Source organism: Centroberyx affinis, unplaced genomic scaffold (genome assembly GCF_046629955.1).
Source record: "Centroberyx affinis isolate AG114_WGS23_722 - 3 ecotype Tasmania unplaced genomic scaffold, CSIRO-AGI_Caff_v1 ptg005091l_1, whole genome shotgun sequence".
NCBI lineage: Eukaryota > Metazoa > Chordata > Actinopteri > Beryciformes > Berycidae > Centroberyx > Centroberyx affinis.
The window spans coordinates 108,716-397,073 of NW_027282520.1; the positions used below are offsets into that span (position 1 = coordinate 108,716).

Genomic DNA, 288,358 nt, shown 5'->3' on the forward strand with positions numbered 1-288,358 from the left:
ACTACCTCTCATCATCCGCATTTTTGTGCATGAACAAGATAGTTTCTTCCTACTGTTGGACTACTCTAATTTCTGATCTGTTTGTATGTCCTGAGGCAACCTAATCTCAATTGACATCTATAGGTCATGTCATAACAGTAGGACATCAGCCTAGTTGTTAGTAGGTGGTCGTACATAGATTATTATTCATTTATTTTGAAACAGTTTAGAGGTTAGCTCAGTAGAACCTATTATATCCAAGCATGGAAGTTGAAAAATGTAAAGTAAACAATATCTATACACCAATTGAATCCTCTAATTTCAGTTAGTATTATAGTTAATAGTATGGCAATTATAAATAATCAGTTAGAAAACAAGAAAATGAAAGACATAGTTTATTAAATTTCATATTCTTACAGCCAAAAATAACATTTTGTCAGAAGCTGCCTTTCAATTAATTTATATATTGTTTTTCACAGGCTAATCTGTGTTCTCAATTGACATAACCATTCCTTCGTGAAAAGCCTGAGAGCTTCTGCAAAACAAAGAAGTGAATACTATAGTATTTACAACTCTCTAAGGCAATAGTATTCACTGCACCACGCAATGCACGTTCTAGAAGAACCAAAAGATTCAACCAGTCCAACCAATCAAATATGCTGTGTTGATTATACGTGGTGATATTTTCACAGTTGCATTCATTTCTCATTTTTCTGATGATTTTCATTGTTATTTTCAATATGAAAATAGATGTTCTTTATTAATTCTGGAACTCATAATAGGTAATATGGTGATGTACAGTCAGTAGTGCAAGTATTGAAACAGAAAGATAAAGTCGATCACATTTGCTGGTGTCATTGTTTCAACAAAATGTAACATGCAGGTGATTTAAGAGTCCAAATCTAACGGTCTCATATTCCCATATTTCCTCATATTCACCTTGTGATGTGATATCCTGTAATGGACCTTGTGATGGATCTTATGACTCACCACAAAAAAAGACTAAATTGAACTTACTGTCCCTATACTTACACCTTTGACTGTATATTCCAGCATAAAAACGAGGCACAACTCTCTTCAGTCACCACGCTTGCAAGTCTGGTGGGGCTGCAAAAATACAGTACAATGACACAATTTGATGATTATTTCACTAGTCACAAAACATTTCTAGTTGCATTACAACAACTGAATGATAGAATAATAGCACCTAGACAGAAGCTAATAGAACCTTCCTTTATAGGATGGGACAGTATTGGCCACATCTCACATGGAGTGTGTCCAAGGAGTCTTGTGCTTGCAGTACACGCCCTCCCACACCAGAGGGCCTTCTTGCCTGTGTCACAGCTGAGGACTCCCCCTCTGGATGCACTCTGCTGTCTGGCATTTTGAACTCCACTGATGCAAATGATGAAAGGCTGCCATTTTTCTTTGTCCAGGTTTTGGAAGTGTCAATAGTGGGTGATACCCTCAGACCCCTTCCTTTGACACTGCTCGTGTCTTTTTTCCCACTTTTGACACTAACGTCATCCAAAAAGGGGTCAGAATCACTTCCATGCGACATATTGTAGTAGGTGCACTTAGGAGTTTGAGGCTTAGCCATTTCTTCAAGCTCTGATGAGGATATGACTGCAAGGGGGTTGTGCTGGGTGTGTGGGGGGGAATCCTCACTATTGTTCTCCTGAGCTGTGTCAATGGATGTAGTATCTATGTTACCATACATTCCAATGGAGATTGGAGGGGATTTTCTGATGAGGTGATTCTCCTTAAGAAGCCATCTACCTTGGTCAATCAAAACCCCATCATTTGAATCTACTTCTGAGGGGAATGAGATGCACTGTGCAGCGTCTACTGCAGGCTCTGTGTCTATCTTTAATGAGCTTGCACCACTGAAATAAGACAGATCCTCCCTTGAAGCTTTAGTCCCTGAGTTATAAGAAGAGAAGCTCCCCCCACTTTTTAATCTGGAACTTTGCAAGAGTTCTGATTTACTTCTAACGGACTGTTTTGAGTCAGCGCGTTCCACATTTGTTCTCCCATTAGGCTTATCAGTCATATGTCTTGAATGTCTGCAGTCTGGAGACGGACTCTCTGAAGGCTCTTCTCCGCTCTCTGTAGCAATGTCTGTGGATTCCTGAGTTTTGTATCCGCCACTGTCCGAAGTCTCTGGTCTGTAGTCAGATAAATCTGAGGTGCTGGGGCTCGGAAGACGTTTTAGACCATATTGACTATCCTCTTTGCTTTTGGGAATTATAACTTGTTTTGTGTGTATAACCCGAGCGTTATCTGGCTCTATCCTAATGTTACCCCTAGCATCATATGTGAATATAAGTGAAGAAGATTGTAGGGCAGAGTTAACAAAGTCAAGTAATTCCTGTGATATTTCCACTGGGTGGGGTAGACTGCTGCTTCTTTCCTCATCCTCTTCCTCCTCTCCGTCATCTGTTTTAAGCTCATTTACAGTGTCTGTTCCATTACCCTTGTCATCCTCACACTGACCATCAGATGAAGATTTATTTGATGATTCTACATAATTTTCTGTTCTCTTGGTATCCTCATCGTTAGCCTGGTCCTCCTCACAGCTACTCTGCTGTAAATAGTAGGCTTCCTCTAATAGTCTTTTACCAACTTTACTCTCAGCAATACTGTCTGCATCAGCACTAACAGGTTCACTGACACATCTATTTTCTTCATCTTCCTCATCCTTGGATTCTTGCTCTTCCACCTGGTCACATCCCTCATTTAACTCATCACCTTGCTTTTCTTCATCTTCTTCTCCCCCCTCTTCAGCTAGATCTTCCCCTTCTACCTCCTGCTCAGCTTCCATATCTACGTCGACCTCGCTCTCCTCTCCCTCTTCTTCCTCTTCTCTTATTGCTTCTTCCTCCAGAGAATTTACCTCATTCTCCTGCTCCTCCCTCCTCTCTTCAGCCTCATCCCACTTTTCTTTCACATTTATATTATTGTCTTTGTCATTTGCTTCTTCTTCCCCATCTCCATCTGTGATCTCCCCTGCTTCTGTATTTTGGTCCTCCACAACCTCACCTGCCTCTTCCTCCCTCTCCTCAATTTCCTCCTTCTCATCCTTGTCCTCACTAACTTCCTCCTCCTCATCCTTCTCCTCAATAATGGCCTCCTCACCTTCCTCTTCCAGTTCCTCCTCCTCATCTTCCTCTCCCTCATCCTTCTCCTCAATAATATCCTCCACTTCCTCTTCCCTGTCCTTCTCCTCAATAATAACCTCAACTTCCCCTTCCTCATCCTTCTCCTCAATAACCTCGTCCACTTGCTCTTCCTCATCTGTCTCCCCAATAGCCTCATTCACGTCTTCTTCCTCATTCTTCTCACTAATCCCGTCCCCTTCCTTCTCCTCTGTACCCCCTTCCTCCCCTTCTTCCTCCTCATTTTCCTCCTCAACAACCTCCTCCTCCCCTTCCTCCTCCTTATCTATCTCCTCAACAACCTTATCATTCCATTCTTCTTTCTCATCCTGCTCCTCGATAACCTCCTCCACTTCCTCTTCCTCATTCTTCTCAATAACGTCCTCCACTTCTTCCTCCTCCTGTCTCCCCGCAATAACCTCATCCAATTCCTCTTCATCATTATTCTCCTCAATAATTTTGTCCTGCTCTTCCTTCTCAGCACCCACCTCCTCCCTCTCCTCCTCCTCATTGTTATCCTCATCAACTTCCTCCTCCCATTTATCCTCAAAACTTTCCTTTTCCCCTCCCTCTTCCTCATCTGTTTCTTCAGCAACCATGTCGTCTCTGTTGTCTACTCCCTCTTCTTTCTGCCTCTCCTCTTCTTCTAATTCCTTTTCTTCCTCTTCCACTGCTTCTTTTTCTGCTTCCTCCCCCCTCTCATTTTCTCCCTTGCCAATCTCCTCATCCCTCTCTTCTACCTCTTTTGTATCTTCATCCTTGCTGTCCTTTACCTCATTCCTGTACTCCTCTACCTCTTCCACTTGTTTCTCATCTTCCTTTTCTTCCCTCTTTCTGTCTACCCCTTCTTTATGCTCATCATCTATTCCTTCCTCCTCCTCCTCCTCCTCCTCCTCCTCCTCCTTTCCCTTGCCCCTTGAGACAGGTTTGGTTGGACCACAGGCATCAACGTCAAGACCTGGCTCAAAATCATTTTCTCTGTCAGTCTCTGTCTCTTCTAATTCTTTCCTATCAGGGTCTGTTTCCTGAACTTGATCAGGTTCTTGTTCTAACTCGGCCAACATCTTGGCCTGTTCATGATAAATCGATTGCATCTTATCAAAGTCATCTGTCTCTCCAGCAGGCAAGTAGCCATTTTCATTATCTTCTTTTACAGAGGTCTCAGCAATGTCCTCGGCCATGCAGGTGGTATCAAGCTCTGGTGACTGTTTTGTCTCATCATGATGATGATGTTTAGCAAATTGTTCCAGTTCCTCCTCTGAGTCTGAGTGGTCTCTTTCCTTTTCTACATAGGTACTCTCCTCTACCTCAGGGTAAAAGCTTTTAGTTTGTTGGATCGTTGAATAAATTTCTTCTCTAAGGTCTTGTGGCATGTTGAGCTCCTCCATAAGCTCATCAATACCCAAATGTTGATCATCAAATGCGTCACCCCCTTCAGAGATAACATCCAGTGCAAACTCTTGTTCTGAAAATTTTGGAGAGAGAGGTTCGCTTTCAAGCCTTTCCCTTAGAACCTGGAAATCTTTCCAGCGTTCTCTGAAGTGAGAAGACGTTCTGCTCTGCAAATCTGTCAGACTTGCCCTCTGCTCCTCCTCATCATCAACAGCAGAAATTTTCTGCAAGGATTCCATCAGTAGCATGGCCTCCGAGGGGCTTTTTGAATCATAGCTGTCTCCCGCCACAGAGCCTGTTAAGGTATCTCGCAGAGTCATCACCGACAAGAATGAAAGGAAAGCTTTGGATGTTGAACCAAACACTGAAGCCACTTGTGATGAGAAATCAGGAAGGCTGCTGGACTTCTCAAGATTGGTTGGTTGTTCAGACTCGGATGCCCCTCTGATGCAGTGAATTGAGGAACAAAGTTGCCGCATAACAGGTTTTATCTTTGCTTTGGGGCTTAAGAGGTTGGATGTGGAAGATGATTCATTCTCAAATGGGCCAATGGCCTCAGCAGATTTGTGTGTCCTCAGTGTGCTCTCCTGGTATACAGGGTCAACTCTGACACTTGGCATTGAAGCACATAAACCCTTTGCTTTCTGTTCAGTGTTTAGCACAGCTGTGCTAGGAACTGATAGACAAGAAGTAGATTTTGTGACAGCATCTCCATGTAATGAATAATATTCATCTGTATTAGCCTGGCATTCACTCTTAGCCTCAGATTCAGAATCACCACCTATGTGAAACACAACCTTTGTTTGAGGTTCTGATTCCTCTGTGATTGCCTCCTCCATGCGTGGCACTGAGTCTGAGCTTACTTTTTGCAGCCAGTTTTCTACATACTGGTGGATATCAGAGGGTGAGGGATTGAGAGATGGCATTGAAACACTCTCACTCAGCTCTAAAGTTTGTTTTGGTGATGATGTTCTGTTCTCATTCATTGATTTTTGCTTGGTAATCACCCTTTTCCCTGGCAAAAGTGACCATTTGGGTTGTAAAATATCTAACATGTTTTTCTTCATTGGAGGTCTTGTGGTTCTTGTCTCAGGAGTATTTACATTGTGACCATTATCCCTAGGAGCTCCATGATTCACGTTCATTTGTTTCTTAGATGAAGGCCTTTTCACATTTTCAATGTTAGGTAATAAGTCTTGTTTCCTCCTGGGTGTTGTGTCATCTCTACTCACCATTTTCATTGTTTCTTTTCCCTTGCCCTTCTGACCATTTTTATCACTTTCTGATGAACTCAGAGTTTTTTTCCCTAAGCTGGCATTGCTGAGCTTGTCAGTAGATGAATGTTTGCTACTCTTTGAGAGGCTTGCCATGCTATCCTTTTGCTTTTGATCTGAGCTACTTGTTGAAGGTGAACTCTTATGTTTCCCAGAAGGTTTTATTGCCTTTTTCTTCTTCTCACTTTGAACAGTGTTGTCTTTTTTTAACGCATCTGTCCCCCTATGTGGAGACTGAGTTTGAGAGTTTGCTGCAATCCGGGCCTCATTGTCAGTAAAAGAGGATAAATTATTGCTAATCTCATGTGTGGGAGATATTGGCTCTGACGACAATGACAAGATTTCCTCTTTCCGTCTGTGTAGCGAGTCAGCAGTGGATGGTTGACAGGTAAAATCTATGTCACAGTCATTGCTAGATGAAAGTGGCCCGGAGTCAATTGAGGCTGGTTTACTCTGTGACATTGGAGTGGAACCATGCAAAGGTATGTCCTCTGTGGTATATTCATTATTTGCAAAATAGTTGTCATAGCAGCCTTGACTCTCATAAATGTGCATCACAGTCTCTGTAATCTCCATTCCATTATTTTGTATCTGGAGGACCTCTGCTACCCCTGATGACCTGATGGAGGAGTGGGAGCCTTTTTTGCTTGCCTCTGCAGATACTATTTTCCGAGGCTTTGGGACTGGTCTGTTGCTGCTGCTACTGTGTCTTACCACACAGTATCCCTCGGTTGTCTCACCATCAGCTGTCCTTTCCATGTAGGTATACTGGCCCAGGGTGCTCTCTTGAACCCCTGATTCTGTCACTGTCTTAACACTCTCAATGGATGCCTTCTTCTTAACGTGTCGAGGACCTGGTGTAGGGGTGCGTTTGAAGCTTGATTTGTTTTTTTCCAAGGCCGTGGGACTGTAGCCCTCATAGACTCGCTCATCACTAAAGCCAACACCCTTTCCCGTTACTGAGGGATGGTTCTCTTCTTTATTTTCATCTTCACTGGTACCAAATGGGTCTTCGGCCATGGCGTTGTTCGAGTCAGGTGAGCTGTTGCCTGACCCAGACTTTGAGGCACAAGCTGGCCTCTGCCTAAGGCTGGAGCGGCTGAGCGTGGTAGTCCAGTGGAGCATCTCCTCCTCCTTAATGGTGAGACGCACTTTCATCTCTACCGTCATGCTGCCATCTTGGTTCACACGGAAAGACTTTTCAATGTCATCATCTTGAGGTACTATGCAAGAATGACGTTCATCATTCACCCTAACATTTTCACAAGTCTCCACATCTGTGGATGTATGATACTGATTGACCTCTGTTTCAAATGATCCGTTGTGGTGATGTAGGTTACTCATGCTTCCATTTCGAGACTTATTTATCTGGTCGACGATGTATCTCTCTGATGATAGGGAAAAATTCCTTGAGCCTCTCCCACTGGAGAAAGATTTGTTTTTCTCTTTAGTTTGAGATGTTTGATATAACGATGTTCAAGAATAGATCAAAATGCGTGTGTGTGAGAGAGAGAGAGAGAGAGAGAGAGATATTGTTATTAAAAGATTGTTATTAAGTTCAGAAAAGCATCATGCAGACCATTTGTATTATTTCTGCTGGAATATTTAACAAACAGGGCAAGAAGAAAAGTACTGAATTTCAGCTGTGAATTATGCTTTAGGACAGTCTATTCCGAAGCTGTTTACATTCACAACTATCTACCATAGCCTAAAATAGGAGTGAAAAGATTGTCCCTTCCTCTTATGTGTGATGTCACACTGATGTACAGCTGCTTAAACTAGATGAGATGAAAATAGCCATGACAGTTCCTAAGGGGGTACATATTCTGAGGTAAAATTTGTGAGACAAACATTATGAGTCCATAAAGTCAATTTGCTACGGTATTAGCTTTGGAAGACTGTTCCTTGCATTCACAATTACTGATTAGGCTGCCCTAGATCATAAGAATGCCATGTGAACATCTTTGATGAATATGGCATATAGCAATTTACCAATAATATGGATTAATTAACACTTACGTTCTTGAGGCTGCAACCCGGATGGCTCCACAGTGTCCGAGTAGATTGATTGTGCCATCTGTCCTATTCTGGGAACACTGTGGTTTCCTAATCTGAAGGGTTCGTTGCCTGCTGCTATGACGACTCCGGAGCACAAGATTAGTGCAGCAAGACCATCAACCTGAAAGGGGGGAATGGAGAAATATTGTTAATTCAAATTAAAATACTTTAAATATACCAGTCATAGCTTTGAATTGGTGTTGTACAGTAGGTGCACCCAGTGTAAGTAATGCCAAGTATTACACTGCTGGGTTATTACTGACATTTAAACAGAAAAGAGACATCCGATTTGTGATATAAAAAATTACACATATACAATCGATACTATCCCTCTATGTCAAATGTTATAGAGCAGACCAGAGATCATAAATGATAAGGAACTTCTAAAGGTTCATCAACACTCATAAGCTCTAACAGAAAGTAGTTTGTTGTTGTTGTTAAAGGACAGATGGATGGAGGGATTATGGGATGATGAATCACTAGGGGGTCGAGAGTTTGATAGCACCTCTTAGCATGTCTTGGAACAGTTGTTGTAAGGTGACCACGTAAAATCCTTGTCCTTTTTATGAGTTAAAATGAAAACACAACACAAAAATAATAATAATAATAATAATAATAATAATAATTTATGTTCTGTTCCTGTAAACTTTTAATTATGCAGTATAGCATCAATATACTTTTTGGAGTATTCCATGTCACTTGAGTCTAGTTTTTAGATTGTGTGGACGCTGTGCCAATACTCAACATGATCTCTTGGTGTTATGGATGTGTTTTCTGGTTCACAGTAAATGCTAATATGAAAGAAAACTCATTTCAATGTAAAAGCTCAATCTAATGTCCCATGTTCCCACATCAACCTCCGATTCATTGTCAATGTCACATGTCTCTTGATGGTGTCAAAATCTAGGTTGTTTTGATTCTAGCTTCAGGAGACAATTCTCTACACACTTAAATCATAATAAAGTCGTTGTCCAAGTGGAGAGATGGGGTTTGAGGAAAGCTACTACAGTGACATTAGTTACTCTTCAAAGAGCTCCTGTGTGTGTGTGTGTGTGTGTGTGTGTGTGTGTGTGTGTGTGTGTGTGTGTGTGTGCGTGCGAGACTATCCTATTTGTGAGAGCCAGAGATGCCAATCCTTACCTTTGCCTAATATAACCTCATCTATACCTATCTAGGTTACTAAGGACAAAAATAGGAGCCATGGAATCACATAGTGTTAATAGCAAACTGACAAACCATTTTCCTGATTATAATTAAGTTCATATTTGCCCCAAAGGACTCTATCAAGAAGGAAGCTCTTTTTTTACTAGTTTCTAAACCAGAAGAAACCAAATCACACGTCTGTTATCAGCTTACAGAAATACTTACTCTTCTGCCATCTGCGGAGAACAGTTTCAGTACTGGGAACTGCATGATCTGGGAAAGATAGTCTAGCAAAGCATCAAATGTTGGCGCAGTTCTTCTTTGCAACACAACTGTGCGCTTGATGGTAGGATCCTTATTCTTGATGACCACGAGCCTCTTCGGTGTCCGCACTGCCACCCTATCCGTGATCTTTGCTGGCCTGTTAATGACCTCATTCCTTCTGCCAAACTGACCATTAGGAAGCCCCTGGCGCCCTCGTCGCCCTGCGCTGACAGGTCTGGTGGTATTCCATGGTACCTGCCGCCGGTGAACTGCGTCCAGGTTTAGCGGCTTGACTCGTTTCCGATCAGAACACACATACGATCCCCCATCATGTAAGTCATCTAAACCCTTAACAAGGTGGATCCCACGAGGTGTGGTTATGGTCCTCACTCCAAACGGCAGAGGCACTTTCTTGGACAGAGCGTCTAGTAGGGCATCAAACGTCTTGAAGGTGCGGCCATTTATGACCATACGATGCCCACTGAATTTGTGGTCCCCGCTTTTGTAGAAACATACTCTTTTAGAGGCTGAGGGATCAGAGATGGGCTGTAATGGTCTGGAGGCCAACGTCTGTACGCTCCCAGTGGACACTCGCTGGGCAGGTGGTTCTTGGAGGGATGTGTTGCTCATATTGTCTGGGGGTGGCTAGAAAGAAAGCAGAGAGAGGGAGAGAGAGGATGATTGTGGTTTCAGTTTATGGCAAATTATGGCAAGTGGTTTGAATTTACATTGACAGATGGATAAAGCCCTGTATGCTAATTTCCTTATTAGGCCTATTGAGACCCTTTCCCCTGGAATCACTATGGCATAGAACCACATGTCACCCATAACTTGTCATGTTTATTATTCGTTACTCTTTATCTATCTTCTCCCTGTTTTGATAAAGCCAAAATATTTAAAAAGGGTGAACGTCCCACTGTTCTTTTAAAGAGCACAGCACTACCTAAGTTAAGCAGTGAAAGTGAAATCCTACAAAAAATTCACATTAGCTCTCCTCCATGAGGTGAAATAGTTTATAAGCAGTGCTGAAACAACAGAGGTTTTCAGTCCTGTAGTGTTTATCTTTGTTTTGTTTTGTTTTGATTTGTTGCTTTGTGACAGCTGACAAAGTTTATGCTTATGATAATTCTTGAATAGTTCACACGTACTGGAAAAGGATTTGCAGCCTTGAGGCAGCAAGACAAAAGCCCAAGATGCCTTTCTTTACTTCTGAATAAAGTGGAAAATATAAATTGACTAGACATTCTTGTATATTTTCTAATAAAAAGTAGATGACCATCCCAAATGGTCCATCAAAACCAATTTCTCAAACAAATAATATGATTAGGTTACAGATATACTGGGTCTTGTAAAAGACACTCCAACTAAGTCCTGCCGTGACACCAGTGACACCAGTGACTGGTGGTTCTTTATTGGTGTGGGATTAATTTGCTGGCATTGAATCAATCTAATTGTACCATGATTCTATGATGTTTCAATGGCAATGTTTCCATCAAGAAACCCAAGTTGTGACCCAATGACAATGACTTTACTCATATACCAAGGTTTTCTCAATAACCAAATATGATCCAGTTCAACACTGATGGGAAATTATGAAAAAGTGTTTGATACCATTTTCCACCACAATATGGAGAACTCATATGATCACTCAAAATACCAATGTTAGTTGTGATTAGCATGTATTTACTTTGTCTCTTAGGAAATGGTTTCAGTGAACCAAACCATGCATAAGACAGCACCCCATACCATTAAATTTCCACTGAGGAAAATATTTATCATATATAAACTTATAATAAACTTATAATCATATAGTTTTCCTTGTAATATTTCATTAATGTCTATTTTAAATGATAGATTATATGGGTGTGATTAACATAATAGTTGCATAATGTGCAGTAGTAAAATGTCACAGTAGAGCAGAGCATAATCTGTACTTAACATGAGAAAACACATTCTCCTGTTGTATATTGTATACTGTTGTATATTTTTATGTAAAACCTTTCTTATGTTATGATGATCTATGATAGAGAGAACATAAACAGTCTAAGGAACAATGTCTCACAACAGATTCTACTTGATTATAATAAGATATTTACACAACCCAAATACTGTTTGGATATTTTGAATATAAAGTTATTGTAAGGTTGATTTGTAATAAACATAAACATAGGCATAGACATAGGCATAGACATAGACACAGGCCATAAAGCCACTGAAGCACGTCACCTATAAGTAATTAGACAAACTAACACATTGAATATATGAAAGAAAAAGGTTAAATGACAGCCAACAAACTTCTAAATGGAAATATAATAAATGGATCTTACCGTATCTCACATTTTCCCTGAATTATAATGGCAAAATCAACAGAAAGTGTGCTCCCAGTACTCTACCTAGCGCTGGTAAAAGCTTCTCAGCGGCATTCGAAGGCTATTTTGGGACATGCAACATCATGGCCAATTTGCTTAATCTTTGCTCACACTTAATCAGCATATCAAGATAAGGAAACTAACAAAGGAACCACAAGGAAAGGGCTGAAAATGCTGCTGCCAGTGCTCTTTAAATGCTAGTATTAGAATTATTAAAAAATAAATGGCAATATTATATTTTACCTGCAAGTGTGGGAATTCAAATATATTTTGTCAACAGACAATTTTGTATCATGGATAATACATCCCCCAATACATCTCAGTTTGAAAAAAAAAATTGTGCTTTCTGCATCATCAAACATAAATGTCTAGCTGGTGATTTGAAATAAGAGAGAACCAGAGAGAGAGAGAGAAAGTAATTTGAGTGATTGTTGAGTAGGTGAGTGAGTAAGAGACTGAGTGAGTGAATGATTAAATGAGAGAATGAAGGAGGGAGTAAAAGTGAATGAGAGGGTAATGCATTCTACAAGTCAAATGATAACTGGTAAATTTCTCCCGCTCCAAAGAGAGACCACAGATGGTTCGCACTGCTTCTAATTTGCCAGCAGCCTCATAATCAGATTGGAGGAGTCTTGGCCTAATAGGGATTAGGTTAAAGATTTTGCGCACTTGCTGACAGCATGTGGTACAGTAGAATGAGGTCTTAAGAGAGCACTTTTACCTCGCAGCAGGTATTGGAAATCCACCATCAGATTTCAACAACAACAAAGATACAACATGCCTATATTTGTACTTATTAAATAAGCTTTTAAATACAATTTGTAAGAAATGCAATCAGAATGTTCTTCACAAAGAAACCATTGTGTCCAAACTTGGATGACTAACACAATTTATCCAAAATAGGTTTTTGCACTGTGTAGTACACTTGAGATTTGGTCAGCAAACAGCACCTTATGGATCTGATTGCATAGAGGTGAGAGGACCTGTCACACCCTTTACTGTGGTTACCAGACAGTGCATCCGTTACCAACTGCCCCTGACCGAGCAAAACCTGCTGATACCTCCCACTCACACGTGTTCCAAGTACATTATCCTGAAAGATGAAGACTGGCTGGCAAGGGGGTTCAAGGAGGGGTCCAAATGTAGGTTACTTACAGCCTAACGTGCAGACAATATTCAATTATATTATTCGTGCAAAATGTCAGGAGGGATGGGCTTTAAACAAAAGTTTTGTTCGACTCAGTATGTGACCATCAATTGTGGTTGAGCTGGGGAAAAAAATATATGAATGTTGTCATAGTATTTGACCTTTTATATCATGTCCTGTATATGGAGTTACTGTAATTAGGGGCATATCACATCTTTAGGTGAGTTGGGCCAGTTGCAGTGATTGTGATTGATGAAGCTGCCTGACCTCAAATCACTTGTTGATCTGTTTGGATTAGGAAGGTCACTAAATAGCTTGTCGAGCACTGCAGCATAAATGCAGATCACCAGTGTCACATCAGGGTGGCCTAGAGGCTGTCTCGTAACCAAGAGGTCACAGGTGTGATCTGCACAACAGCCACTGTTTTCATCAAAAGCCATGCGTCCTGCCAAAGTGTCCTTGACCAAGACACAGAATATCTTCCTGCTAACTCATTGTAAATCACTCTGGGTAAGAGCTGGATAACTGTCAGCGAAATGCCCAAAAATTCTGTTTACTGCTTATTTTTGAGTTTGAAAAACAGTCTAGCTAATACCAGGTTATGCTACTGACTTTTACTCTAGATCTGTAATCTTCCATAGGACCAAGGCTGAAAATACAGTAAGGTTATATTGTTGCTGACCAGATCAGGTTCTGCATATGGATAAGAGCAAATTGTTCAGTGTTCACAACAATAACAATAACATAAATGGCCGTCTTCATGGGTGAGTTCTTAATTGTAGTTCCTTTACTCTGGTGTGCATCAGTCACAATACCCATTTTAAACTTCCCAACTGATAATAGATTAAACGTAGTGACAACGTTGGCCCACATTTGTCATCCGAGACCCATAATATATGTGGGGGTTTTTTTAAAGTAGAACTGTGCTTCAGTTTCCAGCATGCCAAGGGAACCGTAGTTCAAAAAATTCAAGGCCCCGACTAGAGACGCAAGTGTCACTTTGACGCCATCTAGCGAAACTTTGCGATATTGACAAAATATGCAGGCATCGCTTTGAGAGCAGGTGTCTGTGCAGAACAAAATTGACGGAGTCATATGTAGTTGTTTATAATAAAGTTATAACCATTTGATTAATTTGTGTTTATCACCGAGTGATCATCAGCACTCAGTGTTGTGATAGTTCCCAGCGCAATCTTCGATTCTATCTCGATTAACTCACCTTAAACTCATGCATCAACTAGTCAGGTCTGGTACACAACAGAGGATCGGTGTGCGGTCCGCCAACACAGACGCCGCTTCCACTTACTCAGTGGCGTGGTCTTTTGTCGTTATATTTTCTTGCCATTTTGCTTCTAATTTATATCTTCCCGTAAATCAGTCAATATGGGCAAAAAGGAAGAAGAGGAGATAATTAGAATTGCGAAGAAAATGGATAAAATGGCGCAGAAGAAAAGCGGGGTGAGATGTCTGACATGAATGAATGCTTGCTTGCCTATCTAGCCGTCCTGGCTGATGTTGATATGTTGGCTAACGTTAGCGCTAATGGACAGTGGTAGTATTAGCTACTGAGTGTAGCCATTTTAGCTGTTAGCCAATGTAGCTACTGGCAACAAATGTAATGTGTGCCATTGGAATAGATTACGATCTCCAATAGTAAAATCGACACCCTCAATATTATGCCCTATAATATACCCCTTGTTATGGCTACCCGGCGGCTAATAATATTAGCTTGCAAGCCTTCTCAACTTAACGGTTATTGTGCCATAGGTATCCACTCCAGTTAGTTAGCCAACTAGCCTGTGCTACTAACTGGGTCCTTCGCAGTAAACAGTTGACTTTAGTCATTATAGCTAGTTTTGATCACTGAATTAAAGTTGGATTTGGCCACTTTTGCTAATAGTTTTAGCTGATGTATTTTAGATAAAATCATTATTTTGGGCTTCTGTAATTGTATTAATAAGCAGGTAAGTAGGTATCATGGAAGTGTCACCTTAGGGTTGCAAGCTGAATTAGCCGGCTAGTCAGGTATGTAGGTAAACAACAACACTTATCCTAAATTAATGGCCACTTCCACACCGTGTGTGTGTGTGTGTGATGACAAGTAAGTGTTTTGATTTTAGCCATTTAACTGATTGATTAATTTTAGTAAATGAAGCTCAGTTTGTGTGGAAAATATAGTCGTCCTAGCTAGCTGAAGATTGATGAGAAACCAAAACATCTCTTAAATCATACAATATGTAATGTCAACCTGCTTTGGAGCGGAGCAAAGCAACAGGCTAAAATTTGACATAACTAATCAGGCTATTAGCTGACATTCAGTATGAGATGGGTTGACATGTTTCTCATTGCACGCCCCTCTCCCCTGCAGTCTGGGGCTTTGGATCTACTGAAGGAGCTGCGCAGTGTCCCCATGACACTGGAATTGCTTCAGGTATCTTTACTCACTTTTGCACATTGCTTCTCATCTGCACTGCATTTAAGCCCCGAGACACTGACACAAAGTCTCTCCACAGTCTACCAGAATTGGGATGTCCGTTAATGCCATCCGGAAGCAGAGTACAGATGAGGAGGTGACATCCCTAGCTAAATCCTTGATCAAATCATGGAAGAAGCTTTTGGGTAATTTATTACTTTGGAAGTCTACTTGTACTTGAAAGTGTGTGAATTTGACTTCTTTTGTGTGTATGTTTTTGATTAGATTGATTGTAATTGTGCTTGCCTTTTTCTCCATGTCTGCTAGGGCACATCAAAGCAACATGTTTACAGCTAGTGTTCAAAACTGTAAATGCTCATTGTGCAAGTTTCCATCTCATCTTGCCAAGCACTTTGTTGTGTTGACCTGCCTGGACGTTACTCTGGTATCGCTTGACTCTGTTTTCAATTGGATTCCAGATGAGCCTGGAGGTGGAGAGAAACCTTCAGAGGAGAAGAGGAAAGACCAAATGATGCCTGTTGTCTCTCCCTCGCAGGGAAGCCCAGAGGCAAAAGAAGAAAGGTAACAGGAAAATGAACAAACATCATTCTTTTAGCATTACTGATGTCCATTGCCGTTTCCCTGTGGAAATGGAACGGAATCGATGTGCTTAATTTTTTCAATATTGTTGATTTGGTGTGCTCCAGCAGCTGAATAAGCGCCCTTATTGCTCCCATAGCAGCTCCAGCAGTAACTCCAGCAGCAAGAGCGAGCCTGCTGATGTTTCAACCAACACACTCATCTCCACCTTTCCGCGTGCCCCCACCACCTCTGATTCTGTTAGGATCAAGTGCAGAGAGATGCTGGCTAACGCGCTGCAGACCGGGGGTAATCCTATTATTATAATATGGACAACAAGTTCTCATCAGAGGATATCCATATGGATTTGTGGTTGTTGACCATAGGCTTTAGTTGTTGTTGTTTTTTTAATCATTCTTTTCCGGACTCCTGGTCTTCCTTTATTCCAGATGACTATATTGCTATTGGTGGTGATTGCGATGAACTTGGAGCACAGATCGAGGAATATATCCTTTTCAGTGAATGTTGTGACTGTGGTTTTAAGGGTGAACTGGAAGTACCTTTCTTTTTTGTTGGATGTTTTTGCTCTTTTCAGTATTAATATTTAGAGATGCTTTTCATATTGGTATGTACTAAAAACGCAGCATATTGACCCTGATAGCTCCATGTATTAATTTCTTTGCTGAAGCTCAAAAATTACGCTGTTAAAATTGAGTTCCTTGACCTGCTACCACGCATCTTCCAAGAGTTTAAGAACACAGACATGAAATACAAGAACCGTGTGCGGAGCCGGATCTCCAACCTGAAGGATGTGAAGAACCCTAATCTGAGGAGGACTGTGCTGTGTGGCAGTGTGTCCCCCGAGCGCATGGCCAAGATGACGGCAGAGGTGTGTTAGCTGTTCATGGCTTAATCTTAAAGCTCTTCGATCAGGAAGAAATGGCACGTCTTCAGTAGTACTGATATTTCAACCCCACTCTGGATTGATGCAGTTGTGTTTTTCTTAAGTTTGTTTTTGCTCAACGTTTCTTTCAATTTCATGTGGCCATAACGGATCATATCTACCCAGCTGTGTTGGTAAAACGGTGATCGATAAGAAATGGTCTTCTCACAAGTATTCTGGCTCATTGTCGGCACTCTTCTGTTCTTGTAGGAAATGGCCAGTGACGAACTGAAAGAGATGAGGAAGAATTTGACCAAAGAGGCTGTCAGGGACCACCAGATGGCCACGACCGGAGGCACTCAGACTGATCTGTTTACCTGTGGCAAGTGCAAGGGGAAGAGGTGCACCTACACGCAGGTAAGGAGATTGCACTTCATGCTGCATTGAAATTGTGGTGTTAGTAAAAGCCCTTCTGGTTGTTATGGTTCATAGTTGATAGTAAAATAAGTTTAGCAAGTAGTTATGCCAAGCCTGCCTGGTCACAAAGTTTTGGGGTAGCATAGTATTGTCTAAATACATAGATGACAACTTTTAACTCAGACTTTTAAGTTATAGGATAATTTTACTAAACTATTTATCCAAATTGAATATTCAAATTTTTCAGGTAAAACAAAGTGAATTTTGACTTCTTCTCAACTTCTAGTTTGGAAAATCTGGTCAAAGTTAAAAACCAGAATAACTGAACTCTGGCAAAAATGCCATACAATGTTGCAATCAACAATGGCATAGTGAGAATTAATTGAACACATTCATTAAAAATAAATGACACCAGATTTGCTGTCCACCATCCCAACATAGACCCTGCATTATAGCTACTTTCCAGGACCATTTATAAGAATAGTGTTAGATTTAAACTCATGTACACCATAAGTATTCAAATGGCTGGGTGAAAAACAAGGTGTTGAATCCTATTTTGTGATATTGGCATGACAAATGCTATACAAATAACCTAGGTGCAAACTGGTGACATTCTTTGTATTCTTTGATCAGGGAGAAAATGTGTTAACTCATATGGACATATGGACAGCCTTGCTTGTTTAGTTGAGTGTATTATTGTAACAATGGGTTTGTTCACTTGATTATTTCTAGGTTCAGACTCGCAGCGCTGATGAGCCAATGACCACATTTGTCTTCTGCAATGACTGTGGAAATAGATGGAAGGTATGTTGTTAAACACTGACTTTGACTCACTCATCTCAGTACAGTCTTAATTATGTTAAAATTCTAGAATTTTCCAGAATTTGTGTGTGTGTGTGTGTACTATATGCTATATATAGTAATAAATATTGGATAAATAGTAATACATACAGTAATAAATATTCTATTTATTAAATTATAGTATATACACTATTAGGGCTGGGCGATATGGACCAAAAATCATATCTCGGTATTTTTAGGCTGAATGGCGATACACAATATATATCTCGGTATTTTCTACAAAGTGGGCTAAATGTTCAGTTGTAAGTCAAAGCCACATGTGAGATGTCACAAGCACTTTTATTAAAACAAGACTGTGATCAAAATAAAATGCAAAGACAGGGTTTTCTTCCCTGTTTTAGAACAGTCTGGTAAGTTCAGAAAATTACATCACCTTACTGTAATGCAACCTTTAAAACCAGGAAAAGACAACACTTATGCCATATCACGATATTACGATATCCAAAATCTAAGACGATATCTAGTCTCATATCACGATATCGATAACATACTGATATATTGCCCAGCCCTATACACTATTAACCAAATGTAATGTTTTAAGAGGCACTTGTTAAAATAAATTTTGAACACACTGTGACTCAAAAAATAAATGTGTTATTTTAAACAAACGGTGTCAAACGTAATGAAACCTGTTACAGCCTCAAAATGCATTTAAAACCATTTGCTGGCACATGCTACCTGTTCTTCAATAGCTCAGTTAGCCAATTTGAGAGTGAAAAGCAAACAAAAACAAACATCATAAAGCCATTAGTGGGTGCCATACTGTAATTGCAGATTGGGCCTTTAATGATCAAACATTTTACAATGTTTGATTACATCATTGGCAGTCGATCATTAGTGTTTCCAGGAAAACGTTCCAGTATCTGGGGGCTAATTAATGTTTTTATTTATGTTTTTTTTTTCTAGTTCTGCTGAATATACAGGCGCTATCCTTGGCATTCAGACAAGTAGCAAAATTCCCGGACCAGGATTCTGTCTATCTGCAACAGATTGGAACTTTGTATTCTGTGGTACCTGGTGCGCAAATTGCCATGTAAAGACACCACCGCTGTTATTTGAATATTTTGTTCATAGGTTCAACTCATTGTCAGACCCCCTTTTTCCCCAAACTCTTTTAATCTTGTTTTTAGCTATTTCTCACTGTCAGATATATGCGATCAATCTTGTCTCACTGTTTCTTTTACCGACATTTTTTATATGTAGTTTTAACACTTTTGACAACGTATGACCCACATTTACTATTGTTTTGCTTCCCCCCCCCACAACATTGTTTTATTTAATTTCCCAATAAAGTGTAATCCATTTGATTAAAAAATTGTTTTACAGTAGTCATCTGTAATGCCGTGTCTTCAATCTCTTCAGGTTAATATGTGATCCTGAAGCTTATACTCAGGCAGTTGTTAATGATCTCAGAAGACAAAGATCATGTGTGTGCCTGTGTGTGTGTGTGTGTGTGTGTGTGCCTGTGTGTGTGTGTGTGTGTGTGTGTGTGTGTGTGGGAGTATACTTTTGTTATTGGTGCAATATTCATCTCATGAATGTTGATGTATGCATATTAATCTGACTAGGGACGGGATAATGTCATTGGCTTAACCACGGAGGACACGATCGTTCCTCTGCCTTTGTATGTGTGTGTGTGTGTGTGTGTGTTTTGTTTTGTTTTTAATTGCCAGGTGCATCCACTCGATGTTGATCGGCTGTTGTGCTGCCCTATCTACGCACAAACCTAAGCCAAACCAGCCACAGAATGGCTTGGATAAGCTTGTTTTGTGCTATTGAAAAGCCTTTTACCAAATCAGGCTATGACAAAATATGAATGAAAATTACACAGGGTCCACAATATAAGGATCACCTTCTTATTGATTGTATATTGAGTTGCACCTCAAGACTTTAAACATTCATGAGCCTGTCTTTTGCCCTTTATCTGCATTTTCTTTCATGATCATAGTGGATTAAATGGGCGAAATCAATATACCGTCATAGGCTTCTCCTGGATTCACCTGGTCAGTCTCTTTCATGGAAAGAGCAAGTGGTTGTAATACTTTGTGCACACAGTATCCTGTGCTGAAAACTTTTTGAGTGTTGCGCAATGGTTGTGAATCATTTTGCTCATCCTTATCTTTATACCCCATTTCACCAATATTTTGATCTGTCTGCTGATTTACTCAAAAAATACTTTAATAGGGATGTGAGTGAGAATCCCATCACGACAGCAGCCCATACAAGTTTGTTTAAAGATTCATTTTGCAGACATGTTAGAGTGCTTGAAAAGGTTGTATTGTGTTTTTGTGATAAAAAATAATTCCAGAGTCAGTAAAATTATTGTGCTTTATTTTATCTTAAAGAATCAAAATGCCCACAAGTCATTATTTTCTTGGAGAATAACAGAAAAAAAAACTAAACCATATACTGTAAACATTCACATTATTTGTTTTTTTAAAAATGTATTCTTCAGTAAACTTAGCGCAAAATAACACATTTCATATAGTAAACAGAAGAAGAAACAACATTTATAGGCAGTATCACTCCAAACCATTGGCTTAGATTGTGTTTGAGGTTGATCTACATGGTGTATCCATCAGCTCAAATTGCACATATTAAGTTAAAGTTAACTCTAAGACAAGTAGAAGTGCCACCGTGAAGCACACAGGTTGGCAGACAGAAGTTCAGGTCAGCCAGCCCTATCCATCCACCTTTGTTGTCCTCAACAAACAAAGGCATGTGTTGTCATTAATCTCCACCATACTGTTTGGTAGCACTACCAAAATGGACTGATGTAGTCACGACTAAGGAATCAAGACGATACACATGCGATAATTTGGCCAATGAGAGGGACAATTTCCAGTAACTGACTTAAGGGTGCTCCAGTAGCCACCCATATGGCAAGAGTTTGAAAACAACTGTTGCCCATGAGAAAGATGTCACAAAATTGAATGTCAAGGCACTTCCCCATGTGAGGATCTTGTCTTTGAGTGACATGTTTGTGAGGCAACAAAGTAATTCAACTAAAACTAGCAGAATAAATAAAAGTATTTAACACTTGGCAACTCCAATTTTAGTAAGTGGAAACGTTTTCAATAAACGTATGAACACAGTTTACATGGTAGCTTTGGTGTCACTGCTAAGCTGGCCTGACCCCAGTGTCAATTTCAGTCGTCAGTCAATTTGATAAAATAACAGACAGGCTTTTGAAACTATGATTTTTAAGTCACCAAATCTCTCACTAACAATTGACTCTTTCCGCAAATAACCCTAGAGCATTTGCAACCTTAGCCGTACTCCGTTCACATGGCAAAGGACTCAACGTGAAAAAATGACCAGGCTTATTACGTATAATAGTTCTCATTCTCACTAATTTCTGCTTGTTTATCAACAGTGCATGACTTTATAGTATAGTTTACTGCTCCATAATACTAAAACATACTTTGTACTTGCTGGTATTGGTATCTGTATTGGCAAAAGATATTGATAAATAAAAATACTTTATAAATACAAATGCTTCAGTTCTGATGTCAGACTATGGTAAAATAACATTGACTGTTTCAATATTGTGAAACCTATGAGGCGTTCACTGAGTAACATTTGAATAAAAAAAATCTTGTTTCAAATAGGCTAAGTCAACAACTCTGTGGTTAAGATTGAGTAAAGAAAGTTAATATACCCTTCCATCATTGATTTTAGTTTCTTAGGGAAACAAATTGCACTCTGTGACAAGAGCTATCGTCACTTTCTGTTACTTCACCGATAACCACATTTACTTTGAATCACTCACAATATCTACATGAATTGGAGTTGCCAAGTCACTGTTACAGGTACCAAAGTGTGAGGTTAGCTGACAAAAAACAGGGTGAAACCAAGGTAAATCATACAGTACCCCACAAAGCTGCCTGCAAGTAGAGCTAACATGTAGCCTTTGACTTGAGCTTTGATTTTCATACGCAGTAAATAGAACCAGGCATTTCCACATAAAATACCCACAATTCCCTTTTTACTATTTACAAACTCATAAATATATAGTCTACAGTAGGAATCATTTTCTCCCCCAAACAATCATACAAAAAACAACAGACCATAAAAAAACTTTGAACACAAATAAAATAGATTATTTCTATCCAAAAAACAACAGAAAAAAAATGTATTCATATTCCTTTGGAGTGTTTTGCTATGTTGATCTGTAGCAGTACTTGTGATGTCGAGCCCTCGGGAGATTTTGAGACCTGAGTGTCTTCGGTCAGGTGCAGATCACAATAGCGTTGAGATCCCTGGGAGGGGCCAGGCCCGAGGCCCGGTTCATGTAATCCTACACTGAACATACAAAGAAAATAAAAAAGGGTGGGGGGGGGGGATAAAGAGAGTTAAAAGATCACAGGTCATTTACCACCCTAAGATTCGGGGGACTGCTCTGACAGAGTGTTGAGCAGGTTTTTGTAGGCTGGGGAGTTCATGTAGCGGGGATACGAGTCTCTTTGCATTAGTGTGTAGATCTGCAGCTGGGCATCGTCGAACGTGTGGGAGGTGGGCTCCAGCATGTTCCTGTTGATCACCTCGCGCACACGGGAGTCAAGGCTCACCTGGGTGTCAAGGAAAAGGAAAATTAGAGAGGACAGCGTCTCAGCCGCTTCCCAGTAACTATCAAACTATTTCTTTGGAGGTATAAGAGGAACATTCATCAGACATTGTGAAGATTTACCCTCAATGTCAACACTGTTTTAGAAGAACAATAAAGTCAAGAGCTGTCAGACCTCTTTAGGCGAGAGAATGGAGATGTAGTCTTCGTAGATGACCCGGGCCTTCTCCTCGATCGCACTCTTATTGGTCTCTTTACAGAACTCCTCACAGGCGAGCCAGAAGAGCATGTTCTCCTCACTGAATTCAGTGCGAAGAAACAGTCGGAAGGAGGACCTCCCCGTTGGGCAGCACATCAGCTTGTCAAACGACTGCCCCCATGCGCGCACCTCGTCCAGCGTGGGTTTAGGACTGCAGAGGAGACGGACAACACGGGAGTCAGCGATTTCAACTTTTATGTTTGCTTTTACAAAATGTGTCAAGGAGATAAGGCCTTTTTGTGCAGCGAATGCAACTGACCTGTCTTCACAGTCTGCGGTCCCTTCCTTGACGTCATAAGATGCCTTCCGGTTCCTCTCATCCCTGTCTTCATTCCTAATGGTAAGACAGACATGTAAACACAAGATATAGGCCCTAATCTAAAGATTTCACAACCATAACCGTTAAGGGTCAAATTTCAACGTCATCTCACCACGTTTTACTATCAGTGTCTTGATTTAATGCATTTGACTTGATTATGAATTTCAATATAATTTATGCAAAAGGAGTTAGTCCTTGCGGTGAACTGCAGATAATTTAAGAGCTTACACAGGTTGCACCTGATGCTGTATCTAGTGCAGTGATTCTCAACCTTTTTCATATCAAGGACCCCTAATTTAGTCCACATTAGGGCCACAGACTCCCATTTGATTAGATTTTGTCTCTCGGCCCCAAATCTAGATTATCTAGATATGATTTTGTCCAAAATTCCATGACTATCTGTATTGTAGGTAGAGATAACAGTGAAACTATGATCAAAATAGTAATTCTTCTACATTCTCTAACTGTGTTAAATTAAATAATGGTGAAGTTTGACAATTCATCAATTTGCTGGGTTCCCCCTGGAACCCTCTCAAGGACCCCTGGTGGTCCCCGGACTCCACGTTGAGAACCACTGATCTAGCGGATGCATTTAGAGCAGATAACTAGTTGACATCTTGGTGTGTGTTGCTGAGCAAAAAGGCAAAGAGCAGACACAGATCACACACACCATGTGAGGAAGCTAAGGCACCAGCCTGAGCCTGTCGAGATAGCTCAGGCTGCACTGTCCTGTGTGCAGCAATGTCGGCCATGCTGAGCACAGTGAGTGAGTTGTGGGCAGGTGGGGAAGACCTACCAGGAGCAGCTACAGCAGCAGCACCAGCAGAAGCAACACGCATTGGAGCCCCGTGGGTTGGCCTGGCCCGGCTGGCCCTGCTGGGCCGGTGCAGTGCCCCCCGCTGCCGACTCCTGCTGCACCGACATCTGCCTCTTTCGCATCTCCATCCGCTCTGATCCCATGGGCTGTGGACAGAGGAGAGGGAAACACTAAGTACAGTCACTCAGTCTCTGGAACAGTATTTAACTGAACCAAACTGAGCTGTACTGTCCTGTTCAGGTTGTCATGGAAGGATACTTGTGGGAGGGAAATCTCTTGGCCAGCAATGTACTTGTAGGTTATAAATCGGTGTCAGTGCAAAAAAATGGTAGTAAAGGAGAGCATTGGGTGGAACACAGAGTAATGATGCTGAGTAAAGGCGATGGCCAGTGTTAAATGCTGATGTGGCGTCCATTTTTACCAGCATGGCGATCACTTTCACCAAGATGGAGAAAGTGATTACAGTAAATAGTGTAGTTAAATTGCCACTCTCTTACTGGCATCTATCTGCGTAGTATATTTACAACAAGTAAGTAAAGTGTTGTTGGTGCTCTCTGGGCAGAGCATGTGCTGGCATGCCCAGAGGTCACATTTTAATGGAATGCTGTATGCGCTGTCAGGGTTAAGTGTGAAAGAATAATTTGGTAGCCATGATTTTTATTTTTTTTTTCAAATATGTGGGCATCAAAAACATTTCTGGTTCTCATCCAAGAAATGGTTGCATGTTTCACTAGAGTCTCGTTTAAGATTGCATGTGAAAAAGAATGAATGATGGGCCAAACCTCAACATCCGAACTCCAACCCCCAAAATATCAAATTTGTGAATGCCTTTGCAATACATAACAGCCTGGGTGCGTGTAATGCGTAAAATGACGCATCGGATAAGCAATAAATTTAATGCACAAATTAGGCTTTTTACGATTTATCAACTTGTCAAGTGTTAAATTGTCATGCACCTTAGGCAACATTTAGCATGTTCATGGGAAATCCTTGTATAATAACTGTGACTGCACGTATAGCATATTGGCCATATTCAACAGAATCTCCATCAAGGTTTGTAGGCCTATAGTCTACAGACAAGCTTTGCTCACAGAATGACTTCTTGTCTGATTTTAATAAATGTGTCATCACCAGGTCAGCCATTGGCAAATCCTATCAGATCATTTATGTAACAAAGCTGTCGCTTCCAACCCACGGCATCATTAGGCTACTACCTGACACAAGAGACGATGCTTTAAAAATGTCAGAAGATTTGGTACATGGGAGGGGGACCTGAAGGCGCAGCTTGCAAATCTATAACCGCAGCATCGCTCTATCACAGCCTTTCAGTGAATACAATACCATTTGTCCATTTCTAAAATGGATCCGTATGCGGTTTCAGTGAGATTCGGAGGAAGCTCAGCTGCAGATTTTGTGTGTCTAGCCAAATGGCATATTTTACGCGTTAGGTGTCGGGTACTTCAAAGCTGACACAATTGCATTACGCTATGGCTTGACTCAACAGCTATAGACGATGAAATGGGGGTGGGGGTGGTGGTATCCATTCAAAGGATAAAACATGAAAACACAAAATGAATCACCATTCTTTTTCAATCTTAGAGTAAAATAAATGTGTATGACACGGGGATTGAGGTGTTCCTGTGCAATTTAACAACAGAAACCATTGCATTAGCAGCTCGCATCACATCAATGGAAAGTGCCACCATGAAGAACCATAGAGCTTCATCACCCTGGACAACCACCGAAAAGACACAGCCTAGATCTGTTAAAAGCCCACTGTACAGCAAGATAGTGACATGCCATATAAAACGCCAGGAAACTGCCTCACACGCTCCACTCACGAACTGTCCGTGCAAGGATACATCAGTTGGCTACCAATACTTACAATTTCACCATGTATGCCCAGAGAGAAGAGGTAATTCTTTGCCTTGATTACATCCGTTGGCACATAAGGCTTTTTTTCCGACCGGCTGCTTCATGTCAGTACGCATGCGTCTCCTCTCCAAGTAGTAGTAGCCCAGTGAGAGTGTAAACCCCCTATACAGTATGTCACAGATTTATTGTGCAGCTCGCGCTATAGCTCCGCGTTTATGTTATTCTGCCTTGCATGTGGACGTGTAGAAACGGACTACAAGGATAGGACATGGTTTTATGATTCTCAGTTAATCATAAAAGAGAGATAAACTAAAAATGCAGCGCCAAAAAGTAACATATTGCGCAGAAAAACACGATAAACTTAAATTGAGCTCTGGTTACATTGGTGCTACCTAGAAAGCTATTGAAAGAATTTACACAAAATTACTAAAGAGAGCCCTAGTGTCGATGGCAAATGCATAAAAGACCTGCTCTTCTGTTGCCTCATGCGAAAATGTGCTGTCGCTGTCTGTGGTGCTGAAACAGCCAGCAGTTGATACGGCGCAGCTGTTTTCTCTATTTGCTGCAGGTTAATATCAGTTTGATAGCTAATGTTATAGTATTTGCGAAGTTTATACACTGGCATTTGTCCAGGGTGTAAAGTGCTTTCCGTTTTTCACTGAACAATCCCTGAAATTAGTTGTTTTCAACATGTACATATTATTTTTTACTATGCCCTTTATCTAACTCAATTAATTTGTGAAACAGCCAGTTCATTTCAGTTGTTTTCTGATTACAGTTTTGGAGCTCTTTCTCAGATGTGTGCTATAGGCTGCTGTGTTCTTTGTAATCTATAGGCCTGCCATTTGCAAGCAATGGTGTTGTAGTTTAAGACAATACTGCCATCTGAAGGTAGCTGGAACTACAGCACTAAGACATACAGCAGTTCTCCATGCACAGGAGAAAACAAGTGCTTTAGTGCTTGATGTTCATATGAATTTGTGAAACAGCCACAACTATGTTTGTGAGATCTGCTTTCTGTAGATATCTCCTAATAATTATCCATGCTTCTATGAAAGCAGATGGGTTCTTATATTCTACCATGTATTGGCTACATTACAGACTGAATGAAGCTGGGGGGGGGGGGTACATTTTCACATATCTTTATATCATATATATCATCACATATCTTAACATAATCAACACCATAATGAATACTTTGCCTTAAAGGGCATCACATGTCTTGCTCTATATAAACACCAGATGGCACTCTGCACTCAAAAGCTGTCTTATCTGCAAAAGTGCTAAATACAGTAAAACATATTTTATCTAACTCAATGTACAGCAACACATTGAGTATTCTGTGGCCTGTGTGGTTCATGTTGTCAGTCAACATGCACTTTCATGTCATGGAATTTAATCTCACCAGTCCCACACTGCAATAATAAGTGCTGCAGAGTATGACGGTCTATAATACAAGATTCAGTGCAAAACTGTTCTTGCAGTGTCCGCACTGAAGTGTGTGTACAACTCTATGATACTCTTATTAGGCATAAATTAGCTTGCAAATGAGAGTGTACACACCCTGATGTATACTGGAACAGGAAAACCCATCTGCTGTGTGTTTTCACTCATCTTGTCAAAAAAAAAAAAAAAGAAAGAATGGAATCAATACACTTCTCTCCCGTTCAGGTTACTAAGTCATTTCTGAGTGAGTGCTGTGTTTAACTGGGGCATGCCCTGAGCATCCACTCACTTAATTCCCCCTAGAGACAAGAACATGTGACTTTCTCCATATCACTTCATTTAACACCTTCCCCTGTGTTCACGTTATGCAACGTAGTCCCACAAATAGCGGTGTCAGATTGACATACACACCCCGGCAGAAATTATACATTATGCTGTGGTGATTTAATGAACGCACCGTCTTTTCCCTCTGAAAGCAGTCTGCCAAGTGGAGGAGTGTGTCTGAACACAAGGTCACATGGTAGGATGACAATACTGGTTGACTAGACTGAGAAAGTATTTTCAAAAGTTGGCTTTTATATGGGATCAATGGGATTCCAATCACTGTCTGGCATTGAGAGAGATGGGATTTAGATTAAATCACTGCAGCTAGTTAGATACTGGAGAAAGAGAGCAGCCACCATCATAAACCCTTAACAGATCATGCATGTTATCTGTGAGTATTGTGACAATGAAGGTGATTTGATTACAGTCCACCCAGGTTGTCCAGTCAAGGCAACAAAGCCAGTGACAGAATCAGGGAATTGCCTTTTTAGCAACCATTAGTATTTGATTTTGTATTTTCTGTCTGGCATTATTGTCCCTCTATTGGATTTCTCTCCATTTCCATCGCTAGACTTGTGTTGATCAAGGGCCTCTTTGTAAATGTCAGGCTCAATTTAATAATGCTCAATCAGTGTCCTAATCCTTATATCCAAGTTACACAGTCTTGTGTTCTTTTTTACTCTAACACCACTTCCAGCGCCGTAACTCTAGGCAACAGCTCTCCATCCAGACTGATTGTCCAAATTACCAATATTGATTAAGGGTAAACAAGATTCTATTCCGCTCACAAGGAAATTTGAAAACCTTTCAGGTGAAACCTTTATGTCACCACTCTCTCAAAATGCTAACCTGCCTTGATTCCATCTGACCTTTTTCTTAATTGTCACCCTAAGAAATTTTGCAGGGAGTTGTTGTTGCTGTGCTATTTGAAGTCAAATGGGATTTTAGGGCCAAGGGGGTCAGGCCATTCAGTGAAACGTCATACACGAAATACCCAATAGTACTGACAGAAATGTTGGACCCTACTCATACTGGGAGAGGAAATTAATTGCATATCAATAATCTTGAGACTAAAATGATCAATCATGAGCAAGTGATCAGTCACTGATGAGTCAGGGAAAGAGAAGTTCCTCTGCATCAGTTGATCTGGCCATAAAAAAGCATTTAATCATCATCATGATAGGCTGAACTGGAGGTAGGAACACATTTATCATTTCTCATGCACTGAAGTACAAAATTTTAAAGGACAACCAGAGGATTGAATATAAAAAAGGGACATAAGGAAAATGCCTTCTCTGCATTTGAGATGGAATGGTCCAAGAAGTGATCTTATTTCAGTCTTTCTTGGATAGTCTGTTAATGTCTGTTAAGGGATGCTACATGAAAGACACGTGAGACTTTGTAACTCAGCAGAAAGTTTCCAAATCTATATGACCATCCTATCCAGATGGGATACAGTTTAAGTCAAAGTCAAAGTTAAAAGTTTAAAAGACTATAGCTTCTATAGTTATGAGGCACATGCCCTGGCAAACTTGCCTTTTGGACCATCCGACATTTGAGAAATAGTTAAGTTCATAAGGATTTTTTTCAGTTCATGACCTATTAACACCAAAACTTGGCATATAGCATCCATAGACTATGATACACAAATAGTCTGTAAGGCGGGCCAACTGAATAATAACTGGGATGTAATTAAGCAATGAACTTGTGAATGAGTGTTGTCTATTGCCCAATTCCATGATAATTTGTCTAAATATCATAAACCTTTACAAATATAAAGCTTGATGTTAGGCAAATCCATTACAAATGTTCAAGGACCTTGGACAGCTATGTCTGTAAATGCATTTTCAATCCACCAAAGGTGAGCAACACAAATGCCAAAAATGTGTATTTTGTGTATAATTCTGGTAGACCAAAATACATGGAGATTGTAGATCTACCCGATTTGGGCCAAGTGGGCCTATTAGTCATCATATGGAGTGACTGGTGCAAGTGAGCATGGCCAATCACATTATATCTTATAATGCAAAGTGGGTGTGAATGAATATGAAAGATGGCACATGTCAGGCTTCTGTTTGCAATATACATACTGAATGTGCTGCAATCAAGGAAGTCACCCGTTTAGTGTATACTCAATCACAATTATTCTAAAATAAAGATGGATTTATGCAATCTGTTGTAGTTTAGCTGGTGTAATTCTATGGATGGATGTCCTTTCCACTCTGAAGCTGCAAATGGCTGCCAAAACATCAGCTTTTAACACTACTACATAGCTCTTGATCCTTGATAACCTTAAATGATTAGCATTCCTTGGGCTTGGACCTCAGAGTTGCTGCCTACAGCTTTATTTAGCATAAATTATTGACAGATATATTGCACTGTCTGAATCTAAATCTAATATTAATCTCCCTCGAATATGTGTTTTCTCAAAAACATCAAAACAAAATCTCAGAAACAGTTGATGGCATGGGTCAGAGTCTTTCCTCCAGTTCAGGTTTTCACAGTTGGAATTCAACTTGCTCCGGCTCTGATTTGGGACACTTTTTTAAATGACGAGGTTGTGCATATGACAATGACTTGAACTGACTCCTCTCTCCTCCTGTCCTCTGTCCTCATGGCTCTCTAGAGAGGCGGTCACTCCTAATTACAATCCCTTCACCTCTGTGAATAGTAACATAGTTCTCCTCACTACAAAAGCCACTGGAAATCTCCATTTATCCATTTACCAAGAATGAATCTGGTGCCAAACTCCAAGCACAATCACATTCTCAGAAACAACAAGACTATTTTTAGAAACCATTTATTCATAACAGCCCAGGTAGCTGCTTCTCATAAAACATTCCATCAGGATGTGAACACTGGCTGTCATCTATTTTGTTTTTGGTGATTCTCAATCTGTTGAAGGCATCAGCAAGTTGGTATAGATTTGTTGTGAGTTTATATCATACTATTTCAAGACACAACATCTTAGTCAACTCTTCTTAATCTTCTTAAGCCTTGTGCAGACAGGAAGTGCTTCCCTAAATAGAGGTACTGGCGCTCAGGAAGCAAAAATGGCCACTGCCACTTACCGACAAGAGTAATCTAGGTGCACTAATAACAATAGACAGCATGGTGAGGGATGTCACATATATGATTAATAATGGCCAATTGATTGATCATTCTGAAAGACAGAAGTGAAGCTATATGGCTACTCTAAACCTCAAAAGTTGATTAGGCTCTTACAATCACTTATGTTGACGAACTTTTTCAATAACAGAACTATGTGATTTAATTATCTGTGGCTCCTTCTTAGTGTAACAAATAAAACATGTGGCAACCACTGATTACCCTGATTCATTTACCTTCTGAAATAGTTACTCTGAGTTATAGTTTTACTTCAGTCACTGACACTCTCGCTTATGCTGCTTGTCATTGTATTTGCTCTACAAAAGTCAACTCCACAACAGTGATTTACCTGTCAGTACAAAGGCCATGATAACAGGACTGATGGTAATGATGATATATACACAACTGTGGTGTGTCATTACCTCAAGGCACACCATCTCCTGTTCCTCGCTGTCTTGGTCATGGTCATTGAAGGTTCCCGGAGCCGGGTATCCCGCACCGTGCCGGCAGGCCTGGGCCAGTCCCCGTATCCGCTGCCACATCAGGGCCCTGGTGCGGCCGATCCCCCGCAGAGCCGACGTGGGCCTGATCTCCCACTGCCTCACCACTCTAGCGCATGGCATACTCCGGCCACACAGCCCCGCTCCCTACATGAGGCCTAATGGCAGCGAGCCTCTCTGAAATCATAGGAAATCCACGCTCCTGGCTCCTTCCTCCTATGTTGTTCCCGTGTCCGTCCTGAAGCGCATTGTGATAGAGCAGGACGACAACAAAAAAAAAAAAAGGAAAAAAAAGAAAAAAGCATCAGTGACCCTGACGAGAGAAGAGTGTTTACAGAGGAGAGGGCAGAAGGGGATTAGGACAATGTTCCCACTGAATGCAATCCTGATTCCTCTGTGCTTTACTGCGTCTCACCAGCTTAGGCCAGATTAAGCCAGGAGGTCTTAGTGTCTGAGCGAGATGGACAGAGAGGAAGACTAGTGACAGACAGTGGATTCATTTGTGATTGTATATGCTCCTTGATGAATTTCCAACAACAACCGCCCAAAGTAATACAATGGATTAAAACACATTAGTAAATGGACTTTGTAGAGGAAACATATGGTCACAGTGTACACACGGCACCATTAATGTCAGTCTACACTCTACTGAGTGGGTGGCAGCTGTGGTGTTGGTTTTTTTGTTTGGGATGTTACTCAGGAACTGCTAATGCGAGTTATTGAGTGGTGTCACTCATTATGCGATGACAAGGATAAACACTGATCAAAGCTCTTCACTGTGAGCAATCAACTGTCCCTCTGTCATCCTCACAAAGTTAAAGCAAACAGCTGATAGCAATTGATTGGCAAGAGTCACATGGGGTATATTCTCATTTTCTGGCCTATCAGCTTGGTTTGAAAAAATTATTGGTATACAGAATTTCACGGCATTAATATTTTCTGCCCTCTGCCACTTTCATTCACAATGTCTCTTCATTAACACTGGAGATGTTGCTGTGTGGGGATAGACTTTACAACATTGCATACCCTAACAGATTCAGAATACTGTATGACCACAGTGCTAATTTAAACCTGATTTGAGGTGTCTGGTAACAATGTTACTGATTACAGTCACAAACTCTATCTCTACTATATGAAAATGAGTTAGAAACACAGGTAATAACATAGTGGTAGCCTATAGGAGGAGATTTGGTGTATATTGTGACAGACATGCTTTGTTATGCCATACCTTGAAAATGAAATTGGTTCTGCAATGGCACAAACATTGTAGGCCTATCACATTTGGATTAAGCTGACTCCAGAGGAATAACTTTAATATTCTGTGATAATACTCTTTAAAACCAAGGCATATTAGGTCACTGTCAATGACAAACAAATGATTACCATCAAACATGAAAATTACTATAGTATTCCTATAATATTCATGTAGGACTTACATTGTGTTTGTGGTTCTCAATGATGACTTTGTAGTGGCCTTGCCATAGGCCTACTTCATGGTATTTTATCTGCTATAGTATTACTATAATCTTATCCTTGTAAAAATCATTAGAAGAGTAATACAGGCCTAGTTGTTTTTCATAGGGGATAGTAGCTATGAACAAAATATTTAACACGTAAAAATATTATATGTGCGTGTTTGATCTTTTTATAGGATATTTAATAGGATCTTTGTGGTCGTCCAGAATCAACCAAATATAAGATCAGATCAGAAAACCTGGTGAATTTGTGATTTAGCTACAAAATTGATACCAGTCTAACTTCTGGTCAAACTGAGGCAGACTGGCATGTGACTGAATCACATGATAGAGCGTGACGTGTTGTTGTAGTCTGTCAGCTGTCCGCAGAGTGAGAGCAAACACTGGGTGAGTAATTCAACCGTCTTTTACTACATTATTCATTGTCAGATAAACTAAAATGTTGCAAATGTACTATGTGGCGAAATTATGTCATCCTACATGTTATTTCATACGTAGCGGTTATTCTGTTGCCATGCTGACAGTAATCCTGCGAAGTTACCACGTTAGCACCCACAGGGCTACAGTAGCTGAGGTTAGCATTCTCAGTTTATTTTGGTAGCCAACGTTAGCCTGTTAGCTAACTGTTAGCTAGCCTGTTAGCTAACTGTTACCTGCAGTGGCCGGTTAACGCAACGGTAAATGTTAACGTTACATTTTGACAGTTGACATGTTAACTGGGTAAATTAAATCAATCGCGTTAGTGTAATGTAACGTCATTTGGTATGCACTGCGTTGTTTTATCTTAGCCTGCGACAAGACCCACCATGTCGTGACATTGGTTCTCAGTTAGCTAACATGACCTGATGTTAGCGGATTCATCTCCAACTGCAGAGCTATGTGTAATAGCTACCGTTAGAATGGGACTAATATCGAAGAGCCAAGATTAAATTAACGCTTTATAGCTACCATCTGTGCGAAATATTAATGATATGATTCATGATAAATTGTTTTGCTCCAAATAGAGTCCCTTGCTGGAATTTCTTCCTGGTTCTGTACAGTTGTGTACGGTGCAATAGTCAATCCATAACAACTTGATTTGATTATTGAACATACGATCATAACATTAGGTATTTTACTATTAGTTTTAATAGGTTATTATCAGCGAATGGAATCTAGAATCAGTAGCTTCCAATGAACACACTAGGCCAAACGCTACAACACCTATTGGGTACTCTACTTATGTTTATTCTGATGTTTCCATCCAGGTGGTGTTTGATTTTATCAAGAAATATATTGTAGCTTACATATAACAAGATGGACATCCGCGGGGCTGTGGACGCTGCAGTCCCCACCAACATCATTGCTGCAAAGGCAGCTGAGGTTCGGGCCAATCAGGTCAACTGGCAGTCCTATCTCCAGTAAGTGCAAATTACTACAGTACCTCATGTTTATATGTCCATCTTCTACTGCAGGTGCATCTGGTGATATTGAGAAGTTTCACCTTATTAATAAGGATTGGTCAGAAGACTTATGATATAGGCTATAGGGCACATATGTTGCATTGTATAGGTCAAATTGTTCTTTGAAAAGTTACACTCCCCAAGCTCCTTAGACCAAGCTTTCTGAATAAATTGATGTTTTACAGTTATAGGCAGAGTGTAGTGTGTTAGCCTAGGATAGTCCTGCTCCAGTTCCTGCTTTGTGAGTGAGTCAGTGTCTTGAGTGATACTTCCTCTTTTTGGCTGTATGTTTATAGTTCCAAAGCAATTATTCTCCACAGTATGATTCTTGACTCATTGTCTCATTCCTAAACCAAACCCATGTCATCATTTTCTGATTATTTGCCTTTTTGTATAAACTTGTTGGATATACTGTATGTATGCTCTTACTATAAGGCATATAATATACATATAATATATAAGGCTATATAGGCGTTATGGTCTTGTTACTGTAGCTCCATCCACTGCCTTTTGCCTTGAGAAGAACTTGTGGTATTTTCAGGATGATTGGCGCTCTTGTGCAACCTGGCACTGTAATTAGAAGCTAGATGCTAGGTAAAAGGCTCAGCCCAATCTTCCAGTGTCAGGATTGGTAACACACTTCTTCTGTATGAGTGTTGCCATGTATTTGAACTTTGATGCAATACACCTTGTTTCATCACTAAAGGCATTGCTTTGATTGCCTCAGGATAAATCAATAGCTGTTTATTAGCCAACCCACTCTCTTGCTGTTGGCATATTTCAAAGTTTAAATTTTGTTTATTGTTAGGAGCAGCAATACACCCAGAAAAGTCTGCCAAATGGTGATGTCTTTATGAATTGTCCCCCAGGGGTCAGATGATTTCAGCAGAGGACTGTGACTTTATCAAGAGGTTTGAGGTCGCTCACTCTGAGGAGAAGCAGGCCATTCTGACCAATGAAGGACATCAGGTATTGTGTCATTTTCATTCTCTGTACATTTTTTAATACTTAACTGTTGACCTTGTGTTCTCAGCCCCATGCTTTAGCAGTTCTCCTTTCGACCACTAGTTTTCAACCTAGTCTTTAGCTCACAACCCTCCAAAACAAAGTCATGATTATCTGTGACCCCCTGTGGCAAGCATGCGCACACAGTGTAATGAAGTTTGACTCTTATCAATGATGTTTGATTTCCCATTTTTTAGTCTGTTTCACTTGGAAGAAAATGTTAATTATTTTTAAAGAAAAATGTTTTAATCAGAAATATTAGAAACATCATCTCATGAACCCACTGGAGGGGGTCCAAATCCCAGGTTAAGACACACCGGTTTAGACAATAGCACACTGGAAAAGGTACGGTTCCATATAGAAGTCTTAGGCTTTAACATCACTGGTCATTCTCAAATCCATTCCCCACAACAAAACACCATGTTGCACTTCACTGACCTGACCTTTCAAAGGTATTGGGCAGAATAAGAGCAAAAGCAATTTATTTTTCCAAGAGATACATGGGTGCTGTGTGTTTATCAGATTGTATTTTTTTTTTGTGCTCAGTGTGCGAAGACCTTTCTGAATCTGATGGCTCACATCTCCAAGGAGCAAACAGTCCAGTACATCCTGACTCTGATTGATGACACTCTGCAGGTACAAAGACACATCCACTAACCTTAGACGAATGGGACAGGCATATAGAATGCACCATGGTCAGAAAGTGTGTACTGTAAACTCCCAGTATCACGCCATTCTGCCCTCAGGAACCATTGCTCACTGTACAACATTTCTGCTTAAGTGTTGTACTTGCTTAAGTGCATTTGAAAGTCCTACATGATTCTCTGTTTAAAAAGTGAGAGCAGTCTGGTTGCAATTCCTTTGGGACAGAGCAAAAACTGGTAGAGGGTTTTACAAACATTTGGGTGTCAGATATGATGGAGCTTAGATGAAAAAATGTGACATTGTCAGTTACATGAAGCTTGATGGGGCTTTGACCTACTCTTTTCCGATGAGTATGACATCAAAGTTACACTATTTCTGTTGCATGCAGCCTTTGAGGATAATATTGAGGGGGATATTAATATTGTGAGCGAATACAGGACATTGAATTTTACATCTAGACATAAAAAGTGGTGCTTTTGCATACCTGCAAAACTTGGAGAAAGTTTTGGAGTGCCTCCTTGAGTGTGTGCTGAAATTTCATGTATGTGTGCTGCACATACAGTACATGTTGGATCAGTTACCTGTTTACTGATCACTGATAACAAAATTCTGACTGTGTGTACTGTGTACCAAAAATAAATATTGAACCGTTCACAGAAGCTCAACATTAACTGGCAGTAAAAGTTGAATGAATAAATGTAATTAACAAATACTTGAATAAATGAATATGCAAACTCTCAGCTAACTAAGTAACTAGGCTACATTCTGTTATACCAGTTGGACTTTCCCCCTTTCAACACATAGCCGACACTTTATGATTGTAGTTTGTCAGTTTTACTTAGCTGAGACAAACACAGACTTCAGGTGACAGTTGCAGTTGCGTTCTACAGCCTTGTTAGTTTCAGACTTGGCTCTGAAATATATGTGTGTGTGTGTGTGTGTGTGTGTGTGTGTGCGTGTGTGTGTGTCTCCAACTACAGCCAGTTATTTTACTGGCAGGTGATTTCACTTTTGTGAAATGTGCTGTCTTTGATTGGAATGAAAACCAGTATACAGTTGGCCCTCGATGGCAGACAGTTGAATACCCCTGTTTTAGGGGTTTAGCCCATCATCCCCACACTCTAAACAAACCACATTTGTATGTACGATATAGCAGCTAACTAACGTTGGCTATCTGTGACATACCAGCAAGACGTTAGCTTACCGGGGAGGAAAGAGGGAAAAGAAATGCCCTGGATAATTAGGAGACCCTTTTTTGCATCTTACCCACATCTTATTTAATTCATTCAGTTGTCAAATAGTCACATATGATTGTGTCTACTGTCCCCCGTGGGCCACCGTAGGTGATTCGTTGGTAGCCTATGACCAACAACTCATACCAAACTACTTTGATATCAATATGCGGAGCTTCTACGCAAAATGCATACAGGTTGGCAGGTTTGCTTTTGTGAATTTTTGATGTTTTTTTTTTATTTGATGATCCAGGAGATGAAAAATATTAATTGCTTGGTTGTAAAGACAGAATATGTTCCATGCAGTCACTCCAGCTGGTTACTCCAGCTGTGCAGCAAGTAAACCTGCCTGACTGACTGATTCCAGGTTTACCATCCAACGGCTCATGATGCATGACAGCTTTTAATTTAACTGTCTCTTAGGAGAACCATCAGAGGGTGAACATCTTCTTTGACTACGCCAAGAGGACGAAGAACACCGCCTGGTCCTATTTCCTTCCGATGCTGAATCGTCAAGACCTCTTCACTGTCCACATGGTGAGTTATAAGACATTGGTATTATGTGTTTTTCAGAACATGGTAAGATGCAAAGGCAAGGCCAGTCAAAACTGAAGCTCTGTCCATAAAGCTAAGTAAAGTAAAGACCAACTGATGCATGTAAAACCCAGTACCTGAATATGCTGCATATTGATAATCTTTTATTACTACTATTGATAAATGTTACTGGCCTACATGAGTGACATTGTCAGGTTGTAGATTATACAAGATCAACATTTCACCCTGGTTAGTGTAAATTAATTGGAACTTGTAGTGCACAGTGAGCTGTGACCTTGATGGAGAAGCTTAAAAGAATACACAGTGATGAGGAGACTGGTACTGTAGCACTTTCACATTTGCATGCACAGTATTTTAGTCAGCTGTATTTCACACTTAAAGCTTATGCACATTGATACAAGCTGGTTTTGTATAATCTCTGAACAAGCATAGCATACTGAATACATAGAGGTGAAACTGCTACTGGTTCTTGATGCACAATGCTAAATTGATCAAAGAGCATATTTGCAAAACAAGGTGTATTCTGTTAAATCTTTCACAACCCCACATGTGAGTCTGCTTCTAATCATAACCCAATGCATCAATAATTCCTCACAACGCAACCTTCCCCTTTCCTTGAAAACAAGCAATTAGCGTAATGATTCCTCTCTGCCAATCTTTTCAAATCAAGGATGACCACCCAACGACATAGCTGCGTACCAGGATAGGGCACCCGCTGCTTAATTAAGAATACCAGCCAGATGGCACCCAGCAGGTCGGCAAAGTGACCCCAAGACTGTGACACAGCACTTTAACTGACTCAAACTGTCAGGCTGACACTGGCTTTTAAATTACAGCTTCTACATTTCTACACATCTGACATTTTCCAGGAGGGGCGGTGTGTGCTAATGCCACTGAGCCTGGGGAGATCAGAGAAAGCCCACCTTCTTGGGGGACAGAATTGGCTTTCTCCTTCATTCCAGGGCAGAAAGGGGAACAGGGGATGCTTCTTAAGAGCAAATTGGTTGTCTGGTAGTCACTGTGGACTCCAGCTTATTTGCATGTAGATGGGGTTTGAGATCATTTTTTTTTTTTTATCCAGTCAATATTTTGGTGGGGTTTTTGGACAGAGTGTAGTAAATTGAAGGACTTGCTATCTTTGTACCTCCAGCTGTCACTTTCATTCTTTATTCTGTATTACTTCACTTCACACCCTCCTCAATTTCAATTCTCAAAAAATACTGGAATGCATCATAAAAGATCTTGGATCACAGCCAGTCCTGGAAATGGAAATTAAAATATTTCTTTAGCCAAATAGGAAAATATTTTAGCTTTCCTATTTACCTTTATACTCTTTCCCAAACTAGTTTTCTAGAAAAAAAAAAATTCTATAAAACTGAGTGACACTAATGACTGTCAATGCTTGCTAATTGCAATGATTTCATATTTCTCCATATCATAAAGAAGGATTTTCAAGTGAATACTAATAATAATACATTATTTTCATTGCTGCCCAGGTAGTATTATATATTTACTGTGGTCTCTTATGGCAGTTTCATTCGGCTCATTGTAAATTGCCACTGTTGGTAGACTGTTGATAGATCGTCAACTGTTGACGCGCCACACCATGAATTTGATATCTTCTCCCACCACCTTCAGTCAAATCAATGATGTACTATGCACTTTCTCTTCCTCCATTAGGCCGCAAGGATCATCGCCAAGCTGGCTGCCTGGGGACGCGAACTGATGGAGGGAAGTGACCTTAACTACTACTTCAACTGGATCAAAACCCAACTCAGTTCACAGGTACATGATGCTGAATTTTGTGTCAGAAATAATTTGTTGTATGTGAAATTACTTATGAATTACAAAGTCCAGATGTTTTCATTCTAGTAAAACTGTGTTAATTGGCCCGTGTGCATCTACTGTTTCCGTATGACCTGTTCAATAACGTCCCATTTTACAGTGCCTTTTAAACCACCAATTGTTTGTCTGTGTTTTTATCTGTGTAATCATTTTATCTGCCACATTGTTGTTAAGAAAGGCTTGATGATGAAGAAACCCTCTTAAATGATACATCAAAGACATGCTCTTTCCCTCTTGTTGTAATGAGACATAATGTCCCTGATGTAATGTAGTATAGCAAAATGAAGAGGTTTTGATGGATAAGCATTGAACTTAAAATCCAATTGCATCATATTACATCTTGCATATGGACATGATTATTCAAAATGGATCAAATTTGTCCCTAATTTTCAGGCCCTCTCCCACTTCGCTCCAGTTTGATTTAGGAGTAATTATTTTCTCCATTTTTCTTAACCACTCTGATTCTCCAAACCATTCAATTTTGCCCTCTCTTTAGTAACGTAGCATGAATGTAATAGAGTGTAATGTAATAAATGCTGCCATTGAGGAAAAGGAGCTAATTAATTACCCAGAGGACATGAAGAACAAAGTACGGTCAGCGAGTGTTATGTATTTCAAACTATAGGCCTGTGTTTTCCTCTGGGCTACTGGCAGGCTACACACAAGGACTAAACTTTTGAGAAATTGGTTGACTTGCCGTTCTTGTGTAAGACCATTTTGTTCTCATGGAATTGCTTGCCACATGTAGTAACCTTGTAGCTGTTGCCTGTTTTGCTCTACAGAGCCAAAGAGCAGTAACTGCATAGCAATGAAACTGGAAAAAAGATTTCAGTTTATCTGTGTCTGGCCGAAAGCATGTGAGTTGTTACAGAAGTGAACTGTAAATCATTTTGTAGCATTTGAGGGTATAATTTTTGTCAAGAAATCTTAACCCCAATTGTGACCTTTAACCTTTAAAACACACAGGTAATTACTGCCGTTTACCTTTTGTAGGGCAGTAACAGTAAGGCCTATTTTGCCCTTCTGTCGACTTCACATTCGTCTTGATTCTGATCCTGATCTTGGTAAAAGCACATATGCTTTAAGACTACTGTACTCAATCAACTGATTTGATCAATCAAAACATCTGATCAGTTAAAAAAAAAAAGTCCATCCCCACTATTGCACCACAGCTCAGCCTAAACCTCCTTTTATTCTCTTGTGTTCACTAGTCCTACGTTTTTAAATATAGAACCTCAGGCTACCTACAGCATCTTTTAAGCCCATTTGTTCAACACTTTAGGCAAAGAGTCATGCTGAACTTCATTGCCACTGAATAGAAATGATCTTGTTTGGGCTCACCATGAAAACCCATGTCAGTGTTAATATCTGGATTTGTGCTGTGTTGAATTTGAGCAGACTTGTCAGACCTTGAGATGGTTCTGATAAAAGAGCTGCTCTATAGCTGCTCACTCTGCCTTGGCACATGCATACATGAGGGAGTGGGTTGATAAAACAACAGAATATTGATCCCTAGTTTTGCACTGTCCACCAGCAATTCTTTCCAAAATATCTGGAGGTTGTCTTACATTCAGATATAGCTGGCTATTCAAAAAGCATGGTTCTGTCAGCCTCTCTTGGCTCTACATGTTCTGTATCCTTGTTGCAAAATGTGTTCAAATTAACAATGTTTTGTCATTTATAAGGTACCTAAAAGAAAGTGGTGTCAATGCTTCTTTAAATGACATTTGATGATCATTTCTCTTCTCAACAGCCAATCAACGAATCAGTGACCATGCATTCTCACTGAATTCTGCGTCTGTGGTCAAGTTGACAGCATATATAGTCCACTGCCATTGTATCTCAACTGGAAGCAGTGGAATATCTGTCAACAATTGTGCACCTGTTTCTTTTGTTTATCTCTCATTAGAACCTACATGGTACAGGTCCAGAATCAGGCTCAGGAGCAGGAACTATTTCCCCAAGTGAAGTGAGTATGAGTGCGGTGCATCTTCAATTGCCCTGACGCTTCCAAAAAAACAGCAGGGTTTGTGCAACCTGGCTTCTGTTGGCTGTCACTGGACATTCACATCTTTTCTCTCCCCTCTTTTTCTCTCCCATCCCGTTCGTGCACTTCAGTTTTCTCACTAATAATTCCAGATTCTTTGCTGGGGACCTGGGTTTCTAGAGCACATATTTGTGACGGCATGGTGTTTGCTGCCACTGGTTAGGTTCAACTGTACAAGTAGAAAATGCATGCTATAAGCCACTTTTCCCTAACGCCAAAAGCGCATGAAGAGACCACTTTCCCTTAAATGATGGAAACAAGGGGAAATTGGAATTGCATTTGCACAGCAGCAGCAGCATCCTACTATTGTATAGCACACATTAACATGGTGAGATTATTCTGAGAAACATGCTCAGAAATCTGCTGACATGAGCGCTATCTAATAACTGGAAAAACAACATTCCTCCTCCTGCATTTTCAACCAGGTAATCTCCCCTCCACCACTTTTCTGTCCTCCACTGTTTCCTTCTTGCCTGTTCTTATCGCTGGACCTCTCTGCTTTTATACAACAACTTCTCTTTAACAAATTAATTTAAACTATTTTCTCCTCTCAGCTGCCTCCACTCTAATCTCTACTTTACTCACATTATTCTGCTCAGGTGTGATGGGACACTCTTCCCCCCCCTATTTCTCTGTATTGTACTGTTGAGTCTGTGATCTAGCATGTGTTGATCTATACTGTGTAGATTGCATGTGCAATGCCTCAGGTTCGGTAGGTGATGGTAATGCAAGTTTTGGACTGGTCTTCTCACATGTGCTGTCTCTGCTTGTCAACTACTACATCCTTCAGAATGAACTGCTCTTATTGTACTTGACCTTCTAACATGTTGCTTGTATTCCTGATCGCACTGCTAAGACACCCATTCCTGTTTAATAAAACATTTGCCTCTGTCCGTTGCAGAGCTCTCAGTATGTCCAGTGCGTGGCTGGGTGCCTTCAGCTGATGCTGAGGGTCAATGAGTATAGGTTCGCCTGGGTGGAGGCTGATGGCGTGAACTGGTGAGTACTGGTTCCTTATATACAGGGTTCCTACATAGTTTTGCGCAAGCTGGAAAAGCATGGGAAATCAATTGAATCACATCCAGGTCCTGAAAAGTTCTGTAATTGGAAAATATGTCTGGAAAAGTATGGATAAAATTATTATGCAATCCCTCTACTACTACACATTTTTGTAGCTGTTGAACCACTATCGTTTCACATACTGTGATATTTGTTGCTGTAAAGAAATCCTCTACAGAGTGATAATGACCTAGCCAACAGATACTATAAGCAAAAAAAAAAAAACAACAACCTCATATCCAGCTATGAAATTAAGGTCAGGAAAAAGCATGGGATTTTTAAATGGAAAATGTATTGGAACATTGTATATCGTTATCAACATTCTGAGGTAAAAAGGGATGTGACTCTCTCCCCCTTAAACCACATTTTGATATGAATTTCGATATGTATTTGTATTTGATTTGATTTGTTTCAGCACCGTGAAGAGCAATTCATAGTTTCATAGTTTATAACTTCTTATGGTTGTTATGGTATCATTATTTTGATTCTGGTTGAGACGTGGCAATCAACCCAATCATCCAGCTATGAAACACAAATTTCAATGTTAGCATGATTATGTCATTAGCATTATTCATAAGAAAGGCACCGGTATAAAATAACTGCAATCTCTGACATGTTACTGTGACACATAATGTACCTTTGTGTCTCTGGAGCTGGACAACATAAACGAACTTCTTGGTGTCCCCTACATTATACATTCTCACAGTAACTGGAAAACTTAACCCTAAATAGGAAAATCTTCCATTCCACCCCACCCAAAAACGAAACCAAGTAGAACCACTGTTGAAGTGACAGTGCTTCTGTAAATTAAACAGACTATGATACTGATAGAATAAAATGCAACGGCAGTAAAGTAAAAACATAAATTCAGATTTGTCACTCACTAAGTGCAGCTGTGAAAAAGCTGAGAATAATTATCATGAACAATCAAAATCTACAGACAATTGCTTTTGACATCTTCAAACCATATATTCCCATGTCACATGAACACAGCATAAACTACAGCCACATTCACAAAGGGAGGGGAGTAGTCACAGCGGAGTGTGGCAGGGAGGGATCAAAGGTCAAGGTGACAAAGAAAGACACACAGAAACACTATTAGAAACATCAACATTCATGATTTTGTTCCCCCGGAAAAGATGGGGCAATACAGTTTATTAACAATCCCCGCCAGCTTTCACCTGGCCCGTTAGCCTGGTCTCCTCGATTCGAATCGGATAATTATTACACCTCTATGACATACCCATCTCTGTACTCTCCCCCCCAGCTCTGTAAATGTACCACTCACCATCTAGCTCTAGTCATTACCATAGTAGTCCTTTAGTACTCTAAATGAACCCTAACCTTGTATTATGAACAACTCTGCCCTTATCAACACTGTCTTTAGGGAACATTGTACCGTCAACCATCATCAAAAGATAATGGATCCATTATCAAAAGATGGAAGTAGAATTTCTGTTCGTGTACTTTTTCTGTCTCAACTGTACATTCTAGGTACACAGCTGTGAAAGCTCTTATGTTAGTACACAGGTGATTGATGTGGATGTGGGCAGTGTTTTTACATTTTTCATTTTTCGTTTTTTTTTTTTTTTCTCAAGCATCACGGCTGTGCTTAGCAACAAGTGCGGCTTCCAGCTGCAGTACCAGATGATCTTCTGTGTTTGGCTGCTGGCCTTCAGTCCGCAGCTCTGTGAGCAGTTGCGGCGCTACAACGTGGTGCCGGCCCTGTCCGACATCCTCCAGGAGTCTGTCAAGGAGAAGGTCACTCGGATCATCCTGGCTGCCTTCCGGGTATGTGGAGAAACATAGTGAAGAATCCCCTACTCTCTGTGTGTCTGTCTAAATTCTACTTTTGACACCAAATTTTTGTACATGCTGAGCTGACTTGCTGGGTCTTCATACCTTCACTCTTGGTCCTTTTCCTCACCTCCTCACCAACACATATAGCAATCCAGTGGTCTAAAAATGCTTGAGAAGGATTGCAGATAATGGTTTCTTGCCACTATCTTCCACTATCCACTGTTTTTATCTTGCACAACACTCTCCTCTGAACATTTGCATCTAATTAGGTTGTGTACTTTATCACAACAAGAGAAAACTGCAGTGACAACTCTTTAAAAACAAATGAGGCAGCCTGTAAAATAACCAAGACCATAAAAGATACATAAATACAATTTATGGTTGTGCTGCCCTTTCAGCTCCCTGCTGTCTCTGCTCAGGGCGGATATTGAATATTTAATTTAGTCCTAAGAGCTCTGGTCCTGGTCTTGCTCTTCTGTTTGCGTTAACACCAGGTAATGAATTCCCTGTGACATGGCTTTGACAGAATTGAATTAGAGGCCATGGCTCCATTCATCTCCCCCTGCTGAAGTGTTTTCTAACTAGAGGAACTCAGTGACTTTGACAGGTTCCGACGCAGGTCTGGAAAAATATTGAAAATTAATTTGATCATTTCCATGTCTTCCAGTGTTGCGTTTGTAAAGGGTGACAAAGTATTGCTCAGTCCCACATAATTTCACATTTTATGTAGATGGAGGTCCCTCTTGTCATTTCACATATTTTGATATTTATTGCTAACAATAATATTGAATAATCCTCTGCTAGAGAATGCAGTTTTGTAGTTCACAATTACAGTGCCTGGACACCGTCAGCACATATCATATTGAATTCCAAACAAAATCCAGTAAAATCCAGTTGAGAAATTATGGTCCGGAAATATAGAGTTTTGAAATGAAAACCAGCCACACCAGCCAGCCTCTGGGAGCTTGCTCAGAACACAATGGTGTGTAGATGACTTTGATTGCATGATTGAAACATGAGTGTCAGCTTGAGCTCATGTTACATAAGGTGGAAAGTTAGCAGATTTCTTTTTTTTTTCAAACCCAACTTTGAAGAAGGCATTTAAGTTTGCTTGCACTTTTCTTGAATTGTAGGTCCATCAGTATTTTGCTGTTGTCAGTGTAACCTCCATTAAGTAGCCTTGAGTGTGTCCTAACGGAATAATTTTCCAGCATCTTGTGCTGATATAAAATATGAATTGAAGACATCATTTGAGGGGCTAGCATTATGTTTGCCTCCAGGGCCTGCATGACGTGCTCCTGCTTTGAATTTCTCCCAAAGCTAATCCATTACACCTCTCATGTCAGCATAGCTGTCACATCTAAGCATTTGGGAAGGCATCCGTAAAAGAAAAGGGCTCAGGTTAACATTGGTCAGAGGAGTTTATAGTTTAGTTTGACTGCTGTATTGCAGCTAATTAAAGGCAGCGGTGGGCAATGAAGAGAGACCCTCAAACGTTCCCCAGAATCATTCAGCTTATCCTACAATGTGTTTGGTGTTTGACATGAGTAGTGAGTAATGAGTGCTACAGAAAACATTGTTACTGAGCAACAAATGGAGTATTCTTTTGTTGAGACCCAAGGGCACACATGTTGCCGTGTCATGCAGACATCGTGAAAGTCGTGATCATCACCTCTAGTAGAAATTCTCCTTTTACAAAATCATACAATAGCAGAACAAATTACTCTGCATGTTGATATTTTTCCCAAATGCCCGAATTTTGCAAATTGTTCTGCTCACCACTTGGGACTTCATCTATACAACTTGAGTTATCGGGACCATGGAAGCCCTCAATTACATCTTCAAAAGCAGTATTGCCAACTTTGTGATGCATAGAGCCCAACTTGATACTCGCTTGCTACGAGTATAGGCAGTTGGGTGTGTGTGTGTGTGTGTTTGTGTGTGTGTGTATGGGGTTGCTAGAGAAGGTTAGGGAGTGTGTATGGAGAGCGGGGTGGAAGGTGAAGGTAAAGGAAGGTATTTGTATAGATGCATGTATGCTGTGTATCAGTATATGTGTATATATACATGTGTGTGTGTGTTTTTCCTTTCTACTTTCTCTCTCTCTCCTTCTTGATAGAACTATAACTCACACATTTATATATATACTCTGAGGGCAACATGTCTTGAATACATATTTATATAATATTCCCTACTGGGGTGGTGCCGAGCAAATCCTTTGTTTAATATGCTTTAACTATGTATTTTTTTGGGGGGGGATTTTAAATAAAAATAATTGATCCCCTAACAAAAGAAAGCAGGGTATGAAGATTTGCCATGACTTGACCTTCTTGCTCTATTTGAGAGAGATGTGGTAGAGCTATGGCGCGCACGTGTACATGCTCATGTTAGAAGAGATCCTTGAGACATTCCAACTGTGTGCTCAGCTGTGGCTACTGTATGCCTTTGCTGATGGCTCCAGTCATCCAATCAGAATAAGGAGTGGTTTTCCTCTATCACATTTCCACAGCTAAAGCCACTCTACTTCTGAATCATTCCAAGAAATCTCTGCACCAGAATTTTTTTCTCCCTTGTAGCCTGAGACTGAGTTGATGGATCTTAGTCCAGAGATCCCTGTTTTAAAAAATAGCATTTGCAGTAGTTTGATGATGATGTCTTCTTGTTGCAGTGTAGATCTGCATTCAACCCCATCTTACCTCTGAACCTTTGTTGAAATGCAAATTAATATAAAAAAAAAAAAACATTATATAATAACTCTAAATTATAGAGGATCCATGCTGTGAACATATTATTACGTCAGTCAAGGACTTAAATAACCTATTATACTTTAAAGTCTCAGTCTGTGTTTTTAGCCTTGTGCTGTCAGTTAATTTATATCAGTGTCATTTTTTCAGGTGAAGCAAAGCATAAAACCCAATCATTGGCAATTCAAAGTGCTTTACATAAAAGAAAAATAAAGACATGTAATAAAAGATATAAAAAGTGTGTGAAAATCACAATTTAAAGACAAAAATATAAAAGATAAAAGAAAAAAATATAAATGTACCAGTGCAGATAAGCAATCCCCTAAATCGCTTAAAAAGCCATGTTGAACAGGTAGTGAATATCTCATTTTGCAATTAAATTTCTCACATTCATAAACTAATCAATATTTAAAATCCAGATTATTATAGTTAGTGCATGCTGTATGAAAAAAAAAACTATCTTCACACTATTGTGTTCCATCACAGAATCTCCTGGAGAAGTCTGCAGAGAGGGAGACCCGTCAGGAGTATGCCTTGGCTATGATTCAGTGCAAGGTGCTGAAGCAGCTGGAGAACCTGGACCAGCAGAAGTACGACGACGAAGACATCACTGACGACATCAAGTTCCTGCTGGAGAGGCTGGGAGAGAGTGTGCAGGACCTCAGGTACCCAGTAGACTCTGGTTCATATGTAACGGGCCACAGGTACTTCAAAATGTTACGAAGCCAGCCTCTGTTCCTAAGGCATATTTTTCTTGCACCTGATTTTGAATGCTGTCTTGATTACATGCCTGTGTGACTGCTGGATATACTGTGTACTTATTCTGTGTGGCACATGTCCACAGGCTATACCACTAAAATCAATAGTCTTGACAACACATGGGCTGGGAGGATGTAGGGCTTTGTTTGCAGAGGGATCGATGGCCAGGGTGATCCTCGGACTGGCTTTGTCTTTACTTGTTTGATGAGACTTTTTCCTCTTCTCTCATCGTTTTTATCGACCAGCTCCTTCGATGAGTACAGCTCAGAACTGAAGTCGGGCCGTCTGGAGTGGAGCCCCGTGCACAAGTCGGAGAAGTTCTGGCGTGAGAACGCTGTCCGCCTGAACGAGAAGAACTATGAGCTCCTCAAGTAAGCAAGAGAAAGCATACAGTGCCTTGCAAAAGTATTCAGACCCCTTTGCTTTTTGCACATTTTGTTGTGCCATTATTTCACAATGCTTTTTTTCAGGATTTTTAGTCTAAGTTCTGTTCAAAGCACTCTATTCTATCAAAGTGAAAACAAATTCGTACAAAGGCATGTGAAAGTATGAAATTAAAATAACAGAGTGATCTATTTTGCACAACTATTCAACCTGTTTGCTTTGTTTGGGCTAAACTGCCACACTTGCAAAGAATTTCCTCAACATTTCTTATCACCTGTTACTCAGATGTCATATTAATATTGTATTTACTGGCTGGGAACAATGTTTTTCTTTTAAACTTTTTTTTTATTTGTTTTCCTTGCTAACAAAGCTGCCCCTCCACTAGATTTAATGGGACTAAAAAAAAATTAATAAAAGTTTGAAAGGAAAACGTTGTTGAAATATGACATCTGAGTAACAGATGATAAAAAAAAAAGTTGAACAAATTTTTGCCAGTGTGACAATTTATCCCAAAACAAAGCAAAGGGGTTGAATACAAGGCACAGGCTATAACATTTTATTTTCCACATTGCCCTCAAGGAGACTTGATTCATTTTTAATTTGACAGTAAAATTGTAAGCGTCAGCAAAAAGAAAGAAAGATGCTGCTTAAAGTACGATTTGTTCTGGTACTCCAAGACCCATAAGGTGCTTTAGCAGCTCCTGTAAGACACACAGTCACCAGCATCATGTTTGATGATTGCACAGCCTTCCGGCATTGTTTTCCCTTCGTGTTTGGTGTGTCTCCAATTTATGGGTCCAGGCCTCAAGAGATAAAACATCAATTTATGTCAATGTTCTTTGGTATTTCAGTCACGCTCTCTGTCAGCCTTACTGACATTCAGTAAAAATCCTAATCTACCCGTTTCATTGTCTCATCACTGCCCTCTCTCCATAATCAGTTCAGGCTTCATCTCAGATTGAATTAGCCCTCTTTTTTAGTAGGCTTTTTTCATCTCTGTCTCGTTCTGACTGTCACTCACTCTTTCTTTCTCTTTAAACCTTGAGCTTTTACTCTCTCAGAGGTTGCCTCATGTCAAGTATCCTTCTGACATCTTTGGATTGCCTGTCATCAGCATTTGGGACCTCTGTATAACTTAATGAAAAACGTATATTGTAGAGTATTTGGAATATATTATTCTTATCCCATCAAATATGGCATTTTAAAGGGTTTGAGCATAATTTAGGAAAATATTGTGAGGACAATGGTGAATTATAAATATCTTGGTTGTAGTAGACATCCGACTGAATTTAATGGAAGGAGGATGCTACCCTCCAGTGAACATGTACTGTAGAAACTGCAGGTAGCAGCTCCGAAACATTGGCTTCACCTTCATGCACTGTACTTCCACAGATCAAATTTTTATTACGCTTCAGATTACATTAGCATATCCTTCCTGAGAGAATAATGTATTTCTACATCCACCCTCTTGCTAGGGGAATAATGACAGCCTCAGCTAATCTAAAATTTTTGATGAAACCGTCTCACAAAAGCATCATTCTCTAGAAGCACCTGAGAAGTATGTAATTTTCTGTTTGAAGAGGTCGTGGTGGAATGCTTTGCCTGTTGATGCAAATGGGCCTCTCCTGCTAAATGCCTCTCCTTCTTTCTCTGCCTCCCTCCATCAGGATCTTAACGAGGCTGTTGGAGGTGTCTGATGACCCTCAGGTTATAGCAGTGGCGGCCCATGACGTTGGAGAGTACGTGCGGCACTACCCACGTGGCAAACGGTAAGACGCTTTGCTGTGAAAACCTATTCAAAGCAAACGTTAGGAAAGAAGACATTAGTGTCATTCCATCTGAAATCAGACAGGATTTGGGAGTTATCTTCATATTGTTTTCACACATATTCTACATGGACCAAATGGACTCCATATTTGGGGCAAAACTTTTATGTGAGAGTATTTGAAGCAATAAAGGAATTAAAGTTAATTACACAGAATGTTTAGAACACATAATCTCCAAGGTATTGATGCAACTATGGATACAGGAGGTATTAAAGATAAGTTTTTGTAGGCTATATCTTAAGGGCTAAAAAGTCACATGTGGGAATATTATTACATTCTTGTATCTTTCACATGTGGGAATATTACTAGAACATTACTACACATCCTTATGAAATTCCTTCATGGTAAAAAATGTTCTATCATAACTCCTATTTTAATACATATTTTGATGTAATATGTACTTTGCACGCCAGGGGCATTGCATTTTATAGGTGTTTCCACAGACCTAATGAAGCACTGCATAGTGCAAACATGAGAAGGTTAATGAAATTGCTCAGCTATTTGGACATATTCAGAATTATATTCTTCAGTCACTGCACGTTGCACATTCCTGCTGTGTTGGTGAGCAGCCTATATTTTTGAGTCCAGGTGAGACAATACTATCTGGAAAAAGGAAAGTGGAAAAGAAAGTGACTGGATTATGCAATTCACAAAAAGAAATTGGGAGAATATAGTTTATTTGTTTGTAAAGTTTGGTCTTGATGGGAGTCGACTCCCTAATATAGGTCACTAGAACTGTTTTTTGTTTTTTTTATAGTGTAATATATTTTTCAGTTCTTGGTGTGCTATTTCAATAATGTTTTCACTGAATGGCTGCTAAACAAAGATGAACTCATGGTTAAAATTAATAAACAATATTAAACCAAAAAAACACAAAAAAAAACAGCTAGGCCAGTCCTTTTGTCTGACTGGCCTAGCTGTTGTTTGGTTGTCATATTTCCTAAAAGTCATTTCAGTACTGACCAGGAACAGTGACCCCTATCAAAATATACATTAGAACAGAGATTAAAGGGGTCAGAAACACTACAACATGTTTTTAAGATGTTAAATATCTAGGTGCTGTTTGAGATAGAAGACAATAATACCTCCACATACACTATAAGTGCATAATATGCCAGTGTTTTAGGCGTTAAAAATCAAAAGAAGGTGAACGTCATGAAGCATAAGGATAATCCATTAATAATCCATTGTCCCAGTAAAAAGTGGTCATTCTGGACCTTAATTAGACCTTTGTTTGTTGTAAACTACCTGGAATTCCAGGCCAAAACACCATATTTATTCATATGGTTGGTTAAAGAATGTGTTCAAGGAAGATTGAGCCGTTCTGAGACATACAGTAGGTGTGACAGCCTGTGTGATTTCAGATTGAATGACCCATTAGCTGTTTGCCCCTATATTGTGGTCCACTTGTTCCAGTCAAGTTGGTTTCCTAGCAAAAACTGACAACTTTTCCAAGAGATGCATCAAGCCATATGAGACGCACACAAGTGAGCCTGCTCAAAATGCTCACAGGCCTATTGATCTCATTCTAAATCAATGACACTTTCAAATGGACTGACTGATCTATGTCTCTTATAGACTCCAGCTCACATTCAGGGGAAAACACACGGCTTCAACTTCAAAGTAGCCAATCTCCCCGTCCAGTGTATCTGTGTGTGGTCACCCGTCCATGCAGCTGCCTCGCTCTGAGCACACTAATGGGCCTGCACACCAGAACCTTTCTCCCTTCGGCCTCTCGCGACCCCAGGGAAATAAGAGCGAGTGTTTTCCCCTTCCTGTCAGACGGTGCTCGAGCGCAGGAAGCCTCTTCTCTCCCCAGTCTTTAATCCTCTGAGCCTGCTCGTTCTTGCCTGGAGACTTCATCGTCCCTCTATTCTCTCTGTATTGCCCGACACTCGTCATCCTAGACGCACCCTGTCTGATTGACAGAGTAATTATGGTTTCCTTTTGTCTCGCTGTCTTCTGCTCCTTGTCTCTCATAACAACCCCATTGCCCTTAATTCACAATCAGTGGTTTACGATACTCCCCACCCCCTGCCTTATGTTGGCAGTGATACCCCTCTACAAACAATTTACCCAAGTCGATATGTAGCAGTACCGGAGCAGAGTTGCTGAAAAACATGATAAGTGGATGCTGTCCTTGCCTGAGTGTTTTTTTTTGTTTTTTTTCCTGTCAGACCATTTATTATTATATGCATTCATCATAAACTTTAATGCCCCTCAATTTTCCTGAAAGCATTATATCATTTTGCTAGAATGTTGACTCTTGAAAAGGTACATACAAAATGTAATTGCAGTCGGGCTTCATTACATTACTTGGCACTGAACCACTGAAAGACTCAACACGTGAAAATCATACCTGTTTTCTGTGTGGATAAATGGCTTTCTCCCACTCTCCCTTCCATTTTAGAGTGATTGAGCAACTGGGCGGAAAGCAGCTGGTGATGAATCATATGCACCATGAGGACCAACTAGTTCGTTACAACGCCCTGTTGGCTGTGCAGAAGCTCATGGTCCACAACTGGTATGTACACAAGTCTAGTGTCATGGATGTCATGGTTTGTGTTTGATATGAACGACTCATAGCCCAGATGGTGCCATCATGAAAATTAGCCCTTTACACTAAATTTCAGCATAACCTCGCTTCCTGAGATTAAAGTAGTAAATGCTGACATTTTCATATACAGAAATGTCTGTTTTGCTACTGCAACTGTAACCAGTTCCAGAAAGCTTTTACTTTTGCTGTTCTAAACAGAGCAGGTTTTTCTTTGGAAAGATCCTCTTGCACAAAGTGATGTGTTTTATGTTTGCGGCAGAAGCAACAGCGGTTTGTCGTAGAAATGTACCGATACATTGGCAGGCCCTTGGTATCGGCCATTATCAGCTTTAAAAAGCAATATCATATCAGGCGGATGTTATTAATACTGCCGATAATGACATTTTTGTGTCACTTAATACAAATGTCAAATTAGCAACAGAATAAAAGTAGCAAAAAAAAAAAAGTAAAAGTAATAAAAAAAACCCCATTGAATTATCTTAAAAGCTTACTCTATTTTGCACCTGCATTTGTACTATGATTCTTTAAAAAAATACATATCAGTATCATATGGGTGGGAAAATATTTGTCATCTGTGTCGACCTCAAAAAAACATATTGTGCAATCCTAGTTTGTTTGGAATAAATTGACAAAGAACTGGGCAGTTACCATGATCAGTGACTACCACCATGGCTGAACAGACAAAGATTAAACCTTATATATCACAACTTGCATGTATAATGAAATGCATAATATTTTTTGCTAAGTGTGTACTCATAAATTAAGAAGTTTGCGATGGATTTAAAAAAAGATTCATTTGGACCAAGGCATGTTAATGTTTTTTTAGATTCAGGCTGATGTTGGCATGGATTTGCTCATGTACAACATGTGTTAAACCCTGCGCCAATTTCATTATGTATGAGCTTTTACTTTACTTACTACAATACATTATACCCCTCCGAGTAAAGTCAGCTTTAATATTAAGGCATCGCTCTTCACATTGCCTTAGGATGCCTGGGTCTACCGTCCAAATATTCAACTTGCCTCTATTATCTTGTGCGTTTTTTCTGCCTACTGGATCCCCTGGAAACGCACTTGAAACATCAGAAAAGCAACGACAGAAAAATGTGTTTGTTTTCCTGCCAGTATCTAAAACACACTTGGCTTACTGAGCAACTGTGGATGGAGATATTGTGTTTAATGTCTGAGTATACTGCTGTTTCTCATCTAAGTGATTTTAATGTTCCATGTGAACTATATGTTCACTGAAGTGTGGGTAGAAGTTTTTTTGTTCGGTTTATTGATTCAAGATAAAAGGGCAAGGCAGAAATAGGGGTGAGTCTAGATGATTTATTCTAACCACACAGGGACTTCAAGCTTGTTTAGCTTACAGAGAAGAAACAAAAGCAGTTTCTCATTATCAGACCTAGAAACTTTTTCCCCTCAAACAAAGTAGATATAGATAACCTGCAATGTAAAGTGCATTCTTGGTATTTTTATTCTTCAACAATACCTTGCTTGCTGAATAAAGGGAAAATGAGATAAGAGCTCTCAGTATGGCAGAAAGGGAAGGGACAGGTGTGGGGTTAATTACATGATTAGGGAATTTTAGTATTAGTTTAGCTGAATATATAGCCAAAGTTATGAAAAGATAGTGATGAATCAAGATAAAACAGAAGGAAGATAAATAAATGACTAATCTGTGCAGGTGAGATCAGAAAAACCCAAGGGGCTCCAAAAAAAAGGAAAAGTTTTTTTTGATATGCTATGAAAAAACAGGCAATGTTAATCATGCATCACTTCCAGCCTGCTCTTTAGGCAAGTGAATGCAGCAACTTGTTACCTTTTTGTTTTCTCAATTTTTATCTTTTTTTTTTATTATTTCCACTCCTTATAACTATATATCCCCCTCGGTCTTCCCTCTGAGAAACAGACACTGTTGAGAGCTTACTGTGATATCTTGCTGTACTTCAGCCATGCTGCGACAGCAGCACAGTGATTGATTTGCTTGTTGTTCACTGGGGGCTGTCTGAAAATGAGGACCTAGGTATTGTTGATAGGATACAATAGGTTTGGTCAGAGCTATTGAGAGAAAGAGTTGCATCACCTCAATTCACTTCATCAGGCCAATTATTTTACAGCAATGGTGGATCATGGAGACCCTCAATAGTTCCGAACAGCTGGAGCTAGCAACTGCATCGCCATAGGGAAGCAGTGTTTCATCTGCTGCTTTTAGTGGGAATAACTTCAAAATCAGTATTACTTTTGCTACTTATCTTTTTATCACATGAATCGAGTTAGCAATATGTTTTAGAGCATTTCAGTTTAATTCCACTTAACCAAATTTATATATTTAATCTGACTATGTTATCTTATGTACGGAAACAGATTAATAGAGCAAAAGAATAACGTTAAAGTAGCTAACGTTAGCAATCAATTTGGTTTTAGGTTAAGTTACGTTCTCTTAAATTGTCTGTAATTTCATGCGTTTTAAATAGGAGACAAAAGCCTGTAAACGTGTTTATGGGTGGGAAAATGTATTTATTAGTTAACTAAGCTAACCATATTATGTAGGCCTTTTTAGGCTATATTATTGTTTACGATGGTTGATTTCTGATTGGTAAGATAAATTACTACAACGTTGGCTGTTTATGCCAGTATATGTGAAGATGTAACGGTACCATATTGTCCTTTTTATGTTAATTGTATGTTAATGGAGTAGAACATTCTGTCACTTTTTGTTTCCAAAATACAAGTCTTTTTACATGTATTTTGTCATAAAGGTGCTACTTAACCATAAAAGATTTCGGGTGTTCCTGCTACTGTTCCTGTACTTTAGAAACTTGAAATGAGGATGATTTTGTTGGTGTCAGTGGAATGCTTTTACTACTGACTGAATAGACCGCTCGCAAGTAACTTTCAATGACAGCACTGAACATCATTTACTGCCCCTTACTGCTGTCAGTTGTTGGTGGATTCACAGCACTTGAAGAGACTATCTTGATGGATTGATATTCAGTTCATACCTTCTGGTGACATTATCTTAAAGTCCAAAAAAGTAAATAATAATAATAAAATTAGGCTACATTAGGATGTAACACAGTGAACAGCTAGCAGCCAAAGCAACACATCATTGACCAGTAAAGGTGCCAAGCCTTAATCACTCTAATCTTCTTTTTTGAGATCATTTTTAATCATAATATTAAATAGTAAATATTACAGACATCTAACCTGTCAGTTTACAATACTCTAAATCAGTTGTCATATTGTTTATTATACCCAAAGTCGCGGTTGTTAGTACTGTTCCCATAGAAAACAATGGATTCAAATGGACCGCTTGGAACTATCGGAGCTACAGTACATGAACCACGTGACCGTCATGTGACCGTGTAGCGTTTTTGACCCTCCGTTGACACAACTCTTTCTCTCAATGGCTCTGGGTAGAGATGATCATGGGAATACTTGAACATTGTTTTAGTATTGTTGTCTTCACTGATATTCTCTGTACGCGCTGGCTACTTTTCCACTGCAGTTGAGGTTGTTTGCCTCAAAAGGATTTATTATGTGAATTCTCTGCGTCTCAAGGTTGTTTCTTCACATGAAGAACATTATTTGCTGCCTTCACCCTTGTTGCATTTATGAAAACAGAATAGTTTGAGTGCTACTCTAGATTGAGAAAAGACTGCTAGGTTGTTGGGTATTATATTTTCAAGCTGAAATCCACTTGTTTCTTCGAAATATTGAGGTCTTGACCCTATACCTTGCCATCACCTCAACAGTGCACCTACTGTATGTTGAAGAAGAGGAAGATTTTACCATTGCTATTCACCACACCCACTGTCACCTTGAGTGGGTTGCTTTGTCTTTCTTGTTGCCATGAAAAGATCTCCTCTTCCCTACTTGATAAAGGCCTCTGCTGTCATGACAACAGCAGACAGAGCAAAAGTTTGAATTGAGAAGCTGCTGTTACTCATCCACGTGCCCTTTCTTCTGCTTTAAAAAGCCTCTTAAAGCTTCAATGTATGGTGCAGGAACTGAAATTATTAGTTAAGGAATGTACTTTTTTCCCTCCAACTCGGTGTTGGTGCCTTGATGTTAAGCCCATCACATACTGCCAGTCACTCTGTCCTTGTACCAGTGATGCTATAGGCCTCAGTGTCTAGACTTCAGCGCAGGCTGTGAGGTCTGCATATAACATTTCATAACCTTTTCTTAGATTGCATTACATATGGTAGCCTTTATATTAGTGACAGCAAAAGACCCTGTGTCTCTTAAAGCTCACTGGGCACGCTTTAAAAAGTCAGAGGGAGGGTGGGGAAAAAATTTGAAGATAGGAAAATTGCTAGTTTCATTGACCTTGGTAGGACTTCTGGGGGACTTAATAAACAGAACTGAATTTATTTGACAAATATTACACAAAGTATGTGTCTCATTTCCAGCCTTTGGTTTACTGAAATTGTCACTGAGTAAGATGTACTGTTGATTTACACCAATTAAATGCTTGGTTATTTGCCATGTACTTTTCCAATTATGTATGTTGGCAATAATCAATAATAATCAGTTCTATGAAGATAAATCTGATCACTATACATTTTCTCCAAAGTTGACTTGTTTTTCCTTAAACTTCTTTTGTACACTCTAAATTAGACTCTTTCTAAATGTGTTAATAGAAAAGTAGAGATGTATTTATGAAGCAGACTATTTAGGTCAGTGGATTTCATTTCTGATACCGTAGTGGCCTACACCACACCGTCCTGAGGTTGTTGTTTCTGGTCATGTGACACGACAGGAGTCTATCCCAGTTCATTTAGATTCAAGTTGTATCACTAGACTGTTTGTAATCTTGATGGCCCCAACTTGTTTGCAGCTAGATCTGGAAGCAAGAGATCGAGTCCTTAAACCCTAAATCTGGATTAATATTCAAATGAAAACAGTGTATTGTGTCCTCCTTTAGTGCTTTATTCAGGTGTGGTTTTTTTTTAAATGGTTCAGCTGGCTGATCCCTCAACTCAGACAATTCTCATGAAGTTATGTGCATGTACGAAATTCACATCAGGCTCTGGCGTCTGATTTAAATTAGAGGTTGAGCAGATAAGGTTTGTTCAACCTCCTGGGCTTAGTCATACATCTAACTGTATAGGTTGGTGTTAATTTACATGGCAGCTGCAGATACATGCACCAGAAAATTCCCTGGCTCCAGAACCACTGACTTCATTACACTGGCCCTTCCTTCCAATTAGACAAACACATGTATTGCCATCTGTTGTTAATTAGCTCCCTGGTAGCACTTAGTATCAAGCCACTATTTGCAGACTGGCTAAAGGTTTTTAGTGACAATTTAAAAGAAACTATTGTGTAGAAGTTGTTGGAGTTTTTGTTGGAGAGATGGTGATTTAAGTATTACATATTTCTTTTTTATGTAGCCAATCAAATTGAAATCAGAGTCTGTTGTGTTTGATAGACTTTAAATTATCTAGACCAACTTGAATTTTATGAAAATATTTGCTCATTAAGTTCAGGTTTGTATTGTGATGTGATAAAACAACAAAGTGCACTCTTGGCAGCTTTGACCAGAGATGAATGATGGGTGTCATTTTGAAAAGGAGACAAAGAGACAAAAATGGAAAGGTGTAGAGAAATACTAGGATAGCTATGAGGCTACTTTCTATCAAGCATTTTTTTTTTCCAGCTCACACTTTTTTACTGATGGGTTGTCAAATGTGTTGCTCATTAGTCTGTTTCACTCCTGCTCATTAGTCTGTTTCACTCCTGCTCCTATTGCACTTTAATTTATTAGGGAGAAAAAACATTTCCCTGTTGAAGAGCAGTCTTTGCCAGCCTTTTACATTTTGGGCCTCTGAGTGGCTTTTGATATTTATGGTAGCAGCAAGGTTGGTGTTACACATATCTGAAAATGTTACTACCAAGAAAAAAAATTAAGAGAGAAATGTGACATTTCAAAGTAATAGTATTATATTTCTATAATCACGGGCCTTTGGCAGACCCTTTTTTCCCCCTCAAATTTCTATAAAAACACCCTCACTGAGTCATTACAAGTAACAATACATTCATATTTAATCGCTCAACTGTGAATTATTTAACTATTGAAGGTTCTGCCTCTCAGTGACTATCTTTACATGCACAGAGAATCTGTTGCATAACACGGTTAATCGAGTAGCCTGGTTTTGGGTCAACACATATAAAGAGTATAACTGGGTTAAAATAACCAGTTAAGGTCATATTCTGATTATGAGAAACCTGTTTAAGAACTTACTGTGGCATGTAAATATGTTACTTTTTTTTACTTTTGGTCACATCTTTATCATAATTTTTTTTATCATATTTTTTTTAATCTGTGGGCTCAGGTGGACTAGAATATTTTGTTAATTGGGTTATTCAGGGAAATAAGGAGACTCAGTCACAGCTTATCAAACGTTCATCTAAACAGCTTAACCCAAATAAGACCTTCACCGGATGTCCAGGTTACAGGTGCATGGTAACATCGTCTCATGTGATGTCTCATCGAATGTGAATCCACTTACACAACATATTGGGCTGCAGCAACTATTGATAAAACATATTGAGACATACATGCCGTTGTTAAGCATTTCATTAAGCATTTATTTGATCTACGTATGTTAGAAGAGAAACAGCAGTGTAATGCGTTGTTTGTTGTGACCTGATGTGTTCTCCCTCTCTTCCGCAGGGAGTACCTGGGAAAACAACTCCAGTCCACTGATCAGCAGCAACCTCAAGCTGTGGCAGCTCGCAGCTGAACTGTTCTTGTGCATGGATGTTTGTGTATTACTGTGTGGATGAGTGTGTACTGTATGTACGTCATTCTTTGCCATTTTAATAATCAGCTGTTCATTTCATGTGATGATATGCAAAAGGTGTGGTTTCTCATTCCCGGCAATACCCCACTTTATTCTTGATGTTACTTGATTTAATTGTCGTGCTATGTGATGTTCCCTCACAGCTAAGTGATGTGCAGTGATTGGAGTAGCACTTTATGTCTGTGATAATGTGTAAAATTGCAAGTTATTTAAGTCTTACCTGTAAAACATTGTACGTATTCCAATAAAGACGCTTATCTATGGTATTTTTTCTTTGTTGCAACTTCATTTGCTGTCCTGAATTGAGTGTTACAGAGGCAAGTCCTGCTGAATTATGAGTTTCACTAAGATTAACTTGATAAAATGATTCAATTTTTTTATCAGGCCATATTCCACTGGCTCCCAAGTAATAAAAGCGTAAGTAACAGGCCTGAGGTCATTTTAAAGTAATTTTTTTCTACACTGTTATGTGGAAATGTCTGACATGTTAACTCATGTGCCTTCAGGTTGAAGCTGAATGTAATTGTGTTTATCTTTGAAACTGTGCCTAAGGTGGAGGGTTGGAAATGGCTTGTGAAATAGTAACTGCGTAGTCATTTAGATGTAATGGTTTCTGCAGGAAATTCTCTCTTGCACGCAGACACTGCAGAGCTGTGCGTGAAGTGTCACACTGGAAGGCCAAAACCTTGAGTCCTTGAAATCATTCAGTGCTTCTCCCATCCAAATTAGTTGAGTTGATTGTAAAGGAAACTCTTTTGTTACGGTCAAAAGTCAGTGATGCTAGTGGAACCACGTATAAATTGGAACTGAGGTGTTTGACTTTTTTCATCTGACCTTGACTTTTTCACTCCTCTTCCTTCATCATTTCAGCACTTAAATTAACACTAGTTTCTATGCATTTTACACCTTTCGTAAACCTGTCTGCTTCATTGCTATCTTCAAAGCTTTGTTGAATGACTTAACATGGCAAGTTACAGTTTCTTGAAAATGGTTTGCTCATTTTGAGGAACTTTTCCTCCACATTCATCTTAGAACTACACTTGATCAAGCATTTGCAATCAGGGCCCTCACAGTAACTGGATGAGGAAATATTAGCAAACCTTTTTTTAACCTCTGTCTTCATTTAAGATACAACTACAACTGTGTGTGTGTGTGTGTGTGTGTGTACTTCAGAGCAGATACAGGTTGACCTATATCATATACTCAACTAACCGTTGTGTGATCCGCATTTTATTTCTCCTCACAAGAAGCGCTCCAGGCAGAGCTTTCTCCACACAAAAAAACTCTATTCATAGTATTCCCATGATGTCACATGCATTTCCTACCAATATGGCGCTTTACAATACACACAGCTCATTGGCTGTATTTGTCATTTGATTATAAGCACTTGTTACCTTCCATCTTTACGCTGACGATACCCAGCTGTACCTCCCACTAAAACCAAATAGAACACGCTCCCTGAAACCCCTGTTCGACTGCCTTGAAGAGATCAAATCCTGGATGTCCAAAAATGCTCTTATGTTAAATGACAATAAAACTGAGATAGTTCTATTCTGCCCCCCCGAAAACAGCAATGACATCTGTACATCCCTTGGACCACTATCTTCCTTCACTAAACCACACGTAAAAAACCTTGGTGTGTTGTTCGACTCTGCCCTCAAATTTGACAGGCAGATCAACTCTGTTGTAAAGGGAAGCTTCTTCCAACTCAGACAGCTAGCAAAAATCAAGTCCTTTCTCTCTGCCCATGATCTGGAGAAAGTCATTCATGCTCTTATTTCTTCACGGCTGGACTACTGCAACTCACTGTATACAGGAGCTGCTAGCTCCTCCATCTCCCGGCTGCAGCTAGTCCAGAATGCCGCCGCTAGATTCCTGACTGGTACCCGTAAGCGGGACCACATCACACCTATACTGGCCTCCCTTCATTGGCTTCCAGTCAAATTCAGAATTGATTTTAAAGTTTCATTATTTGTTTTTAAAGCCCTGAATGGACTGGCACCACCCTACATCTCTGACCTCCTGTGCCCCCATTCCACTTCTAGATCACTTAGATCCTCTGACCAGATGCTTCTCACTGTCCCGCGAACCCGGTTGAAGCAAAAGGGTGACCGTGCTTTTTCGGCTGCTGCCCCAAAACTATGGAACAGCCTGCCCTTCATTGTTAGGTCCGCCCCTTCCTTGGACACTTTTAAGGCGAGACTAAAGACTTACCTTTTCTCCCTGGCCTTTGAATCTTATTAAAATCAAATTTTATTTTATTTTATTTTTTATTTTTTTTATTTTTTTTTATTTATTTTATTTTTTTTGGCTGTTTTAACTCATATGCTGTTACCGCACATGCTTTGAATTCTTTTATAATGTTCTGCGTATCATGCACGTCTTTATCTTCTGTTCTCTATATTATTGTCTGTCTGTTATATATTTTTATGCTGTTTTTACTCACATGCTGTACAGCACTTTGGTCAACTCTGGTTGTTTTTAAATGTGCTTTACAAATAAATTGACTTGACTTGACTTGACTTGTTATTTTCCTACCAAGATGGCCGTGTAGTGATGTAACAGAATACTATCAATACAACAGTAACTAACACAGCTAACACCTGTGAAGCGGAGTGATACATACAGTACAGCGTCCCAGTGCTGTTATACTGTATATCAGCACTCATGGAATGCCTCTTGTCCAATCAAATTGCTCGACCGGAACTAACTGTTAATAGAACTTTAGCCGAAATTTAAATTTAAAAAGCTTACCTCTCTCCATTTCAAATATCAAACAACTCTCACCCATCTCGTAAGTTAGCAACTGTCTTATTCAGCTGTTCTGTAGGTGAATTGTTAAAACCACAATATAACAAATCGGTATAGCTAGCCGGGAGAGCTAGTTACTCCACAAGTAGGTAAACCGTTCAAAAACGCTTCATTTTGGGTTAACGTTGTACCAAAAACGTTAGATAAGCGTCCTGTTAGGTTTGTGAGTGAAAGGAATGGTAGAGTTTAACGGTCTATGATTGTGTTTTGGTGTTATCTTCCAAGCTAACGTCGAAGCTAACGTCAATTAACATTGGTAAAAGTGAAAAAATATAACGTTATTTTATCTTTATTCAGGTAGTGATTCATTCGATTACACCAGTGTAATAGCACTCTAAGAGAAAAGTGAGTGTAAGGTGTAGTTGTGTTAGGTCAGGATAACTGTGGAAAATGTTGTGACATGATGTTGTCCATGAAGATCTTAGAGAGGTGTTCATGTTAGAGGTTGGCTGTACTTTTGACTACACCATAGAGGAAGCCTTTCTAACCAAGATGCTGAAATATCAACAGCTAGAGCAGACCATTTCACAGCTAGGCTACAAGAGAGTAAATTCTTAGTTTTCATATTTGGTAGCCTGGCTCATGTGCACAAGCTAGTTGTGAGGGGCCTTCAAATGGTTGGTCTCCCTAAGAGAAGGGCCAAGCAGTTAGCGAAGTATTGTTCAGTATCTGCTATCATTGGTAGCCGCTCAATATGGAGAAGGCGTTTCTTTTTATACCCATGAAGTGGATACTGTCTGTTATCTATCGACCTGCCATCATTATCATCCTGTGTGTATGCAAAAATGTGGTTGCCAATTAGGCACTTATTGTATGGAACTGACTGACTCCTAATATCTGACTGCATTCATAATGTTTATGCCCTTTGTATGCTTGTATTTATGTACTGTATATGGCCATGCCCATAAAGCCTCTTTGAATTGAATTGTGTGTGTGTGTGTGTGTGTGTGTGTGTGTGTGTGTGTGTGTGTGTGTGTGTGAGATTGTAGGAAATGATACTGATGGTTGTTTATATGAGTGAAATTGTAATAGACTATTAGATGTTTAATAGTAGGCTATTAAGGTTTAAAGGGAAATGTATGTATATAATAATATTTTTGATACTGAAATATGTTTTTGATATCTGAGTTGTACATTGTGCTTGAGCTGTTCACACTAATCAATTCAGTGTGTGTTCACTGTTTCCTTATCGCTCCACAGCCAATTCCAGATCTGGCCTAGGTTCTCCTTGGCTTGAGGCTTTTGACAACAGGGGGTTTGTCCGGGATCGCTAGCGCTGCCTGTCTGAAGAGGTCAGAACTGCAACGGTCACGTCCTGTTTCCAGAGCTTCAGGTAAGGCTGCTCTCCAGTGTGTCATCCGGAGAGCCAAGGCGTCAGGAAATCCAGTCCAGAGGGATTCTTCAGCTCAACGTCGGCTGCTGATCTGGAATCTGCAGAAGAAATGACCAGCTTTAAGTGTCAGTCAGATGAAGGCCCGTCTCATCTGCTTCCCCTCCATGACCTGATCGATGAAGTGTCGACTGTCACAAACACTTATTCTACCAGAGGATGGAACTGTAGCTCAGCAGGTCGCCACCCACATGTATCGACACCCAGGCCACCAACAGAGACGCTGATGGAACAGCTACGCCTTCAGAGACTGTTACACAGTCAAATCCGCCACCATCATCAGAGACATCCTCATGCGTTACTGATCATGTGGTAAGACTTACTGATATTGCACCTTTGGTCCCCCGTAGAGAGTGTAAAATGCATGGTAGTCAAGTGTCTGATTCTGGGTCTGACATCTCAATATCTATAACAAATAGGCGAAGGTCTTATTTCATCATTGTGATGCACCGGGGCAGCCTACAACTTAATAAGCCGACCGTAAACACATTTCCGTAGTTACGTAGCACCGAAAATAGTCCCCGGCGTAATGAAGAATTTGAATTTGATTTTGATTTGGTCATAACTACAATAGCCTGACTTTTCATGGTAACACTTATCGATTTTTAAAATTGAAACTTATTATAGGATTTGTTGACGATAAGAAATGTATTTAAAAACACCAGCCGCATCCTTTACTGAGGGTTTTACTGGGTCAGAGGTTTTCAGAACAGTGATGAGAGTAAGTAAACCAGGTAACTTCAGGGAAATGCTTATCAAAGATGACCTTACAGTAGATGAGTTAAAACGATTTCTCAGGTCTCACATCAGAGAGAAGAGTAGCACAGAGCTCTTTGACAAGTTGAGTAATGCAAAACAGCAGGAGAAAGAAACCCCACAGCAGTTTATGGTTAGAATCATGGATCTCATTGGCTTTCTCTGCTGGGTATAAGCATAATTTAAGCATATCATGTGTGTATTAAATTAATAATAACCATGATATCGTAGTGCAACAACACCCAAGATGCTAATGGTATTTGGTATTTAAACTTTATTATTTAAAGTTAAGCAACCTCTAGCGTTCGTGTAAATAACGACAATGTGCTACGTTGGTCTGCGTCCACGTCACGTGACTGTCAGGTTTCTCTCTCAACATTGAAATAGCACGGTGGAGTGTAAGGGTGTTGTGGTCAGGGATGGTGGATGGGCGTATACGTTTGCCTTCGATGTCGGCGACCGGGATTCGATTCCCAGCGTTTCCAAATGACATTACTTGCCTAAATTTAACCAAAGTGGTTTTAATTGCCTAAATGTAACCATTAACCAACCTTTGGGACGTAATTCAATTTGTGGCAGAGGAACGTTTTCAAATTCGTCAAGGTTGTGTTCATTTCACGTATTTTTGTGAGATCACGTTGGAAATGCTCCTGTGGGTCGTATAGGAACAAACAACCTATGTGGTCATATGGGTTGGAGGACTTGTTGCCATCTCCTGCTGCTGGTAGGGGCGCTAATTTAGTGGGTCGTATTAGAGGGTAGGAACAAACGACCTATGTGGTCGTATGGGTTGGAGGACTTGTTGGGGATAATGTCTCTTACCTTGATTCACTTCATCTGTGTACTTCATGAAAAGAGTAAGTGTCCCTAATATTTTGTAAACTCACTGTACATATGATGTGCTTCTTCACTTGTAGTAAAGTGTGAGTGGGAGAACAACAGGAGCAGAGAAGCGCTGGAGGCCGTTTACCTTCTGGATGATGCAGATGGCGTCTGGAGAAAGAGAGGCTGGATGCTGCACATCATCGTTCACGGTGCCGTCAAACACTTCCTCCTCACCCTCACCGGGGAACCAGGACTAGCCAGCAGGCTGGAAGGATGCAGTGTTGGTTATGTAGTGGAGGGAAGTGCAGGTGGAAATTAACACTGATGATTGATTTAGGGAATTTAATGAATGCTGATCAGTGTGGCAAAAATGAACACTTTTTGGGAGCGTTAAAGCCAGGGTGGAAAAGTAAACACCCCTCAGCAGCCTGGGAGACTTTGACTGTGGCTGGTTAAAGCCAAGGGTGGAAGTAACTAATTACATTTACTCACGTTAATGTAATTGAGTAGCTTTTTTGTGTACCTGTGTAGCTACATTTTAAATCACATCCATTACAGAGTACAGATTTTGTGTCTCTCCATAAGCAACAGAAACTGGACAATCATAAATTGACAAATTGTGGGTCCATTCACAGTGAACGGTCAGTCAGCAAAGAAGAGAAAAGTAATCTGGCTTTACTTTGAGCACTTTATTTTGTAATTTCCAAATTTTGCAATTAAAAGAATCTAGTTTGAACTCTGTCCTCTCGTCCTTTTAGAATTGCATGGGAAAGATCACATCTACCAACGTTCTCTTTTCTAAAAAGGAACATTTTAAATGAGCTACTTTTTACTTTTACTTAAGTAGATTTTTTCACCAGCATTTTTACTTCTACTTAAGTAGAATATCAGCGAATTAACAATACTTTTACTTGAGTAGGACATTCTGGGACTCTTTCCACCACTGGTTAAGCACTTTCAGCATATAACCATAACACTCAGGAAAAAGTGGAAACAGGTTCAAAGATTTCCTGTGGGATGAGATGTTAGAATATATTTTTACTCGTGCAACAGGGAGGCGTTGGTAAGTGGTTGAACCTCAGCGTTTGAGCTATGAGTACAGCTAGAAACTCAGCACTTGAGGGCAGTTTCTTTTACCTACAATGTCCATGTCCAATGTACAATGTACATGTGGCATTGTGAACACATTTGTGTTACTCCTCAACGCAACCTGTATTAATAATATATAGTTTCAATACTGTATGTGATGTTAATAACATGATGAGTTGAAAAGGAACATAATTGTGTTTTCCAAGTTTAAACCTAAACATATAAACACGAGAATTTTAAAATTATTCTTTATAGACCCACAAAGAGTGAAATTCTTTTGAAGGGAGACTTGGCCAAGAAATTAGTAATAATGAAACAAGTTACAGACAAATGAAACAGAACACTGTGTTGTGTTTGTAAGAAGATGAATACTAAATAGGCATTTCCTTATGTAATAGTCACAGTGGCGATTGTCTGCTGTGTACAGAGATACAGATACAGAGAGACGTTTGAGCGAGCCAGACAGACTTTGGCTGGCAGCAGTGTGCCCCTGGGTAATCTGCATCCAGATGCCTTCTGTGCTGAAGTTTAACTCTCTGAAAGGGAAATTAACCTGTTTTTCTTTGAATCTTCAGAGGAAATCATATTACCCACTCTCAGGCTGAGAATGTCCAAACTAGATTGAGCAACCAAGTTCTCTAAAATGTTATTTGAAACTCAAGTCTCGTTAAACTTTAGGCCTGTGGGGCTGCAGCAAATACTGACATTTGCCTCAATAAATGGCTTTTTTACCTGCAAGTAGAAGTGCCTTGGTATCCTTTTGAAAATCAGTTTAACCCTGATAGCTAAAGAGCACCAATTCAGCGTAGCACACAGAGAAGAGCTCCTTGAGCATGTAAGTGTCCTTAAACTTTTTACCCCCATTCAAATCAGATTTCTGCCTTTGCAAAGTCCGATACAGTCCTCCCTCGTCCCTTGAAGTTGCCACACTGATATGTAAGAGTTCTGGAGAGCTGGGATGCACACAGAGTCAATATTTATGTAGAGACTCGCCGCTTCTGGCTGCTGCTGCTGCCCGCACTGCTTTGCTCTCCTCTCCTCTCTGAGTGCTGTTTACAGTGGCTGGCACTCCCCGGTCCCTGTGCATGCTCACCTGCAACAACTGAGTGAACTCTGGACCCTGAAACAGATGGTTTTGCTTCCCCCTCTCCATTTTTATCATGCTACCCACATTTGCTGTTCAGGTTCAAGGCAGAAGGTGATACTGGCTGTGTGTGTCGACACACTCAATCACTGAGCTCGGGTTTGTAGGTGACACCTACTGAATAATTTTCTGAGGCAATTGCACTCATAGGTCATGTGTCATCTTTTCAATGAAAATTTGTTAACTCCCTCAGAATGATTCTGATGTTTCCTGAGCATGGAGATCATATTTTTCATGAATATTCAGATAAGCATAAATATTCAGGTGTAATAATTTGTTGTGTGAGGAGTCACGATTAATGTATTCATCTGATAATGCAAGTATTTGATTCATGCAGGCAAATCACCTGTATCTGCATGTTCATCTGCCCAGCCCGGCAGATGCTTGTCTCTACTCACCGAGTTTTGCTGTCTCGCTCTATCGATCAAATCCCTTTGCTCTTGTAGCCGTGGGTCAGGGATTGTTCGTTCCCATAGTGACAATCAAAACAAGGCTGAGCTGACAGCCATGTGGAGTGAAGCTCGATTTTAGCCTGAATTCGATGACAATCACAAATAACACAGTGTGTTCATGGCTTGTTCTTCAGTGTGAAATGACCCCATATCTGTAGCATGAAGCTGAGAACACCTGTTATCTCCACACTTGTGGAGTCAAGTGTGCAATATGGACACTGGAAACCCAATCCCAGGGCAAGTGACAGCAAGGTTTTCAGGACTCAGCTTTCAGATCACTTATGATGACAATGATAATAATGCTTTTCCTGCTGGATTATATGCAATCACATTAGGTTGAAGATGCAGGCTCTCACTTGATGTATTTCTCATACCCTTCTCACATGATCTCAGCTCGCACAATATGAAGTCTTATTTGATCATATATCGTATATAACCGTAACATGGCATATACCCTCAGGCTGATACAGTGAAAGGTAGATCTTATTTCAAAATAAGGTTGGATATGCTCCATTGTACATTTAATTTGTTTATCTCAATCTAATCTACTTCTTTGCATTTATTTATCACTGCACATTCACAGGTCATCCCCTGACTTTGATTGTGTATGGGTTCCTCTGACTTCAGGACAATTTTAGATCTGGTGGACATTCTGTTCTGGCAGTTATGGACACTGTTGACACAGACTAATCTGGCATGCATGGAAAAATAACCGTCATCCATGTTATATACTTCATTTGTGGGTTTGTGTTGTGTTCTGTTTTTGTTATTTTTACATCTTTTTTTATTGCATTTCTGTATGCATATTGGAAAAAGCTCAAAATAAAATATGCAAAAAAAAACAAAAACCAAAAACCCTGAGGTAGTCTATACTTAATGTAAGTGCTGGTGATGGCAGCATAGACTGTGTAATGATATTATTTTGTTTTGCTCAGGTTATGTATTGGCATGCATATAAAACTGCAGAAAGAAGACAAAGCTGTACAGATTGTGCAGGGAAGACAAAAAATAAAGTCTTACTTCAAAAGAAACAGAGCAACAAACAAACCAGGATTAGAGATTTCACCTCAATTTTCCAGTTTTTTCTGTTTTGGCCTCAATTAGCAAATCTGTGAGGTTTCTAACAAAGATACTCTGTCTTATTAAATACACTGTGATGAATATAATTTTGCAGTGATGAGATATTATCTTATTCCGGCTCTGGCATGATTACAAGTAGATCTTGATGGGCATAATGTGTAGTCTCACCAACGGGTGCTGATTACTAATGTCTCCCTTGTCAAGAACAGATGGGGAATGGAAGAAGCAGTGACCTCTGTCCTTTCTGGTATAAAATGCCCCATTGAAATGAATTGATAAAAAAAATATTGCATATCAGATTAAGATAATCAGATGGACAAAAAGATAAAAACTCGCTCTGCAATTTTTGCTATATTCACATTGTTATCGAAGAGAGTGATTGATCTTATTGTGATAAGGGAATCTTGTGAAGGATGGAAATGAATGGATGGAAAGTTGACAGGAGGGTTATGGACAATATACTCAACTTCTAAACTGACCACTCAACTCACCCCAACAGGAATAGAACCTTTTTCAATTTAATTTCATTCATCAAACCAGACTTCCTATTCCTCTCTCTTTCTCTCAGTCTCTTCTCTTTTTATATCCATTCTTACTCTGCATCAACCATGAAAACTATTTCCTTTTAGCTCACTGAGAAGCACTTTATGATTTTCAGACCTCATCCTGACCTCAGCTGATTTCCCCTCCAGATTGGTATTACCTCTATCGTCAGTTTCATATCTTGCATTCCTGTGGGGTTTTCAAAAAATTTGATGACTCATAGGCTTAAATCCAGTATCTAATCAGTGACAATTTTGCTTTGCAAGTTCATACTCAAAGAGCAACGTTTTTTTTCCTCATGAAAACAGGTAGAATCTGGCTGAATGTAGCTGAAGAAAGATTTTTTTGTAAAGTGTAATCAAAAACAAAGCCACAGGATCAAATGGGCATGGTGTTGTGATATGGGAAAGGTTTTCTTTACAAATCCCTGCTGAAATCTGTGGAAGCCACATTTTGCTGCTGTTGGATGAGAATCTTTTATTTCCAAAAAGCTTTTTTGAGTTGGCTGATTTTTCTGTTGATGCTGTACATATAATGGGTTTTCAAGGGATTCCACAGGAGCTACTGTCATGAAACTTGCATAGCACATAGAGGATCATGACAAATTTCAGATCAAGCGGGAAAAATGAAACACACCCGAATCAAATTCTTCAGGTTTTCACAAAAATAATGATAAGAATGTGGCTTTAAATGTCACTTTGAAGAAAGCTCTACCCACATAGAAAGATTTGTGTGGCAAAGCTTGAGGGGCCGACCCATGGTCGTAGGAGGAGAAAGGGAAAGAAAGGGTTAAGTGTGCTGCAAGGTGGGGGAGGGGAAGCCTGCTGCACTGCACAGGTGCTGCACCTGAGCTGAAGGCAAGTTTGGTTTCTAAAAAATCAATAAAACTCATTTGGTTATTCTGTAGCGTTGTACTGTAAACTTGATGATTATGTGTTTGATTGGAGTTGAGCGAGTCGAGCCACTGGGGATTTAATGTTGAGATTGCAGGTGGAGAGATCTGTGATGGCTGGACACTGCTTCACCTAAAGAATGGCCATGTAGAGGTATTTTGATTATGTACTGTTTGTATGTTGTAAAGTGTGAATTATTTTAAATGGTTAAAGTGTCATGTTTAAATCTGTGAAGTGTGACGGAAGGGCAATGTGCAATGATTTAGAGGGCCAATTGTAATATAATGTTTATACAATGATTGTCACAGTTCCAGCTGATTTCATAATGTATGTTTGACCTGTACCTATCGCCCATGCTACCTAGGCTAGCACTGTAGTTCACTTTGACTGTCAGTGTGAAGAAGAAAACATCAGTTGTGACCAGTGTTGCCACTGGTGGGTAAAGAAAATAAACTGTATCCAAAGAGAAAGCAAAGTGTGAAAGGTTTGTGTATGTAATACAGGTAAAACATAACTTCAAATGTAGCTTTAGCGTGACCAGATGTTGTGCCCTGAATCTAGATTTGAAACAGGATTCTGTTTACATCAGTAAATAGCTGTGTTCTTCCTCCATTAGAGCTCTCATCTGAGGAGAAATTTAAAAACTCCCAGTTTGCCAGTGAAGTTGCAGCAAATATTTGCAATGACATTTGTAATGACAGACCAAAGTCAAGCCCACACAGTCTTCAACAATAGAAACACACCCACAAAATGGTTAATACCACTCAAGCAACACCTGTCCATGATGGGTCTCTAAGCAACAAGTGCCAGTGCTTGGAACAAGGGAGAATAATCAGCATCTGGCTAATTATGTGCTAGTTCAAATCTGTCAACATGGTATGGGGAGGGGAAACTTAAGGTAATTAGAATGGAACAGATTGTGATTCTTACTGGGTGTTTTCTATATTTAGAGATAGATTTTCTTTTTATTTTAAGCTCTCAGTAGAATCACACTTTGTGTTGTTGAAGTGCTGAACAATTAATTCATACATCGTGACTCCCTGAAGTATAGAAAAAGTGGCTAGTTAGGTAAAATCTCTACAAGAATGCACACCAAAAGGCTGCAACTTATGGGTCCACAGAGTTTAAAGGAAATTATCTCTCCCTGCAATAAAAACTGTCTCTCACTATATGCTTTGTCTCACTAATATGGAGCCACAACATGTTGAGACAATGAAGAGGAATACAGTTTCCATCATTTCTTTGAAGAGCTCAGTAATTGTTTCTATCCATCCATCTATCCTTTTTACATATTGCTCATAAGTGCTACTGAAGGCCACAGATGCAGTCAGCTGGAGTCCTTCCTTCTTCCTGCCTCTTGAACATCTTCTAGGACTCTGTACCTTTGCGTTGCAATGGCAGTTCTGACAAGAGTTGCTAGGAAACATCTTTGAGAGTATGGTAGCAGTGTGGGAGTTCATTCAAACATTTTCATAAAGATCTGCACATAACAATATTTAGCTTTTACTTTCACTGCTGGCAAACGTATTGATTTATTAAAATATAGCCTATATCCAAAAGTCTTTTGTAAGGTTAGTAGGCCTTTGACTGAATTAAAGGCAGGCAAATGTCAGGATGGTCATAACACTTATATTGCATTGGGTTATGAGTGATATGAGTGGTAACTAATGTAAAAGGTGTTAAAGGTTGCGTTTATAAACAAAGAATAATTTTCAGTCGAGGCTGGTGCATAGACTATCTACTGGCTGGATATTGTCATATCTGTTGGCTCAGCCTCTGATGTCACTGAATGAGCAGTACGGGCTTGGAGTGCGCACCTTTGGGGACGCAGCAGTGGCACAGGCTGTGCGTTTTCTCCGTGCCCACAATTACCCAGAAACCTTGTGGATTCTTCACATTTCCAGCATCCGGATTTTAATCGGTGACTTAACATCCTATACTCCTGTCCTAGCTGATTTTATTTGAATTAACTTTTTGGAAACGAAAAAAATAAATAAAAAGCAGGTAAGATGGCATTAGACTTATTTAATGATGGTGTTGTCCTTGAGCACGGTCTATTGCGCTCTCTCTTTCTTTATTGAAGCGATAAACTGTCCTACTAGAGAATATCACTGTTCGTTTTCCGTAGCAAACGTCAGGAGATTCACCACATTCAACTGTCTTCACCGACCGCCAAGCGGGTTCAATTTGAGCGGTCAGTTTACGCCCCAAACCGCCAGTCCGGCCGGCCGGCTCTCAGCACCATGGACAGCGCCGCTATCGTGCACATCTTCAAGGAGGACAGGTGTCCCTCGGGCCGTCCGGAGGAGTGCATCCCAAACTTCACCTGGCAACCCGGCTTCTCGGACATCTTCAACTACACAGCCAACGGCACTTGGGATGCTGAGCCCGAGCCCATGTCGCCCATCATCCCCATTATAGCTGCGGTGTACTCCGTGGTGTTCGTGGTGGGCTTGGTGGGCAATTGCTTGGTGATGTATGTCATCATTAGGTGAGTTTGTTTTGACTTCACATAATTGGCCTATGTACAAGCAAGCAATGTCAGTGATTCCCATTCATAGGGTATCCACTTTATAGGCGAGGACCTGGATATTGATTCACTGAGTATAGATATAGTTTTGAATAATGTATTTTAATAATGCGCACCAGTGTTTGTTCAGTTATTTAAATAATCAGCTGCCGTGAGTTGACTGATTTGTGCGCTACATTTGGCAATGTTTTCGGATCGCTTGAGCTTTGCAGGCACCTGTACGCCCCCAGGTGGAAATATTCCATGATAAAGTAGAAAAAAAAGCTCAGAAAATGAAATAATTTAATTAGTTTTCTTTTAAAATTGATTTTCGTTAAAAGTAAGCCTCTCTTTCTCTCTCTCTCGCTCCCTCTCTCTCTCTCTCTCTCTCTCTCTCTGTGTCCATGGTGTGTGCACGCTCGTGCCTGTGCGTATACGCGCGTAAGGGTGTGTTTGGGTGTTTTTCTTGGAAGACTTCTCTTTGCCAAATGCCTCATCAACTTCGCATCCTTAGCTCCTTTTTCCACCATCAACTGCAAAACATTGTAGATTTTATTGAGGTTTGCAGTGATTATATTATTATTATCTATTCATACCATAAAGGATGAACAGTGTGTAAATCCACATACAGTGCTTGTAATTTGAAATGCTGGATGTGAGGAACACCTTAATTTAGCCTAGAGGAAAATTTAATCGGGCAAGAGATGATTCTAAGGAAAGACTAAGCAGGAGTTGTTATTAAGATTCTATCTTGGTAATTTCCTTCCCATCACCGGTTGTTCCAGAAGGTTCCCTTGGTGTTACCCTTTATGTCATGTAATGTATTCTGGCTGCCATAGTTAATGTGTGTGAGTTAATGTGAGTCCGGAATTCTGTGGCAGCCGATCAATATGAGTGATTAGGTTTCATAACCTTGTTCCTGAAATACACAATATAAAAAAAAATGAGTTCAGTAGTTAAAAAAACGATCCAATATCCAATATCCAATCTCAACCTGCTTCCCCTCCTTTTCCCACTACAGATACACCAAAATGAAAACAGCCACCAACATCTACATCTTCAACCTGGCTGTGGCCGACGCTCTGGTCACCACCACCATGCCCTTCCAGACCACCGACTACCTGCTCCACTCCTGGCCGTTTGGCGAGGTGGTGTGCAAAGTCTTCATCTCCATCGATTACTACAACATGTTCACCAGCATCCTCACCTTGACCATGATGAGCGTAGACCGCTACGTGGCCGTGTGCCACCCGGTCAAGGCGCTGGACTTCCGCACGCCCGTCAAGGCCAAGATCATCAACGTGCTCATCTGGGTGCTGTCGTCCGCCGCCGGCGTCCCCGCCATGATCCTCGGCAGCACTCAGACCAACAACGGTACCTTGACTTACACTACCAGTCAAAAGTCTACCCACACCTGATTAGGGCTGGGTATCGTTAAAAAATGTTCGATACCAATACCGGTACCGATACCTTGACTTCGATACCGGTTCCTGAACGATACTTTTTTCGGTACTTTACTCTCTCTGTAATAACAAATATGTAATTTCAGTTGTAAAATATTAGTCCAAACTTCTCAACTTCAACATTGTTATTTATTTAGAACATTTTACACACCACACAAAATAAAACCCCTCCCTACCTCCCCCTTCAACAATGAACGTGGTCACTGCCTTGTGGCACTCACTGACTCTCTGGCGGGGTAACGACGTAACGAGTCTTTTTTTTTTAGATTTTATGCTTTATTGATAGAGCCAGTGTGAGAGAGAGAGAGACAGAAAGGAATGGGAGGGAGAGAGGAGGACACGCAGCAAAGGACCGCAGGCCGAATTCGAACCCGAGTCGCTGCGGGAAGGACTGAGCCTTATATACCATAAGGCTCAGTCCTTCCCGCAGCGACTTGGTGAGCCACCGGGGCGCCCCGTAACGACGTTTTCTGTGCCACGAGGGCGGGGTCAGAGTGTGACAGGGCGACCTGTCAGTGAAAGCAAGAGTGTAAACAACACGACTCACGAGCTGATGATAATGATAACGCTAGTTAAAATGCTAAGCTAACGTCAGCCAAGACAATGAAAAAAGCCCAGTTATCTCCAACAACAACTTATCCAACTAGCTAATGAATTACCTGAACATGTCGATGAAGTTGTCGATGCCTCACTTAAAGTTTCGTCGTCCATGGAGGGTTCAACTTCTTCGGTGCTGGCTGCAGGGTAACGTGTGTACGTAGCTAGCTGCGGCTGCTGCGGGGGACTTGGCTTTCAGGCTATCAAATACGGTAGGCTACACTCTTCAGCTTTAACAAATATTTTGTGTTTGACCAGGCGACCATTGCAGCAAGCGTTGTCTGCGTCAAGTTTTGAAAAGTGTAACCACACTTGGGGCCGCTTTCGGCTCGCCATCGCCCTGACAACAAGCAACAAGCTGCAGGGGTGACGTAATCTCGCTCTCAGAGTCTCGCTCTCTCTCTTTCTCTGTACTCTCTCAACCAGATGCGCTCTCAGGTACCGAAATTTGGCACCGATTGATTTTACGTGAATCGGTACTCGGTAGTACCGACGTAATTCGGTCGGTGCCATAAAAGTATCGAAGTTCGGTACCCAGCCCTACACCTGATTGAATGTACTATGTTTTTTATGATCTTAAAGCCATTTTGATCTAAAGGCTTATGCTTAAATGCTTGAAATTTGCTTTTTAGACAAATATAAATAGTGAAGTTGATCCTATGTATGAGTTTCTTTCCAAAGCCTTTGCCTTTCCATCAAGGCAAAGGGCGGCTGCTTTAAAGAATCTAAAATATATGATAGTTTTGATTTGTTTAACACTTTTTTGGTCACTGCATAATTCCATTTGTGTTATTTCAGAGTTTTGACATCTTTACTATTATTCTCAAATGTGAAAAATGCGTGTGCCCAAACTTTTGACTGGTAGTGTACACACTTTTATGCTCTGGTGAGGTTGCACCAATACCTTCTATGTAACTAATGCTTGTCATAACCAAAATGCTGTAGGTACCTTGCAACATCCTAAAAAATACTGTTATCTTTTGAGGTTTAACAGGGTTTAACAAGTCTAAATCTTGGCTGTATATTGTCTGCTGTATGTCATCCCTGTTTCCATGTCAGCCGTCAAATCGCAGAACGCTTATCGGCTGCAAATGGCCCACTGAATTCTAACATCTTTGGCTTGGATTGGCTCAATTAGCTGCAGAAAGCATCCTTCAAATCATATGAAGGGGACATTCTGGTAATTGAATCTTTATGAGGGCCTTTACATTATAGCTACTTGGCTAGATGAAGCTATGACATGCATAATGGATCTTCCCAGAGAAAGAAAATGGCTTGAAAGATTTTTGTTTTTTTCCCAGTGACAGTCGAATAGATTGTTTCTGTTTGCAATGAGCCTCTGTTCATTTGCCCGCTGTGCTCTTTACACAGAGCTATAAGTCTAGTTGATGAATCAGATTCTGGTGTTTGCTTCTCTGCGGGGACAACCTCGCTCCATCATAGGATCTGACACACGTTTGTGTGTATTGTTATATATGACTGTATCTGTATGTGACAGGTCATATCTGTTATTCTAACTCTGTTGTTCTGTAACCGAAACTATCAGGGACCACAGAATGCGCCCTGCAGTTCCCCGAACCCTACAGCTACTGGGACACCCTCATGAAGATCTGCGTCTTCATCTTCGCCTTCGTGGCGCCGCTCATCATCATCACCGTCTGCTACACGCTGATGGTGCTGCGGCTGAAGAGCGTGCGCCTGCTGTCCGGCTCGCGCGAGAAGGACCGCAACCTGCGGCGGATCACACGCCTGGTGCTGGTGGTGGTGGCCGTCTTCGTGGTGTGCTGGACGCCCATCCACATCTTCATCCTGGTCAAGGCGCTGTCACCCGGGGTGCCCGAGACCACCGCCGTCATGGCCGCCTACTTCTTCTGCGTGGCGCTGGGCTACACCAACAGCAGCCTCAACCCCATCCTCTACGCCTTCCTGGACGAGAACTTCAAGAGGTGCTTCAGGGACTTCTGCTGCCCCGGGGCCCGGGGGCACGGGGACAGCCACGGGGTGAGCCGGGTGAGGAGCACCCTGCGGGACCACTCCTGCCCCGCAGAAGGCCGCGGAGAGGGGAGGCAGGCCCGGCCCGTATGACTAGCAATGGAGACGTCCTCTGTCCTGTACCAGGGCCGGGAGGACTCCAACGACCTGGGCTTGACTCAGATCACCACTGCCATCTGAGACAGAGGCTGGGGACAGGGCTAGATGTTATTTATTTATCCATCATTTTGGCCAGAGATTCCAAAAGCACTAAGACCCCATGAAATGGCATCTTTACTTCCTTTATTTGATGCCCTGTTGATTTCCTGTTGAAACAGGATGTTGGGGCAGGACAAAATGCAGTGAGGAATCATTCAGGAGTCTAAACCAATAGAATATGAGTCAGGGAGAGAAAGGCAATTTTATTTAACCGGAGGGGTGCGGAGGGCCTGGGATTGTTAAAAAATCTGATGGTTTTATTGGTTAAAAATGTATTTATACACCTAATGGTGCAGCATGAGGTCACCATGAAAGATAATCTGCTTTCCAGGAAATAAAATTAATGGGAGTTAATTTCATGGGGACTTTGAATCTTAGATTGTAATCCAATGAGACAGTGATGATATTAGTGCTAAAATGCTTCTGGGATCACCTGCCAGTCATAAGACTGTCCTCTAGTCTATCCTTCTAGTAACAGTACAGATACATACTTTATCATTGTATGGTATTTTGGAATGAGAGCATTTTTTAAGGCATGGAAGCTTCAAGTGTTGAAAAGCTCAAATCTAAACTAACAAAAGGTATTCTGTCATATTTTTTGAACATTGTACAGATCAACAACTGGCATTCAGCTCATATACTAATGAAAGAAGGCAAATGAGGCAAACCAAAACTGTTCTATTGTGTAGCTCTATTTACGTTTTAATTGTATAACAATTTTGTGACAAGAATGTCTTAGGTTTTTACATGAAGAAAAAAAAAATCTAATAGTTCTCACATGCATACACAGAGCAACTGGTATTATGAAAATCTCATTGAGTGCAGCCTGTTTGCAGATTGATGAAAATTAATTGTTCCTGATTTTTTTTTAAACAAACTGCAGTTTGAGCATTGTTTAGCAATGATTGTATTTCCTGTTTACTGTGTTCCCCTCTTTATGTGAATTGTAGTTTCGTGCTTTGCTGTCTTGTGAATTTCTGAAGAAAATCTCTTTGAAGAGAAAAAAGTATTTTCACTCCGGCATTAAGACAGTGTGGAATATTTAATATCCTCTCAGGGAACATTCTCTGTAATTCATTACAAGAAGATGCTCAACCAAGGTGTTTTCTCTTTGATGGTTGACAAGATGGTTGAAATTATATTCAGTGCCAAAACATCAACGCTCACTGTTCTTTTGAGCTGAACTGTGTGCTTTAATAAACAATTATCACATGTAACACCTCTGTTGTACACCTTTGACAAATTTTAGCTGTGCTGCTATTTCATCTTGGAGAATATTGTTGTTAACATGACATTTTCTCAACTTGTCTGAAAGGCTGAAGAATTATATGTGTGAAAACTGGGCAGAGGGCTCCAAGGCAACAGCCAACATGACGATAACATACTGTATCTACAGGTCAGGGCTTTTGGTGTGCAGTGCAATTTAAGTTTTAGAAATTGTTGTTGTCCGTTGAAAACCTCATATCTCCGAAGTGAAAAACAGCCTTGTTTGTGGCTCAAAAATCTTGCATTTTTCAGTTTATCCAGTGGGTTTTGAAAGGCTTTTCATAAGCCTAAGCATCGTAGAATTTTCTCAACTTACAAACATGAAATCCTTCAATTTAAGCTAAAATATGGAAATCACCAAAATCTGAGTTACGCGGTTTTCACCCAACAACGATGACATAAATTATTGTTGGTATTGTAAACTCTTTAGTGTTGATGGATTATTGACAGCCTCTTTATAGCGAGGCAGGGGAAGTGAAATATGTTGAGCAGTTGCTAATTTAAATAATGTGTGGGCTTTGCAGCATTATGAGTCTGACAACTGTTGAAATGATTTCTTCATGTCAGTGAATGAATGATTTCATTATAATCAATAACAATTAGTGAATGTATTCAGATAAGGAATGTTTACATGTTGAATTGATTTCACATGACACTGTTTGAACCACTACTTCTTGAACTGTGTACCACGTCTTTGTTTCATGTTGTAAAATGTTATGTCTGTGACTGAATTGCTGTCTGGTTCAGAATTGGTTGTCCTGTATTATTGAACCTTTTACAGGAGTCACCGGATCAAAAGTGGGATTTAGTGAAATCACAGAACCATACATATATAATTATCTGTCTAACAACTGATACCGATACAGTACTTATAGCAGAAAATGTGTTTTTGTGCCTTGTTTTGTGTGCCTTATCTTTAGCCTCTTAACTCAGCATTTGCTCTAAAACATCAGCAATTAATCACATCCTATTTCCATACAGTCTCATTTCTTCCTTTCATTTTTGTGACATTCATTTATTTATTTTTTTAACTGAAAGTATCTATATATCAGTATCAGTATAAGCCTACTACTTCTACAATATACATGCTTAGGCCTAATTGTGAAGTTATTGTAGCACAATATTACCTCTAAGAATATTGTCAAAGTCCAATAGAGGAATAATGTATGCCACCTCTAAATTCACGGTTATGTGTTTGTTAATTATTAATCTAATGGTAGAATCCATTTGATAGATCATAGTGCATTAAATCCTAACTGTCATTTTAAACAAATTACCAGCCGGGGAGTTCAGCACTGAGTCCCAGGTTTGAGCATCATGTGTGTATAATGTGCTGCATTGTGTACTCTTTGTATCCATTTGGTATTTTGCTGTATCTATTAGCTTTGAATGTCAAAACATGGTTCACACATGCACAATAAAGTCACAATAAAGATGGAAAATATGAGATTGCTTCATTGGAAGACAGCATGAAGGATTTGAACAGTGTGACCCCTGATGGGTTTCAGTTCCACTCTTATTATCCACACCAATATGGGTAGAAATCTGGATAGAAACCAAACCCACCCTGACCATTCTTTTCAACTCAGCCTTTCTCTGATAGAAAGTTAGTGTTTCCATGGTGAGCGCACTGACCGAAAGCAGAGGCTCAAGGCCTGCTGGACTAATTGTGAGGCATTTTCTTTCGTGGTGGCCTTGGAAAGGAATTTTCATTTGCATTTGCTTCAAATTCAGCTGCTTTGTGAGGACAGCCAAGTGAGCTTTAGCACATTTTAGTGTTGCTGTTTTATTGTTTAATTGCTGTGTATTGACAATTTTACCTCTCAGCTATACAGTCTTGGAAACAGCTAAAAATTGTCTACCTTCATGCTAAAATTTAATTTACTATTAGTCACACTGAAACGTGGGAACAAAGAACACTTGTGAGGGCTTTCGACTATCTATCTATCTATCTATCTATCTATCTATCTATGTATATATATATATATATATATACAGTATATTTAAAAGGGAAATTACTGCAGCCAGTCACTCCTCTTGTGCAATGATGAAGCAGACAGCCACAATTAGCCTACTGTTACTATCACCTTTTCTCTCAATACGCATGTGCATCAGCAAGCCATTGCATAATAGCCCAGTTAAATAATAATCCAAGTTGTCTAATAAGGCTCTAATGGCCTTCATTGTCCAACGAAAAAACGAAAAAACTGCCACACCGTGCTTGCGGCATAAAAACACTATATCAGTTAACAGTATTGTGTATAGAATGAAGTGAGGCTTTTGTCTCTCTCCATCTCATGTAGTTTTAATACTTAAGAAAAAAAAGAAAAAATATTGTCAACACATCCAAGAAAACCTAGAGAGATAGACATAGCAGCAGGAGTAGGTCTCTATCCATAACAAATAAAACTCCCTGCTTTCATTCCAGAGGGAGATATCTGTACTCCAAAATGTAAAAAAGCAAACACAGAAACAACAACATATGCTCCAAAACACCTTTTATTCAGTAAAATGACAATGTTTCTTCCCTAGTGGGCTTTCATCATGTCTCCTTCTCAGAGTCTCATGGAACAATACTCAGCTTGCGTCCTTTAAAACAGTCGTTATAGGCTTAATTATGCACTAGGGATTCTCAGAGATTACAGAGGGAAATTAGGAAGAAAAGCTTGCATACAGCCAACCAGTCCTCTTATGATGACACTGACAGCCATAATAACTACGGTTACTATTTTTTCTCTCAAGATGCATCAGCAAGCCATTACATAATAGCCAAGTTCAATAAGGCTTTAATAGCCTTCACTGCTCAAAGGAAAAACTGTCACACATTGCTTGCTGCATAAAAAACATACATTATATCAGATAACAGTGATGTACAAAACAAAGACGAAAACAACTCTGCAGTTGTGCTATAATAAATCACCATCATGCTCTGTATACCCTTGGTACGAACACTAAACTAGACTATACTGCATATAGCGAGTTATACAATGTAATCACTCAATATAAGTCTGCACTTTTATACTCAGATAGGTCCCATAAAACCCATTTGATGGCCTCCTGTCAGCAGTGCATGAATTCTGCCGCATTAACAGTCACTAGTGTAACAAAGACTGATGAAAACCTATGGGACAAAAGGCTTTCACTGACAGCTGCAGTTCTCATCCTCGCCACACGGGGGCAAGCGCGTCTAAAACATCATTGGCCACAACCATTTACGCCAACCAATAGGAACGTTTTGCGTCCGTGCCACTGCTTCCGGGTGTCTTTCAGCCTAGAAAGCTCTTTACATTTGATGCTTTTGTATTTTCTAGGGAAAGTAAAAAAAAAAAAGGCTACGAGCAAATAAAACGTCTCGAAAATGAACAGGATATTCGGACGGGGAAAGCCCAAAGCGCCTCCTCCAAATCTATCGGACTGCATAGGGAATGTAAGTATTGTTTGGCTGCAATCCGTTGTTGTTTATCTCGATATGTGACCTGACGTTAGCTAGCATTTGGTCACAAATGGGCTGTCAAGCCAGTCGTCTTTCTTGGACAAGGCAAACCATGCTGTCAAGCTAGAGTTATACACTTACCCACTGTGTAACAAGGGTCAGTGGGTCAGTCTGGCTCTGTCAAAAAGCAACAGTAATGGCGACTGTCCATTCACTGTGCTAATCCTGGCTGGGAATGTGAAAACCACCATCTGGACTCTCTCCCTCTCTGTCTGTCTGTCTGTCTGTCTGTCTGTAGGTCTCTCTCTCTCTCTCTCTCTCTCTCTCTCTCTCTCTCCCTGTCTGTCTGTCTGTCTGTCTGTAGGTCTCTCTCTCTCTCTCTCTCTCTCTCTCTCTCCCTGTCTGTCTGTCTGTCTGTCTGTAGGTCTCTCTCTCTCTCTTTCTCTCTCTCTCTCAATTCAACTTCAATTCAATGTGCTTTATTGGTATGACAGTTTACAAAACAAAACAATATTGCCAAAGCATGTAACAAGAAATGAATCATCAGTTGACCAACATTTCAGAAAATGAATCACATCCCCTCCCGTGTGTGTGTGTGTGTGTGTATTGCTGTGTTGCTGTGTATTCAGACCCTCCACTATTCACTCACTATCAGTATTGCTGTGTTTATGTAACGCATGTTTGTGAGGAAAAATAAATCAGCAAAATATATCAGCAAATCTCTGTTTGTCTATCTCTCCTCTCTCTGTCTCTCTCTCTCTCTCTCTCTCTCACACACACACACACTTCAACACTGTCTTTGGTGTATTACAATGCTGAAAGTCTCTATACTTCTTAATAATATGCTCTCTCCTCACATAGGTGGATGCTAGGGCAGAGTCCATTGACAAGAAGATTGGCCGACTCGATGCTGAACTTATGAAGTACAAAGATCAAATGAAAAAGATGAGAGATGGGCCTTCAAAGGTACGACACTGCACTTCACTGCACTTCAACCAGCGTTCAACCTGATTATTTTACAGCATTAGCAAACATGACTTTAATTTATTCAATTTTGTGTATGTAGAACATGGTGAAACAGAAGGCAATGAGGGTCCTGAAGCAAAAGAGAATGTGAGTCCCGCACTGTGCAAGTCTGACACTCCCACATTCATATGATTTAACAAACAGATATGAGAACTGAGCTTTAACAGTACCTGCATGCAAAATACAACCATTTAGAAACGAACTGTAGATGTAATTTAATTTTCCTCTATACTGTTGCAGGTATGAAGGTCAAAGGGACCAACTGGCTCAGCAGTCTTTTAACATGGAGCAGGCAAACTACACAATCCAGTCATTAAAGGACACCAAAACAACGGTAAGAGCCACACAGGTAGATGAGTACAGTATGTGTAACTGTCCGAAGGGGACTGTAGTCAAAACCGCCTGAGGCGCCTCTGAGTCAAGACCGAGACACTATTTCAGATGATAGCCTAATACACAAGGTGGAGAAAATATGGCTACACAATTATTATTTTTTGAATGAATGTGTTGATTTTGTTCAATCAGTTAACAAACAAACAAATCAAACCTGACCTGATTACTGGCCTGTGTCCTACCAAGGAAAGCACATACTCTGACCTTATTATCTGCAAAGAGATATGTTGGGTCAGATGATTTTGTCAGTGAAGAGACAGATTACAGTAGATGGACTCCTCATACCAATGACATGTAACTGAATATAAACCTTCTGTGATGTATTTTCTGTTCTTAGGTGGAGGCCATGAAGATTGGTGCAAAGGAAATGAAAAAAGCTTACAAGGACGTAAAAATTGATCAGATTGAGGTATGTTGTTATATACAGTGTTTGTGTTGTTGCCTTCACTCTGATGTAAACATACACCTGTCTTATCAGCCTACAGTAAATCACAAAGTGGGGCTGCAACAGAGAAGAGTGTCCCATCCCCACTAATTGAAATACTGTAGATTCACTGTATTTGCCCAGATGAAATTCTGGTATCGGGTGTGGACACTTGTGACAAATCAAAACTTAAGATTGAAATACAAACTGTCTCCTAAACAGCAGCAAGCGAACGCTCCGTCCAGAGAAAGCTGGACTCACCAATGTTAGATCTTCTGCCTCTCCTGTCACTTTTGTATAAAGCGATCACAGACAGACTAGTTGGTAAACACATTACATGATTTCTGGGTATTGAAGTTCAAATTTTGGTTACCACTTTTTCTGCAATTTGAAGCTGCTAATGTGTGAAGTTGCTGCCTGTTGAAGCTTTAAATGTAATGAAGTAATTTTTTAACAAACTACAGTAAAAATTGGAAGGATAGATTAAAATAAGCATATTTCTTACACAAATTTTTATAGAAGATCTGATCAACAAGGGCTAGTGCAGACTCTAGTTCACCAAGTCTTGCTCATCTACAGTATTACCCAGTATTAAATTATTTGTTCCTAATGTTGTGTATCAAATGGTAAAAAATCAAACTGTGAAAACTCTGTAAATTCATTTTTTGCATGACAGTTTAATGTTTATGATGAGTATGAATCATAGTATCAGAATTCTAGTTGTTAGAGATATCAGGCAATAAAGCTGATCACATGTATCTGGACTTCAGGATTTGCAGGACCAGCTGGAGGACATGATGGAAGACGCCAGTGAAGTACAAGAGGCTCTGAGCCGCAGCTACGGCACTCCAGAGATCGACGAGGATGATCTTGAAGCAGGTATGTATGCCTGACTGTCTAGGCCCATGTTTGCTGCATTCACATTTACTTTGTAGGCATTTAGCCGACACCTTCATCTAGAGCAGCTTAGAATGAGCGATCACTAACGTTTCAAGCAATAGTAAAGAGTGCAAGGATTAAAGCCACAGCACTGGAGAATAGATGGAAGTTGGGCTGCAGAATTAGTCGTAGATAATTGTATATCGCAATTTTATGTTTTCATGATTGATAATCGCATAATCAGTGATATTGAAGTGTGTCTCATATTTTCAATTTCAAAAATGTCACAAAGAGCAAAGTGGATACGAATTTGTAGGCTCAACATCAGAGGAAAACCCTTAACCGGAGTCTGAACATGAAAACATTGTTTTAGTTCCCATCATCGTCTGTCATTTGGAGACTTTGATTTTAAAAGAGATGACGATGAACAAGTACACATTCTGTGCAAAGTTTGCCTTAAGGTTGTAGCTGTGACCCAAAGTAGTAAAGTAGTAAATATTTATTATTTGATTATGTAAGAGTAAGAGTGAAAGTAAGACTTTATAGCTGCTGCTACTTTGCCTATCGCACTGAAAAAAGTGATAAAAGGCTAATGTGATATGAAAAAGTGATATGTCAACGTGCAAAAGTGCAATAAAATATATTTGTTTCCTGAAACCAAGACAAATAATCGTGATTAATAATCGTAATCACAATGTAGCCCTAGATGTAAATATGTTCAAGGTAAAGAGATAAGAGCCAGGGCAGAAAAGGTAAAGGGTTTTTCTCCTTTGTGACTGAAATGTATACAGAGGTACTGACACTGTGACTGTGGTTTCAGAGCTGGACGCCCTGGGAGATGAGCTGCTGCTGGATGATGACAGCTCCTACCTGGACGAGGCCTCAGCCGCCCCGTCCATTCCTGAGGGAATCCCCAGCGACAGCAAAACAAACAAGGTGACAAGCTCTCCATGGAGCACCAGTGTAGCTGAACATTACGCTTGAAACACAGCTTGGAGAATTACTGTATTGCAAATAGAGTAAATACAGTGGCTATGTTCAGATGCTCAGAGTCACCTGGCTATTGACTGTACACCTGTTAAGGGCTTATTCGGATTAAGCTGTTTACAGGCAACTCTGATACTCTGCGATTGAGTCTGCCTGCTGTCAAGAATAAACCAATTAACAGAATATTCCTGTCACTTGCCAGCTGCCCTCTCCCTCTTTCACTGAGCAACAGCCTCAAAGAAAACTGCTGGGATATTCCGATATTAGCCAGGATAGGAGGAGGCATATAAACACCTTATCTAATTTACTGTTGATTTTTTTTTTGAGGTTGTACAAGTTGTGTTTCCACAGTAACATTCAGAATATTTTATTGTGAGATATCTATCATGTGAGATATCTGTGCTGTGGATATGAAGGTGCTTATAAACATGCTATTTGGTGTTTTGTGTGCAGTGGATTCAGTATTTTCTTCTCCTTTGCCCTCAGGACGGTGTTTTGGTGGATGAGTTTGGCTTGCCGCAGATTCCTGCCACATAAAGGAGGAATGGACGGACACAACTGCACTTCAATTGAAAACACTTTTATATGTAGAGTAACATTTATACATGAATAACAGTTTGACCTGAGAACACTACTGTACTGGAGTTGTCTTGGCGTTGGGTTGTGTATTGTTACTACTACCATGCTAGCATGTGGCCTTGTAACATACCATACCTATTTTTTATCCTTGTTCCCCTTCTTCCTGCTGTCCATCGATTGTCAATCTTGCTCATTTACAGTATTACTGTATTAGTGTTATTATTAGTGTTAATTAAGTTATTATTATTCTGAGTTCTCAAAAGTGGAAACGATTCCCTCTCCGTCTCCGTCCCAATATGTCTGCAGGTCGTTTGAAATGAACGAAATAAATTACGCGTTTTGATTTAACCTTTAAGAATGTTTGATCATTATCAATTTTTTTTTTTACTTGAGGGAGGTGTCATCATTTTCTCTTTCTTCCTTTTTTCTTCTTCGGTTTTGATTTCTTCTTCTTGGTAGACGGTTTTGATTCTTGGCGCTTTGGTATTTTGTTAGTGGAACCTTTGGGCTGCTGTGGGTTGAACTCCACTCGCAGGCCTTGGCATTTATCCTGTTGGCCAAGAGAATACAGAATAAATGGCATCACATATTATGTATCGGGGATGGGGCCATTCATGAATTGAATAGAGAATGTACGGTAAATTCCAACTCAGTTCCTGGAGTTGGAATTGGAATGTGAATGTCACCTGCAGCTCTAAAGAAACAGAATTGGAACTGAATTGGAATGACAGGAAACAGAATCGGATTCCATTAAATTCCACTTCTAAAAGAGTTTGTCTCGACTCGCTAAACATGAATCAAATAAAAGACAATTAAATCAAGTGCAGTCAATCATAATGCATGCATTACATGATATGATATTCAGTACTGATAATGTATAACACTACATGTAATATCAGAGATGTCGTAAGAAAAAAAACCCCCCAAAAAACATGGAATTTCACAGAATTTCATTGAATTAACTTCAACTTACTGAAATTCCAATTCTGTTGCCATTAGGTTTTTCCAAATTCCAATTCCAATTCCTCAGTTGAATTGGAATTGATGAGTTCTTTCATGAATTGACCCCAACCCTGTTATGTATAAAGTGAGGTGGATTACGATCATCATTTTGTGGTAAATTAACTTTTTGTAAAAAGCTGAGCACTAACCTGAAAGCATTTTCGGCACGTGTCTGAAGACTTCATGAGGCCGATGAAGTCGCCCCTGAGACACTGTGCACAGTAGCGGGTGCCACACCACCTGCACATGTACGTCTGTTCCAGGAATTATACAGAATTCAAAGTCCAGCATTCTCTATTATGCTTTTGATGCAATTCAGTTGTATTACCTTTGAAAATAATTTCTTACCGTGTCAACAGTTGTGCAGCCCCACCTACACATTTTGCAAGATAAACCCCAAAAGCACTCAAATGTTTTCTCTACTATATGACCTTGCTTCTTTAGGGCTCTCAGTCCTCTGTTTACTTCATGGCTGTTAGGTGTGTATTGTAGTTTGTATTGCCAAGGTGACACATTTATTCAGTGTACCTAACAATTGATCTTGGCAACAACCCACTGACGCCGGAAGAAATGTTATTCTTTACATACATGTACTTTACATCATGTAGAGTTCTTTTGGGGGAAATGAGTGTACAACTCAAAGTTGCATTATTTAGATCAGTTCCAGGTTTTGATTAATACAAATGTTGGTGCTGTCCCTGTTTTGTTTAACCATATTGAGAGCTACTGTATAAACCCAATGTTATAAAGCATTTGTTTTGTATGATAGCATTCATTGTTATCTTTACTACAGTCTTGCACCATGGATGTATTTTTTTTTTTTTTTTTTTTTTTTTTTTTTTTTTTTTTTTATGCTTTCACACTTTATTTTGAAGGCTACACGCCCAAACCGGACGTCTTAGGGTTTCTTTTTTTTTTTTTTTTTTTTTTTTTTTTTTCATTTATTAACAAACAGCATGGTAAACAAATAAATAAACAAACATGTAAAGCCAGGGGATCAGAACACTGACAGAAATCATAAATCAGTTTACAAAAATGTTATACAGGGTACATAAATGTATAGTTTTAATAGCTTTCCTATTTTTAGAATATAGGATTGTAGAAATGTATTGTTTGATTTCATTTACAAAGATTAAAAAAGATGGTTTATGATTGGAAAATTTAGCTTTATGAATATGTGATTTTGCCAGTAAAAGAATCAAATTGATGATATAGTATTTATCTGCTTTGGTAGAAGTGTAAGTAAAAAAACCAAACAATACATTTTCATAGGAAAGGGAGAATTCAGAATCAATACAGTGGGAAATGAATGTACAAACATCTTGCCAAAAAATGCAAGAGTGGGGACATGACCAAAATAAATGACATATATCTTCTGGTACCAGTTGACAAAATGAGCAGTCCACTTCAATGTCCTTTTTATATCTTTGTAGAAACATCTTGGAGGGATAAAAACGGTGAATCATTTTAAAAGACACTTCCTTAACCTTATTTATAACCATATATTTAGAAGGTAAGCACCAGATTTTCTTCCAGTTCAGGTCTGAATTAAAATTATTCCAGTAAGAGACTACATTTGGAACAGAGACCCTTTCTCTTTGAAATAAAGCTCGTATATCACGGTTATTATTGCACTTTTTAGAGGAGAAACAGATCCGACCAACACTAGTAACAACAGGATCCAGTGGTAGTAAAGTCAGTTCTGATGCTACTGAGTTTCTAAGAAGCATTAAGACACCAGAAGGGATTGCATCAAAAACTAAGGCATATTCCCTTGGAGGTATAGGAATACCATAGTTGTCTAGAAGTTCGGAGTATGACATTAATGCGCCACTAGAATTGAGGAGCTGATTAACCAGACAAATTCCATGGACAAACCAGTTTTCCAAGAATAACGATTTGTGTTTATATAATATGTCTCTATTGTTCCAGATGTAGTATCTGTGGGGGGAAAAATTATGTTTATAAAGTAAAGACCAGGCAAGGAGCATTTGTTTGTGAAAATTTGACAATTTTAAGGGGATTTTTTCAATATTGTAGCTGCAAAGTAAAACAAATTTAAGGCCTCCAAGTTTTGAAAACAAGTAATTAGGGATAAAATTCCAAATTGAAGTTGGGTTTCTAAGAAACTGTTTAATCCAATTTATCTTGAAAGTATTGTTAAGGGTGGAAAAGTCAAGAAAGTTCAGGCCACCATGTTCATGGGAGTTCATTAAGACTGATTTTCTAACATAGTGTATTCTGTTTCTCCATACAAAATTATAAAGTATGTTATCAATGGCCACAGAGGTCTGTTTGTTCACATCTAGAGATAAGGCTGCATAAGTAAGTCGGGATATGCCCTCTGCCTTTGATAGCAAAATTCTACCTCTAAGGGATAAATCCCTTTGAAGCCATAAATTTAGTTTTTTCTGTACCTTTCCTATGATGGGGTTGAAATTCAAAGAACATCTAGTGTCTTTGTTTTTGTTAATAACAATTCCAAGGTAAGTGACTGAATCTTTCACAGGAATGTTAGAGATAGAGGAAACATTACAATTTTTGAGGGCGAGCAGCTCACACTTACTGATATTTAAACAGAGCCCAGAGGCACTAGAAAATGTCTTAATAGTATCAATGGCGACTGAAACCTGTGAAGCATCCTTTAAAAATAAAGTGGTATCATCAGCCAGCTGACTAATTATGATCTCATTTTCAGCTATTGTGATACCTTTCAGGGGGCTGAGCTTAATGAAGTCAGAGAGTAATTGAGCACAAATCAGAAACAGGTAAGGCGAGACAGGACAGCCTTGTCTGACTCCGCGTTTTAAGTCAAATCTAGGAGAGGTGCCTGCATACAGTTTAATTGAACAATTTGCATTCTTATACATAGTGTTGATAGCTGCACAAATGTAAGGACCAAAACCAAATTTCTCCAAGGCCTGAGATATAAAGTTGTGTTCAAGTGTGTCAAATGCCTTGCAGAAATCTAGAAACAAAATAAAACTATCATCACTGCAAAGATCAGCATAGTCAATAAGGTCCAGCACAAGCCTGATGTTATTAGATATATGTCTATGCCTCATAAAACCAATTTGGGTTTCATCGATAATGTGGTCCAAAACCGCCTTTAATCTTTTGGCAAAAATCTGAGCTAGGATTTTGTAATCATTATTAAGAAGGCAGATTGGCCGCCAGTTGTCAATGCAAAGCGGATCTTTCTTAGGCTTTGGAAGTAGGGTTAAAAGACCTTGAGATAACGTGGGAGGAAGAGTTTGATTTTCAATACTTTCTGTAAACATACCATGAAGGAAGGGGGCTAGTTGCTCTGCAAAAGCAATATAAAATTCAGAAGTTAAGCCGTCAACCCCTGGAGATTTATTGAGTTTTAGGTGATGAATGGCAAGCAGGACTTCATCTAAAGTTATTGGGCTATCACAAAAATCTTTTTGGTCATTCTTAATTGACTTTGTGTTGGTGAGAAATCCTAGCAAATGGTTAGCTGCTACCTCATTATACTGTGACTCATACAAATTTCTATAAAATGTGGAACAGTAATTAGCTATCTTACGGGGATCATCTGTAATAACACCATTGATATTGAGTTTTTGAATATAATTGGATTTACTACGAGATCTTTCTAATTGGAAGAAATAGGCAGTGTTTTGCTCCCCTTCCTCCAACCATTTGCTCCTTGACCTCACAAAAGCTCCCTCCGCTTTCATTCTGTATATTTCATTTAATTTATTTTGCTGTAAAATTAAATCCTGTATGTCATTTTCTGATAAATTTTCAGGCGTAATTTGAGTGAGAGCAGTTATTCTAGTAATTACCTTTGTTTCTTCAATTTTTCTAGATTTAGACAAAAAGGACCCATACTCTCTTAAATATTTTGTCACCTCGAATTTAAAAAGCTCCCAATTTCTGAAAAAACATTTATCAATTAAAGCCTTGTTCCAGAAACATTTTATCAATGTTTGGACCTTCTTAATGACTAAATCATGTTTTAAAACAGAGTTATTAAGTTTCCAATAAGAGCCTCTCAATGTATGAATAGTGTCAGACCTAAAAGAGACTTGGAGCGACACAGCTCTATGGTCTGTTAGTGGAGTTGTTATTATATTAACAGTAACGTTACTCATATCTAAACAATCAGAAACTAACCAATAATCTATGCGTGACATAGAAGTGCAAGCTTTATTATTCCATGTATAAAGTTTAACGTTAGGATTTTTTTCCCTCCATATATCTACCAAATGGAACTTTTGCATAAATAGCATCAAATTAGCAGCTGAAGAAATGTTTGCACTTGGAGGCCACCTATCTACAGAGCCATCAAAAGCAATATTGAAGTCACCACCCATAAAAATCAAAACATTCGGATATTTTGACAACCAGTGTAAGAAACGGGATTCTAAGACATCAAACAAAAAGTCATTTTCAGGTTTAGAGTTATATCCATATAAATTGGCAAGAAGGAGAATGGTGTTATCAACATTAAGAATTAATAGCACATAACGGCCATTAGGGTCACTTTCTGAATGCAAGATAACTCCATTAAAGTTATTCTTTAAAGTAGCGACCCCTGCAGATCTTTCTGAACCATGGGAGAACCATATATCATTTCCCCACTGAGCTTTCCAAAAAGAAGCATCATTTACCACTGAATGTGATTCTTGGAAAAAATAAAAATCAGATTTCTGCTGTTTTGCAAATAAAAACAAAGCTTTCCGCTTTATATTCTCTCTTAATCCCCTGGCATTGAGAGAAACGACTGATAAAGACAGTGTAAGAAGTGTTGTAATCAAAGCAATCAATTTCCACCCCTTATCAAAAGCTAAGTCTAACTAACCAAGAACAATATAATCGAATACTCCCAGGCACTAGTGCTTTAAACGAGACTGTACCTATGAACAGTGCGTGTGCAAATGGTGAGGAGCACATTGGACCATCAGGGAGGTCTTGATGTGTCCATCTGAACAGGTGTAGGTTGTGCTTCTAGTGGAGACAGCGGTGGACGTATCTCCTTCCCCTCTATTATCACACGAATCCCAGCGAAGTGTGCTTTCTTTCCTTCCTTCTTGGCAGCATCGATCAATGGCCAAAGTTTCTCCCGCAGTGCCTTGTCAGCAGCAGTAAGATCCTCCGTAAATCTCAGGTTGTTGTCTGTGAGAAAGCTACAGCCCTTTGCCTTTTTCCACACCAGGTCTCGCGTTGATCTGTTGGTAAAGCGAATGATGGTCGACCTCGGCCTCTTCTGATTATTGTTATAGCGACCCAGACGATGAACGATGTCAATCTCTTCTTTTATCTTTGCCTGGGTCTCCCCGACAACAGCACAGCAAATGTCGGCAACTTTGGCTTTGATGTTTTCTTGTTTGTCTTCGGGGATACCTTGGAGCCTTAGGTTCCATCTTCGCTGATACCTTTCTGCCTCGTTGATTTTCAGTTCCGCCACCGACAGCCTCTGGACGTTATTCTCACATGTGGTCTTCACCGATCTCACGTCAGTTTTCAGGGTTTCGACCTCCGTAAACACGAAGTCAATTGATTTTTTTAAAGCGTCGATGCTGACAGTGTTACGGCTGATCATGCTCTCCAAGTTATCGGCGCGCTCGTTGATTGTGGCAGTAATGTTGTTCTGCAAATCAGTAAGCGTTATGTCGCCTTTCAGCCTCTTTCCTTCTGGTTTGGCAGGAGAATCAGGGTCGGACTCTGACAGAGGTGACATCTCTGGGCTCCGGCTGCGAGTGTTGGAGCAAATATAATCATGCTCGGAGACAGTGTGGGCGGCGGTGGTCGTAGAACAAGCCTGGGCACTAACGTTAGTGCTCTTAGCAGTTGCCTTCGTAACGTTAACGTTACCTTTGGGTGGAACTTTCGTCGTATTCTTGGTCGGGAGCATTTTCTCTTTATCTTTACGCTTAACCCCGTGCTCAGGCGGGAACATATTGACAGCAGTACAGCTTTGTGGGACGTTAGCCTAGTTATTAAGCGAGTTGTAGCTAACGTTAGCTTGCTGCTGAACTCGACGGACTTCAGTGTAAATTGCAGCGTTGGCGAAGCACCTTCTTACTGAAATTAAGTTGGGAAATATAAATATGTACTACAGAGTAGTCTCGACTTAAATTCTGTTCAAAAATAAAGACAGGGAGGGATGAAAACTGAAAACTCCGACTCAGCCGCGAATCTTTGCGTCTACACTGGCCGCCATCTTGCGCAGCCCCCACCATGGATGTATTGTCTTGCACGATCCAATTGCTGTGACGCAATCAGTAAACACGCATGACGAGTTCCTGTCTATCCCGGAAGTAGTTCGCCAGGAAGCCAACAACATCAACAAGTGTGCTGTATGAGAAAAGGACGATAAAATGGCAGAGCAAACGATAACAGTGACCGTTGCATACGGTAAAATATTTTTGCACTAATGACTGGACGGTATTGTAGATAGTCACAACAATGGAAGGTTAATAGTCATTAGAAAAGCTAGCTAACTACTGTTAGCTAGTGTGATGGCTGTGCTACAACTAGCTTCAAGCTAATGTAGCTTTTAGCTAACATTTGCTAACTAGTCACTTAAGTAGCTAGTTTAGGTAAAAATCTCTCCGCTGCTCACTAAATTAACCAGATAGTGAAGACAAGCGAAACACTGACAACAACGGGGTGATTTGCATCCATAGCTTGTGGTTAATATAGCAACAGGGTCGCGTAAATAAAGGCAGTTAGCAACATAACGCCCCTGTTAGTTAAGGGTTGTTGATGGTGGGGTTGCATTTATTAACCAGTGTGATTCAGCTCTAGCGACTCCTTTGGGGGTAAGGAATACATCATGAGTCCAATCTGCTGACACTAAATCCTATTGATCACCTCATCCCACATTATGATGCATTCATTTCCCGATAGCAGCACAGTCTTCCCAGCATTCCTCATACTCAGTTTACAGGAACCAAGGCCTCATTGGCTCAGTGGCTTGAATATCTTTATAATAATGCCAAGTCATGTGTCGGTGCCACCTATTAAGAGGTTTGATCTCAGCTGAGCTTTTGAACTTAATGGCCCCTGAGATGGCTCTTTTAAATCACTGCAATAAAGCTGGAGGGCCCAGATGATCAATCAGAGTGGATATGTTGGTAGTGATTAGCACTTAGTTTCAACTGTAGGAGACAAGTGAGCCAAACTGTTACAGAAAAAGCACCTAAAAGGGAAGTCTCCATGCTAATATTTCCATTATTGCAGTCACACCCTTTACATAAGCTTGTATTTCTTCTCCCCACCCCAGGATCTACAAAGCACAGCATCACACTGACGGGACAGGATGGGAATGACCCCACTGTCAAAGACTTGTCAGATGCCCTCACTCAAGCTACTGGAGTCCCATCACCTTCACAGAAACTCATCTTCAAAGGTAGGCTGCAGAGCTCTCAGTTCATTCACAACCATGTGCGCCTAAATGTCAGATTTGATGATTACATGGTATTTGTTCTGGTATTGCAGGGAAATCATTAAAGGATATGGAAGAGAGTCTCACCAGCTATGGAGTAAAACAAGGCTGTAAACTCATGATGATTGGGAAGAGGGTAAGATCCTGGATATGTTTGATGTCTCTGATGTGTGCCTGAATGGTGAATATTGAACTAATGAAATATTGACCATATTCTGTAAACAGAACAGTCCCGAGGAAGAAGCTGAACTGAAGAAGCTGAAAGACATTGAGAAGTCTGTGGAACAGATGGCTAAAAAGCTGGAAAAAGTAGATGGGGAGTTGACCGGACTCAAGAATGTAAGAATTCAATATGCTTGTAAGATAAGGAGTAACTTGGCTGCTTTGTTTTGTGTTGTCATCCAACAGATTTAGTTGAAATTGAAAGATTATGTCCCATTGACTCCACAGGGCTTCCTAGCCAAGGATCTTCAGGCAGAGGCGCTGGGTAAACTGGACCACAGAGTGAAAGTAGCAGCTGAGCAGTTTATGAAGATCTTGGAGCAGATCGACTCCATGGTAATCTTTTCCAGTTGCTTCCAGCTGTTTACACATTTTTAGGTGTTGTGTCTTGTGATCAGATCACTGTCCAATAAAGTACTAACAATAAACTGTCTGTTCTTTCAACAGACTCTGCCAGACAATTTTAATGACTGCAAAACGAAGAAAAAGGGACTCGTGAAGACGGTGCAGGTGAGTCTTTTTTTTTTTCAGTTGTAGCAGTGTATTCAAAATGTTCATACTTAAATTGCAAATCTGTGAGAATACTGGATAATAATATTTACTGTCATCATTTTGTGTCTGTAGGATTTCCTGGCCCAGTGCGACAAGATCGAGGCTTGCATATCAGACCACCTAGCAAAGATCCAGTCTAAAAACCTTGCCCTGGCAGAGTAGAGCAACAAGACCTCCCTATCATGTGCTATACATTGCTCTGTGAGCAACTGCAAACTGTACTGTAAGCTTCAGTTCTGGAGCAGGTCCTTGTCTATTTATTGTTGGCATGATGTGTGTAAGAATGCCCTAATGACGAAGAATCCCATGAACAGTAAGAGGTTGGACAGCAACACTGATAATGTTAGGAAATTGTTGGGTCTCACCTCTGAAAGAGCGCGCCTGGGTTACATTCTCAGGGATAAGACAGAGACAAGGTGCTTTCTGAGATATTTTAACCATAGACACTCTGTGAAAGGATCAGTGGACATTTTCATTTCAACAAAATATGCAGATGTTGTTGCAGTATATGTGCAGCTCCTTGAATCTTTAGATCCCATGAAAACACTGTCAGATGTTCATTGTCTTGCTGTTGATGGCGACGTGTTACTGCGGTCCAGTAAATCAGTAACTAATATCTCACCTACTGTGCACAAAAACATACAGGAAACTGAAGTTATTTTCTCACTATCATGTACCCATCGCTGCAAACATCATCTGGAAATGAATATATGTATGTTGTATTCAATTTATAGTGAGGGTCAATACCAAACCAGCAACCTTTGTTTAAGCCAATGACTGATCCTGTTACAAACCTTTGGCCACAAAGGATATCCATACATATTTGTGTACAGTGAATGATATCCCATTGGCTTAAAGTGTGTGTGGTATTTAAAATAAAATTGGATGATAACTTGTGTAAACTGTTGAATTGTTGTTTGAAGCCATGATTCAAAACATCTTATTGGGGTGGGTGCTGGATTCTGTTGTCAACTCTCAGTAAGTAGCCCACGACATTCTTGAAAAATGGTCTCTTGCTCTTGTAGCTCTTGTACGAGGCTCTTTAAGGAGATATTTCTTCTCAGCTCTGCTTTTTAGGTTAAAAAAAAAGACTGTTTTCGTAAATGAATATCACATGGGTGATTGAATTTAATCTCAAAACTTTAATCAGCTCCAAAATACAAAAGATTCAGCAAAACTGAGCCAGTCACAATAATAGACATTTTCTCTGTTTCAGAGTTTATTTCCAGCTTTATCCATATGATTTTCGTGTCATACATCTTTACTAGCTTATACAGACCCTTAGTGGTGCATCATAGATGTGCAAATGAGCTATGATAGAGGTGGGGAGGGGGTAGAGTGAGGGTCCAGAGGTATGGTAGAACAGGCAGCTTATATAAATGACCTTCAGTAGGCTATACCACAGTGAAGCTTTGTGTCTAAATCAGGTGGAAACCCAATACCAACACGCATGATGTGCTAAATAAACATCGTCCAGTGATGATCCTGCCCCTAATCGTCCTTGTCCTTTGCACCATGCTTCAGGATGCGTGTGAATGCTACATAGTTGAAGTTGCCTTTCTTGTCGATGGGGGCTTCCCGGAAGAGTTCGTCCACCTCTTCATCTGTAAACCTGTCCCCCATCGTGGTGAGGAGCTCCCGCAGGTACTCCTCCTGGATCACACCTGTGGGCATCCAGACATGTTTTCTTACATGCTTAGGGAATGTGGATACCAGGCTGCTGCTATTGCCATTAAAAAGTACACCATGTTGTTGTTGAATCCACTTAATAAAAAGGGAACTTTTTTTCTGTTGCCTTTGAGGATGCAATTTTGCAATTTTGATTAAGAATCACTTTATTTGCCAAGGGCAATAAATAAAATGGAAAGGAAAAGGAAATTTAAAAGGAATTTATCTTGATGGCTCTAGTACAGAGATCTATCGATAACTTGCACCATGAGGCATTGTGTGCATTCAAATTGAGGAAATGTATGGAAAATTTGGCATCAATCTCACATAGGGCTTTAACACACCTGTGCCCTCCTCATCAAAGCAGGCAAAAGCGTTCCGGATCACATCCTCAGGGTCTGTGCCGTTCAGCTTCTCTCCAAACATGGTGAGGAACATGGTGAAGTTGATTGGGCCGGGCGCTTCGTTCATCATGGCCTCCAGATATTCATCTGTGGGGTTCTTACCTGGGATAATGCAAAGGAAACAAGTGATCAGCATTGGATAAAGGAGGATATAAAACAGGGACAATTTTGATGCCAAGAAATAGTTTTCTGTCTAGCTTTTATTTCTTTACCTAGCTCTTCTCTGTTATACATGAATCTTCAAGGGACACAGGAATATTTGTTACATCTGTGGTCTGGGTATTTAATATATATCACTCATTGCCATTAGCTGCTTGTAACCTAAAATCTTAACATTTTTGACATTTTGCACTTAATACAGTCTAATTGAATAAGAGTGATCCAAATGTGTGTAAATACAGTGTAAAATGTACCTAACGAGGCCAGCATGTCATGCAGGTCTTCTTTATCAATAAAACCATCCCTATTCTGGTCGATCATGTTGAATGCCTCCTTGAACTCCTGAATTTGAGACTGATCGAACATGGCAAACACATTGGAGGTCGCGCGCTGAGGACGCTTCTTGGTGTTCTTCCCCTTGGCCCGTTTGCTCGACATGGTGGCAGGTGGTGGGTCCCCGGCCCTCCTCCTGCAACACACAACACGGGACAGTATGATGGGCTGTCAGCTGCCATAAGCTTTGCAGAGCAGACATTAAATTAAAAGATTAAAAGAAGAAACAAACTTGGGTCTAATTTGCTTAATAATAAGGAAATTCTACAACAGCATCACACACCGAATTGAAAAAAATAAACAGAGCAAACATATAAATAAATATAAATATAAACATAATCACTGATATACGTGCAGAATTCATCTTTACCTAGTGCTATAAGAAATACTTGCTATCCAGACTGTGCTAAGCCTTTTATTTACTGTATTTAGCCCAGTGGTGACCTAAATAGCTGGCTCACTGGGCAGCTTTGGCGAGCTAGCTGACATCAATTCACAGAAAAGTATGACATGTATCTGGCCTTTATCCAAACGCCTTAACGTGCACAAAATAACATGAGCATGCGAGCCAGTAGCGACAACTGCAACAGAAAGGACTCACCGTGTGAAAAAGCAGAACCGTTGTTGCTAAACAGCTGTACACACAGCTACTAAACCATCAGCAGGCTGATGAAGTGAGTGGTACCAGGTATGTTTTACTTCCTGTTTGCCGACACCAGCCAATCAGAGCCGAGCTGGATGGGGCGAACAGCCTGGAATATTCCATGTTTCTTCTCTTTTTTTGACATGAGATGAGCTGCTTAGAGACTGCTTTTTGGGCACATTAAGGAGATATCGGTTTTGTAAATGAACACAATTACAACGCGTACAATTTTTTTTTTTATCTCTGTAATACCAGATAGCCCTTTGATTACGTCCAAACATCCAGGTAAATGTATTTAATACTGTAGTTAATATATTTTCATCACTAGGTGGCAGCAATTACAAATAAACTCATATGAATAGCTCACAGATCTCTGGCGTACTTAACAGGTTGTCACCATGTCCTTTATTTTGCAGTCGTTCAGTGATATAGACCATAAACTAGCTAATGCGTTGTTTTGCACAGCAGAATGATTATCCATCGGTATCAAGTAGCATACCAATGTGGAGTGTGGAGTGTATGATGAAAAACTTAATTCAAAGCGCTCAGAGTCGCTGAATCCTTCATCTTTAAGGTCACATTCATTCACAAGGGAGTTGTGCAGCCTTGTCCTCAGATGTGGGACATGAGTGAGACCGGTTTAGCAGCTTTCTGGTGATTTAGACAGGGCAGTAAAGGTGTCCAGGTGTAGCCTTATAGTCTAAATACTGCCAAATTGTTTATAGACAAACTAAATTATAGGCCTATGCTTAGAAAAACATTTCAAATATTTAATCCCGCTCAAGTCTTTGTTAACCATTCTGACAGCAGCCACGAGGCCATATATCTCTTATTTGTTTTGATTTAGAGCTTAGACCTACGATTACAGCAAAAATGCACATATTTCCCCACTCCATACCCGCTGCTTAGGCCTGGACGAGCTGCCTCTGCTCGTCTGGCCCTTCTGATGGTCTCATGGTCTATATTTAAAGTCGTCCCGGCCTTAAAAGGTCGTGACGGTGTCTTGTGCATTCTGCCGAGTGGCAGCATTATTTTTGTTCTGTGGACTGCCGTCCTGTCCACTGCCCGCACCTCGCTGCTCCGCCTGGATTTGGACTTGCTTTAGCTACTTTTGGAATTGCACCGTTTTCTCTTGTTTACAAGTTTTGGTGAGTGCTGTATTTTTTTATTTATGAGTCTGTCTCTCATTCTGATTAATTGTAATTCTGTTACTGTTTATGCCATTTGGCAATCTTAAAAATTCAGGGGGTAATTCATAAGGCGTAAGGCCTACTTTTAATCACTTTGTTTTAATTAAGGAACTAATTATTAGTTTTTATAAATCTAATTTTAGTGTCCTGCTAACAAGATTTTGTGAATGATTTATTATTTCCTTGTAGATTACACTGCATGTGTAATTGTAGTGACATTAATAATTGAAGAGCTGAAGAAGTAACTCAGTATATATTTTTTTTATCTTCAAACATGGATTTTTTTTCTGCAGTTTATGCCTGAAAGGCCTTGTTACAGTCCAGCTCATCTCCAACTTCTAGTCCTGGGAAAAAGGAGAGGCCCACACTACATGATAGCTGCTGCTCTCATGACCTTAGGATATAACAAACAGAAATTCCTGTTTAAAGGAAATAACCTTAAACCATTCCCATAAAATGTAGATCATAAAATCATTAAGTTGACCTGTGGATAGATGGTGATGGGCCTGAGTCTGTGATTAAGCGGCTGGGTGAGCTGTTCATGTTTCCAAGTAGTCCAAGCTGTCCAACTTGCACAGTGTAATACACTACTATTGACTGCAAACTAATTCAGACATCCCAGACTCAACTCTTACCCTTTTCCCAGTCAGCCCTTTGGAACTTTTCATCACATGTCACATCCAGTCTTTGATCACATCACATCATCTTTTGCTGTCCAGTTCAACACAGAACATTTCATGATCCTTTGCAAGTGCCTGAGGTATTGCTGGTCATCTTAATGTCAGTTGCTGTCTTTCAAGATGTTCACGCTGTGGGAAATATGATGCTGCCATAGTCTCTTATCTGCTGCTGCTTCATTTAATACAGTAGAACTAGATCGTAACCAGAGCTAACACTTAAATCACACATTGACAAAAATCTTAACGTCATCTTAACAACTTCCATTTATTTTTTTTTCTTTTGTGCAATATGATGCTGCCATAGTTTCTTACCTGCTGCTTCTTCATTAAATACAGTATAACTGTATAACTAGATCATAACCGTAACCTTTAATCACACAATGACAAAAATCTTAACGTCATCTTAACAACTTCCATTTCAATTTGTTTTAACAAGAACAAGTTCCCGAAACCATCATTACCTAAAACCTAACCACCAACTCCCAACTAAACCAAACACACCCCCCCTAACCTAAGAAATCAATCTGTAATAATAACAATGAGATTGACTTGCAGAACTGGTAAGGTAAAGGACAATCTGACATTGTAAGTTGGCGGAGTGGCCCTCAGGATGTCAGCAGCGTTACATCTGTCGCAGAAGCAGCAGCATCAGCATCAACAGCAGGAGCAGCAGCATCACTATGAGAGCAGCTATTACCTCAGCAGCAGGTCTTCTGTTAGCCAGCAGACTCACAGGATCAGCCATGGGTAAGAGGATAAGGGAGTGAAGCAGACCGGGGTCCAAAATACTTATCCGAAGTGGTTGATATTTGAAAACAAACAACAACAAAAAAACATGAGGCTCTCTTGGTGTAACCTGTCACTTCCATATACAGCCTCAGAAGTGATGCAAGGTGAATGAAACCAAGCAGACCTCTTTCAAATATTCAACAGTAGAATAATGTGCTTGGCCCTGGTCTGGAGTGAAGTGTGTGGAGCAGTGGGAGAGCTAAAGCATGCATCTCCAGGTGTGTTTTTATGGATCATCTCTCTGCTGGTCTTCACCTTCCCTAGTTGTGCTTAAAAAGTACATAACAAGCGTAATGTGTGTATGCAGTGAAGTGCAATATTTTTGTGTCTAATCCTGCTGAGGTTGATTTATTGAAGTAGGAGAGCTGCTCTCACTCTAGTGCTTCGCAGCTGATGGATTTCCATTGCTTTGACTTGAATGGTGATTAGTGCAGAAAGTGTTACTCATCAGTCATACTTTCAATGTGAAAACATGAAAGTATGATGATGAACATTCATTGGACTTTTCATTGTTATATGTGCTATTATCACTGTTTTGTTCAGTTAATTCTGTTTTTATGATTTCAGTAATATGTATTCTATACATAGATTTAATGCAAAGTTGCTGTGTAAATAAGCATCATGTCTTAAAGATCATAACCCATTTTCATAAGAACACACTTTAGTCTTCTTAGGGCTCATGTCATGTTTTAAACTATTGGATGTACGTAGTCACAGAGCTGCAAAAAGTAATTGGATATCAGATTAGGATTATCCGATAATACCCACATTTTACCCAGCCATGACTTTATACCATAAGTCTGCCGCAGAGCCAAAAGCCTCTTGTTATTGGTACAGTCCCCATGTTTCCAGACACCAAGTGGAAAACCTTGAACAAACGTTACTCAAACTTTTGCGAGTGGTTATATGTGGCTGTATTGGTCAACAATCCCTTCATTGTCATGCTGTTTATCATTTCATTTTCGATGGATTTTTGTGATTATGTGCTGGAAGTAAATGAGGCTTGATCAAAGTGTGATCAAAGCCTGGAATAGGGATTGTGTAAAAGGGGGTACTGTGCATCAAAGGGAGTCCAAAATCAAAGCCTGCCAAACGCAACGCCTTACATATGTCGGGCATACTGTGTCCCATTGTGTCACTAACATTTGTCAGCATGTAATATGGCCAGCGTGCCTTTGTCCTTTAAGCTGCTGGTCTCACTGTACTTGCTGGAAGCGTGATATACTTTATAAATGGGGTCAGGGAAGGAATTTGAGCTGTAGTGAGTGACTGCCAGGCATATTCATGGACAGCAAGGCTATTTCTGTTGGCTGGATCTGAGAAGTTGCCATTTGGCCAACTGTACAGACACTGTATGGAAGTCAGGAAAATGTAAAATGTTGTACAATGACTGTCACAACAGTTTGATAGTTGCCTGTTTTGTTTAGAAGCAACTTTACCCAGTATCCTCATTTTCTAACAAAGCTGATTACTCGCTGAGTGATTCTGCTAGTAGTATCCCATTAGATTTTTCTCCTGATTGTTTAAGAATTTGTACTTTTAACTTGTTTCTGCTATAAATGATCAATTGCAAATACATTGATCTTAAACTTTGCCTGTAGCTTCACAGGCTTGGAGGGATCAAGCACTTTGTCAGCGCTAAAACTTTTTATACCCATGACTTTCTTTTACACTGCACCAAAGACTTTCTCACAACACACCTGGTGAGTCAGCAGTTGAAATAAGTTCTTGACACTGCAGAAATCCTCCTGTGAGGCTTTCTCTCCATCTGTCTGTCTCTGCTGTGCATTCAGCCCATTCCTGTGACCTGATCCTCCCTCTCCTGTGTGGACCAGAGCTTTTCAAAGACATGTTATGCCGCTACTCCTCTGGCCCAGACAAACAGAGACTAGGGCAGGCTTAGCAGACATTATGAGTGAATGCAGAGGCTCTAAAATGAACCTTGCTGTCCCGCTGCCATCCAACAGTTCCGGTTGTAACTATTTATAAACCAAGCTGACAATAGGAAGGCCTGAAAGGCTGATAGGTACATTAGTCAGAATGTATTATGGCTCAGAGTCCTAGAAGGTTGGCAGAAATACATCTTCCTTTTCTGACTAACTGGACCAGGTGTCATTCTCAATATATCTTTATGTAACAGGCACATTTATTATAACTTTTATAACTGTAGAGGCAGTGTGTTTCATGCCAAGTGAAGCATATTGGTCGTTATTGTTAGATTGCAGTTTCCCATCAACTTTTTGCTCCATGTTCAATTCCAGGACTAAGTCATTTAAATTTCAAACTGCATGCAAGAGTAAAATGCTTCTTATCCTCCTTTTTCAGGTTTTACAATTCTATCCAAAGCTCCTCACTAATTAGTACTGGAACGGGGTCAAATAGTAGTTGCAAGTCATTTATAGTGTTTGTTTTATAAGCTTAGAGTACCGGATGAGTGGAATCGTCTGCATTGGGGCATTTAACTCGTGCCAATTATTAGTCACAGAAAGGTATATTAAATTAAGATATAATCTGGCATTTTAGTTGCATAAAATAAACCATAAGAAGTATTTGGAAATGCTATTTGGCCCCTGGTACTGTTTCAGCTCTGAGTTTGTAATGCGAGTGATGTGAGTCTTGTCTTTTGCCGCTCAGCCTGAAGGTCTCTGTGAAGACAGCGAAGGGGCAGGAGGTGGTCAAACTGAGCCCACTACCCAAGAGAGCCAAGCGCACCTACCTGGCCATGGACACCGACTGCGAAGTCATCGGCTATGTTGTTCCTGTATTTAGAGCCAAGTGAGTGAGGAAGCTGCATGTGGAAGGGATAATCTATCAGTGATGCCAATTTTGTGATTACAGTTACCAGCAGTGACCAAGACATTTTCCTGTTTCGCTGTGAACCAAAGTCGTTCTCACACCTTGGCGGCTTGTTGTGTTCCAGTCATGACGTAGTCCGGGGGCTGATGGAGGCCCAGGATGAGGAGGTCAGGGAGGAGGGGGTTAACTACGTGGCCATGAGGAACCTGTTTGTCAGGGAGGCCAGGGAGGCCGTGGAGGTCCGGGTGGAGAAGAGAACCAGGACGACGCACGTCAGGGAATCAGCTGAACGCCTGGCACTGGGCAGGACGGTAAATACTGGTCATTGCTTGGGCTTTGTGGGCTTGTGATGTCCAATTTCCAAAGTCTAATTCCTATATGCAAATGTTCTGCTATACCAAGCCCTCAAATACTAAAACAAACAGGTATAAAGCATGCGTTTAGCCCTCACTACTGTTTCACTATCATTCCACAGATGGATGAGTGGGCAGAGTTTCGTAAGAAGATGAACCCAGACAGCCTGACCCACCCTCCAGAGTTTATTGTCAAGCCCCGTGGACAGACCGTCTGGGAGGGCAAGACTGTCAAGCTGCACTGCACCGTGGCCGGGTGGCCCAAACCCAGGATCGCCTGGTAAGAAATGTTCCAAGTTCACTGATCCTCGTCCTTCTCTGATTCACAAGAAATAGAGGCTGACGATGGGGAATCAGCCATTTACCATTCAAAGCTCTCATCATCAGCCAAGTTTATTTTCCACAGTTGCAACATGAACACCAAGTCCTTTCTACAATTGCAGACTGTGAAGTCAACGGGCTAAATAAATCAGCTGTCTCTCTGTTGTCTTCAAGGTACAAAAACAATGTGCTCATTGATGCCAAGGCCCACCCTGAGAAGTACACAGTCGAGAGCAATTACAACATGCACTCCCTGGAGATCAGGAAGTAGGTAACCGTTCAGCCCACAGAGCCTTTGTCAGAATTCAACATGCAGTGTTACTACAAATTGTATATATTACAGTGTAAATATTTATGGAAAAACCCCTGCAGAGTGCCAAATACTCATACAGAAGGAATAATTAATCATGTCTGCATATTTTACTTTCAGCTGTGATTTCTTCGACACTGCTCAGTATTATGCCTCTGTCCTCAATGTGAAGGGAGAGGCTTCTTCTGTGGCTACTATTGTTGTCAAAAGTAGGTAACTCTCCTTTTCCTGACTGATTATTGCTCCTTCCTTCTCTGCAGCAGTTCCCATCTCCCAGTGCTTCATATAGAGGTCAAGCTGAGGTTTAAGATATTGCCATTGTAGACTCAACATGGTTCCTCAGTTGTGACTAGTAGACTACGCCTCTCCCAATATAGCTGTTTAACGGCTGGTAAAGCATCCAGGAGTCAAATAGCATTAGAGGAGCCTGCTAGGCTGCAGGAGAGTCCTAAGGCTGAGACAGACGGTGTATTTGTCTTACTCTGCTACACTGGACTACAAACCCAATTAGACAAGTCATACTCAAGTATGATAAGTGAAAGAGTTATTTTTGTGCGCAGAGTGCATCATATTTCATTATTGTCAAGTGATATATACTACCAGTCAAAAGACTGGACACACCTGATTGAATGTTCCATGTTTTTCATTCTCCTAAAGCCATTTTGATCTAAAGCCTTATGCTTAAATGCTTGAAATTTGTTGATTAGACAAATATAAATAGTGAAGTTGATGCCTATGTAAGAGAATTTCTTTCCAAAGCCTTTCCCTTTCCATCAAGGCAAAGGGCGGCTACTTTAAAGAATCTAAAATATAAGATAGTTTTGATTTGTTTAACACTTTTTTGGTCACTGCATAATTCCATTTGTGTTATTTCATAGTTTTGATGTCTTTACTATTATTCTAAAATATGAAAAACAGTTAAAATAAAGAAAATGCGTGTGTCCAAACTTTTGACTGGTAGTGTATATATGATAGATCTCTCATGTTACCGTTACAGCAAGGTCACTGACTCAGACATTTCTCTGCAGGGTTCCAGGAGGGTGAGGAAGCAGGTCCTCTTGATCCTAAACCACGTGAGTCAATGTTAAGACTTTTATTTAGTTCACAAATAGAATTTAATTCTTTCTTCACAGAAATTTAAATTTTCCAAACACACGCATATTTTTTTTTTCTTTCATTCCCCCAGATGGTTTCTGCGCTGAGCATGGTGTTACCTTTGTGGCGACCATCATTGACAAGTTCGAAGTGGCCTTTGGCCGTGAGGGCGAGACGCTGAGTTTGGGCTGCACTGTCATCGTTTATCCCACCATCAAGAAATACCAGCCTGATGTTGTGTGGTACAGAAACTGTAAGTGGAAAAATAAAATGTAGATTAAAAAAAATTTAATTATGTGCCCAGGAATCCATTGCCTGTAACCAGTTCACCATATGTAGCTAATCACACCTCTTTCCTTTTTGTCTTCTCTGATCAGCTGTGGCCTTGAAGCCCTCTAAGTGGGTGCACACCCACTGGAGTGGGGAGCGTGCCACCCTCACTCTTGTCCACCTCAACAAGGAAGATGAGGGCTTGTACACCCTGCGCATCAACACCAAGTCTGGCTTTGAGACCTATTCTGCCTACGTGTTTGTCAGAGGTAAAGCCCCTACTGGATAGGATATCATCAGCTGAGGATGGCAGTCTTATTGCAAAATAAAATATCTACCACTTAAAAAGAATGACTCCTAAAATTAAAAGATAGATTAAAGGATAGAAAGTAACCATAAAAGTAAGAACGTAAGTCATTGGTTGACAGAATAATGAATATAACAAATTGGATCCTCCATATATATTTTAGGGAGATGATGGATTTCTTCAGTTGCCTAATGGAAACAGAATGACTCTGTTTTTGTTTTGGGAAAGTGGAAAATGTGCTGTAGTATGTACTGGAGAATGTGTTACCGAGCTTCAAGTCTGTGCCAAATTATACTGTTGTGAATGATACTGTTGTGTGCAGAGCAGAGCAACATATAACAGTGTCACCAAACAGTTGGACGTGATAGAGAGCGTTTCACAGCTAGAGTTATCCGGTGACTTCACCCCCCTCTGCTGCGTCTTTAAGTGACACATCCCTCTCCCCACGGTGTTAGGTTTCTCTTGTGGAATGTTGCTTCTATATCTGTCTCCACATCAGAAATGCCACCACAGAGAGTGTGCACTGTTTGAACTGAAAATCGTCAGGTTTAAAGCACAAGAGGGGGTCTTGGTCAGAATTTCCCTGAATGTGAACTCGATGTGAAAGACCTTGTTGCCTGCAAGCTCTTGGATAGCTGCAGCGCCACACATACTGTAAGGCCATTAGTAGGTCAGAGAATGGAAACTGGGTTCTAAAGTGGGTATGTAATAGAGATCTGGCCTGATTTAGAAGCAGCACTTCTCACAAGTGTGTGCGTGTGCGTGTGTCCCTTGGTGCATGTGTATGTCCTTGGGTGTGTGTGTGTGTGTGTGTGTGTGTGTGTGTGTGTGTGTGTGTGTGTGTGTGTGTGTGTGTGTGTGTGTGTGTTGCTATGCCAGATGCCGATGTGGAGGTGGAGGGAGCTCCCGTTGCCCCCCTAGACGTGCGCTGTCATGATGCCAACAAGGACTATGTGGTGGTAACCTGGAAGCAGCCAGCGGTGGAGGGCAGCAGCTCCATCCTGGGATATTACATTGACAGGTCGTCAGCTCACTCCTCTTCTATGGTTCTGCACCATTTTGCGCATGTATTACATATTCATGAAGTGTAGTCAAGATGCCTGTGCACGGCCACTAATAATCAGGTGCTGGTCGGTCGCAGGAATAGAAAACAGTTTATATAAAGAAATTATCCAACTGTGCACTGTGAGGCTTCACTGAAATATAATTGATTTATTTTTCTTATAGCATTTGCAAATAGCTCCTTTTATAAGCCTATTTGCAGTTGGATAATTTCTGTATATGGACTGTTACATGTTAAGAGATTTAAACATTGTTTGCAGATTAAATTGTGATGCACTTTCATCTGCTTCCTATAGACTATGGCACAACCCTGGAAACACTGGTCTTATTTTCCATACCTCTTAGAATAGAATAACTTTTAACGCTGCAAGCACATGGCAATAACCCAAATTTCTTCTACACTTCCACTCAGCTGGCACAGTAACAGCTGAATTTTCCCTCCAGGATAAATAAAATACCTACCTTCCTACATATACATACAGTATATATACTTATCTACATAGTTATCAGTCAATCATTCAGTCACTGTGAGGGCAAATAGCCTGAAAGCACTGCAAATCAACTACATACCAGTCAAGTTCAGGCGTGTGACAGACGTTGCTTAAAATCACCACATAGGAAGGTTATAATGCAGTGGCGGTGTGTTTTCCATGGTAACTGAGTTACAATATTGCACGTACTGGTCACAAATGTAATGTATGTGTGTGTTTTGATGGCAGGTGTGAGGTGGGCACCCACCACTGGGCCCAGTGTAACGACGCCCCAGTCAAGTACGCCCGCTTCCCTGTCACGGGGCTGGTGGAGGGGCGCTCTTACGTCTTCAGGGTGCGGGCGCTGAACAGGGCGGGGGTCAGCCGTCCCTCCCGTGTCTCTGAGCCCGTGGTAGCCATGGATCCCTCCGACAGAGCCCGCCTCAGAGGTGAGACACACACACACCGGGGCTATCAGAGTGCTACAGACACACTGCTCCAGAGCCAACAACAGAGCTGTTCAATCTATGTCTTTTTTCACAGCTGGCCCCTCAGCTCCTTGGACTGGGATGATCAAATTCACAGAGGAGGATCCCACTGGTATGAAAACCTTTCACTCTATTATCACTGATAATAGCAGGAAAGGGATAGACGGAAGGACTCATCTTGTCTGACATTTTAAGCTCCAGGAGGTTCAGCGTTTTATAGAGGCATGGCATTTTATCGTGACATTTCACTGACTTAGATTTTCATGGGAAACCCAACGTAAAGGGCTTCACCTGGTTAAAATTACTTCCTCCAAATGACGAGAGCTTCCTCTTGCCTCCCCAGTGGGCGTGGTCCCAGGAGAACCCAGTGAGGTAGTGGTTACCGAGGCAACTAAGAGCTATGTGGTGCTGGGCTGGAAGCCCCCTATCCAGAGAGGTCATGAAGGGGTCATGTATTACATTGAGAAGGTGAGAAGACATGGATGACTCAAACTGTGTCTGTTGTGTCTTTGTGTGTCTGCAATGCAACATTCTCTGTTTTGCAGTATAAATATGTGACAATAGATTTGATTTTTTATAAAATGAATAGTTCTGCTCCTCAGTTCTGATTGGCTTAGAAAATGACCAATGAGCCACACATACATTAGCTGCATAACAGCTAATTTAAATATTAATGCACTAAATGAAAATCACTACTCATACTGCTACTATTTGTTGCTTAGCAACCACTTCATTTAGCTACTGTTTATGAACTATATTACTTGGGGACAGAATGACATTTAATTTTTTCTATCATGCAATTATTATCAATTAACAATAGAGGATTTATTGAACAATTGTATTCTTTCTTTTTTTTATACAGTGGTGTGCTGTTATAAAACCAATGAGCTACTCAACACCATGCTTTGCGTCGCTCCTAATGCCCTCTTCATTAAAATCCTCTTGTGGATTATTGCTTTATTAAAGTACTGCTATATGAAGACGAGCATATAGAGACTTAAGTGCCATTGTACCTTTTTATGGTAGATATTTTTTCATACAGTAGTTTTAAAGTTTACTTTCTCTAGGAACATTCAAAAAGAACCTCTTGACATGTTATGTGCTGTTTCTCTGACATTTCACCGGCCCTCTGTCGACCCCAGTGTATTGCAGGAACAGAAGACTGGCAGAGGGTGAACACCGGTATGCCAGTCAAGTCTCCCCGCTTCGCCCTGTTTGACCTGGCAGAGGGCAAAGCCTACAGCTTCCGCGTGCGCTGCTGCAACTCCGCTGGCGTGGGCGAGCCCTGTGCACCCACGGGAGAGATCACTGTCGGAGACAAACTAGGTGAGCAGGCAAACCTCGTACATCAAGTTCAGGTGTTACCGTTTTTGAGGACGTTCATGCATTAGTTTTTTGAGCAATTATTCTATTTCTATTTCTATTTCTACTTATATTTCTACAGTATGTTCTTTCTTATCCCAATCTGTTATATTCCCTTTCTGCTCACTCTAATTGGCCTCTAAAGGTCTTAGTTGTTATTCTGTCTCGTTTCGCAGCACTTACATTTCTGTGATCGTTAAGGTCACAGAAATATTATAAGGGCACTAAGACCTGGACCATTGCACCTCTTATTATTGGATGTTTGTAATGATCTTTGGAATTTAAGCTTATTTTATAGTTACACTCAATTTAAGGCACTCTGGATAAGAGCATCAGCTAAATGCCTAAATGGAGAAATCTGTCTAATCTGTCTTTCTGTCTTTCTGTCTTTCTTTCTTTCTCTTTCTCTCTCTCTCTCTCTCTCTCTCTCTCCCCCCCCCCCTCTCTCTCTGAGCAGACCTGCCCTCTGCCCCAGGCAGTATAGTGGTCACCAGGAACACCGACACCTCGGTGGTCGTCTCCTGGGGGGCTTCTAAGGAAGTCGTGGTGGGCTACTATATTGAATGTTGCGTGGTGGGCAGCGACGTCTGGATGCCTTGCAACAACAAGCCTGTCAAGCAGACCAGGTACTTTACAGTTACAGACATGGCTGGGTTGATAAAGGCACAAGTTACTCAACGTTTAAAAATGATGCATTGCGTCCATAGTCAAAAATAGCATATACCCAGAATTTACTCATGTGTCCAAGAAATGTTTACATAACTACAACTCCGATCTGCTGGATGTCACTTGTCTTTTTCATACTGGGAACAATTTCATGTAGTCAGGTAGGGAAATGTTAAATATTTTGCAAATCTGAATTTCTTTTCAATATGGGATTTCTCATTGATATTAGCTGAGACTACTCCTGGTGGGTGAAGTCTGTTGTGAGAGATTAAACTAAGCAGAATGATAATATAAGCCTCTTGATATATTTTCCTTCACTGTGTCCAGGTTTGTTTGCCATGGCCTGAGTACCGGAGTAAACTATGTGTTTAAGGTGAAGGCAGTGAACGCTGCTGGATACAGCCACAGCTCCCCCGACTCTGAGGCTGTTGTGGTGAAGGCCGCCATCGGTGAGTGTCTCCATAAATCCCCATCGCCCCTATTCTGTTTTTCACTTTGTCTGTAGCATTCAACCCATACTCTCCCTCGTTTTTAACATTTATTTATCCAGGGAATGATTGCTGAGACTCTTTTTTCCAGCATCACCCTGCTTCACATTCATACAGTTACATTCACTGCAGTCTTCTCCTGTTTGCCACTGAGCAGTGAACTCTTCCATACTCATCTATTTTCATGACCATCGTTGCCATTCCACCAAACCTTTTCCCCCTTTTCTAACCAAACAACCATACTCTTTATTCTCATTTTCATTCTCATTTTTTTTTTTATCATTTATTTTAATTTATCATTTATTTTATATTGTGTAGTTGTTGTCACGGTCTAAGCACTTTGTAACAATGCTACGAAAAGTGCTCTATAAATAAAGTTATTGTTTTTAGTGTTATTATTTTTGCCTTTTTAACTTTCTGGTCTAAAGGCTTTTGCTCTGATACAGTTGGCTCCCTGTATCCTTCCTTGCCTCTCTATTCTTTTACATTACTGAGCCTCAGGAACACAAGTGGCATATAAAACTATTACATGCTGCTGCTGATTGATGCTGTTTGCATGTGCCTGCCTGACCTACTACTCATCACTAACACTTGTCTCTGGATCCTGTCAGTTTTCCCATGTCTTACATTTATCAGCGAATAAGATAAATAACAAATTAGACCTTGTACGTTGCTTTTACTTTGTGCAGGTAATATATTCTTATTGATTCCTGTGTAAATGTGTTTTTGCTTGAGTTCTGTTTTGCCATGTGATAACTCTTCAGGGTGCCTGTTGGTGCATGGCCGCGGTGAAGGCTAAAACTTTGTGTTCTTAAAGAGCATGAACCTAATGAGCGTCTCAACTGGCTTCTGGGAATTTCTTAGCTCAGAAGCTACCCTGCTTCTGGTCTTAAGTGTAAGTACTTTATCAGTTATAACCCTAGAAAAATGTCTTGTTTGTGTGCCCGAAGCATGTTGCCTGTTCAAGTGTAGCGGGTTGTAACGGCTGTAATAGCTTAACAGTAAAGAACGGTAAGATATGCACAATGTTTGGCTCACCTGAAATGCTTACTCAACTTTGCCAAGCCATCTGTATCAGATTAAATCAAGGCAAATCCAGATCAGACAGCTTTGAAGCCTGAAATATGAGTATAGTCTGAATAATATTTTTAATAAAAGAAAAATCTCCCAAGTTTGCAAAAACCTCTTCAATATTGGCTGCACCTGAAGATTCTTTTCTCTCCTTTAACATAATGCTTCAATTGTTCATCTACAACAAATGCTGACCAGCACGTCTCCTCTCCTCTCTCCCCAGCTGTCTCTGAGAAGCCGGCCGGTGTGACCCTGCTGGAGGCTGCCAAGGACTACATGATGCTAGGCTGGACAGAGCCTGCTAACAACGGAGGGGCCGATATCAGGGGATACTTTGTGGACTACAGGACCGTGAAGGGAGGAGTGTTTGGAAAATGGCATGAGATGAACCACAAGGCGGTGACCACCAACTCCTTTAAAGTAAGTTCTTCTCCTTTAGGTACCCATGGGCCAGATTTCTGCTGGAATTCTGTTGTGCATGATTAGTCTTTCTTTTAATGGAGGAATGATTACCAGTCACGTAATCATTGACTGCATTTTGTCAAGCTGGCAGGCAGTTTGACCTTAATGTCATGTTGTTTACAAATGATGAAGCAAAGAGGAGATCATCTGCTTTGTAATCTGTTTTGGAATCGAACTGTTGCTGACAGTAATAGGATTTCATGTTTTGCCGGCTCAAAACAAGTTTTTTTAATCAATGCTAATTCTCTGTGTTTGCTTCTCTTCAGGCCGAGAACCTGAAGGAGAACGTCTTCTACGAGTTCCAGGTGCGTTCGATGAACATGGCAGGCGTGAGCCAACCCTCTCTGCCCAGCGCCGCTCTGGAGTGCAAGGAGTGGACCATTACTGTTCCAGGTACGAGAGAGAATCAGAGTCAGGATCAATAAATTCACCAAAGCAGAATAAATGTACAGAAAAATTGTGTTTGTGGCATTGTTGGCCATCACATGTCACATTTAGGCTAAAATTCAGACCTGACCTGATCCCAAACCACAAACTACAACACACACATTTAAATGTGTGTCTACTTTTAAGCAGACACTACATGAAAGTGGTAGATAGCAGTACTATTCAATAATCCCCATATTATGCAATACTTTACGCTCTCTCTCCCTCCTCTCTCCCCCAAGGGGCTCCTCTTGGTCTTCATGTGCTGGAGGTTCGTGACACCTCCGTCGTGGTCCTCTGGGAGCTGCCGGCGTTTGAGGGCCGCACCCCTGTCAACGGATACTATCTGGACATCAAGGAGGCTTCGGCCGGAGAGGATGGCTGGAAGGCCGTGCATGAGAAGGCCAACAAGCTGAAGTACATGAAGGTGAGGAGGATGAGTAGATTATTACATTTGCCTTTTTCATTTCCTCGTTCTGCAGCTGTTTGTGCGATCTGCTGATAGTCCCATTGTAATTTGAACGATGTGTATCTTATGAAAAATGGGGTGAAATATGAAAATGTTCCAAACTTAGTGGTTTAAATTAACCTTGTGAAAAGCAATACATGTTTTCCTGTGTTTGAGGTAAAATAATGAAATGTTTCCCCTTTTTAGCATGCAAAACAGGTGTTAATGCATGTGAAATAATGAAAACTGTGTTAAACTGTTTCTCCGATTCTCTGATTCAGGTGACCGGTCTGAATGCTGGTGCATCCTACGTCTTCCGTCTGCGTGCTCAAAATCTTGCTGGAGTTGGAAAGCCTTCAGGAGCCTTAGGTCCAGTCCTGGCCCAGACTCGCCCTGGTGAGTGGGATTGTTATGTAATGCACACACTCACTCACACACACACATACAAACACATACATTCACTCATATAGGGTTCCTACGCAGGTCAGGAAAGACGGGAGAAGTATAGAAAAATGCTATTGCTCAGTACCGATGCAGGACATCCATTTTTATATACCTGTATTGCCACCCAATATATTTTGACATTAGCTGTTGCAGAGATCAATCTTAAGCTACAGAATGAAATAGGCTAGTAGACAATCATATTCCCTTGCAATTATCAGTATACATTATATTGAAAACTGATCAAAATCTGTAAAGCCACTCGTAAATTTAAGGTATGGTAAAATGGAAAAAAGGTATGGAGTTTTAAAATAGAAAAATGTGTAGGAACCCTTTGGACACACACACACACACGCACACACACACACAAACACACTCCACACACAGTAACTGTTTATTCCCCCTCCCTCAGGCACCCATGAGATTGTTGTGGACGTCGATGATGATGGTGTGATCTCCATGATCTTCGAGTGCTCTGAGATGGCCGCTGGCTCTGAGTTTGTTTGGTCCAAGAACTACCAGGCTATCACCGACACCTCTCGCCTGACTATTGTAACCGAAGGGGGCAAGTGAGTACTGCGTGTTTGCCCATGTGAGCATGAAACCTCGCGTCTCTGTACTCTACTGCTCCGGTTCGAGACTAGTATGTGACAATTTGTCTCCACTGTAAACATTTCTGACATTTTTAGAAACCATCTTGCTAATTCACGTCACAGCAGCTGTCACACCGACTCAAAGTCTTGTCTTCCGTGTTATTCAGAATGTCCTTCCGTTTTTTTGTTTTTTTTTATGATATCCTGTTCTCCCTGTGTGTCCTCTTCCTCTCCAGGTCCAGAGCTATCTTCAATGATCCCTCCCTGGAGGATCTGGGCACCTTCTCCTGTGTGGTCACCAACACTGACGGCATCTCCTCCAGCTACACGCTCACTGAGGAGGGTGAGTCAGCCCAGTCTTGGCATGGCCGGTTCCTGTGTGTCTGAAACTTGATTCACTTTTTATTTGTTTGCGTGACGTCAGCGCTCAAGGAGGTGAGGAGGGCCTGAAGTGTTATGCACTCCTGTCTGTAATCCAGTTTCAACAGCTGCATCAAACTGACATCTGCTACACATTGGGATACACGTATTTGTCTTGAAGGTCACGTCAAAGTGTCTTATGCCATATTGCTGTCAGTTGTTATATTGTAGATGACCCTCGGCACTCTCGACAGCGTTCACTATAAACTATTTTGAAATACTAGCTATTAAACAGACACAAGGTTGAAAAGCAGTTAAAGGAGATTGTAGTACTGTTAGTTTGTGTGAAGGAGATTCGAGAGTTCATGGCATTCACCCATTTTGTTATTGCTGTTGTTGTTGTTGTTTGGCAGGTCTCAAACGTCTTCTGGACATCAGCTATGATCACAAGTTCCCTGGTGAATATCCTACCACATCACAGACTTTGTTAACACCACATTTGCTTTTTAACTTATCAAGAATATAGCTTTCATTCATCAAATAAAATTCTAGTTTTACAGAATCACTTTAATCACCAAGTATCATAAATATACAGTTTGTCTTGGATACTGTAGTTACCAAGCTATAATTACACTATGTACCATAGTATATAGTATATATAGGTTTCTTATAAATCTCACTCTGTGCTCATTGTGATGCTCTCCAGTTATTCCCTTCAAGAATGAAATGGCCATGGACTTGCTTGAGAAGGGTTGCGTGCGATTCTGGACCCAGGTGGAGAAGTGCACCTCCGCCTGCCAAGTGGAATATGTGTTCAACGACATCATCGTTACTCAGGGAAAGGTAAAGGACCTGTGCTTGACCAATGCAATTTCTACAGCAATACTTTTTTTCAGAATCAAATTTGCCTCTCGTGGTCGTGTTGTGTTGTACGTCCACATCGAGTGTGGATCATCTTCCAAAGCTGATCCTACGCTTACACCTGACCCTGTTGGGTTTGGGTTTCTGTATGCCTTATTGCAGAAATATACAATGAACTTTGACAAGAACACCGGCATCATTGAGATGTTCATGGACTCTCTGGAAGTCACCGATGAGGGAACCTTCACCTTTAACCTGGTGGACGGCAAGGCCAAGGGTACAACCAGCCTGGTGCTCATTGGAGAAGGTAAGTCTCCTCATGCAATTTCTACTTCCATATTGCCTATTCCATACTGTACTTTTATTCAAAACAGCACACAGATTTGTGAGTGTATTCATGTTAAGTGTGGAAGTGGAGTAGAAACTTTAACCTGCCGATTGTTCAGAATGATAAACACTGGATGACTTGAGTGTCCATCTCCATCTCACAATTGCTCTGCTGAGTGAATTGCAGTTGCTGCAGTTAAAGTGTCTGTCCATGGAGGGGCAGCAGAAGACAACCTTTCCTCACTGTTTTATGGCGTCTTCTTTATGGTTGATGGGATTGACTTTTTGATGCACTGTGTACCTGAATTCCCAACATAAAAAAATTGAATTTTTATTGCAAGGTCTGAGAAATTAGTGATTAACAGTTACGTGTTCTTTGTTGTTGTGGTTATCCAGAGTTCAGGGAGCTGCAAAAGAAATCTGAATTCGAGAGGGCAGAATGGGTCAGGAAACAAGGTAAGAGATTATAGATATAGAAGACTACTTCCAAATATGCCTTGTAGTTTTACATTACATTTTTTTTACACTAATAGCACAAATAAGTTTCAATAATTACTTTTCACTGGCCACCCACAGGTCCTCACTTCGTTGAGTACCTTGATTTCACTGTTACTCAAGAATGCAATGTGCTGTTGAAATGCAAGGTAAGAAAAGTACTTTAATTGTACGTTGTGAATGTTGTATTCATAGATTTCTGTTGATTTACAATATGATAGAAATAGTAGAAATATGGTTCATGCAGCTTTTTCCCTTGTCTCTCTTATCCTTGCACTCCACAGATAGGAAACGTCAAACCAGAGACTGAGATTAACTGGTACAAGGACAGCCTTGACTGCGAAGAGGATGATGAGGATGCTAAGAAAATCGAGAGACAGGATGGTGTGCTGACCTTTAACATCGGAAAGGTCAGGCCATTAGAGGGAAGACGCACCTTGTGGGGAATTGTCAGCTCATGAGTAGAAAGCTAAAAGCAACGCTACCAACGCAGCTATGCTTCAACTGTAGATCTAGACTAGATGCTTCACTGCCTGCTCTCCCTCTCTGACACACGGAGTCATAAATGATGAAACATTGTTAAAAATATTCATGTTTCAGTGTATTGCTGTAGAGCCACTGGAATCAGCATGTCAGCATGCCATACTTTAGAATCAGTATATATTGGGTGCAGTTGTTTAAGGTGATGAGTAATTTTTGCTAAAGCTAACATATTTTGATACACTCATATGCTATATTTGGTTATTTATGAATTTTTGACTCATAGGTCACGCTCTTCAACATTTATGCCCATATAGTATAAATTAGGGATGGGACAATATGCTTATCTCACGATACGATTCAATAGACAATATAGGTTTCACGATTCGATACAACCACATTATGATGTAGTAAATAAAAGGTCAATGACAACAAAGTCTGACTGTGCAGAATTATGTTTATTTCTGAGCCACAAATCTTTCTAGCAATGGCATTGGCTTGCTAAAATGTAAACAATTTAAAACAATTTAAAAATATCATTACAAAGCGCAAATAGATTGAAATTGTGATGGGCAAGCCATCTCAGTTGTGATTACTACAGCAGAATAAAATGAAGCCAATATCACGATTCATTTTTCTGCCACACGATACGTATTGTCACATTTTTGTATTGCGATATATTGAATTTCGATATTGTCCCATCCCTAGTGTAAATATATGGTTTATCCGTGTGTTTAATTATTGTACCCAACAGTTATAACACTGTTTGTACTCAATAAGACTGCTCTGGCTACCTTATTCACCATAAACATTTAATTAAGGCAAAACTGTCCTTTGCTTTTGAGGATATAAAGCTGATCTGTCAGTCACTGCTGGTGCCAGAGAAGTTTTATTGATGTTTCAAGGTCCCTGTACATTGAAACTGTATAAACATAAAAGAGAGGGTTGGAGTCATTGCATGTGCTCAGGAGAGGCGGCCTTGTCATCGCCACTCCTGTCAGTAGCGCTTTCATTAACTGGCTTATCTACTTGTCTAATTTACAGTGTGTTATTAAGCAAGAGAAAGAGAAAGAAACAGAAAAAGCGGGGAAAAAGAAACCTGCAGAGGACGTTCCCCCACCACCACAACCCAAAGTCTGGACATATACTTTGCTGCCATAAGTTGTCGCCGATAATCTCTCCATGTGTCCTCTTCGTCTTACTTTTCCATGTTGTTCCTTTTTAAAGCCTGCAGCATCCTGGGCAGGAGAAAAGCTTGCCTTTTCGGTTTAGTCGGTCTCTGTCTGGCTGTCCTACTGTTTTTTTATCTGTCCCAAGAATTACCTGGATTCCCCTCTCTGTTTGGAAGGTAGAAGGGAATTCAATGCAGCCTTGAGGATATTAACGTTGCTTTTACTTCAAACCCTAGATCTCCAAGAAGGACGCAGGTACTTACGAGGTCCGGCTGAGGGACGAGAGAGGCAAAGATAAGAGCACGTTCAACCTGACTGATGCAGGTAACGTCTTTCTCATTAATTTCATAGTTTCACTGTATGGAAAGTGTAGATCTGTGCTATTAATCTTGCAAAATATGTGATGATTTAAGTGGATACTACATTAACTACTATTCTCATCTTTATCCAGGCTACCAGGCTGTCATGAATGAGCTGTTCAGAGTTATTGGTGAGTAATACTTTCAAACTAAACACTTGCCAAGTGGCAATGTTAGGTCAGTATCTTCATTTCTGACTAACTATGCATAGACTGCAGGCTGAAGAAAACCATAGAAAAAAAGCAGAATATGCTTTTCATTCATTTCCCATGGTGTGAAATATTAACAGCTAAAGTATAAAGCATTTCATACAGTATTTTATGCCATTATTCTGCCTATACAAGCCATGTGCCCTCCGTGGGGCATAGATAAATGTAGCTATCTGACGCTTTTGTTCTTCTCCCTCCAGCAAACTCCTCCACTGACATTAAAGTCCTCAGCACCGAGCACGGCATCATGCTCTACTCCTTTGTCACATATTACACTGAAGAGCAGCGCGTCGGCTGGCTGCACAAGTACGCCTATCAACCTTATTCCCTTGCTGTATTTTGCGTCATCTTCTGACGTACACACATCCACTTTCTCCTCGTGGAATTGAATATCTCTTGTAAACTCTGAAGTGTAATGCAGTCGCTCACAAACTTGGGTCCTGGGACTGCTAGCGGTCTTTGAGTGTGATCATAAGGGGTCCCCAGCACTATGAGAAAATAGTTTAATTTCACCAATATTTTTAAATATTGCACACTGAGAGAATATATGAATTTGGCTATTTTTTTTATCAGAATTGTCACTCTCATCTGTTATCTCCTCACCTGCAGTGTGGACAAGTGTACAGTCTTCTACTAAATTATATCTAAACCCCATAAAACGTCACATATAGGGGTCCCAGGGACAAATAAAAGTGGTGGTCCATTGTATATGTGGGTCCTTGGACTGAAAAAGTTCTCGATCCGTCGGTTTAATGGTTTCGGTTGCGTACATAGGTCAGAACCCTCATAATACAGGGATGTGATTATGCAGAATTTATGAGTTATTGGACACACATTGGCAATTCATTTTTAAGGTGGCATTAATGTTTTCCTGTTTTGAACCTACTTTTCTGTGTACCTGATCACAACCCTCTATACCATCAGTAAATAAACAGCCTCATATTCATCTTAGAAGCTCATCTGTGTGTCACCCGTTCTCTCTGTTAGAGATGCTAAGATTGCCGCCTCAGAGAGAGTTAAGGGCGGAGTCACAGGAGAGCAGCTCTGGCTTAAGATCAATGAACCCACCGAGAAGGACAAGGGCAAATACACCATGGACATCTTTGATGGCAAGGACGGTGTTAAGAGGGTCTTTGATCTCTCTGGCCAGGGTGAGTAAGAGTTTGAAATCCATAACGTCCGAATGATGAAAGTGCTTCTGCTTTAGATTAGAAAGAAAAAGACTCAAGCTCCATGTCACATAAACTTTTGTCAACACATAAACTTTTTTCAACACATAAACTTTTTTCAACACATAAACTTTTTTCGTAATGTGTAACACAAAATGGATTCCAAATGGATTAATTATGTTCCACACTTAACTTTGGGTACTTCTGTGCCCATTGAACTGAATAATAATGCTTGATTTATTTTGATGCAGCATGGGAAGAGGCATTTGAAGAATTCCAGAGGCTGAAGTAAGTAAACAAACCTGAATTTGACCTGAACATACTGTTATGTAATTCTGTACTTCTATCTATATGACTGAAGAGGATATTTATACAAATAAATAGAAACCGGTCATAACAAACTTAAAATAGACTCCATGCACTTTGTGTGCCCTTTTAGCGGCACTCCACTCAAAATGCATTTCCTGGCATTGTAAAGCATGGTAACAAAACAAAAAGTTATCTTTCTGCCTATGATACCATTTTGACATGCTTCTGACAATGTGTGTCTCCTTCCTTCCTTAGGGCGGCAGCAATCGCAGAGAGAAGTAAGTGGATATTTATGCTTTGGTTTGTCCCAACAGACATGGACACTTTCTGAAATTATGTAACAGTGTTCTGGACATAGAGGCTACTAGGGTTTTAATGGAATTTTTAAGAAAAGTTCAATGGAGTCGAAGATGTATGGCTCTTATAGTAACCATTATATTAAGACCTCATTTACGTGAATCCATCAGGAATGGTTGCTCTAGAGCAGTGGTTCTCAACGTGGGGTCCGGGGACCACCAGGGGTCCTTAAGTGAGTTTCAGGGGGTCCCCAGCAAATTGATGAAGTGAAGTTAGAAGTTAGAATTTAAACTTCACCATTGTTTCATTTACAAGAAGTTGACGCATACACAGACTGTAGAGGAATGACAATTTTTTTTTTTTAAACATCTCTTTATTGAATTTTCAAAAGGTTCTGGTATACATAATACAAGATCATCATATAAAATACAAAATATAAAACTGCCCTCCCCTTTCCCAACCCCCTGATCTCTCCTACTCATCCTCCCAATCCACCCCACCACCCAGTCCTACCCCCAGTCCCATCCCAGTGGGCTACAACTGTCCACTACTGACAAAAAAAATAAAATAAAATAATAATAATAATAATAACAATGGCAATAATAGAGGAAATTACACAAAGATGTATAACTAGAGAGAGAGAAAAAAAAAAAGAAAGAGAATGGAATCATACATACAGCTACACACAGTGATCCACACGTTCTTGCATTACTACATAAAGAGAGCACTATGAGTCATTCCAGGAATGACTATTTTGATCATAGTTTCACTGTTATCTCTCTACCTAAAATACAGGTTGTCATGGAATTCTGTACAAAATCGTATCTGACAATAAAACTATTCTCAGATTTGGGTTCTAGAGACAAAATCTTATCAGATGGGGGTCCGTGGCCCAAATGTGTACTAAATTAGGGGTCCTTGATATGAAAAAGCTTCACTGCTCTAGAGAATGAGATGTCCTAAACTCTGAAAAAAAAAAGAAGAAATTCCTAACCAAAGCTTATTTAAAATATGATGCATGTCTATACTACAGTTGTATATATATTTTTAAATGTTTTAAGGAGGGTACCTCACAGTTTAAATGCTTTTTTTTTTTTTTATGCATCAACAACAAAACCCATACAAGCATGTACTTTCACTATAATATAATCTAACATCCGTCGTTCATTAAGTCCTTTGCGTGCACCTGTCTGTTTGAATGTCTGAGAGTCGGGTAAATAATGTGCTACTATATGATTCCATTAAGTCTATGGGACACACAGTAGGAAATTGGTTTTACTTACAAATACAAATAATACACAAGTTGGAGAGTATGTGACTGACGGATGGATTGGTATTTGCTTCTTGGCTCACTCTCACATTTCTTCTCTAGACCGCGCTCGCGTTATTGGAGGCTTGCCAGATGTGGTTGCAATCCAAGAGGGCAAGGTAAATAGATTAGATATTCACTCTGTTGATTTACTGTGTTCGTTTATCTCTCTCACTCCTCCTTCTCTCTCGTCCCTTTGAGCATGTTGTGCCTCTGAGGATTGACGAGAAATGCTTTGAATTTTGTATGACAGACACGCACAAAAAACAGACTAACAATCAAACCCTCCCCGCTTTAGTCCCTGAACCTGACTGGCAACGTCTGGGGTGAGCCTGTACCTGAGGTGTCCTGGATAAAGAACGACAGGCAGCTGGTGGCTGACGACCACTACACACTCAAGTTTGAGCACGGGAAGTTTGCCAGCATCACCATCGCTGCCGTCACCACGGCTGACTCTGGCAAATACGCCCTGCTGGTCAAGAACAAGTACGGAACGGAGGCCGGCGAGTTCACCGTCAGCGTCTACATCCCAGAGGACGAGGAGAGCAAGGAGGAGCAGAAAGAGTAAAGGACGATGCAGTGTAACGAGAGAAAACAGAAGAGATGAATGACTGGGCTATCTCCAAAGCGTTTTACCCCGGTGCATGCCTGTGCACCAAAGCAGTCTAAATAAATGATGAATCTGGGAGGAGAATGACAGTGCTTCCTTCTGTCTCTTACATGTGCTGGGCTAAAGAGCTTTGGGCATTGCTGGTCATGGATGCGAACAAGGAATGTTGTACGGAGAGGATATTTGTGTGCTTGTAGTTGCTTGACATGTCTTCTGTCACTTTCGGCCGCTGTCAGCAGTTTATGTATAACCATGGGAGACGGTCGACCTGTTTAGGACATAAATCTTCATGTTAAAAAAAAAGAAAAAAAAAAGGAAAAAGCAAACATAAGGCTGTTGTTTTGGCTGCTGTCTTACTACAGTGTTACAATATTACATTTGGGTAACCTTTGACCTCGCAAAACAAGTCACCCCTGAGGGTTATGTACTGTGAAAACAGAAAGGAAAATGTTGATGTCATGAACTTTTTACTAGCTGCTTGCTCTGTGTTGTGCGGCTTTGAAAATATGTGCCTGTGGAAACAAGTGACATGTTCCACTGAATAGAGCTCTCGGTCTCTATCACTAAAAAGCTAGTATGTTTTTATTGTACTGTGTGTATTTATGTAATGTTCCCTTGATGTCTCGTTTGCAACCTAGAAGTGTCAATCATTATAAGAGGTCATAGGAGAAGTGGAGGGGGTAAAGTGTAAAGGCATGCAAAGTGAGTGTGTTAATTGCGAGTGTGTTAACACAAGCATGACATTCAAAACTGGTTCATTCTAGGTGTCTCACACAGCCTCAAAGCTGTATGCAATCTAGTCACTGCATACGTTGCATACTTTTGGAGGTCTGCAGGCTTTGTCAAAGGAACTAGTTCTATACGCATAACACTGTCAGAAAAATGTTGTTGAAAGTTGTGTTTCAGGTACAATAAAGGGGAGCCACACAGGTTAACTAGTACTGCCTTCAATAGATGTGCGTGCCACCACCACTCTTGTAACCAGTACTGCCCTCCAGCATTTGGTTTGAGGCTGTTTATCTATTGAACAAGTTAAATACAAGTCTGTTCTCCTTATGACACGCGATGTATTAATAAAGGTACACTTGCTTTAGAGAAGTTCCCCTTTATTTGTTTTTATATCACCTGATAGACATATTGAGAGAAAAACCTTCAGTAAGTCCAATGATTTGGTTTGTAGAAAGCTCATGGGTCATAATGGGAGCCTATTAGAAAACACAACTGTTCACATTGTAGCATCGGATTCTGCCTGCATTCATCACATAAGTTCCCAAAGTGGGGTCCGGGTACCATACATGGTCCTTGAGGGGTCCCCAGTTAAGAGAGGAGTAATTCAGTTTTAACATTATTTCACCTATTCTAACTTAGCACCATGAGAGAATGTACGACTGTTTTGATTAGAGGTTTCACTCCTCACCGTGGTTACTTCCCCTTCCACAAAGACGTATAATTCTGTACCAAGCCATATCTAACAACAAATATACTCTCAGATGTGGTTGCTTAGGGCAAAATCTTACCTAACGGGGTGAGGGTGGTCTGTGTACTTTGGGGTCCTTGTTGAAAACCTTAAGGAACCCCGGACATTAACTGTCACAACAGCAGCTGTGTGACTGTGCTGCCGCTGTGCGGCTCCCTGTCCCATCAACTTCAGCTTGCTATTTCCAGCAACACCAGTCAGCCACGGTGGTCCAGGCTCGGACACGTCAGGAGGTTTAAGGAGTTTCAGAGCGAAAAATATGGGGACTCATTGAAGACACTCATCGTCCTTCTTCGGCAGCATCCTGGTGAAGTAACCGAAAGGTAAATGATTGGCGTTAGGATTCATTCAGTGCGCTTAACAGCCGTCTGCCGCTGCCATTGATAGTCTATTTTTCTGGTAACGTAACTGTTACTCCCGTTAGCTAACGTTAGCTAGCCAGCCAGCTGGCTAACATTTCTTACGATGAATTAATTCAACTCCGAGGCAGACTCGATTAGGAATTCATTCTATATTCAGCATTTATCCCCCAAATCACTCACAATTCAATTGTATCCTAGCGACTCACCACTGACTCTCGCCATTAAACAGTTAACGTTGCTATCGACGTTAACGTAAACCTAACGTTAGCTAAGGGTTAACTGATGGTTAACCGGTCTGGCAAACGGCTAATAGCTGAGCTCCGACTCCATTCATTTACTCCTCCACTTGGCTTGTCTGCTAGAGCGTTTATGGCCTGGATTTTTACTGGTGGCAAAGATCATAACGTTACATCCACAATTCTAATAATTATCGTTTTTGTTTTCTGTTCGTTTATTTCGGTAATCCAGCCATCTAGACTGTGTGTGTCACGGTGACATTTGTTTACGAACACGACGCAATTTGTTTGTTTGATCTCTGTGAAATAAAGATATGTGTTTTCCAGGTGACGATATGCTTGTAGCTGGCTAGCTTAGCATACGTTAATTTCAAAATTCCTGGCAAGTGAGCAGTCTTGCCAACTCACCAACCACCTGCCTTTGCACTGTGATGTTGGAAAATGATAGACACACATAACTGTTAGCAGAGTGTAACATAGCTTTATCTAGGCATGTGTGGAAATTGTTTTGCTTTTTAGGTAGACAGTCCCAGTCGTCTCTGTTCTCTTAATCAGCGTGACCCTCAAGTATGCTTTGCTCAACTGTACAGACAAGTGACATTATGTCATGAAGAAGGTGAATGAAAAGTGCTGTAGCTTAAGCAAAATGTGCCATTGTGCCTTTTTTTTATAGAACTGAAAAATATATCTATATTATGGATATATAGTACATTTTACACTTGTCCAAGTTGCAAGCTACATGACTTTGAGCCAGACCTGTGTTTTGTTGTTTACACTGTGAGTTTGACCCAAATTTCAAGCAGGAAGACTATAGGTCTCTATCATGAAACATTAGTTTAGACTTCCCTTCTCTACTCTGAAAGTGATTTAATCTGAGGGAGGTTGTCTCAGCAGCCATTGGGTTTGTTGAATCATGCATTTGTTGTAAATCCTCTTGGAAAAACAAATACTAGTATGTTTAGCTTCTCCGATCTCACAGGGCGTAGGCCTTGACCATTACCACTGTGTGTAGCCCCAAATCCAGAGTGGCTGGGCAATTTGGCACTAGGCTGAAAGGTTTCAGGCTAATAATTTGAGACAATGTAGTCACTCCATTTGTTCCATATTCTAGGATGTGAGATATATTATTATTTATTATATTACAGATTATAGATTGAATTTCCTTTTGAATGTGAAAAGCAATATTCTGTGTTTCTGTTGCACTACAAGAATTTGAGATGTGCAAAGGTGAAAAGTCAACACATTCTGTCTGGTTATTAATGTTTCAGATGTTGACACATGCACCAGTTATTCATGGGTAATTTTAAACACATTTTAAGTAGGATTGTGTTGGTCCAATTTGGTATAACCTAATACACTACTTATAGAGTACTATACCAGTACTTTAAGAGTGTAACGTGAACCGTATGTGGTCTGGTTGGCCAACCCAGTCACATGGACTGATTCTATTGTCATCAAGTCAAAGCAAATAATGTGCGTTGGAGTCATTGTACATGTAGGCTATACCCTAGTCATGGAGTAAAGGTTACTAGGACCATAATGTTCACATGCCTGGTCTGGTAATTTTGAATGATACAAGCCTGCAATTATTAATGGCAAGGCCTTTCAGTGTTGATTCTTGCCCAGTATATTTAGTTAGTGCTGATGTGCTACGTTGGCTGGTTGTAACCTAACAGACATATTTCTCTCTCAGTACTTATGGTATTATATGATTTTTCATTTTTTTCCCTGACTTATATTGGCATTTTTAGGGTTTTTTGGACTCACAACAATTCATCTCTTGAAGGTTGAACTCATCAACCTTCAACTCTGCCTGTGTTTCCTTTGATAGTGTTTGCAAACTGCTGCTTAGCAGATGGGACAGGAAGGATGAGGCCTTTTTGGGAGAGCCACGTGCGCTCTGTTTATCTGAGGCATTCACTTAGGATCTAAGCCAAGCAGGAGGTGATGCAGGAAGCCAAACCAGAGAGAACCTCCTGATCAGGAAAACAGAAACGAGTCTGAATTCACCACTGCTTTGACTACAGTCTGATGACTGTGTACCCGCTCCATCTGCATGGAATCTAGATATGGCATGGAGGCCTAAAATTTGCATATGGGCTAATTTTAGCAAGCTGTGGTATTTAGTGACTAATCCTCACAGAGATTACACCTTTGGCATACAGTACTTTCACCTGTTTACTACTATGATCACATGTCCAGGAGGTGTACCAAAGTGTTAAGTACAGATAGTGTGAATAGCGCTTACTACAGTTCTTGTTTACTTTAAAAAAAATAAATAAAAAAAAGAGTACAAGGGTAATGAACAACATTTCATGAACATGTTGAAGTTCAATGTACAGAATATCTCATTGGTTGGCTCCGGCAGCAAATGAGACCCTCCTTGATTAATCATCCACAGAAGCATACGCACTCAGCGACTAGAGTACTGTACATGTGACTGACTGAGCAAGAATGTCACGCTGCTGCATGCCGCTTGGTCCTTTCTCTCAGCTTGTAGAGCTTGTACCCTTATCAGCGGGAAAACATTATGTAGCCCTTCACAGGAATTAGCTGTCCCTTATCAGCTGTACACCCACCACCTTTAAGGGCCAATTCCATTGGCTGACGCCTGGGTGTCCTGTCAGTTGACTGGATGTAGTTGTACACATCACCCCCTGCAGAGAATGTCCCAGAAGAGAAATAACAAAATTTATGACATTGTTGCATAATCGCCACTGGCGTCAGGTAGCAGCGTGTTGGTGTTTACCCCTGGGAAGGTTATTCCAAGGCGATTAGGAGGGCCGTATTTGAGATTGGATTCAGGATGTCAGGAAGGCATTATCATCATTGTTTGAGGGAGGAAGACTTTACTCCCAGTGGAATATCCTGAGGTGGGTGAGATAAGAGCTGCTGCTCCACCAACAGTGATGAAAAGACTGCGATCCTGGGGGGACATGGATCCCCTGGGAAGCAATACAGAGGACAACACAGACAACAGCGAGCAAGATGACTCCTCGTCTCCGAGGTCCTCCTGGTCCTTGGTGAGTCAGCATTGACAGATGTCTTAGTTGGTCACAGCTTGGGCCTGATGCTGGAGGGCCTACTACAGTGTTAGTCATCTATTATTCTTTGGTTTGGCAAGTGGTTTGCCTTATTTTGGGAGCCAAGTCTAGTGGCTTGGTACCTGGCCACAATGAATCATAGATGGATAATGTGAGTATTAGGACTATGTTCAAGGCTGTTTTCGGGGATTAAAGTTTTACGTCACTACGACGGATTTCCGTCATTTGGATTTCAGAGAGCCAGTAGACTGAGAGCAGTGTAGACCCACAAGAAATAAAAGGGGTCAGTGTGTATGTATTTGAGATTGTCAAAAACATACAGGCTAGTGAAGGAGCCTGCGTCACCTGACTGGTCTACCAATCACTTCCCACCTAAAATAACAAACCTATCATGTTTAATTTACAGGTTATCCAGGCAGGCAGGCATCTACCTGCCAGAAGTCATCTCCACCAAACCTAATGACAGTCTACATATTTAACTTTATGCAACATTTATTTTTAGATAAAGTTATTCTCAAGTATTTTTTTTTTTTCGGCCTATAAGTTATGTAGGCTGTTGTGCAAGCTAATAGTTTTTATTGTGGGTTTGTAAAAATCATCTGACTCAGAGTTGAATGTTTGCATTTTGCACTCTGAATGATGGAGGGAAGCTGGTATTAGGACAGCCTGTCAAAGATTAAGACACCAAAAATCTGCAAGACACTGAAATGGGAAATAAACAATGAATAACTGCAGGAAATGCTGTGTTTTTTCCACAAGTGACAGTAATTTTTGTTTTGAATGCAGGATACTCTCCTCAGCCTGATCACCGTGTTGATGTTAGGAGCCTTACAGTTGCACATCAGACATAGTTATCTAACTCTACACTTGGTGTTAGTGGCTCTGCAAGCACAGGAGACTTGCACTTGGTTAATCTCCAAACTAACAGTCTCCTGGTGTAAAAACAAAAGTGAAAGCTCCAAACTCTCCCATGTGTTTGTAATCTTTGCTAGACAGTAGTTTGACAATTTTTAGTTGCCAGAGACATGTGAAGTTGCCCAACACTCACATATTAGGTGAACATGAGTGCAGTGCCACTTATGGACATTGCTTCTACCTGCCAGTTTGATTTGACTTGTCACATGGCACTGACAGTTGATAAGGACGATAACTTAATCAATAACCCCTGACAGTGGTAGACCTATATTGACATGAAGTCACAGTTAAGGTGTGCTGTCTGCAGCTTTTTGTTTAGTTGTTCCATACCATGTTCGGGTTCAGTGGTTAATTATTTGTAACTGCAGTCCTCGGAGATTGAAGGAGATTGAAGGTCTCATCTAGCCTACCTGTTATAGTTTACTGCCTCTTCATCTACCTAATACCTGTTGAGTGACTACATACTCAACACCACAACTCAAAAATTGGAGAAGCAACCATACAGTGTTTGAGGTAAACACAACTTTCATTAGTTAAGATGTGTATTTTGAATGGAATCAAGGTGTCAGAATGCATGAATAAATGCCAAATAAAGCTTACTCATCAAAACAACCCCCTAGGGAGCACCCCTTTCCTGTAAAACACTACAGTTCACAGATGATTTGCATAAAAGTGGAGGTTAACTTACCCAACAACCCAAGTTTCAGTCACAAGGTTTTTTTTTTTGCTTTTACCCCTGTGTGGTAGCTGATGTTTGGCACAATGATTCCTGCATCACCTTTGCTTAGTAGCCCACATTACTTGTATGCACTGAGCTGAATTAAAAAACTCAAATGATAATGTTGTGGGTTATTAGTTAAGATAATGTTTTGGTGGAGTTCTTCATAAACCTTCATAAACCTAGATCTAGATAGGCTAGTAAGCCTACATTGTGTACTAAAAGTACTATCCCTCACCTTTCACTAAGTTTAAAAAAAAAACATTTTTTTTGTTAAACCTTGTAGTCATTGAACTGAAATGGGTTGTTGTGGCTTCCAGATTGACTCATACTTTTACTATATGAAACCACTGATAGTGGATATGCAAGCATGGTTTAGCAACTCTCTGGATTGCTAATTTGTTTTAGCTGTTTATGACTGTAGATAAAAACATTGTGCGGATATATTCAAAGAGTTTTTACCCCAATGACATGACTATTACCGTATTGTTGAAAGCTTTAATTTGAGTCTTGAGTTTGCAGTTTCTTTCAGCGTCAACTGTTGGAAATTTTCTTGGGGCCAAATAGCCTAGCTTTTCAATGGGATTTCCCCAAGCTTGGAACCTGGACACCCTTTGCCCTACTTCTGCCACACAAGCAATAGGAAAACAGTCTAATGCACTTTCCCAGTGTTTTGGCAACTCTGATTTTCTCCTATTTCATTTTGACTGCACTGATTATTTGCCTGTAGGTTGCAGTTTAATTTTGTCTTCAGCTGGATGGTGGCTGGTGTAGGAAGCTGAAGATACTAACATTGTACATGTTTAATTACTCCAGCACAGTGTAAATTTACTGAATGTCAACAGGGGCCCTTTACTTAGGCGCAGCTTGTATTTTTCCACCCTCCCTGTGTGCAAATGTGGGGCGAAGTTCTTAGAAGGTAGCCTAGTTCCTAGAAAGAGTTGAGAGCTTCCTGATGTTTACAGATGGTCCCACATCCAATCAGCTAGACCCCATTACAATCCCTGGAACAGTCAACTTACTGTGATGGCTCTGTTTGGTTTCCCTGTCTGCGTATGTTTGTGTGTGGTCTAGAGGCAGGAATGATTCTGAGCCACCTGGATATTTTAGATGAATGTTTTGACTGTTGTCTTGTCGTTTACTCCTTGGAAAACCCCTATTGTGTCACAATTTGCCCTATTCTCTGATGCCACTCTTAAACAATGTTGCCCCTATTTCCACCCCTCCCACTCCCCTCTACTGCTCTCTGCTACACTCTGAACAAAAGGTCAGTGTGAGATAGGAGCCTTTCAGGTTACATAAACCCAGTGAAGTCAGCAGGGGAATTTGTTTACAAGTCCCACTAAACTAGACCCTGACCCGAGCCAAACAAATCCACCTTCTCTAAGTTAGCAGCATTTGTTTTAGGTCCCAATGCTAGACCCATCGCAAAGAAACTAGTTCAATAAATTCAGAGGCCACAAGTAGGATGGAAATGTGGAGTGCCAATGGAGATTGTCAAAGGAATGATTAGCTTAGGCCTATCTCCACTTTATGAGGCTAGTTATCTCTGATTTAGTGGCTTGAACATATTGCTTGTAAAAGCATTTGCAGGCTCACAAACTGCATGTCCCCAGTCACAAAAAAATGCTCTGAGAAAACGTGCAGAGTTGATCCTAGCCTAGCAGAGGATGAGAATGTAAACAGGAAGTCGGCTGCTTCCATGTTAGCAGGGCAGTGGGAACTGGCTGTGTGGGTGTCCCTTCTCATTGTCTCCGCTCAGCCGTCAGCCCCCTCTCTGATGTCGCTCTGGAGGGACGGCGACCAGTGACAGTGTGACAGTGGCACTCTGCCAGTCTGCATGCAGGTCAGGAGATAACAGACACCACGGGGCAGGCAGCCAGTGAGACGAAAGCAAAAGACAAACCAGACAGCCCCACTGTACAGAAGAGGATACTTAGAAGAGAGCGATAGTAGTGGGTAGTCTGGGAGAGAGCTAGATAGCTACTGGGGTAAGGGAACTGAAGGGAAATGAAAAGGAAAACTTTGTTAAGGTTGCATGACTTGTATGAGCTAAAACTGTTAATGCCTCTGCTAATGCCTTCTTCTTCCTCTCATTTTCCCTCTAGGCGGACACCATGAACTACGTGGGCCAGCTGGCAGGTCAGGTGCTGGTAACTGTCAAAGAGCTGTACAAGGGAATTAACCAGGCCACGCTGTCGGGCTGCATTGATGTGGTGGTGGTCCGCCAGAGAGATGGCACCTACCAGTGCTCGCCTTTCCACGTGCGCTTCGGCAAACTGGGTGTGCTGCGCTCCAAAGAGAAAGTGGTGAGTTGAGAAAGAAAATTTTAATTTATTTAGGCCTAGTTTGTTTCCTTTCCCTGAAATGTTAACTCAGTCATATAATGATAATCCATCGACAATTGAGCTCCATCTTAAAAAAGTTATATGCTTTTTAAATCTTTTTTTTTTTCAGGCAAGTAGGCCCTGCTCTTGACAATCTGTGCTTTAATGAATATTTTGAATACCTGTATGATCAGTTTCAAGCTGCCTTAAATACCTGTTGAAGTCTGCAATTGTGGCTGCTGAGTACGAATGTGCCTCTAGTCAACTTGCATGGTTAATTAAGGGTTAAGAAAGTGACCAGCCAACTGTGTTGTTAAATTACTAAGTTACTGAAGTGTAATACCAAACTTAAATTCAGTATGTTTACTAAGATTTGTTTCTCCCTGAAGAAACTAGGTTCAAGTTCAGTTTCTGTTCCTTTCAACTTCAGAAGTCAGAGATACAATATTCTGTTTAAATGAAACAAGTTCATTTGACCCAGCATAACTTGAGTTGTCTGTGTGCGGGTAAAGTTCCATATTAGGAAAAAACGTGCCTCAGCAAACATAAACTGTCCCATTTACCAGCCAGATTACCCATGCTAATGTCTGGGGCTCCAGCAAGAATGGATATACTATACAGCACCTTTAAATCAATCGCTAGACACCCTGGCTTTGTTTGCAAAAAACAGATGGAAAATGTTGGGCTTTTCTCCCCCACTTATACTAGTTAGCTACTATATAGTCTCGCCTGCAGATAAGATCCCATTAATCATGGTCGAGAAATAGTGTAGCTATTTTTAGCGCTCACTTGAGAGAATAGCATTTTTCTAGTGCCTTTGCCTCGTCCTCTGTGCCTGTAATTGATGGGTATGGAGAGCAAGTTAAGCTTGTTTCTGATTTCCTCTGTTCAACAGTAGTAAATGGATGTAAGATTACATACATTTTTTAATTACCATCTCTTTGTTCTGCTACTGTACTGTACATTGGTGCTGTGACACCCAAATTTCCCCTAGGGAATAAACAAAGTGCATCCTTATCCTCCTTATCCTTTCCTTATAGATCTAAATATCAGATTTAGAAAACCTTGATCCACTACTGGTAGGGATGTAGGGATGACTCGCATAAATTCTGTTAATTTACCTTTTATTTGTGAAATTGAGTTTGCCTGACTTTATAACATAATATAAAACTTTACAATAGAATAGAACTAGAATGTTTATTGTTGGTATACAATTAGCAATTAGTATTAGCCTCATGTAAGTTGACAAAAAGCTCTTTTTTGAAAAACAAATCAATACTATTCTGAAAATGGTTTTTGTTTGTATTGCCATATCTTCAACTTCTATCACCTAGATCATAGTTTAACCCACCTTGTATTTACCACTACATTACTATCAGAAGGTGAACTTGCTACCTGTCCATGACTTCTGTACCTTTATGTCAGTACAGCGGTCTGCTCTGACTTGAAGAAGGCTTATTTAGTCACTTATATACCAGAGTGGGTGTTGATTTGTGGGGGATGGATGCTGCCTTGCCACCTACCCAGAATGTTGATGGGCTTGGAGGGAGGAATGAATGAGTGGTTCCTATGGCAACGGGTTACACTTGTGTGTGTGGGAGGGGGAGGAAACGTGAAGAAGAGAGCCTCAACAAGGGCTGTTGTGTAATCCTGATCCTCAGGTGAAAGAGATGGGCTTTAACTGGTGGGGGCTACGAATAATCATATTTCCTGTGTCTGTGTTGGGAACAATCCTTCATACTGCTCCCAGTTTGCCATGGGGTAGAGTAGTAACTGTCAACCCAGTCATTCATGGGCTTAAGTGATCCCCCAAAATTGATTGGGGTGATTCCATAAAAAGGGTGCAGCCCAACTTCTTCTTGGTTTATTGTAGAGCTAATTTAGTGGATCCTAGTAAGTTATTTGAAGTTATGCTGGATCTGTATGTCAAGAACAGGGTGGGAATTTTTGCTGTGGCTGGGAGTGTCCGTCCCCCTACACCAGTTACTTTGGCAGGTAACCAGACAGGTTTCAGAAGTACCATTAGACTCTTTAAAAAAAAAAAAAAAAAAAAAAATGCAGTCGTCTGTGGATGAATATTTCCGTGCCTGGTCAGGAGAACAGACCTAAATATGAGCTGCAAAAGTCAGACTGGCCAGTTCTGTCAGAGAGAAATAGGCTAAGCCATTCACCAAGCCATGATTTTGAGCATCTACTGGCAACAACTGCCATCAATAATTCCAGTAATCCAGCAGTGTGTTGGCAGAGCCACGACCCAGCCACTCCAGTGAATATGAGCTGTCATCGAGTGTAAATGGGTGAAGAGCTCTCTTATTTATTCTGGCCATTATTAATGGGGCATTGAAATTCGCAGCCATCACTCACCACACATAAATCCCCCTTAGCAACCCTGAGGGGGTGAAATTAAGCCTTGTGGCTGCTGAGAAACCACTCAGGCAATAAAGAAAAGGAAAAGAAGCAACCTGGCAGAACACAAGAGCAAACAAAAATCAGATGTCATTGGAGGCCATTGGTTGAGGATTAATATTAATGGTTTGTCTCACAAGTGCCCTGTCCAGTCTGACAACCTGAAACCAGACTCTGCCTCGTTACTCCTCAGTCTAGTCCCTGCCAGACGTGACCTGGTTTTTGCTTTTGTGGTGTCAAGTTTCTGAAGGGCCCCAGGTCCACTGGGGTTTGCCTAGCAGACATGAGCGGCCCTGTTCTGTTGGCAGGCTCCAGGAAACACAAGCCCAACGGGCCCATACACTAATTAGGTTTAGTAAAGCCCCAGGAGAGAGATGGGCTGTAAGTAGCCACAGGCATTCTGTGTCACCTGACAAAAGGTAGGGAGTATAATGAAAGAAGAATAGAGTTATAGAGTTTCTCTTAACTTGCTGTTAAATCGCAAAAAGGCAAAATCACTGTAGCACATCCGTTACAAGATATGCACAGGCTGGTTAGATGTCAAGCAAACACCATATTCACCTTCCTCCTTTATGATTTTTGTCGAATACTTCCCAATCATCATGTATATGGTCAGTTTTCCTGTCAGCCCAAAGCTGTCAACCTGTACCTTCTGTCTAATTCTTTCAGATTGACATTGAGGTGAATGGAGAGCCCGTTGACCTGCACATGAAGCTTGGGGACAACGGAGAGGCCTTTTTTGTCCAGGAGACCGAGCAGCTGAATGTAAGCATCCAATTAGACTTTTGTTCCAAAATGAGAGATCCACTATTCGTGACACCTATGCTTACAAAACTTGATAGCATTGATTGATAGGATGAAATTAAAGCAAATTATTGTACTTTGTAAAGCAAAGTGGGTAACTTAAGTTTGAGATTTGAGTTTGAATTTGTGGTAAATAATTTTTTTTCTACAAAATGGATATAGTTTTTTGAAACAGAACTCTCTAGGTTGTCTATCTGTTGTCTTTTTTAAATAACTTCAGGCTTGTTGTAGAAATGTGAAGATCCCTTAAGATTTTTTTTTCGTAGAACATGCCCTACTTATTTTTGGAAAAGAACAGATTTTCTGTTTTTTCCACACAACAAACATACCAGCTTCAGCACTGTTGTTGTACACAAACCCTCAGAATGACATGATGTCACGGGATGCCTTTGCTAATCTGATAGCCTGCAGCAATCTTTAAGTGGAAATGTAAGGCACATTTTTTTACTGTCAGTTTTGTCTGAGAAAACAATTACTCCACTGTTATGCAGTTGCTGTGCAACTGTCAAGTGATGTATCACTCAAAACAGGATCTATGCAAATTTCTCAAACTGTCATTGCTCAACAATGACAACAATGCAGTTCTACTGCACTTCAGTCATAGGCTTCCCTATGTTGACTCTAGGGATCATTAATGCTACTTTGGTTTGTACTTTACATCAACATATCTATGTCTCAAGCCTCTCCATTGTTCCTTGGTCTTTCAGCAGATTGTCCCAGCTCACCTGGCCACCTCGCCCATCCCCACTGAGGGTCACCTGTTCTGGATCACAGAGGTGGAGCGCAGGGCACCGCCGGCCCTGGAGGATGACCCTGCTGACCCAGAAGACCCACCTGAGCCTCCTGCCCCCAGCACTGTAGCCACTAAGAAGAAGAAGAGACGGAGGAAGAAGCACAAAGGAGACCCCCGCAGAGAGGAGCTGACCCCACCCATGGCCGTCACTACTGGTAATGCTAATGCTGCTAACGCACCCGCTGCTACAACTGCTGCTACGTCCGGCGCTGGGCAGACTGAAGAGATCTTTGAGATGGAGCTGAGCTCTGACGAGGAGGCTGCAGCACATGCCTCAAGGTTGGTTCAGGTTCAATGCTTGACCTAAGCTTTATTTCAGTTCAGATGGATTAATATTAGGGCTGGGCGATATAGTTTAAATCAATATCATGATATCAAAATCATATGGCTTATATATGCAAAATGACACGATAATATTCCTAAAAATGTTTATACCTAATTTGTCAGTTTTTAAATACAATTTGCTTGTTACCAACAGAAGTGCGTATCATGAAATCACAATATCATATCATCACAATATCATTCCACTGAAAGATGATAAACAACAATATTGAATTACTGCCCAGCCTAATTAATATATCTTTTGCCTCGGCTTTAGGTCACCATCAATGAGCACGATGCGAGACATCGACCCCAAATTACCTGCAGCCAGACACAACCTAGATAGTTATCCATTTTCTGATGGCGACTGGTCTGCAGCTGACAGGTATGTATTGATATCTACACAAGTTAAATTTGCAAGGGTGTACAGTGAATACACTCTGACTCTCTTATTGATTTTTTTGTGTATCTTCATCTACCCCTCTAGTCATGGCTTGTCTCAGGCCTTTTCCCCTAAGAGTGACTCTGAACTGGTGGTGAGGCCTTCAGAGAGCATGCTCAGAGCCGAGTCCCACATGCAGTGGACCTGGGGAGAGTTTCCAGAATCAACCAGGGTGAGCACCTCTCTCCACTGACATTCATAAATGCTTGATACATAGTTATCATAAAGTCCTCATCTTCCAATGAACATTTTTTTTCTTTCCATACACTATATCCAGGTCACCAAGAAGGATAGACCAGAACTGATAAAAACGGTGACCATCACTCCATCAGAGAGCACCCACTTCCGTGTCATCCTCAGTTCTGAGGCCATGGAGAATGAGACTGAGACACGGAGTGCCAAGGAAGGTGGTGCCACCTCAGTGTGTACCATCGTCAAGCCTGAGCCACGCACCCCTGTCACCACTGTAACACCTGTGAATCCTCTAACATCTGTCAGCACCGTAAGCTCCGTGAGTCCTGTAACTCCTTCAGAGCCCCTGGATGTCCTGCCATCCAACATGGCAACCTCCACCCCTTCCAACAGCCTCGCTGCTGCCACTGCTGCTATTCAGATGGCTGGGGACATGGGGGACGTCTGCTCCAAGAGTGAGTCGCCCTCTAAAAAGAAAGGTATCTTGGGTGGCCACCAGCTGCCACTGTTTCAACGCTTTGCCATTTCTTTGGTTAGCATTTGTTATTATAGTACATTAAATGTTGAACGATTCTCTTGTTGCATGCAGGTGTCCCAAAGAGGAGCCAGCACCAGGGTCCTGAGGATATCTACTTGGATGACCTGAATGTACTTGAACCTGATGTTGCTGCACGTTACTTTCCTAAGAGGTTAGCATATGAAAGAAGCACTTATTGAATACTGTTGATTGACTTGTCTTAATTGAAAAAAATGACAATCATACAATTTAAAACTGAACAGAGCAAAATATGCTTCAATATTGGATATCTAAAAAGACATACAAATGATTTTGCTGTCATGCATACATAAAATACATTTCATTATTTTCTTCTTTCTTCATCTTAAATAACAAATTCTAAGCCTTGAACAAGAACCAGTAATGTATTCTGCATGCATTTATGACATTGACTGTTGAACTGTGTCTGTTGCTCCAGTGAGTCTGAGGCGGCCGCTAAGCACTGGATGGACTCAGAGATGCACTCTGGATCACAGTCTCCCCAGTCGGTGGGCAGCGCAGCAGCTGACAGCGGCACAGAGTGTCTGTCTGACTCAGCCAGCGACCTGCCTGATGTCACTCTTTCTCTGTGTGGAGGCCTCACAGAGAATGCTGAAATATCCAAAGGTACACTAGAATGGCACTCATAAAAAAGTACTTATGTGCAGGAGGGATAATTAACCTCAGCCGCTAGAAAAGTACATTTGGCTGTGAGTAAATTTTGGCTGTGACTACCAAGTTTGCCTACTGTATTAGCCACTTTGTCAGGGTCACTCAAAGTCAGGGTGAAACTGTGAAAGTGTCTGTTCAATTTTGGAAACCTCCAGCTACTGTGGCTGGTGGACGAAAATGTTAGTTTTCTGCCCTACCTCTGTGGTTTTAAACATCATGTTATGGTTTGCCACCACTGGCCTTTTTGTCCTCTAATGTCCGTAATTAATGTTTTTCTCCTTTCTGTGTTGTTTGCAGAAAGGTTCATGGAGCATATCATCACCTATCATGAATTTGCTGAGAACCCAGCAATTATAGATAACCCCAACCTGGTAGTGAAGATAGCAAATAGGTAAGTTAGCGTTTTTATGTCAGTTAATTGAAATGTACTGGAAAGATGTATTTAGAAGTATGCTGTTAGCTCTTAACGCACATGTCTGTCCTCAGATATTATAACTGGACACTAGCTGCACCCTTGATTCTAAGTCTGCAAGCATTTCAGAAGAATTTACCAAAGGTAATTGCCATCTCTATTGCATTCTGCATTGTATACTGTCAATACATGTGTGGGTCATTATAAATCAGGAGCTAGCTCAACATTAACTGTGTCCTTGTCTGTCTAGGCTACAGAAGAGGCCTGGGTGAAGGAGAAAATGCCAAAGAAGTCAGGCCGCTGGTGGTTCTGGCGAAAGAGGGCGGATAGTACAATCAAGCAGGTATGCGAGTAACAGTGATGTTATCAGGAACACGAAAAACATGAAAACAAAGCCCCCACTAGAAAAAAAAAAAAAAAATGTACATCTACTTTCTGGAACTTGGCAAGTGTCTTGTAATCTTACAGACATTTGTTTTGTCCCTTCTTCCAGTCAGAAGCCAAGCTGGAAACCAAGGAGGAGTCTCAGCTGGAGGAGGGAGAACCCTCCATGTCTCAGGAGAAGCTGGCTTTACCGTAAGTGGTACCACTGCCTACATCTGTGTCTTGTGCTTTTTACAGGGTTGACTTGGTTTATTGATACTTGGAACAGTCAGATGAGTTCAATGACATGTTGAACTCTCTCAATGTGTTGTAAAAATAATCCACAGCCTCATAAATCCCTTGCGTTGTGATACCCATGCATACTATGTCATATTGTTATATAGAACATGGAGTGAGCAGATGCCTGGTATTTTTCCATTGTTCCTATGCAGGTCTTGTACATCTCAAACTATGGAAAATTTAATTAAATCAGTTTGATTTAATTGATCAGTTTGATAAATTGTACAAAAAACTTCATTTCACATAGCCGATTTGTTTAATTTAGAATAATTTAGCTATTTAGATTACGTGAAACCAATGCTCCTTGTGGGGAAATTGTAGCAGCAAAGAATAGGATATAGATAATAGAACAAAAAGAGTATTTAAAACAATTCTAATAATCACATAATTACAACAAAATAAAACATATTACAAAAAACAGAACATATTGAAGATAAAGATACAGAGTCTTTGACATGCACAATAAAACTTAGTTGACTCTTATTGCTCAGCTGCTAACAGCAAACATCACATTTAGCATGGACCAAAATCTTCAAATCCAATTAGTAAATTGACATTGACAAGTATAGAGTTTGGAAACATAAAATATGTAGGAACCCTGAATTATATACATGATAATCTGAGAGCTGTCCTGTGTTTCTCTGTAGGCCCAAAGCAGGCGACTCATCCAGTGATGAAGAGTCCAAGGAGGTGAGCGCCGTGTCCTGCCAGGAGAGAATGCAGCCGGTGGAGGGTCAGCCCCACCCCAGCCCACACGCCTACAGGAAGTCACTACGCCTCTCTTCTGATCAGATAGTAAGTACACTGTGCCGCATCTGTGATCCTAGTCACCGTTCTGTACCACTGATCCCTCATTAATCTGAAATTAAAGGATTACAGATAGAATAATATTTCAAAACGGTATATGTCCATTTTGGAAAAATGTTGCTGCCTGAAATTCATCTGTTAATATTTAAAAGCAAAGATGCTCAAAAGCATCTGATATTTTGGAAACAAAGCACTCTGCTGGCTAATAACTTCAATAGTAATCCATAAGGAGTTGTATTGTGACTTTATGCCAGTACCAAATATTTTCAAATAAAAATGTCAGTGTTTTCAAATGGTGAATATCTCTTTTTAGAATAAAACTGTTCAAATATGTTTGTAAGTCCCTTTGACCCCTCATTATACCAATCTATTGCTAACATTACAACAGTCTTTTGATGATAGTAAGTCAGGATCTTGTCCTGAAAGAGCCAGAAGGCCAAACTGTAATGGATTGACAAATCCTCCATAATACTGAAAGCTTCAGAGAAAATGACCATTGGCTGGTTTTCATAATGGATATTTGATCAGATTACACAGGAATGCAGAGTACTCCATGGGATTTTGACTGGCACTAGGTCTATTTGGCAGATCGGAGCTCCCTCTGCTGGCTAGCTAAGCATTGCATAGTGTTTATTCCCATAGAGGTCTGTAGGTGGCTCTAAAGCCCTTTGCATGTTCATTGAACAGTAGCAAAACAAATATTGCCTACACTGTTGGAGTTCCCGTGGCTTTAGCCATAGTCACAGAGGGGAAGTGTGTGTGTATGTGTGTGTGTGAGTGAGAGAATGAAATGGACTATGCCAGACTTCAGTGTTGCCCTTTGTTACCAGGCCAGTCTGAAACTGAAGGAGGGACCTAATGATGTTACGTTCAGCATCACTACCCAATACCAGGGCACATGCCGCTGTGAGGGCACCATCTACCTGTGGAACTGGGACGACAAAGTCATCATCTCCGACATTGACGGCACCATCACCAAGTACGTGCCTCCAAGTCACTCAGGGCCAGTTTTTATAACCCTTCTAAGAAGCAGAGTAATGATCCAGAACTACCTGGAGTGATTCCTCCTCCTGTGGAGGCTGCCACAGCTGGAGAATTGCCCCACAGATAGATAGAGAATGTAAATAAAAGGAACATACTGTACAAGAATGAATGGCAGCAAATGGTTTCCTCGAGCACAAACTGGCACAAACCAAAAAGCATCCTTTAAGATAGCCAGTAATTAAATGTTTATACCATAATGAGTTTTACTTTAATCTTGGCAGCCATTGAGTAGGAGCAAATTTTTATGTTTTTTTTTAAACATGTAGTGGATATCTCATTTTTGGAATGAAACTCTTCAAATGTCCCCATAATGTATGAGGCAAACTGGTCTCAGATCAGCATGTCCACTCTAGGATCCTTTCTCATTAAGCATCCAGATTGCAGGAAAGAGAGTAATGCCAGCATTGGCAAGGACAGCATGCATAGCACTGCAATGTTATTTGATTCCCTCAGGCCTATAAATTGCTAACACACTGTGAAATAAGGCTCCTTTATTTGACGCTAGTGTGATCACTACAAATGGGGGTCAACAGGTGAATGTCCAAAAACTGCTTGTGTTGCATATTCCATTGGTGTTCTAGAAAATTGTACAGGATAGATCAAGTAAGAGTTAAATGAGAGAGAGCAGTGAAGATGATATCGAAAATAGAGATCTTTCCTCGCCATGCTCTTCCTTTAGGCATCTTGTGCAATTTTTTGAGCATCTTCATGGCCATAGACACCTACAAGTACTTCTCAAAATAGCAGACATTAATTAAGTCCACAATCCAGTTCTATTTATAAGTTAAGCTTTTTAATTAGTGTAAAGCCAGCTCCAGCTTTTCTCTATGCAAAACTGATGTCCGTTGCCTTCCCGACGCCCACTCTGTGACGCTCATAGGTGGCCAACATCAAACAGGGCCAGATTGACTGGAGCTTATTATCTCTGACCCCTTAGGCCAACCTGTGTTTGTGTATGTGTGTCGTGTGGCTGTCTTTGAGAAGCAGGGCGAGGAGCACAGGGGCTATAATGAGCCCATTTACATTTCAGTCTGTAAGCGCACACAGCCATAAGCTGAGGTTGAGACAGAGTCCCTCCCCTATGGGAGAAGGATCCTCATTAGTGGAGAACAGGAGTTCATAACGTTCTCTATTTCTGATGAAATGGAAAGCGGTTTTGGCCCTTTATCTGACCTCCTTTGAACAGCCTGTACAACCAGCCTGTTTCATTTTCTCTACCTCTTGCTCTCTCTTGCTCTCTTATACATCTGCTGTGCTTTTGGAGCCTGTTGCTCAGTGGTGCACCTGGCAGATGGGGGGTATCCCTGTCTTTCTGTCACTAATGTTTATATTGATGTGTTTTAATGTTTCAGGTCAGATGTGTTTGGACAGATCCTGCCACAGTTGGGGAAGGACTGGACCCACCAGGGCATTGCCAAGCTCTACCACTCAGTAGCTGAGTAAGTGGTGAAAAACACTGTTAGAGTTTTTTTTATTTATTTGTTTATTTTTAACTGATTCATCATAGACAAGGGCGTCACGGTGGCTCAGTGGTTAGCACTGTAGCCTCCCGGTCCTTTCTGTGTGGAGTTTGCATTTCCTCCTCGTGTTTGCGTGGGTTTCCTCCGGGTGCTCCGGTTTCCTCCCACAGTCCGAAGATATGCAAATCAGGTGGACTGGAGACTCTAAATTGTGAATGTGATTGCGTTTGTCTATCTGTGTTAGCCCTGTGATGGATTGGCAACCTATCTAGGGTGTTGCCCTACCTTCTGCCCAATGCATGCTGGGATAGGCTGCAGCCCCATGTAACCCTGAATAGAAATAAACAAGTAACGATAATGAATGAATGAATGCATGAATGAAGAACATTTGAGCTGGACTGCCTAGTGGGATCAAGACAGAATAATTGTAGAAAGTGATGAAATAATGGAAATCCTGTATCAACACTTTTCCCCTTTTTTCATTGTATCCTATTCAAAGTTTGACAACTTTGTGCTCAATCAGCTGTAGAAATATTTTACCAACTTTCCTGCTTTAGCCACTCATGGTGTACACATAGTTACAGTACACATAGCTACAGTAGTAAATGGGTTGTAGTAACCATGAGCAATAATGGTAAATCTGCCCTCATTGAACTCATGATTGTATTTGATTGGTATGAATCCCATTCATTAGGAAAGCTGCAAATATAGTTGATCTAATGAGAGTGCTATTCTTAGCAGCACTAATGATCATAATGTCACATTGTATAAGAGCCGGTAATAAGCACTCCTCTCCCTATTTGCAGGAATGGCTACAAGTTCTTGTACTGCTCGGCGCGGGCGATCGGCATGGCGGACATGACGAGGGGATACCTGCAGTGGGTCAACGATGGAGGCACCATCCTGCCCAGGGGACCTCTCATGCTGTCTCCCAGCAGCCTCTTCTCTGCCTTCCACAGGTACAGGGACTGCACTTTTCATGTCTACCATTTTCTGTGTCTTAAAGCCAAATCCCTCCTATTCCCAAAGTCATTACACACACTTAGAACATCCCCCGGTTTCATTGTCTCAAAATTAAATCCTCTTTATCCCTGAAATCTTTATTCTCACTTTCAAACGTCCCCCAATTTGTGTCTGCTCAAACTTAAATCCTTTTCGTCTACAAACTTGCCTTCACATTTACCATCCCCCAGTTTCAGTGTCTCAAGCAAAATCCTCTTCACTCTCAAACTCCTTATTCATTATAAGACATTTTTATGCTGAGGTTTTTTTCCTAACAAGGGTGGAATTTTGATTGATGGAGAGAAGATTGAGAGAAATTGAGCATGTGTTTTGCTAAGTCAGTATAAATCTCTCACTTAAAATTGTCACATGGTAAGCACATGCTGTATTGCTCTAATCAAACTGTCTGTTTGCTTCAGGGAGGTCATTGAGAAGAAACCAGAGATCTTCAAGATTGAATGCCTTACAGACATCAAGAACCTGTTCCAGCATAACAAGCAGCCATTCTACGCAGCCTTTGGGAATAGAACTAATGTGAGTCAGTGGAGGCCAGACTGTAAATGCTCTTCTGGACATTAAAATGGTCGTTTTTAACATGTCGCCATGCTCAGTGATTCAGAACTCGATGCCGTCTTGGTGTACCGTAAGATCAACAAACATGACGCTTCGGCTATCAATTAACAAACACAAACACATTAAATCAGTATTGGGCTGAACCCAAGCTGAGGTCATTGGCGGAGTGCGGTCCCATGTGGCCTGGTCTGTGGAAGGGAGCTCAAGCCGGGCACAGCCTCTCATCTTCAGCTGCATAAACACCAACACCCAGTCGAAGCACAGAGAGAGCCAGCAAACCTCTGTCTCTGTCCGTCTCTCACAAAAACAAACACACACTCACGCACAGTCTCCCACTTGCCCGCCAAGACGTTAAGTCTCGAAATATTGCCATTACGCGCATTAGGTGGAACACAAACAGGAAATCTGCGGTTAATGTTATTAACGCCTTATGTCACTTTGTACCAGTGTGTACTTGGGTATGAGCAACAGCTTTCCTAAAATTACATAATCGAGTGTAATCTGTTTTCCGATGGCTTTTAACCCTTGTGTCTTTCTGTCTAGGATGTGTTTGCCTATAAGGAGGTGGGGGTCCCAGTGTGTCGGATCTTCACAGTCAACCCCAAGGGAGAGCTGATCCAGGAGCAGACCAAGGGCAATAAGTCCTCGTAAGTACATTTACCGACTCCATGTCAGGTCAGTGGTCCTGTAGAGCTCACTGGTAAGACCAAGGCATTAACACCACCAGGATTAGGCGTTCATTCCCACTAGTGCCACCAGTGCTAAAAATGTATGCCCTCATGGTACTAGTAAGTAGCTTTGGATGAAAGTGTCCACCAAGTGGCACATGTTACGTTAAGAGGGAATAAAACATTAGCTTCCATTGATTTATTTAGGCAGTTTTTAATTTTTAGTTGTTTTTGTTTTTTAGTTTTTTAGTTGTTTGAATACAGCCATTTCATTTTGTTCATACTCTATCTCAAACTAGCTACGAATGCTTGAGTGCCAGGTGGAATATCTATGTAACTGAATTTGTTTGTGTTTGTGCACTCTGATTTTCTCTCGCTCTTTCTTTCTATTCTCACTCTCTCTGACTCTTGTTTTTCTGACTCTCTTTGTCTCTTTCTCCATAGTTACAGCAGGCTGAGTGAGCTGGTGGAGCATGTTTTCCCTCTGTTGAGTAAAGAGCAGAACGAGGCCTTTGCCATGCCAGAGTTCAGCTCCTTCTGTTACTGGAGACAGCCGATACCTGACATCAACCCAGATGAGCTGCTCTGATCCAGCACACACAGATACCCAGACGCACATATAAATGCAACTGGACCATGCACTTGAATGCACCTCCAGCAAACACTTGAACTGGAACCCCGTCCTCCGTCCGTATACCCTAGTATTTACACACACACACACACACACACACACACACACACACACACACACACACATCACTATAGGAGAGTGGGACACTGGTAACTCTGTTCTTTGACCTTGCTGTCGTAGCAGTGATAGGGATGTGATCGTAAACACAAAAAATCAGGGAAACTGTAATCTCCTGTTAGAAATTAGTTGGACGTTATGTCCAAAACAATAAGTCCTGGGGAAAAAAAACATGAAAAATCACATCCCTGAGAGAGGAGAGACTAATCACCAACTAAATCACCGTCTCTCCTCCTCAAGCTGTTTACAGAAGGCATCCTGCCGAGCCCCCAGCCAGCACTGCTGAGTCCAGTCCATCATTACCAACACAGGGATACAGATCCAAGACAGAGTTTTTCTCAGTGATCTGGCAACTTGTCGAACTTCTAGCCAGGACTGATGCTCTTTATCAACCGTCAGAAGAGACACTGAAGCCCCACACACTAGGCGTTAGCCTGAAGCACTAAAGTCTGGGGTGTATGCCATAACACGCTAACCCTAGGCAGAAGGAAAAGGCGTCTTATCTGGAGTCGCACTTAATGTTTCACACTTTCCAAACGCCCCGGATAAATGGACTGAAACTGTCAAAGTGAAGAACACTGTGTTTGATTAAAACCAGGGTAGGAAATTGACACTGGGCACTAGCCAAGTGCTGGTAATTTTTTGCTGTGGCTGCTAAGTTTGTCTAGACTTCCAGCTGCTTTGGCAGGTAACCAGCCATCATTTAGGCTTTATTCTGTTCTATGAACCGTAGAGAGAAGAAAGTTAGTTTCCTGCCCTGAGTTGCTCTGACTGAGACCTACGTAGTGTGCTGTTGGAGAGGTGTGTTCAATTTTGTCTCCCAAACTCTCCTCCGGCAATGTCCTAGGTTCAGGTTTGGTTTAGCTGCTGTGGCGAGAGAGCACGAACACATTTCAAATGGCCACTTATTCCTTGGAGAGGTTAAGTTTGATTTGAATGAGTCATAGTTGGTATGGCTAATATTCAAGGTTATTGAGACATGTTTTGCTCAGTACATATGTAAGGATGATAAGTATGTGGTTTTAAAAAAAAAAAGAAAGAAATGAAGCAGCTTCATGGTATTTTGTGCTCGCTGTTATTTTTATATACGCTTATTCTGTTAAACAAGCTCTGGCGAATCAAGTGTGTTTTTTGTTAACAATGCAGTCATTATTTATGATAATTGATATTATTGGTTTAAGTTATTGATTTCTATTGTGCTGCCTTTGCTTGTCTGGAATGTAATTTATCACCAATGCAATGTCGTAATGCTTCAAATTGGTGTTTTGTATGGTTGGTTGCAGGTTTACATGCACTTACAGTAACTGCTAGGCCTCCGAGAAATCTGGCTAAATCCATTCAACACTTGTCTGTCCGGGCACAGTACCAAGCCTTGTACGATCTTTTTGTGAGTCTTGTCTCCCTTATCCCATTTGAGAACGATCTGTAATGAAACTTGCAATGCAAGTGTCATCACCATGTGAGGTACATAGACATTCCTTAGCAAACCAAACCCGCCGCTTTTAGCATTAAAATATGTGTGGAAATGTAAGAGATAACGCATGCGTTGGAACAACGGAAATAAGCGAGACGGTGTGTGTGTGTGTGTGCGCGCGCTAACACTGAGTGCTGCTCTTGGGGTGTCAGGGTCATGCACACTTTAACTTATGTCTAAGTTCCCCCCCCAGCTGCTTTGCTAAGCCTTATCCAACGCACTTTGTCTCAGCTGCACCCCCGAGACGCAGAATCGCTCTGCTCTGCACCTCTCACCCACACGCACTTCACTAAAGGTCTCTTCGGAGACGGCAGACCAGAGAAGTATGCAATTACCGCAAGATGAAGAGTTCTTGTTTTACCTCCTTTGTTGGGTGTGACCTTATAACACCACAGACAAATCTCTTATTCTGAAATATATTGATATAGAGTATTGACGGAAGGTGGGGTTAGTATTCTTAGCTAGGAAGGCAGAAGATAGGATAGAGGGAACATGGAGGTTCAAAAAAACATCAGAACAATGCCTAAGTTACCCTTTTGTGTGTGTGTGTGTGAGAGAGAGAGAGAGAGAGACTGGTCAACAGAGGAAGACAGTGGGTGTTGTTAGGAAATAAATAAACAGGAAATGCTTGAGTGTGTACAGGAAGCTCTTTGAAGCACTTCACTGGCATATGTTTATGTTTTGTTTTAGGAAAGACTTGTGAGCAAATGTGCCACTCCATATTATTTGGGCCATACCGCTAGCACAAGTTTAGTCGTAACCTGTTAGTACGTACCAGTTAGGAGTGTTTTTACTAATGACTAGAAATGAGCAGAGGTGAGACTTGACGGACGGAACTGTTTAATGAAAAGCACAACAATTTATGATGACAGCTATTCATCCAAATTGTCACTATCAGTAGTCGTCGTTTCACTGAAAGGTGTTTTTGACATTTTGGGCATTCATTCTGTAGTTAAGCTGACTTGTTTTGGTTTGTGATGATTAAGATGTGCTCGTTTTCTGCTTTGATACTTTTGTTTGTGCTCCATGAAGTTTGGTGAAGTCAAATATATCTTATAATTAACAAAGCAATTCCATTCTTTCTATGAAAGTAATACATCTTGTGTGGAAAGATCACACTTCATCTTATGATCCGGGGGTATGTGGTATAATAGATAGTTTGTTCTTACTCAACTGCTGTGGAAAATGCCATATGCTGATCTTCACATTTTTTCTGTCTTTGATGCCTTTGTCATTTTGTTTTATTACTTATATTTCTTATACAGTGTATAATCTTTTGTGGGAATATATTTGTTTCATTCTGTTTGGAGGTAAAGCTTGCCATTTGATTGTGTCTGACCAACATAAATACCTTAAGTGTATATGCTGTATTAATTTGTATAGAAATGTGGTTTAAAATATGTTTAAAGAACAAAATCCATTGTAAGAAAAAAATAATACAGGCCTAATGAAGCTAACAAAGTGTGGCTTGTGGTCATGTTTGTGTTTAATAAAGTTTCTAACTGAATGCATTTGTCTGTTCCACCCTTTTTTTTTTTTTCAAGCTGGTCTCCAGTCTGGATCTGCGTCAAAAAGGTTCAGCAATAACCACAGGCTAGATGAGTGACTTTTACCCTGTTGCTTCTTTTTTTAGCAATGTTTTGTTACATGATTGAGGTTATTGCAGTTCAAATCCCAATTTGTTGAGTTCATTTTATATAACAAGAAACTTTTAAGATTTATGGCACAGTTATCCAGTTGACAAATGGTTTATAAGTTTAAATATGTTGTTTTTTTCTTTTTTGAGGTTAACGGAGAGGTCAAAGTAAAGGTTCTGGTTCTCTTCGTCAATTCAACCATTACAGTTTGCTTTTGGAATATTTTCTAAGTCTCAGGAGTGAGGAGGAGAGGGGGATTTTATTTTTCACCCACACCCACTTTACACAATGACTCAAAAATGAGGTTTGACTTCTAATCTTCTAGTCTTTCTCAATACAGTTTCTGAAGCTGGCCCAGTTCATTATATAACATTAATAAAACCTTATATTGCTAAACCACGTTTTTTCCACATCATTCTCTTTGTGAATGTTTATTAATCATCAATCATTCTGTTGAGAGTAGATTACAAAGTAAGATAGTGAGATGATACTGAAAGTGATTTGTCATGGTTTATTGCTTAACCAACATTATTATATTCCATTAATATTTGACCATATATTGATTCTCTGAGATGGATTTGTTAAAATAAAAATATATAAAATTTTATGAATGTTAATTTAAAACACTTTTTTACACAAGACATTCAAAAATAGTACACTAGGTACAAAAAGGTAAATTGATAACCAAATATATTAGCAACAAATATTGCTCTTTGTGTTCAGTTTTCTTTGGCAAAATGCCTGAAAATGGCAATGTGATGAATCCTTGATGAACACTGAGTACATTTTTCAAGACTTGTAACTGGAAGCACCCTATCCTCAGACAGTGAAACTGCATTGTACTGTTCTCCTACACATATGCCTATAGCGATTCAGTCAAAACCATGGCTCCTTCAACATCTTCTCCAGTCCGACTGGCTGGAAACAAACTAGTCTTTGCTGTTATGTGGCCAGCTGAGTGCCAGCTATCTTTTGGCCTGCGGTGCGTAGAGGAAGATGGCGCTGTATGTGGAGAGGATCTCCCTGGCCTCGGTGGTGGCCAGCTGGCCTCCGGTCCTCACCAGGCTCACGCGGTCTCCCTTCCTCAGGGACAGGATCAGGCTGAAGGAGACCGAGCCTCCGCAGCTACAGCTACCTGCAGCCGAACCCCCGTGTTGACCGGCCGCCTGCCCCGCGGAGCTCTGCAGCCTCTGGACGCTGCGGTTAGACACGGACAGCACAGCGTCTATGCGGTCGCCCTGCTTGGCGGTCAGCAGTCCTGAGATCAGGTAGCGGCCGTCCATTGGTACAGTGAAGATCCCTATAGAGCGGGGAGAGGAGAAGGGGGAGGCTTTGGTGAAAATGTGCTGGGTATGATTGATTGCTCTAATGTGGAATATGTTATAAGGTTAGGATTTTGAGTTTGAAAAGTACTTAATTGACATCATATCCAGTGCTTTGAGTGATGTATTCTGGTTGAAGAGTCATATAGTTTACTTCTTTGTATTACGTCTGGTGTTAAAATATGTAAAATAATTTTTAAAAAAAAGAGTTCTAGACACATTGCAATATAATTGCTGTTTAAGCTGCTGTGGAAACTCAGCCTTGCACATACTATGTCTCACAAATAATGATTTTAAATCCACAGGCCATCACTGTTCAGCATGTCGCAACACTGGTTGTGACATGCTGAATGTTTAATGTTTCCCAGAGTCACTGACGCATGTATCATATGAAATGCATCACTCCCAAAGCCAACTGTGCATGTATTGCCGTGACATAGCAATAAACAAACGGTAAAGAGATTAGTCAGTGGTGATGAATCAAAAGCTTTGTGTTGTGTACCTGTCTGTGGATTGTAGTGTCCACCGTCATTGACTAGCACCCTGTTGAAGCGGATGACGCCAAAGTCTCCAGAGAAGGGCTGCTGGGTGAGGCCAGCGGAGAAGGAGAAGGGATCTGCCAAGGCGCTGCTGTCGACTGAAACTGGACCAGAGGACATGGGGGGAGTTAGAGAGAAGATAAGCTATGGAAACATTGTGGAGTGTATGTCATGTGGTACGATAACTGACCATTTTCGTCAAATGCGAAGGAGTTTTCTCACCCAAAAACATGCACCCAAGTAGATCAGAGGAATCCCACAGAAAAAGTACTACACAATTCTCACTTTAACTGAAAATCCTTCATCAGCCATTTCTCAATCTCTTTATAACTCATCATACTACAGCTATTGATGGTAAAGTGTGGATTGCATGAATAATGATTTGTCTACTTTCTAAATACTAAATTATAAAGAGAGGGAGAGAGATGATTTCCAGGAGGATTTTACCTGGTGACACGACTGGAGCATCATACATCGGGTTCCAGGGCAACTTTGCTGCTAAAGGAGCTACAAGGTACAAATAAAGATCAAGTGTTAATTCAAAATGTATTCCTAGCAGTCAGCACTGTTGCCAAGGTGACACAGGAAGGGTAACACTTTTATTTTTAAAAGGTGTTTCATCTATAATCATCACTGGTGTTATATTTACAGTACACATTCATAATGTATTCATTAAAAAATTGTCTGGTGTGTACTGTGGGCATGTTGTGTGTGTGTGTGTTTTCTTGGGTTCTATAGCTGAAAGGTTAAAAATAGAACTTCTGTAGAGTGGATACGTTATGGTCATCATCTGTACCAGTAATGGCATTTTCTTCAACATCTCCAGCTTTAACATTTGCTATGCAACCCAAGGGCTAACCTGCTGGTGGCCGACTGCAGCCAAGCTAAGCCTCCCACTCCACATGGTCTACCAATACCACCCTAAACTAAACACACCCAGTCCCCACTCTCTCACTCTGCCAGGCTCTCAGTTTAACTTGATAATGAACTGCCATAATACCTTGGTTCCTCTGAGGTTTGAAAGACACGGGCTGCACAGGGGGATAGCCTGCAAAAAAAGGGATGACAACTATATCATCTTTTTGTTAATAATAGCCTAATGATGTAATGATATCATTACAAATTTGTATCAGCCACAATGCAGAACGAGTTCAATAGATTACAATATGTATAGTGATGCACATCAAAATAAACACAACATCCGAACAAAAGGTTGTTTAGTGGTTACCCTTGCCTGAGGTAATGTGGTTTGGTTTTCCCCTCTGAACACAGACTGTCTGTCTAAACACTGTGGGCTAGTTTCCCAGAAAGGGTATAAATTAAACCAGGAATAGGTTTTAATCTAGACTACATAATCATGGCTTCAAAAGTAGCTTTCTGAATCATTTGAATTTGGTTAAGCTACTTCCATAATCAGATTCAGGTGTGGAAAGTTTCCTCAAAACCTTCAAATGGACTTACATGTATTTGTGGGTGCAGTGAAATAAAACCAGTCACAGGCATTACCCAACAGCCTTGTAAAATTATGTGAAAACCATTGGAAAGAGAAAAAAAGCGACAACTAGAAATAAAACACACAATTCTGTACCAAAGACGATTTTTGGGAAATTTGGGTCTATAAGTTAAACTTGCCCCCTTGGAGGCTAAATTTTAGCCTTCATTTAGTCCTGGAGTCGCTCCAATCTTCCTTTATCAAGTTAATGTAATACAGAACAGGCTAAATCTAGCACTGTCTGTGAAATCGAATTTGAGCTGGCCACTCTTAAAGAGACATTTTAGTGTAGGGTTACATTCACACCACAAGCCTGCTCATATCTTATTATTTTGGGCAACCCTTCATATCTATTCTACAACCCAAATCTGATATTAATATGAACTGACAGAAAGACAAGCATGCACAGAGTAACAATAACAAAAGAGGTCACATCGAATTTTGTACCTACACTTTTCCTCCTTGCTTTGAACAATTTTTAGCTACAGTATGTGCCTTCAAGTTTAGACTTAATTGGGGCGTCTCCCCAAATACCAGTCAAATCAGATATTTTGCTTTCTTTCTATCGTTGTGCCTCATTGTTCTCCATGCTAACGCTGGTTCAGCCATGCTGCAGTGAGAGCCAAAATGATGACAACTGGCTCAGGTGAATGCTGTAAGATTTCCCATTTGAGTGTTCAAATACAAGTGGCATGTAGGTCACATGCCTCAGAATCTGGTTTGTACCACATTATCCATTTGGACCAGATCAGAACTGAAAAATGTGACTCCATGCAGAATTTTACTGTTCACACTGATTAGAAAACACTTTTGATGTCAGAACAGAACTGAGACACTTTCAGCTGCAGTGTGAATGTAGTCTAGCACTAGGATTTAATCCATGTGTCCTCACCATGAGCATCACTCACCTGGAGCTCCAGCGAACCCTTTGACAGGCATGGAAGACGAGTCCTCGGACCCCCTCCGCACAGTCACCCTGCGCAAGTAGCCAGGAGGCCCAGCCTCGCCGGTCTCCACCACCGGCTTTCTGGGAACCTGAGTCAGAGTGGGAAGGCCTGGTTGCTGGGGGCTGGACGGCTGTCTGGGCTGGCTGGGCTGGCGGTATGTGTTGGGCTGCCTGGGGCTGGATGGCTGGTGGGGGATGATGAGAGGGATGTGGATCTGGGGGATTTGCGTTATTCTGGGTCTGGTCGGACTGGAGTCCGGCAAGGAACCAGGCCTCTCTAGTCTTAGGGTCATTCCTTGCAGAGTGAGAGGAGAAAAAGAAAGCAATTTACAGTTAATCATACAGTAGGTGTTATCAGCATGCATCAGATTATTCTTGTCACAGCAGCTCACATCATCCAATCCAACATATTAAAGACATGGAAAATCCTGTAACTGCAACAGCACCAGCCTGCAATTTACGACTTGCTCATAAACAATGCTTCTTTTCTCACATTCAGCCTTCATCTTCCCTCTTGTGAATTCTCTCTTAATGACTTTTGTTTTGCTGGCAGTCCAAATTAGACTTGGCTCACACTGCACCTCTGAGCTTTTTTCAACTGGTGCCATTATTACCCTTCATGAAAGCAAAGCGGGCGGGCGGTGTGAGTTTTCAGCAATGAGAACCATCTAAAAGTAAAGCGCTTGGCTGCTTGCCAGGCTGCCTGAGGGCACAGACAATACCTGGGCCTCTGAGGTGAATGTAGAGACACTGTGAGTGTGTCCTGGGGACAGATAACAAATAACATTACAGTACCTGCTTTGTGTCAGCCCCCACCTCACAACCAGGTGTCAGACAGATTGTGTCATGCTGTAGTTAAGGTATAGTAAAGAGGGGTTGGCACATTAAATGGCTTGTTTGTTTGGAGCTTGGATTCAAGCATCTGCGGTACCATTAATCATCATGTGGGCTGGGTTAGGCATGAATGGAGTACATATAACAGGATTATACTAATGTAATTACAAAATACCATAAATGTGATTTGGTTATAGTTGCAGTTACAGTCAGGAGAAAGTGATTAAAGTACATACTTTTGATAAAAGAAGCTGTTTTGAAGGGATAAAGCATTTAGGTTTAGACATTAAGTGAATATTTGTATCTTAAAATGAAAATAATGGTTCATAATGGCTGTAGGTAACAATGCCAATGCTATTCAAATTACAGTCTGTAAATCATAATGAACTGTTCCTACAACTGCACATCCAGTCTGTTGGAGGCAAAGTGATAAATCCAAAAGTGAAAGAAAGCAATTCTGAGTATTTGGATTAACCAGGTAATCAGTAATGTCTGAAGAATTACATTTGGAAAGTAACTAATGCAAAAAACACAAGTTGCATCCCTTTGTGTCTGCTGGGGAAACATTTCTGTCCTTATCAAATAAAACATTATCAACCATCAACAAAATTCTTCCTTCTTAATGCAAGTGATGCCACAAACTGCTCAGAAACCACATGTATAATCAAAAACAAATTAAACCCAGCAATCATGTTGCTCTGAGATAATCAGAAATCTCTTGTTCATTTCCTCCCTATGCCTCCTTCAGGATGCTGGTTGCCTGAGTGCATATTTCCCATGAGCACTCAGCCTGTGTCTTACTAAGGGGGCAACCACAGAGTCTCAAAACACACACAAATGCACACAGAGTGATGGTGTAACCGAGAGCATCACCAAAACCAGATGTTATTGCTTCTAACCAGGATTGAGACACTGCAGGGGGAGGGAGCCATTAGTCACTGTCGCTTCTCCAGATTCGGGTGACACTGTATGAGTGTACAGTACTGGAGACAAAAGTCTCTGAGAGCACCAAAGAATATTGCAGCAGACAAGCTGATCACGCTATGGAAAATGGTGTCAAGGGGCACGCTGCACAGCGCAGGGTGTGGTGGTTACACGCACATACAATAATGCATCACACACATTCTCGCATACATTTCTCTCTCTCACTTTCTTGCCATTCACTCACACACACAATCTCACACTCTACCCCACTCCACCCCACTTTCCTCCAGTGATATTAATGATGGGAGGTTCAAATTGTGCAGTGAATGGCAGACCTCAGGGATTCCCAGTGTGTGTGTTTGGGTCTATTCTCCTCTGAAGACTTCCAGATGGGCTCCCGGGTCAGAACTGGAGGGCCGGCGGTCCAGATGGAAACGCCTCAGCTCCAGGAATTCTGCACAGTCTCTTCGGGGCAATTGTTGGCGTCAAAGTGCCCCCCTCATAATTCTGGTGTTGACCAAATATACGCAGTGACTAGTGTGGTGGTGTCAAATACTATTTTCCATTATTTCCCATCAGACACCCCTTGACTTCAAATAGTCTTTGAAGTCCTGTTTTCCTTGTATTCCCTGATCACAGGAGACAGTTCATCTTGCTGCCCGTCTCTCCAGTATAAAGTCAGAATGATCAATTGCAAAGCATTGATCCATGAAATCAAAGCAGCCATTTTATCCCAGCTTTAATACAACTGTATTTTTTTTCTGAAGGCCTCGCCTGTGAATAGACACTTAGGGGACAGGAGGGGGGAGAGAAGGAAAAGTCCTCTGGCATTCTTGGAAGGACAAATCTCAATCAGCAGGAAAAGTAGGATGAAAGGAGAGAGAGAGAGAGAGCACGATCGAGATAAGAGAGAAAGAAGGGAGAGAAGGGAGGGAGTGATTTGAGCTGGGATGGGATCACCTCCAAAAAGAGGGAGAGCTGGAAAATAGCCTGGGACTCTAATGAGAAAGCTCAACTCCACAGCAATGGGATCACATATGATATTTCACATAAGGCAGATTAGTCACCGCCTGAATGAGGGACTGCAACCTGCTCAAGCAGAATTTTCTATATTTCTACATTTCCTGACAATCTCCATTAAAATAGTTTGTACCCCCAAAGACCTTAAAGTCTCTCCCCCAATTTCAAAAGGGCTCGGACCCATCAACATTTGACTGTAAATGAGGGAATAGAGTCATTATTGCTTAACCGCAATTCCCTGTTGGAAGTAGTGAGAAACAAACACACAAGCTGCAGTGACAGACCTCTTCTCATGGTCTACAGCAGCTGCTGTTGGGGACTAAGTGCCAACATTTTGCAACTGAACTCACACAATTCCATTCACCAGTCACACAGTGTGTAAGGGCAAAGCTATTCCAGATAAATCTTTCGGTTATGTTATTACAACACTTCATCTGTTTGCAGCCTCCTCAGGGTTTTCATATGACTGTGTGGAGACTATTAGGACGAACACAGAAAGGAAACATTTGAGTAGCTTCTCACCACCACACCCACAGAACTGGGATTTTTCATGGAAATTTTAGATCTATTTAGACTATTTCTTTCGTTTCCAAACTCGAACAAAACATAAAAACCTCAGGCTACCTCAGCCACACAGCCCAACTCCCTCTCTCATGGGGCTTAGTATACAGACTCTTTTGTGAGTACTAAGACAGAGAATATTTTGATAGTCTCTCCACTTAAACATACTGATAGAAATACTATCTAGAAATTGTTTGGGGAATTGTTTTTGTTGTATATTAACAGGTAATAAAAGCATAAAGTGAGAACACTGACAAACATTGTTCAGAATCCTGCTACAGGACACACAGTTCCTTCTGATTTATTGCTGTGCAGAAGTAAAGTATTAAGTTCCATGTAAGGTAATGAAATCAAATATCACAGTTTGGAAATAACTGGCCATATTTGGCTTACAGGGAAATGGAATACACCTTCTCTCCACACCACAGTCATTAAACCTCTCCATCTACAGTCCTCCATCCCTCCCTCATCTCACCCTATCAGTCCCATTGTTTTGACGATTGCCTGTGTGCTGTTAAAGAAAGGGAGGCACCGGGGACGGGGCCCCACTCATGACATCACAGCTGAGGGCAGTAGAAGCATCTGGTCCTGGGTGTGGAGCCCTGCTTCTCCCCTCTCCATCAAGACTGGCTCCAGCAGTGAGTCAAGGCCCTTAATGAGGACCAGACTCCACACATCATGCTGAGGTCACCCTACGGGAATCGCTGGAGGTTGGTGCATGTACATGTGTATGGTGAGGGATGGGGGATGATGTGTTTTTGTGTGTGTGTGTGTGTGTGTGTGCACGTGTGATGAGGGATGGGGAGTTGCGGTTAAGGTCTCATCCAATTCTCTGCTATGAGTGAGAAAACTATGTGATGGCGCGTAAAAGAAGGCCTCACAAAAAGATGGAACACTCTGCTATGGTGTTCTAACATTAACAGATGGGAGCAATGAGGCACAAAACAGTGCGAGTAAATCACTACTGAGGAAGGACTGAGAGTTCAGTGCGTGAAATCTCAGGTACACTGTCGATCAGCCTGTCCCATTCTTTTAAGAGATATATGAAAAATATAGGGAATTATCAGCACACAGGAAGTTTCCAATGTGGGCCTCCTTTTGCTCGGACATATTGAATGACATACTCAAAGCAGGCATGAGAGGCCCAGTGAACTCGTGCCCTCCCTCTCCTGGAGATACCCCGTGGCCATACGTGGGATTTGATCCCCTCTCCCAGCCTCCATGTAAGCCAAGCACCATGCTTTATATGGAGGATTAACTTCAGGAAAGAGCACCTACAAACCCCAGCCACGAGCGGATATATATGGTAGCCTGGACACTGGGTCACACTCAATCCCATATGTTACGAGTTTTATGGCTATCACTCATTCATAGTTTGTGTTTATACAGCTGTTTGTCTCACAGGATAAATTCATATAAAAAGTTGGAGGGGAAGGTGAAAAAGACTGTGTCAATTTAGTCAGTGTTTTTTTATCCTTCCTCTTTTGCTTCATTTCCTATGTTTGCCCGACAACACTGATGTGGGAATCTTTGAACAACTATATAACCAAGAACCACACATTGCCTTACATGGGATCTCTCGTGGTGTGATTGTGCTGTAATACAGACTAAAACCCACTAGCACCATATACTGGTAAATCTTTTGAACATTGGCACCAAACCCAAGCTTACGCTGGTCGAATAAATATTGACGAATATGACCTCAGAGTGATTTTCCATCTCTGAGTCAAAGCCTCAGAGGCGCTTTGATAATTTCTGTCATTTCCCGTCTATGACGTTACCACAGATTGTCAATGATGTCACCAAAGCATCCACATCATCATTAGGGTGTAACTCACCTGGCTCTTTCGCAGTGATGTCTTTGAGAACATGCTTGGCCATTGCGGAGAGCTGTGTCTGGACGCTCTGCAAGGAATTCTGCAGTGACATGATGTCTGCGGTGTGAGTCCCGTAGGTGGCATTCATCCTGTGGACGCAGTCCCGCAGACCAGCAACATGCCTCTCCAGCCCGTCCTTCAGTTCTTTGACATTAGCAGAAACCCCATCCAACCTTCCACACACCTTTTCAAGTCTGGTCACACGCCCATCTACGGCAGAAATGCCATCAGTAACACCCTGGGTGTTCTCTTTACACTGACTCAGTTCAGATGACACCTGGTTACTGAGCATATTGAATCTGTTCCTCAGCTCCTCCACCTGACTGTTGGTTACTGTGCTGACTGATGCCCCATTCTCCCATACTTGGCTCCCAGTGCCACTCTGCCCTGCCTGGCAGCATGTCGAGTTCATTCTCTGCATATCCTGAGTGTATTTGCTCAGGGAATCACTTAACCCATTAACAGCTCCAGCCAGACCAATTACATTATCTTGAAGATTAATCAGTCCTTTTTGGAAGTCCTCCATGGACTTGGCACGTTTCTGGTGTCCAACTGACTCCCTTTCAATAATATCCTCCAGTTTTCTGAGCTTGTCTGAGTTGGCACTGACATCCGTGTGAACAACGTCCAAGTCATTCCTACATAGTTGTAGGTCCTTCACAATGTTGTCGAGACCACCTGATATGGTAGATGAACTTGCTGTACCTGCAGTAACTCCTGAGCCTGAACACCCTGCAGAGCACAGCTCCCCAACAGCGTTGACCTTATCATCCAAGCCTTGGAGGAGGAACTTGTTGTTGTTGACCTCTGCCTGGATGGCATCCATGGAGTCACCAAGCATCCCAGGGAAGGAGCTGTTGCTCATTTCCACTAGCATGTTAGTAAACTGGTCCTCCATATTGTTCAGACGCTCATCCAGAAGCTGCCGAAGTGCTGCCGCTTCATCCGCAATTGCACGGGTCAGCTTATCTTCAATATAGAAACAGTGAACCTCTGCATTTTGTTCCGTGACATTTATGCGTGCCTCCAGCTCCTCAATGAGTGGGCCATACTCAACATCTAGTTGAGGCGCAGACAGGTGGGCCAGCTCATTGTCGATACGGACATTCAGGATGCGGTGAGCCTCTGCAATACGGTCAATCTCACGCCACAGGTCTTTGTGGTCACTGCGGTCCACTTCCTGCTTGGATGGGTCAGTCTGCCGTTGAGTTCGTATGGGTCCGTCTGCAGCAGCCATGTCCAGACGCAGTTCCCGGATCTCCTTTCTCAGGTCTGCCTCCTTGGTGTCCACCAGCTTGGTTAGGCTGACCAGGCCTTGGTCATGACCCTCTTCACAGGTCTTCTGCAAGGTCTGGATCCTGTCATTGCAGGAGCTCTGTAGCTTGGCTATCTGTTCCTCCATATTCTGGTCTAGCTCCTTCTTTAGCTTCTCGAATTTTCCATCAACGTAGGTCTGGATCACATCAAGGTCAGTTGAGGGGCCAACTTCCACCATGGCTGGAGCCTGAGATTGTGAGGCATCCATCAGGAGACGGATCTGCCCCTCTTGACTTGTCACCATTCCTCTGAGTTCTTCCAAAGCTTCGTCCTTGCTCTTCAGTGCGTTGTTCATGTCATCCAACCTGGCCATCATCTTTTCTATGCCCCTGTCTCCTGCTATCCCACCTCTGGTAGCCTGATGACCATCCAGCACTGCCGGGCTGTCCTCAGTGCCTGCGGTTGTGGCACTGTCTGGTGGGCGCATGTTGTTAAGGAGAGTGACCAGAATCTTATTGGTGTCTTCCTGCAGGTCTGTGCGGAGGTTGGCTGTTAACCCTGTCAAGGCTGTCTGGAGGTCCAGAACTGTCTGAGAGAGCCGCTGGACTTCACCCTCCAGAAGATGCACCTTATCTGCCCCACCATGCCTCGCCTCATGGTGCCCCGTCTCTCTCCGCTCTGGCCCTGTAATCAGAGAATAATTCATTTAGTCTTTTATTTAGAAATGAGAATAAATAAATCTCACATCTATGAGTGGTTCTGAGATACTTCTACCTCAACATAAAATGTGATTTCATGTATAAGTTAAAATATAATAATAAGCCAGTCTAGTTGCTTGTGTCTTACTCTGTGTGTGTCTAGTTGTATGTCCAGGATTTGGTGGGAGGTAAGGTTGTGTTCTCTGCACTGACTGCCGGTTGGGGGGTGGTTTTAAATCTTTACAGTCTGGGCCTTGGTGACCAGGACAGCATCTCCACTCTAGCTCTGTGACTGTCCTGAAGGCAATCTTGTACGTGGGTCGGAACCGAGTTTGGTACCTGTAAGATAGGGAACAGCATTCAGTGAATTTGGTTTTGAAAATCTCAATCATTTAATATTACGTTTTAATATGAATAAGATACAGAGAGCACTGAGTTTGATTTCTAACATCAGTCACTTGCAAAGTAAAGTGTTTTATCAGTGATATCCATTTCTTAACATTGGTCTATTCTAAAAAGAAAAACACTGCTTACCCATGCTGCAACTACTCTGCATTTCTAAAAAGAATACAATGTTGACATTGTATTCTTTTTTGGAACTGTTTACTCCTGCTACCACCAGCACTTTAGGAGTATGTATTTCTATTGTTGCCCCTTACAGGCAGCTTTCTTGCCAAAGCAAACTGTTCCCAAAGAAACAATAGATGACATCACTTCCCTAAAGACAGGGGTCATGTCATGTGTAACATCTGGAAAGTTGACGCTTGAAACACGCATCATCTTTGCACAGTTCCCAACTGACATCCTCAAAGATAACATTGTTCTAGCTTGACTAATAGAAAAAAGGAAACTTGAAAGAATGCACAAAATAAACTGTAGGCAAGTAACATTTAACACTATGGTTATATTCAACAATGTGTACTGAAATCTCATCCCAATATGGGTTAGTACAAAAAGCAAATACTGTATATCATAATGTAGAGATGGAAAAACTTGAGGTGTCTTTTCTATCCTATTCTATTCTCACTGCCAGGCCTTTTCGCTTTCACATGGAAACTTGGAAATATGTTCCTGTGACTTAAGTCTCACAGAGTTATCAATTTCAAGGACTCTTTTCCACAGCACAGTGGCTCTTGAAAATTGTTTTTCTTTCTCAGGAGAACACAAAGCTAAACCAAACCACAGATAGCATTGGGTTAAAGTTATAAGTCTATGTCACTGGAAGCATTTAATCTCTTGCTTTATTTATGTCTCATTTTTAAACAATCCAAGATCCACTAAGACAAAATATATTAAATTGCAAAACAGTATCTTCAGTTAATGATCACTTTGGCGTATCTCCCATTAACACCCTCAAATTCAACTGCCCCACAGGAGGAAAAGGCCAGCTTGTTTCTCTTAAATGTTTTGAGTATAAAAATGCATTGAGTAACCTAAATCAAATTATGTATGTAAATTATGAAGATTCATTAACATATCAGATATCTGACTAAACGGGAATATTTAATATTGGTGGTGAAACTATTTTACACTAACATGCCCATACTGCCAGAAATGCATTTCACATATACTTCAGGATATGTAATATAAAACATATTTCATTCAAAATATGTTTTGGACACTGGAAAATACATCTTCTTTGTATGCATTGTTGACAACATACTGTACATCTGCAGGGGCATTACAGAAGGAATGCTTGTCCTGAATACTAACCTAATGAGATTCCTTTAGATTTGGCATCCAAATGAATTTATAGCAAGTCTTGCCTGGAGGCTAGGTCTATTACATGGTTATTTTCATCATTATCATGATGAAAACTACAACACTAAATTTGGAATCTCTGGACTCTGGAAAGCAATGCGCCTGGCAAAAAAGGATCTCTGGCCACAAAAATATAAATGGCAATGAGTATTTTTTTTTCTTCCTGCCAAAAGGCAAGTGGCATCATACATATTTCATCTTAAAATTTTGTTCAACGAATGAGTTTGTTGGATTTGGCAAAGGGTATCTGGAATTGACCAAAGTTGTCCAGAGTTGACTGGCTTGAACTTGGAGGGTCAGCTAGCTAACCTAGATAACTTAGTGTTGTTAGATTGCATTTTTTTCAGCTAGTAGCAAGAGTGCTTGTTGTCATACTATTAGCTACCTCCTATTTTTACCCCTTGCCTTTTTCACTGGGCTTCCTTACGTAACTAGAAAAGCTGTGGTTATTTGATTGTTCTCTGAGAAATATTCCTGTAGCTAAAACTCCAATCTGCCACAAATACATTTTTTGCTGATAATTTCATTGGGATAACCCTTCCCTTGCTCCCCGGGGTGCTCACCTCACTTCCTGCTCGCAGTCTGGCTGGTAGGCGGGGCAGGGGGCCACCACGGGCTCCTGGAAGCTCTCGACGCTCCCCTGCACGGTGCAACTCACGTTCTTGTGCACCACATAAGCACACCAGTTCCTGGGGAGAGAGTAAAGCCGTTCAGACTGGGATAAACAGAGTCCCACAGGATGAGGAAAATGCCATGCCGATGAAACTGGCAAATGTTTTGATTTGTAGCTATACTATACAAATATCATAGAAAAACTATAAGAGATAGTTTAGTAATGGGATACCACAGGATTGAGCACCACAGATTGTCCTCATGTAAATTTTCTAGTATATTTTTCGTTAAAGGGCGCGTCTCAGGCTTTTTTTTTTTTTTTTCGCTCGACTATTTTAATTAATTTAGACACAGCTGGAAATGCGCAATTGGTCTCCTATAGATGAGCGATGGCTCTAATCACTCACATTCCAGTGTTTCTCTGGATCTTATCACATTGGGCAAGATTGGCAGACTCGAGCCAAATTTAGTCATAGCCCGATAAAGGCACAGCGAATGTCGCAAACCCATCTATATGACTGATAATAGGCTACAGCTGTCCCGGTCTGAAGTCATTATGCTTCTGATCAATGGAAAGTTTACAGCTCATTGCATTGTATAGAGTACTTCACTGTGCTGCGCAATTTATAGCAAACAACACCAGCACAGCCTGATTTTACCCCAATCACAAGGACAGGATAGACCAGGAAAAAAACACTAGAGGGACTGAGGAAATCACGCTTCTATTCAGCTGGCTATTAGGACTTGCACAAAAACAGAAAGGTTGAAAACAGCAGTGGTATAGGCCTAATACAGCCTATAAAGCAGTACCTGTTTTGCGCAGCATGGGGCCCATGGAAAATGGAAAATAACATGTTCCGCCAGAGACATATGAAAAACATGTTTCTTACCTATTTCTATGTCTCTGTACCACTCCAGTGTATGCGGACCCTTGGAACAAGTCATAGGAGGACGGAGACCCGTAAGTGAATTGAAAGTTCAAAAATAATGTGAAAATTGTCCACTGCCACTCCATCTCTCCTTGTCTGTAACGCATCCTTAACAAAACAAGCCTCAAATAAACATTCCTAACAGAGAGAAGGCTACGCTGGTATCATGTGCGGTGTTCCCAGACACCAAGTCATTGCCCTAGAGTGACTGATCCAACTCCAACTCAAGTTTAGGGAAGTCCAGAATCACTGCAACTCCCTTGGAGTGACGTTCAGGGCCTACACCCTCCTCCCAGTATTTTGGATGAGGGGGAAAAAAACTCCCGCAGGCTTTTGAGATGTTTATAGCTCAGTAGGTGCTTTTGTTTGCTGTGGTAGTGAAAACCCAACAACGCTTTGTTTCAATAATATTGTTTTATTAGTCTTACAAAACACAGGGTCATTACTTACTGGAGAGGCATGCCATCAAGATGCCTGCGCACCAAATAGGATTTGATTGAAATGCAACTTGATTACTTCTTTGTCCGCAAACAGCCAATAATTTACATCTCACTGATTAACATAATAGGATAATGTTTTTTGAGTGCAACTCCTAGTGTTGAAAGGGGTGTGTGTGTGTGTGTGTGTGTGTGTATGTGTGTGTGTGTGTGTGTGTGTGTGTGTGTGTGTGTGTGTGGTGGTAGTGTTGATGATATTTATGGCTATGGAGAACAGTATTTTCTTTAATTTGCATTCTGCCTGAATGGAGATATGGGAATAAACATTGTGCTGTCTGTCCCTTTGCAGCATCTAGAATTCCTCACCGTTGAGCCAGGCAGCTCAATTTTCTGGCCAAATTGAACAATTTGCTGAACAATATCTAAATGTGGATGCGCACAGAAAGCAGCACATTAGTTATACAAGAGTTTCAATTCAATCTCTTGAGGCAGACGTTCATTGTCGGCGGCACGGCGCTGTGAGAAAGTGTGAGTTTCCATGCAAACAGTGCTGCTGCTGTGAATGAAATCGTTTCTTTGAGAAGAGCTTAAGCAATTTCCCCTGTTTCCCTGGCTGCTGCAGAGGGGGATATGGCTCTTTCCTGATCAGATATCTGCTGTCTGTTAACACAAGAACCATTATGGGAAGAAGACAGAAGGAGAGAGAGAGAGTGAGAGAGAGAGAGAGAGAGACAGAGTTAGGTTGCAAGTATTGGGTGAGGGAGAATGATTCAGAGGGATGCTGTAAATCAGGGGAGGGGAACAGATGTAAACACATATACACACAGAGAAACACACACACATACAAACAAATATGCATAACCGTCCCTCCGCACCCCAAAAGAACATTTTTTTCCATTGAACAAGCTGTTTTTTTGGTCTGAAATGCTGTCAGACCAGAGATAGCCTTTCCCAAAATAAGACTGCACTATTTCATCAGGCACAGTGTCCTGGGTAGGCAGCCAAGTGAGAGATGATGGAATAGCTTATGTAAGTGGATGATGTCTGCTTGGATTGGATTTCCAAGCATTTCTTTGTGTCTTATTCATATGAGCAAAGTGGCCCCCGCCCCTCCCCTCCTCCCACCCCTTCCCGACACACACACGCACACACACACACACACACACACACACACCTGCATGACTCCTGTAAATGAACGTGGCAGTTGATACCTAAGATTTCCACAAAGTCACTGATACTGGAATGCAGGGTATGCAGCCAGGAAAAAATGAAGTGAGAGGCTTCATGTGATTCAAATGTGTGTCAGTTTGTTTTGTGTCCAGAAGAGGGCAGCACAGCAGCAGAAAAGAAAGGGGAAAAACTCCTGGTTGTAGTCATGGCAATTCCATTCCATAGGTGTTGGAGAAAAAAAAATAAAAAAAATAAATACATTTTATTACTGAGGCAGAATGAGCCTCCAGTTCCATCACCTTGGCATGCTATTCTCATGGCAATAATCTCTGAGATGCATTCTGATTTCACTGCCCTCCCCCCCTTATTACATTTTATTGGAGTTTTATTTTCTCCCTTACTGAATCATAAACAGGGAACATTCAGTGATATTGCATTTGATATTTACCATAACCAATATGAGTTTAGGTTTATTATCACCGGGTGTTTATTCTGTTTGACCAATACAGAAAATCAGCATTAGTGTTGTGCACTGTAAGACAAATAAAGTCGCTCAGTCTGTATTCACTGGTCTAATTGCAGGTGGACTATGGCCTTTCCTCTTTCCTCGTCTCCTATACTGGTCATTTGCCATGCTGACATTATCAGGCCACACACCTCATTGGAAGTTCGGCTATGTGTCCTCCTCGGCAAGTTAAAAATAGAAATTAACTTCATATATGCATAATGTACCACTGGCATCCATGCATAATGGGAAGTAAGGTGAGTCATGACTAAAGGAAAATACCAGACATATCTTTCAGTTTCAAAACACAATGTGATTTTTGCTGCACATTCAAGGGCCATTTCTTTTTTTCCCACTTCTTTCTGATCTTTCTTTCTTTCTTTTCTTTTTTTTAATTTGGAGGAGTTGGTGAGTGGTGACTGATTGGAACTGGAGTGAATTGAATTGGATTAGAGTGGATCTTTTACCATGTAGATTGCATTTGTCATCGAGCCACGCATTTTGCAAAGTCGCTCCTCGCCACAGCTGCCTCCGGAGCCTTTGTAATGTATGTGCTCCAATCGAGGCAGTGACCTTGATGTTTACTTTACCTTTTAATAAATGTGCCGGTGCACCTGGGGGGGGAGTTCAAGGCTGTTACTGAGCAACACTCTGACAAAGGCTTTTCTTTAAGAGGATCAGGACCTGTTTGTGACTGTATTATGGAGCACTTCCATATAGCAAAACGTCCTGGAATGCGTAGCTTCACACCACGAGGGTCAAATTCAGTTTAGCCACAGCTTACTTTCCATGCAGCTGCGCTATGGGCATGGATTCTGGGGGATTGGGAGAGGCTATTTACTGGTTAAGACGCCCTATAAACTTATAAGCCCAACATTGCCATTAGCATTTTGTGCCACCACCCGAGTGTGTCACCTAGGGAGAGCGAACGGTGCTGCAGAGATCGTTTTCATTTGGCAAGCGTCAGCTATGCACCATGATGCTGCTGCACTTACACTGGGTGACTCACCAGGAGAAGCTGGCCCCGTGCGTACTGCCTACACAAGTGCTTTTCAAAGTGGGGTCAAGGGACTGCTGAGGGCCCCTTGGGGTGTGGGGAGGGTGGTGGTGGTGGTGGTGGGAGGGCTGTTTAATTTCTTCTTTTAGTTCCACACTGAGAGAAAAAGTAGGCCATGAGATGTAGTGTTTTGATCACATATTTCTCTTTCTCCGCTGACGTTAATACAATTCTGTGCTGAACTGGATGTAAATATTTTCTCAGATGATCACGGTCCCTGGACTAAAATGTAGTTTATAGATTTAGGGGCCATGGGCATGATAAGAGCATGAAAAGTGTGTTCTTCCTACTCTCATCCTGCCTGATCATAGGCTCCTTTTAGATTCATACTCACATACTGTATGGACACACACACACACACACACACACACACACACATATTCTGTGGCATGATAAAGTAGCGTAAGACTACAGCAGCACTTCTTGTAGCATGCTGTTACTCCCACTCTCAGAGGCTTTTTGAATGTTTGTTAGGTGCATGGGAAGCAGAAATTATGATACCTCAGAGAACGGAGTCTCAAAGATTGTACCAGATTGTACCATTATTTCATTTTTATTCCTCTTGTCTCCTCTGCTCCCCTCTCCTTTCTGATTCATTTTGCTTCCCCCAAGAACAAAAAAAGAAAAGGCTAGACGGAGACTGACTTGTATTGTTGTCACTTTTTTCTGCTTTGTAACAGTAAACTAATCAAACGTTGCAGAGCTAATTAGCAGACTTTTCTATTATGTCTGACACTTGCATTTGTTGGTGCTTAGTCAGATGTATCTTAGCAGGTTATTAACGGGCATAACACTTTGAATAACCTCCTTGAGAACTGGGCGTAGGTTGGGTTTTTCCTGTTTTCCTGACGAAAAAGTATAATGGATGTGATTCAGCACAATGCCACGAATAGAATATAAGATTAAGGGAAAGTTCAGACAAATGTCATGGTCAGAGACAGAGACAGAGAGGAAGACAGACTTGGAGACAAAGACTTGGAGACAGATCAAGTAGTTGGCCATGTGGATGCACATTCATGTACATGAACACACACACACACACCCACCCACCCACCCACACACACACACACACACACACACACACACACGCGCACGCACACAGCAGATTAGGAAAGGTGATTTATTGGTTGTAAAATGTTAATATAGCTATAAGCCGTGCTCATGAATTGTTAATTAAGGCCGTGACAGACTCGTCACCTAAAATGTTAATGAGGTGAGATTGCGTCGGGGCAGAGAGGTCTCTGTGAGCTACTGAGCAAATACAACAGATGAGCTGAATCCATAAGACTCCAGACGATATAATAAGAAACGCTAAGGGCACCTGAGACGGGACGCGCCCATTCGGCCATGGAGTAATTAAATAAATGAATGGCAGTGTGTGAATTAAGCATTGTCATACTGAGAGGGGATGATGAATATAATCCATTTTTTTCCCACCTCACCCATCCTGCATCACCTCTGCCTTGTCCAAAGAATAATCAGAATAATTGTTTTGGAGATCTCTTCATTGCATATAGTCTTGTTTATTGTTTGTCGTTTATATGAGAAGGAAGCTGTCATTAAGCCTCAGTGATATTGTTGCAAGACTATCCAAAATATCCCTTAATTATACAGCTAACCACTTTTTGACAGATAACAACCTTACTGTATTTTAGATTTTAAAAGATACTATTACTCCACCCAAGAATAAGTAATAATAATTGCATTGGCTGGGTGTTATGACATACACAGTATCTTCCACAGCTTTCACCAAACACACAGTGGAGGTGACATTTTCCTTCTCTCATATGAAATTTCCATTGCCAACTGGATGTTTCTCCTTCTTTCTTCTTTTCATCACTCAAAAATAAAATTCATTAGTAAACTCCAACCTTCCATCTTTCATCATGTTGACTTTCTCCATTCATTTCACTTTATTATTTATTTTCTTTATCTTTCCATCCACTCTTTTGTCCGCATGCCTCCAATGTAATTTAGTCAAGGACTACTCTGAATAACATGCAGCATGTAAGTGATGTAACACTCTTTCAGATTTTGTTCTTTTGTTGTTCAGAGGGAACAAACACTTCTGCCTCTACGCTCTGTGTACGTGTGAAGAAAGAAGTAACCCTGAGATTTGGCTCGAGCGCCACGGCTTTTGTTGGAGAAGGGAATAGGTTTCCAAAAACTCTGACACACTTTCTCAAGTTTCATTTCACTTCTTACTCTGATGGAACATGAATTCCGTTGCTGCACACATTGCTAGTCAGTAAAGCTATGAAGCTTGATAAGAAAGCTAGAATTCACATTGATATGAGCTATTTCAATTATTTAAGTTCATGAATAGTTAACTAATGATGTTAACTAATGAGTATTTATGTGATTTACAGGGACAATTTTCTTACAGCATGCTTATCTTACATTGGCTTGCTGGTTTGTTTGTTTATTTCCGGCATTTCTCCAGCAACAAATTGGGCAGTTGAGCCACATCACTCTATTTCAACTTTCATTAAAAACATTAACATCAGTGTATGTATCAGAGTATTGATCTTGAACTTTATGCAACAATGACTCAGTGTGATGTAAATGCTTTGTTCAGTGCACCGCTGATGTGTGTGTGAGTCTGTAAGGTGGGGGGTGAGGGGTGGACGGGGGCGATGATGTCAGAGAGTGACGTCAGAAGGGACCTGTGATGCGATGAGATAATTCACCCACTTTGAGTTTACCCCCTCCCGCCCCTCTTTCCATATTCCCTCACTTCCACCCACTCACACACCCATGTGCATTTTGTCTTGCTGTGCCAAAGCACCCAGCAGAGATTCACACGAAAGTAGTCATCTCTTTCAAACAACTGTGACTTCTCTGTTCTCCAGCAAGAAGAACAGAAAGAGAGAGGAGAAAGAGAGAAAAAATGCAGATCACCAGTGGTCTCTGATCCATATTGGTGTGAATATAATTGATTTCCCGCTGTGTGGACATCTGTCTCTCAGAATCGCAGAACAAACGCTGACTGAATAGTTAAAAGGGCAGAGGAAATCTGGGGTTTAACTCAAAACCTCTTGGTATGCCTGTTTTATCCCCTGAAAGCAAAGAGGAGTTTATCCCCATCAAATGCACTGGCAAAGCATACAGCATGCTTATCTGCAGCTACTTCCCATGATTCTCGTTAGTGAAACTTTATATAGATGTATATCTCACCTGATTCTGGTTGAGCCCAATTGAAACCGCAGAATCTTTTAGTGTTGGTTTCCGTCGCAGCCACAGCACTGGATGCTGTAATGCTGGACGCTGGATGCTCCTCAGAGTGCTGGCTCTGCCGGCAGTAAAGGCTCGTTTGTAACACTGGAGACAGTGATTAGAGAGAGGGAATCAATAATACATGGTAAGGGACAGCTAATGTACCACAGGGACTGACAGACAGACAGCGGCGTCTCCTGTGCCCAGCCTGCCGTCTCATAACTGCTGGTTTCTACACACAAAGCCAGACAGGACAAGCACCGGGGGTATGAAAAGCAACAGGGGAAATAAAGTTTTGGGGAAGAGAAAGGTTAGACGAATAGAGATAAAAGAGTTTGAAAGCATGGAAAACCGAGGAGAGGAGTAATGCAAGCATCAACAATGAGAGAGAGAGAGAGAGAGAGGAAGAAAGAAAAAGAAAGAAAGAAAGAAAGAAAGCAACAAACAAAGAAACAAAGAAAGCAACAAAGAAACAAACAAACAAATGAGCAAACAAACAAAGAAAGCAACAAAGAAAGATACAAATAAGCAAATGAGCAAACAAACAAACAAACAAACAAGGAAAGAAAGAAGCAGTTTGTCTCACCACTCTAACAAGTGGCCAGAAGGCTGACAGGTACATGTTTGCAGTAAACGGACACAAAATTTGACACAAATTATATACAACGCAAATTTACAATCATATCTCTTATTCGGTTAATTCATGATTTCTTTATTTCCCAAACAAGAAATCACATGATCAGACAATAATGTGAGCCAATCATCAAGGAATTTCTGTTATCGACTACGCGGGGAAAGAAAAGACAACAGCTTGAGACAAACACAACAAGCTTATTACAGAAGCCCGAGCTCGAAAAGGAGGCTCCTTCATCCTCACACCGACGTGATGTTTGTTTCAAAAATCAATACGGTGCTGTGAAACAGGCCAAAATGAAATAAGTGTGCAAGCTATCCGGGAAATAAGATTGGCGGGCAGACAGAAGCATGCCACTGCTCCTGGGGGACGGATGCTAGCCAAGCGGTCTCTCATCCACAGAGATTGGGGTTAATGCCTCCGCTGCATTAGCACACTAGCATCGTGCTAGCCAACTGACCTCAGCTTCAGAAATACTAGATGAAGCTTCTCCGCCAACACACACACACACACACACATGCAAGCACAAAAAAGAGAAGATGAACAAGGGAATGACGGGAGAATGATGATCTAATTAATCAGTGATTGGAACGACTATCTGCTTCCACTTCTAAACCCACCCCCCTCCCCCCTCCCCCCTCCACACACACACACACACACACACACACACACACACACACACACACACTCTCTCCCTCTCTCTCTCCCCCATTACACCCCTCCTCCTGTCTCATTTCCAGGATTGGTCATCATTAGGCTACACATCCGAAGACACACACACCCGCACACACCCGCACACACACACACACACACACACACAGTGCAAGGGTTGATGTTTCTGATGGAGTCTCTCTGTATCTAAGCCTCATTATTGAATTGACAGTCCAGAAGCCGACTCCTGCTCCAGAAGCCCACAGGTCGCTCGTTACTGTTTGACTTTCTCCTCTCAGCTTGAACTGCGGCGGCTGCAGACTGGGCTCTAACCTTCTCTGTCAACTAGAACTCAGCTAGGTCTCCCATACAATATTGCTGCCTCTGACCTCCTACTTACCATGAGTGATAGCCCAAAAATCTGGATAAGCTATGATTCATTGTACAGATACATGCATACACTACCAGTCAAACGTTTGGCCACATGCATCATGCTTCTCTTTATTTTTACTATTTTTCACATTTTAGAATAATAGTAAAGACATCAGAACTATGAAATAACACAAATGGATTTATGCAGTGACCAAAAAAGTGTTAAACAAATCAAAACTATCTTATATTTTAGATTATTTAAAGTAGCCGCCCTCTGCCTTGATGGAAAGGCAAAGGCTTTGGAAAGAAATTCATACATGGGCATCAACTTCACTATTTATATTTGTCTAATAAACAAATTTTAAGCATTTAAGCATAAGCTTTTAGATCAAAATGGCTTAAAGATTATGAAAAAGGTAGTACATTCAATCAGGTGTGTCCAAACTTTTGACTGGTAGTGTTCATATTTCATATTTTTGTGGAATATAGTCTGAACGAGGCGTTTGGCCCTGGAATGTCTCCATTGTAGGCAAAAGACGTGACATTGAGCAAGATGGGTGACAGGATTCATTAACATCCGCAACAAAAGCAACCATGGGGTCGGTGTTCAAGCGGAGTCGGTTATTATGTGTGTTGATGTAATAAGAAAAAAGCGTTACCACGGAGACACAGGTGAAACCATTGAAATCTTTCGACTCAAAACCTTGACTCAGACGCCGCTAAGCTGTGCTACGCCGAGCTATGTGAAGCTCAAGAGATACAGAGCCTATAGAGAGAGAATGAGTCAAGCTCACAGCTTTTTGAATCGCTATTCAATGAGTTCAGCCCATTCCACACACTCAATGTTAAGCCATTGAGAGTGGTGGCAATTTATTTTATAAGGCCATCATTTCAAAAGCCACAGAACAGACAGCAAAGCAGATGAGAGGCAAGATGTGCACAGACGCATCCTCAACCATCGCAGACCAACAATGGCATGCAAAGGCAAGCTCAAACACACACACGCACACACACACACACACACACACACACACCTGTTTAGTAAGTTTATTGTATTACAGATAATATAACTGGAAATGTGCTTTTTTAGTGATGTGTCATTTCAGTCTTCAATTTTCTACGGGATGCAAATCTTACAACAGCACGTATAACAAGCCTGGGCTTAACTGTCGGGTTTAAAGTGATAATGGTGTGTGACTAACACCGCGGGAAGTGTGTAAGGTTGTCACAAACGGGCCTGATAGCGCTGGGCTGCGGCTGACTGGCACCTCTTCAAACACTCATTCACCCTCCCGTTGCCATGCGCCCTTCTCCACCGGGCTCCGGTTTGTCATCTCCCAGGCGAATGAGGTTAAACTATAAGTGGACGTTTCTGGGTGTCAGAGCTAGGACTCCTCCCCAGCAGCCCCTCCTGAGATTGTGATGACATTTTCATTTGACCCATAGCCAACATTCCTGTAATGAGAAGCCATCAAAAAGCCATCTCCTAAAATAGAAAGGGATTTCAATTTGAGGATGCCCATATTGATATGCAAAATATGTAAAAAAAGAAAAAAAAAGCCTTCAGCCAGACACATTGGCTATCCATTGAATGTGATATTGCCTTGGACTGGTGTGGGTCGGTGCCATGTATAGCACAATAAACTGATATTAATAGGCATGGACTAAGAGAGGGTTATTTTGAGAAGAGAGGAAAAATATTCATTGACATCCCATTTCATTGAGGACGTGTATGAAATTGTTTTTCTACTCCATGGGTGATTCAAATCGAAATCGATTGGCTTTCCTTATAATTGCTGCACAAGAACCCCCAGTGCAGCATCAACTCCATATCAACTATATAAACCTTGTATTGCTGTGAACAACAGTTAGAAGGAGGTGTTACTCTTGCTTAGTGATACTCGGCTGCAACCACTGGAGTGTGTCCAGCCCCAGGTCTGCACAACTTAAAGGATCATTCCAGCAATATTTAGGCATTTTCCTCATCTCTAATTGCCAGATTTCACTTTACATACGACAAACTTACATCTAATAACTCGTCACTTACTTTGAATTGAAAGTGACTTACTTTGCAGCTCCCAATGTCTCCAAAGTGCATCTGATACATTTGCAATCACTGTGGCGGTGATGTTGTTTCTGGAATTTGAATTTGGACTTTGGTGGAAAATGCCCCCGCTTAACTCTCCCTTCCCTGCGGCAGCCATGTCATCATTTTACCTGATCTTCTACTTCCTGGCTCCCCAATGGTGTAATAACCTTCCTCAGTATCACCTTGTTTTCCATCAGAACCTGAAAACTGAGGTTCATTAAGAAAAATTTAATGTCTTACTGTGACCTCTACAGGACTGTCAGTCAAACAAATCCCAAACTGTGGTATGTGTCCTGGATCCTACCACTTTAAATAAGGTGTATAGACACCAGGCAAGGGAGCTGCAATTGCCTTGAAGTTCATCAAGGTTATTGATCCTAATTTTCCATTTCACTGTGACAAATCGTACTGTATATCACTGGATCATTAATAATCTGCTCACATTTTTGCCTCCCTAAATGTTACTTCCATGTTCTACAATACCTCAAAAACTATTTAATTATCACTGGTACTCAAACAAGTTTCCAGTAGATTTAAGTAATCCTGAACATGTCATATGTTTTAAATCATCAGCTGGGACTAGTGATGACTATCAGGTACTGTTACTGATTCCTGACGTTATGCTCATCACCAAGTACTTGCTGCTGATGTGTCTTGTGACGCTCGTACTAGGAACCATCAACAGGTATTACTGCTGATGATGGTGACTGTCCACACATTTACTGTACCAAGGCAGCAGTAAGGCTTGTTAAAAGCACAACACGTGGTTGTTCAAGTATATTACAAAACAAGATCAAGACACGGAAAATGATAATCTCTTGTGAAGAAAGCAAACAGTTAGTGAGTAATAAAAAATATATATATATATTTTTTATGTGCCAGTAATTTTCTTTTAATTTTCCTCAATGGGTGGAACCGGATGAAATGTATTACATGGCCTACTGTCACCGGGAAGGTTTCATTTTCTCCAGAGCCTCGGATGAAATCCACCTTATTGCTGTTTCTCTCCTCCTCCCCCACACCCTGCGTAATGAGAGAATATTTCCCCAGAGTGTGAAAGAAGATCCACGCTGTACTTTTAGAAACTTTATTAAACCAACAAAACAGATTTTCTCTCTTTGCTTTCCTTCTGACAGGTGAAGATCCATTCAATAGGTCTGGTTAATGTTCAACTAAAATGAATATTCTGTAGAGTTAGTCATCAGCCATCAGTCATCCTTTTGATTCTCTCTTGGGTTGCTCAGTGCAACCAACAATGTTTTGGTATCAGGTTTTGGTGTCTAGCAGGTCTGGCTGAGCTGAATGGGCTATGGAGATGTGAAAGGGGGGATAGGTATTGGAACAAAGACAATGGGAACAGGCCTGACTCAGAGGGATAGCATTTTAATACAAAAACTCTGGCAAGACTCCAGCAGGGGTAAAAATCTTTTATTGAATTGCCCAGTTAGCCAATGATCAAACACTTGGGTGGGAGATTGCGGTCCTCAGCTGACATTTATCTATTTATCTTTCAGAGGAGAAGAAAAAAACAGAAGAAAAGAAATCAATCAGGCTTTAGAAATGAGAAGACGTTGGCTGCAGAAATGATAGATGCCTTGTCACTCGCTGTTACCAAGAACTTCAACATTCAGCCCCGAGAGACGGCGAAGGCCTAAGGTTCCTCCACAAGTTGATTAGCTGCTGTGCAACACTTTGAAAGCAGTGGAGATGTGGGTGGTGGGAAAGCTGTGGAAATCTAATCACCCATTAGAAAAGCACTAGCTCCTGATTTAAGTGTGACACATCACTTGTAGGTGTTTCCCAACAAATACCTTCACTGTCATGCTTTCATATACGACAAGAAATTCTTGTTTGGCCCTGCTACGAAAGAAATGATGTTTGTTGGTTGGTGTTTGTGTGTGCATTCATTATGGGTTGGCATTCAGAATTTAATTTTCACTGCCGCTTACTTGGTAATTTGGGTGAATTACAAATGCAAAATTCATTATCACTAAGATCATTCGGAAATGATAGTTATTTCTTGTCAGGTACACGGGTGCATAAACATGGAGGGGATGTATCACTCCCTCGGCCTCAGCTTGTATTACTCCTCCTTCCCTTAGGATCCCCACTGTGAACCAGCCAGCAGGCATATGGTAATTCAGTGTCTCTGGAGTTCAAAAAGGCATTATAGCATCGAACTGCCCTCCAATATTGTGAAGCGATATGTCAAAGCAATTGTCTTTGATGCCAAAGGTATCTTTTATTTTCACTGGGCAATGGAAATGATTCAAATTACTAAAACGTGCTGTCATGATTCACACTTTCAAAGGCTTGTAATAGCGGGCTTCCATATGGAAATAGTGGAGGCAGAATGGACGGATACTTTTGAACTTTGAATTTTGAGTTACTGTTTGCTTTTTATGTCTTTAAATGGGCAGTGAAAAGGAGACAGATGATTGAAAGCAGTGAGACAGACACACAGAGAAAGAGAGAGAGAGAGAGAGATTTAACAGTACAGTCAACAGCACAGTCTGAACCTGGAATCAAACACATGGAGTTGTGAGCACGCAGCACACTGATCCACTTGAGGGATCATTTCTCATACATGACAGAGCGACATGATGTTTGAAATTTAATAGACAATAATTACAAGACAAAGTGTCACTCCTTCAGTAGCATGCCAATTGCCTGACCTTATTTCAATCTGTTTTTAAAGATGAGCACTTACAAGTCAAATTTAATGGCACTTCACTTTGTAATGTGATTTGATGCTTGTTACTGCCAGCGGCAATTGACTTGATTGTTTGTGATTGATCCTTAATTAGGTCCTTGATTAAATCACTTAGACATATTTCAAAGATGAGAGCTTCCTTAAGGTGCTAAGAGGGAAATTCACAGAGGTATGAAGCACATTGTTTCCCCTATGAATTTTAAGGATTTTTAAATGGCCTTGGTGCTGAGAGTCTTGGTTAACAGTGCCATTGTCCCTTCTTTTGAAATTCAAATTGGATGGATTCATTATAACCATATGGGACGTTCAATGGAAAAGAGTATTTCTGTGGCAAATCTTAGTTAAAAAGTGCTACTGAAACTGCTACACATACTGTATATGGTGAATTGTATTGAAAACTAACTACATGAAAAGAATGAATTTCATCAGAAGATATCTGTATGGGATACTGACATACTGTATCTCATGACGCCAATTCAAGGCTCCAGAGATTTGACAAAGAAACCCACTCACCCTTACTTATTTTCTCATTAACAACTGTTGCATCGACAAGCTCACTTCGCACCTTTTTCTGAACTCTCCATATCTCAACCATGTGCCGTTACCAAGGTAACCATGGTAGTCGTCAGAGTAACATGCACCATCAAAGGAGCCTAAACCAAACAGTGTGCTCCAAGACCTTGAAGTCGATCAGAAGACTGACTGAGAGTATTAGGTTTGCAGTTATGAAGGCTGCAGTTGTGAAGTGAGACTAGCCAAAGTCGATGAGGAATGAACCATTTTCACCAAATGGGGGTGAATTTCATCTGAACAAGTTTGCCTGCTGCAGAAGGGCTTTATGACGCTTCGTCTGGTCTGGGAAAATATCATATTACTGCAGGCTGGAGACACCAGTGATACATTTCCCAAGGGAAAGGAGGGATTGAAATGTATGGAGATAATTATTTCCTCCAATCTTCCGGCCTGCCCCCCCCTGCCCGGGTCCTCTGTGTCCCATCTGTGACTGACCTATACTCCCCAGAGACAGATGTGTGTGTGTGTGTGCACGTGCACATACATGTGTACATGTGTGAACATGCATGCTCACATTAAAGGTTGAAACACCACCTATTCTAACATAAATCAGTATCCATTTTTGAGTGCCATAAAGCCTCGCAGATTACTCAAAAACGCAGCATGCATCAAAACCAATTCACTAATTCAGTCTAAACAAGTCTTGAAGTCTTGAAAGGTGAGCGGTGTGAGAGTGAGGGATGATGATAGGCTTCTCATGACATGTCAGCGCTGTGAATATTTCCACAGAAGGAGCGGAGGTGAAGGGTCATCCATCTTTCTGTGGAGACAGAAAGACAAATAGGCTGACACTCTCCTGTGAGCGGCTGTCATACATCTATCTCATCATTACTGAGCTGCTGGGGGCTGGCACCCCATCAGCCCGTGTCACATCGCCAGCATTTTCACTCAACCATGGAGCGCAGGATCAGACACAATGGCAATAGATGAGAGCCTCTTCACAGCGTGTGTGGAATCATAAGAAGAAGTTAAAGGTTGTTTTCATCGGTTATGAATTTAGTCTAGTCCAGAACTAAATACTGTAGTTTCTTTCTACAGTGATAGTTTTTGTTAATGAAAATTGTCTCGGGGCAGTGTCTGGGAGAAGAAGCCTTGTGTAGTTACTGAGCAATTTTTGTGTTAGACAATTCAAAGCTAATTTCATTACATTGCTTTTTTGCCAGTTACCATATTAAACCAAATACTGATAAATAAAATGTTTTCAGAGAAAAGACACCAATGACACTCGTAGTACTCTTTGAGAGATAGACTGATGTGAGCCCTCCTGTTCAATTTCCGAGAGTTTTGAAAGCAGTCACCTTTTTTCCACCTTCTCGGTAAGTGTTTTTCAGCGTGTATCTATTTAAAAAGCCTCAGGACTTCAGAGATACTCCCCAAAATACCTGATCTGACCCTGGAGGAAATGGCGAGCAGAAAGCGGCTAAGAATAGAATGGGCATGAGAGAGTCGATCTAAGCAATAGGCCCATCACCGGGCACATCCTGCTGGCCTGATCTGTTTTGTTTCTGGTTGGCTGCTCAGTGTAATCACCAGGTGCAAGGAAATCTCATTATCCCGGGTCCTGATCTCTGCGCGCAGGGCTGAATAGCAACTATGGTTGGCTAGTGTATTAAAACTTTAACCCTGGCATTAATTGGGCTCACACTGGCAGAGGGCGAGGGATCTTCTGTGGAGGGGATTCACTTAGCTCGGCTGCTGAGAGCGGCAGCTGGTGGGTGGCGTGGGCAGGGTGTCCAGGGAGCGAAGGCCGAGGGTTCGTAGATACAGAATATGTGTCGAAGGAGCTGACCTCTTCTCTCCCACACTTGGATCGCCCTATCTCTGGGACAGCATTATGGGCCTCCTGTATGGGAACATTAATACTGACATAGGTATCATTTATTGCCATGAATGAAATGGCTATTTATTCTTCAATAAGGCTGGCCCCACTGTGAAAGGTCAATAGAATTCATTAAGACAAAGAAGGCAATAACGACGCTTAAAAACTTCATAAAGCACTTAGCTATCAAGCATGGGCCTTTGGAGGGAAGAGCCAAATACCGAAATTATTGTGGGCTCTGTGAGTTTGTGTGTGTGTGTGCTTCAGTGTCTGTGTGTGTGTGTGTGTGTATGTGTGTGTGTGTGTGCGTGTGTGTGTCTACAGCAGAGCCTAAGGAGCAGACACGGCCGCCCCTTGAGATTAGAGTGCAATAAAGGAGGATGAACGTGTCCGGAAACCTCCAGAATGCGCTCCAGACGCCGCCTTACTGGAAATCAATCCGCTCGGTCAGGCCCCCTGCGTACTGGGTTTAAGTGGGAGTGATGGCAAGAGAGAAGGAGAGAAGTACAGAAAGGTAGAGAGAGAGAGAGAGGGAGAGAGAGAGAGAGAGAGAGGCCCTGAGAGGGAGAGAGAAGGGAAAAGTGAAGGAGAGAGAGAGAGAGGGAGAGAGAAAGAGAGAGAGAGAGAGAGAGAGAGAGAGCCTGAGTGAGAGAGAGAGCCTGAGTGAGAGCGCTGATTGAAAGCACTATGGTTAGCCGGATTAGTGTGCTGCCTCTCAGCACTCAGGTCTGAGGAGAGGTCAATGAGAGCCAAAGGGACGAGAGGGCATGAAGGCAGCGGCTCAGCCTTGTTTGTTCGTAACACTCATCGGCTGATGCTGAGATTCATTGAACACCAGGCTCAAAACGCCAATATCTCTGCTAGTTAAATAGCACACGCACACAAAGGTGAGTTCACTCTCTCGACTGGAGCCAAACAGAAAGCAAACAAGGGAGGGAAAGATTTTTTTTTTTTTTCATTTTCATTTAATCTTCCTGTGAAACTTGCTTTTGCTTTCTGATTTAAGTGCTTGTTGCAGTGGGGGCAAGTGAATGAAAGGTCAACAATCATATTTGTGGTATTGTGGCGTAACCTGGCATGTACAAAGACTCTGAATAGAGTAAATGTTAAATTGTGAACTTTTAGAAATGTATATTTGCTTCCACAAACAACGATTATTACGTTTCTTTGTGGTCATAATGTCTTGACATGTCTCTTTAAATCGATTCTACACTAAAGCCATCTTGGCTACACTTTCACTCACAAGACTAAAGTTCCCACACCAAGCAAGAAGTGATAGAAAAACTAAGAAAATTGGGTGCTCATCCAAAAGGAGAAATCTGCTGTGGAGGTGTTGGGCACAGTGACTGCATTGTGTCTTCTTATTTCTTAGACTTTATTGATATATTTTAATCACCAAGAGGAATAAATGACAGGGATTTGTCTTGGTGACATTGGTGCAGAGACATATTGACGACTTGAAGAGTCTCACAGTGCATACTGATACACATTGTACAAGGACAACAGCATCTCAAAGGAAACACATGCTGTACTATCGACTAGAATAAACTTTACACATTACTCATATAGACATTCAGTTTTCAGCATTGTTCCAAACGCAATAAAAAAATGTTTTAGTTGTGTGTGTTGTGTATAAGAGCATCTTTCATTTGCCCGGCCAAAATATGAAATATTTTCATTCCCTGCTTTTATGTGTTATTAACAACAAAACAACTTGCTGTGTATTGACTGTATCTACCCTCTAAATATTATATGAGCTTCCGATGGAGCACAGCTGAACATAAAGGATTGTGGTATTTGTTGTTTTTTAATTAAATTCCACGAGGGCGCTTCCCAACAATTTTATGGTCCCCGTTGGACGATGAAATGTCAGTCTTGGCATTATGACAAATCACAGTAATCAGATCAATTGCCATATAAGCACATCTCTCGCCATGATGACAACTTGCCTTCCACGCCATTTTGAAGTCTGTTGCCATTTCGGAGAGCTCTCTGGAGTACACACCTACATTAGCCAAATGGCGAGAGCAGCAAGTAATATTTTAAGTGTCAAGCATGTCATCATTTTCAGGTAGTCAGTAGATATATAGGTATACAACGGAAATATTGACACTGACACAAAAACAATACTGGCAAAATAAGAGGGGGGCAGAGATAGAGCGAGAAATAGAGAGAGACCAAAAGAAGCAAGAGAGTTAGTATGCTTGTGTTGGGTGTTAGAAATAAAGTGATCGAAGATTCTCACATGCACCATACTGGGGTTTATTCATAAGCCAAGCTGTTGCCTGTCATTTGGCCAGGGCCACTTACGGCTGCTGGGAAAGAAATGATGCAGGCCTCCATCTGAATAGACGACCGCATGTTGTCGAGTCAATACTTTGCTATTGAAATCTTGGACAATGACTTCCCTGTAAGGCAAGAAAGCCTGACCTTCAACAAATCACGACTCTTTCAGTATGCTGTAAGGAGCTCTGTCTCTCTGTCTACTCTTCCACGCGTCCCTCTGAAACCAGAGGAAAATATATTTTAGATATAACCAAGGTCTTGACTGTAGATTAAGTATTCAAAAGTATTTGGCTAATGTGCGTGAACATTTGAAGTCATTCTAGGTGAGATTTTACATTGTGGTTCTCTGTTTCATTTGAACATTTCTACAGATGTGGCCACCTGAACTACACATTTTACATGCTTAATTCACTGCTACTGCATTATTGCTCCTTCCCAGAGAGGAAAGGTTTGGAAAGAAACTTATAAAACAGTACAAAATAGATATGGGATGTTATACTTCTTTAGCTACCACTGTGGATCTAGCACTGCACTGTGCAGCAAGAGGGCAGCAGATGAGCACTCACTCTATCCTCAAGGCAAGAAGGATCAAAGATCACACAATAGCCTTTGGATGGCAATGGAATAGTCCCACCATGTACCACTCTGCGTTTAATGACATTAGAGATATTTCTGAAGAAACACCAAAAGACATTCATCTCTCTGAGCAATGGCTTTCATTATATCTGAGATTCCTCTTCCAGGCTCCCCTTGGCCTAACTTTAGCCCGCAAAGGCGATGGGGTGATTTGCATGAAGCCGGAGCTCGGGGCAGAGCCTGGGGCACGGCTGAGACATCAAACACCAGAGAAACACAGAGACCGAGCCTCTCCTCAGTCATAACTCCACCAGGACACACTGCCATATCAAATCCAGGGAATCAGAGATTGTTGTCATGGCTACTGATCACTTTGAACAATCCATGACCAGTGGTTAGCAGCAGTTAAATACATATAAATAACTCAGCTGTAATGTTCTCCAGATATTTAATCTAAGCCTATTAATTTTCAAATTCTTCAGATCAACTTTTTAGAATTTGATTGATTTTCTTTGCCCAACAGATTTCCTCAATAGGATTTATGCGCATGTTAAATGCAAATGCATATTCAAACAGGAACACTAATAAGTCCAGCATTTAAATGACGTTTAGTGTGATGTATTTCCTTAATGTGATGTATTTCCTGTTGAGACAGGATATTGGGGCGGGGCATGACGTCAGATCATTCAAAAGTGTAAACCAATGGGAGAATAGTTAGGGAGAGAAAGGCAGTTTTATTTGATGGGAGGGGTGGAGGGGTGGATCTGTGATGGTTTTATTGGCTGGAATTTTTATGTACGTACACGATGATGTCACCACTAAAGTTTCCCAGGAAGTAAAATTAATGAGATTTTGATATAGAAATCCAAGAAAATAAATGCGTTTTTTTGTGGCATAAATTGTCAAGTAACTGTATGGTATAACGGTTAGAATGAGCTAAAAAGGTGAAAGAGTCGTTTTTCATTTCACTTTAAATTGAACTAAACTTTTAAAGACGAATCTGAGAAGCGCCTGGACAAACAGGGGAAGATTGTGGTTTTGTTTCTTGGTAAGGGTGAGGCTGAGGCTGAGGACAACCAATGTGTTCTGACGCCCTGCCATGGCCCCTTGACTGTCCACCCCCGTGTGGAGGTAGGGAGCCACAAATGAGCTCATTTAAAACCAGAGAATTGCTGTGACAAGGCCAAAAGTCAGACAGCCAACCCAGACAGGTGTCAGAGTGCTCCAATTGCATCCTCAGCAAGTGCACCACACTGCATTCTTTCTACCTTCAAATACAATAAGGCACATTTCCATGGTGGGTTCTGTTTTTACTGAACAAAAAAATTAACATTTAAGAATTCTTTTATTAGTGAAATACCAGCATTAGTCTTGAAATTTGACACAAGAAATGATGGTATGTTGCGCAAAATGAAATGAGTAATTCCATCATGAAAAGCCGTAATACATGGATCCCTCTTCAATAACATTTGCAAGGGAAATATTCCATGACATAATGTAATCTCTTGTCCTGTATCTTAAGTGCTTTTATGTTTCAAAGAAAGCTTCCTATGACAGTCCATAGCATCGTCAACTTCCATAGAGGATGAAAAATTATGAGAGCCAAGCCCAAATGGAAAACATGTGCTTCTATTTTCCCCTGAGTGCTCTCTGGCTGTTTAAGTATGTTTTGCTTTGGAGAACCGCATCATCCTAACCTCAGCCTCTTGACCATGCATGATGCCCTTATAGCTTCTAGGTACACCATGAGAGGGATCCTTCCTCATTGGGTCTGAGGTCAAGGGTTGTTCCATATGGCAGCTCCCTCATCTACAAGATGACAATATGTCACCCTTTTGACTTTGAGATACCACGTTTTAGGTTAAATTTCATATGAGCCTGACATATGAACGACAATCTCATGGGAAAGAAACATATCGTCCGTGAATGACTAACACATTCAAATGAATACGATTCCCTTGCAGCGAGACCACTTGTCCTATCAATATGCTGAATCCCACATCACGCCGCAGTGACACGCATTGTCATTATAGTTATGCAGAGATGTGGTTTTTTTTATCCATTTGCTTTGCACCGGAAACAAGCCGTTTGATCAGTCCAAACACGGCATGTCCTGTCATCGCGGGAATGTGTGAAAGGAAACTTTTTTACCTTCCCAACACTTTCATGCCTGTCTGCTTCCCGGAAAAAACAACAACAACCACAAAGAATCAGCTCCTCATGAGTCTAATTAGAGCCACAAAGTGCTAACAATGGCTGCTGTGCGAGACACTCAGAGATGTTTTTGGCAGCCCTGGCACAATATTTATATTAATTTATTTATCTATCTTTCTATCTACTTATCTTTTTCAGATATCCCTTCCAGTAGTCTTCCAACCAGTGTGAGCAAAGGGTGACAAGGTGTATCCAATTAAAAGTAAGGCAATGATCATGATGTGGTTGGATGGGGAGCAGACTGTACACAGAATTGATTATAATAACTACAGCACATCTTCAGGTTTGCCAGCTCAGTAAGAGCCAGATAATGCTCAGTATATTTTTGCTTTATATCCTGATGTTAAAGATCAGGATTGTATAGAGGCCACTTCCCTCTCTGGCACTGGCTAACATTCACCACAGACAGTCCTCAATGAATTTGTGTCTGTTTCTAACTCAACACACCTAATGGGACAAGACTTGTATTAGTTTCAAAATGATTATTTCAATTTCAGCACTTTACAGTTGGAAGTTAGTAGAGAGTATTTCTCTACAAATATAGACAGAGACTGAGCGAGAACTTCTTAAAGAGATAGTGAGAGAACTGTTTTTCTCCTAACTGGTGTGTGTGTGCGTGTGTGTGTGTGTGTGTCTCTAATGTGTGACAAGTGCACACATAGGGGCAGGGTGTTTATGTGTATGCGTGCGTGTGTGTGTGTATGCATGTATTCTTTTGCCTTTTGCTCCCCTGCTGACAGTGTGTGGGTGATGGATGGCAGGCGTGTACACCGCCTGTTATGCACACAACTCCTGTCACACACACACACACACATACGCACACACACACACACACACACACATACACACACATTTTGCTCACTGTTCAATAGCCAGCTTTATTACCGGGACATAACCAGGATGACATGGCTCTCTAATGGAGCACGTGTTGATTTGTTCCTAATGAGACAAGCCTATCTTGCTTTTGCTTCATAAAAGGAAATAGCTCAAGAGTGTATATTACCAGTACAGTTCCTCTCATCTCTATTACGAACACATTTATGTTGCAGAATAGGATTTTTTTTAAGATGATATGAATCCAAATGTTTTTAAACGTGAATAACATCACAGACACATCTTCTTCTTTATTACATGCAATGAGGAACCCTCTCTACAGACGGCCATTCATTAATTCTATGTCAGTCCCTTCAAGCAGTAGCATACCGAGTCCTCCGCCCTGCTGCGTCTACTCATGGCCATCAGTGACGGATGGAGCCAAGCCGCAGAGCCATGAGTGATGGGACTAAAAAACCCAGGCACCTGATTTTATTTGCATATACTGTGAGTCTCCTTCTGCTCAGATTGCGACAAAGTAAGATGAGGCTTCCCCTGCCACCTGCATGTGAATGTCAGTGAGAAACAAGGGACTACTATACAGTTTTTTACTGGGGTTCACTGCAGCTGGGTTAGCAGTGAACCAGACATCACTCCAAAGAACTATTACCTTTATTTTTCTGTGTGTACATTACAACCTGCACCCTACACTCATTTTGTATCTTGGTAAATTTAAGCCTACAGTGGTTATACTTTGACTTTGATGTGAGCAATTCATATGATGGACATCTGCACATGCAATATAGGACATCTATCGGTCAGCGAAAAAAATTTACCTATGAATAAATAAAGATTAAAATAACTGCTCTCCACAACCTTTGAAATGCACAAAATTCACTGATAGGAAAACATTAAAGAAGTGATTACAATGAGATCTGTTCTTAAGAATTAAGCACCGTTATTCTCGGCTTTACTTTCTTCAACTGATGCTGTTTGTTGATATAATTAAAAAGGAACCATCCCCAAACCTTGAGCTGATAATGACCATCCAATTATTTGCAAGAACCACTACAAATTGTATATGCGTTTCTAAGTATTTAAGTAGTTCTTAAACTACGTGAATTATCATAAACTACTCTTAATTTTACTTGAGTATTTGTTTAGACTGGCACAGTTTTGCTGACTTGAATGCAATTTAACTTACGTAATTCTACTTTATCTTTATCAAAATGAAAATATTCCTTCTTGAAAAAATATTTCAGTATTCTCCTCTGGTACAGAGATGATGCCTATAAGCATAAAAGGAGGAAATGCTAGATTCAATACGTGATAGGTTGATTCCCTCATTTGCCTGCACTTTTCAGTTTGTGTGCGTGTGTGTATGTATACATACATAATAATAATAACTTTATTTTTATAACACCATTCATACATAGAATGCAATTCAAAATGCTTTACATAAAATCAATGGACAAAAATACAAGCAAAAGCAAGACAGAATTTTTCTAGTAACATGACATTAAAAAGAAAGAACCTCTGCACCTGTGATTTACTGCATCCCAGCAGAGGAATGACCCTCTATGCCTGTACGACATGAGCATGCCTGTTTGTTCTAGGCAAATCTATGTGTGAGTGCTTGTGTGTTTGTGTATGTATGTATGTATGTATGTTTGTGCCCGGACGTGTTTTAATAGAATGACTGGGAATAGAAGCTGACCTTAAAAATCTGATGGATGAGTGTGTTGACTGCAGAATACTAAAGCTGCCGGCCCCTGTTGGCTTATACCTTAAGGTCACCACACAGTGACAGAAATGGGAATGGGAGAGAAAAAAAAAAAAAAGACAATTCATCTCAGCGTGGCCTGAACCCCCGATCCCTCATCACAACTCTGTCTCGGTCTCCTTGTGTTTTTGCGCAGCCAGACATGTCACGACGAATTAGGCAGACTCAGTCGGCAGTAATTGGTTTCTGGGGAAGGGTTTTTAGGCTGACATTAGGAAAAGGGTGGCTTCCTCTGCTCGTTAATTGAGTCAGTGGTTAGAGTCGACGAATGTGGCAGAGATGTTCCTCCACAATGAGCAATGGCATTAAGTAGATCCGCGCTTAAAAAGTTTCTGCTTCGTGGTGTCAGGTCATTGAAAACCTGTCCAGTCTGTCACCTGGCTCTGTGAGGATGTGTGTATCATCGCAAACAAAGATTAAAGGATAATGGGTACATTCAGTTAATGCTGCCCTACCTCCTGATGCGATTGCAGATGATTTGCTCACGATAATGTCGAGCTGACGTGTCACGGTGGACGGATCTGCAGGGTATGCAACAGCTTGCAGCTGTTTAAACTTTTATCTTGCCAATGCATTTTTGATGCCAAGTCCCTCCGACGAGGAACCAAGTTGTCGGCGAGGGAAACAGGAGAGGATGCTCGGACTAATATGTTTGCACATGTATGTCCATTATGAATTCATTATAGGGAGCGAGTTCGAAGATATTGACTCACTAAATAGAATTCTAATCACAAAATGATTTACTGAAGACTGTTCTCAAACGGCTTGTGCGTGTCTGTGAATGTGTAGGTGTGGCTGTGATTTAGTGACTGCAAAATAAAAAATGACAGTATGCTGGTGTGCATGTGTGTGTTCATGTGTAGATGAACACACAGACACACACTCACGCTGTGTGTGTGTGTGTGTGTGTGTGTGTGTGTGTGTGTGTGTATGAGCCTTGCTGCCACATCCCTAAGGCGAGAATATATCCACCTCTTGAACAGACCGACCTCTTTTTGATTGAAATCTTCTCAAAGACCTGTAGGATTATGGCTGAAACCCTCTCAGTGTGAGAATGAAGGGGGTGGTGGATAGAGACCTTAATCCACACCTGTTCACATCTACTCCTATGTGTGTGTGTATGTGTGTGTGTGTGTGTGTGTGTGTGTGCGTGTGTGCGCGTGTGTGTGTATGTGCGTGTTTGTGTTTGGTTGTGATTCTGTAAGATGATAGGGAGACAGTATTTCAGCGCACTCGTCTTCCCACTTATTTTTCAGTGAGTAAGTACCAGTGTGACAAAAGAAGAAAAAAAAAGCAGCACTTTATCTACAACATAAAGGTTCTATCATCTCCAAGGTTCTGTTACATACCTCTCTCTATCTCTCTTTCACTTCATTTGCGGCTAACTCGATTTTCACAAACATCATTGTATACTCAACATCCGGGAAACACTCAGTGATGTGAAGCCATAGTCATCCTTGAGCTCATCAGTGTGAAATAGGCATTGACCACACTCATCACGACACCACCTCATTTCCTCTCAGTTGAGTGGTGGAAGTGGTTGGATACAAACTGTCTTCCATAGGGAGTGAGAGCGTCCGTTGGCAGTGGTAGAGATGCAGCTATAGATTAAGTCTGTCTGATTATGGAGCTACAGTTCCCCCAAAACAGATTATAGAGCAAAGATTGTGAAATGGTTCAATTGTAAAAACCTAATTTGAAAACCGAAAGTCAGTTCTGTAAAATCTATAAACAGGCTTGCAATCCTTGGTTTACAAATGAAATCCTTAAGTTACGACTACGAATATCTATTTATGCCTTCGGTTCTGCTCATGCATTTACATATTCTTTTTCTATCTCCGCTTGTAAAACACGATTCATACGTAGACAACGTTTTCTTGATTCTGACCTGGAAGTAATGAGTTTTTAATGTGGTTTCCGCCTTGAGACTTTCAAAATAAAAGTTCTGGTTTAACCGAGGCATTTGCTTTACTACACCAGTAGATGGCAGTATTACTAGTTGGATTATTATTATTAAGGATTGGGTTTAAGCTAGGTCGATTCTATAGCGGCACACATACATGAATTAAAATCACAAACATTTAGATGAATAAGTTTTGATGAAAATAAACATATGGGCTGTAGTTCTAATTACACTGTGTAGCTTATTCTTATATGCCAATATTCTTTGTATATCTGGAGAGTAAAACTTGTTGTCTGCTATTTTTTTATATAGGCAAATAAGCTTATTCTTAATGAGAGACCATTCAATCACTTTCACTGGAAAAACTGTGACAAAAATGAGACTTTTACATTGAAAAATCTGAGCAGTTTCCTTTCCGGTAATGACTACTTCATGTTGTAGTTTTTCCTCAGAGTTGTAAGCTAAAAGTGCCTTATGAATTACGTTTTTCTTTTGGCTGAAATACCTGCCAAAACTCAGACAAGGTTTCCATAGTTGTAAAACACAATCCGTTTCTGTCTGCATAGACGTAAATGGTGATTTATAATGATTGTAAACTGAGGATTGTACCATATGATTTGTTTTGGGAGATATACCTCTCCCAAATATCTGATAAACAGACAAACAAGAAAGCATGAATGATGGATAGGACTTGGAGAGAACGGCTGGTTGGAGACGGTGCTTGATGGGAATTACGGTTGCTCTCACCTTGTTCTGGGTGGGCTGCTGGGCTGTAAACGGCAAATACAAGTAAATCCTCAGGCTCTGGGCCCGATGACGTCATCAGACGTGTATCAGCTTAGTGGAACACACAAACACCTAGGCAAGCATCATGAAAACACATATAGGAGATGGATGAAAGTCATTCGACACAGACCGTGTTTACGGTTGTCTAATGATGCCGCCCCATTACAGGAAAAGTATTGTGTGCTTTATGGAAGTGCTTTAGCTTTTCAACTCACTGTAAAAACATCCTTTTAGTGACTGACCATGGCCTATTTGAACATTTTTTCTCTGGGATTTATGTTAGGCCTATCTATGTGAAGTATTTCTCCTGAGTAGGTTTGGCTTTTATCTCCCTATAGGAAATGACCCTGGGCTGGACTGTGGAGTGTATGGGATATTTTCCTTCCTATTGTGAGTCGGATAGTGCATTGTCATAAAACAATAGTGTATACAGGGTCAACCCATTTAGTCAGGTTATTTTCAGCTCACAGGCTGTGGCACAATTGGTCAAGCGTGGGCTACAGCCATAGCCATAGCCATATCTTTGACAGCCCTATTCTTTGAAAACCATAATGCTGTTATCACTCTCATATCTTCTCTGAAGATGATGATGATGATGATGATGATGATGATGATGATGATGATAGTGGTGGCGCCAGTCAAGCTAGAATACATTTTATTTTGATGAATCCCGACAGAGGTCGGTCCTCACTGAGGCTACAAGCTTTTACTTTGGAAGGGTAGTTTGAAATCATGATGCTATCTCAGTTCACTTCAATGGAAATGAAAGTGTTGCTTGCTGCCAATTCTGATTAAGCCATCACATCTTGAAATGTCACAATTTCAACAAGTGTGAGCAAACACATCCTGCCAAAGCTCCAGCCCGGCACTTTTTTTTTGGCCACATAAACTTAGCACATTGCTCCATGAAAAAAGTTTGACTTGAAGATGGATAAAAAGCAATCAAATGTCTTCATTAGTCAAAATATAGGCTGTTTTTCTGTCCGTGTTTAGAAATACCAATGCTTCAATCTCATAACAGCTGTCATATCCTGTTAGTCACTGTATCAAGACCTCTCCTAATCAAACTGAGAATGAAATGTGTCTCCAGACATCCATTTCATTTCTTGGTGGTTTTTTCTCATGTTTGGATTCTGGCTTAGACCTTGACTGTCTCAAAACTGTTGCACCCCACAGACAAGATAATAAAAAGGACGACAGATTCACACCAGCTATTGAGTACTTGTGAAATGACAGCTAAGCTATTACAATCTTCTTAATCCTTACAGTCTGTTGACAATGAAGAAAATCTAAAAAAGCTGACAAAGAAAACATCATGACAGGCTATAAAAATACAAAATAGGTGTTTACATTTGGCTCACATATGGAGTCTGGGATATTGAATCTACAGGCTGGGGGATAACTGTGCACACCTGTGAGAATGTTTTTAACATTTCTCCACGTTTAATACCAGAGCTCAGTGAAGAGGATGAGATCCACAGTCCGTTTTTAATAAACAAGATGGTCGTTCCGAGGTAATTATCCACCATCCCAGGAGATTTGAGTATTATTCTCATCATGTCTCTTTCCCCTCAGTGTGGGGAGTGATAGCTGGGTCTGAGAAGCCAAAGCCCCCGGTGTTACGAACTTAAACGGTGATCTGAAGACAGGCAGGAAGAACCATTCCCAGAATTGATCCCCCTGACAAGGTTTTCGTGTGTGTGTGTTCGTGTTTGTATCTGTGTGTGTGTGTGTGTGTGTGAATGTTTGGTGTGTGGGTGTGCTGCAACGGCGGTTGGAATGGTGTGTGTTTGTGTGCGCCTGTTTGCATGCATCAATGTGGTTGGCCGTGTTAAACTAAGTGGGATCCATTTCAGTGTTGACGGTAAAGCTGGGTTTCATGTGGCAACTCTAAATTGCTGCCAGTCCATCCATGAAACTGGTAGCAAACAGCAGACATGGTGTGATGATAAACATGAATAATAAACAGGGAGGTGCGTGGCGGTGGCAGCAAAGAGAGAGAGAGCTGTGTATCAAGACTGATTTGTATGAGGACGAGAGAAGGACCGTCAATTGAAGCTGAACAAGTGGTGGTGTGATAGAATAACTTAGCTTTCTAATCAAGGTGCTCACAGCATCAAATAGGTTAGAGATCTATTGCTGAATTGCTTTCTATCAGGATTACCAGAGGGGAAGGGAAGGCTCTATTCTCAAAGAGAGCCAAAGTCAATGTCTTGTGTGGTGGACTTCAAATAAGCACCCTATAACCCATAGCTATCGACTGCAAACATTTCCAAAATTAATCAGACCTAGAACCTCATAGTTTTGAAGCTAAATCATTAGTGTTTTTTCCAAGCCCCTGGATGTAGCATCTATGGTAATCTGCTCTAGCAAGGCTGAGCTACATTTTGAAATACGTAAACAGGCCGCAGTCAAGGCTAAGCAAACACACTCATTATGAATTCAATTTTGGTTTTGTTGATACCCATCAAAACCCATGCCACACACACTCAGAGATACACCTGAAGCTATGTCTCTATTAAAACTAAGAAGCAATAACACTAAATTCACACTGAATCATAACTTATGTCACTCTTAGTTATTGAATGCACAATCTTTTCTAATTGAAAGCAGTTAAAGGGCTTTCAGCTCTGACTGTAATACAAGACAACAATTTATCTCCCTATCTCTCCTCATTAGTGCAATCTCCAGGCTACCACACTGTAGATTATTGTTTTGTTTTGGAAGATTGCGATCTCCTGAGTACTTTGTGAGAGCACATTAAAGCACCATTTCCTTTACCAGAATCCCTCCTCAAGTCATTTCAAATCAGTGTCTTGTGGTTGCTGGATGTTTTTTACGTTTTCCCCAGTTAAAGAATGAAATGTTTGTTTTGGTGTTGAGAAAGAGCCGGTGAGCTGGCTTTTATGTGAGTAATTACACTAGTTTTTGACACCAAAAACAATCCCAACACTCTGAATTTATGCTATGTTGTGTATGAACTTTAAACTTTTTGTCAAAGCAATATACCAACTTTGGCCCAAGTTGAATATAAAAACCACTAAAATCTTCATATTAGTAAAAGTTTAATCTTACTTTGGACGATGCTAGTCACATATGATAATTCAACACAGTGTATGATAATGAAAAGGCTAACTATGGGGACACATTAATAATTTTGGTGGCTATGCTCTCATCACTTAATGGGCCAAAACTTGCTGTATTCTTTTCAAAAAAAGAAATTTGGAGGAATATCTTGTGATGACTTAATATGTAAAAGCAAATCAAACAATCCTTGCTTCTAAGTCTAATGCAAGAAGACCACTTTACTGTCCATAGATGGGAATGTACAACATGGTACATCAGTGTTGCCATTTTGTTGTTCAGCATGTTGCCACTAGAGCTCACTCTTAAGCAGAACAATAAACTCAGTGAGGGTAATCTTATTCTTCCCAATCTCTAAAAAGGTACTACACCCTGTTTCTCATTACATATCCGCTTACACATGGTTTGGTTTTGGCAATGTGATTCCTTCCCGCAATAATTGGATCCATTGTTCAGCTCTCCAGCCACTTAATGTGCCAATTAGGTTTGGAGCTTTGCAACCTGTATGGCACTTGATTGACTGCATTATTATTCTCTTTCAATGGACCCCCTTGCAGTTTTTTCATAAACTTTCGCTGAAAGGCTGAAACCTCATCAAAGTTGTTGTCATCTTTGTTTTTGACAAAGCTAGTCCAACATGCTCGAGTCACGTCTTTGCAAACGACTTGCTAAGCCTCACAGATTTAATTCTTTGTGGTGAATCCGAAGCATAGAAAATCTTTGCTCCCTCGATCCAGTCATGATGTGCTGATGATGCAGCTCAAAGATAATGATTATCCTAAAGGAATTACTACACTCAGATATTGTGCAGAAGCCCTCCAGAAGCAAGCTGTTGCTGTTTGTGCATGCGCTGCAGGTGTAGGCTGCGGACACCATGGGGAGCGGCACAAAGACAAGCAAACATATAGACACTTCTGAGCCGGAGAGAGCCACTCTGTCAGAGAAGTAATATGACAAGTGTTCACTTCTGCCATCAAAAGACCCAGAGAAACTATCCCTAGTTACAAGGAAGTGACAAGTTCAAGCAACAAAGAACAGGTAAATTGACAGGACAGTGGATAGAGAAAGAGTTGATGGCGGGTTATAGAGAGTTGGAGAAAACCCAAGGGAGGGTGTGTGTGTGTGTGAGGGGACGAGGGGGGCAGAGAGAGAGAGAGAGAGAGGGTGAGAGAGAGACTTAGAGAAGGGAAGAGTAATAATGAAGAACGAGAGCGAGTGGGAGGGAGCTGTCAAGCCAGAAAGAAAGTGATCAAGTGGGTGTGCTGCTCAGAGGGTGGGAGGGGAACGAAAAGGAACGAGCTCGGTGAGAAAAGAGAGGACCGACCGTTTTAATAACTTCAACTTACCGCAGGTCAATTGAGACGGGATCTCCCCAAACACACAGGTGCCTTAATAAAAGCCTTCGCACATCACATTCAATAACTCACCGTGAGAAACCAGAGAAAGCTGTTAAGGCTGTGACAGACATATGAACCAACATATGGATCTGTCTACCTCTGTGGGGCCGGCGTTGCAATCATCAAATGAGAAAAAAAAAAATCAATACAGGACAATGGCTCACCCACTTTATTAGTTTGTATTAGACCAGGTTAATGATTCCCGCTGCAGTTACAAAATGAGGGGGACATTTGTCGTTGTTGGGTGAAAACCTCTTAACTCCAGATTTGGTGATTGTCATGTTTTAACCTTAACTGAAGGATTACATAGTCTTCTGTAGTCTTTGGGTTTATGAAATCCTTCCAAAACCCAATTGGATAAACTGAAAAATGCATGGTTGTCAAGCTAAAAACAAGGCTGCTTTTCTTAGTTCCTGAAAAGTTGACATTTTGAAGATAGGAGGTTTTCACCCGACAACAGCCATATGAGGCTGCGCATGGATTATTTTTTTTCTTCCTTTCTCCTTCCGATCACTACGCCCAAGTGTTTTTCATCTCATCACTCATGTTGATTCTCACAGCAGTCACATTTCTCTATTGCTCCCAGGTGGGGAGAGCTTTGTGTCTCACGCTGTTTGAGGTGGCCGATTGACGGAACAACATTTTTCCACTATAATCTGCTTGCGTGTGCCGGCAGATCGTGGTCACTTGTCACAATAACACTTGTTGGAGGTAAGGGTTTGGGAAAAGTTAATGGTTCTGTCAAACCACATCACAGATATAAATGCTCTTTAGTTACCAATAGCAGAGATCTGTATGTTCCAAACTATTTTTAAAAGCAACGATTGGAAATTGAAATAGAATCAAGAGAGACACTAAGTATAGATTTCTTGATTTTCCATTTGCAGTACAAAGGCTGACAATCTACCTGTTGCTCTTGTTCATAAAACCACATAATTATCTGAGGTAAATCAACATCCTTGCTCATGGGTGATGCCCATGGTTAAACTGGCATCCTGCAGCGACCCACTCCAGAGAAAGCCCACCTGCTGTTGGTGTGATGATTTCTGGGTAATGGAGTTGTACTCTAGGAAGAAACAACCTTGCCTGACGCCATAGTTTCTCTGCCAGCGTTTCCCGCTGTGGGGTCAGACTCAAACATGCAGAGAGGGACACGTCATGGCAAAACCCCCCACACCCCCACACACCACCTCCATGTCTACTTTATCGACTCGCCTTTAATTAATGATGAGAAGCCTTGATTTCACTTCCACCAACACACTGTCTCACCTTGGAATCTGTTCAATGGGCCGGATCGTGATGAGCCTTGCTGGCAGGAAAAATCCATGTGTTTAAAAAAATATATTTAAAAAAAATGTGGTTTCTGATTTGTTCCTCACAAGAACCACTGTTTCAACAGCATGAAAAGTAAAAGTAAGATTAAAAGAGAGAGAAATATGAGAAAAACTCTGATTTCTTGCAACCTTTGAGCTTCTATTGAAGTAACATATCAGACTGGAGCTTTCTGCTTTCAGTGACCAGAGTAGACATATGGCATTTGGTGGACAGTTTTTCTCCAAAGTGCCATACATTATCAGTGCATGCATACATTTTATTTTTGTCTTAGGTGAGAATCAAACCCCTACATCTGGCAGTGTTAGTGTCAGACCCATTGGACACACTGGATTTGTCTCCACTGACTTAAAAATACATAATATATACAGTGAAACCTGATCCAACTCAAATGGAGGTAGTTTGGGAAACACTGGGTAGTTTGTAAACACTGAAATGCATTGAAATTCTGGACTAAAGCTCTGGACGAAAACTGCATTCACATGTATTCTGAAATTCCAACTCTGTTGGTAAATACATGCTTTTGGTTACATACAGCACCAAGGGAATCCAAATCATTAAGCTCAATCAGTGGAATTTTGTGGATTGCTGCTGTTTTTTGGTCATTATGGTGGCTTGGTAGGCCAACTAGTTTGAAAGCCTAAGGAAAGGATAATATTGGCTCCACTGTAATATGGTTTTATATGATAAATGCACCAGTAGAATACCCTTGGACAGCATAAAAGATACCATTGCAGTTGAAATCAGCTCTCAGACCAGGAAAGCAACCTGTTGAACTGGCTGGCACTGTAACTAAACTAATAAACCTCAGGCATCCAAAGTGTGTCATTCTGTGACCAGGAGCACACTAAAGGATGAGGATTCAAGTCAAATCAAATTCTGTGATAAAGCAGTTTTGACAGAATGTGTGTCACAGTTTATCTTACAGAGCAACAAAGGACAAAAAAATAGTCAGACAAAAATGAGAGAACAAATACAATGTTCAATGTTGTAACACATACAATTTAGTAGAGTACAAGACTACAAGTGACACATGATCAAAATGATGTTCCATAGTATGTTAGAAATTACACATTCAATGTCAGTAAGATTCATGGATGATATATTCATACCCTCCTAAACTACAATTTGGCCTCTCATGCATTCAGCACACTGGTTGTGGTAAAGAACTGATTTTATTAGATGTTTTTCATCAAAGTAAATCACCCAAAAGCCTTGTACAGTATGTCTGTGTGTGTCTGTGTGTAGTTAAGTGTATGTATAGAGAGACTTTGCATTAAGTGTCTGTTGAGCTTTGTCTAAACGTTACAAGTACATTCAAGTGTCAAAAAGTCAGGTGTCATACCTGCGTGTGAGTTTTGTGATCATCTCGACATGTGTGCTCATTGTGTGTGAGAGTGTGTGTGTGTGTGTCTGTGTGTATGAGTGAGTACATGTACCTTCATATTGTACATGATTACCTTGTGCCAATGTACACTTCATGTAAGCCATACTTTTTTGCTGTTAAATTAGATTAAAAAAACAGTGATAGGGTAGAGGAGAAAGAAAAACATTCAGTCAGAGGGAGAGAGAGAGAGAGAGAGAGAACGAGAGACAAGAATTTGAAACGTATCTTTACTCATTACTCACCTTTTCCTCCCTGTGCCGTTGATGCCTGGTAGTGTTATCTGCCTTTGTGATCGCATGGTCACCTATGTCTTACTGAATGTTTATCCATGCAATGCCTGAGCTAATGAGAGAGAGGAGGACTGGCACATCACTGGTGGCTCCACTGCGGGGATGGCGTGGGCTGACGGAGGAAGTGTGGAAACCCTGCTGCTTTAATGAAACAGCAAACTGGCTGGGCTAACCAAATCACATCTTTTTTATTTTATTTTTTGTTGAGCCTTTATTAAAACATGTCGTCCAGTTGAGATTAAAATGTCTTTTCTCACCTAGCGAGGAGAACTGCATGAATCATAACTATTGAAGCTGCAAACAAACAGCATTCAGCAACGTACATAATGTAAAATACCACTAAAATAACATAGAAAAGTGCAAAGTTCATTACATGAGTGCATAAGAGCAATAATCTGAAAGCAGTCCAAAAGATATTAGAAAAATCTTGACATCATCTTTTTTCTACGGACACCATTTTTAGAGACAAAACCTAAATGCTTGCCTTTCTTTATTGATATGAAACAAACTAAAAGTTGGTTTGGAGATTTAATATAACATGTGATTGAATATCGTGTTTAATTTGGGTGTGTAGTCAGTGGATATCTTACAGTAAGTCCATTCCCAGGAATGGAGCACATCCCCTGCCGGTCTTTGGTGAGGAAAGATCAAAGCACACGGAATGGGAAAGGTGGAGACGCGGTGACACGTTACTTGAAAGGGAATAAAATGTGAAGGAGGACTTACTGAAAGCTTTAATTCAAGTCAATGTCAGACTGACGAGACAAGAAATCAGGCTCGGCTGTCACTAGCAGCTTCATGAACTTCAGATTGGCAGCACGGCAGGAAATAAATTATGTTGAGAGACAAGAGAAACAAACTTTAATAGACTAGACCAAAGATTTGGGATCAGAAATGTCTGTGGCAGAAAGCAATGAACAGATACTCTTCAAAATGGGTGCAACGGGAATGCATTAAAGGACAAATCTGCCCTAAAACACTTTACCAGTGTGTTAAAAACAACTATTGGTGATGTACATTGCATTCCTGGGTCCATTTTGTTCTTTGGTGGTGTATTTTTCTTGTTCTCATGGATAAGTGGACAAACATAGACAGTGTGATGTCACGTTGAGATATTTCCAACACAGCTACGATGGAGTTTAATGGCAGAAAAACAATCGTAAACATCAACAGTAAACGTCAGGTTTTGGTGGCAGTCACTCAGAATTGAAGAGAAAGACCTTATTTCTAGACCTTCCATTTTGCACTAACGTTCAACAGTCACACAGGTAGAAATCCATCGTAGAAGAGGCAGAGATACCAATTTCTCCACCGACAGCAGCTTCAATAGACCAGAATGCAACACAGCTACAGGACGCACTGTTTCTCTACGGGAAACTCTCACTCTCTTGCCATTAGTATCACTATCGGTATCATTAAAAGTCCTGGCAAGTTCTCTGAGGACTGCTGAAAGTCATTCTGGGAAATGTAGGAAGTTGCTAACTGAAGTAGAAGTAGACAAGGCAGATTGAGGGAAAGTGGGTACAACAAAAAGGTAAATTACAACATCTCATTACAAAATAACTACTGGAATGCATTGAATATCACATATTGATATATAACTCTATTATATAGCTCGATTTAGCCTTTGCCAGCATTTGTCAGTCAGTTTTAACTCCTCAGACTTCCCATATAAAGTAAAGGCTTTTACCTTTTGCTATCACACCAGAGCGCCTCGGACCCTCTTTGTTTTTTTATACAAACTTTGATGGACAACTGCTGTGACGTATTCCATAGACTTTATCAAAATAGCTCGCTCTCTCCAGGTTCAAGGCCACACTTTTCCTATTCTCATCATGCACAAGAACCACGCCTCAGTGGCCTTTTAGGTTCCTAACAAACACAAGAAACCCACTGTGCTGCTATCAATAATTCAGACAGGATCGTAGGTCCCCATCAGCTCTCCAAACAGTAGAAGTCCACCTCCAAAGTAAAGAACATCAATACAAGATTAAGTTGAGCAAGCCAAGTGTTTGTTTTTTTTGTTTTTTTGTTTTTAACACAAGCCTTTCTTCTCCTGAATCACATGAGCTCCTTGCTGTGACTCATCCAGGGTGAAAAGTGAAAAGAAAAATATTTTACTCCCATTGTGGTCAATCAATGCAGCCTGCCTGGCTTCAAATGCTCAAACTTTATCATAAAAATCTTGTCTAAACTCTTGCTTGTGCTTTACTTGGTTTATTATGTATTGATGGGTTTGATCTCTGACAGTTCTTTCCAAAACAACAACTTGTGCTGCTGTCTTTTTTTGAACTTTCATGATTCTACATGCCTGCTTTCCATATTGCTGCCTTTTCTGGTATTTTGAGATGGAATTGATCATCGTCTATACTGTACACTTCATTCTCTATCCATGATTCAAGGCATATAGGGTGTGACAGGTAGAGAGCACAGGGAGATCCCTGCCTTGTTTGTGTGACATGCCCCCTCACATAGGATAATCAGGGAAGTCAATGGGCTAATTATCAGCCAATGGGTAGCAAGTTCAAGTTCAAGTTCAAGTTCAAGTTCAAATTTTATTTGTCACATACACAATCAGTGTGGAGCGAGCGGGTTTGTGGTTGTGCTCTCATGCTGTATTCCCCTGTGCTTGTTGCCTAAGGTAAGCCTACATGCTAGAAGAGTGGTGTTGATAGTTTATAACTATTTCATCAAGTAGTTCCCTTTATTCTAGGCTTGGGCAGCCTGGATCCTTATGGCTTCCCATTAATAATAATAATAATAATAATAACGATAATAATAAACTTTATTTGTATAGCACCTTTCATACAAGAAATGCAGCTCAAAGTGCTTTACAACAAAGAAATTACATGCACCAAGTGCTTCACATAAAACTTGATAATAATAGTGAAAATAAGATAAAGATGAGAATAGAATACATAGAATGCATCTTCACATGAAAATAGACATAGAATGAGCAAACAGGGGTTAGAATGAGCAAACAGGGATAGAATGCCATAATTAATGTAAAATAAGATGGAGAATAAAACCCACTTGATAATAATAAGAGTAAAAATAAGATAAAAATGAGGAATGCATAACATAAAATGGAAAATAAAACCCAGTGAATAATAATAATAAAAATAAAGTTAAAAAATAGAGTACATAGAATGAAAATACAACATTTTAAAAGAAGTGCAGCAGTGCATTATTAGATTGGGACTGAATGGGAACCAAGGTAACCTGTGTTCTTATTTTTCTTCTTTGTTTTAATGGTTTAATGCTGGCTGACTAGTACTTATCCTCAAATAGGGATGATCCAGCAAAGCCAAGTCCTGGCATTGCACCCCAGAGGAGTATAGGAATTCCTGTGACTTTTGGTACAAGGTGGTGTTTGATGTGCCCAGAGGTTACCGCCCCTGCTGTTTTGCCTTAGTTATATTTATGGTTTAGTTTTTCCTTTTGCCTTAAGCGCCTGACGTGGTCCGGCATTACCACTTGTCTGGTGGTAGTGTGGAGCTACCTCCTGTCTGGTCTGGGAATACCTTTTGAATTATTTTGTATATTTGTTTTTCATTTTGTTTAGATGACAAACCAGCTGTAGGTAACTGCCCTTTGTGGACCCTGAGGAGAGTGTGGCTGTGTTGACGGGGACTGGCAGCATAGGCGGGGCCCTTCCCTGAATCACTTGCATACTATAGAGTTAAATTTGCACTAAACACCTTTTGCAGTGTGTGACCTGGACAAACACGTGTGGTGTGGTGTGGTGCGTCGTTGGCCTTGTCCTGTTAACAAGTCTTCCCCTGTCATCGGCCTCCTCCCTCAATTCTCCACTCCCCTTGGGTGCGCAAATCCTGATTTATATAAGAAATTCTCTATTTTTGTACTTTACCCATTTTAATATAACAATTTTAATAAAAGACATGATAATTTTATATTGTAGTTACAAATAAAGTTGTTAAACTATTTTTCCATAGCAGCTTCCGGCGTCCCTCATTCACAGGCTAACATTTAATAAATAAACTTTTTTTGTGAGCTTGAAACCACGTCTCTGTTTCATTACAAATTTACCTGTGTGCATTTCATAGAAAAGGAGTATTGCATAGAACATTATTTCCTGGGGTGCAATTCCCTAGGTGGCGTAGTCGGTAATTCAAGGTATAAAAAGCCCCCAGTAAGCCTGGTTACAAGGGTACAAAGTGTTCAGGAAAACTTTGGTATCCCTGAATGATATCTTAGCCCAGTGTTGGCCAACAGCAGTTTCAATTCTATATCTGTATGATGATCCCATCATGGGACGTTTTCAGACCAGAGGGAACTTATACCAGGCCTTCCCCACCTGCTTGCTCTTTCTCTTTTAACAAAATGTCAGGTAGACAATAATAGCCAGAGGCACCTGTGCTTCAAGTCCATCTAAATACTCATAACTCATTCACACTTTAAGATAATACAATTGAGTTTATAGATTCAGATAGGCCATGCAGGTGGTTTCAGGATAAGTATTATAAAGTTACAGTCCCATCTCCTTGTGTATTTGCCAGTCTGGTGACTCTACTTTGATATTCACACTACCGATCGCTGGTATGTAGACTTTTAGTTTTTGATTTGTGAGCCCTTATTGGCATGCAAATTTAAACATTAGATCTTTGAAGGTTGTTTTGAGAAAAGACAAGGGCAACAGTCACTTCTCAAGGAGCTCACATATAAAGCAAGGAGTGAACGTTGCACTTTTGCAGTATGTCAAAGATAGATGGGTGTGAAGTGTGAGGAACAGAAAACCTCAAATGTGTTCCTGTAATGATTCCTATTCTACAGAATTAAGACCAACCATAAGTAGTTAAAACTGGTGAGTGGCTAATGCTAACATAATTAATCAGACAGATGTCTTTCTGCCCTTAACATTCCTTAACACTGTTAGGCAATTATGATTCCTTGGCGCTGCCCCGGCAGGAGAAACGCACATGCATCAACATGCAGATCACTGGTTTAGCAGTGGCAGGAAATTAAAGCTAAAGCTCTATGCCCTTTCAACAACAACAGAAAAAAAAGAGTTGCAAGCGTGCTTAGCATCCAATAATCATGATAGATTTTTCATGCAAAAGAAAAAAGTAAGTTAAGGAGGATTTGTGTTACCAGAAAAAGCACAAAAACTGACTCTGTACCAGGCCCACTGTTACAGATTAGCATAAATCTTGATAGTGTTTACGATTTGCAACATCCACATTAAAAAATGGAGTAAGCTGGCAGCTTCAGCGAAATGCCTCTAGTGATTAATAGAAAAACCTTGCCTTTTGACCTTACCAAGAGCCTGTCCACCTTAGGCAAACCCCTGAATTTTCTCTGTTCTACTTACTACTTACTTATGCAGACACTGTGATAGAATATGAATCATCTTCTGCCTTCACATCTTTTATGCTTATACGAACTAAACCTCAGTATTCATTGGCATGAAGGTGATGCTATTAAACCAAAAGTCACATCTTACAACATCAATTGACTGAACCAAACAATGCGGGACGTGGGTGAGGATCGCAACTCATCCAAGCATTTTGAAAGGTTTGTAATCATCCTTGGCTGTGATTTTCACTTTAAAAAGCATTTTATTTTATGGAACGGTTGAATGCTGCAGTGCAAAAGAATGGCATGTCCTTGGTGTTGCCTAACAACCGGAGCTGTTTTGTGCTAATTGAATTGCTATTCTTTTCAGTGGTTCAATGGGACTCGCTCAGCCAAAGGCGCCACACGTAGGACTGAATAAAAAACATCCTACATCTAATAGTTTGGTTTGGATGTGCATTGATGAATATCAACTGCTCCAGCGTGCGTCATAATGATAAACTGTTAACAAATGATAAAGTTTGTCCAGAGAACTATATAAATATACTGAATTTCCACATATATCTATATGTACAAAATAGGACTATAACTGGGATTTAAAATATTTGTTAATTATGCTATAACTAACTTTTATTTTTTGTTTCTAAAAATCTTGCTCATACTTGGCTAACTCTAATGCCTAGATGTATCCTTGCAAATGTCTATGATCAGTGACACATTTTATATTAGCATTTTTTAAATGTAACAGGAACAATGTATGAGTACATGCTAGGTGGGCTGCAGAATAAATGTGTCAGGGATGCTCTTTTATTGTTACAGCTTGGCCCCCACTGTGAAAATCAGAGTCACTTTCCATGACACATGAACTCTCTGTTCTGCATCTCAAGACAAACGCAACACAATGTGGTCAGAGTTTTCCTCCGCAGCTTCGTCACACACCAGGAAATCTGCTTTATACATGTCAGTGTTGTTAGTTTGGATTAGGAGAAATATGAGAGATATCCTAAGTGTTGGATCTCATCATGAAATGGCTTCATATACTGCAGAGTGATGCTATTATCAGCAATCTGATCTCCCCATATAAACGCCTGTCTATTTTCAGTTTTAGCCCACTCACAGTGTTGGCAGCGAGCTGAAACAGAGGCCATGACATATCACATATCACATCATTCCAGTCTGCTGCGACACCAACACACTGCTGCATCAGTCACCGATCAGCATGGCCGGCCTAGAATATTCTCAGAGCGGGAGTGGGAGTCCACACGTCCATAAATTAACAAGCAGAATTGGATTAACATACAGCGTTAAGACATCCCAACCACACAAGTCTTAAGGCGTTTGGAAATATTTTTACTGCAAATTAACAAAGCCTACACAAAAAAGAGACAAAAACAATGGCATGGGATGTGGATAAAGAAGCCTTCACTCATATTCTTTACTCTGGTGTGTAATATTGCAATATTTTCTTGATGTACACATAGAGGTAGCATCTATGGATTATTATTTGTTATAATTAACAAAATATACAAACACACATAGACATATAAGAGCACACAAACACACACACACACACACATTTCCTGGTTGTCCTGCAGCAGTTGTTTGTTTATCTCTGTGCTTGTGACTTCCAATTGCTCCTTTATCCTTGCTACCTCACTCTCTGTAGGGAAATCTGGTATTTGGGCAAGCACAATGATCAACAGTGACCACACATTAGAAAAGGATCACGTAGTCTCTCAGTTTATCCTTGGATTGATATTGAAACTATCTGGTTTTGTTTCCCACTGGTAGGCTTGGCTAAGTGTGGTGTCAGGGCATTTAGCATCTTTTAAATACCTTAGAACGAGCCAGAGAATGGTGTGTGACCGGTGATAAAATGTATTGTATTTTTCTCCAGTTTGCCACTAAGCAGGCGGTTCCCAGGAGGAATCTCACCTTGCCTGCTTACAAACTTCTAAGCCCGGCTGGAATCTCTGTGGCGTCATATGGATTTGTTTCCATGCCGTTCGATTGCCCCATGTGGATGTGTTTCCATGGTTTTTGATTTCCCCATGTGAGATTGTCCCCGTGGATCTCCACTACCGGATTTTAACTCGTCTTCCACTGTGTTCATTGGTTTCACATGGATTTGTAAGATCTCAAACCATGGATTTGTTGCCATGGTGGAGGATGGCTGACGCTAGGTGGGCCACTGCACACCGACCAGTTGCAATATCCTTGTATCAGCTGTCTATTTAAAAAAAAAAAAAGGAATTAGGTTTCTTTTTCCAGAAGGTTTTGAGTTGATATGTGCCATCTGATATCAAAGATGATGATGATGTGCAGCCATATCGCATTATAAAAGCATCATTTACTTTTCGTATAAAACATTTGCAGAGAAATATGATGTAATCATATTTTTAACAGTAAAGATGGGGCACAAGTGTTGCTGCAACAAGTTGTGACCTGTTGAATATAAGTGTAATGTTTAGTGATTTTACCATAGCACCTACTCTTGCCAGATGGGGATGGGGGTGTTCACTATCGGTATGTAGATCTAGGTTATCATTTCTGCTTTGACCACAAGCAACACTGCTATTATAAAATTAATGTCAGACCATAGTAATATGCTGAAGAAGCATCCATTGCTGTTAAATATTTTAAGATCGTTGGATAATACAAAAAGGCTTCCAGGCAGATTTGTAATTCAAATTGGACCTTGAGGATGTGCTATATCCCCAGTATCCTGCAGTGAGGCTACAAGGCAAACAACTGAAATTTTAATATTAACTTTGTGACATCAAGACAGTCAAAGTTGTGTTCTGTCTGTATGTGTGTGCGTACCACCTGGTGTGCACACGCATACATGCATATGTGAGTATATATGTGTGTGCGTACTGAAGTTTGGTGCGATAACTTGTAGGAAAGAGGCCCTCTGTGCCCCCAGGTTGTGTTTTTTTACTTTAATAATACACATGGTGCAGTAGCTTTCACCTTGCCCCCACCCCAAATGTTGCCAAATCACCCCAACCCCAATTAGACCGAAGCCCTTGTTGCTACTGAGTATCATCACGCTTCAAACCTCTGGTCCCACGTTAGTTCAGCCTCATGTTTTATTAATGCATTGTTGTTATTCGTTTTCTCTTGTCTGTTCCCCTCGCGTCTGTGGCAAACACGCCGCAGTCCCCATGCAACAAACCTCCAACAAAACAACATTCATAACCATTCACATACATAGGAGAACTGAGGGCACATCAGAATGTTAATGGTGTTATGGTGAAAAGTAGTTTGAAATGTGGCGATGCAGGATGCAATTCTGCCTAGACATGTTTATAGAAACAGAGATTTACCTGATGACAGGGGAACCGTATTTTTTTTTTTAACTAAACCTATTACTATTGCCTTGTTTGTCCATATATGCCACTGTTTTGAGATAGTAGAGGTTTGGTACATGAAGGTGTTGTTCAGTGTGGCATTATGTATACGGGATACATAATGCCACACTGAACAGCACCCTCATGCATGAATTGAGGACATGGATTGAGTGTCCATGTGTGACTTTTCTTTCAATTTACAATTTTTTTTATTTCCCATTTGGCAGACGCTTTTATCCAAAGCGACGTAAGAGTTCAGGAGACTTAGGACTTCAGGAGAGAACAACGAGAGTAAGTGCCATAAAGCTAAGTTCTGGTCCAACAGGACATAGGTGCTACAAGACAATGCATAGAGTGCATAGAGTGCATAGAGACAGATAAAGTTTTTTTTTTTTTTTTTTTTTTTTTTTGGATTACACAATCCATCAGGTGAGAAGGTGTTCACTAAAGAGCTGGGTCTTTAGCCTTTTCTTAAAGATTGAGAGGGACTCTGCGGATCGAATGGAGTTTGGTAACTCGTTCCACTACTGAGGAACCACAGAAGAAGAGTCTGGCTAGTGACTTAGGGCCTTGCTGTGGTGGCAGCACCAGGCGCCGCTCCTTGGCAGAGCGAAGTGGGCGGGAGGCAGCATAGACCTGAATGAGGGAGTTCAGGTAGGTCGGAGCCGTTTTGGTTGCTGCTTTGTAGGCGAGCATCAAGGACTTAAACTTGATGCGAACAGCAACTGGGAGCCAGTGGAGGGAAATGAACAGCGGAGTGACATGTGCTCTTTTGGGCTGGTTGAAGACCAGACGCGCCGCCACATTCTGGATCATCTGCAGAGGTTTGAGCGTACATGCCGGGAGCCCTGCCAGTAAGGAGTTGCAGTAGTCAAGGTGTGATATTACAAGCGCCTGTACTAGGAGTTGTGCTGCATGCTCAGACAGGTAGGGTCTAATCTTCCTGATGTTGTACAGGTCAAATCGGCATGACCAAGCAACAGAGGCCACATGTTCCTTAAAGGTTAGTCATCAATCATGACGCCCAAGTTTCTGGCAGATTTTGTGGGCATGAGCTGAGCTGATTCGAGCTGGATACTGATCTGTTGTTGTACAGAGGGACTGGCTGGGATGACAAGGAGCTCAGTCTTTGACAAGTTAAGCTGAAGGTGGCGTTCCTTCATCCAAGCCGAGATATCGGCGAGGCATGCCGATATCCGTGCCGAGACTGTGGGGTCGTCTGGCGGGAACGATAAGAGGAGCTGGGTATCGTCAGCATATGAATGGTATGAGAAGCCATGTGAGTGGATGACTGCACCAAGTGAGGTGGTGTATATTGAAAAGAGAAGGGGTCCAAGCACTGACCCTTGAGGTACCCCTGTGGACAAGCAGTGGGATTTAGACACTTCCCCTCTCCAAAAGACTCTAAAGGATCTCCCTGAGAGGTAGGACTCAAACCAGCAGAGAGCAGATCCTGAGAAGCCAAGCTCAGCAAGTGTGGAGAGGAGGATTTGGTGGTTAACCGTGTCAAAGGCAGCCGATAGGTCAAGCAACATTAGAACAGAGGACTGACTCGCAGCTCTAGCTGATCGCAGTGTTTCCACTACAGACAAGAGCGCAGTCTCGGTAGAGCGTCCGCGTTTGAAGCCAGACTGGTTAGGATTATGCAAGTTGTTCTCAGAAAGGAATTCAGAGACTTGATTAAAGACTGTGCGCTCAAGTGTCTTGGTGTGCGCTCAAGTGTCTTTCAAAATTCAATCCATCACAGATTACTGACTATCTGATTAAAACTGTAAGTAAGGTAAACACAGTACTGCAATCTTATATCTTTCAGTTATGTTTGGACTACTTTGCCTCCAAAATCCATAGGAAATGCAGTTAAATGATCAATTCTAATGTAATTGGAATGTTAAGTGTTAATTATTATCAAGCCATTATCAACCACTATTTTTCAGATGTCCAAAATTAGTTAGTCTGTATATCAACATAAACACCTGCTTCTATAGTAGTCTATTTAGTATCTGTAATCATTACAGTGTTTTTGTCAGTAACTGTAGATTACAGTTAGTCAGTTTTTGTAGTCAGTTTACTGTAATTCCACTAGATATAATCTGCTACTCCATAGAATGCAACACTAATTCCACCGACACCACTGATACCTGGTGATACAACGTGTTGTGTGTTTGGATCCTGCCTCAGCGGCCAACAGACCGTCCCACACCGTCTATTCTGGTGTCTGACTGTGATGTGCACACTACAAGCCACCATCCAACTCCTGTGTTACAGTAAGCAGAGCCAGGGAGTGACAGCAAAGTGACAGGAAAAGCTAATTGGTCCAACTGATGTGTCAGCGCGGTGCCAGGCTCAGCCGAGAGGCAAGGAACGGGTAGCACCTCCTCACACCTCGCCAGACCAGACCCGCCAAACCAGGAGTCAAATGCAGTTCAGTGAGGCTGAATAAACCGGTAGAGTTGTCCTGCAGAAGCTTTTCCTCTCAGGATCCCTAGAAGAAACAGCAGGCCAGTGACAAGGTTTAGGAAATAGTGTTGTTAGCTGCTGATGGTACGCAGAAGTGTAAAATGCACCTCAGTATTCTTGAACTGTTTTTGGAAAAATTGAATTATGGAATTATATGCTCTTTTTCGGCAATTTCCTGCTTCACATTCATTCAGCTACACACCTGCGAACTGCATGCCTGTGTGACGGTGTGTGTGTGTGTGTGTGTGCAAGTGAGTGACTGGTGTGTGTATTCTGAAGTGCATCCTTGTCTTCTCCTGTTGGCGGTTGGAGCGAAGCCTCACTCAAGGACACCTCTGAATTTCTCAGCCAGTCTGAGGATTTGAACAGACAGGGTTACAGGTAACATGCCTGCTTCACTAACCTTCGTATGTAACCGTCGTTCTGTGGACTATGAAAAATATATAAATCTGTGACAGCACTCTTAAAGTTTTGCTCTAAGACAGGTGTTGTCTTTTTTCATTTTTACGTTAAAGCTGCTACCAGTGGAAATGAAGTTTGATGAATTTGGTGACCCCTTGAGTCCTTTAATGGTCCTGTTCTCTGTCGCAAAGATGACACGCCTCTTTCCCCCCTGCTGCAGCGAGAAGACAAATCTACATACAGAAGAGTGTGAAACTGTCATAATGTATTTTTCCAACAGCACAAGATGTGTTCATCAGGAGACAACAGTCAACAGTTGATTAGTCAGTTCTCTCACATCATATTCATCATATCTCACATTCATTGTCTTGGTCTGAACATATAGACAATTTAGTGGCAAAGATAGGTAAAGGTATAGCCATGAGCAGGAAATGCAACACTTATATTTCATCAAACATTATGACATAAGTTGTTAATGCTTTGGCGTTACATTTGAACTATTATCTGGTCATCAGCCGCAAAAAAAAGACCTGCAAAAAATTGAATGTGTTCAAAATAAGGCTGCCAGGCTTCTACTTAACTGTTCAGTTAGGACAAGAGTTGAAACAATGCATATTCAACTTTCATGGTTGACTGTTGAAAACAAAATTGATTTATGGCTGCTTTTATTTAGTAGAAATATTTTCATTAACAAAACACCAGACTATTTTTCTCAGAGATTAATAAATATCTCTACTACACATAAGACAAATGCACAAAATTTGTGCATTTATTTTGGATGTATAGCGTGTTTTAGTGGGACCCCAGGAAGAATAGCTGACACCCTTGTGTACATTGGGTGAATAATGTGGTTATCCTGATTATTCCAGGACTGTACTAACTTCAACTACAGCAACAGTTGATGCTGCACACCTAGCTAGGTGCTGTGGGACTGTACAGCATCTGGACTTGTCTACTGTATGTATTTGTTCACCTCGCCTATGAGCAGCCCTCCTCCTCCTTTGTGCTGTAAGTCAATCCTGCACATTTTGTGGTAAATCATACCCAGGCACACAGAATAACTACATTAAGCAACACATGGGGGTCTTGTTTTCTGCAGCAATTACACTATGCTATAAAAACTAATTTGTGACTGATATATTGAGGTTAATATTCTACACGCAGAATAACTCATCTATATACCACCACAAAAAACTATAAATACCTGTCTGAGTCACTTCACAGATTATACATATACCTATTTTTGGAGTTGTGGTTCCCCTTCAAAACAAATCAGTGGGTCCTTGCTTTTACTTTCATCTGATTCTGTTCCGACTACATTTGTTCCAGTTTCACCCTGCTTTACCCTTGAAATTGCCTGAGCCTGGTAACAATCTCTCTGAAGTATTGGTAGTGGTTTCCTCCAGAGACTTAAATTTGACAGATCTTTTTGTCCTTGAACACAGCACTGTTTTTCCCAGAGTGAAACACTCATCTGAATTAATTGATTCATTAAAAGAAAATTAATAAATATGAATAACTTTCTACAAGATCTGAGAAAAGAGTTTCCCTAAAATGAATCATAAGACATTTAGCCAAAGTTTTATACTTCCTCCTCTTTTGCATTTGCCTGGACAACCACATAAATGGATGACCCTCCATTTTACTCTTGTTCCCTTTCCCACTCCATCTCCTTCTTCTTTCTATCTCTACTAGCCACCTCCACTAGACATAACATGTTTATTTATAACAACGCCTCTTGTGCAAACAAGCTGTTGGCAAGTTGAACACCAACAAGTAGTTGAGAAGCAGGTTCAGAGATACGAGACGCAGCAAAGCCTACAAAAAGCACAGTTTGTGGTGGCTCTTTAGATCCCACCCAACCACTGGAAGGCTTGGGTAATAAAGCGCTGCCCAGCAGAGGCCTCTGGGGATGGGCCGCTGTCTGTGTGACTCATCCACCAAGGCTGATCTGTTCCTGGTTGTTTCCATTAATAACCATCTGAGCCCATCTGAACTCTAATAGCTTCACTCCCTCTGCGTAGCCCAGAAACAAGAACCATCCATCCACAATGCTGCAGCCCAGAGGCATGAGATTGAAGCCATCCTCTCTCAAGAGTTTTATGCAAAGTTGCAGGGCATTTAGTATTAATACACTCTGTGCTACTAGCTGCAGTCATTGTTTCTCACTTTTAGCTCAAGCACAGGGAAAAAAGCCACTGGTGTGCTGTATCAGAATCACTTGATTCGTTAAGAACAATAAAAGCTCAGGAATTTGTCTTGGCAGCAGTGGTGGACATATTGCCAACTTATATAGTAACACAGTACACACTGACACATGGTAGAAGGATCCTACATACATACAGTTTAAGGGACAGTGCAAAACATATGATACACAGTAGACTACACATATAAATATGCACTCAACATTAATGCATGGCATACAGCATGGTTGCAGCTGTGTGTTATACCTGCCCTAAATATGATTAATAAAGTACATTCTCTATTGGGAAAACCAGCAGAGTAAAGCACAAACATTTACATGGGAGAGTGTAAACAAAAGTCCTCATTCAGCATGCCATGAAATAGCTTTTTTGTTTTTTTTCTAAATACATTGTTGTCCTGCCAATTTGAAACTGAGAGGAGAGGAGGAAAGGAAGTTTCCCACATTCGATGATGATGCTCAGAGTGTCTATTTGTGTTTCTGTGTGGGCAAATTTGTTGATGCTGTGATGAAATATTACCAGTGTTACAGTTCTCATTCCCATCGGAAACCACTAATAAAATCTCTAGATGTTTAATTATACTGTATGTGGGAAGTGCACAAAGAGTGTTGGGAGGTTTAATTTTCTGTGCTTCCAAAAAGAAAAAACCTGCTCAATTTCAAACGATGACAGTTTACAAGTCTGCACATGAGCAATAGGACTATTATTTAAAAGAGAAAGTCTAAAGTTTTTTTTAATTTATTTTTTTATTTATTTTATTATTTTATTAAGATGATTGCTGGTCCAAGCCCAATACCAAGGCTAGGCCAGTTCATCTTCATGTCTTAATGTATGAACTTTCATTTCAAGTCATACTTAGGCACACAAAAAACAAAACCGTGAACATGGACGATGGCCTGGACTCGAGTAATAAAAGTAGCTTGGTTAGAGAATGTTCTGTATCCATATTCAAGTCAAGTCAAATCAAGTTTATTTATATAGCCTTTAATCACAGTTGCAGTCTCAAAGGGCTTCATAACACCCACATTATGAGACAATAAATGAAAATGACACCCCCACAACGTCAGACCCTCAATGAGAACAAGGAAAAACTCCCACAAAAACCTCATTAGGAAAAAAACAAATAGAGAGAGAGAGAGAGAGAGAGAGAGAAAGAGGGATCCCCCTTCCAGGACAGTCAGTGTGCAATGGGTGGCAAACAGTGGGAAAACAAAGATTAAATGTTGATAACAAAGTGGAACATCAATAAAATACACAGAATAAACACAATAAGAACCCTTGGGTGAAACGTCTGGATCTGACACCGGAGATCAACGGCAACTCTGTCAAGGACATCATAAGGAAGAGATAGCAGAGAGAGAGAGAGAGAGAGAGAGAGAGACAGAGAGAGAGAAGCACCCGTACACACAGCAGACAACCCAATTCGCTTACTCCCACTCACGCAGACATGCACCAACATGAATGATACTCTCAAAGTGTAAATGAGTCTCTCAAAAAGGATATAAAAAAGATTAAAAAAGGGCTAATGAATTTGGACAATCGATGTACCTTTGGTGTTGGCATCAGTTGGACATCAACGTAAGAAACAGAGAAGCTCATTCCTCTCGAGCCATGGGACTCAAAGGAGCCACCCATGCTGAAAGAGAGGAAGACGCCATAACCACCACTGTGCAGTTTGTCTCCTTGAGGCCACCTTGATTTTGAGCATCGCATTATAATTAGTTCAATTCAAAGTAGGAGAGGGAGAAGAATGAGGTGTCACGGAGCCTTTTATACGTAGTCAGTTTCGGAGAACTTTTGTGACTCATTTCGGCAAGATGTGACATCACTAAATAGGAAGTGGAAGGGCTGGTAGGCGGGTGGTGGTTGACAAGACCTTCTCATTGTCACCAAGATGCCTTTTAAGCAGCAGAGAACAGTTACTGGCGTATGAAAAAAAAAAAAAAAGTTTGGTACATCCACAGATGAGTCTCACATGAAACTTGAGACTCTCGCATTAAAAAAATAATGAATAACGCAGAGATAATGGAAAGTAACTGATGTTTTCTTCATGAGAATGATAGAAAACCGAAATGCAAAAGAGGGGTATATAGGTGGGTCTTGTTTGTCACTTTAGACTTCCAGTAAATTATTATTGCAGAGTACACATGCATACATCAAACTTACAAGCATCATCCCAGGTTGTGACCCTTTCCCTGGCTGAAGCTACCCATCACATGGAAATCTCAATGATGGGCTCTGGGCTAACAATTAACTGACTCTTTCTTACAATGTATTTGCTTAACAATGCCTCTTGCAGTTACCTTTCAGCAAGGTTACGTTTCAATTTACTTGCTATGCCTGGCCTCTCAATGTGTCTCCTGGAGTGTGTACCTTATTGGCTAGCTAGCAAAATTGCCTATATTTTAGTTAAGTAAGCATGTAACACAAGAGACAGAGTTTAGAATATCACCACTACACACAGAGACAGATTGGAAGCATCTAACTCTAGGAGAAACAGGTAAATCTATTCAGTGGTTTCAGCAAAGAAAGAACAGAGTAAGATTTAGCTAGCAATTACATGGCTAATCTGTCTCCAAGCAGAAGAGCAGATGTCTCTATGCTCCACTAACAGGTAAAGTCAATGTGATAATCCACAGGATTCTTGATTTTGGCAACACCATTGGTTATAAGCAGTAATTGTGTCAACATAACAATAAAGACACTTGATGTAGACTGCAGCTAAACAACAGCGAAACCTACCAGTCCAAAAGAAGAAGAGCCACATCTGTATCGCTCCTTATCGTTCCTCCTCTTTGGAAGGAACGATACGGTGCTTTTCATCTTTGGAAGTCAATGCCGATGTTCACACTGGTTTTGGTTTTAGAGAAGGTTGCTCTCCTTTTTAGCATGCTTGGCTGCCTCTGAGTGATTACCTCAGTTTATTTTTCCTTGGATACTCTGTTGATGAAGTTTAAGTTTCTGCTGGTACCACTCATCCATGGTGGTTATTACTGCGCTAAATACACAGTTGTTCTATTTATTCCAAACAAGTCGCTGCTGCTGGAAACATAAAACACATCACATCTTGTGCCGCAGAGGATTTTTTTCAGTCCTACACAACACCAGGTTTTTAGAACTTCAAGTGTAAAAGCTTTCATGAACTGTCAGCGATAGAGAATAGCAAAATGGACATTTATTTATATGGAAAAAGTTTATTACTTTAAGCCAACATGCACAAGTAGCAGACAGATCAATTGCTCATTTTCATGACTAAATATAGTTGGGTATTGAGTGTTTATATGAGTGTTTTAATGCTTATTGTTTTGCCCTGAACCAAACAACAAAATAACAACCCCTGTGGTGGGTCCCAAATTGAAAAAGTTTGGCAACCCCTGATCTAGTGAGGGAAGTGTATTTCCCTTGACATCCATAATGGAGCGTGTTTACACTGTCACTCAGTTCCTGCAGTGCTGCTGGTGTTACTTCGGGGCAGGTATAAAAAGATTCACCAGCTCTCTGTCAGGGAAACCCAGCAGGACCGAGAGGGGGGAGAAAATCCACTTCCGGAAAACTTCGGCTACAGCTCAGCGACAGTAGAGGAGCGGGGACCACATGGGGCTCGGGGCTCATTGACAAAACACTTCCAGACTATTCTGGTAAGAAAGACTTTCTCTACCTGCCCGTTCCCAGCTTCATCTGTTGCCTTGATGTGACTAATAATGTGAAAAACTTGTAGACTCCCAAGAACCCCTCCAGATTAAGTAGACAGGGAGGGAGCTGTACTTCCTAGATACATGGTCTGCTGAGATCACAGCCATGCTTGCTCTTTTTAAGGTCTCTAATATTTCTGTCAATACTGACCAGGTGAGAGAGGCGACACTGCCCCTAATTGCTATTGATTTTTCATTCAGCTCAACCGTGTACAAATCACTTCTATAGGCATCTCTATATTGTTCTCAATTGAGCATGCTGATCCTGATTACAGCGGTCTCCTGTGTGGCTTGGAGATGGTCTGACACCCCCAAGGATCAGCGCTGTTATATTCCCTCGGAGTTGATGTGCAACTCGTTTCAATTTTTAATCTCATTCATTAGCATTAATGCAGAAATCAATAACTTCCAAAGGCAGTTGCACATTATTCTCTATTCTCTCATCTGGTTGATAGACAGAGGGAAATATAGTGTTTGTCATTGTAATATCATTCTCGCTACCTTGAGGAGTCACAATTAGAGGGTCGAAGTGTCAGAAGGAATAACAGGGGAGCTGTATCAAAGTGACATGAAAATCTGCATTAGTGGGGAGCACACCATTGGTCTTGCTAATGAAACCCGTTCTCCGGTCAAAGATTAGTTTAATAGACATGCCTGTGAGGGTGTGTGCGTGCGTGAATGTGTGCAAGAGCGTGTGTGTGTGTGTGTGTGTGTGTGTGTGCGAGCATGTGTGGGTGTTTGTCATGGATGGACTTGCAGCTGTCCCGGTGTTTTCTCTTTGATGCTGGATAGTAATTGAGCTGCAGCAGATGATGCCGCCACAAGCCATCCCAGCAGGTCGCCAACAGGGAGAACGTCCAGCACAGGCCACGGCCTTGACCCACGCTCAAGAATTAACCGTCTTGACGTGAGACTTCCCCCGAAACAGACGGGAAATACAGCCACATCCCAGAAATAAGGTAGCCTTCTGTTCAAGGGGATGATCATATGTTCATTACAGAATAAATTAAAGGTAGTATCTCATTCTCATTCATTCATTCATTCTGTGGCACACTCCCATTTCCATCAAGATTAGCGAGATAGAGAATGACATCTAAACCGTCTGAGAAGAAGCTTACTCGTGTCTTTTGAAAGATTTATGGATAGTAAGGAAGCGGTAAGAAAGTGGGATGTTTTTATCAGAGTTCCTCAATGACTGCATGTCTGTCTAAAAACAGGAGTTATTGCAGCCAAGAATAGATCTACTAGCAGTGATGTACTGCTCTCTTCTTCACCCCCCGAATCCTCATTATCCAATACATACACATCTGCAGCTCGGGGGATCCGGAGTTTCTCGGTTACTCCAGAAGTCGTTTGTAGCTGGCAAAGCTCCGATCCAAAAAAAAAAATCTGCATTTCACATGAACACGCTTCCATTGCTTGACACAAATCCAAGCGAAATTCTTTGATTTCTGCGAGGGATGACATGCAGATAAAGATGGAGATTCTGCCAAATCTTTTCAGGGAATCTTTTGCATCTCGCACTGTTCGCCATGCCTTTTCACCCCCATGGGAGAAAATTGCAATGCCTCGCCTGAGCTGTATGGATTTGCATATATATATCAGTCTTTTCTGGCACAAATCGATCCATCCTCCTGTGCTGGTTTGATATGTGTTTCATCCCTTCTTTCATAAACACTTGCATTTATTTTGTTCCAAATCGGTGTTACAAATGACTTGGTTAAATGACTCATAAACAACATGTATACCTCTGACCAGCTGTCATATTGCTGTCATATATGCGCTCTTGATTGCCTGAGTAGATGGCTTTCCAGTGATATTGACATGGTTTAGCAGAGCGCTTATGAAAGGTATGTATGCACAAGAACCCCCCCGGTAACTCCCTGCAGCGAGGCTGGTTGTAGCAACACATAAAACTGTGTTTCTGCCAGCAATGTCACAGTGAGAATGAAATCGCTGCAACACGATTTCAAATCCATCTCATGATGACTTCATTTATGAATGTTATTTCATTCACTGAGGTTGAGGCAATAAGTAAAACTGAGGGCAAGAGAATGCTTAGGGAATGGTTCACTTTGGTAAGGAAACATGTATTTTAACGTGAACCAGTGACTTGCGGTTCAGCATATAAAATAACTTTTTAAAATTTTTTAGTTAAGGTTAGGTTTTAAGATCTTTTAGGTTTACGTTAGATGTCTGCTTGTAAGAACCACCGTGGCTCATGTTAACAATTTTCTTGCAAAGAGACTTCCTTGATGTTGGGCTTGTACTTCTTTGCCATCTTTGAAGTTACGGGCGTTGCCTTTTATCGTCCAACCATCACATCAGACAGCCTCCCTCCAAGTGCTTCACACTGTCTGAATAACAGCTGTGCAAATTTTAATAGAAGGCTCTGATGCTTTTTTTTTTTTTCTTGCTTTACTGCAATTCATTTAGATTCCAGGTTGATATGTGAGAGCTTGAAGGACAAGAAGGCTGCTGAGATCCAGATGGCTCCCTATATCTATCCAGCACAGCCAAAAGATAAACATGTGCAAAGATATATTTAATGAATAATAGATTTTTATCTTAACATTGGCAGTATTTTGAGTCACAGTTTAGCCCTAGGCATTTGTTTAGTCACAAGAATATTTAGACTGCTTTTGGGGCATGACTGTAACTATATTTATACCGCCCATTACTTGACCCGCCACCATGGTGTAAAGCAAATAATTAGCATGTTCCTTCAATCTAATATACCCAGCCCTAAGATCAATAATTGACTTCTGTTCTCTCACATGGCTCATATACCATTAAAAGCAAGATGCACTGGGAATACCAGTAGCTCTACCCCCACTTCCTACAGTAAAGCGAAACAGAAATGCTATAAATAGTCTCTCTGCTGTCTTCTTCCTCTCATATACCTTTTATGCCGCAGGATTATTGTTCGAAAAAGGCAATTAAATGACAGTTGCAGTTGCAAGAAAATATATGGGTGTGAGTTGGTGTGTGTAACTAGTTGAAGAAAGGCAGGCACAAAGGGAAAGTTAGCTCAAAGAAAACATTTATGAAAGCAAGTTTCACACCAGGAAGGAAAACATGGAGACAAAAAGCCAGAGTAATGAGCCGCTATTAGCTTGTGGAGCACCTCACCGCTCCCTTGTCTGAAGATATTGGTCATGTCCAATAATAATTACATAATCTCAACTCTGAGAAGAAATGGCATTAGATGATGGGATTGATTAAGTTACAGCCCTTCTCTTTTACTAAAAATGAAAAAGGCATAAACTCAATTTCAGCTGTCATGGAATTGTTTTTATATTATTACCTCAGACAAATGCCCAATATCAAGCTGAGGGAGAATGCCGGCCAAAACTGAGGGGAAATCTAATTATGGTAGAGTGATTGACCATTCAAAATAATGCTACTCTAGGTATGGCAAACCTGGGAGGCTAAATGCGTGGATATGACAGCAGATCTATATTACATCTTGCATCTGCGTAATGAAAATGTGATATTGGAGACATAAAGCACATGTAATTGGCAGTTCTGTTTAACAAAATCACTGGAGACATTGCTGCTGGAACAAGGACATAATACAGCTCAAAGAGAAACTATGAATTCTACTGCGTGATCTGGATCTCTAATATTTTGCACATGGTAGCTTTGAGATTTCATTAACTTTAACCTGCTCACAACTTGAACCTGCTACACATTGAAATGCGTTAGCAATGCAGACTGCTGCCTGAATTCATTACTTGGCAATTGACAAGACATAAGCTATAGCCGACATGTACAGCACATGTTAAATTTAATCAAAATTTCTATTTTCAGAGTCTCAACACATATTACATGATATACTGTAGCCCCTGTCTACTGTAAGTCATAAGATTTATGCTTTATGGTGATTTTGATCCGTGCTGTCAGCTTTCATCACTTTTTAATAATCACCAGAGAAATAACAGATTGGAAGCAGTCATTTGAATCTTGAGCCACCCATCACGACTTCCTGAATGAATTTATTCATGGTGAGTCAGATAAATACAGACGTTTTTTTTTTCTCTGATGCAAACCAAAGTAAATCCATCCAACACCGCATGGATATTATTGTTCAGCTACTGTAGAAATGCATCAGCCTGTACTGTGTGGTTGAGTGCTATCATATTACACCTAAGTAAGGATGAATTTCTTACCAACTGGGGAGTGTTGATAGCAGATATAAGTTCATAAAAAAATTCACCACCATCTGAAATCAACTGTATTCCAATGAATATTGACTACTAATAAAGGTCATTGTATGATCAACAACCAGTGTTAATCCTTGTGCGACAATGCCTTAGAGAAAACTAGCCATAGTTTGATGTTGTCCATGCAAAGCAGAAAATTCTTCGATGAGATCCTCATCTGCTTGTTAGTGTTGCTTATCAAGACTAAAGCTGCAGAGGGGAAAACGGACAGAATACGAAGCTCTGCTAATGAGCTTCATTATCAGTCAATGATTTTAAGAGGCTTTGTGAACTGATCCACAAGGGAAATGAATTAGCAAAATTTAGATTAGAACACACCAGTGATTCAAATCAAATACCCTTTGATGCATCAGATTATCACGTATCAGAAGCAACATAAAAATGGAACAGTAAGGGAAACTTTTTGGGATAAAATACAGAGCGAGAGAGAGAGAGGGAGAAGGAGGGGGGTTGAAAGTGAGAAAGAGAGAGGAACTCACAGCCAGGCAGCATGCTACCTTGTGTGACAATGTGGGTGATTTTTTTTTTTTTTGACCATTAATGAACCCCTCATCATCAGCCTCTCACAGACACGTGCAGCTACATCAAAGCCGATCCGACGGGCACGAAATGACACGTAAACAAAGACAAAAGAGCAACTGCAAATAATTTTCGGCAGCAAAAAAAAAAAGAAGTTTTTATCTGGAAAGTGGATATGTTAATCAGTGAGTCATACTCCTGTTCCTGCACCCCTCCCTCCCTCCCTCCCTCCTCAGATCCTCGCCCCTCCCTTCCACTCTCTCTCTCCCCCTCCATTTCTCACCGCGGCACTAGGTAGGGAGTGTTGGATCCCTGCTGCATTACCGGGGCCTTCTGATCTAATTGTTTTGTAATGCAGGGATTTTGCTCAGGATGACTCATAACTCGGAGAGAAAAAAAAAAAAAAGTGCAGATGTCACCAAAAATTTGAATGAGTACAAAATAACAAGCAAGAAACTCAAAGCAAATTAGAATCCCCCCTACATAGCTGTCTCTTCGAACTGATATTCCTTCCTTCCTGCTTTCTCCTTTCCTTACTACCATGTCTGTTTGGTAACAGCAGATTTCATGGGTTTCTTGCTCAGCTAAATCCGGTGAACTTCAAAATCTTGTTAACTTTCTGAAAAGCTGCACAGCAAAATCGTCAATCATTAATTTAATTCTAAGAGTGTAAAAATCAGCACTATGCCAGTGTTTATGTACGTCCACACCATCAGAGTTAATTTAACATTTTTAGATAATTTTGAACACTTACCCCAGAACCATATCAGCTCTATGAGTGAGCAAACAACTCTAATGAGTGTTGAGAAAACAACACTGGAAAATTTTAATTTGCTGTGTGATTCTGGAACAGTTGATCATATAATCACAAAAACCGAGGCTAACTTATCTTTCTTTGCTGTTCCATGTAAATAACATTAGGCTTGGTCAAGTCCAGTCTTAAATAATGCTAAATTTAGTAAACTATGTCTACTGTTCTGAATTTGGTCTAATGTACAGCTGAACAAACTCAACATGTTGGCAGAATAAGTGAACCACTAACCCACTGAATGAACAAATCACTCATAATTGCACAGTGCCTTTTGACCAAAAGATGGTACCGCCTATGTGGCAGAACGGTTTGTTCAGTCCGATACAGCAACTGAATGGTTCATTCAGTCCCAATGAAAGATGCAACTAGCTACTAACCTATATACTATCTGAACTGCTGAACGACCTGAACAACATGTACAGTATTGTGCTTGAGCCATGGAGTAGCATGGGTGTCACGTATTGACGATAGTGCATGAATGAACAAGGAAGTTTGAGAATTTTTGAGAAGCTTGTGTGACTGTGGTTGATACCGCTCATTCTTAGAGAGTAGTCAACCAACACTGAAGTCATTGCCATGTTTGATAAAAACTGTCCATAACACTTGTTTTGTGCTCACAAGCTTGATGGATCACTTAGAACCATGAGGAGCGCAGTCCAACCACGGACACTGAACCAGTTTGAAATTTCAATTCAGTTTATTTAGTGAATCAATTTGACTCCTCCACTTTGAAGTATCGTTCAAATGACGATTTGTGAATCGACCCATCACTGTTCAGTATACATCCAGTGTGTGATATCTCTGAACATTGCAATCTTGTAAATATTCAACATTTTTGTTTACTATGAATTTAGTGGTTGTTTGTTATTTCTCTAGAAGGAGATATACATTAAGCAATGGACTATAAAACCCATGATTGAGTGTTTTATTAAGCTTAAACAAAATCACTAAGGATGTGCAATAAAGTCAGAGAATTATTCCATTATGGCCCTCATGTAAAGATGGCAAGGCAGGTTAGGCAACATACATTCAACATTAGTAATGATGTGTGAAATTACATTAAAAAATATAAATACGCCTTGCAATTATTTGATGTTTTGCCCCGGTACGTGGTTTTATCTCGGTTACGCTCATAGCCTTCCTTTCCTTCTCCACAATATGATGACACACTCACAAGTTGATGCGATCTAAAACGATGAACCGTTTGTCCAAGCACTTTCTCCCCTGGACATCTAATTATGCTAAATGGCTCTCTTAGTGTGTGAGTGGTCTTTTCACCAGCTCCGCTCTTAATCAGGATGTGGGCTGCTGGCTACTTGTTAGCTGACCTGCTCATTATTCTTAGCCGTTAACTTGTCTCATGTCGAGATGCAACTAATTGTTGGCAGCTAGCTGGGGACTCGTCCACATGCCAAGCCCAGCTAACATGCCCCTTTATAGAGCATTTGCCTGTCAGGCTTTTCAGCAATATTAGACGCAACAGATTAGTCCCATTAGGAATTATTCCACTTTTATTACATATAGCTTTATCCAAGTTGATATACATTTACTATGCTTTTGGAGGGTTTCTGTGTCAAATGCTTTTTGTCATGTTGCCAGCAAAAATTTCAATTCTAAAGGATCAGACCTGGACAGCTGAGCATTTCAATTCAATATAGAAGAGTAAACCCTACCTGTTGAACATTTAAGCTCTTCAAGATATGAGATTGCCTCATTTTTTTCTATCACTGCATCCACAGCCCTAGGTGGTGTGTGTGTGTTTGCATCTGTGTGTGCACCCACGCATGTATGTGTGTGTATGAGTGTGCGTGTGTGTGTTTGTTTTGCGCAGCTCCTCCTTCTTCTATTACATGACAAATGCTACAGTAGTCACCTGCATCCTAAGCCGCAGATTAATCTTGCTTAGAACATTCCACTGTGTGACAGGCCAGATTGAGAAAAATGTGTGTTAGGGAAGAAAGCACGCACGAACGCAGCCCGGCTAAACGTCTTGCCTCCATCTCTCCATCTTCCTCTCTCTACCCCCCCTCCACCTCATTCTCTTTTGCCCTATAGGCTTGTTCAGCTCATCCTCAAGACCAGATGTTAGGAGAAACCATGATTTATAGGCCCACGCTGGGCTGTGAGGTATGTGGGTATTTGTGAGCATAATTGAGCAGTGGAGTTTTATTGGGGTGTGCGTGTGTGTGTCTGTGTGTCTGTGTGTGTGCGAGATTGAAATATGCTAGCTGTCTTGTTGAGTGTGTCATTGCTGCTCCCTCCAATTAAATAACTGGTCTGTGCCTCATTAGGCTGTGTAAATTAAGGACTGCACAGGTCCCAGGTCATGAAGCAGCAACAGCAGAATGAATGTCTGCATGCAGCCAAACCCCTGGACAAAGATACACACAGAGAGAGATGGATTCCCATGAATTTCTAATAACGTTACTGTTTCTTTCGATTTGGAGTGACGTTCGGGAATGTAAACAAGCAAAAAAAACATCATCTGCTTATGTTTAAATGCATCCATATCTCATGAAGAATATACAGGCATGCATGAACAATCATACACATGAACAGGTACACATACACGCACACATATGAGCGTGCACATGAACACACACACACACACACACACACACATACACGTCCTTGCAGATTAAATGTCCCATTAATTTGATCAGATGTTTACTAACAGTGAGTAGCATTCAAAGCCCCACAGATCTTTTATTCAGATTTGTCAGCCCTAAGTCACCAGCCGTGCCTGCGTACTGATGGCTAATTACACAACACATGAAAGGGAGGAGGGGATGCTCTTTGACATCCACACCGCAGCGCAACCAGCAGGAGCCTCAAGCCTGTTAGCGGGGGCTTAGTGAGGGCAAGGCTGGCTCGGGTCTGCATCCACAGCGTGGATAGCGTGCGGCGTGCCTTTCCAAGTCACTCTGTCCTGTGAAATCCCATGGATATCTGGTGTCGCGCTGTAACAATGTCCTCAGGTACGTGAGGATGCAAAACAAGCGTCTGTCAGTGGCGCTTCCTTAGGCAACACACACACATACACACACACACACATTCCTCCTCCTTTGCAAGAGAGGAAGGGTTACAAACAGAGACATACACACACACCCGGGTGCTCCAGAGTCTTTGATCAACTTTAAACTTTGGTAAAACCAGAGATGAAGTGGAGTGCTGTAAGATACCGTTACCATCTTACTCTCACATCTCATAGTTTCCCTTGAAGTCTCTTGATACTGAGGACACAGGTGCCTTAATAGTCTCAGATTGGCATCAAAGCAACCCGTGTGATCCCAACCTGTTCAGCTATTCTGAGGGTCTTGGTGGTGTAATGAATATTTTAGGCATGTTCATTTTCAGAGCGTTATATGACTTGACGTGAGGAAGGAGCCGTTGCTATTAGGACAGCATCAAAATTTAGAATCTAAATATGTTACACTGTGAGGTGAGCAGAGGGACAGAGCAGGAAAAAAAACAGAGAATTTCTTATAATTTCTAAAATATAACACAACAGAGTCAACAATCTCTCATCTCAAATTTATATCTTGTTTTATTAATGAACACAAAAAGTCAAGTCAAAAAAGTAAAAATATTTACCAGACCAGGATAAAAAACATGATATTTTGGTGTTGTGATGAAGGTTGTCATGAGGGTCACAAGGCTTAATGAAGGTTGTTAAGTGGGATGATTTTGGTTCATTAAATGAACCAAATTTGCAAGTGGTATGATTTTGTAATAGCCTAATAAATATTTAGTATTTTTGAAATGGAACATTACTGCATACACTCCAATCTGTCCTGAACTCCACCGCCAAACAAAGTATCCTTGAACTGCTGCATTGAAGGTTCTTATTGAGTGAATTGTCATAATACCATATAACACCATACTGCGGGATCAGGTTTAACCCCCATGGGCTTTTTTTCTGTTGTCAGATTCATTGTTTGTCTTGTTGTCCTAACTGTCTGTTAAGTCTTATACCTGTCTTTTATTTGAACCTCCACCCTCTTACCTTTTTACAGACTCTAAATGTGTCACTGTTATATTGTGATATAACGGCCACCGGTGCTGTCATTCTATATCCGCTCTGAGCTACACTCCGTCACCATGATTAATTTCCTTCCCCACCTTTTCGATGTGTCACTTACCAGTCTACCATGGGGCAATTTTTGTAGGGAATTGAATTGAGGCCAAGGATTCCCAAACTTGCCCAAATGAATAATAGCAGTTACATGACACTTTAAAAAAAAAAAAAAAAGCAGCTAAAGACTCATCTGTTCAGACTGGCCTTTGTTTAGCCTCTGTGTCTGTAATTCTGTGTTTTTATGTCTTATTGTTACAGTTTTGTACTGTTTTCCGGTCTTATTTTAACTATTTTACTCTTGTGAAGCACTTGTGAAGACTTGTGACTTTGCTCTGTGAAAGGTCTCTATATGAATAAACTTTACAATGAGAAAACCCTACACTATCTTTAAATAAACAGATAGCTAATCACGATTAGAGGGTTCCTGCCTTACTCCTTTTGGCGTCTGCATGGTTTGTCTGCAGTGGCATGCGGCCACTGCTGGTTTCTGGACCACGATTGGCCATCTACTGCCAACTGGGACCGGCTCAGACTGCGGCTTTGGGCCTTAGCCCCAGCGACAGCGACAAGGTCAGCCAGAACCCTCCATAACCATTGCCAAATTTAGGCCAAAACTCAGTCCACAAGCGTAATTAACTGCCATGTGGATAGAAAATACCATATCCATTGTAGCCATATGAGCTTGGGGGTTACATGGAAGTCATTATAAGCCCTGAGCACATCGCCCCATCGTGATTAATTGGAAATCATAATTAGATTTGGAAACTTGGAACCGAATACTCAGCAGAACATATCTAATAAGAATCTGAAAGTGACAAATGCCTAGTTAATATGAGTATTTGAATTGAATGAATAATTTAGCCGAGTAATGGTGTGCTGTTAGGTATGATTCTAGAGAAGATTCTTCGTTCGCTTTGAAACACTTGAAAAATTCAGACAGTAGGACAGCAGACACCAACGCTGCATAATAACATCTTCCTCTCTCCCTCATTCCCTCTCTCTCTCTCTCCTGCACTCCTGACATTTCTCTCTCTTCTTTCTTAAGCAGACAGGCCGACCAACACACACACACACACACACATTCATTCTTGTCCAAGCAACAGCACTACCACCCCCACTCTCACTAACATTTACACATTCACATTACATATTACACAAAACACACACACACACACACACACACAGGCATATAACTGGGAGGCCAGCATCAGCACCTTCTCAGGAGACCCTGAAACGGACAAAATTTCAAAAAGCAACATCCTTCAAACAGATGAAAAACGCACCTCAAGACCACCAGTGAGAAACAGAGGGACAGTCTGACCAGCTGCTTTTCAGCTCCTGGATCCTTTATAAAATAAAGAGGCATAACACAGGAAAAATAAGAGTTCAACCTTGGCTTTGGTGAAATCTCCCAAGGCCCAAACTCAATTTTCAACAAGGTTATACCTGAAATTGGGCATAGGATTTTTTAAAAACACACAGATATGCAAGTAAACAATTCGACAGCTGTGCAAGGGAGGAAAAAAAGGACTTTTGAATAACTTTTTAATTCTTAATAATTATCAAAATAACACACAAATTCCTGTTGAATAAAATGTAACAGAATGGTTTCATGAAGAAGAGCGTCTTCTATGTCTCCGTGTATCAGTACTATCTCTGTATGCATGTACTGTGTATGCATCTATCTATCTATCTATCTATCTATCTGCATGCCTGCCTGTCTTCCTATCCATTGATCTGTTCATCTGGCCACCTGATCATTATGCAATTTCCATGTCTGTGTGTTGCCTCAGGTTACACTGTCTTACTTTTGCTCCTTCTTCCCCAACTTCTGCTGCATGGTTTCCAATGAGTAGAATGAATCTGCTAGAGGATATTAAAAAGCAATCATTGTGATGTGTGGTCGCTTTGATCCGTCACCGACTAAATCAGTATGGAGCACACTCCTTTGACCTTTTCATGTCTCATCCCAGGAACAGAGCCTGGATACATATCGATGTGGTGGAACTGCTGTCTCCCAGGCTCTTTGTCCCTTTGCGACACACTGAAACTGTTGTTGAAAATAAACCCATTCATTGTTCAGCCGCATCACATATCTATATATACACAGACAGAATCCACCATGAATTTCATATGCCATGTGAGTAGCTATGCCTTGCACTGTCAAAGATTTCTCCCCTCAAGTAATCTTCTCAATGATTTTTGTCAGTCATGCATAGTTTACTGACCTGATTGATGTGTAGGTTTCCAACAAATTTGCTGAGCTTTGAACTGATGACCTTCAGTTCGGTTCAGCCACTACAGCCACTACAGATACGGCAGACTGCAGCAGCTAGTGTGTGCCATAGTCTACATCAGTGGCTTTCAAATCAGAGTACTGCGGGTTTTCATAGCCATCTAATGAGGGTCTGATTTAGACCTGGGATGCCAGGTGAATGCAATTAGCTGCAATTAACTAGCTGGTAGGATAGAAAACCAGCAGTACTCTAGGTCCCAAGGACCAGGGTTGAAAACCACTGCTCTACATTAGGAAGAAAGATAAAAGTAGGTAAGGATGATAATTGAAAAACAAAATTGCTGTGTGGCCAAGTCACACAGCAAGAGGAGCTCATATTGATGCAGACATGCATACTGAATGTGTCATGTTGTGCCAACTTAGGCTGAATCCCAAAAGTAACAACAGAAATATCTCTAAATGCATAATTTGAATTTAAATACATAATCTTTGGAGCCACCGCCACATACATTACTTTTGTTCTTGCTTACTGTGATGTAAATTAAAACCTGGTGTTAAGATGCGACCAAAAATACATTACCATCATCTTTCTCGTTAAGCAAATGAATAAAGTAATGAGTAAGCCCATTAATTAACTAATCGAAACATGCCCTTTTTCATATTTACTCTGGCATTAGTGCTGAATTAGCATGTTCATTTGATTAGGAGCTGATGAGCTTGGTGGATTAGATTGGAGATGACACTCTGCACGTGCAAAAGCTCTAGACAAAGAATAGGTTCCAAGTCGGACAGATGCACATCCCCTCCCATACTAAGGACTTGCTCTGACAACTGTGCCAACATGGCTGACTGTTGGCTCCTGCTACAGCTATGAGTCACACTCCTACTGCTGCAGCTCACAATCACACACACACCTTGGCAGGACACAGAACTCCCAGCAATGTTGCCAATGTTGTAAAAATGACAAGAAGGAGGATAAGGTGAGCGACTTCAGGGAGATTGAGCATTTTTAGTTCGTATTCCTCCATGTTTCATCTTCCATCTGTTCTCATTAGGAAGAGGAATCTACTGTATTAGGCAGCTTGCATGGAGATGAGTCAGATATTCATGGTAGAAATGGGCTAATTGTCAACAACAACAGGCAGAACTGCTCTGGGTGATCTCTGAAGAGGAATGTACAGAAACTCACCAAGCAACAAGTCTTTCAGTTTTCTGCAGTTTTCTAACTGCAATTATTTATTTATACTCATACTTATTTGCTCATACAGTGTGTGGCCCTTTGCAATACAAGAGTTAATACATTTTTGGTCTCCTCCATTCCTCACATTTTATACCACTAACATTCCAGCCAGTACTTTACTTTTCTTCCCTCTCATGGGCGCTCTGACATATACAACCCAAGGCACTATGTTGGATGTGATCACATATATAACCCTTTTCCAACACAACTGTGAACTCAGGAATGATACAGTAAATATAATAATTTCAACATAAAGCTCAAAACTGACACCTCGCTAATGTGTTCTCGCGTTTCCTTGGAAACCCGTTATTGCTCCCACAAAACAAAGGATTCTCCAAGGGCAAAATGAGCCAACTTCATCAATAGGTCTCATTTTTTTCTTCTCCTTTCCGCCACAAGACTAGAGATAATGTAAAAGGAGACAGAACACTTTTCGATCCATTCTGCAAGACGCAGGCCTGCAAAAACCTTTATAGTTTTATGAACATTATTAGCATATTTAATATAGAGTGCATACACAAGAAGTATATCTCAATAAAACCATGAATCCCATTGTTGCATTCATGCTGTGAGGCACACCGGAGAATGACATAATAACCCAGCGTTCTCTGGCACTGAAACAAAGGCTGTAGGCAAAACTCAAGGGGCGACTGGAAACGGGGAAAGCCCTCCATCATGTCACCAAACCAGTTAGAGGGAACCCACAGCTCACAGTCATGATTCCACCGGCCTCGAGACCTCCAACAAGACTTTTATCAGCTCGCCCCAAGGGACAACCAGCCACCGTAACCTTTATCCAGCAGGAGTTGAAGCCGGCCCGCCCAGACACAATCACTGCTTGAGACAACCTTTAAATGAAGACGGATCTGCCTCGCTGTCTCACTGTACAATCAGAAAATCGGCTATTGTGTTCGTCTGTCGGTCTCTCCGCATGTTTCAATATTGCCATCCCCTCAAAATAGGTTAGCTTGATGTCAAAGAGTATAAACTGGGATTGCCTGTGGGCAATTTGTTGAAATTTACCAAGAGGTATTGTGGTGAGATAGTGTGGTGTTCAGTATTGTTCATTTTAGGTTGCCCTTCATCAAATGTCATCTTCCCTATCTCAATTTGACCCTTGTTCAGATCTCAATAACAATGGCTGGAAGTTGCTGTGTCCCACGTTGATGTTAAGACTGGGCGGTCTGTGCTAACCATGCAGCTTTGCATTAGCAATTTCAGGCTTCAGTGGGCTATTGCATTTAAAAGTGTTTTACAGAATTATTTTATTGAGGCCATTTCTGTGACAAAGTCTTCTCAACCGATGCAGTGAAATGACTGGCACAAACTACTGATGCCATTAAGGCTTCACTTCTAATATAGGGAATTCCCTTGTGATGGCTCTACATTTTGTTCTATTACTATTTCAGTGAGGATGGAATAAAGAGAGTCTGTTTATTGGCATGCAAACTGCATATCAGTTCCACTTTTAAAGCTGCAATGAGTAAGACTTTTACTCCTCCATAGCACAAAATGACCGTAATGTATCTGCAAGGGCTTGATGGGCTTGTTGATCAATACCAATGACTCACCGATTACTTCAGCAGATGCCGATCAAAACTCACTTCCAATTAGTGGCTTCCCAAACATGACAGGACTATTTGATTATAATCAATATCTTTGCCTTCAATCACAGAATTAAGAGGTGTTGTTGTTATGCGAAATGAACATTTATTGCACCGTCTGTATTGGTATTTTCACATATTTTTTTCTTGTTAGTTTCCTATCACCCGATAAGGAAGCCAATAAGACAGAATTCTTGTGACAAATTTCATACTGAAGAAGAGGCCAGTGCTAGTGGCCAGTAATTACCAATAAGGAGTTAGTCATAAAATCTAACAACAGAAGCTACTCTGTAAATATTAGGGTAATCAACAGAGAATAACCAACATGGAAACTAATTGGGTGTCTTTTTTTTCTTTTCAGCCTTTTGGGATTTACCCTTGTAGTAGCCTTTGAAAAATCACCTGGGGGAAATAACATAAAAAAAGAAAATACATTTTCTCATATGACACCTATGACATATTTCTACCATCCTCTCTGTACAGTACATGCTCTCAGCGCCTAAGTCCCTTCAGTCTCACAAGGTGGAGGTGGGATGTGTGTATTAATATTTGAATGTGTGACAGGCAGAGAGTGGAAACACATCTCACTGGCATAAAATGGCTGACCCTCTCCATTGATTAGTCATCGTGTCAAGGGAGGGACTGCCCAGATGAGGTGCTTTGTCCGTGTCAGAGTGGCTCATGGGGAAGGAAGAAGTAGTACACATGACCTTTCCATGTGCTATTATTGTCACTCCTTTAGATTAAATCTCGCCTCAACTATTTTTACATGGGCGCACCGCGGATGCCTCACCCCGCTCTCACGCAACGACAATTCAGCAAATCGTTTTTCGCTATTGCTATTTTTTCTCGCGCCATTCGTTTTTTTTTATTATGAAGCTGCTCCTGGAAACCGGTAATTTTGAGCTCCTGCCGATCTGCCGTAAAGGAGCGCACTCAAACACTGAAGTGGTGTCATTCACACACACAACTTGGCAGAGCAGGCTAGCATCAACAATTCAGATACAGCGTCATCCTCACATCTTACTCCATATGCCACTGCCTTAACCCGTCTGGAAGAACCAGATGGCAAAAGAGCTATACAGCACAGAGTCCTCATCTGTTCCCTGGTATTAATCAGTGCTTTTGTAGCTAGGAATCCTGTTGACTCTATACTTCTCCCTACAAAGGGCGCTCCCATTAATATGTTTTTCACTTAATTATTTTCCCTTCTTACAGTACATGGCAAGTGACCCCAGGATAACCAGATTATAAAACCCTATCTGTGACATTTCAGCATAATTTACACCTGTGCTATCTTTACAAATACAGGAGATGCAAATGAACTGTTGCTTCTGCTTGCTGTTGGTGCTTCCTGCATCTCAAAGCAGTTCCAAACCCCCCAAGAGACCGAGATAGGCAAAACCGAAGACTTTTTTATATCCTTTCTCGGAGAGGTCATCTGTTACAAGACCCTTATGTATTTTTCATCACCACCACCCATTCCTTGATTCATCTCGCCATAACCCCGGCATCAAACGACTGACATTATCACAGTCCTGGGGGTGCTGGGGACATTATCAATTCATGTGCCCTTTTGACTTTGGTTGCTACATCAGAACAACCACCTGCAGACACAGAGCACCAAGTTCAGAATGAATTCATTCTCTGTGCAATTAATGAGCACGGTTGATGATGATATTGATGATGATACTGGTGATGATGATGATGACGACAATTAGGATGTTGGTGGTGGTGTGGTGGGGGAGGTCATGGGAGATAATGAGGACCTCCATTATCTGCAAAAAAAATGGGGGATTTGTTCCTCATTTAAAAGCAAAGGCCCTCACATACCAAGAAATACAAGTGGGTGAGTTTGCAGATATGCATGCGTGGATATACTGTATGTGTAGGAGTATGTGTGTGTGTGTAGATGCTGTGTGTGCAAATGTGTGTATGAGCGTGTGTGTGGGTGGTCATGACCATTCACATGCCTGTCTATCTGAATGTCTGTGCTATTCTTCTTCACTTGAAACAACTCTGCAGCAGTCGAGTCACACATGCCCCGCCTGCCAAAGAAGGAAATTTTCCATGTAATCAATAGAACAGTTGAATTCATCTAAAAAGCTAAAGATTACCATCCCTTCTGCTGATTAAAATGCCAGAGTGTCTCCAGCAAGAGCCATCTGATAGACATAACCTTTAAGTGGGCCATTAGGAATATATTAAAAAAGACTCATTTCCTGGGGACATGTCACTGATGAATTATTAAAACATCTAAAACGGGGCAAACCATTTCCCTCCCTCTTCCCCCCCCAAAAAACACCATTGATGACGAGTTAACCCATTAAACAGTGAGCACATGAAACAAAATGGAAATTCCCACTTGTTAGATTGGGGCGTAGCCTGGAACCAGCCCTTGAATCACTAGGCATGTCCACTAATAACATTTCCCCATCGATTCAGCGTCTGGCCTTGCTGACTTTGCCACAGTGAAATTCTTCTCTGGCCAATCAGCATTGCTTTCTAAATCAATGGGTCAAGCAAACACACGAGGGTAAAGAGGGACCCTTAATTGTGCAACTGCAACGATAGTCTGGTTAGGAAGGATCCAAACGCTGCTCAAATCAAAGCAAACAAGAAATCAATTTTTGCCCCTTTGAAAACTAATGCATGGGATGGCAACTTGAGACTGAATTACAAAGTGAAATTAAATGTAAATTCGAGAATGAGTGTCAAGCTAACAGGCGTGAGGTCCCAAGCAAAGCAGATAGTATATGCAGATGAAATGCAATGATGGGTTAATGGTTCATGGCTACACAATCTGCATTCTCTTGCACTATAGTCCCATTAAAGCCTATTGAATTGTTTGCTCCTGCATAACTCAACATTCCAGCACTTAGCCAAGTTAAGCATCCTTGGTAATGAAAAACATCACTTATTCTCAGAAGCTGAAGGTAAGTTTATTCAATCACCATGTGAGGAGATGCAGTGACACACAAAGAGAGGAGCTGGACAGCAACACCCACCTATTCTGAGTACTCTCATTTCAGGCACATTCTAAATAGATGGTCAGTGGTATTTTAAAGAGGAGGGCTTGCTCTGATGGTTTAACAGGTTTATGCAAGGGCAATTTATTATTTCAAATTCCTATTCAGTAGGATGTGAAATGTGAAATTCATTTTGGAAAAGCATCTCAGTACAAAATGTTTCACAGTTTTTTTGTGGCAAAATAGAATTGCAGGATGGTATCTAAAGTCTTTTTTTTCTATAGTGATTCATAAGTATAGCTATAGTTCATGAGGTTTAATGGTTTGTACACAACCTTATGCAATGCTACAGTGTGTTCACATTATACAATGTGGCGTGATGTACATAGAGAGCTCAAAAACAGACCTCCCTCTCCCCCAGTTACCAGCTTGTAGCAGAAGCCCATATATTTTCAGCATTCTGTGCCATTTCCTATGTTTCCCATTTCACACTGTCATTCACATGCTCTGAGTTAGAGGTGTGCAGAGTTAGGCAGGTGCGTGTTGTCCTCCAAATGTTTGCGCTGCAGGGGCCAGGTTCGCGTGGGCTGGGTATGGAGTTAACTGGTGTCTATCTATAGCTTGGTCTCTGGGCTTGGGATCCAGGCACGCAGGAAGTCAGGCAAGCAGGGAGAGGGGAAGAAGCTTAGCGGAGAGAGGAGGAGACGGCTGCTTGGCTGAGCCGGCTGGGGGAAGGATTATGACTAGAGGATCGTGCCTGAGCAGCCGGGGCCGGAGGAGCGTGAGAGAGGCCAGCAGCCGGCCCACAGGGCCCACAGATGGAGCCTCTGGATGGGGAGAGGAGAAACATGGTCAGGCATTTCAGATGGACTTGTGGATGAGTCACAGGCCCCAGCATCCTATACACCCACTCAGATACATGAGGCGAGCCTGTCTTGTCCTCGTGGTGCAGCTTGCAGGTTATGTTGACTGATGCAGATTAGCGGTGTTCTTCTGTCCCGGAGAAAAACAGGAAATGGAAGTGATTACTTCCTCTCAGTGTGTCCCACGGGATATGTTGAATTAGCACACTGACACATGACTGTATCATTAGTCAGTAGTACGATGACAGTATCCCACCGTTGATGTGATGTAATACTATTCTGTCCAAATCAACTTAGCAGCCAAACTATTTCACATTGTAAAAATATATATTTTGATACTAAGAAATGCATTCCTTACATTCTCAACTTTTAGTAATATGAAAAAAATAATGTCAAACAAGAAGTAGATATATGAGAAAGCAGGTTAAGTAACTACAAATCTCTCTGGCTACTGATATGTAACAAAATCACTGGAAACAATAATACATGTGAGTTGCCATAGCAAGGAGTTTTGTCTAAGAGAGTTAGAAAAGGTTGAAGTGGTAATCTGCAAGATTCTTTTTTTATTGACTTTGGCAACATAAGTGTTGATAAGTACAAAGCCCACGAGTCCACAATTTACTGTAATGTGTGCACGTTTTAGTCCATTTGTGCGCACGAGAGACAATTTGTTCCCTCTATTTTGTTAACCTGTGCAGTTTAGGAAAAAATGCAAGGTACCTTTTAGGTATTGCAGATAGGCCTAGTAAGGATTTGGTATTTTAATATCCATTGTCTGTTTACACTGAATAGGCATATCCCCCAAATATTGCAACATATTTAGCCGCTTAACCTTCAGGCCATGTAAACACAATCAGGTGGCTGCAACACACCCAGGACAGCGCCACATTTAAACATAATCACCAATATGTGCACTGACTCTTTATAAGCTTGTGAAGAGCGCATGTATTATATATCGAGAGCACGATATCACTATTTCGAGGCACGTTTTAACCAGACCGAGGGAACAAATTGCATATCGTGCGCACGTTACAGTAAATCGTGGCCACGACATAAATAATTTTTCTCCCGATGGCCACTCCCGGGTTCCGTGGATAAGCGCTCATTACTGTGGTGTTTCTGCTCTGCGCTTCCCAGACACCTGCCAATCAAACAGTGTGTCCAGTACTGTGATATCATTTTTGAGTTTCTGTAGGTGTCACTCTTTTCTTCATCTGTTCACCCATGGTGGCTATCGCTGCTCATCCTAACCACCCAGTTCTACTTTTTATTCCAAACAAAATGTTGCTGCTGCTGCTGCTGCTGCTGGAAGAAATGCAACACTTTTTTCTCTGTGTTGTGCCAAAGTTTTTATCCCCCAAGGAAATCATCATGGGGGAACATGTTCTTATTAAATGACAAGTAGACTTATGTATAGCCTGACAACTTCCTTGTAGAAGCATTGGACGCTTATGGTGTGAGATAATAAGATCACAAACAAGCGTGTTCTCCATTCATTATGAGGCAGCTAGGTAGCTGTGTTCAATTAATTTTAAAACATTGCTTTACCATTTGAAAAAGCCAGCGATAAGAAAGTAATCCACAAAAACTAAAATAACGTTATTTTCTTTCATGGCGTAAAAGCAAAGCAAAGACACACTGCTAGGGAAAACACATTTTTTAGGGGAAACAAATTTTGGCACAACACCAGGAAACAGCTATCCACTACCAGGTGTTTAGAACAGCAAATGTACCAAATGTAAAATAATTTTGGTGGTGTGAGAAAGTTTCATGAATCAGATGTGGCAAGTGTCTTCTGCTCTCTTTTCCAGGACGGCTTGATGAATAAGGGCCATTGTGAGGACACAGATTGCTGTTTGGAGAAAGAGACGGTAACAAGCTTTGACAAGGTGCAAAGACAGTCATTGGGGGCCCGCTATCCCTTAACAGAACTCCAGCACGACCTTGCATTAAACCAACCACACTTCTGCATATAATTTTCACAGATAGCCCTCACACTCTCTGCTGTGCTCCCAAATATAATGTGTCTATGTGGCCGTGAGCAGGTTCTCTGTGCGCTTCCAGTTTTGAGAACATCACGGACCGTGTCTCCACTGTAACGTTCGCTCCATTAGCGCCCGGTCAGGAGCCGAGTCACGCGAACCGAGAATCTTCCTCCAGAAATACACCAAGAACCTGACACACAGACCTCACTCTTGTCGTGTTCCATTTGTGTTTTCATGACCATTGTGGCCTGCTGCCGCATGACGCTGCCACTCAAACAGAGGCGAGGAGACGTCAAATCCTTTATAGACACATCATGCATATTTGAAGACGGAGCATTTGGTCCCATAAATAGTGCTGTGGCTAAATAATTGAAGAAGCATTTGCTGAAAATATATGAAAAAGGCTGTGCATTCAGCATAGCGGCCGGATGTCTCCTGTGTGGGAACTCTGTACTGTATTTCAAGGTGAATAACAAAAACGTACGCAGAAAATATTGCGTATTGTGTTTCACATCTTCCTGTTTCGGAGCCTCAAATGATCTATTACTTGTTTTTCGAACACAGTACAAGCCTGGGATTATACTGGGGCAAATAGTAATTTGAGGGCGTGGATAATTTGCTCACCGATTTCTAATTCCATCGTGGTGCTTGCGTGCTCCCATTCAATTAATCATTCAAAGTAATTATTGTATTTTTAATAATTTATAACAGTTATTGGGGGAATCAGTCTCGGCTTCTGCACAGTTTAATTTAGTCTTCCCTCACCTCACTCTGTAGTTGGCGATACGCACATGTCCGCCTCTTGTGAGTAAATTACAGCGCAATAGGCATGAGACAGTAATGAAATTGAACTTTGGAAATTGAATAATTTAATCTAAACCTCAAATGAAAATAAACCTCCTCCACCAGCTGGAATATTAAGATTTAATTCAATAATCTCACGGAGTAGAAATGGGAAGAACACACATTGGATGGAGTTGTCTAGGAAATCTCTTTACTTAGTCTTGTGATTTCTTATTAGCGACACCCTCCGCCACATTCGCTCAGTTTCACACTTCTACACCTGTGAGCTGACCAGTACAACCGCAGTCCTTCACTTCTGACCACTGGGTGACTCTACTGGAGGAGTTGGGTGCTGAGCAACTTTCTCAAGGGCACTTTGAAGGGAGTGAAGGGAGTGAAGGGAGGGGAAGAGCGTCACTCATTCACTTCCCCCACCCAGATTTTCAGGGATTCCAACTGGCAACCGTCTGGCCTGATACTCGCTTCTCTAACCTTTAGGCTGCTGCCAGCTCAGTGTGCTGTGTGTAGCTGTATATTCCTTTCTCTTTGTGAAATCCCAAGGGAGGTACATGCTCACAGTGGAATGGAGAGTGCTATGCGCTATGTGCTATGTGCTGTGTACTAGAAAGGGCTGGATGAAGAAGAGAAAAAGGCCAAAAGTTGGATGAATTCCGCTGCGAATTCCCTGCCCAAGAATTGAGATGAAACCCCAGCATAGCCTGACCATTCAATTTCTCTCTTTCTTTGATTCGTTGTCCACCACACATATATATATTATATCTGCCTCCCCACACCCATACAGTATACATGCCCGCGCACACACACACACACAAACGCACACGCACATATGGATTAAAAGAGCTGACTGTGTTGAATAATTGAGAGGTTGCAATAAAACGAATGGTGCACATTAGAGTGAGAGTGATGGTGGCTGAAACAGAGAGAGAGAGAGAGAGAGAGAGTAGAGAGAGCAGAGAGAAAGAGAGAGAGCAGAGGGATTGCCTGCAGGTGAGGGTTAACATGTGAATCATTGTGTATGGATGCTATAAGGAGAACACCACACATTAGGTGATACTCTCAGTCTCATGTGCTCCAGCTGGTTTTACGATAGGCTTTTTTTCCTCTCACTCCCTCTCTCTTTCTCTCTATTTCTCTCCCTCTTGTCTCTCTATCTGTCTCTCTGCCACACACACGCACACACACATGCACTTACAAAGTTCAGTGCGCAGCGAACGAGTCAAATGAATTGGAATAGATATTTCTTGAGGGCCACTTTCTTGCATCCAAGATTACAGCGTCAATGAATATGTCATAAAATGTGAGCATACAAATATTGATGCATTTAATATGTAACAAACAAATCGACTCAAAGGAGTGTCGTTTAGTAGTGGAGGGAGTATACTACTGAGGACATTTGAAGTCCCAAACATTGTTTATCACGTACCTGTCTTGGCTGCAGCATTTCCCCGGCCCTGCATAAAACAGAGACAGAAAACAGATCGATATATTTCACCTGTGCACTGAATCACACTATATCACCTGCCTCTTGTTGGCTTTCCTGTGTTTACAAATGTACCTGTACCTATACCCAAGGTTGTATAAAGTTCATACACACCTGATTGAATGTACTATGTTTTTCATTATCTTAAAGCCATTTTGATCTGAAGGCTTATGCTTAATCGCTTGAAAATTTGTTTTTAGACAAATATAAATAGTGAAGTTGATGCTTATGTATGAATTTCTTTACAAAGCCTTTGCCTTTCCATCAAGGCAAAGGGCGACTACTTTAAAGAATCTAAAATATAAGATAGTTTTGATTTGTTTAACACTTTTTTTGGTCACTGCATAATTCCATGTATGTTATTTCATAGTTTTGATGTCTTTGCTATTATTCTAAAATGTGAAAAATAGTCAAAATAAAGAAAACTGCAGGTGTCCAAACTTTTGACTGGTACTGTACACCCTGCATGTTCTGCATACATTACACAAAAAAAATCAATTCTAATGGCACTGTGCGGCTAAAAATGGCCCAAAGTAATCCATCGGTTGATTTTCACACTAATTATTTCCCCACAGAGGCTTTTCTCCTGAGGGGGGAAATGCAAATTGCTCGCTCCAAGATTAACCCCACTGGATCTTATTGATTCTAATAAACAAATGGTCGTCTTAATTCAGAAAAAGCACAAAAATATACATAAAAAAATCATTTGTTTACCATGTAAAAACTCTGGAATGTCATAGGTAGAAACTGGTCTCTGAAATTACAGTTATATCAGAAGCTTACTCATGGCTTATTGTTGCTCCATGTCATAGAAATAAATGTACAGTAACTGAAAATAAACTTTATATTTGTCTGTCTCTGACATATCAGACAAAATATCCTCCTCCTTACGCTTGTTCAACTGCCTCTGATATTGGACATCATATTTCCCAGTTATGACAGATCATTACACAGATGTCAAGCTAGAATCAAACAGTTTGTCTCTCCTGCACACATTGGCAAAGCAAGCCACCTCTTTTTACTTTAGCTCTCTGTGTTGCTGCCATGACAATGGAATAGGGTTCCAAGTTATGATGTGTTACTATTTATGAGCAGCCGTATCTCTGAATAAGTAATAGAACTGCCTTAGGTCACCTTCCTACTCGTTTCATCAAGTTCTTCAAGATTTCAATTAAAGTCCTGTGAAGATATTTTAGGCAAGGTGGCTCACTGATGTGGATTTGTGACACATGGATTGACCTTTGAGTAAATGCCTTTCATCATACATCCATCTCATGCATTACAGATGCCATATTGGATTCAAAAGAGTGCCCTGATTTTCATGTGCTTTGCTTCAGTGTCGACATGGACTTGTCATCGTTAGAAAATGTGAGAAAATGGCAGACTGTGGTAGATCAATGGGGAGAGCGCGGCACTAATGCATATGTAGCACTGAAACACTTCCAGGGTGAAGGGCCTGGTTCTCACTGGGGTCACCCATGCTAGAAAGGTATGCTCTTATGGGACTGTAAGGCCTAGCTTTTCTCCTGCAGGTTTGCGCCAAGTCAAATTCCTTTAGTCAAATCAGACAGAAATAATTGTGCACTGCAAAAAAAATAAATTAAATGGTAAAGCACTTCAACTTGAAACAGAAGTTTCCTTGCTGCCTTGAAATTGCATGTTGACTGAAATAGTGATCGTAAAAATCGTAAAAAAAAAATCACTGCGCAAACTTAGATCAATAAGTTTAATCAGCCAATGTCTAGTCATGTTAACAAGTGTTTATCAGTCAAATCCATGAATTGATCCTTTGCTAAGGGTTTTAGTGTCTGTTTTCCATGTATCATAAAATTATTATACCATGTAGCAAAAAGTAAACAGCATTCATTCAAGCACAAGAAGAAGACACTACTTTCCATGTCAAACAGAGAACGACTACTTCCCGTTACAGTATTTCTAAAATCAGTAAAGTATTGTGGGTAGGGATTGAACTGGAAATTCATTTTCACCATGGTGATCATTATATCCATTTTTTCCTGGAAATGATTCACCTAACATACATACTTAATGAGTCTCCATCCTGTAACTTTAGCCAAACAACAGTCTGCTAATAAGCCAACACTTTTCTTATTAAACCTTAATATGATCAGTTTAGTGAATGCTTGATAATATGTTCTTTCACCTGAACATTTTAAGACATACGTAAGTCTTGAACTCATGATTATAAGTTATGAAGCTGATAACTAGCTATTGTAAGCTGAAACTGCACCTGTATACATTAATTAATGATTAAAGATGAGTTGGTTTCACTAAATTGCACTATGTGTAAATTGCCTCATTAACTCCTGCACCTAAAATACAGCGCTCATCTACCCTTCACATGTGTGCATAATTCATGTACCAACTACACACATGCATGGTAACTTTATCGTCAGTTCTTTACCCCATGTCTCTTCTGGCAATTAAGGCTGTTGGTCGTGTTTTATCGGCTGTGGTGTCAGTGTAACTGGTCCCAAGCTCCACACAGTCCCCTATCTTGATAACTGACTGCCTAATAGACCAACAGACTGATGTCATTGTAATGGAATTAGAGTTAAGTGAGTTACATTCGCTCCTGGCGTTCAAATAGTACCGCTCACCTATTTCAGTGCCTTGCTTTTGAAGTAGTGTGATTAGCAGCACGTCGAGCCATCACGCCCCGAAGCGCAGAACCTGACAAGGGAGTCCGTGAGGGGAAATGTCAGTCGTGTTTGCCGTGAATGATGCCGTTACACCTGAAGGCTAGGATGGTGAAACACCTTAATTAAAGCTTAGATTGATTTCCATTTACAGCTGGAGTCCTTAGGAAACACTTCAGGCTTTCATGTGGCATGTGTTTGTGGAGTACAGTAGATGTGATACGTACAGCATGCGATTAATTAAAGGAAATTGTAGAATATGACTCACTTTTATAGGAGAAACGTGCATGCATGCTTAATGCCAAATGCTATGTATTAAGTTTTAGACAAAAAAAAAACGGCTACAAACTTAAGTTGACTGCATCCACAAAATGTTAGCATATGGTAGGCAAAGGATTCCAAGATGAGTTTTACTTTCATGTTAGGGATGATCGTAGGAGTGGGCGTCACTTTTTTCACACATTTTTATTTTCGCAACAAAATTCTTTATACGTCTGTTTAGTATCCCACGGCTCTACCAGCTAACTGTACTGTTTTTGTTTTTTTCTCCCACCCTTAGGGTTTGCATAGCAGGCTCTTTATCCTCATTATTAACAGAACCATCCTCACTGTCTCTATTTCTGAGTAAGGTGCCAAGGGTGCAGCGTGCCCGCCGCTGGCACTGGTAGTTCTGTACACACCCTGCTGAACACTCCGGGTGTGTGCATTGGCACGGAGGTAGTGAACATTGCGTGAACACACAAGCACACACACACACACGCACCTGCATTCACGCACATACACACTCACACATCATCACCTTAACACTCAGATGCAAACACGCACTCATCCACACACATACATACACACCTAAACACACATGCACACTCTCTGTTTCTCCCTCTGTCTCTCTCTCTGAATGGAAGAAGTTACTGGGACTTTGGCAGTGCTTATATTTAGCTGCTGCAGTCCTTTTTTCGGCGCAGTGACGTCTCCCGTGGTCTCCCAGCTGTTTTTATCCAGTCATTCTGTCAGGCAGGCAACCCCGCACTGCTGCATTATTCACACTCTGCTATGGAGATGGGGGAATCGGAAGTCCCGACCACCGCTTTGATGACATGCAAAGATGGGAGAAAGACTCTCTGCACCGCTTACATTTTCTGTCACTGGTCCTTTCACAGCTGCTTTGATCATGAAATTGTACATAGGAATCACAAATGAGGTTGTACAAGTGTGTGGAGGGGCTGCGATGCGGGGGCGGTGAGGTTTGTGTAGGTGTGTGAATACTTCTGTGTGAGTGTGCACGGATATTTGTGTGTGCGTACATTTATGTGTGTGCCAGAAAGTGTGTGTATGCAGTGCCTAAAGCTGTGCGTGTGTGTGTGCGCGTGTGTATGCTAATTCTTCCGTTCACATGTGCACGGAAGACAGAATATTGCTTAATGTTATTTTCACCCAGTTTTCCCTCAGGTATTGCATTTATGCAATATGTTCATTACAGCCATTCATCATATTTATAGCTTTGGGTTTCCCTCGCGCTGGCAGCAAAAAAACACAGCACCCTTCTAGATATAAATATGTTTCATGGTGTAAAACCCCTTCATGGCCTTGTCAAAGACAAATCTAACCACCAGCTTGGATAAAATAAATGTCCACGTACATTATGGGGTAATTACATAATCTGAATACTCTGACAAGGTAAAGGCTATGATGGAAAAATGAAAAATGTGTGCCTATCATACATCATATTTCTCAAAGTGTAGGCACCGCTTATGTTTGACAGAGATTGTGGCTGTGAGGAATAAGGCGAGCCCTCCATCATACGGCTTTTTTTGTCAGTGTAATGACATAATAGAAAAATAGCAAAGCCCAACGGAATCACACAATTATAGAAAGACACACACACGCACACACACTGGCATACACACACATGCAAACACAGCTAATGCCCCTGGAATGAGGGCATATGTAGAACCCATATGAAGTATGCAAGTAAGTGTGTGAGTGTATGCAGATGTTTGCGTGCGTGTTTGCATGAATGTGCGAGTCTGATTGAGAGTGTGTGTGTCTATGTTGACTCAATGTGATTGAGTTGGTGAGGGGAGTGCACTCTGCCAGCGGCGTTCTCCATTTGTCACCATCTTGAGCCGTCAGACGGGCCGGCAGGCGCCCGTCGGACCAGAGAGCTCCTGTCTCCCTTTTGGTAATCCCACTCTTAGCATGTGCAGGCACGTCCTCGGCCCCCAAGAACACCCATCTCAGGGAAACTAATCCATTGATCCTTCTCCGTGCGTCAGTCACAAAACCAGTTAGAGCTATGAGCTATCGGAGCCATGCTATGTCAAGTGCAGCCCTCAAAGCTGAGGAATCAATAGCGTCAAAGTAATTTGGGATGCAAATGGTCGAATGATGGGGCGGAGAGAGTAAGAGGATGTGTGGTTGAAACAGATGATTTTGAAATTGTGATTGAACTATTTTCATGTCATCACTTTGTGCCATTTTTTAAGTCGCTGTTTTGTGAACATATTTGTTTGTGATGGCGGCCTGGAGTAGCCAAGCCAAGAAATACCACAGAATATACCATCTATTATTCATCTATTGCTCTAAACTCTAAAGACAATTAGTGTATTTCCCCTCTGTGTATATCACATAAAGGCATAAAATCTCTGTATATATCACATAAAGGCATAAAATCCTATAAGATTACTTATGAAAGAGGACCATTGGAGGGTATGGCAATAAAAATGCCATCCGCCTCAAAATCTAATAAGCATCCTCGATTGGCAAATGCGGCAGTAGCATGTACAGGAAGCCTTTCACAGGGTGATCATGTATTAAACAGACTTCCCCTCCTCAAATATTCATGGGCAGAGATTTACTCATTAATCTTTCATTATCTTCTACCTCTCTATTCTGCATACATCAGGAGTTGTTATTGGTTACACTCACCTTCATTTTGCATTTCCCTGCGTGAAGAACACTACAGCTTGATGCTGTTTATACTTCCTACATGCGGTAGATAATGATTCGACTCAATATTTGCCTTTCCTCTTTTGCGGTCTCTTCAATTTTCTGTCTCCCTTCTCTTATTGCAATCTCTCCTGCAGGATGCCTGTATTTGCAATCAAGTTTTGTGTCTTTGTAAAGAAAGAGTCAGAGGAAGCAAGGTCTCTGGATTTCTGGCAAAAGGACTCAAAGCGAGCGGGAGAGGGCTTGGTGTGCCCACACGTCACCAGGTGCACTGAAGCTTAACGGGATCTCAACATCTGCGTGAACGCTCGTCTCACAGACTGGACACACTTTCACTTGTCAATATGCTCGCCCATGCGCAAACATACACACACGGGCACATTCCAAAACTAAAAACCTCAGCACACTGTACCGACCGTAAAAAGACAGAGAAAAAAATAAATCTTATGATGTCCTTATGTTAGCTTGAAAGCAACCTCTCAAAAGGGGCCGGTTAAGATGATCTAACTCTTTTAAGTTCACACATCCAGCACCCAATTCTTTGCATTTGATTCATTACGGTGGCAGTGTGAAGTGGACTGTCTGGTCTAAATTGGACTATTGGGGGGAGAGAGAAAAAGTGCAAATTGTTGAGATGAAAGTGGTCGGTAGTGCAGGGAGGTCAGCGGTTCACAGCATCCTCGGCTGTGTGCTCAGCTTCCCAGAACCGCCCCCGGCGTGATTAAGGATGTGCTGTGATGTGATCCCAGTGATTAGCATAGCTGGCTACAGGAAGGGAAGGCTGGGAGATGGTGTGTGGGACTTCAGGGGGACACTAGTGGGCAGGGGCTTTATCGACCTGGCCCCTTGGACTCCTGTTAATAATATACAGGGACTTTTAACACACCCACACATATGGACAGAAACACACTAAAAAGCACACACCGAGATCTGAACACATGCACAGAAAAGCACAAACAAGCCACTGAGGCACACCGCACTAACATGAATGGAAACATATACTATAAATATACTGTATAAATCACATACACATGCAAAAACATCAGAATCACACATGCACAAGCACACAATAAAGCCATAAATCCCTATTCCCTGCATGCGAGGACAAACAATTTTAAATGAGGCAAAATCTTCATGTTGTTGCCGATAATGACTTTTCTCACCGCTCTTCATCCCCTACCATCCTCATCAGTGTGGTCCTCAGTAGCACAGACCTTGTTATCCCATCCACTCTTTTCTTCATGGTCTGATCCACTGGTAACAAAGCAATTAATCAGAAGCTCAGGGGATACTTGTTACTTTCCGGCAAAGCTGAAAGACTTCCTCCCAAAAAGTTGATAATGAGCCTAACTCCAACCTTAACCCTAACCTTAACCCCACTGGAAACATTATGCCTAACTCACCAGAATTCACCGTTTGCAACATTTCTGTTAACTCCCGCCCCCCTTAGTTACTGTTGCTATGTCCGACACTACTATCCACCTCAGCGGTTCCCCAACAACACCCTTTTACCTCTGTCGGAGCAACAATGTCAGAGTATGTCTGTTGGTTTGAATGGGTTGTGATGTGACAGAAGACGGGTCCTAATATAATTGCAGAGGATGTTCACTATTGGTCACAATTAACATTAAAAGGATGGAACATGTAAAAAAAAAAAGCAAAAATTCACACTGGAACTGTCCTTTAAATACAGATCATAAAACAATTTTTGTTGTAATTTTTGAAAATACGGCAATTTTTAACTTTGGGGTTTGGTTAGAAAATGAAAACCCCAGGGGACATGCTGCTTCTCTATTGCTATTTCACCAGTCCACTGATCTGACTAATGTAATTGTGAATCAGTGTTCGGCAGATCGCAGTCAGCCCCGTGCTGTTCCCACTGATCATCTGCCTTTCAAGAGGTATTCAGTCTGCCATCTGTTGTTATTTGGACACCTGCTGGCACTACACTATGCCACGGTGATTTATTTCCACTGGCAGGATGTCAATCTTCTCTTCAGTCATTAAAGATAACTGACCCGCTCCCCACCCCCAAAATCTAGAGGTTAGAGAAGAAGGATTTGAGGAGATCATTAGTTCGAATCCCCAGACTGGTGAAAATCACAGTGGGGAAAATGAATGAGAAACAGTCTCCCCTCCCTCAACAAGTACTCTGGAGGAGCCCTTCAGCAAGGCCCTTAACCACCAACTGTTTCAGTGGGGCTGCCCAGTGAACAGGAGATGACCACACACAGAAAAATAAAGGTGCAAACTGGAACCGAAATTGGTTCCTCGGAGTAATGCCATACCATTTCTGGTTCCACAAAGAACCTTTCAAGAACCTTTTCATTTCATTCTTAGTTATTGCATGGTGGGTGATAGCATAAATGTGGAAAATAACCAAACCCATACATATGTATATTGTGCAATTGCTCAATATATCCTATTGTCTGAAAGGTTCTTTGTGGAACCAGAAATGGTTCTACAAAGAACCTATGGCATCACTCTGAAGAACCATTTTTCGGTTCCAGTTCGCACCTTTATCTTTCTTTGTGCAGGTGTGAATGTAAAGCCAGCAATGAAAAACAGCATGAATGCTCTGTCAACTTTCTCTATATTGAAGGTTTTGGAAAATATACTTAAAATGCTTATGTGGAGGACAATTTAACTACAATGATGTTGTTGTGAACTCAGAGAGTACCAGGAGTATTCCCAGTAGGCTGCATCACAGCAGCAGGAGCACTAGCAGTTAGTGTGGCAAGCGGGGGCGCGGTCGAGCGTGGGTCAGGAGACAGAGGGAGACAATGGGTCTTTCTAAACTTTCATTCCTCCACTATGCGTTTAATGTACAATTCCAAAGCAAAACAACCCGAGGACAGAGGGTGGATGAAGATCCCAGAAGTTTACTTGCCAATTGGGTGACTTGGCCAGTGAGAACAAATGGGAAGTGTCAGGATTCATTGCAAGACCAACGCATCACGTCCAAACAGCACAAAAACCTACTAATAGTGATTGTATGAACAGCGTCAAGTCCACATCTGTCTCAAACTGTAAGGACGCTTCTCTGTGCTCACGTAATTGAGAAGTTCGTTCTGTCCAAGATAACTTGGGACGATCGTTCTCCACAAGGACGCAAGTATCGACTTGGCGTTCTTGGTCTGATGAGACAACAAAAGAACTTGGACCTTGTAAACCCGCTGCCATCTGTGTATGAGCCTTTTATTTGGCAATAAGTTGGCTAAGACTAGGAAGCATACGTGACGCTACTTTGAAAAGACAGAGGGAACCACAGAAGGATGGCGAGGGTTAAAAAGACACCTGCTGGGTGCAACTTTGTTGTTGTTTGTTATCATTATGTTAACATTATGTTGCTTCGCAGAACTGCAAATAAAATCTGTTTAGTAGACAATTCTTAGCCTGTCAATCAAGTCCCATCTGTACAAGACCAAAGGAAAGCGCTACAATGAGCAATACATAAGAACAACAGTAGAGTCAAAAGATCCAAACCAGCCTGTCCTTGTACAAAAATGAAATAAAAAAAGAAAGAAATTTAAATTGGTTCATAAATTGAAACAAAATATTGTGCCTTAGATGAGGACAGAATAGTTTAAAATGCAACATCTGGTGTTAAATTTATAAGGAGCGCAACAATATGTTGGAGGGTAATGGATTAGATGTAATGGGAATACAATAATCTAATTTAAAAAAAACAGTGACTGTAATCCGATTTCATACACAATTGCAAAAACTAGTTGGAATACTCAAACATACTTGGAACAAACAAATCATGGTTGATAATTGTTGTAGATGATGATAACACTATTCAAATAATAAAATGTTAATTTAACTGCCTATTCCATTCTATCCCTTTTGAATGTCACGTCCAAAAGTAATGGAAATCCTAATCCACCACAGATTACACTTTAAAGTAATCACACCAGTTTTTCAGTGTTCAAGTCCCTATGAGTCCTCAGCCTTGTATGATATAGACAGAGAGACTGTATTTATACACTGTATCTCTATGTCTAACTGGTCAGTATCATCTTCGACTCCTTTGTTGCACCCAGAAATGCCTGCAGCAGTATAACCTTCCTGCCTCTGCATTTGCTGGATCTTTTTTTTTATTCGATTGCTCTTTATTATAGGGCTAGAAAGACTGCAAGACACCATGTGAGCTTCACCAAAAGTCTATCATATTTGAAGCACTCTTTTTTGAAGTTTATTCCGTGGCTTATTGTGTGAATCTGGGATTTATTTCAGTACCCTGGGCTTGAAAGGACATTTTTGGAGAAAGAGATTTTGTCCTCTAGTTACAAAGGCCCTTTCTTCTGTTTTATCTGTAGGACATATTTTATTCCAAAGTTGCGGTGCAGTTTGAAGCTCTGCCTCATGGATTACTGGTCCATGAATGGGGTGGATGGGGACTGGATGTGTCACCAGGTTGATGACGTGTTGCCTCGTGAAACGTCTCTGAAGACCCAAACGTCTGACATGTGTTTCCGATACTGTCTAATGGTTTCTGAGGAGAGCTAAGTCATCCTGAGAGACAAAACGTTTTTATAACTAGAGAAGATACAAAAAAAATCTAATCACCAAATGAAGAAATGCTGAAAGCTGGAGGTGAAAAATGATTAAATCTCAAGTATTAAGTATTGTTAATTTTGTCAGAGAAAAGTGTGTCTCAAGTATTCCGGTGTCATTTAGAGTTAGAGCTCATCTACTACTGTCTACGTCTCATTTACATTTCCCACAATCATCATGCCGTATGTAATTAGATTTTTTCACATTTACAAATTTTACATCTGTGTCAATCCTAGCTTGAAATTAACATCTGTCAAAAACACCCTAAACGTGTCAGGTGATTGACAGTAAGCAGAGTGTAGTGTAATGCGTGCACTGATATGAAAACACTCAAATCCGGCACAATCAAAAAACTATATAACAGAAATGTAACAGGAATAATGTAAAGGAGTGGGGCAACCTAGATGATTGGCACAAACTTTAAAAAAAAAAAACGTATCTTTTAAATATTCAGATATTCAGAAAATAACAAAGAATTTTATATACAGGCTAAGTCTCCATATAACCTTTATTATGAGGCTTGGCTATTTAAAGCAATCACAAACTTGTAAACCTCATTAAATCATCTCACCTAATATGCACAACAAATTATGATGATTGACCCATGAAACTACTTAAGCACTAGCACACATCCACACACTTTTTTTTTATCAAACTCTTTTATAATAATCATTACATTTTAGCTGCAGGATAAGGAATATTGCTGTTGTCGGGTGAAAACCTTATATCTTTAAAATGCCAACTTTTCAGGAAGAAAAACAGCCTTGCTTTTAACTTGACGACCATGCATTTTTTAGTTTATCCAATTGGATTTTAAATGGTTTTGAAAATGTTTAATGAACCCAAGAGTTGGGTTTGCATGGTCCTACAGATTGAAGTTAAAACATAAAAATCATCAAAATTGGAGTTTCATGGTTTTCATCTGACAGCAATGATATTTTCCACCTCCCACTGTCTAAATCATTAAACTTTTTGGTCTTGACTTAGACTTCAACAGAATCTAAAAGTAGCTCCATAACTGACTATGTGCTATATGCTATCCATCAAATCCACTTCTAGGCTGATCATGACCAACACTGAACAGAAAGAACAGTAAGATGAGTCTGAACATAATTATATTGGGTAATACAGAACACATGCAGAGATTATTATTAATGCAAATGTATCACTGGTCACATATTTGCCATAGTAAGCAAGCCTGGTTAATGCTTTGTTGTGTTCACAATATAACTTACTACTGTGCCAGCTCTGGATGTGGCATAATGATGTATACATGTACATATGTGTGTGTGTGTGTGTGTGTGTGTGTGTGCGTGTGTGTGTGCTCGCACGTACATAAACATGCATGTGTTTGCATATGCCTCTGCTTGTGTGTTCATGTGTACCCGCTCTCCTCCCTCCCCTGAAGTGATTCATCTGTCTGCTTTACTTGCAGGAAATGAAAAGAGAACAGAGGGATGAGGAATACCATTTTAGGTTTATTTTTAGATGAAAGAGAAAATATCACACCACAAGTCTGCCTTTCTGAATCAACAATCAGCAGCTATATTTTTCCTCCGAGTTTCTCTGTCTTCTGTTCGGATCTATTTATGAACTCACCAGGGAAACGTTATGTCAGCCACCTCAGATCTGTCCCACTGACTGAGGGAACAGGGGCGGCACTGCAGCATCACAGGAGGCTTAACTGTTCCTGCACCGGTGTTGGCCAAAACAGCAAACCTACCCTCTGGTACAAAGTTGAGTGCAGAACAATCAACATCTGGAGACAGCTGTGCTTGCCAACAGTCTGCCACTCGAGAGTTTGGATCTCTCTCGTTGTTTGCTTGATATAGCCCAAGGCTCATCCCGTCCCCCCATGCCGGAGTGCCGAGCTAGAATTACTGATAAGGTCCATGCAACCAGATCCTTAAAAAGTTAACACAGATATTGAGTCAGAACCTTTCAAGGCATGGCACGTACAGTCCATGTTTGCGGTGAAAAAGGGCACATCAAAATAAAGTAGAGAAAAAAGTTATGTATTCTCTTTAATGTCTTGCAAACTGACTGCAAAAATATGGTATCATTAAAAAAACTGGCACTGGTCCAGGTTTGAGTTTGCCTTGAATTCTGTCAAGAATTTCTTTAATGGAATCTTAAATATAGATTTTCCCCATTTAATTCATTATGTTTTGCAATAACCTTTATATTAAGATGTCTAGCAAGTAAAATGTCATCAAATCAAGTTTATTCGTAAAACATTTAAAAACTACCAAGGTTTACCGCAGTACTGTACAAGTGTCAAAGTGAAAAAACAAGGATCGAAACAGACATATACAATACAATGGATAGACCATATAGTGATGCATACAGTCTCCCCATACACATGCACAAGACACACCACAACACACACATGTATACATTCACAGGCATGTCATGCAGACTAAATAATACAGATGGGAAATGGCACCGGTACAAGTCACCACCACCAGACATGGGTGTTTTTCTTGCTTTTTTTGCCATTCATCTCATGACAGTTAAGATGTTCCACTGGCATTGTCAATCACCTGCATTCACAACTTTGTGCACACACAATCACAGCCTGCTTAGAGTGCATCTCCAAGTCTATTTCCAACTCCAATCAAATATTTAACAGCCAAAATAAGACGGAGAAAGCAGACATCTTGCCATCGGAATAACAAAAGACTTCATCCTGCTTTTAATAAACCTCAGATTCCCAAATCAATCTGAATTAAAGTATTTGATTACCAGTTTCCTAGCAACCCAAGATCATGGCCATCTGTTGCTTCTGCAGACAGACGAGTTGGTCTGTGCTGTAGCCAGCAGGGAGGAATTCCACCATGCTAACCACAACTCGCTCGTTTTAAAACAAGTGAAATATTGTGATGATACCTTAACCACCCATGCAGCCTTCTTATATGAGCACTCTGGGGTATAGAGCAAAAGCACCACGACTAGTGAGGTGTCTCTTCTTCAAGCTCAGACAGGGAGCTATGTCCAATTGTTTATGTGGTTTGAATCTCATGAAGCTCATGCTGGGTATATTTTTTTCAGAGAGAAAAAAAAAGACCCGGCAGGATAGAGTTTGCAGTGTCTGTGAAGCACCTCACAGAGACTGTTTTCTTGAGTGCATCCTGTTCAATAATTTACTGTTGGACTGGGGGAAAAAATTTAATATTCATGCAGACAAATGTCCCGTTATATTCCAACCAGGCCCTGGGAGAACTGAGAGGATGCCACATACTTCCTATGACACAGTGGACTAAAGAGGCTCAAGTGTGGATGCACAAAGCCGGGCTATCAGGCCAGATGAGGGCACAGGGGGAACCATGGAGGTCAGCTAGTCAAAATACCTGGCAGGAGGCCAGCTTGGACTCTGACTCAGGGTGCATTCACACCGAGCGTGATTGGAGCGGTTAATTTGAGCTCTGGAGCATTTACTCCTTTATTTGATTTGTTTGGGCAGGTGAGAACAATGCCATTCAAACTCAGGTGTGCACACCGAGGTCGCCAGAAAATGTGCTGCAGTTGTAATCCAAACTACGGTGAAACGACCCCAAAACGGCGAGACGGATGTTGACATCTGATAGCCTGCAGGTACTCATGCGTGAAAAGCCTTGCATAACAAAATGAACCGAGGGAAAACTTGGAGTCAGGTTGTGGTGAATTTCTTTGCTACTTACAAACAAGCCATAGTCTCGTCTAATGCTCATATTCAGCTATTTCTTAACATGTTCTTAACTGGTGTGAACAACAGAGCAGGTAAATCACGGCAAAGAGCGCAGACAAGTCCATCATCCTAAAGTTACACAAACTGGAATCAGATTTGTTTTGATGTGTCTCCCCTTCACTGCCTTTGGAGCATGTCTTTGACCACACAGACTTGAGTGTTAATTCTCTGGTTTCTGGCTATGAGAGTTATTAATTTTCCCTATGATTGATTGACTGTCCTACCTAGAGCATATTAAGTCATATAAATTCTTCGATTGATTGGTAAACTCTTAGGATTATTGTAGCCATTTTCTCTGTTGCATAGGTTACACTGGCATTTTTAATACCAATACCTTGACCTTATGGCAAATGTCAATGCAAAGATGTTAGCTAACACTTGGGAAATATATACATGATGCACTTTCGGTGTTTCCAGATGCATGTGGCCATATCTCAATGTTTGAATGTTTGAATATTAGATTTGATGCCTTTTGATACCTTTGTTTCCTTTCCCTATCAATGAACATTTTCATATGAACATCATTTTTCATTTCTCCTTCATGTAAGCACTACAGGACATAGGTTGATATGGGGAAATGCCTCAAACAAAACAGGTGTAAGAAAAGGCTTTCAGTGTCCTGCGGATGACATTGCATAAAATCTCCCACCACGACCATTTAAATATTTTATCCATCTTCACGGTTACCCTGAGGTTTTTCGTCATTATGATGTTGTTCTATGATTTTTTCATGATCACTATATAGGTCAGGATGGTTCCTTTGGATGACGTGTTCTGCAACCTCAGTTCTGGCCCACTGGGGCGTTTAACACTCGGCTAACAACAATCCTACATGTTCCCCCTCTTGGCAAAGTGTCATACTTTATATTTTAGGCATTTATACTTTAGGCACACTCCTATCTGGAGCCACTTGCACTGAGTGAGCAGGCAGGGGTTCAGTGTTTTGGTAAAGGATACATGGATGTTGATGGATATAGTGGGTGTTGCAGGGATCAAACCTGTGACCTAAGTGTTACAGGGCAGACTGTTGACCACCCTGCCCTGCAGATAGCAAGGATAGCTAAAGTTATACTAGGCAAGATACACCTGTTTGAGAAGAGCGTCCCATCCCCCCTTATTGAGATCCCCATAATTGGCCTATTTGCCAGAATTGAAACTTCTGAACTGTCTCCTAAACAGTGAGCGCTCCATCCAGACAAAACTGGACACACCAACATTAGATCTTTTGCTTCTCTCAACCCTTTAAAGCGTTCACAGACTGGCTGGGTTGGTAAATATAAGCATGCTGTTGTCGGTTTACTGACAACACGATATTTGATTTCTGCAGCCTGGTGTCCTGAAATTTCATGAAATGTACACAATGTCTCGAAAAGCAAGAACCCACCCCGTGAAAGGATTATGTGAAGGAGACATGACTAGAAACAGGCAGGTTTGACACTGAAATGGCGCAGTGGAAAGTAAGGCATTGTGGTGGTGGTGTGGGTGGTGGATGGGTGTATACATTTGCCTGCAACTTTCAATTCCCAACTGATACCAAGACGTTTTCTACAATTTTTCACAAACATTTTTCTTATTTAATGAGCAAAACCTCAACCTTAACTAAATTGTTTTAGTTGCCTAACTTTAAAGTAGGCTAATAATCCCCAACGTTGTCATATAGCTAAATGTCTGTTTTGCTATATCACCGACTGATACCATACAACAGTGATTCAACCTATAGCCAGTTCATGAAACATTTGCTGTTCTAAACACCTATGAGGGAAAATTTGCATTTGATGTTTGTTTGGAATAAATATTAGAAGATGGAAGAAATATAAGAATCCACAGTCTACATTGAGCGTTTTATTATTACTGTATGTTAGGCCAGTGCTTATATTGAGTGCAAAACACCAAAGCAATGGCAGTTTATCATCAAAGCTTTCGCCAAAATCAAGAAATACAAGAATCTTGCATCACTTTAACCTGAACTCTAACCTTAACCAAAGTTGTTTCACTTGCCTAAACTTAACCGTTAGCTAACCCTTGCACATGACAAACAGGTGAAAAATGGGGTGTATTCATGCTACTGCCACATAATCCAATTTGTGGTGGAGGAACATAATCTTCACATGATTCGTGCCTACAACATGTAATCAGCTCTTCAGAGGTTGTGCTCATTTCACAAAATTTCATGAGGCTATTTTGGATTTCTGGGTATTGAATTTCAGATTTTTCAGACAACTACCTCTCACTGCCACTTGGAGTCGCCAACATGCGAAGTTGCCAAGTGAAGCTTTAGTGTTTTTCTTTCTTTTGTTTTCTTTTGAGGCAGTAAGAAGGAACAGAGAGACACAGGGAAAGGGAGGCATGAGATTCTGGATGGATCTGATGTTGGGCCACTTGGCACATACTGTAGATTTAAGCAAGCCAAATAACCACACTGAAAGCTGAAGAATTTCATTTTTTAATAAGACGCTATTTTTGTACCTAAATGTTGTTTCGAGTAGTTTAAGGTATTTTTATTCTGGCTCATGTTGCAGGCTTTTACAGAAATCGTCAATACAGCCTTGTCCAACTGAGTGTTAGTAACAGTTGATCTGACTGTGGGACACCTAAGCTGTTTAAAAGCTCTCCCTCTCTCTTTCATTCTCTTTCTCTTTCTCTCCCCCTCTCTCCCTCTCTTTCGCTCTCCCTCGCTCTCTCTCTCTCTCTCTCTCTCTCTCTCTCTCTCTCTCTCTCTCTCTCCTCTGTCTCACAGACAAAGCGGCAGCCAACAACTTGACTCCAGGCAGTGTTTGCTGTACACACTGCAGTATCACTGAGATATTCAATGATTTTTTTCTTCTTCTATAATTAGACGCTGTAGTAGCACACTCATCTCATTTCCCCCTTTTTTATGCATTTTTCTGTTGCTGTAGGCTGTGTGTCTGGTTTGATGATATGAGCTATATTTTGCCAGCATATGGCTTTCTGACATAGAATAAGTAAACTTTCCACAATAACCAAGGTTTTATTACAGTGCATTAATTTCCCTCCTGATTCAGTGAGAATGGCATTTCCACAATAAAACTGAGAGGCGAATAATAATAAGTCATTGCCGGTATCTTTAATAAAATCCACCCGTGGCATCCGGCGCATCCGCTACATATGAACTTCCACCACGAACATAGAGGCACTTAATGAATTCAAAAGGCAGCACTTAAACATCCACAGACAAAATCTTTGTTTGCATTAGCCGTTGTGTGTTTGCGGGTAGGATCCTCCCTTTTTCCCTCCCTCGGCCACCGCTTGCATCATTACGCCATTCAGCCCTGGCGGCGGAGTTAAGGGGGTAAACCAGCCCCCTTGGAATCCTTCAATGGCTATTATTAGTATGCTGGGGGAAAAGAAGGACCCATCTGTGGAGGTGGTGATGAGGGGGTGACAGGGCGACAGGGGGAGGAGGAGGGGTGGGTCCCCCGAGAGAGCGGGGGATTAACCACTGACACATGGAGCCTGCTAATAAGGCGGTTAGGAGAACCCAGTCTATAGGATCAGTACATGCACACAGAACGCCCACCACACACACACACACACGCACTGCACACACACTCATAGACATCTAATATGCACACTCACTCGCTGTCCCAAAGTCTATGCCTCCCTCTTTTCTCTCTCACACACACACACATACACACACACATGCAGGCACAGGCTCACCCACTCACACATGCAAACACACACACACACACTCTAGGGCCAGTCGCATCTTTATTAAATTTGTAGTGGGGCCACATCTGGTCACATACACCCAGAGAACAAAAGGGAGAGGCATTGGGGGGAAGGAGGAGGGGGGGGACCCATAGTGTCAGAAATGGAGATTTCATTCCGCGCTGCAGAGTATTAATGTGTGTGTGCACGCGCCAAGCATCTGTCACACATAATTGGAGGGTGTCAGGTGCGGACACGGGGCCAGATTCAGTCCACCCACAACATGAATTGTCTGCGCCTCTGACTGGTAGAATCTGTGTGTCAACATCTATATTTATTATGGGGCTGACCCGGAGGTTTGGGTGTGGGAACGATGACTGCCTGATGGGGGATGAATGACTCTCAGGATTGTCATGAATCATGCAGCGACCAGGAGTCTCTCATTTGCGGCGGCCGCAGCGTTGCTGTTGTAGGTTTAATCAGGATCCATTGATTGTCCGGGAGCTTTTCTCCGGTGAGGGTTGTTGTTGGCTGAGTAAAAATGTTCCCCCTCGATGTGTGTTGCAAGTAGATATATTTTACACTTGAGTTGAGCCCCTTCAGCATCTCTGTTAAATCTGTAAAGGAGCTTTTGTGTTGTTTGTTTCACAGTCAGAATTATCTCTTGTTACCAAGTGCAGCAGGCCCGCGTGGGATCCATGCACGTGAACATGAGACCCTTCCCCTCATGAGACCTACCTATCGTAACCTTCACATGCAAATCCCCAAGAGTCTCCCATATAGCTTTTTTTAATTACATAGGAGAAACCACTATGCCGGCTTTGGGAGAAAAGTGTTGACACTCCTTGCAGTAGGTTTGTTTGTAAAAAAGCAGTCCAAATTGTCTCATTGCACAGTTCCGGTTTCTGCTTTATCAGACTGTCTGCTGACATGAGGCAAAGCGTTGCTCATTACCTTCAGGTTTCATTCACGCTATATAGGTAATCTGTCACACGGGTTGGTGAGACTGCTTGGAGTGGGAATTTACCCAAGGGGCCATGCAATTATCCGGCATGCAAAACAACCTCCACAACAATATGACAATTACAGAGGTTGTGGGGGGGGGATGGAGGCCTGAACGTTTTTTTTTTCTCTTCTCCCTAACTGTCTCGCTCTAACCTAAATTTAACTTAAACGACAATCTGGTTTAGAGTGCTTGGATAGAAATAGATCACCGGGGCAGGAGAAGAGACAAGGTAATGTAATGTCATTCACCACAAATCAGGTCTCGTTGGCTTCCTGAGATACGGCGGATCCAGAAATAGAATTTTGCTGACAGAGGAAGTTGTTGGTACCAAAGATCGATACGCTCTCACTCGCCCCCCTACATTAAACCTGAGGCATTTATCTGAGTGCTGCATTTTGTTTTCGCTGTTCCTGTCTGGCCGTGCTCTGACTGAAGAGATGGTACTTTTGACCCTCACAAAGTTTAGTGCTGAAATACCGCAGAGTAGGTGTTCACTTACTCAGGATTCAAGCTATAGTCACTTAATTTTTCACAATTTTACTTTCATTTATTTTTATAGTTAACTGGTTTGCGCTATCACAAGTCGTCAAATTGTTAGGGTTAGGGTTAGTTGTACCCATACTCCTTACATTACTGAGCAGTAATTAATAAATACCTAAGTAACAGAATACCCAGCAAATTTCAGTGACAATTATTCAAAGTTGACAAATGCTGATTGGAGAGATGTTTGTTCAAGACAAAAAGTGCTTGCACGCAGTATATTAATTTCCTGTGCTGTAGTTATTATATGTACATTACCTTTATTTATCTTATTACCTCTTCTTTTTTATTATCTTGCTGTACTTGTTTTCCTTGGTACTCTTCTGCCAGTTGCTGCTGTAGCATCTGAATTTCCCCAAGGGGAAATAAAGTGCTATCTTATCTTATCTTATCTTATCTTATCTTATCTTATCCTATTCCACACCAAACAACAATATTATTACAATAGACGTATGTGTTTATGTGTATGTTCACCACCAGTTTTTAAGATCTACAGGGAGGCGCATACAGTCTATTTTTCATTGAGGAGTTGTTTGTTCACTCATAGAGCTGATGTGGCTCTTGGGCAGCTGTTCAAAACTATCTAAAAGTGTTAAATTAACTCTGATGGGTGTGGGCTTGTATAAACACTGGCATAGTGTTGATTTTCACACTCTCAGACTTAAATTAACACTGACAATTTTGCCTTGTGCCGACATCTGCTTGTCAATCCTTCCCCATATGGTTCCTGACAGTCAGTCAGTCAGTCAGTCAGTCAGTCAGTGACTAGATACTTCCTACACCAAACAGTCCTCAAAGTATGAATCACAGCCTCATTGAGTCAGAGTGCGATATGGACCCAGACTGCATCATTCTATAAACAGCTCAGCAAAACAGCAGCAGATGGTGGACGCTGCATCCGCGAGCCATTGTGATGGACACCTCAGAGACTCCAGTGAGTGACAGCTGTTTCTCTGCACGTGTCCAGTTAATGTGCAATCAGCCGTGGAGCGGGGAAATGACCCGAAGGGCGGGGAGCAGGCGGCTTGGCTAGGAGAGCTCACTCACAGCTGTGATGTCATCAATGTAGGCATGAAGGTGTGTCATCGGCTCACCGTGAACTGGTCAGCATCAGCATAGGTAGAGAATTTCTGTTATCTTTGAGGGCTGAATAATGAGTCATTCTCTTGATGAAAATCACATGTGACTCTGTTAAACCATATGAAATGAAAACGCACTCGAGTTTCATCCCAAAAAAGAGATATTCACCATTTTAAAGCGAAACCACAAGTAAAAGTACAACTCATCATGAAATTGTGCTGTTTCTTTCGCCTTTACTTACAAAACAGTTAATTTTTTAGGCTGAAATTATCCTTATTTGTGAAATATTGGAATTCATGTAGTAATTACTTCTCAAAACGAGAATGTAAGACTGTGTTAACAATAACGGGAAATAATTCGAACACATATGAAAGTCAGGAAATCTTACTTAGGTATTATTTCCTGGTATTAATGTGCTAGAAGTGTACTTAAATTCAGTGTTGAATTATTTGTTGAAAATGACTAAAATGATACAGCTTTGTTTTTCATTGTTATTATTATTCTTAAAGATTATACATCTACTTTTGAAGCACCCGGTAATGTTCTGAATTAAACCATTCACACTGACTGGGAATTTCAAAGGCATCAGTAAAGCCTTGGGAGCTGAAATTTGTTTTTCTTTGAATATTGGGTAATCTCAGCGGCTTCACCAAGCACAACATTGGTATTGATTCTCATCAATCCACATGCACTTGTCAATCCGCATGCAATACACACTACTGTGAACAGACATTCAGTTAGTTAAATATTGTGTTATGTATGTAAGACTTGTCTCAAAATGTCACTGGTTAGAAATATGTGTTCAACCCTCAAGGGGGATTGTGCAAGGCTGATTGTGAGTATTTGCGTCATGGCTCACCACAAGTCTCCTCTACGTTTCGCCTTTCAAATATTTAGCTGCTGGAAAAGAGTCCAATGTATTAAAGTTACATTGTTGATGTTCCTCATCCTCATCATTACCGCATTACATTTGTTTGATTTCTGTCTTCACTTAGCTCAACACCACTCAGTGAAATATGCTTAAGGTGATAATCTGCGAGATTCTTGTTTTTGTTTTTGTTGTTTCATTTTGGCTACATCTTCAGTGCTAAACCGTCCTTGCTGTGGTGTTTTGCACTGCGTTTCTCAGTGATCACTTTGCAGCAGTGTTGCCAGTACTTTGACGTCACTGAACTGACAGCAAATGTGCCAAACCCCCAAAAACGGAAAGAAGCATGGGTTGTTCTACTGAGACTAGCCAAGCAACTAAAAATAACACTATTTAGTTGCATTATTACTGCACATCAATTACAGTTGATGACAAGCAAACACTCATCTGATAATAACTTTATATATCTACAAAACACAGTGACTACTAATAGAAACATCGGCACTAGACCTGCATTACTTAGCAACAGAACTAACAAGCTGCAACCCAATGTTGGCACTGGCCCAGATAATAGAGATACTCAATGTAGACTGTGGTAAATAGAATAATAAATGACATCGAAACCCAAAAGTCCAAAAGAAAAAGAGCCGCATCTGCTTCCCTCCTCGGTCCCTTGTCATCTTTGAGTGCTTTTCATCTTGAAAACGCAATGCCGATGTTTGACAGTCCCTTTCAATACCAAGTTCTTATTCTGTTTATTCCAAACAACATAAACATAAAATCTCCTGTGCGCCAGAGTATTTTCCCGGGAAAGAGCTACCCACTCATCTGTGTTTAGAACCGCTTTCATGTGTGTAAAAGCTTTCATGAACTTGGTATAGGTTGAATCACTATTGCGTTATATCAATCGGTGACAGAGAGCCACAAAACGGAAATCTGTTTATATGGAATTGTCGTGAATTATTTCTTTAAGGGGGATAAGAGCTCCTGCGTTGTGTCAATCAATGTAACAAAGGATCCCTGATGGGAGGAGAAGTGTAGAAGTGGAGCCCTCCGACAAGAGAAATTGTAGGAGACACAGGCAGAGCTTCGCTTCTCCGCCGTGCAATCAGGATGCCGAACCCCAGGGAGTGCAGGATGTCGCTCACAGGTGTCAATGAAGAGCCTGGTTGGTTGCCTCGCCTCCCTGTGTTTCCCACTCACACCTCTCTCTTTATCACAGAGCTCCACTTTTTTACAGAGCTGCCACAGACAATTGTCTAAGAGTTATGTGTTGTTCAGTGACAGGCAACACCTTTTGTTTTGAATATGTGTGAAAGCAAGGGAAAAGCCCGTGACTGTTTTGTGCCTCCGCCTCTCAAAGCGAAGGCTTACCCTTTTGGTGCGTTTGTGCGGTATGAGATAACTCAAAGCAATCATCTAAGATGTCTGGATGTGAACACTCCTGCTGAGGAGGAGTTTATAAGTGTAGATAACTTCACTGTCTTGGTGTAGTTTCTCTTAATCTGTATTCATCAGCAGCCTTTTCTTCAAACGCTCAGTTTTGTTTCATCATCAAACTAGAATAGAACTCAATACTCTCACTCTTGACTTTTGCCCTCAGAAAAATAGCAGTATTACATTAACAAACATTCTTCTGTACACAACAATCTAAGTATTTTCTGTTCCCTTATCATCTTGCACTACATGCCCCCCACACACACACTCACACATCTCCCCACCCCTATAGTGTGCTTGTTTAAATAAAGGGAAAAGATGACATAACTGCAAGCGATGCGCCAGTGTGTAAATTTGCCTCTTATGAGCACATAACCCATGAAGCCTGAACTTCACATCCATCTCTCTCTACTCTCAACTGTTCTCCATTCATTAACACAAATCCCACTCCGGAAATCACCTCAACCTTTGAGAAGTGAGAGTGAACGATGTGGAAAGGGAAGCAATGCTGGATATCTGCAGGGGGAAGGGGTAATAGGGTGTATTTCTCCTTCGTTTGGAGGAAGGTGAGAGCGACAGGGAAGAGAATAAAGAGAGCAAGAACATGTTTCTTCTCGCTAATCTCACACTGAGTTTTGACACCTATCTGCTCCAGCAATAGTACATTATTCAGTGTTTGCACAACCCTGCCCAATCCAGAATGAACTGTGTGAGCGTATGGGCCACAGGCAAACTAAAAGACAGAATAAATGAAAAAGAAAAACACTGATAAAGCTGCAAGGTGTCCAGTCATACCTCTCACATTGCATTTTGAAGGTCAGTTCAAGTGTGAAGTTTTGTTGCTGTATTGGATGCCCAGAATTTAAAAGAAATCATGCCCCAGGCAACCAAAGCTGGCTGTGGCACTCATTCTAAATTGGACTTGTGCCATCCATACAGAAATATGTCATTATATCATATATTATAAGTCACCACACACCAGGCAAACACACCCCTACATTTCTATACGCTGAAATGAAAAGCCACCCTGGATCTCCTACTGTGGCGTGCCCCTCTGCCGTTGTGATAGACAGGAATTTTGAAAGGCGCTGGGACGCACCAGTACCCTGTTCACGTCTGTTAGAGGACCTGGTTGAGAGCATGCAGCACATTAAAGAAATGTATTTGATGTTGAAAAGCATGGAGCTACACCGGCTCAGGGGATTTGTCCCGCAGACAGGGGAGGATGGAACTTTTGAGGGGAAGCGTGATAAAAGGTGTCTACTGGCAATTTAAGGTCTTTACTGGCATCTTCAGTCATATGGTCTCCTGCGGGAGGCAGACCTGGGGTCAGATAGTCTTTGCAAATAGTTCTTAGTGTTTGTTTTAAACTGCACAGAGCAGCAAATGCATAGGATTCACCACCACAGGACAGTTGAGGTAATGTCTGGTAAACTGTCAGCTGCTAAAGAGATGATATTCAAATTATTTTCTGTTGGGGTTTAAACCTTCCGACAATCATTCTATTGTCCTATACAGTAAACCTGCACCTTTATTGACTAAACCCAAATACTGGGAAGGGACCGACTGGTATAAAAAAAATGTCATTTCGTTTTTTGTTTTGTATAATTTGATTAAATCACTGGATTGGATTAAATGCACTCCAAATAGATAATGTATTGTGAGTTTAGCCACCACACATATTACTTTTCAATATAACATGTCAGTTCTTATTATGTTGCTACTAACAACACCTTTATCACATTATGTTGAAAAGTGCCACAGGTTGTGTTGCTCCAAACCTCTATTTGCTGTTTTATTGAATAATCTATGAAATAAAGCACTTTCCACAGAATCACACTGCTGTTCTGCAGTATTTGAAAAGCAAACAATCATTTAACAGTGGCAACTGGTGAGCTGAAAAGACTAATACAGCACTTTCTGATAGCTTCACAAGCTTCTACCACCTACACATAACATCATTCATGTGCATCTTTTGTAAGATCTAAGCCTTAGATCTTCAGGATGTTGTTTATCCTTTGGCACAACATATTCAAACTGGGCTTGGCTTGGAGACACACTTACAGTAGCTGTCAGACAAAATGGCATTTGAAATGGTCATTTTCCTTTCTGCCCATATAGTCCTATAATAAATGATGGATAGTGTTGGTTACCCATGATTACTCATGCAACAGGTAAAGTGTTCCCCTCTAAGCCAGAGGCAGCTCTTGGCCAGTGGTCCATGTCTGCGAGTCCTCGCTCACATCTCTTTCATTTTCTTGCTCCCTGTCTTCTGTGTCTGTGCCACACGGCTCCCAGAGGGGCTCCTCTTCACCGCAGAGTGCCTCCTGCTTACTGGTGGATGTGACAGAACCCACCACAAGATGGGATTTCAGGGAAAGGGAACTGGGGCTTTGGGGGGGGAGGCTGCCACAAATCACGGTTTTCAGTGCAGGCGTCACCAGACCGGCCCCCTAGCTGCCCGGTCCCCCCGCTATCCCCCCCCCCCAAAAACCCACCCTTCAGCCCCGCCACTGAATGATTTATGAGTCGAAATGGGGGGTGGTGGGGAGGGGGTGTCTGGACCTCTCCTGTGAGTGTTGTCTTCTTAGTCCCTGACATGTAAGAAAGGTTTGAAAGGGGGAGGGGGGATGAGCCTGGCTGTCGGTGTAGGTATTGCATGCAAATAAACACACACACACACACACACAACTGAAGGAAAGGAAAAAATCCTCCCCCACCCTCAATCCACACAGAGACACATAGTCACATACACACTGCTGTGTCTCCCCTGGGATGGGCTACACACACATACACACACACACCTGTGTACATCAGACACACATCAGAGTGGTGACAGAGGAAGCTGGGTGTGGCTGTGGTGGTAGGTGGTAGGTGGTGGGTAAGTCGGGTGGTGGTTGGGGGGTGTGGTGGCAGTATGGGTATCCCCACTGGGAAAGCCCTGAATACAACCTCCCCTCCCCCTCTAACATCTTCTACATGATTCAGATGGGTGGACCATGAGGCCTAGAGGGGCAAGGGGGGGGATGATTAAAAAAAAATAACTGGGTGTGATTCCAAACTCATTGTGGTGCCAGCCAGGCTGCTTCTGCAGGTCTAATTTGGCGAAGCAGGCACAGTCGTGACAGCTTCCCATTTTCACTCCAAGAACCCACCAAGAAAACAAAGCAGGAATATACAGACCAAAAAAAGATAAATGCTAAAATGGCTTGAAGACCCTAATGGAGAGATAAGGAGTGGAAGTGATGCATGCCGCAGAGGAAGGATGCTGCAGGACTATGAGGAAGGAGGAGCCATCTTTTATTGATTGAGCATTAATGTACATTATGTACAAATTGGTTCAGGGTGGCCCCTCTTGTGCAGCTTACCGCTCTGCAAACAAATTGGAGCATTTGTCTCAATATCCATTTGTATTTGTGTATCAAGGGGATGAATTTCAAATCCAATTTATTTATGAATGCACTTTTTTCTTTGTTTCACCTGAGCTGCTCCATGCATCTTTTGTAAACCCAAATGTCACTAGAGAGATGTGGCTTGGGAAGCTCAATCCTGGAAACCCTGCTTGTCAGGAGGACTAAGCCTGCTTCTCTTTCTTGACAGCTGAGGAGGAAGAAAAGGGGGGAAGGGAGGGATAAATAAAGAATGGAGAAGTCCTGTATATATCACACAGGTAGCTCGAACCCTGACAATCGGCAATCTGTCAGCCTTTCATAGCAACAGGGCAACTCCCATGAATCAACGACCACTGGGAAGAAAGAACGATGCGCGCCTCAGAATTTAAGTGCATGGCTGTTTTTCTCACTGCTAATTCATTTTGTTGAATTTCATTAATCATACATACCTCCTGTGTTCATCTGTGCCATTGGGTGTTGCTGTTATACAGTGAGGGATATACAGTGTATATCTGTGTTTCTTCTCTCTTTCTTCTGCCCAGACATTGTGTCGGTGTGTACACAACTGTGAGCTGTGTGAAGATGAGTGGCTCATGTGTAGAACCGCATCCCAATCTATCCAGAGCCAACACAAGGTCTCTGTAGCCTGGGTGTGTACACAAACAGCAAAACACACACACACACACACACACACACACACACACACACAGTCTCTCCCTCTCACTCCCTTTCCACACATACAAACATGTACACACTTGACACGCGTATACATAACCGTGTCCCTTTGTGGACCGTTGCCATGCAACATTTCCCTGATTGGGTTAGTTGAGCTCTGGCACACCCACCCACACACATAGATACACACACTCACGCTGGCTGTTGAGGATCAGATCACACACACACACACTCACACTCCTCTGCCACACCCATCCCTCTCTCCCACGGGACACAGCTGCACTTCCAAGGCCGAGGATGGAGCGAGGAGAAAGACAGCGTTGTTCCAGCAGGAGGGAATCAGCTGCTCAGGCCAAGGTTGAACCTTTTCTTGACGGGCTCCTGGAGGATTGTTGCACGTTCTTGGGTGTGAATTATATCAATATCATATACTGCAGACAGGTATTGTGTGTTGTAGTCAAAGCTTTGCTCCATTGTCACTTTATAAACGGTGACTTGAAATTCTAAAACCCCCTGGAAATGTTAATATGTGGTGAGGATTGACCATTAAAAACCATCAAAGACACAGTTTCAAAGACCTTGTTTCTTGCTTATGATGCAACGTAAATCTCTCTTGCTTACAGAGTGGGTTGGAGCAAGTCCAATGCCCATACACTCTTCTAGCATCATGCACAATCCTATGAATCTCCCAGATTTGCTATTGCACTTCTGTCGAGATCTTGCTTGAGGAAGATAAATTTAACTTGAGGAGAGCCAAAGGTCTAGGTCGACATAACCCAGTAGAGAGCTGTAGAGTTGGAGGTGTGTTTGCTGTTGGATGTTTGACTTTATTTGCTGTAATGTGACTTGAGGTTTGTGTATTTCTCAGGAGTACATCTCTACTCAGCGAACGTGTGAAAGAACTTTTAAAGGTAGATTTAAGATCATTTTTAAGGTAATTTGCCAAACAAAAGACTGAAGTCCTCTAACAAAATGTGTGAGCAGCCTATTCTAGATATATTAGCTATTTTTGCTGCGCACACTTTCACCCTACATAACTCATATATTATCCATCACCTCAAGAATGATGTATTTCAAAGATTAGACATTCATTAGAAAATGGTGTTGTTTACAAAAATTTATTCATACAAATCTTACAACACTTTCATAACATTGAGAAACGTAAAACCCCCATATAAGGACTCCTGTGTGTATAACGATGTCACTTTTACTAAGGTTCACTTTTAAAACACATAGTTTTCAGATAGGTAAGAGATCAAACATTGAAGTAAGGCGTTTGGCGCTTTCAGAAATATCAACAACAGGCGTTTGCTATGATCTGTATAACAACTGTGTCATGTTCAGAAACCCTTTTAATCTAGATAGAGATGCACATAACTGTAAATCATGGGTGGGGCTATTTTCTGATTAATAAATTACTGACCAATATCAAACAATCAACAACACCTCATAATCAACATCAATAAACACTGGTCATTGGTTCACAACTCTCACAGACACTGAACACCCAAACTCATGCACACACGCAAACACACACACATACACGCACACACACACATACACATTGCCTGCTCCATCAATATATGGATTCTATTCATATTTTACTTAATAAATCATTGGCCATGCTTTAAAAAAAAAGCCTAATTCTACTACTCTCGGGGCAGACCAAGCCGAGCGATTAAACAGAGTAAAAGGAAGTTTCAATGTAAGCTAATGGACTGCAGCATTGTAGGGCCACTAAAATTGCCATCTGTCATTTGTGGCGATTTTTTTTTTCTCATGTCGAAGCAAGGCACCAAAGCCAAAAGCTGTTTCCACCTCCACATGCACATCCAGTCACTCATTCACACAAACACAGACATATTCATACACACACACACACACAGATGCACACACAAACACAGCTGCACACCAAGATGCATTCACACACATAAACATCCACACACACGCACGCACACACACACGCACAAAGCCTGCGGGAGAAAACCAAATTGAAGAAAGATTGTATTGATACTTTCCATGGGGAACACAGGCCACAGATTGGATTGCAGGGGTGCATAAAGCTGCATTTGCATAATATTGAATAAATACATAAGATATCTCCCTAATAAAAGTCAGTGGGAAGATCCCTCTGCGGGAGGGCAATGAATTTCATGCACCTCCATCCTAGTGCAAAAGGGTAACTCAGAGTGGCCTTGTCCAGCTGCTCTACTGCGGTGCCCCGCTCACATATTGTGATGCTCTCTGTTGGTGCCAAAGTGAAGGGAATTCAATATCCGATACGGCTCTCTCATATCAGACTCATTGACCCTGATCTCACTCTGTCAGGCGAGGCGAGGCGATGGCTCTCTCGTCTCTGTTTGTTTCTGTATCCAGGTGTGACGACCTCTCTCTCCGGCTGATGGCTGCTACAACCCGTCTCTTATGTAACAGGCTCATTCACTTCTCTCAATTCTCTCTCTCTCTCTCTCTCTCTCTCTCGCTCTCCCTCATTCTTATTCCCTCCTTCACAATCTCTCTCTCACTCTTACTATCTCTTTGTCTGTGTTTGTCTCTCTTGCTCGCGCTTCTTCTCCCTGCATGCCTCTTTCTCTCTCTCTGCACTCTCTCTCTCTCTCTCTCTCTCACTCTCTCTCCTAGCGTCTCACGACTACTTCACACACTCCTCGTCTCTAGATCACACCCTCATCGCACACACTCGATAGACATCTAACACGGATCAGCTTTGTCTAAACAATAAACCACAGCACTGTCAAATCAACACTTCAGCACGGCAATCTATAAGCAAAAGAAACTGAATAAAATGCCACCAGGACAAAAGGCAATCAGCGAGGGGGGTCCAGTGTCTTCTCTTAGGATATTCACAATGACAGGAGCAGGGAGGTAAAATTCAACAAGTCAGTGCAGTACCCGCTTCCACCACCTCTAGCCCTCCTTGTCTCCTTGTTCACATTTCCAATAGATCTGAGGGGCAGTGGTGTTGAAATAGGCTGAGCACAAACCGCCTCCCAAACAGCACAATCCAAACAGCACGACGGCATGCAGTTTCTTAGCAAATTAGCAAGGTGTCAGTTTCCACATGCAGCAGAAAATAAGAAAATAATAGTTAAATATTCCTAACTGTAAGCCCACTTGTCAAAACCTGAGACCACAGTAACTCAGATGCTACCTTTCCTCTGCACCTTTTGTCAGAAATGCTTCTCTTCCTGCGTCTTATGGATTGTGGATAGATATTGGTAGTGCTGCCCAAATATAACCAACAGTTGAAGCACATTGTTCCAAATGATAATTCTGTCGACCAAACACACAGAACATTGAGATGAATATGCACACTGTATAATTTTTTATACTGTACATAACACACACATACGAAACATTCTTTACATAGGCCTATCTAGCATAGCTGTATTGAACTCCTACAGTGAATGACTTTGAGGCAAGTGAGCAAGCAGTGTTTGCCGCATACTGTCAACAGCAATCTTGAGCTCTTCCTTTATCATTGGGGCTACAGTTAGTCAAGGCAATCATGCCCTTGCAAAGCCTACAATGAAATTTCTCCCTATAATGAGGGTTGGATTTTTACCACCAGTTGTATGAATGACTGTGCAAGTCAATCAGTCATCCATCAAATGAGAGGCTGAACAACAAAAGCCATCTGAATTCCCCTGGAGGGGCAGCAAGCTGCACAAACCCACACAGCTCCCATTAAGGGAGTGAGGAGGAGAGTGGACAAGGGCAACATCTATCATTTAGGATAAGCCGGATATGCCTCACATAGCATGCTCACTGCTTCTTTGGGCCTGTTTGGAAAACAAACAACACTAAAAAAATAGAACGTTGGTTACAAAAATAAGTATAACATTCAATACTTTGATTGTCTTTTTAAAATCTATTTATTTTCTGCATATGTAGATGACCTTTAAAGATTTCAAGCGCATAACGTTGAAGGTGCACAATTATCTTTTTTTTCTAAGTTCTTTTTTTTTTTCTTTTTTTTTTGTCATTTTGTTTTGTTTTCAACATGTTGACATGAAAATAAAATATTGGTCCACAAAGTATAACTGTGCGGTATCAAGTGCTTTTGTACAAAAAGAAAAAAACGATATTATTATTAAAATATTCATTTTAATGGCTTTACTTCATACATAAATACATGTTTAAAGAACACAGGCGCAATCCACTGTTTGGTCAGTTATATCTGAATGACTTTGATTTAACGATTGGATGTATATACACAGGAGGGCAGTTTGGGCGCTTTAACAACGCTACAAATAGGCAAGTCGACGTCCTTTGTTCCTAACTCTCTGTCTGTACCTTCTTCCAAGGACCGCTGCCAGGTATTTCTTGACGGCCATCTGCTTTCTATAGCGACTGTAGCTGTCGGTGAAGATCCCATCTGAATGTCTTTTGGATAAGGGCTCCGACTCTTCCTCCATGCTGCTGTCTTCGCTGTAAAAAATAAAAATAAAAACAGAACACACCTTAGTTTTGGCTGCAGGCTCCTACCTCTCAACAGATTATTGCACTTTTTGATTTTGCATCTAAACTGACTGATGATCATTGCAGCCTGCCATGATACATGTCATCACAAAGTTCCCTACAACCTTTAATATTGCAAATGTGCCTCTTATCCTATTTTTTCGTTGAATAAAGGCGGCAAGAAAGGCAGTGTAAAAGAAAACAGTGATTTAAGCCTTTTGGACAACTATTATAAATTATTCATTCACAATCCATTGCATATTCTGACGCATGTGTTCTCATTAGTGCTGGGGGAAACAAAAATCAATTTATGGATTAACAACTCATAATTCGCAGTGTTTTGTTGTTGTTTTTTTATCTCAGACAACTGACCCTCATTCTCTTGGAATAAAAGGGGGAAACTAATCATGAACGCAGTGCCACGCCACAACAAAGAAAGAAAGAAGGTAGTGGAAATGTCTGGTGGACGTTTGTTGTAGAGAGAGAAAATAAAACACCCACAGAAAATGATAGAGACAATGATGCAGCAACCTGAACTTGGGCGGCGGAGAAACATAAAAAAATGATGACTGCAGGTAAACGCTTATAAGAAATGCCCTTACCCTACACGTATTGTCATCAGAGAATGCAGATATTGTCTCGCTGTTAACTGACCCAGGATCTCCCTCAAGGCTCTATCTAATTCTTCCTCTGCATGCCTTTCTGGTCTGAGATGATAAAACGCCAAAACACATAGATCATCAGTGACCAAAGCGCAGACAAAATGATCAAAAGTAGCCTAAAATGTCCCCACCCACCCGCAAGTCCAATATCACATCAGCTGCAATTAAATCGGAGCCTCATAGCCTGCACACAGGCTGTACCCTTGCGTGTCTATCGACGTTTTATCTTGATTATAGACAGTATTTGAATCAACATTTTAGGCTACTCAATATGAAAATAACATTGAACAAATAACATGAGGAACTCTGGGAAAACAAAGCAAGCAAACATTATCGCAAACAGCAAAAAAGTCATTAAAATGGAATTTCACCTCCACCGCAAGGCTACATGCTGCGATATTAAGGCTGATTTACCTCTTCTCTGGTGGGTAGTACAGAGTGTACACGTCGTCGTCCAAGGATGGAGGGCTTCGTATAGCAATTTGATCGCTATCAAAACCCATGTCGCTTAATGAATTCCCATCCTCATCGAAGGCGTCGTTTTCAAGTCTGCAAATGGGGAAACATTCATCAGAAATTTGATCTATTCACAAGTAGGGTTAGAAAAAAAAAAAAAATAGGCGTCAAAACTGAAAGAATGCCAAATGTCTAGATTTGCGTCTTAAATCAGTGGAAGGCGCATTAGAGATAAGGGCAGAAAACGAAAATAATTCTAATAGCTGTGGGTGTTTTAAAATAAAATCAGAAACGAATTATTTAAATCCGACCGACAGCTTTACACTTCAGTAGCCTAAAATGTGTTTTTTCCCCCTCAAAATTCATATTTTCATGTTGCACAATGTGTTTTTAATTCCAGTTTGGTGCCATCTCTACACAGCCTACAGCCTCATTAATTATTTAAAAATCGAAACAATGGCTGTGAAAATGATCACATTTAGGGAAGGCCGGCAGCCAACATTAGACAAAAAAAGAACTGCAATCAGCAGTGAAAATTAGACTCAATAAGAAAACCACGCCTAAATTATAGATATGCTTTGTACACAAAAAAAAACAAAAAAAAAAACATCAGAATAAATCTCAGAAGGATAGAGCATTCCTATTCGTTTTGCCTCGCCTCTCCTTGGTGACGCCAGTCCACCGTCATCCCAAGGGCTATCCATTGCATTGACTGCACTCTCATTTTTAATAAGGGGAGTTCTGTGCACCGTCCCACCGGACAGATACCTCTACGCAATCTCCATTGTCATTTTCCACAGCACATTCGGGCATTTGTGCATGTGGAAAATATTTTCCATTAAGGGGGTTTATTCAATTCTCTGATCAGGAGTGAATGCGCGCACATTTGGTGCGTAATTACGCACGCTCATTTGAACTAAATGTGCCCAAATCCAAATTTCCACTCCTCAAATATGACTTTATCGTTAATCAAAATGAAGCACCATCAGTAGAATCACAGGATGTTCAGTTTGCATTCAATTTGGATCGAATTAAGATTCCGTAAAAATCTGGTTATTTTATTTAAAAAGACGCATAAAAAGCACATCCACCTACCTAATCTTAGGGTAACTTAGTCCGATAGGTGTGCAGTAGACGCTGTAGTGCATTATGATTCCGTAGATGAGCAAGACTAAAGTCGCTTTACTCGAACTGGCCATGCTGTTAGAAAACGAAAAACAGAAAGCAATGTTAAACAGGTGATTAGTCACTCCATAACAACATGCTCGCATGCTTTGTTCTATAAAATCCACAGGCTACATGTTATTCCTCTAACACCACAAACTAAATAGCTGGACAGGCTGTAAACCTGTATAAACTAATTAGATAAGCAAACATCACGTCCATTATCTCTGAATCAAAGTGATTCTTTTTCTGTTTTATTCATCCCATTTCATAAAAGTTTAAGAGTGGCATGAATGCGATACCAAATCCATTCCCTTTGGACACAGCGGCAAAGTAGAAAAAAATGCAGGTCTTCGTGAAGCGCAAAAAAAAGGAATAAATTCCATAACTTAATCTTGCGCTCCATCCTTGGATTTCTCCAAGTTTTAAGAAAATCCGGAGAAAAGCACATACCTATAGCAGGAAAGAAGGAAGAGCGCGGTGCAGTAGGATGTGATCCGGGCGCGGCTGTGGTAGTGTGTGTGAGAGAGAGATGGTATCTTTCTCACGGCACCTCTTTCCTGGCTGAAGCGCCTCCGCCGTCTCCTTATGTTCCCCTCAGTGCAGCCTGTCTCACTTTTATACACAATTAATATGACTAAACCAGTCGCACGGGCAAACAAAAACTCGCTGGGAAAGTATACTGTCGTTCGTCTACATATCTTTGTCCTAAACTTTTTGTCCTGCGCTCTGATTGCCTTGGATTTTTATCCATGTATCGTGAGCCTTGCCTTTTTTTTCCCTTCAATAAGTCACATTAAGGATGCTATAGACGTCATCAAGCCTTCCTCCCGGAATATAATAGTACAGTTCCTTCCTCATCGATGCATCCGTCAGACACCCCCCCCCTTCCCCACGTCCCTGCTAAGATGGAAGTTTACTTCGAAACTTAATTTTTTTTTTATTTCCAGAAAGGGAGGTGAATGCATACATACGTTTATGAACTTTGCACAAGACTACTTGACGGTCAGTACAAATCATTTTCTCCCTTTTCGCCGCGACTGCGCGTCATCAATAACTCCAATTAGGCTTTTATGATTATGGCTGAGCTGGGAAATGATAATCTTTTTTGTGAGGAGTGATGGCTGTGGTTTCTCTGACGGGATGGACCGCGGGGAGTTGGGATGGAGGATCGGGCATCCGCTACCAATAAGTTCAAGGCCTCCCGGGGATCAGGAGCTGTCCGGTGCTGAAATGAATAGCCTCGACTTGCGGCTTTCTGAAATCAAGTCACTTCTCTAATCATTTCCAATAATTGTTCAGTGGATATTGGGGTTTCGCTTAATGGGCATCAGTGACAGCACAGGCCAAGGCCTATCCGTGGACTGTTGAAATGAACGAGGCACGTAATCCGATTTGAACACGGCTGGTGACGCAGGATGCTGGTTCAGAGAGATATTACGTGGCTTTTAAAACGTTTCACCAATTTCCCCAGAATGTTCTGAAACTTTCTATATCATTTTAATGCGATAATTGATGTATGAAAACGAAAAAAAAGTTAGAACCGAGAATTGTAACTGCAGTTATGGCTATAGTGTAACTCTTCCCAACCATGTTGTGTTCATGAAGCCTAATTTCATATGTTTTCTTCTAGCAATAGGTCCAAATGCCATCCTATCTGTACGTTAGGCCTGCAGCTTCTTAGAACAAATAAATGATAATACAGTCAGACCAGGAATGTAGTGGAGTGTAAACCCACGCAGAGATTACGCATCTTTTTATCCTAACATTAATATTTATAACATCAAATTGATAGTATAAAGGATAATAAGTAATTGGATAACAAATTGGTGCAAGTTATATGAGAAGATTTCTTCAGGGGGAAAAACCAAATCAATGCTTTTCTGAAAATCCTATTAATTTTTGTTAATATTGGGCGGTTGTTTGCCTCATAATTATCATCGACTGCTGCAAACCAGCGTGTACCCACCTTTTGATTCAGCACCAACCACTGAATCAGACCTATAGCCCACTGACACACAGCCAGCTGAAGAGTTTGCCAGAGGAGAGATTCACGTCAGCGGTTTTGTTTACTCTGACGCGATATGACGAACAGACCCAGTCACTGGCGGGGAGAGAGGGGGGGGGGGGGGCGAGGGGGCTATCCACAACTTATTTTGCTTTGGGGCGTGATTCCAACGAAGAGCACAACTTAAACCCCCTAACTGGAGCAGACTACTAATATTATCATCCCCACAGCGGCGGGTATCAGTCACTAGGCTGAGCAAACGGCGCCATCATGAGGGTGAGAGGAAAACATACAAGCTCCGCGCGGAGGCTCATTCATTACCAGTGATGTAGTGGGAAATAAAAAGCTGGGCAGCCTCCAGTCTTTGGTCGGTCGGCCTGAGGAGAACAATCACCATTATAAACAAAAGTTATATTTTTAGAGAAGCATCAATTTATGTTTTCCATTAAAAGACCCCATCTTCATATAACTTGTATCAGTTAACCTACTCACGTTTATGTAGGCTATAGGCCTCATAATTTTCCTCATAAAGATTTGTGTCAACCCAATAAGGCGTTTATTTCACAGATAAAAAGGTGAGTGAGCTGAGTTTATGTGGGTTTGCCTTCCACTACATCTGTGTTCACTGTCATTACCCCCCCCCCCCCCCCCCATCACTCCCACCTCCTCCTTTACAGCTATTTTTCCTCAAAAAATAATAAATATAAGATCATGCAACCAGAAAGAGTAACAAGCCTAGGGCATTTGGGTGTCATGTAAACTATCTTGTCCTTGTGGGATTTAAACAAGGAGCTGAGCAAGGGGGTTGAATTAAAATGGAAAAGATAACGAGGCTTTGTCTTCACCTTTTTTTTTTAACGTTTTAATTCCTATTCATTTTAGAAGGATACTGTACAAATAAACAGCAAAGATGTAAGTTAAAGGAATATAAGGCTATTGCAATATGAGATTAAAAACAATTGTATAAACTCACAACTGAGTAGCAAACACACTCTGTAAGTCCCAATAGGAATATTATAGTGGTTTATTTTCGTCAGGGTTGTTTCCTACGCTTTGTTTGTAATATGGAGCTCTACAAAAAAAAAAAGGCCCAGTGGCTCCCCCCCGCTTTTAGGAGGCATGTCTGTGTAAAAGTTAAAACACAATCCAAAGCCAGATGGAGTCTCTGCACACTAAAGGCTCCTAACACAGCAGTGATCGCCCAGTAGAAAGCCTATAACTCAGCTCCCCAACAGGAACCTGCGGCGCAGCCTGCGTACGTGCAGTCAGAGTCACTAGAGGTCAGCAAACCACTTCCAAACCGTTTCAATAACTCTTCCAATATAGTTTCATACATATTACATTGTGCTCCGTCTGTTGGGATCAGTAATAGCTACCAGTGGGCTATATTAATCCTATAACAAACTTCAGAGAAACACTGAAACGTCACAGCAAAACTATAACTCCCCACAAGAATAGCCTATTATAGGGATATATAGTGATACCAGGAGATTTAAACATAAAATAACACAAAAGGGTGATAGCCTATTACAGCCACACTGCGAGTCCCGGCTGGAATATTATTGTGATTTTTCGTTGGGGCTGCAGAGCAGGGTACCGAGTGTCCTCCTGTCTTTAGATTGGCCGCACAGAGCCTCAAATAGGTTTACCTTTCTCCAAAGCCTAGAGGGCGCCACATGGCTGCACACTGATAGAAATTGGACAAGGTTCAAATGTTAGACGGGACAATGTGGATATTTATGTCTAGGGTATCCTTCTATATTTCTATATCATTGGATTGAGTGATGAAAAATAAACACCAATATTTGGCTGTATGACGGGTTACACACTGAATATCCGCCCAAACCTGAGCCTGGGATGTCGGCCATATTGGGCACACGGGAAAACCTTTCAATAGGAGCTGATGGTGCCTTCATGTGCTGTCGGTAATGTCGTAACTACGATATGAACCCTCATGAACTACCCAGCAAAGTAGCAAATATGACTGGGAAAGTCAAACATTTTCTTTGATATCTTTGAGTCACCAAGCTGTGACGTTTAAGGGGCTGAGAGTGTGGAAGATATGTTACAGATTAATCAAAACGTCAATTCCCTGCTAAGTGAGTAGGCTATTTTTGCTATTCATTGGACCACTGCACCACAAAGTAGCTCGGTACATTTCTAAAATAAAACAACAGCCACTAAAAACTAGTTTTTGCCCATTTTGTTATCGTCTGCGACCGTAAGCACTGGTGTCGAATCGTATTTAGGACTCCTGGAAAGTCGGAAGCTCGGAAGTACGAGTTTAATAGGAGCACTTGAATGCAGCATGATTCCTCCTTTGGCCTCGTCGGCTCCTCGGTGCTAGTCTGCCTATTGTTATGTGGCTCTCAAAGCAGCCCTCGCCGGTCCCGGAGCAGTGATCTCTGCCTATTTTAACTGTTTTGCGTCGCTTTTACCCCCACCAGATCCTGGGAAGCGTCGCCAGCTGGCATTGTATCCGCACTTGAGGGGAATATTAAGGATCTCAATAGAGGACTTTGGGCTGGTGAAGTAGTTAATCGGTATGGGACAAACCGACGACTGAGATTCCACGTTAGAGACTGCTTGTGTCGGGTGTTTCCACTTGGATTGTACCCTAAAATACTGGGAAGCAAGATCACAGGACGCATGTAGCCTAACTAAAAACACAGCAAAGGTCGCTTTTAAGGTAAGAAGTGCTCGCAAAAAAAGAAATCGTCTGGTCCAGATTTTGTTTGGGAAGTGAAGTGTGCACCGGGCCTTGTAGTACTTGGAGAAAGTTGGGACAGCGATCAGAGGAGTTTCCACGGTGTGTTGCATTGTAACAAGTCAGGATCGCTGCATTTGCACTCGTTTGTGATATCAACGCAAAGCAAAGCCTGCAGCCTTTCTCTAGCTTTTATGGATCAATCTTCTCTTCTCTTGTGCTTGGATTTCTTTCACATAACAACAAATACAGCTCATCCCTTTCTTTCTTTCTCTCTTTCATTCATACACACACACACACACACACACACAATCTGCTGTTGTAGGCCTCAGCTGTGATAGGCCTCTAGATAACAGATCTAACATAAGAAGCAGATCTAACCAAATGACAACAGCCCTTTCATTTAAGTCTAATAGTTTCCATCTAGAACCTGCTCTCAGCGTGGTGCTGCAACTCTATTTTCCTGATTTTACACACCCCACAATATCTGTTATCTGTGTGAGTGTGTGTGTGTGAGAGAATTGTGGTGGAGTAAGAGAGACATGAAGCACAAGAGGAGTGCTACTGTAGTGGTTTGTATGTGTGTGTGTGTGTGTGTGCGCATAATCCATTTATATTCACTGTCCATGAGTGTGCATGTGTCTGTTACTGTGCACACGCTCTGTGTGTTTGGGCTCCGGTGCCACAGTAATCCCCCCCTCCATGGTAATCCCTCTGTTAGTACAGTCCCAGTCGGCTGGACAGTCATGTCTCCTTTTCACACACACACACACACACACACATACTCACACACACACACCCAGACATACACACACACACACAGACACAGCTGGAATGGAGAAGGCTGTTGGCAGAGGAGTGAGGAGCGCTAACAGGTGGTGTTGGCTGGGGTACAGTGACTTCAGCTCAACTAGAGGCATGGAGGATCCTTAAGTGTCCTGGAGGCGCTGTGCAGTGTCATTAAATATCCTGAAGTTAACTGATTAAACATTACGAGGTTCCAAGCGCTTTGTGTCACAGTGGCAAGTTTGGAGCCGTACTTGACACCCACATTAAATTAGCACATGTTGGCACACTGAACGTTCTCAAGAAGTGGATTTGCGAGGACAAAAAAAGACGGCTCGGGTTTCAGATATCCAGATCCGACGCTTGCTGTATGATTAGACTGTGGAACTCCTCTTTAGTGCTGGATTGCTGGACTCGGAGGACAAGGAGAGCTCTTCTTTTTGTAGGCTGAAGATGGCTCTTTCTCTCTCCCAGACTCACTCCAGCCTTTGACAGGCACAGCAGGTGGCCTCAATGGCATGAATGGATTCGGAAGGAAGTTCCTCTCCCCCAGCCCCCTCTGCTTACTGTGATTGGCAGAGATGGCAGTCTGCCCCGAAGATAAGACCGTACTGCGCCCCAGAGAGTGCGCCAGGGCAATTACTGAGTTACGCTTCAGTAATGGGTTGCAGCCCCTGGTGCCATCTCATCTCTTCATGATTGTGACTAGTGTTTACTAAACAAACCTGGCAGCTTTTTATCTTTCAAGCTCATCTGTGTCAGATATACCTTCCATATCGTCATGTTGGCATTTGCATAAACCATGTCAAAAACTCCTAATATAATGCAAACTCTAGACATTAAACAGTGGATCTTTCTTATTTTTTCATATAATTAATTCAAAGCAAAGCCTTAACTCTGACAAAACCCTCAAATTTACGTGATTGCTGAAAGTAGGACCTGAAAGTGTGCAGTGCGTCAGAGTTTTGTCCCGAGTGCAAAGATTGTGCAACGCAGCCGCTCAAAGGTTGCAAGGCCTCTCCCAGAACACTCCAAAGTTGCATCTTATCTGATTAACCAGACTAGGAATGAGAGTTAAGAGTCACGTCATGCTTGTTCTTGTTGAGTGCATCACACACGACTACACGGCTGCCAGAGACATCCCATTTATACTTGGCTATCGGAAGTACACCGAGGCAATCGTGAGAGCAAATACTCGGGGATTTGTGCTATAAAAATAACCTCCTATCATAACTCACTGCGAGGCCCGTATGAAAGCTATAAATAGGCGTAATCTGACGGGGAATAGGAGGATTAACTCATCAATTATACTGTAGGTTCTCATACAGCTGTGACTTGGCCCTTACACTCCTCTTCAGTTTAGTTTAACCTTAGTTTACCCAGGGCTGACAGTTTGGCCTGATAGCAAGTAGTAGCGGGACTTGTTTCCTGCCTTCTTTTCTCCTGAATTTTGCCTCCATGCCAGCTACTGCAAAAGCTCCTCTCCTCCAGCTCTTCAGTATTGTTTCATGAGGCCCAGTGGGAAGCAGCAGCCCGCGTCCCCTTAATCTGACAGGGCATCACTGGCAGCCTGGCACCCGGTCTCGCATGTCACATGTCCTTGAATGGGCTCCGGCTCCGGCATTTGTTTGAACACGACCGATGCTTTGTGAGCGCTCTTGTACAGTATTCCAAGGAGTAAAGTTGCTCACAAATATGTATGGGAGTATGCACATGAATTTACCGCTTGCTTATTGCTTGAAGAAAGTGAAACAGTTGCTTGGAGAAGGATAGGACATTCTGCGGATGATAATTTGTTTTTTTGCAGAGGCGTAAAAGAACCGCTCAATGTTGCTCCACTAACTCTGCAACATAAAAGGTCTTGAAGTCGCAGGTTTTAAGAGAAAGTAAGAAAGTGTATCCAAGTCAAATGCATGACCCATATCTCTGTTTTAGCCTGTGTGTGTGTGTGTGTGTGTGTCTTTCTCTGCAGACCGTGTCATCCTGTTCCTCTGGAGCCACCAAAAGAATGGCACATTTCTCACTGCTAATCTCATTGTCTATATAACACAGCCTCATTAAAGAAGCCATCTGAGAGAGGAGCCAATAATCTGCCTGTAATTTGATTTGCTGTGAAGTCGATTTGAGCTGTCATTAGTTCTGGTAAATTTGTCGCCCAAGATAAAACATTAGCGGTGATAATACTCGATAATACTCGCCCCAAGCATTCTCATCCCTGTTTCTCAGTTTTTTTGCATTGACGGGAGGGTTCCCTTCCCAGGATAACAGAAACTCCCAACATGTCAGCAAGGTCAGCTTGTTTCCGCTCTCTTCCTCTCCGAACATAAGAGCTTTAGGATCCTAATATCTAAATGAAGTCCTTAATAGCTTAATGGATAGAGCATGTCAATAAAACAGCCAGGGACGGGGGTCAATACCCACTGAGGCTTTCCATGCTAAGTACTTATCGTACTGTATACATAAAATAGATGGATAAACAGATGGATAAAAGTCTCCACCAAACAGCATAGGCTATAGTACAATGATTTAATGCAATTTGCTCCAACGACAAACTTTTCATTCATATCAGCTGTGGTTGTAAGTCTGGACTGGCACAGGACCACACCAGATGCTGTAGAGGCTGTAGAGTCTGTAGAGGCATCTGCTTGAATTGAATATTGGAGTCGTCCATTTGATTGATCACTGAGGTATTCGGCTCCACCATTGTAAGGTCAGGATAACCATTTGGCCACCGCCGTCGGGCTGGGTGACTCTGTGCCCTCATTAGCGTTTGTGCTGCTCGGTGTGTTAGCATGTGTATGGGCTTCTATAGGAGAGTGTGCTGTGCTCTATGGGGGAGCACCACAAGGTACTGTATTCACTGCTTTCCCTTTGTCCATAACAAAGGAGAGATGGGACTGACAAAAGAGTAAACCAAAAGCCTTTTTTCTGCAGCACTAAATGGGCAGAGATGAGGTTTTCTCTTTTTCTGAGAGGGCCGTTCTCATTGGATGGCTCAGAACGCTGGGTTTGTTTTGTTCATTGCCTCAAAACGTCTAAAAGACATAATTTTAAAGAGAGAATTAAAATGTTTGGCCCATCTAGAGAATTGAGATTGTGAGAAACACTGGACTCTGGAGAAGACTGTGAGGTCAGAAATGTAAATCAACGTACTGGTTATCATGAGAAAGAGCTTGAGAGGTTGCATACCATAGTGGCTATAGACAGAGTCTTAATGTCAGCCCCAGTCCCCAAGGAAGCTCTTTTTGTTGGCTGCCTGGTTTTCTTGAAGAATGTGTTGTTTGGTGTCTATGTAGCAGCAAGACACATCATTTGTATGTGTTATTTTTTTTCAAAGAAAGGCTTAGTTGTTGCCTCTCAACAATGGCAGCCTTGTTGTGTTATTAATAAATCATCATTTTAATGTAATATCCCAAGATTAATTCTAGATTTCACTCCAGGCTATATCTTGCGTTCTGTTCTGCCAAAAAGAAAGGCCTCTCAAGTGAAACTTGTGGGCGATGAACCAATTTGACACGCCGGATCATGTGCCACCCCTGTGGGCTCGCTCAGGCTTGTGATCTATTCATGGGCATTTTAGGAACGAATCCTCTGGGAGCATGGTGGTGTGTAGAGAACGGTGCCATCCATTAAAGGAATGGGAGTTTTAACACATTAGCTCAAATACATTCGTAATGCTGAATCCAGTTTATAAACGTACATTTTGGTATCATTGATCAAAGGAATCTCCTGAACCGTAAATGAAACTGCTGATAGGTTTCACATGCCTCGGCCCATCCGCACAGGAAGAGTGACTGAAACTAGGACAGTAATTTAAATCACGATCTCTGGGTAACTTCGTATAGACTTTACCTAAAGCGACCTCCGGAGCACACAGATACTGCTGTGTTTCTGTTTGAATGTATTTTGAAACACACAGCTTCTTCAGTGTTTGCTCCTTGATAATTAATAACTGTATCCATGTGCTTCACTGCCTCCTTTTGAGTTGTCTCTTGAAGTCGTCCAGATACCTTGATCAACGTTAAGTGAAAGTGCTTTGATCATCCAGGTACCATTAATGTTATCTTTGCTCGAGGTCAGCTGCTGGTTGGGACAGAATCCGTCTACTTACCATCTGATCGTCATCACCGTCACTGATGGTCTGATCTCATCAGGATTAGCCAGTCACCCAAACCAAAGGATTATTTGCTCAAATACCTCACAACAGAGGATTTGAACCATGGATACCCTCCCCAGTCTACGCTGACACCCGTTCTCCATGTTGACTTACCCTCCCCTCAGGTCAGCCATTAGTTAGCTTTAGCATTAGCTTCGGCGTCAGCGCTAAGTGGCTCCTAAGCCTATTTTAGAGTGGTGTTGGCATTTGGAACTGTGGGAAGGTTGACTTGCAGGTCGGGACGGGGTCAAAGGTTGTGGTCAGGTTTATGTTGGCTTCTGCTCTGATGTCACTTGGCTTCCATATTGCAATGTGGACATGATGTGTCCTGACCTGAATCGAATAGTGTATATTATTTCATTGTGCAAATACATTTCATGGTTTGTTTTATCCTACTTAGAGGCCAGATAGGTGGGGTTTGCCATATAGAGCAAAATAATGAGTACTAGAAAGTTTAGATTGCCACAGAAGAGTATTAGTGACAGTATTCTGTAATGCTATCAGAATTTAAAAAATAGTTTAAAGCAAATGCTACTGTGGAAATCATGGGATATTTTAAATATATATGGCAAATTCCATGCCATATAGAAAGTATGTCAAGGCTTATAAACATGGAGGTCTGTCTCTTCCGCCTTCTTTTATTTGCCCATCTTATATACACTTAATTTTAGTAGTCAAACAACATGCCTTTTCAAGATGAGGAGAGAATGGAGAAATTGCAAATTAATTGTTTTTTTTAACTGATTAACTGATTTTACTCCAGCTACGTTGCTCTTGCCAGCCTCCAAAGCAATTTCTCAGTTGCCTTTGTCTCCTCTCTTGCATTGTCCTTCATGCACACCACATGCACCACTCTAGTCCTTGAACAAAAAATAAGCCTAAATATCACGGGACAAATGTTTGATTGCATAAGTCACATATTGAAGACTACTTAGGAATTCACTCCACAAAGAAGAAAAAAGTGTGAACAGTCGAACTGAGAGAACTGTTCATTTGCTTCAAGACAATGACTTTGCTGTGAAGCGTGAATCTGCTTTGTCTCTCTCATACTCTGTCCTTCCTTTTCTCCTTCTCTCTCCCTCCATCTTCCTCTCCCTGCCCCTCATCCTCTCTCTTCTCTCTCCATATCCGCAGCCTCAGAATTTGCTTTTCAGTCAATATTGTTTGTTCATGAGAGGAAGTCAATACACCATCCATCTCAAATAAGTAGATCTATATATCGATCGAGCTGGCCCTCATGAGGTTTAGCTGTAGTGCTGCTCATCACAGGCCAAGTCATTCTTGGAGAGTAGAGAGCAAATGGTTACTCTACCCTCATGTTCTTCACGATAGAGGCAGAAAATGGTGCGGTCAAATCAATATAGTATTCAAATGTATTCAAATGTATAGAGCCGTATCTTAAACTCTCTTCATAACAAAGAGACAGAACACACTCTATACCAGTAGGTTTAGAGTGTTAAAGTTGTATATGTTATCATTGGGTACATAGTAAAGCAGAACTAGAGTAATCTTCCCACCTATTCCATAGACTTTGACCATGTTTATGCACACAAAAAATGTGATTGTAATCCAATGAAGAGTAAAGCAGGATCCATGTAATCATTGTACTGATTCTGATTATTCTGATTATTCTGATTATGTCAGTGTGATTATACTCTTAGAGTAAGTGTAATCGTACTCCAATTTTACCGTCTTAATCTTGATGACATCTCTAAGTGTGATCAAAACACAATACTCTCAGTACCCACATGTCACATGTAAACCGGATTATAAGCGCACTTTATTCTATCATGTAAACGGCTTAATCACACTATCGTCAAACTCAGACTTCTGGTAATAGTCGCATTATTGTGCGCTTGTAAACATAGCCGTCGTGGTCCATTACAGCTCATAGGCTTAATACATTGTCCTCTGTTTCCACCCTGTATTCTGCCTCTCTTGCCTTTTGTCTTGGCTGTGTCAGACCCTTTCATCTATGAGTGACACCAGCACACACCTCTGCCACACATGTCAGTGTGTGATGTCTGGCTGAGAGGCAGTGAAACTGTGTTGTAACGTTTTACAGTGCCAGGATCTGAGTCATCAGAAATGGATTGTTCTTGGAGTTGTTGAGAGTTCATCTGTCGTGCACTGGCAGCTTGTTCTGTCTTTTGTGTACAGTTGGACGGGCACACACACACACACACACACACACACACACACACACACACACATGCGTGGGTGCACACACACACACGCACAGACATGGCCAGCCCTCTTGTTCACTTGGTTCCTGCAGGGTTTTGTTCTCTGAAGCTGTGACACCTGTTCCTCCCAGGCGCCACATTCCTCTGATCTCTGTCACGCACACACACACACACACACACACACACACACACACACACACACACACACACACACACACACACACACACACACAGGCACACAGCAAAGAGGCTAAGAGTGGCAGAAAAATAAGTGAACACAGAAGGCACTATAAATGATGCTGTCAGCTCAGGTTTAGCAGGACACACACACACGGACATGCAAGTATTTATTACTCTACTTGTGAGGATGTTCCATTGACTTCCTCCTTCTCAAACCATTAACCAGAACCTTTCCCACTCCATACCAAACCCTAAAAATTAAGGAGGATTTCCCTTATCTTTCTATCCTTGTGAAATAATTTGGTCCTAGTCCAGTACATCAACACACACACACACACACACACACACACACACACACACACACACACACACACACACACACACACAAGTATCAGGTAACAGTGGGCTCTGTAGGGGAGAGCACCATCTCTGGAACACTGAAGGGCTTTTTGCTCTTGTCAAATCTGTGTCAGTGATAGCTTGATCATTGGGGGAGCTGAAATGGCCATAGGCTGTAATAGGATCTAGTTTCTAGCTTGGCTGGGTTTACAGGCTTTTGTTTGGAATTGAAGTCATGTGAGGTCAGTGTTGGCTCGCATTCTTTGTTTTCTGGATGGGAGAGTTATGTTAAGACCCCGAAAAAAGGCTTCAGGCAACGCACAGTATCACGGTTATTTCTGCAGTCTGCATTCGTGACACAAGCTCAACCCCATAAGCCTCGTCGCCTCTGTTGCTTATTTATACATTCAGTGCACTGTCCGGTTTGTGGTTTTCTATTCATATTTCCTTTCAATTATCTGAATCTTTTTAGATAATTGCATTGGTGCAGAGACATTGACAACTTTTTGGAATATGTTTACACCTGGAATTAAAATGTGTCTCCAATAGAACACTGAGATCCGATTTCTCTTTCCCTCACATGTCACTTCCTCTCATAATATTCACATCCTTTAAAATTTCCAGTGAACACCTTGTCTCACTTGTCCCCAATCCATGAGTATCCAATTCCTGACAATCCTTTTCTGGCAAGGATGTTACTATCTGAGCCGCCTGCCACCTGTTTGATTTGCCTGTGTTTCCTGATTGGATTTGTGCACCGAAGTTTATTTCCATTTGCGTTGCTCCAATATGTGGATTCAAAAACGGTATCAATACTTTTAGAATCAGCTAGTTAATCTAATGCTCCTTCCCCTCCTCTTCCCCCAGGCTTGACGATGGGTTGCGTCAGGAGCAAAGAGGACAAGGGCCCGGCGCTGAAGTACCGACCCGACAACTCGAACGCCACGCCGGTCAACGCCCACATGGGCCACTACGGGCCCGACCCCACCCTGATGGGGCATTCCCCGGCCATGAAGACACACAACAACAGCTACAACAGTCACGGCGCCGCCCTCACGCCCTTCGGTGGGGCTTCTTCGATCATGACGCCGTTCGGCGGGGCGTCCACCTCCTTCACCTCGGTGGCTGTGAGCAGCCCCTTCCCTAGTGTCGTCACAGGTCAGTTTGGGCAGGGGATTTCTCAGGTTTTGAGAGGGTGAAACATGGGACCAGGCCTTGAAAATCCTTGAGTTTTTTTGTAAATATAGTAGGGCTGCAACTAACGATTATTTTCATTGTCGATTAATCTGTTGATTTTTTTCTCGATTAATCGATTAGTTGTTTGGTCTATAAAATGTCAGAAAATGGTGAAAAATGTCGATCAGTGTTTCCCAAAGCCCAAGATGACGTCCTCAAATGTCTTGTTTTGTCCACAACCCAAAGATATTCAGTTTACTGTCATAGAGGAGTAAAGAAACCAGAAAATATTCACATTTAAGAAGAATTTTGTTATTTTTATTTTTCTTAAAAAATTACTCAAACCGATTAATTGATTATCGAAATAGTTGGCGATTAATTTAGGCTAATAGTTGACAACTAATTGATTAATCATTGCAGCTCTAAAATATAGCACCCAAATTCATGAATATGGCTCAGCTCTCTGTCTGTCTGTCCTACAATCTCCTCTTAAAACCCTGAGGAAAACTTGTGATGAATATTTGTGTTGATATAGCAGCAGTTTTAATGAATGACTTCGCTGTGATTTCTTTACAAGATCATGAGTAAAAATGAGGCCTCCATGATATCTAATTTTGACCAATGTCATGTCTTGCCCTAAAGCATGCCAATTGTGAGGTTTCATCAAACAAGACCTTTAAAGTCATTGAAAAGTCCTTGAATTTGATGTCCAATTAAGTGTGGGAAGCCTGAGAGACGGTGGCTAAGTGTGGCGGTGTGAAAAGTCTTGTGGGGTTAATGATGGGAGTTAATGCCTATTTGAGTCCATAGCCACTGCTGGGAACTAGCTGAGATCTGCAGGCTTTGCTGCTTTTTCAATAGACATTGGAATGATGGATATAACATTACTCAGCTAATATGCAGAACCAAGCACAACCTAATACGTCTGGAACTGTTTCCCCTGCCATTTTATACTTTATCATCCTGTTGTTATTATCTGCAAGAAGTGTACAGTTTTAGGTTATGTTTGATTTGTGCAAAGTTGTGTTACTTGCACATTTGATATGCACAGATCTTTATGAGCAGCAGATGTTATGCAAATCAGACCTTTGAAACGAGACAGCCAATACATCAAGGCCAAATAGAAACCCAAAATAGGTCTATAATCAAAATGGCAGGCAATGCAGTAGTCATGGCCTCTCCCTTGCCAAAGAACAAATTACATCCTTGTGCATTGGAGTACATTGAATTCAATGGCTTTATTTATGCGCTTTTGCAGTTTGTAGTTTTATACTTTCATGACTTGTTTTGATTATAGATTTGAAAATTACTTTGGATGATATGAAAATAAATTAAAATCACCACAAGCTCAATATACACACACACACACACACACTTCTCTCTGTCCCCCTCTCTCTCTCTGTCTCGCTGTCTCTCAAGGAGGATAATCTGGGCCCGAGGGGCTGTTTAGATCTAATCCTGCCCATTCAATTTCCTCCTCAAGATAAACATATCAGAGTTGTGCTGTCTGTCTGCACTCTGTCACTTCATACCACCGACGAGACCACTGTTCCATTATAGCGTGAGATTAAATCACATCAATTTTACTCAGTGGCTTGAAGTGATACCACTCAGTTTCAGAATTATGTAATGTATATTTTGTTTCCTTAACCTGTCCTTAAAATGAAAAGGAGTCGAGAGAGCTTTTTTTTTTATAAATTCCAGACTTTACGGTGCAGTCATTTATTTTCAAAAAGGTCTGTTTTAAAAGAAATATAAATGTATTCTATGATGCAATCTTGAAATGTGTTAGGATAGTTGTTTATCTGTCGATGGAAATTCTCAATGTGCGACTAGCTAAAGTGTTCAATATTTTAAGACAATCAAAGGAAGATGAACATTGAAGTGGCACAAAGTCTAGACAAGGCTTTCGTGGGAGTTTTTCCTTGTTCTTATCGAGGGTCTGAGGTTGGGGGGTTGTCGTTTTCACTTATTGTCTCATAATGGGGGCGTTGTGAAGCCCTTTGAGACTGTAACACTGATTAAGGACTACACAAATAAACTTGAGTTGACTTAAAGGGATTGGTCAGGTTTTTTAGAAGTCTTGGTACACTCTGGGATTTACTAGCAATTTTACCAACTAGCAGCATGCAGACCCGTCGTACACTATCTCTAATCCTTCGGTTCTGATGTTTTGCTTTCAGGCGGTGTAACATTTTTTGTGGCGCTGTACGACTATGAAGCCAGGACGTCAGACGATCTGTCATTCAAAAAAGGGGATCGCTTCCAGATTATCAATAACACGTGAGTACATGTGGTTTCTACACGGACAGACATGAAACTGGAATATGTATACCAAGCACAATGACAAGATCCTGCTGCGTGGGTATGATTACCCTGGGATTTGTGTGTACGTGTGTGTTGTTGTGTGTGTGCCTGTGTGCATGTGTCTTTGAATGTGCCTGTGTTCCTGCAAGCAAGAGCCTGTGTGTGTGTGTGTGTGTGTGTGTAGGTGTGTGTAGGTGTGTGTGTGTGTGTGTGTGTGTGTGTGTGTGTTTTAATCCCTCATTGTATTCAGGTCTGATATTAAGGCTGAAAGCTGTCTGGGTTAATGGGTCCCTCTAATGGGCCATCTGGTTAGAACCTATCTCTCTTTTTCTTTTTTCTACACAGATCTGAGGCACGGCTTAATGGAATATTACATTTGGCATACACCGAGTCCTCTGTATAAAACGTGCCACTGTCCGAACATGTAGTAAAATAAATGTATTGCAATAGTAATAACCATTTAGGAAATCCATTACAAATAGTTACAAAATGATAACATGCATGAAAGTCATACTCCTATTGCAACATTACTGAAGCAATTAGCTATCTTTAGACATTTGCTTACCAAATGTTTTAGTAGACATTGTTTCTTTGTTTCAGTATAGAACAATTAGCTGTGAATAACATATTTCCCCCAGAATGGAGATATAGTGTGGTGGAATTAATCAAATATTCTAGTACAATATTATTTATTTAGTTATTTAGTACCGATTTAGTATTCCTCGATTGTGCTTTTAGTTGAAACATAATGATGTGAACAATTTCTCATTTTTGATTTGTTCACCCTTGTCTTATCAATATGAAAAGTAACACAAATTTGGTCACAAAAAAAAATCCCCCACAAGCATACAGTCACAAGTCATGCTCTTCTTTGTCATGTAGGCACTTCTGTGTTATTAGTCATACTTCCTTCCTGCAGTATACTTTAGAAATATGACCTAATCTCCTGAATGAGAGTTCAGTGACCTTCCATAGTGAGCTTTACTGTCATGCTAGCAATCATTTTTTCAAGGAAGGTGTCAGGTTTTCCAAACAGACGTGAGGGTGTTTCTGTTTGTACTGTGTAATCCAACCACTGTTTCTCCTCTCCTCTGTCCAGGGAAGGCGACTGGTGGGAGGCTCGCTCCATCAACACCGGGCAGAACGGTTACATCCCCAGTAACTACGTGGCTCCGGCCGACTCCATACAGGCTGAAGAGTAAGAACTTGTTCCGCTCTCTCTCCTCTTTTTCTCTCCCTCCCATTCCTTTTGCTCATCCTGCTCGGTTAGTTCCCTGTTGATTAAGACAGCATGGTGAGGCCGGGCGGTCACACGTTGTGACTAACCCATCACAAACACATGGCAGGGCGGGACTCTAGACAATAGAGTCCAGTATTTTAACTGACAAACCGATGGCACTCCCAATGCTGTTTTTATACAAGGTTTTGGCCTGGTTTCTCGTTGGCTGTAAGCCGTTTTTAACCTACACTGAAAAAAACTCAACAAGTTATTTAACCGTGTGTTCAGTCTTAGTCTGATTTCTCTTGAAACAAGTGAAAAAATCAGCTTGTTTCCAATACAACTCCACTTGTGATGATATCTTAACATAGGCAAACTATTGTTTTTTAAGAAAAACAAGATTTTAAGATTAAGAGTAAGTGACTGTTTTTTTGCAGTGCAGGTTGATTGTACAGTACGAGGCCTTATATAATAGCAATGCACTATTTACAAAAATGATTGATATGTAATGTAACAAGATAAAGGCCTATTGCCTAGAGCAAAGTTTGTTATTTTCTTTTCAGTTGTAGCTGTAGTGGTAGTAGTTGTAGTACGGTCCAGTCAGTTGCATTCCAGCTTGAATGAAATATTAATCTTTTTGGTTGCCTGTGTCTGACTTGAAAGGCAGCCATATAGGGTTTTCTGTAAATGTAATAAAAAATGTACAAAATGAAATCATCAAGCAAATGAAATGATTGTGATAATATTATCAGCATTGTGTTCTTTAGTCCCTAAGAGCTGCTGACAACCAGTACAATTTATTTCCCCCTCCAACTGCCTTGATGTTTAATTTATCAGTACTAGAGAAAGGATTTCTAAGATTCAAATCAACCCAGAGAATTTCCAAATCACACAAAGGCTCAAAGCACTATATGGAGCTATATGTTTAAAACTGTGGTCATTTTTATTGCTTTCACAGCTGTGCATAAATGATAAAATCTTACACACTGTATATCAAACTGCTCCTGACTGACTTTCTCTCTATTTCGGCAGATGGTACTTTGGTAAAATGGGCCGCAAAGATGCTGAGCGTCTCCTGTTGGTTCCAGGGAACCAGCGAGGCACTTTCCTGGCACGAGAGAGCGAGACTACTAAAGGTAATAGGATTTATTATTTGCAAAACAAGATTGTAAACTGTACAGTGGAGTTTCAATATACAAAGAGGAAAGCTTTTTATCTTATTTATGCTTGTAGTTGAGTGTGGGCCTGGTTCAGTGCAAACATATGTGTATTTATATGGACCAACTTTCTGCACTATTATGTGGTTTACCAATTCAATGTGTGTATATTTTTTTCTCTTTATATTAAATGATGGCCTGTAATGCAAAGCAGATTTCTGAAAAATTTGACCATAAGGCATAGTCTAATCTAATTTCTGTTGATTTTAAAGGTGCCTACTCTCTGTCCATCCGGGACTGGGATGAGATAAAGGGAGACAACGTCAAACACTACAAGATCCGCAAGCTGGATAACGGTGGTTATTACATCACCACCCGGGCCCAGTTTGAGACGCTGCAGAAGCTGGTGAAACACTACACAGGTATGCAGCCCAGCCACACGGCCCACTGTACCTTATGCTTATGTA

The 288,358-nt window shown here is 41.1% G+C and overlaps 14 protein-coding genes across 18 annotated transcripts in view; 8 read left to right on the plus strand and 6 right to left on the minus strand.

Annotated features, from left to right (window-relative positions):
• Window positions 1-1,213: 1,213 nt before the first annotated feature.
• On the minus strand, window positions 1,214-4,849 carry LOC139666703 (golgin subfamily A member 6-like protein 25). The gene has a single exon (XM_071546015.1). The coding sequence runs from the start codon at window positions 4,847-4,849 to the stop codon at window positions 1,214-1,216; it is 3,636 nt and encodes a 1,211-aa protein (XP_071402116.1).
• Window positions 4,850-4,955: 106 nt separating this feature from the next.
• LOC139666704 (oxygen-regulated protein 1) lies at window positions 4,956-9,898 on the minus strand. Its single transcript, XM_071546016.1, is given in 4 exon segments — window positions 4,956-4,973; window positions 6,068-7,248; window positions 7,817-7,982; window positions 9,230-9,898. Coding segments are annotated over 4 exon segments (2,034 nt in total).
• A 4,160-nt stretch (window positions 9,899-14,058) lies between these two features.
• Window positions 14,059-20,203, plus strand: tcea1 (transcription elongation factor A (SII), 1). Of its 2 annotated transcripts, none has more exons than XM_071546020.1 (10): window positions 14,059-14,242; window positions 15,153-15,215; window positions 15,298-15,403; window positions 15,677-15,779; window positions 15,940-16,085; window positions 16,226-16,282; window positions 16,511-16,665; window positions 16,930-17,076; window positions 17,809-17,880; window positions 18,844-20,203. In XM_071546020.1, exons 1-10 carry the CDS (start codon window positions 14,168-14,170, stop codon window positions 18,850-18,852), a joined length of 933 nt encoding a protein of 310 aa, XP_071402121.1. In that variant the 5' UTR covers window positions 14,059-14,167; the 3' UTR covers window positions 18,853-20,203. The 2 variants fall into 2 exon arrangements, with proteins under 2 accessions (XP_071402121.1, XP_071402122.1); XM_071546021.1 differs by having other exon boundaries at window positions 14,162-14,242; window positions 15,937-16,085; window positions 18,844-20,202.
• A 2,116-nt stretch (window positions 20,204-22,319) lies between these two features.
• Window positions 22,320-31,275, minus strand: rgs20 (regulator of G protein signaling 20). The gene is given in 6 exon segments (XM_071546028.1): window positions 22,320-22,508; window positions 22,680-22,914; window positions 23,023-23,136; window positions 23,879-24,045; window positions 29,836-29,859; window positions 31,087-31,275. Coding segments are annotated over 6 exon segments (918 nt in total).
• A 1,686-nt stretch (window positions 31,276-32,961) lies between these two features.
• On the plus strand, window positions 32,962-59,608 carry atp6v1h (ATPase H+ transporting V1 subunit H). Its single transcript, XM_071546022.1, has 14 exons — window positions 32,962-33,014; window positions 33,875-34,027; window positions 34,939-35,038; window positions 35,621-35,710; window positions 37,375-37,488; window positions 39,187-39,291; window positions 41,261-41,320; window positions 42,300-42,397; window positions 44,056-44,248; window positions 47,488-47,666; window positions 48,006-48,131; window positions 49,812-49,913; window positions 52,381-52,494; window positions 59,213-59,608. The coding sequence occupies exons 2-14, from the start codon at window positions 33,924-33,926 to the stop codon at window positions 59,280-59,282; spliced, it is 1,455 nt and encodes a 484-aa protein (XP_071402123.1). The 5' UTR covers window positions 32,962-33,014; window positions 33,875-33,923; the 3' UTR covers window positions 59,283-59,608.
• A 12,960-nt stretch (window positions 59,609-72,568) lies between these two features.
• On the plus strand, window positions 72,569-76,979 carry oprk1 (opioid receptor, kappa 1). The gene is made up of 3 exons (XM_071546007.1): window positions 72,569-72,816; window positions 73,856-74,208; window positions 76,441-76,979. Exons 1-3 carry the CDS (start codon window positions 72,569-72,571, stop codon window positions 76,977-76,979), a joined length of 1,140 nt encoding a protein of 379 aa, XP_071402108.1.
• A 4,638-nt stretch (window positions 76,980-81,617) lies between these two features.
• On the plus strand, window positions 81,618-87,868 carry chmp5a (charged multivesicular body protein 5a). Its single transcript, XM_071546010.1, has 8 exons — window positions 81,618-81,777; window positions 82,645-82,749; window positions 82,850-82,896; window positions 83,050-83,143; window positions 83,540-83,611; window positions 84,397-84,505; window positions 85,326-85,441; window positions 85,979-87,868. Exons 1-8 carry the CDS (start codon window positions 81,709-81,711, stop codon window positions 86,027-86,029), a joined length of 663 nt encoding a protein of 220 aa, XP_071402111.1. The 5' UTR covers window positions 81,618-81,708; the 3' UTR covers window positions 86,030-87,868.
• A 5,496-nt stretch (window positions 87,869-93,364) lies between these two features.
• bag1 (BCL2 associated athanogene 1) lies at window positions 93,365-96,160 on the plus strand. Its single transcript, XM_071546031.1, has 7 exons — window positions 93,365-93,460; window positions 94,332-94,457; window positions 94,547-94,629; window positions 94,719-94,832; window positions 94,944-95,051; window positions 95,163-95,225; window positions 95,340-96,160. Exons 1-7 carry the CDS (start codon window positions 93,424-93,426, stop codon window positions 95,427-95,429), a joined length of 621 nt encoding a protein of 206 aa, XP_071402132.1. The 5' UTR covers window positions 93,365-93,423; the 3' UTR covers window positions 95,430-96,160.
• A 263-nt stretch (window positions 96,161-96,423) lies between these two features.
• Window positions 96,424-101,814, minus strand: myl12.2 (myosin, light chain 12, genome duplicate 2). 2 transcript variants are annotated; one of them, XM_071546034.1, is made up of 4 exons: window positions 101,794-101,814; window positions 97,753-97,900; window positions 97,263-97,441; window positions 96,424-96,914 (listed from the first exon to the last, which is right to left on the minus strand). In XM_071546034.1, exons 1-4 carry the CDS (start codon window positions 101,812-101,814, stop codon window positions 96,759-96,761), a joined length of 504 nt encoding a protein of 167 aa, XP_071402135.1. In that variant the 3' UTR covers window positions 96,424-96,758. The 2 variants fall into 2 exon arrangements, with proteins under 2 accessions (XP_071402135.1, XP_071402134.1); XM_071546033.1 differs by lacking the exon at window positions 101,794-101,814 and adding an exon at window positions 98,433-98,536 and having other exon boundaries at window positions 96,424-96,931; window positions 97,280-97,441; window positions 97,753-97,967.
• Window positions 100,955-123,578, plus strand: myom1a (myomesin 1a (skelemin)). The gene is made up of 37 exons (XM_071546032.1): window positions 100,955-101,091; window positions 103,768-103,908; window positions 104,054-104,240; window positions 104,405-104,562; window positions 104,778-104,870; window positions 105,034-105,122; window positions 105,942-105,986; window positions 106,100-106,261; window positions 106,386-106,547; window positions 107,465-107,606; window positions 108,367-108,566; window positions 108,661-108,717; window positions 108,949-109,073; window positions 109,748-109,931; window positions 110,425-110,593; window positions 110,961-111,082; window positions 112,416-112,612; window positions 112,921-113,047; window positions 113,323-113,507; window positions 113,810-113,924; window positions 114,382-114,538; window positions 114,799-114,905; window positions 115,336-115,380; window positions 115,629-115,765; window positions 115,946-116,090; window positions 116,507-116,566; window positions 116,687-116,754; window positions 116,890-117,015; window positions 118,130-118,219; window positions 118,494-118,581; window positions 118,709-118,747; window positions 119,026-119,131; window positions 119,813-119,976; window positions 120,246-120,282; window positions 120,559-120,581; window positions 121,973-122,028; window positions 122,208-123,578. Exons 1-37 carry the CDS (start codon window positions 100,955-100,957, stop codon window positions 122,475-122,477), a joined length of 4,515 nt encoding a protein of 1,504 aa, XP_071402133.1. The 3' UTR covers window positions 122,478-123,578.
• A 626-nt stretch (window positions 123,579-124,204) lies between these two features.
• On the plus strand, window positions 124,205-148,109 carry lpin2 (lipin 2). Of its 2 annotated transcripts, none has more exons than XM_071546038.1 (20): window positions 124,205-124,319; window positions 131,380-131,580; window positions 134,674-134,769; window positions 135,519-135,880; window positions 136,200-136,307; window positions 136,410-136,536; window positions 136,642-137,035; window positions 137,146-137,245; window positions 137,531-137,718; window positions 138,061-138,154; window positions 138,250-138,319; window positions 138,426-138,518; window positions 138,669-138,751; window positions 139,486-139,633; window positions 140,476-140,624; window positions 142,042-142,128; window positions 142,956-143,108; window positions 143,571-143,685; window positions 144,268-144,371; window positions 144,837-148,109. In XM_071546038.1, exons 2-20 carry the CDS (start codon window positions 131,389-131,391, stop codon window positions 144,979-144,981), a joined length of 2,808 nt encoding a protein of 935 aa, XP_071402139.1. In that variant the 5' UTR covers window positions 124,205-124,319; window positions 131,380-131,388; the 3' UTR covers window positions 144,982-148,109. The 2 variants fall into 2 exon arrangements, with proteins under 2 accessions (XP_071402139.1, XP_071402140.1); XM_071546039.1 differs by lacking the exon at window positions 124,205-124,319 and adding an exon at window positions 127,523-127,617 and having other exon boundaries at window positions 135,516-135,880.
• A 657-nt stretch (window positions 148,110-148,766) lies between these two features.
• On the minus strand, window positions 148,767-163,213 carry emilin2a (elastin microfibril interfacer 2a). The gene is made up of 9 exons (XM_071546014.1): window positions 162,985-163,213; window positions 162,046-162,171; window positions 159,870-160,060; window positions 157,728-159,707; window positions 152,513-152,845; window positions 151,113-151,160; window positions 150,560-150,619; window positions 150,076-150,216; window positions 148,767-149,551 (listed from the first exon to the last, which is right to left on the minus strand). Exons 1-9 carry the CDS (start codon window positions 163,128-163,130, stop codon window positions 149,217-149,219), a joined length of 3,360 nt encoding a protein of 1,119 aa, XP_071402115.1. The 5' UTR covers window positions 163,131-163,213; the 3' UTR covers window positions 148,767-149,216.
• A 103,848-nt stretch (window positions 163,214-267,061) lies between these two features.
• On the minus strand, window positions 267,062-270,368 carry adcyap1b (adenylate cyclase activating polypeptide 1b). Of its 2 annotated transcripts, XM_071546012.1 has the most exons (5): window positions 270,060-270,076; window positions 269,602-269,706; window positions 268,465-268,599; window positions 267,991-268,095; window positions 267,062-267,358 (listed from the first exon to the last, which is right to left on the minus strand). In XM_071546012.1, the coding sequence occupies exons 1-5, from the start codon at window positions 270,074-270,076 to the stop codon at window positions 267,175-267,177; spliced, it is 546 nt and encodes a 181-aa protein (XP_071402113.1). In that variant the 3' UTR covers window positions 267,062-267,174. The 2 variants fall into 2 exon arrangements, with proteins under 2 accessions (XP_071402113.1, XP_071402114.1); XM_071546013.1 differs by lacking the exons at window positions 267,991-268,095; window positions 270,060-270,076 and adding an exon at window positions 270,124-270,368.
• Window positions 270,369-274,040: 3,672 nt separating this feature from the next.
• The window catches only part of yes1 (YES proto-oncogene 1, Src family tyrosine kinase), a 24,014-nt gene continuing 9,696 nt past the window's right edge, over window positions 274,041-288,358 (plus strand). The window contains exons 1-6 of the mRNA XM_071546029.1: window positions 274,041-274,367; window positions 282,900-283,190; window positions 285,392-285,491; window positions 286,615-286,713; window positions 287,767-287,870; window positions 288,164-288,313. Of these exons, the coding sequence (XP_071402130.1) occupies window positions 282,908-283,190; window positions 285,392-285,491; window positions 286,615-286,713; window positions 287,767-287,870; window positions 288,164-288,313 (736 nt within the window). The 5' untranslated portion in view covers window positions 274,041-274,367; window positions 282,900-282,907. The remainder of the gene's footprint in view (window positions 274,368-282,899; window positions 283,191-285,391; window positions 285,492-286,614; window positions 286,714-287,766; window positions 287,871-288,163; window positions 288,314-288,358) is intronic.

Coding starts and splice junctions, on each gene's coding strand:
- LOC139666703 (XM_071546015.1), bottom strand. CDS start 4,849: ATGACTCTGCGAGATACCTTAACAGGCTCTGTGGCGGGAGACAGCTAT.
- tcea1 (XM_071546021.1), top strand. CDS start 14,168: ATGGGCAAAAAGGAAGAAGAGGAGATAATTAGAATTGCGAAGAAAATG. Junction 14,243..15,152: donor TGGCGCAGAAGAAAAGCGGG/GTGAGATGTCTG, acceptor TCTCCCCTGCAG/TCTGGGGCTTTGGATCTACT. Junction 15,216..15,297: donor TGACACTGGAATTGCTTCAG/GTATCTTTACTC, acceptor GTCTCTCCACAG/TCTACCAGAATTGGGATGTC.
- atp6v1h (XM_071546022.1), top strand. CDS start 33,924: ATGGACATCCGCGGGGCTGTGGACGCTGCAGTCCCCACCAACATCATT. Junction 37,489..39,186: donor ACCTCTTCACTGTCCACATG/GTGAGTTATAAG, acceptor TTCCTCCATTAG/GCCGCAAGGATCATCGCCAA. Junction 48,132..49,811: donor AAGAACTATGAGCTCCTCAA/GTAAGCAAGAGA, acceptor TCCCTCCATCAG/GATCTTAACGAGGCTGTTGG.
- oprk1 (XM_071546007.1), top strand. CDS start 72,569: ATGGACAGCGCCGCTATCGTGCACATCTTCAAGGAGGACAGGTGTCCC. Junction 72,817..73,855: donor GTGATGTATGTCATCATTAG/GTGAGTTTGTTT, acceptor TTCCCACTACAG/ATACACCAAAATGAAAACAG. Junction 74,209..76,440: donor CAGCACTCAGACCAACAACG/GTACCTTGACTT, acceptor CGAAACTATCAG/GGACCACAGAATGCGCCCTG.
- chmp5a (XM_071546010.1), top strand. CDS start 81,709: ATGAACAGGATATTCGGACGGGGAAAGCCCAAAGCGCCTCCTCCAAAT. Junction 82,750..82,849: donor TGAGAGATGGGCCTTCAAAG/GTACGACACTGC, acceptor TTGTGTATGTAG/AACATGGTGAAACAGAAGGC. Junction 82,897..83,049: donor GTCCTGAAGCAAAAGAGAAT/GTGAGTCCCGCA, acceptor ATACTGTTGCAG/GTATGAAGGTCAAAGGGACC.
- bag1 (XM_071546031.1), top strand. CDS start 93,424: ATGGCAGAGCAAACGATAACAGTGACCGTTGCATACG. Junction 94,833..94,943: donor AGTTGACCGGACTCAAGAAT/GTAAGAATTCAA, acceptor TTGACTCCACAG/GGCTTCCTAGCCAAGGATCT. Junction 95,052..95,162: donor TGGAGCAGATCGACTCCATG/GTAATCTTTTCC, acceptor TTCTTTCAACAG/ACTCTGCCAGACAATTTTAA.
- myl12.2 (XM_071546033.1), bottom strand. CDS start 97,936: ATGTCGAGCAAACGGGCCAAGGGGAAGAACACCAAGAAGCGTCCTCAG. Junction 97,442..97,752: donor TGACATGCTGGCCTCGTTAG/GTACATTTTACA, acceptor GCATTATCCCAG/GTAAGAACCCCACAGATGAA. Junction 96,932..97,279: donor CTTTGATGAGGAGGGCACAG/GTGTGTTAAAGC, acceptor GGATGCCCACAG/GTGTGATCCAGGAGGAGTAC.
- myom1a (XM_071546032.1), top strand. CDS start 100,955: ATGTCAGCAGCGTTACATCTGTCGCAGAAGCAGCAGCATCAGCATCAA. Junction 113,925..114,381: donor CCTGGCCCAGACTCGCCCTG/GTGAGTGGGATT, acceptor CCCCTCCCTCAG/GCACCCATGAGATTGTTGTG. Junction 122,029..122,207: donor TTGCAATCCAAGAGGGCAAG/GTAAATAGATTA, acceptor TCCCCGCTTTAG/TCCCTGAACCTGACTGGCAA.
- lpin2 (XM_071546039.1), top strand. CDS start 127,531: ATGGATCCCCTGGGAAGCAATACAGAGGACAACACAGACAACAGCGAG. Junction 137,719..138,060: donor GAATGCTGAAATATCCAAAG/GTACACTAGAAT, acceptor TGTTGTTTGCAG/AAAGGTTCATGGAGCATATC. Junction 138,155..138,249: donor GTAGTGAAGATAGCAAATAG/GTAAGTTAGCGT, acceptor GTCTGTCCTCAG/ATATTATAACTGGACACTAG.
- emilin2a (XM_071546014.1), bottom strand. CDS start 163,130: ATGCGTTACAGACAAGGAGAGATGGAGTGGCAGTGGACAATTTTCACA. Junction 162,172..162,984: donor GTACAGAGACATAGAAATAG/GTAAGAAACATG, acceptor CTCTCTCCCCAG/GAACTGGTGTGCTTATGTGG. Junction 152,846..157,727: donor CATCACTGCGAAAGAGCCAG/GTGAGTTACACC, acceptor TCACTCTGCAAG/GAATGACCCTAAGACTAGAG.
- adcyap1b (XM_071546012.1), bottom strand. Junction 268,600..269,601: donor CTAAGTTACCCTAAGATTAG/GTAGGTGGATGT, acceptor CCCCATTTGCAG/ACTTGAAAACGACGCCTTCG. Junction 267,359..267,990: donor CTGATGACAATACGTGTAGG/GTAAGGGCATTT, acceptor TATTTTTTACAG/CGAAGACAGCAGCATGGAGG.